This window comes from Lutjanus erythropterus, chromosome 11 (assembly GCF_056507025.1).
Source record: "Lutjanus erythropterus isolate fLutEry1 chromosome 11, fLutEry1.hap2, whole genome shotgun sequence".
Lineage (NCBI taxonomy): Eukaryota > Metazoa > Chordata > Actinopteri > Lutjaniformes > Lutjanidae > Lutjanus > Lutjanus erythropterus.
Window position 1 is genome coordinate 3,950,997 of NC_139327.1, and position 288,358 is coordinate 4,239,354.

At 40.3% G+C, this 288,358-nt stretch overlaps 2 protein-coding genes and 1 long non-coding RNA gene across 5 annotated transcripts; all 3 read left to right on the top strand.

Moving 5' to 3' along the window:
* Positions 1–60,738: 60,738 nt before the first annotated feature.
* med13a (mediator complex subunit 13a) lies at positions 60,739–159,163 on the top strand. Of its 2 annotated transcripts, none has more exons than XM_084730506.1 (30): positions 60,739–61,358; positions 69,105–69,339; positions 85,382–85,550; positions 111,149–111,294; positions 120,186–120,386; positions 120,494–120,691; positions 121,422–121,584; positions 122,353–122,463; positions 124,776–125,528; positions 127,539–127,755; positions 131,783–131,813; positions 132,620–132,741; positions 133,035–133,125; positions 134,926–135,137; positions 138,504–138,700; positions 143,138–144,060; positions 145,059–145,226; positions 145,756–145,979; positions 147,202–147,391; positions 147,673–148,090; positions 148,549–148,780; positions 150,282–150,473; positions 151,293–151,516; positions 152,425–152,567; positions 152,684–152,842; positions 154,984–155,172; positions 155,751–155,893; positions 156,591–156,755; positions 157,620–157,720; positions 158,019–159,163. In XM_084730506.1, the coding sequence occupies exons 1-30, from the start codon at positions 61,296–61,298 to the stop codon at positions 158,149–158,151; spliced, it is 6,513 nt and encodes a 2,170-aa protein (XP_084586632.1). In that variant the 5' UTR covers positions 60,739–61,295; the 3' UTR covers positions 158,152–159,163. The 2 variants fall into 2 exon arrangements, with proteins under 2 accessions (XP_084586632.1, XP_084586633.1); XM_084730507.1 differs by having other exon boundaries at positions 120,494–120,688.
* Positions 159,164–160,947: 1,784 nt separating this feature from the next.
* Positions 160,948–185,012, top strand: ints2 (integrator complex subunit 2). 2 transcript variants are annotated; one of them, XM_084730508.1, is made up of 25 exons: positions 160,948–161,264; positions 162,036–162,344; positions 162,520–162,658; positions 163,146–163,248; positions 163,993–164,106; positions 165,241–165,371; positions 166,726–166,896; positions 167,796–168,016; positions 168,231–168,356; positions 168,600–168,671; positions 170,183–170,297; positions 170,766–170,834; positions 171,848–171,982; positions 172,097–172,273; positions 173,030–173,144; positions 173,893–173,997; positions 174,533–174,697; positions 176,490–176,691; positions 179,017–179,142; positions 180,075–180,276; positions 180,489–180,770; positions 181,740–181,847; positions 181,987–182,092; positions 182,471–182,647; positions 184,284–185,012. In XM_084730508.1, exons 2-25 carry the CDS (start codon positions 162,052–162,054, stop codon positions 184,463–184,465), a joined length of 3,636 nt encoding a protein of 1,211 aa, XP_084586634.1. In that variant the 5' UTR covers positions 160,948–161,264; positions 162,036–162,051; the 3' UTR covers positions 184,466–185,012. The 2 variants fall into 2 exon arrangements, with proteins under 2 accessions (XP_084586634.1, XP_084586635.1); XM_084730509.1 differs by having other exon boundaries at positions 162,042–162,344.
* A 20,202-nt stretch (positions 185,013–205,214) lies between these two features.
* Positions 205,215–241,076, top strand: LOC146318559 (uncharacterized). The gene is made up of 3 exons (XR_014771590.1): positions 205,215–205,379; positions 222,282–222,412; positions 240,225–241,076. It is a non-coding gene; the product is annotated as an uncharacterized LOC146318559 (long non-coding RNA).
* The last annotated feature ends 47,282 nt before the right edge of the window (positions 241,077–288,358 follow it).

Below are 288,358 nucleotides of genomic sequence, written 5' to 3' on the forward strand. Positions count from 1 at the left end.
TCTTCATTTGGTACAGATTCCTGAAAAAAAAAATCACAAAGTAGGCATTTTAACATGTTTTTCAGTCAAAATAAGAATAATGATGTAAAAATGATCATTACTTCTGATATTGCAAATCATATTACAACTGCAATATCAGTCAAAATAATCAGAATTAGATATTTTTTAAAAAGTGTTCTGCCCTACTGTCTTTTGGTTTGAAATTAATTTACAGAAAATTCTAAAAACAAGAGAAGGTGGAAACAGTCAGAATAATTTCAGCATTTTTTCAGTCTATAGAGGATTCTACAGACTGACATCCTGTTATTTCCCACCAGTTTGCTTTGTTGCTGCACTGAACAGCTTCAGAAATAAGATGAGAGAAGCTAAAAGATGAATGTAATTATTATTGTTTTTCTTTTTTAAACAAGGAGATGTTCACATTTTTTGAGCTGATCTTAAAACAAAATTGACATGACCATATTAGACGGGTTGCTGGCTGCTGTATCTGTATGAGATTTCTTTTTGTGTGTCTATAGACGCTGTTTCTTGGGAGAGCTGCAGCAGATGGATTGTCACAAAGAAAGAACTTGAATCCAAAAGGAGTGTAACTTTGGTGGATGCCCACTTGATTTGTCTGGCTCAGACTGCTTAAACCTGATGTTAGCTTCTGATAAGCTTTGGAATGTATTACTACACAGAACGAGGACTGTATCCTTCATTACTTGATCTCTTTTTGAAAAGGAGACAGCAAAAAAAAAAAAAAAAAAATCTCATTCAATGAACATGCAGGCAAAAAAAAAAATAAACCCATCCTTTACTGGAAGTTCCTCAAAGTACATTCTACACATCTCATTTAAAACTGAAGTTTATGTGGAAAAAATATTTACTATTACTGTATTCACCATAGCATAGGTGACTGAGTAGCATAGTATCCTGACTGCACAGTCTAATCCATAAGATGACCCCAGCAGTTGTACGTATTCAGCACTATCTGATAGGCCTGCAGTATTACTCACATAAAGGGATTTTTATAGCATTCCATACAGACATAAAAGGCAGTGTCTCTGTGTGCAGGGACATCAAATATTACCTCAGGCCTTCCACTTATAATGTATGCATCATAAAGACAGAACCGCAGAGCATCAAAGACACTGAAGGACAGATTTTTTTTTAACTTCACACCAGTTTCTTGTTAGTCACCATTTTCCCTAATATCCAGCAGGTGGTGCTGTATGATAAGTGATGAAAGGAAGCTGAAACTAAGCACAGATTAATTATTCTTTCTTTAGTACATAGTAATAATACACAGCGACTACTGCTACTAAATGATGACTGTTAATGATTAATATACTTTTAAGATTTCTAATTTATAGTCAGCAATAGCCAGACTAATTTAGGCTCTTGCTGTGATGTATGTACACGTGGGATGCAAACACAGGTGTTTCTGCTTATAATTTGCTTGCCTTAATAAGCCATCACAAATCATCTTAATTTACTGATTACTGAACCAGTGGAGTGCATAAATCCACATGAGATGCAGATATATGTTAAGAGCAGATGAATGCAGTGCTGAGCTGTTTGCACGTCCTCACAGCACAGTGGCGGCCACCAAGGTGAAAAGAGTCGTTCCACGCTGACCTCCGCGCGCCACTGTTTATTCAGAACATGACCTACCTCTCCTGTCCTCCTCCTCTCCCGCCACCCCCTCAGGCCTAGTAGCCGCTCACGCCAGTTTGTTACAATGCCACTGACACTGCACAGTCGTCGTCCTTTTCCCTTTCATCTTAATAGATGGGCTTCTCCCCAGCCACCGCAGAAAAAACCCCAGCCTTATCGTCCACGACACGGCCTCTCAATTGTCAATCTGATCGATGTGTGCAGCCTGGATCCAGGCCACTGCATTAGTTGTGGAGGCTCCTAGCCACTCACCATGGATACACATCGCTGCTCACATCTTGTTGCTGTTGTGGTGTAATTGTTTTGTTATTGCGGCTCAGACTGGGTATAACACGGTGTCCATTTAAATGTTAACATACCACCAATCGGCTTAATGCTCATAAACTGGTACATTTGTTCAACATCATTGTAACTAGTGGAGGATTCACCTGCAAACATCTTACCTTAAGTTTGTTAAGTACAGTCAATTAACCTTTAGTATACATGATAAAGAGTAGCTACAATTGATGTTTGTTCTTTATTAGCTGATTGTGATTATCTCAAATTGGAAGTCGTGTTTTACCAACCTTTTTATTTTCTATTAGCTGAAACCAGCCACCTATCAGAGAAAAGAAAGCAGTGTGAAGAAGGCGTCAGAATGAACTCAGACACAGGTTAAAAAGCTGTTGCGGTCCTTTAAGAGGCACCATGATGTTTTGTATTGATGGCATGTAATATCTCAGCAGAGGTCCTCCTCCTCCACCGCCCTCTCCTCCTCTACTCCCTGCTAGCTGGAGGCCAAAAGCCTGGGCCGCCATGCCAGTTCTAATAAATCCTCAGCTGAGAGTGGCGGCGGCAGCAGCAGGCCTGCATTCTTCAGGAGCCAGCACTTCCCCTAATCTGCCCCGGAGATGGAGCAACAGTTGGCCTGGCTGTTGGGGAAGGGAGAGGAGGAAAGGAGAGAGGAGGGGAGGGGAGAGGAGAGGAGGGGGTGGGGGGGGGGGTGGCGGGGCTCCCTGGTGACAGGAGCATGATGTGTTTGTAAAAACACTGGGAATGTTGGAATTGGATACGCTCACTCTCCCGCTCTCCCTTAAGCGGGCCTGTGTAGAGATGCAGAGGCTGATTTTGGCAGATGTGTTCATTTTCTCCAGCGTCCTGTGCTTAACACAGAAGCAAACAGAGAGCATTACCCTACCTGCCACACATGGTCTTTTTCCATGATGTTCGACACTTTGATCCCCTCTGCGTGTGTGTTTGTGTTGGAGAAAGCAAAAGCAAGAAAAGAGAGGGAGAAACTCAGAGAGGCACTGGACGAGGAAATGCCTTACAGATGTGTGCAGCAATGTAGCCACTCGTGTCAGCCAAGAGATTTTTGTTGGTGCTGAGAAGAACATAATTCTGTGTTGTAAATGGGTTGAAGGGTTTCACACACAACATGAAATAGATGAAATTAGGGCTGCACAATTAGTCAAACTTGTAATATGGCCAAATGTGATGTCTAAATCACAGAAGCTGCATAAAATGTGTGAAAAAAGCATTTTAATGAAATATCATAGTGCCGCAGAGATGCCCTGGCCTATACTCTTGTTTTCCAGATGTAAGAAGACATAATTTTTGGTACAGACCCCAACAAATGTTGCATCATCATGATTTCAATTGTCTTGTTTTAGTGAAAATTAAAATTGTAGTTAGGGTTTCAATTTTTTGCATTTTCCTTAAAGGCTTAATATACTTTATTTTCTTCAAAAACAATGTGTAGACTCGTATAAACATGAGACTCTCTCAAACATCACCAGAAGTGTGATGTAGTGGCTGTGTCTGCAGAGATCATTCACTCACATTATTTTTTGCGCTCGTGACCAACCCAAAATGACACTTGAAAATCAGCTGTCTTTCTGCTGGGTTTATGAAGAGCTTGGACAAATCCCTCTGAATCTACCTTTAACCAACAGGTGTTTTGAATTCTCCCTCATTTTCATTTTTTTCTATTTCTTTTTCTTATTTTTTCCCATTTGAATTTTAAGTTGACTTCTTCAAGAAATGGCACCAAACTTTCGAGATTCATTAATTGTCGGTCATTTGATCTAAGCAGGAGGCTCTCTCCAGTCTCTTTGTAAAGGCACTAAAAAGATAGTTGAATGCTGAGTCTCATTCTCATGACATCAGATACAGATGTTTTTGGTTGGTAAAGCGTCCCGAGCACAGCAAAATCATGTGAAAGTAATGAGAAATACAGGCAGAGGACACGATCTCTGCAGATACAGACACCAGCACACACTAGTGGGTCATAAGTGATGATTGATGAGTAATTGTGTTTTTATGAGTCTATATATTGCATAATATATTGCATTTTATGCCCTTAATGGTGATTAATTGATTAATCATTAATCATTAACACCCCTAATTGGGATGCAAAAATGATCACAATCGCAATATCTGTCAAAATAATTGCAATATGATTTTTTTTTTTTTACTATGTTATGAAGCTCTAGCTGAACTGTATTTGCATCTCTTTATGAGGGGGTCCTATTAGCTGACTGTGAAGGTGATTAACAGACTGCTTGTCTGACAGACCCTGGTCAATAAGCATGGTTTTCTCTGGTTATATAGCTGACACAGCCTGTGCGGTCTTTATAGAGATCAGGCCCCCATGAATGAATTCCTCTCTGTTGGTCTCTAGTTTCAATTGATTGCTTTAATTTGGCCTATAATGAGTAGGATGCCTCCTGCCTGCAATTAGTGCATGTGTGTATGTGTGTGTGAGTGTGTATTCTAGCGGGCTGTGTTTAATTACTGCAGTGGATGGATGCTGTGTGTCCCAGCAGGAGCCTGCAGGAATGGGAGGATCCTCGACTGTTCTTGGCATCAGCTGACACCTCTGCCCACAGTGTATCAGGGCCAAGACTTAACTTAATGCCTTCCTGTCGAAGGGAAGTAGCCAGATTCTTTTTACCTTAATACCACGAATCCCAGCGTTTGACCTTGTGAACTGAGCTCCGATAGATAGGGTGTGAAGTTTGGGAGAGTAAATCAGGACAAAGTGTGTGTGTGTTAGTAGAAAATTCCTCATAACTTTACTGAATCAAGCAGTTTGACCTCAGTAGCCAAAGATGAAATGTGTTTATCAAAATAAAAAATGAATGAGGGATTGGACTGAAAGGAAGAGGTGCTTCCTGCAGGTTAAGCTGGCTAGGACACCAGTCATACTCTCACAACGTCATTGATTTAAATCCACCTGGGAACATTAGATACATTTACTCAAGTACTAAGTACAGGTAATAAGTACAGTTTTGAAATAGCTGGACATTAACTTGAATATTTTCTTTCTCTGTTACTTTCTGCATCTACGTCACTGCTTTTCAAAGGGAAATATTCTTTTTGCACCACATTTGTTTGACAGCTTTAGTTACTAGTTACTTTTTAGAGTAAGATTTTGCATAAAACATTAATGTAGGTATATAAAATGTGATGTATTGTTAAAAGCAAATTATGCAGGGTTTTCCCAAAAAACAGTGCTTGGACAAAATTACTTCCTCTCAGTCATCATGACCACACCAGAAGTGTGTGGCGGTGCCTGCATGTGCAAAGATCCCGCCCTCTGCCCGTACATTCTTATTAATTTGCACAATTTACTGTGTTTGGGACGCAACCCAGAATGTCAGTATTGGATGTCCTTGAATGAGACTCAAGAATCAGCTATCTTTCTGGTAGGGGTGGGAAGATTCGCTGATAAAACGATTCTCAATGCATCAAATTTTCAAGTTTTTTTTCTTCCTTTTTTTTAAGGAAACATGATGCACATGTTACATTTAGGAGTGGGAATCTTTTTGTCAGATTTAATTAATGTACTCTTGACTAAATGAATAGGGGCACCATTTCCAGTCTTTTACTTCAGTTTCAATGGAATATAATATGAAAACTAACTGGTAATTTAATCTTTTCAAAAAGTTAACTGCATTAATGAATGAAATTATCTATTTAAAGGCATCATACAGGGTCCTGGCTGTATGAGAACAACAAAATGAGAGGGAGGAGGAGTGCTATGCTGTGAGGGGTGTTACGAATGTTATGTCTCCAGCAGTAGAGACTAGCCGCTCTGCAGCACCCTGAGCTCTGAGGAAAGACATCACTGTCCATTGTGCATAACAGGTGCAGAGTTTTTGAGGTGAACAGACTGAGCAGAGAGTTATTTTCTTGACCACAGAAATGGTTGAAGTTGTTTAATGATGTGGTGTGTGTTGCACGGCTGCTCTCGTTTGTTATAGCTGATCGCTGCTCTGCTCTGTTCATGTCTAAACAGTCACAAGTTTTCATAGTACACTTCACGTTCGTCTCACAAATGCAGTTATTTAGACACTAAATCATATTTAGACACATGATTGTAACCGCTGCCTTTTGAGAAGATGAACTACATCTCCCTCTAACTGCTGCTGATGACTCTAGCATGTGTGCGCTGTAGGCTGTCAGTGTGCAGTGTTAATCATGTTAATTAACCTTTACAAAAGATTTTTGACATGAATAAATACAGAATCTTCCATCTAAGAATCCAAGAATTGAGTATTTCCCCTACCCTTACTTTCTGGTGTATTTTCAAACAGCAACTGACAAATCCTACTTATTGTATGTCTAAAAATTAAACCAGTGGTTTCCAATCTGGCTTGTGATGTCTTGCAAAGAAGTGTCTAATAGGTACTCATTGTCACATTACACATTTGTATGAGTTATTAGTAGTTAGCAACTGTCTAATATTTAATAAAAAGCAAATTAGTTCAAAAATTAAGGACACATCTGTGAAGCAGAACTTAATTCTTCTTTATTTCTTCATTCTTCACCACATAATCTGATCACCCCTCAGAGGGGTCCCAAAACCAAGCTTGGGAACCACTGGACTAAATTACCTAATGATCCTGTTTAACATAATTAAATTAACTCCACCTTGATGATCTGCAACAATAGAATGCTTATTATACACTGATGCATCAGTAATAACAATCTAAATGTAACTAAATGTAACAAATTTTCTGCAGAACGACCATGTTTACTGTGGTACTTACATACTTATTCTATCATCTTGAGTTTCAGCTCGCAACACTCACTTTACTTGTAATGGAGTAGTTTTATGTTAAGTCAAAGATCTTATCACTCTCTCCATCACTTACATGGGGACATGATCTTCTTTATCTCCGTGACAACACAAGTTTCATAATCTTCGTGGTCATAATCTTCAAAAAAGAAACATGAAATGTGTCATACAGTAATTGTTCACAGGTTAAATGCTAAAAAAAATCATTTACAGTATGTTAAGCCATTTCATCCATTGGAGATATATCCACACAATAGATACCATCACTGCCTACAAAAGTTTACATCAAGATAGTGTAACTGTGATGTGTTGTGATTATATTATGCATAATGCTCAGTGCATGTGGCAAAACAGGAAGGGATTTAATTTTATAGTCAGCAGCAACACAACACAGTTGTGAAACCTGCATAGAGATGTCCAGATGGTAGGCAACCAAAGGAGCTCATGTCCTCAGCACAACGAAAACAGAATTCACCCCCAGACACCCTCCCTCTGTCTCTCATTTGTCTCCCTATCACTCTGTTTTTGTTTAATATAATCATGCTTGCTCATCAGCAAAAGAGGCCAGGCGGGTGTCTCCTCTTTCTGGGCGAGAGCAGCAGCAGTTCCCTTGGGGCATTGTGGTGGTGGTGGTGGGCTCGGTTCGGTGTGTGTGCCGCCGCCGTCGGTCTGTAGTGAATGCAAATGAGGCTGTGCTCTCTCTGATATACTCTGTGTATATACTCAGGCAGGCTCTAACTCTATCTCTTTCTATCACGCTCTCTCCCTCACTGTCTCTCGTCCCATCTATCTCAAGGTCCTGGGGGTACACACACCATCCTCCTCCACCTTTGTTTAAATCATGATAACAAGGTGCACTTAGCACTCAGCTGTCACACACACACACACACACACACACACACAGCCGAAACGGTGCCTTTATTACACTATAGGCATGCAGATTACTTTTGAGAGATACCAGATTGAGATCATGCAGATCATGAATGGTTTTTGACATGATGCCTGACAAGGAGGTTGCAGGCTAGTCCACATAACAGGCCTCCCTAAATGTAATAATGGATTACAAAATGTTCGACTATTTCATGACTCCTTGTTTTCATCATTGAATCCCAGACAGTGGAGCACTTGGTCCCAGGTTCAAGGACTGACATGTTCACTTAAAGGAAAAATCTGTGATATATTTACTGTAATTTATCATGAAATGATCATATTATGGCATCAGAGAAGAAAACATGCCAAGTTGAAATACCTGCTTTTCTGACAACAATGCTGCAGCCTCAGTGTCCTCCTTTAATATTTCTATTTGGGGGCAGAAGAGAACTTTAGGTTGCCTGTTTCACATTAAGTAGAGTTTAGAGCTGCGATGATTAATCGATTAATCAATTATTAATCCATTATTAAGTTAATCAGCAACTATTTTGATCATTTAATCGGTTTGAGTCATTTTTTAAAAGAAATTCTTTGATTCCAGCCTCTCCAGTGTTAATATTTTTGGTTTCTTTAGTCCTCCCTGCCAGTAAACTGAATATCTTTGGGTTGTAAGTAAGACAAGATATTTGAGGATGCCATCTTAGGCTTTGGACAACACTGGTTGACATTTTTCCCCATTTCTGACATTTTAAAAACAAACAACTGTTAATCAAAAAAGTAATTGACTGTAAAATAGATAGGGATGAATGATTTTGAACAAATATTTAATCGCAATTACTTTGGCTGATATTGCAATTGTGATATGATTTGCAATATTAGAGGTAATGATCATTTTTTCATGATTATTCTTATTTTGATTGATTGATAGTATTTTTTTTTCCAGGAATCTGTACCAAATGAAGATGTTTTTTCAAGTCTGTAGAATCTGCTTTGTAGGACATCTCTGCCTCATGACGTTCATTCATTTAAACATTTTTTGACACATTTTGCCTTTAACAAATATTGCACGTCCTGTGATTTGAAAATTGCAGGAAGCCATATTGCAATTTTGATAAAATTTTTGATTGATTGTGCGGCACTTGTATGAAAATAATTGTTAGTTGCAGCCGTTAGAGTTCAAATTAATGTTGAATGTTCTCTGAATCATACAATGTCTGTTTATGACAGTGTTTATGGCTGCAGTGTTTCTGCGGCCAGCCCAAACTTCCCAGAGTCTGGAGAGGAGGGGGCGTGGGGAAATAACTCGCTTCAACCATAGATCGTATATTAAATAGGGATTTATATTTGATATACTGTCTATTGCTCCAACTCGTGATTTGGACTGCATTACTCATTTCTGATTGCACATTTGCTACATATTGCTCCTTTAAGATTCACATCTTAAAGGAGAATTGGACTGTTAGCTCCACACCATGTCTCTTGAGTCCTTGATTTGATTTCAATGCTCGTAATGGCTGAAAGCAAGTAGACCTCTCAAGCATGAACAGCCCCTCTTAGTATGTAGAAAATATATTAAACTTTGGATGATTGTTTATGCCTCATTAATAAGCGGCTGTGATTATTTGTTCACAAATCTCCTATCTCCAGTAGGCCTAACCTCCACCTCAACTTAATTATCTTGGAGCCGTTTCATGCTAATTTGAAGTGTAAAGCAGGCTTCTTAATGATGTTGTGTGTTTGATCGCTCTGAAGCTCCTCCACCAGTAGGATGGATACCATTTGTTTTTCTCAGTCATTAAGCAGATAATCTTATGTTGATTGCTACAAGCTAATTACAATAGCCACTGCTGGAGTTTTCTGTGCCGTATAGAATATAAGACGCACAGGTAGAGCTGAAGAGCTTTTATCGTTGTGGCCCCACTGTTCTGCTATCCACATATTCCCTTTACAATCCTCATAAATATGACTTATTGTTTCCAGAGGAAAAAGAACCATATAGCTTTTTTATTCACTACTGCTCATATGCACTGCAGACTTAATTGACCTTGCATCCTAATGTATTTTTATAAGCTGATCCCACAGGACCTTTATTCCCAGGTAAACTAAAATAAGAATCATACAGCAACAGTATTATCAACTATTTATGGCCTGCACAGATCGTGTATAACACAACATGACACATGGAAAGCATATCGCAGATAAAAAAAAAACCTTGTTTTTCCCCCAACTGCTGGTTATTGAAAGCATACATTATATGTTGATGTGGCTGTTTATACTTTACATTGAAGTTAAACAGATGTGTCAGAATAAAAAAAGAACTGTTGCTGAGTCTTGGTAATGTAAAGAGGAATACCTTTCTGCATCACTCTAAAGGTTTGTAGGCTTTTGATGTGGAAAACCTTGTGATTTAAGCCCTTCGTCTGAGGCAAAAGATCCTTTATGCTTCATAAGAAGTTGAGTCAGCTCTAAAATATGATCCTGTCCTCGTACAGAGTATGTTCTCACAGGCTGGCAAAATGATAGTATTAGGAGTGACCTCCAGCCATACCTGCAGCTGCTCCTCGAGGAACATCGCCGCCGCAATGAAACCGAGGGGCGGAATAAAAGGAGGGAGATGATGCAATGGCCAGCACTTGTGCATTCAACCCAGTTAAAAGGATAGTTCAGGCTTTTTCAAGTGGGGTTGCATGAGGTACTTACCCATTGTCAGTGTATTACCTACAGTAGATAGTGGTTGGCACATCCCCAATACGAAGAAGCAGGAGTACCGGTGTAGGAAGCTGAGCAATGTACTGCTGTGGACAGGGTCAGCAGCAAAATGTACTTTAGCCACAGAAAAAAGGCCCACCTAAAAGAATCATTATCAGCTTAAGTGTACGCTACATTTAGAACCACACTGTCAGACACTTTTCTGACTTTTTCTCCAAAGCTACCGGGCTCTTTTGACAAAAATAGTCATTTTAGTTCACAAAACATGGGAGTTGTTGGTTGACTCCTTCCTTGGTCTGTTTGATTGTTTGCATTAATGTGAGACACTGGTGTTTTAAAAGGATAGTTTGGATTCACGCTATAATCCAAACAAACTAACCATTGGAAAATAGTGTCTGACAGCAAGGTAAAGTGGTGGAAATAGTCTAAATATAGTGTACACCTTTCCTGATATTGAATTTTAGCTGTTTTGCTGCTGACCCTGTCTACAGCAGTACATTGCTTAGCATCTGTGCTGGTGGGAGCGTGCCAACTGCCATCTACTGTAGGTAATACATTGACTATGGAGAAGTACCTCGTCTAACCCCACTTTAAAAAACCCGAACTGTCCCTTTAAGTTGTGAAGTCAATGACTGAAAACTCAAATTACCAGTGAGTGCAGCCCATCTGTACACTTCTAAACAAAATACAAAAAATGTTCACAGACATTTACACATATCAAAGAGTTTGTTTCTAGAAGGATTCAAGAATCTGTGACATGTGACTCTGGTTCATTTTGACTAGTCTTTGGATGTTTTTAATGAATGTTTTTACAGCTTATACCAGAGGAAAAAGACCTTTCCTCTTGGTGAAATGGCCATCGAGGTCTTCATGTGTAGTTGTGGATTCAGTAATGATTTGGTCATGTTTTTGAAGAAAGTGAGTGCTAAAGATGTGCCAGAAATTCTGAACTGTTAACCCCCTCACACAGTTTCCCACTTTTTCCACTTTTAAATAGCTTTCAGTTTGGAATAATTATATTATTTCACACTTTTCCCTCCTACACCACACACAAATACATATATACTTATGTATCAGCTTATCAAAACTCTCAGGCTTCATGATGTTTACAGTGAGTAAATCTAAAATGTTTATATGGCTACATCATTCCCTCATATAGAAATTTTCTAAATGTTTAATGCATAATTTTATTGACATTTCATATATACATACTTCCACAAACTTCAGCCAGACAAACTTTGGTATTTGCACTCATGTTCTGTGAGACTGAAGTGTTTGGCTGCATAGAATTTGTAATAACTGACCCACTGAGATTTATCTGGAATGACCTTTCTGAACATGCACTTTGGTTAACAACAGCTAAAATGATGTATTTGAAATGTTAATTCAACACACCTTCAGTTGACATTGTGTGACTTAAAGGTTTAATCATTATTTTAGTGGTATTAAAGATAGATATTAAATTACTTTCTCCTCAACTTTTTTATCAAATTTGCATGTATTTGATTATTTATCACCAGATCATTTGCTTTGATATAAGATTATCTTACCAAAGAGGAATACATACTATTTGCCTAGAACTAAAGCTCATGCATGCAGATTGTGTGTTGTGAGATATGAGTACTGTGTTGTAATATCTTTACGTTCTCTCAAAAAATTCCAGACTGAGTGATGTGCAAAACTTGTACTTCTGACCAGCCCTCACTTTGATGAATAAACTTACTTACAACATAAATCTGACGTCAAAGAGGGTCTTCATGGACACAGTGAAACACCAAAAGCTTAATGGAACTTTACATTTCCTCAGCTTCATATAGTATGTCACATGTCATACAGAATCATCCTGTGTGGGCACAGTTACTGAATCTCATCTTTTTTCAATATGTGAAAACACTCAGCTGTCAGTGTGTGTTTCCTGCAGTCCTGCTTGCGTGTCTGTAGTTATTTCAGGACATCCACTGGCAGCCATTCATCTTTTGGAAAGTCTTCCTTACTGTGTGCACTAAGACAGACATTTCTAACATCTCTCTGTATTTTTTTTTTATGTCCACCTGCCGCTATGTGTGTGCATAATCAATGCACCTGGAGGATGTCCAAAGCTAATCTCACATACTATTGGACCAATCAGTCTAATTTGTTCAGTGTACATTCATGACTGTATGCTCAAGGACCTCACAGCTTTTGAAAAACTTTGAAAAACCTTTTTAATGCCTCCATGCTGGCGACAGTTGTGGCCAGAGGGATTATGGTTTTGGGTCATCTCATTATCATGAACATGATATCTCAGGACCCCTGGAGGGAGTTTATACCAGTTTGGTACAAATGTCCACATTGGATTCCAAGGATGATGGTCCCTGTTAGAGCTGCACAATTAATCAAAATTTTATCAAAATCGGAATATGTCTTTCTGCAATTTTCAAATCGTGGGAGGAGCAGTATTTGTTAAAGGCAAAATGTGTCAAAACTTTATAATGAATGAATGTGGTGATGCAGAGATGTCCTGTCCTACACATCAGATTCAACAGACTTTAAAACCATCTTCATTTAGTACAGATTCCTGCAAAAAATCACACCTTGGTCACTTTAATGTTTTTTTTAGTTGTAATGAGGTAAAAATGATCATTACCTCTAATATTCCAAATCATATTGCAATTGCAATATCGGTCAAAATAATCACAATTAGATAATTTTCTAAATCGTTCAGTCCTACTCTGTATCCCTCTGCTTTACATTCTCTCTGTGTGTCTCATTCCTCTATGTCTATACCATTTTTTTTTTTATCATAATTGTTGTTATTGCCCTTGGCCTCAGCTGTGGTGGTAGATATCTCCGAGATAACAGCTTACTCTATCTCTCCTCCTCCGTCCTCAGGGACAAACACAGACTGATGCTCCTGGCCCTGGAAAACACTGGCTAGCAGGATGGTAAACATTCCTGTTAGTGCAGCTTACCTCTGTAACAGATAAGGACTACTTAATGTATTTATATTGTAAGATGAATCACACTAACCAGAATGGATTTGGAACGCATCCCAGTAATTGAAGCGTGAGGGTAATGCTTGCATGCAGGTTAACTGGTTGTGTAAAGGAATGCAGCTTTATACAGCAGCGCTGCACCGCTGTGTATAAATAGTCAGGAGTTGTGTGTGTGTTTGCAAATGAGCCCACACAGCAAAAATTGAGCGAATTAGCTGCGTGTGTGTGTACTTAGGTGAACTTGCACTTGTGCACAAGCATTTGTATTTGCACCTGCGTGTGTGTGTGTGTGTGTGTGTGTGTGTGTGTGTGTGTGTGTGTGTGTGTGTGTGTGTGAGATTGACTTCTCTCGCCCAGCCATGTTTGTATAAGCTGAATGTTGTTGCCTCTGAGACCTGGCCCTTCCAGCGCCTCCAGCTGTGGGCTTTAACCCAAGCTGCTGTGGGCTGTGTGACCCACCACATCAAACACACACACACACACACACACACACACACACACACACACACACACACACACACACACACACACACACACCCTCACATACACATACATCTTTAAAAAACACATCTTAAGCTGTAATTTATGCAATCACTGGTCTCAATTTACATATATTACCATAGATCATACATGTTGAGGCTGCTTGCAAGGTCGCTGCTGAAGCGCTCCCTCCTCTTTAAATGGGAGGATAACATGTATGATGGCTGCAACAGCATATCCTTGATTTATTTCAGGAGTTGGTGCCTGCCTGGGATTTCTGACACTCTGTAGCACTGTATGCATGCCCGTTCCCTGCTACCTGCTCTAAGCGCTCAAGTAGACGTGAAATGCATAGACCTCATTACCACATAATTGCAGGGTGCACCAGTGAGGATGTCTCTCTTAGCATAAGAGCCCTTAATGCTAAACAATGGGCCTTGTGTTTCCCTCTGTGGAGGTATGTAACAGCATGTGAGCTGGTCTGAAAAGGGGAGTGGGCTGGAGCCAGTCATGTCTCCCTGATTCCCCTTTTCACATCCCTGCCTCCCTCCCTCTCAGCTGGTTAATATGCATTTCATTAGGCAGTTGGAGAACCATGCTCCTTTGGCTTCCACTCGCAGCGTGACTTCCACCACGATTGGACCGATAGTGATTCTCCGAGATGGCAGTGGGTCCAAGCCCACTTTCCACTTTGCATCCAGGCACAGAGAACGCTGTGGATAATTCACCTCTCCTCACTCCCCTGTCTCTAACTGAGATGGATGCAGATGAGCTTTTCTATACCTCTGATTGTGTGTGTGTGTGTGTGTGTGTGTGTGTGCGCGTGCATGAGTGTGTGTGTAGGAGGCGGTGTGCCTTAAGCAAGAAATGGATTGGTCTGTGTCTTTAGACTGGGCCCGGTGAGGCAGGCGGAGAGTATAATCTGATTTAAAGCATGTCAAGGATTGTGAATAATTTCCTCATTACCCCCACCCCTCCCGTCATTTTCAGGGCATATTTAATTTAACAAGAAGAGGGAGAGGGCTTGTGTGTGTGTGTGTGTGTGCATGTGTGTGTGTGTATTTGTGCATGTGTCTTTGTGTGTATGTCACGTCTATGCTGAAGACTGTCTCCTATCTTCCCACTCGAGGAGGAAAGAATTACTCCTTGCATACTCTCTCTCCGTCTCTCACTTTGCCTCCCTCTCTCTCCGACCCCCTGAGAGCTACAGCTGTCACAGTGTCACTTTTCCCATCCATAATTGAGGAGTGCGCACTGCACAAAGCCCATGAAACCATGTCAACCACTTCCAGTTGCTCCTGTTAAATAATCAGGCAGAACCAACAGTGCCGGGGGGGATCTGCCTGTGCAGCTGCCTGTATCGCTGGCTTGTGCAATCAGCCCTCAACTTGCCCCCTCCTCTATCTTCTACACCCGACCCCTCCTCAACCCCTGCACTCACCCACCTACCCAAACACACACAGACACACACTCCATTGGCCCAGTTGTTAAACTTGTCTGGTCAAAGTTGGGTCACATGCAATGTCATGATGGAGGTGAACCTGTTGTTGTCAGGCAACAGGAGTGGAGGTGCAAGTGGCCAGAGACTCCAGGTTGACCTGAACAGACTACCAGTATGTTCATTCTACTGGGAACAAAGCATCAGGCTACAGGTCATTTTTAATGGAAGCTGGTGACAAGAAGCCAGAGACTGATGTCTGATGCCTGTCACGGCATGTCAGGCATGAGGTGCTACAAATCAAGGTTGAGCTGGCCTCAACTGTTTAAGTGCTCCAATGACAAAGTGACATGACAATCATTTTTCAACACATTACAAAAAAATGAAACAAAAAATACATCAACCTCTTTAAAAGGATAATGCATTAAATAAGGTAAACTTGTATCTAATGAAAAAATGAGGCAAGAGAAAATATTCGCATTGCAAACAGAACCTAAATAGTAACAAAAAAGTGAGAAAATAATAAAAGAAATGGATAAAAAATAAATATATATATGTTTTTACAACAGTACACAATAAGATGGATGATAAGAGGGTTTATGTATGAGTCAAACTTCTAAGCCCTTAATGTGGGTTTTGTAATTGTTCCATTTCAACATGTAAAAGTCTACTTGATCATTTTCATAAGTCTGAATGTCAGGTTTTCCAGTGCTGCCAGATGACCAAGCTGACTGAACCAGGAGCTGACAGAGGGAGCATCGGAGGCCTTCCATTCACACATAATTAGTTTGCATCCCAACATGAGCACTTGTGCTGTATAAACTTAGGAAGAAAAACTTATTTTTTCCATCAGACAGTTTCCAGTTTGATTTAACCCTACCCTTTTTTCTTCACACCAACTTGACCATCCATGTTTGCTGACTCTACACACGACTGCTCATTGACATCAACGGTTTGCTGGCAACTCAGAGACAATTTTGCTGGCCATATTTGGCTGTTTTTTATATGGTAGTGTGAACATTTGGAAAGAGTCTACAGCCATGCCAGCAGCTCTGTGAGCTTGAACTTAAACCCACTTTGAGTTAACGTCACCATGCTAATGTACTCCAGGGGTGCAACTAACAATTATTTTCATAGTTGATTAATCAGTCAATTTTTTTTCCCCGATTAATAGTTGTTTTGTCTTTATTGTCAGAAAATAATGAAAAATGTTGATCAGTGTTTCCCAAAGCCTAAGATGACGTCCTCAAATGTCTTGTTTTGTCCACAACCCAAAGGTATTCAGTTTAGTGTCAGAGAGGAGCAAAGAAACCAAAAAATATTCCCATTTAAAGAGGCGTAAATCGGAGAATTTTGAGGGGTTTTTTTCCAAAAAATTGAAAAAAATTGGATCATCAGATTTTTATCCATAGATTTTTATTCATGCATTAATGTAAAAGCAGGATTTTATGGTAATTAGTCGAGGTGGATCTCTTTGAGAATTATTTTTTTATAGACCAGCAACGAACGATTATTTTCATGGATTAATCTGCTGATTCTTTGCTTTTCTTTAAAAAAAAATGGGGGCATTTTTGCTTTTACTACACAGAACAGCTGAAAACTTGACAGGAAATCAGGGAACAGAGTTTAGGGATGACATACAGCAATGGGATGTAGATTGGAATCAAACTGGAGCAGAGGACAGACAGCCTCAGTACATGGGCCACACGCTGTATGTCTGTGTAAAATGTCATGATAATTCATAGTTTTTCAAACATTTCATTCTGAAGCAAAAATCAATGTGACAACATTTGGTGCCAAGTTGAGAAATATAACCAAATAAGTGAAAAATTTCATCTCTGTCATCATATTTATCAGGCTTAATCCTCAAGGGAGCTTTTTGTCTGTATTTAATTTAAGGCAATCCATCCAATAAATTGAGATATTTCACTCTGAACCACAACCTACAGCCTCATAGTGGCACTAGGGGAAAAGTCCGGGTATTACTGCAGTCTTCATACTCAGGTGACGCTGAATGTCTGTACAAAATTTAATGTCAGTTTATCTAATACTTATTTAGTCTGGACCAAACTGGTAGACTGACTGACTGACAGACTGACATTATCAGGGCTTAATAAAAACATGATGCAAATGATAACTGTGCAAAACGTGAAATGTCTTCACTGGTGCAGCATTAACAGACGAGTGTAAATGAGATGAAGTTGCTTTTTACTTCAGACACACTTCCTACAGAGGTGTTTGTCATTTTTCAAATCAAGTTGTGATAATTAGATCACTATTAGCTCTCTGATTAGTAAGCCACAAGGAATGAGGAAGCACTTTTTCACCTTTTTTTTAATTGTTTCCTGTCCTCACCCCCACCCCCCCGCCCCCCCCCCCCCGACCTGCATCTCTCTTGCACTCTCTGTTTCCATTTCCTTCACCCCCTCCCCTCTTCTCTTCTGACCCCTCCTCTCGTTCTCTCTCCTGATGGCAAGTTCTCGCTGGCATCTCGCAGTGTCAGGAATCAAAGCAGGCAGAAAGCTCCCAGGAAGGCATACGGCATGCTGTGTAACTGGCACTGAGATCCCACCCTCATGCCCATCAACCCCCACCCCACCCCTTCCTGGGTCTCTGTATAATTAAGCATCACCACCTTCACCGTGGAACTGCAATGACTCACGCTGTTGGCAGACACAGCATCCATTAGAATAACGCTACCTACCCTGATGATTGTTAGACGCACACTTCACTCTCATGGCGAGGTTCCTTATTGGCGTGCATGTGAAGACAAGCAGGGAAAAAAGCTGGTTAAGATGCAAACCTTGAACCACTTCAAAACTACAGAGCAGAGCTTACATTCAGGAAATCAGAGGTGCTGCCAACAGAAGAATTGAGATGATACAATAGCCTATGTACAGAAATTGTCTTATGACTGTGTATCTGCGCTGTGTGATCAAAAGAGCTGTCTGCAAATGTACAGCCTCTACAGAAAGGTAGAGTACAGTGAAGCTTAGTAATGAAAGATCTGTAATTACTGTGTAGTGAACAGTAATGGTAACCTCCCACTCTACAGGCTTTTGACAGCCATACAGCTCTCTCTGGGGAGTTTTTCTTTATATAACATGGCTCTTTTATCCAAGTCCAATAGGAGCTAAAATATAGTATGCCAGGCCCGGTCATGAATTATCAGGGATCACAAACTGGGTAGGACATTGGAGAAATCCTGCCCAGATAGCTGCCTGAAATACAGTACATATTTGGTACTACTTTCTAATACAGAATTATTTGTGAAGTGTTCTACTTGCCTCACTACTTCCTAAACACTGGTTTTATTAATAGTTAATACATGATGTTATTAATATATTGTTTGTTTGATTAGTAATCAAAAAGAACATCATGGGTTGCCAGGTTTGGAAAAAATCCCTTGGGGTGGTGTTTATTCTCCTCAATCATTAATTTTTGTCTATTTTTTTAAATGTCCAATTCATCACACAGGAAAACACCTCAAGTGCACATTTCAAACATTTGCAAACAGAAATTATCAGTCATTTAAGTAATGTGTTGTCATGGTACTAGAATTTCTAATTTCAATACAATGTTTGATTTTCAATACGACAGGGAAAAATTGACTCGTATAGAGTGCATACAACTTTTTATTTTTAGTAAAAGACAAATATAACAAGACGAGTGTTGAGGAGAAGACGGCACAGCGAGTAAGTGAGAGGAGGCGGGACAATGTGGGCGCTGCAGCAGTTTGTGTGTCAACTTGCCGTTGGACAGAAGAGCAAGCGAGAAAGTGCAGCTGGTACTGCAGTATTTATACTGTGTAGTATTGAAAACATTTCAAATATTCAGTATCCGCATTTATTTTGACAGCAGTAATTGGTAACTAGCTGCTAACATTTTTTTTTTTACTTTTAAATTCACAGTTATTCATAAATAATTAAAGGATCCATTTACATTTTTTCCAAGTCTTTCTTGATAAAATACTCACTTGTAGCTTTACTCAGTTCTGTGCTTAAGCACACATTTCAGTGTACACATGTCCTTGTATTCTGTTTTGTGTTGTGCTTTTTTATACTTTTACTCTATTTTCCATCTTTATACTTTTAAATTTTAGATGAAAATATTGTAATTTTCACTCCCCTACATTTATTAGACCCTTACGTTACTAATTACCTTACAAATTATAATTTTGTGTCTAAAACATCTTATGAGTTTATGAAATATGATGATTTGTAAAAGATGTAGTCCACACTTAAACATATTTTTTGAGCTGTCAACTAAATAAATGAAGACCATTAATGCTGGTATATTGACATATCTTCCAAAATTTTGATTAGATGTTCTCACTCTAATCAGACATGGTCAGCCCACCTCACTTAGCCCACTTTTCCCACCCTGCACCCCTCCTCAGCTCCTCCCTGCATCCTCTCTGAGACCCTCGTCCACTTTTTTTTTTTTTTTGCATTGTTTTTTTTGTTGCATTTTTTAAGATTATGTAATGGATGGAGTTGGGCTCAGACCTGGAGGTGAAGTTACGCATCAAGGGACTAAACTACCCAACATGATTATATTAGTCAGAATTAGCGCTACAATGACCAAATACATCAGTAAACTGACACTTATGCATTGATGCATCAGTAATAATAAAGTAATAACAAACCAGAAAGCCTAATTTATTTTACTATAAAAGTTAGAGGGGTCAATTGTCTGCATTTTTACAATTGAAGTAGGCTACCTTTTGGTGATAATACTTCAACAATTTTACTTCAGTCACATTTTTAATATATAAATTATACTTGTAATAGAGATTTGTTAAAGTCTGGTATTACAACTTTTACTTAAGTAAAAAATCTGAATATTTCCTCCACCACCACTTGTCAATATGCACATTGAAAGAGTTACTAGTTGCTGTAACTGTCCTGCTTGTCCCGTACTAAAGTGATTCACATGCACAACCCAAATTCCAAAAATGTTGGGACAGCAGCAACAAAAGACTGGCAAAGCTGTGGAACATTCCACAGACAAACAGTTGAATTGGTAACAGCATCATGATTGGGTATTAAAGGGGCGTCCTCGAAAGGCTCAGTCGTTCACAAGCAAGGATGGGGTGAAGTTCACCACTTTGTGAAAAACTGCATGTACAATTGTCCAACAGTTTAAGAACATTTCTTAACACAAACTTGTAATGAATTTAGAGATTTCACCATCTGCAATCCATAATATTAAAAGATTCAGAGAGTCCAGACAAATCTCCTCAGATAGGGTTGAAAACACTGAATGCCCGTGACCTTTAAGCCCTTAGGCAGCACTGCATTTAAAAAAAAAAACAAAAAAAGCAACATAAAACATAACATTGTATAAAGGATACCACATGGGCTCTGGAAAACCACGGTCAGTAAGCAGAGTTTGTAGCTGCATCAAATGCAAGTTAAGACTGCTGCAAACTTCTCTGGATCCAAAGTTCATCTGGGATGGACTGATGCAAAGTGTTAGGTTTGCTGTGGCCTGATGAGTCCACATTTCAGAAATCATAGATGTTTTGACCAGTGCTAACTTCAAAACCCAGCATCTGTGATGGTATGGGGGTGTGTTAGTGCTCATGGTATCATGGGTTACTGTCACATCTGTGAAGGCCCCATTGATGCTGAAAGGTACATACAGATTTTGGAGCAACATATGCTGCCATCAGATGCCAAGACATATTCTGCATTTGTTACAACAGTGTGACTTCATAGCAGAAGAGTGCGGCTACTAGACTGGCCTTCCCGCAGTCCACTTGTCTCCTGCTTAAAATATGTGGCCCACTATGAAGCACAAAATATGACAAAAGAGACCCTGGATGCTGAAGACTTACAGTCGTATATCAAGCAAGAACTTTTCAAAACTGTTGTTTTTAAAAGAAAAGGTGATGTATCATAGTGGTAAACATGACTCTGTCCCAACTTTTTTGGAACATGTTGCAGACATCAAATGCAGCATGTGTAGCTAATATTTATCAGTAGGGTCTATTCTTTAAGAGAGTCTAGTTATTCACTTTATAAGCCATATTCTTCCAGCTGGTGCTCAGAATCAAACCAGGCCCACAGGCTGCTGCTGCTGCTCATCTCTGAAGCAAGGAACATGTCTTTGTTTCTATGGTTTACTCACCCAGAGACATCTCAGTGATCTTTCATATCACTTTAATAACTTCACTGCTTTTATATACTAAGGTACAACTGTTCATGTGCAATGAATTCCTCTATGATCTACTCCTGTATGTAACCTGAATGATGATGTCTGGGCCGCGGTGCCTCTCTGCCAAGCTACTGCTTTGTTGTTATTTGCAGTGACACATGCAGGGACTGGAAAAGGTCAATGGCTTCTCCCATAGAGGGAAATAAGACAACCTCTGGATCATGACATCTGCATATCTATGAGCCAGAGAAGAGGGGCTGTGACTCGCTTCCGTAGATTTATTGACTAGCATATGAGACTAAATGGGGACTCATAATTGTGTGGAGACGAAGGAATCCAAGCAGGCTATATTATGTTAATGTGGCGTCTGCTGGAAGAGAAGAAAGGACTGTGGAGTAGTATTTGTGTTTTCCTGCCACTCAGAGTCTGCATCTCATGAAAGCAGTCAGCTTCAAGGTTTTTGCTCTGTGTGTACTAACCAGAGCTATTCATAGCTTTGATTGCCCCTGAGCAGAGCTTTGTCTGTGTGAGTGACTTACCAATCTGTGCAAGATGCAATATGTCTGACGAATGGCTGCATGTTTGTGTGATTTTTTTTTTTTTTCACTCTTTGTGTGAGAGAATTTTAAATTCATTCATTTTCAGTAATTCTTTTTAGGAATCTGGAGTGATATGAAGTCAGCTCTACAGGAGAGGCTGTTGGTGGAGTGATATTTGTAGAAAGCAGGGCCCTGCTGAAGCAGCCAGCACCTCTGAGTCAGCCTCTGACTTGTGTATGCTACTCTTACCTTTCCCACGCAGACCTTGGGATTTTTTGTTCCTTTAGCAATGACTGGAAGGCAGCTGCTGTCTTCAAGCCTGCCAATCCTCATCACTGGCTGAAATGGTGTGAATTGATTGGAGAGATTTTGTTATTTTTCCCTGAGTGAAAGAGCTGACTTCCCTGGAGTTGATCTCACAGTGTAGAGTCAGTGCCTGTTCGTATATGTTTTTTTTGAGGTCTGTAGATGCACTGCAACTGGACAAAATAATAAAACCGTCTGAGAATATATTGTAAAAATAAGAGCAAACTTCAGGCACATGGTAGAACAGGAGTGTAGATTGTGTTTTTTTTTGGGGGGGGGGTTGACATGCAGAAAAGGGCTGTAGGCAGGAGTTGAACCCATGGCCACTGCAGAGGACTCAGCCTCATATATGGGGCGCACGCTCTACCAACTGAGCTACCTGTCTACCTTGTGATACAGATTTTTGATCAAAAAGCATTTGATGACATGTCTTGTTCATGAAGCATTAGCAAATAGAGAAGGTCACTCAGTAGAGTGCAGATCTCTGCTGGGCTACTCAAAAGGAGTATTATGATGTAACTCTGATTAGTGATTAGCAATTGTAATTTAACTACACATTTTTTCAGTAATTATAACAGATTATAATTACATTTAATTTGTAATTTAATTACTTGTAAGTAGTATTTGTTTATAGACCTTAATGTGAAATTTGGCATATGAATTCCTTGTTTATTACCTGAACCATTCTGAAAAAATATCAACTTGCAATTGATTTAATTGATGTTGCAATTGTGATGTGATTTGTGATATTAGAGGTAATGATCCTTTTTACATCATTATTCCTGATTGAGAAACATGTTAAGATGACTTTATTTTGCAGGAATCGGTACCAAATGAAGATGTTTTTTTTAGTCTGTAGAATCTAATTCGTAGGACAGGACATCTCCGTCTCACCACATCCATTCATTTAAATGTTTTTTGAGACATTTTGCTCTTAACAAATATCGCACCTCCTGTGATTTGAAAATTGAAGAAGGCCATATTGCAGTTTCAGTAAAATTTTGATTAATTGTGCAGCTCTAACAGGGACCATCATCTTTGGAGTCCAAGTGGACATTTGTACCAAAGTGGTAGAAACTCCCTCTGAGTGCTCCTGAGATATTGCGTTCATGATAATGAGATGACGCAAAACCATAATCCCTCTGGCCACAACTGTCACTAGCATGGAGGCATTAAACAAGGTTTTTCAAAAGCTGAGTCACAGAGGTCCTTCAGCATACAGTCATGAATGTACACTGAACAAATTAGACTGACTGATCACACACACATAGCAGCGCTCACATGATCCCCTCCAGGGTTATGCCTGGTAGAGATTTAAAAAAACAAACTCCAACTAGTTTGAGCATTGGCATGTCTTCATCTGGGTTCAAATCAAGAGGCGACACCTTGAGTCTGGCCTTCTTAAGTCTTCATTCGGTGTTGTGTCCTGGTGGGATAAATGGGACAACAGGAGATAATGGGTGTCTGCCTTGCGATAAATAGCAGAACATTTTAACGAAGCACACAACAGCAGTGATTCAGTCATTTTTATTAACTCGATGAGGAAATTGATTTCAGACCTTTTTTCTGAAACAATTATTTGAACACGGACTAACTCGTCAGTGTGTTTTTCACTTGAATCAATAGTCATTTTTACTTTTTTTCTTCTGAATGATGCTCATTATCTCTCGTGCAATGTCCCAAAATTATCTAATCACACACACACTCCTGAATGACAGCATGGAAAGGTCAGACTCAGGTATTGCCTACACTACAGATTTGAAGATTTTACTGTTTTTCCCCAATCACTCCAGCATGTTGTTGAGTGCATCCCATGGTTTACCCACTGAGCACACCGCTGTCTTTTTGGTCTTGCAGTTGGTGTTTTTTTTTTTTTTTTGTTTTTTTTTTATAGATTGCACCAGGTTATTTTGTCCACATATTGCTGAGGAGGTGGCTTAAATATAACAACACCCAGTTCTGGGGACCCCCTCCAGATGTTTATTATACATTGCTGTTGTGTAAAAACCCTGAAACTCCAATTGTAGATTTCCAAGTTAAACCTTAAAGGACACCAGTGTGTAGGATTTAACACTTGTTAAAACCTGCTAAACCAGAGTGTAGGATTTTCACACTTTGATTTGTGTGCATTGTTTCTTCATTGTGTACCTTGTATAAACTAATTATGTTTTATAATGTGACAACACTGTGGTGAAAATCTGGAAGGTTTTCAGAGAGAAAACTCTTTGTTAGGAAATATTTATGCATTGAGTTAAAATAATCACTCTTGCAAGATCTTTTCCAGGTGTGTAGGAAAACCTACAGTGGCAGCAAAACCTGCAAAAAACATGAAAGACCCTCTCAGGAGCCAGTGTTTGTCCATTCTGATCTACTGGAGAAACGTTGCAGTAGTTTAACATGGCTTCCTCCTGGAAGAGGACCCACTCTGTCTGTAGATATAAAGGGCTCATTCGCAGGAAAGCAAACACACCAATTCTCTTTTTCAGGAGATTATAAAATCCCTGTAAATCTTGCACACTGGACCTTTAAAACTTGGCCTTCAGTGTCAGAACAAAAGTGGAATTAAGTTGGCATTTTTTTTACATGCCTTTATAAATATGCTAACATACTTGGGCTGGGTTTAAAAAGATCGATTAATCGATTTTCCTTTGTATGGTCTGATGTCGATTGATGTCCCAAAATTGGCCTTTTAATACAAGTTCTTTTCTTGTTTCAGAATGTGTGGTCTCGGAATAAAAATGTCAAAAAATTAAGAATTCACAACATAAAGTAAAATATTTTGCTTTGTTCAAGGGGGAACTGCTTTGGGGTTAATATTTAATGTTATTTTTAATAAGGCACCAGGTTTGAGAGTTCCTTGTACAATTTGCAGCTTTAGTTCCCTCAGAATCTCTTTCAAGTCTCAGCAAAATTGGTGTTGTAAATGAAATATCCCTAACCAAATCAATATCTATATCGAATTGGGATCTTATGAATTGAATCAAATCGATTTTGGAAATCTGAATTGATTCTCAGCCCTACAATACTCAGGTGTGTAATCCACTTTTCCTGTGATGACTAGGTGTAGTCTTGCCTGCTTGGTAAAAGGCAGACAGGGTTGAAATAAATATCTTATTGTGCGATTAAGAGAAACAGATTGTGTGGTGTGACACATGCTGCGCATGCAGAAGACAAATATATGCACAGTGCACGAACAAGTATTCTCCCCTAGTGGTTTCACGGGAAGCCTCTTTACACGTTGCTTCACAGCCAAGCACAAGGCGAGCTACGTCTGTGTGCCGTGTGTGGGATTAGATGTGACATGGCGGTGGATGGAGGGGATGTCATGGTGATTCCTCCTGCGTTGTTTGTGTGGGTGTGTGTGTAGACGGGGCTGCTGAGCTCATATGTGAGTGTTGTTTAGAGGTCAAGCTGTATATCATGAGGAGTACCGCAGGGGCCTTGCACAACATGATGATAATCTGACTGCAGTGTATATTCAGACCATGGGGATAATATCTGAATATCACATAACGACGTCCAGTGCTTCCTTCTAACAGCTCAGCCTTTTCTCCTCTCTTCATGAATTGCCCTCAGGTTAACATTTCTCATCATAACAAGGCAGTTTCGGGAGATTATTTTGCCCCACACAGGGATGCTTTCTTGCTGTGATGTGTGTCAGAATTGTTCTTAATGACTTCCTTGTGTTTTCAATGGCCCACCAGTCAGTGTGTCCTTGACTGTGTCAGCCTGGATAACATTACGAGAATACCATCCCCTGGGTGTGTGTGTGATGTGTTTGCAAGAGACAGAGAGCTATCTACAGCATATGAAGTGTGTGTATGCATGCTTAGTGTATATGTTTGTCTCTTAACGTGTCCACGCTTTTGTTTGTGTGTCTTTACTGTGAGTGCAGGCGGTGCAGCAACCCCGTCCTCCAGCACAGCACAGGCCCAGGCTCCACTCTTCAGACATCTTGTGCGTCTCTGGTGAGTAATCAGGTAATTGATCATAGAGACAGGTAATTATTCCTGTGCCAAGCTCACTGGCAAATGAAAAGTCCGGCAAAAAGCATCCGTCTCATCCAACACAGCCTGGAGTAAGAGGACAAGGGAAGAGTAAAAATGGGGCTCTGGGAGGATAGATGGCCGAACGAAAAGGCTTTAAATCAGAAGCCAGGTTTTGTCTCAGAGTATTAGGGAGGTTTGTGTGTGTTCCAGATGTTCATAACCACAACCTCTATAAATGCAGGAGATTAAAGGGCTGAATTCAGGAGGTGACTCAAAAGGGATTCCTGTTTAGTACCTTAAAAATACATTTCTCTTTCACACAAGTCCCCACGGTCACACTTTAGAAGCTTGAACAGGGGCCTGAAATCGTGACGGCAGCTATGCAGTGATTAGAACATTTTAATGGTCATGTAGTGTGTTTTACTTGGGCCTGCACTCTGTGGGTTGTAAAAGGTGAGCTACTGTCGGCGTGACAAAGTGCTTACAGGCAGAATTTTGCCTCCCCCTGCCTACATCTGTGATCTAGATTGCTTGCTTCATTGGTGTCATTTAGGTTTGTTCTGGAGCAGTGAGTAAACCAATCTTCTTACATACACCCCTGTCTGCAGTTTGCCTTGATTTATGAACAGGGAATAACCCAGCCGAACTTGAGGCTCATTTGTCACCTGTCATTAAGATGTACTGGTAAGGTGTTTTCCTGTTACAAATAGCCCCCCTCAGCCCCGTCAGTAGTCGTGCTGCTGCTGCTGCTGCTGCTTCTGGGGCTGTGTTGTGGAGAGCGGTGGAGGAGGAAGAAGAAGAAGAGAAGAGAGGAGCCTGGCTGCCTCTCCAGCTGCGTGCAGCTCACACACAGAAGGGAAAGAGTATTACATGTTGTCCAGTTTGTCTGCCATAATTGCATTGCCGTCTACACCACAAGATCTCGTTCCCCTCACGGCGATCACTCATTGTCATTTTTCATCTTTGCAAGTGAGTGTGCAGTGCCTTTTTCCCCCTCTCCTCACCCTCCTTCCTCCTCCTCCCCCCCGTCCTCACGCACCCCTCCACCACGCACAGAAGTGGTTGCGCTCTTGTGGGCTGAAACTCCCACTGGAGACAGACACTTATTTGGCTCCAGGATAAAGCTAGATGTGTGCTGAATTGAAATGCTAAGTCTAGCATGAAACTCCGGGGCCATAGGAGACTAATCAGTTGTTGAAAGGCAAATAAATAAATAAAGGCACAGTGCAAATCTAATTTAGCCTGGACGTATGCTCCTGCATTTTGTGAGCCTGACTGCTGCTAAAGCCTCAGTTGTAAGATACAGGCAAGTGTATGAGTTTTTTCCCCTCTTTGTTTCAATGTGGGGTGATGGAGGGATGGAGAGAGAGCTAAGAAGGGACATTAGCCCCAAAGAGGTGATGGAGATAGGAGGGGTGAGGCTGGCTGAATGGGTGAGGTTGAAAGAGACACAGTTGCAGATTTGTCATTAAATATGTATTTCCCTCAGCAGAAATCCCTCTAAACACACTCCCTGAACTGACATTCAGTTGGTATCCTCCGAGCTGTATATGAGGGGGGAGCGAGGCGGGTGGAAAGAGAGAGACAGACACACAAAGAAAGAGACATACAGACAGAGAAAGAGAGAGACAGGAGAATATGTTTGACAGGAATAAGAAACAAAGGCAGGAGAAGCTGTCTGGAGGGAGAAAAGCTGAGCCGACAAACCAGTTAATGTAGCTTTAATCAAATGTGCGATTGTTAAATATTCAGAAAGTAAACAATAAGAGACGCTGAAATATGAATGGGAGCATTGTTAACCAAATGCAACTTCAGATCTTCCAGATTGTTCTTTCCAGTGAAAGCAAAACTGAAGCTACTGTTCCAGGAGTGAAATAACTGGAGCATGTGTGACAGCTAAGATTACACATAGCTACACAGCTAACACTCATTAATATCTGAGCCTAATTATAGCATTCAGAATTGAACTTGTAGGCTTAGCAGTCTATTTCCAGAGAGGCTTTCAGTGTGTGTTCATTTACCTGTTCACACAGCGCAGAGGTGCTACGATGACTCGTATCAGAGGCTTTTCCAAGAGCACAACCTCAAGTGACTTTTAAAGGCATACATACGATTGTTCAAACCATTACAATCTAACAGTTAAAGGAGAAATCTGTGAAATATTTACTGTAATAAATCATAAAATTACCACCATATGTCATCAGACATCAGGGAAATATGTTAAATTGAATGCTGCAGCTGCAGAGTCTCTGAAATTTGTATTTCAGGCCAGAATGACAGTTTTTGTTTGCCTCTTTGATGTTACTTAGACTTCAAATTGATGCTGAATGTTTGCTGAATAAGTATGTGTCTGATTTTGTGTTGTAAGAAATCATTAATAATCTTGTAGTTGGATTAGATGCTTATAACTGTTAAATTGAGCAAAAATATTAATGGAGTTTGGCAGGCAGTGAGGCCAGCAGTTACTGAACTCAAACCTCAGAGTGTGTATTTTCACAGCAGTGGGCTTCTGTTTTCAGGATAATAGGTTTATCCTAACACTGACAGACAATTGACAGGTCTGAACAGCTGATCATCTTACAGTGTAGGATTTGTTGTTGCTTGTTATTGTCAGTTTACAGTGCTGCAAGCTTCCTGTGCTTCTGCAGCATTCCTGCAGCCAGCCCAAGCTCTTCACTTCAGCCGTAGATCATATATTATGGCTCCAACCGGCTTTTTTGACAGCTGTACTCATTTTTGCACATGCAGTTACTACATATTGCTCCTTTAACAGATTTTAGGTTAATCTTCCAGATTCAAACAGCTTGCTTCCTTCCAGATTCATAATTTTGCAACAATATTCCACAATTGTGCACAGAGGAATGTCATGTAGAAATTAATTTCTCCACCAGCAGTAGCCTCAGTAGTCCAGAAGGCAGAAAAACTACAAGACATGTTGTCCTTTGAGTAACAGGCACAGCTCCCTCTTGTTTTTCTTGAACTGAAAAACCCTGCCTCTCGTTCTCACTGTTTTTTCTCTACTGTTCTCTCCACCTACATGTAAAACAACAGCTGAGAGCGACAGGTTGAAATCCATTCTTTGGTAGATGATAAAATGTAGAAAGCTTCTGACATACTTGGAAGGAAACTGGACTCACCGAAAAAGGTGAATTAAACAAGACAAGTATAAATCCAGCTTTAGTTTGCAGCCATGCCAGCAGCTCTGTAAGGCTGTGCTGTGTGTCAGAATGTTGTCAAGTTCACAGCAGTAATGTTCACATGTTGATAATGTCTGATTTATACCATGTTCACCATCATAGTTTAGCATGTTTGTTGCTAATTAGCAGTGAACAAAAAGTACAGATAGATAGATTTGCAGGTACTTATTCCCTAAGTATTGGACAAATTAATTTCTCCTCTGCCTCCATCATTAGGTCAAAATTCAAAAAAGTCCAACTAAAATTTAATTGCATTTTTTGCATACATATCTGCTTTTTAAATCATTGTCCTGTGTTCTCGCTTAAGAAAAAAATCAGAAGCCAAAAGGGAAAAATGTCAATTTAATGTTTCTTGTACTTAAGTGTTGTCATGGTTGTTGAGTTTTTTGGATTTGTTTTGGTGTTCTTGGTGTTTCGGTTTTCCTTGTTTCCCTTTTTCCCCCCTCCCCTTTCCTTCCAGGGCAGTGTGTGTGGCAGCGGCGGCGGTCATTGGCTGGCTCAGCATAATGAGACGCACCTGGCTCTCATCAGTGCACTTCCCCGGGTATATGAGCTTGGCCTAGTCTCCACTCCTGTGCCGGACTATTCAGTCGTTGTCGGTAATGTAGCGCAGCAAGCTTTCTAGTGGATCTTTGGTGTTTTTTCCTTCGTGACTCTAATCAACAGTGTTTTTGTGCAGCCTTCAGTTCCTCTTCCGACCGTGGGTGCAGCTCTCATGCTCCTGATCCTACGCCAGCACGGTTCCCCTCCTGCCGACCCCGCTGCGCCAGCCAGCCGACCGCGTCCAGCACCTGCCCTCGCCTTCCGTTGTTTTTTGCTTTTTGTGAAACAATAAACTCTTTGAGAACTGCTTTTATCTCGCTCTCTGCGTCTGGGGTCCTGGCCAAACTCTGAACCTAACAGAATAGTCCGGCCAAATCATGGACCCCGCGGAGACAGATAAATTACGGCAGGCGCTATCCTCTCAAGGAGCACGTGTTGGCCAGATGGGGGAAGCCATCCACGAGATCCAAGGCGTTCTCCAGACCCTGGTGACCAGCGTATCCCAGCTCGGCAGCCGCATGGATCAGGCCGTCAGTCAGATCCCCAGTTTGGCTCCTCCTGGGAATCTTCCTCCTTCCTCGGCTCCCTCCTTGGCGACTCCGGCTCCCCCACCCGTCCTCTCCCGGGAACCATACATCCCCACCCCGGTCAGGTATTCGGGAGATTTAGGGGCATGTAGTCAGTTCTTGCTTCAGTGTACTTTAGTGTTTGAACAGCAATCCCAGACTTACGCCACAGATAGATCGAAAATTGCCTTCATTATGAGTTTGTTAACAGATCGGGCTGCCTCCTGGGCTTTGGCTATCTCCACTAATTCGGCGGTAACTCAGTCTTATTCCTCTTTTGTTAATGAGATGCGCAAGGTTTTTGATCACCCGGTCCAAGGGAAAGAAGCCAGCAGCCGGCTCCTTTCCCTCCGCCAGGGTTCAGCGCCAGTCTCCCAGTACGCTATCGACTTCCGCATTTTGGCAGCCGAAAGCGGCTGGGATGAGCGCGCATTGCAAAGTGTTTTTCTCCTGGGATTAGCTGATAATATTAAGGACGAATTGGCAGCACGAGACGAGACCCAGTCTCTTGACGAATTAATCTCATTAGCCATTAGACTCGATAACCGGCTACGTGAGAGATGCAGGGAGAGAATAGGGAGACAGGGCGCCCCTCCTCCTGTGGTTTCCAACTACCCTCCGGTGTCCACTCCGCAACGCGGGATTCCCCGGGACCTCACCCCCGTGCCTGCCCCCGCTCCTCGTGCGGGTTTTTCCTCCGTCCCTAACGAAGAGGAGTCCATGCAGTTGGGTCGAGCCAGACTGTCTCCCGCAGAACGGGAGCGCCGATTACTGCACCGGCTATGCATCTACTGTGGTCAGCCTGGCCACTTCCTCGCCACCTGTCCTCAACTGCCAAAAGGGGAGGCTCATCAGCCACGGAGGGGGCGCTGGTGAGCCGTACTATCTCTTCCTCCTCTCCCTCCACCCGAGTTCAACTTCAAGGTATGCTCAGACTCCCACATAACACGATACCACTGCAGGCACTGGTCGATAGTGGAGCTGATGACAATTTTATTGACTCTGAACTGTGTAGTCAAGCGAACCTTCCTATTGAGCCTCTCCCTGAGCCTAGGAACGTTCTCACCCTGAGTGGACAATTACTGGCTAGTGTCACCCACCGTACTGCCCCTGTGACCCTGCTACTCTCTGGTAATCATCAGGAAGTTATTTCGCTGTTAATCATTCCCTCTCCCACTTCACCTCTGGTTCTGGGGCTCCCCTGGTTAAAGTTGCACAACCCCCATATTGACTGGTCCGCCTCGGCCATTACCAATTGGAGTACGTTCTGTCATTCCCATTGTCTTCACTCTGCCATTCCCTCCAGTGCCTCCTCGCCACCTGTGCCTACCGAACCTATTGACTTGTCCTCCATTCCCCCCATGTACCATGATCTTCAGGAGGTTTTTAGCAAGGACAAAGCGCTTTCTCTTCCCCCACACCGTCCCTATGACTGTGCCATTGAACTGCTCCCTGGAGCCCCATTTCCATCTCAAAAACTGTACAATTTGTCCAAGCCTGAAAGAGAGTCCATGGAGCAGTACATCACAGACTCGTTAGCTGCGGGGCTAATCCGCCCTTCCTCTTCCCCAGTGGGAGCGGGTTTTTTCTTTGTTGAAAAGAAAGACAAAACCCTGCGCCCTTGTATAGACTTCAGGGGGATAAATGACATTACAGTGAAAAATAAGTACCCACTCCCTCTGATTGATTCCGCTTTTGGCCCCTTGCACCAAGCAACCATTTTCTCCAAGCTAGATCGCCGTAACGCCTACCACCTCATCAGGATTAAGGAAGGAGATGAGTGGAAAACGGCGTTCAACACCCCCCTGGGACATTTCGAGTACCTGGTTATGCCCTTTGGTCTGACCAATGCACCAGCTGTTTTCCAGGCTTTGATCAATGACGTTTTAAGGGACATGCTTAATAGGTTCGTGTTTGTTTATTTAGACGACATCTTGATTTTTTCCAGAGACCTTGATGAACATGTCCAGCATGTAAAGCTGGTTTTAAGGAGACTATTAGAGAATAGACTCTTTGTGAAAGCAGAGAAATGCGAATTCCATGTCACATCTGTCAGTTTTTTGGGGTTCGTGGTGGAAAGGGGACAGCTGAAGGCGGATCCGGCCAAAGTTCAAGCGGTGGCCGAGTGGCCTGTCCCCGCCACCAGAAAACACCTCCAGAGGTTTTTGGGGTTTGCAAATTTTTACAGGAGGTTCATTCGCAATTACAGCCAAGTAGCGGCCCCACTCACTCAATTGACCTCCTCCAAGCTCCCCTTTGTGTGGTCGCAGGCAGCCGATGCTGCCTTCGACCGATTAAAGTGCCTGTTTACCTCTGCACCTGTGCTTTCCCATCCAGATCCTGCATTACCGTTCGTGGTCGAAGTCGACGCCTCTGACTCTGGGGTAGGGGCCGTCCTCTCTCAACGCTCCCCAGTTGACCACAAAATGCACCCCTGTGCCTTCTTCTCTCGTCGGCTCACCCCAGCAGAGAAAAATTACGACGTGGGCAACAGGGAGCTCCTCGCTGTGGTCTTGGCTCTCCAGGAGTGGAGGCATTGGTTGGAAGGTTCCACGCACCCTTTTACGGTATGGACTGACCACAAGAACCTCTCCTATCTACGGTCTGCACGTCGACTAAACTCCCGGCAGGCTCGGTGGGCCCTGTTCTTGGGTCGGTTCCGGTTCTCCCTCACCTACCGCCCTGGTTCCAGGAATGTTAAGCCCGACGCCTTATCCAGACAGTTTACTCCACCGGTGGAAGACACACCTGTGGAGACCATCCTCCCTTCCTCCTGCGTGGTGGGGGCGGCCAGGTGGGAGATTGAGCAAGTCGTGCAGGAGGCTCAACAAGATCAACCCATTCCCGAGAGCTGCCCTCCCAACCGGATGTTTGTTCCACCCGCCGCCAGAACTCCTGTGCTCCAGTGGGGACATGCTTCCAAAGTCGCCTGTCATCCTGGGTTTCATCGCACCCTCTCCTTGCTCCGACGCAGTTTCTGGTGGCCCTCCATAACGTCTGACACCAAGGAGTATGTTTCCGCCTGCTCCGTCTGTGCCCGCAACAAATCCTCCCACCAGACTCCTGCTGGCCTCCTACGTCCACTGCCCATCCCCCATCGCCCTTGGTCTCATGTTGCAGTGGACTTCGTCACTGGACTCCCACCGTCAGAGGGTAACACAGTAGTCCTTACCATTATTGATCGTTTTTCCAAAGCTGTGCATTTTGTTCCTCTGCCCAAACTCCCCTCAGCCCTAGAGACGGCCAACCTCCTCGTCCAACATGTGTTCAGACTTCATGGTATACCTCAGGACATAGTTTCGGACCGGGGTCCCCAGTTCTCCTCCCAGGTCTGGAGGGCCTTCTGCCAGGCTCTGGGAGCTTCAGCCAGCCTCTCGTCTGGATACCACCCCCAAACCAACGGCCAGACGGAGCGGGCCAACCAGGACCTCGAGTCAGCTCTCCGGTGCGTCACCGCTAGACATCCCGCCTCCTGGTCCACCCATCTTCCCTGGGTGGAATACGCCCATAACTCTCTGGTCAGCTCAGCCACAGGTATGTCTCCCTTTATGGCCTCTGTGGGTTTCCAACCTCCCCTCTTCCCCATCCAGGAGACCGAAGTGGCAGTTCCGTCCGTTCAGGAGCACCTCCGGCGGGCACGGCGGGTCTGGCGGGAGGCAAGGGCGGCTCTCACGCGGACTGCGGCTCGCAATCAACGATTGGCGGACAGACGTCGCGCTCCTGCCCCCCACTATCAGCCGGGTCAAAAGGTGTGGCTTTCCTCACGCGACCTCCCTCTGCAGACGGAGAGCAGGAAGCTAGCCCCCAGGTACATCGGCCCTTTTGAAATAGAAAAGGTAATCAATCCCTGTGTGATGAGACTCAAATTGCCCGCAGCCCTTAATGTTCACCCGGCCTTTCACGTTTCCCTGTTGAAGCCTGTGTCCACCAGTGCTCTGTGCCCTCCGGCCGAACCCCCTCCACCCCCCCGGCTCATTGATGACCACCCTGCCTACACTGTCCGGCGGTTGCTGGACGTCCGCAGACGGGGCCGGGGATACCAGTTTTTGGTGGACTGGGAGGGGTATGGTCCAGAAGAACGGTCATGGGTGTCCCGTTCTTTTATTCTGGATCCGGACCTTATTAATGACTTTTACAGGGACTTTCCTGGCAAGCCTGGCAGGCCGCCGGGTGGCGTCCGTTGAGGGGGGGGTAATGTCATGGTTGTTGAGTTTTTTGGATTTGTTTTGGTGTTCTTGGTGTTTCGGTTTTCCTTGTTTCCCTTTTTCCCCCCTCCCCTTTCCTTCCAGGGCAGTGTGTGTGGCAGCGGCGGCGGTCATTGGCTGGCTCAGCATAATGAGACGCACCTGGCTCTCATCAGTGCACTTCCCCGGGTATATGAGCTTGGCCTAGTCTCCACTCCTGTGCCGGACTATTCAGTCGTTGTCGGTAATGTAGCGCAGCAAGCTTTCTAGTGGATCTTTGGTGTTTTTTCCTTCGTGACTCTAATCAACAGTGTTTTTGTGCAGCCTTCAGTTCCTCTTCCGACCGTGGGTGCAGCTCTCATGCTCCTGATCCTACGCCAGCACGGTTCCCCTCCTGCCGACCCCGCTGCGCCAGCCAGCCGACCGCGTCCAGCACCTGCCCTCGCCTTCCGTTGTTTTTTGCTTTTTGTGAAACAATAAACTCTTTGAGAACTGCTTTTATCTCGCTCTCTGCGTCTGGGGTCCTGGCCAAACTCTGAACCTAACAAGTGTTCTATTATCTATTATCAACTCAAATTCTTTTTGAAAAGAAATTACAAACAACTGATATTTTGTTGAGATAATTACTTTCCTTCTTTAGATAAACTTAAAGCTTTGAATTTTAGAATATTGTATTAAAAGAATATCATTATTTTTAAAAGATACTGAGTAAATTAATTGAAGTGAATGTTTAAATTTTAACATTTTCAATTAAAAGTAGTGTTTTCGGGCGCCCCTATAGCTCAGTCGGTAGGGCGTGCGCACCATGTATTGAGGCTGTTAGTCCGAATCCTGCCTGTGGCTCATTTGCTGCGTGTCATCCCCTGTCTCTTCACCCCCCTTTCCTGTCATACCTTCAGCTGTCACTGTCAATAAAGGCAAAAAATGCCCCCCCCCCCCAAAAAAAAAAGTAGTGCTTTCTTCAGGCACTTAAAAAAGGACAGATCAGGTTTGCAGCTCACTGACAATTTTAGATTTTTTAATTTTAGTTTTAGTTTCTAAAACTCAAAGATTCAAGACGTAAATTAATAAAGCAAAGATTATAGGTCAGAAAAAATAATAAAGTTTATTTCAAAAGTTTGAGCTGCACTTGAGGTTCAGGCTTACAGGCTAGCTGTTCAGCTACAGCACATTAAACAACATGTGAACCTGCAAATGTCACTGAGGTCCAGTTGGATGTTGTTGTGGTTCTTACTCTTCATTACCAGGAACAGCATGTTGTCTGCCCGTGACATAAAGGCAACAGTGCAAGTTTGTTTGCTTTGTCTGTCATTCCTGACAGTGTAACACCTACACTCTGGCAGCCTGCCATCTGCTGTCAGTCAAGCACGGACAGGGACACCCCCGTCCATCCAGCTGAGATGAAAAGGGGCTTTTCTGATATTTCCCCAAAGACCTTTCCTTCTTCTTTTTGCTGATAAAAAACTATTAACAATACAGTTGAAAACAGATTGAAATTATTTTTGACTATCAAAGGAATGGCTGAATAGTGTGTGATTTTTGTTGGACTTTAAAGGATCATCAAAGTTTTTATAGTTCATCTTGAGAGGAACATAAATGTCTGTGACACTTTTCAAGGCCGTCTGTCCAATAGTTGTTGGGAGATTTCACGTAAAACTGCTCATCAACCTTATCATGGCACTGGAGGAAAGGTCAGGGCTTTGTCAAAGTCATTAGGGTTCATTGTCTCGGAATGATGGATATATTACAAAACTTTGGACCAATCCATTCAGTAGATGTTGAAATATGTCACTGCATAAGTGGAATCTTTGACATACTGGTTGTGCTAAAGGTAAAATCAGAGGATCACCAAGGTCATCAGGATTCATCCTCTGGGAACCGTTTCACGAACCAAAGTAGTTGACCGACCAACCAACAGACTGACATTACCATCAAATTTCAAAAATCTTAGTTTGATGGTACAACATAACAAAGTCAGCCCCTCAAACAAATGAAAGTGTGCTGTATTTGCAAACTGATCTTCACTTTTCATCGAAACATTTGGTCCTGATGAGGACAGGGGAAGGAAACGCACATATAGACACACCCTGAAAAAGCCTGAGGTGTTGATCCCTGTCACTCCATAAGGCTGCCTCTGATCTCTTTCGCTCTAATCAAACATCTATAGATTTTTAGACTGTCACTACCTGTTACTTTAGGCTAAAGCTACCAACACAACATGAGGATCAATGTATATGTAAGGAACCCGAGCCAGTAGTCATGGGTGGAAAGGCACTGCTTAGCACGTTCAGTTTTATTAACTTGTAAGTAATAACAGGTGACAATCCCAAACTGATGATTAAGGATCACCTGCATGCAGATCTGTGCACCAGACAGAGTCAGAAATGAACCTTTTAGCTCACCAACCAAATGTCTGGAAGATGAGGAATGTGACTCGCCAAACTTTTTTCTTTTCTTTCTTTTTTCTTCTTTCTTTCTTTCTTTCTTTCTTTCTTTTGTTTAAACTAATCAAGTTTCAACATTGTTTTGTTATTTAGATTATTTTGTAGTTTATTTAGAGCATTTTACACACCACACAAAATAAAATCCTTCCTCTCTCATTCAAACCATCCCTACAACCTGTCAGTCAGTCCCCGGCACATTGTTAGCATTGCTGTGCTTCATACTGTAATATTTCCCCATTGATGGGATCTGCAGGTCACAAATATTGGTTTCATGCTAAAGTTTCTGACATACTAATAAAATTCACACACTGTTACGTACTAAATATGTTAGTGAGGAGTTTCAGGTGCAGCCATTGGCTGAGTGTTGTCTCACACAAATGCAAAGTCAACCAGGACAGTTATTACAGTAAACAGCCCAGTCATCTCCAACGGCAATGAGGTAATTAATCACCTGAAGATTTTAATGAAGTTGTCGTGGCCTCGCGTAAAGTTTTGTTGTCCATTAGAGGTTACATTTAGTTGTTTAGATGCTATTGTTAGCTGTAGCTGCTGTGAGGGGGGGTTTAACTTTAAGGCTACGAAAACAATGAACTCTTTAGCCTGTAGTTACACTGAATTCTGTGTTTGTTTCATATTTTGCCCTCGCCAGCTTTGCTTTTCACATTACATATAACACAGCGAGTCTTGTCCGTGTCAGCTTTTGAAAAGTTTAACCACACGCAACTGTTTTCCGTTCGCTGACTCACTCACTTCACTCTGTGACTGAACAAGCTGCTGCTGCTGACTCCAAGAGAGAGACTCTTTTTCACTACACTCTGTGATACTCTCTCACCCAGATTAGGTATCAAAGTTTGGCACAGATTGATTTAACGCTAACTGGTACTTGGTATTACAAACAAGATTTGGCCAGTACCATTCAAACTACCGAGTTCAGTACCCAGGTGTGTTGGTTGGCTTCTGAAATTTACACAGCAAACGAAAAATCAACCCACATTTGTCGCTTGGCAGGTTTTAATTTTGTACCCTGACACCAGATGTGATTGCTACTGCTTTGTGTCCAAGAAATTGCTTTTCCTTACTGTATATAAATGGCCAAAATAATTACTAACATGAAAACTATTCAACGTCACCATTATAATTACTGCAAATACATGGGGAAATATAACCAGAAAACAGTATCAAATTGTCATTCAGTATCTATTCACATTAACTACCAGCTGCATTGTTTTGTTATCATCATTTGCAACAAGCTGTCTTGAGTTCATTTACTTCCAAACATTAGTTTCTGCTCAGGCATATGATAACACTGACTAGATTAACTTTGTTCCAGGTTCACTCCAAAAGGTGTGTTTACAGTAATTACTTCCAGTGCAAGCTGGAATTCATTTTATTCCTGCAATGTACATTGATTTGAGTGCAGCCTGACTCACTGGCAGTTATAAAAGTAATTGCATGCAAGATTTTCAGAAAATGTCCACTTGTCCTAAAAGAAAGGCTTCATAGAATTCTAAGAACATTTCCCTTAAATTATTTAGCACTGACTCGGATCCTCTGAGGTTCCTTCATCTATTTCTATAGGGAAGCAAAATCTACATTCTCCTGGCAGTATAAACCAATATTTAAGATGCACTGCACCACCACACACAGATTTAATATCCCTGTAGAGAGCAAAGTGTTGCATATCATCCATTTGAAAAAGGATATCTTCATCAGAATATCTACAAGCTTTATGATTACAGAACAGGATTTGTTATTTAAGCAATGCAGAGATTTGTTATATTAGCTGATTTTAAGTTGTTGAAGGTTGTTACTGAAGTTACTAAACTCTGTTTATAAGAATTATGACTGAGACTGAGTGAGATGTCAGTCAAGGCTGATTTGTGCCTGCCCACGCAATCCTGTGAAGAAGCAACATAACTTAAACGGATATTTTGGATTTTTTGAAGTTGAGTTGTATGAGGCACTTAGATAGTCGGTGTCACCGACTGAGCAGTGAGGCAGTGAGGAGAAGGGGAGTCTGTTGGAAAAAATAGGGTTTTTATTGGCCCAAAAAATGCAAAACAATATAAACCAAGAACTTAATAATTAGGCCTTTAAAAGAGGTCAACAGAATAGAACTGTACTCAGAATAGCAGCAACAAAACAAGATGTAAATTGAGACATGAGGGAGCATATATACTGGCTGGGCCAAACCAAATAACACTAGAGGGAAAAACAAAATGGATGTTAACTAGAACCGGCCGGTCAGCGTCATATATCCGATTCTGTGCCCGTTATTGCCACACACGTCTTCTGCACGATGGTCACGTCATGCGTGCAGCAGACAAACTAACTGTGATATCACACCCACCACAGCACTGATCACAGCTACACACACACTCAGACATGCTTGCATGAAGTTGGTGTCAGAGACAGATTCCAAGAACAGAATAAAGAGAAGACAGACAGTCTACAACGAGACAGAGCAGCTGACAATGTCGCAGAACAGCCGTAAAAACTTTGTAGCTCTTCAGGCTAATGTTAGCCAGCAGCAGACTGATGTCCACAGACTGACTCCTGTTCTGGCTGAAGAATAAACAACCTATGTTGATGTGTCTCAAACATTTTCTCATCCAAACTTATTTAACTTCTGCGTCTGTTTGTCTCATGGCAAAGTTTTACTGCAGCAAACTGTTGCACCGCATCAGTCTCTGGTTTGTTTACATCTGCTTCCACAGAAGATCATGTGAAATTGTGTCCTGTGAAATCCCTCCATGATCTTACGAGATCACGTTCACCTGATTCATAATCTTAATATAAAACTATAATAAGGCCTGGTTGTAACCTGGAGGACTTTGGAGAAAATATAAAATAGTATTTAATGAATATTTAATAGTCAGTGTTTTATTATGAACTTCCAATTTAATTTTTTACAAGAAAAGTTGCAAAAATGTTTGTGAATGCTGTCAATTCTTAGGCTAAAAATTGTAATTGGCCAAAATTGGAATCAGCAGGTCAGACTCTTAAAAGAAATTGGAATCGGCCAAGAAAATTAAAATCGGTGCATCTCTAGTGTTATTGTGTGAATCTGCACTAACCCTTTGAAACATTAATACATTACTTTATAAACAATAAAGACCAGCAGCTCCCAAGTTCTTGTTCAAGGTAAAGTTACTGTTTTTGTGAAAGGAGTCTGGTTTAGCAAGAAGAGTGATGGCTCATATGCTGTTGGAAAAAACGGTTTTAGAGTAAAGTAAGGTGGTGAAAATACTCTAAATATAGTGCACACTTAACAAATTTTTTTACATGGGCCTTTTTATAAGTGCCTAAAATGCATTTTGTTTTGACTCTGACCTCAGCAGTACATTGCTTAACATTTGTGCTCCTCTCTACTTCTCTAAAGTGGGGGCATTTCGACCACCATCTACTGTAGGTAATACACCGAGTATTGATAAGTACCTCATACAACTACACTTCAAGTAATCTGAACTATCCCTTTAAAACATCTGTGGACATAAATAATCTCTATGTTCAGTATCTACCTTCCAGCAGTCTTATGTTTTCTGCTTTGGGGTGACTGATGGTGGGGACCACAGGATTGGTCTGACTTACGAACAGCAGCACTGGGCTTTTCACTACTGATCTTGTCGAAAAGAGATGTGAGAAGACCAGTGAGCAAGAATTTTTAAAATTCAGTCTCAAGGTCTGCATTTCTGTTCTATGAAGGGTTAATCATGAGCTCAGTGCAGCCAGCCCTCTCTGACTCTCAGCTGGAGCTCCCCCTGATGAACGCAGGTAGTGGGAGTCCAGTTTGCATGACTCCCTGCTGTGACTGATGGTTGGAGAAACATGGAAATTGCATTCGCAGGCTCAGTGGGAGCTGCTCTCCTCCTCCCTGTTGGTCTGATCCCACAAGGTCTCCAGTTAAAACCCAACTGTTTGCTAAAATCGTGACTAAAATAGCTGTATTTGTTGTTTTTATCAAATCCTCATCAAATGTAGGACATAACAAACCAAAAAGCTTTTCAGTTATTTTTTGATTTGCCATATACTGTAATTGGTGATTACATTCTCGTATACACCTGCTCTACATACTTTTCCACATAGTCTATGCTTTGGATCAAACTCGTAGGCTGTAAATCAGTGATCGTGTCAAATTTGAAGGTATTTCACCTATAGCCATTGCTACATCAACATGTTCCATCTAAATGTCACACTCAGTTCTGAGTCTGACTAGCTTTTTTTTTTTTAGAATTCAACCCAGTACAAAGCCCTAATGCTCACAGACAATCTGTTCCAATCATCATTTTCTGTATCTGTTTTATGTTGTTGCATACAGACACATTTTTAAACCTTTTGAAATATTAAGGACAAAACTTTTCATAAAAACTTACAAAACTTTTTGCACATTGTAGTTGCTCATTTGATAGTTTAGTTCTGTTTATTTTGCCTTACATCTTAGATTAACCAGTGAATACTAGAGTTTCTCTGACTGCTCATTAAAACTGATTTCAACAGGGTAAACAGGGCCGGATAAAGCCTTTATGTGGCCCGATGCAGAATTGGATTTGGTGGCCCCCCACCACCTTAGTGCTGCCAATGCTATTGTCGATGCTTGATCATTCTCACACCTACTGTAAATCTAACACACCCACTGTCAGTTTTATTAGTTGTGTTGCTTACATCACAGCAGTGTGAGGCTTGTATGCTTTACTGTTTTTTTTATTATCTTAAATGGTGGCAGACTCAATTTGTCTCATATTAATGTGCTCTTTAATATTGAAAGTGATACACTGTGTACATGAACATGACAGCAGCTCTGACAAAGGCAGTGGAAAATGATTGAGTAGTAGCTATCCTGATAAGATATTGTTTTTGTATGTTTACCATGGACAACAATATAGTGTGTATTATAAAAAAAAAAAAGAAAAAATAAAGTTTTCTGGTGGCACTTTTCAAGCAAATTTAGGGGGTCTCTGGTGGCTATGGGGCCCTAAACAGATGCTTAGTTTGATTATGCCTCAGGCCGACTCTGCAGGCGACACTGTTTTATCTACATCATAAGATGAAAAAACAGCTTCTTAAACCTATGACAAGGAGTTTGTAACTGTTTATGACAAAAAAAATCTTTAATGATGCATCTATCAGTGAGAAGATTGGCTATTTCTATAAAGTAATGGCTGCCACTGAGAAACAAACCTGTGTTTACGTTTACAGTTACAGTGAGTTTTACGACTAAACTCCGCCAGGCGCAGCTGCATCGCGTCACGGCTGCACCACGTCAGACAGAGCTGATCACAGCCATTCTACATAATACTTGTGATTCCACCAGCAACGCCTCTGCGTGTCCCAGAAGCAGCTCTCCTCTCCACTCCGCTCCGCTTCAAGTAGGCGCCGATTTATTTTTGACAGATGCCGCGTCAGTTAGCACAGAGCAATGGCACAAAGTCAGACACAGAAAGGGCAGGAAGAATCAGCTTAATTTTCAAAATGAAAGATCCCATGCAAACTCATGATCATAAAGACAGACAGAAAATAAATTATTTGACCACATTGCCAGGTAGAAGCACAAAGAGGAAGGAAGATGACCTAATCAACAAAATCTGAGCAAGTAAGCTTAATCAGGCGGGCAGAACGCTCCGCTGCTGAAATGCTTCTGAAAGGCTGCTGGTGGGGCTTGCAGCCATGCAGATGACAGATCAGAACCATGGCACAGACATGCCGTGCTTGGTGGAATCAGCCGGTTATATTAGGTAGTTAAAAAGAAGCAGGAGTTGATTTTTATTCAGGTGATTTTGTTTTTGCTATAATTTGTGGTTATAACCCACTACCACTTTTCTACACAAGGGCCTCCAAAATCAACACAATATGAAAGTTCATTCAAGTAGTTTTAAATTAATGACTTCATTGATAATTCATAATAAAAATAATAATTTCCATTTCTGTATTGCATGGAGATGTTGTTATTGGTCAGGGTTCACGGAGTGACAGAGAAGTTAACCAACTCCCACCCTCATTCATCCTCCACTGAGGCCAACTCTGACTCATCAAGTCACACACAGTCATGAATCAGAGAGAAAAGGCCAGAGTGAATGGTGTGTGCGAGCTGTGTGTGTGTGTGTGTGTGTGTGCATGTGGGCAGTGGGTGGAAGTGCCAGGAGTACAATAAAAGGTTTTAATATGTCCTCAAAACCACATGAACACAGAGCCTCTGTGGCTGATAGCAGCGGGCAGATGTTTATCTCTAATCAATATGAGCACAAAGAGATTACAACAAAGTCTTATCATTTGTCATCTATTACAGCGTGGCTCCAGTAAATATACTGTTGTTGTCTGCACTACCTGTTGTGGGGAGTAAATCCTGCAGCAGTCAACTGACTGAGCGGCTTTGAGTTTCAGTGGCAGTGGTCCAGTCAGAGCTGTGGTGATGATGATGAAGCGAGCTCAGCTGACTGTGCCCTTCCCAAGCTTTGTAAGTGGTATCATGAAAGCACTCGAACATGTAAGGGCATATCTGATTTGCAAACCAAATACCCTCAGCCAAAACGCTCTCTTTCAGTTGTTCACAAGTGGAGTATATTAAAGAACCATTTGACACTAAATTATACCAGATTTTTTTGCAGCTGCCACAAGCTGCAGATATAAACTAACAGAATGTTAAGTTAAACATTTCTCAGTCGATCTGCAGTTGTCTTGAGATCAGGGTGACACAAGCTTTTAAAAAATTAATACTGCTGCTGTAAAGATGCTGTAATTTCCTTGCTCTGGTTTTTCCTACATAAATTAATGTGATCAAGGCTGACAATTTATAAACGTGCAAACTTAAAATTAACTAGATTTTTTCAGATAAATTTATTTCTGACAGGAGGAGTTAATGCAGTGGGTCTGGTGTGTGCGTGTCTGAGTGACCAATGGGACTGGAGCTTGTGTTCGTTCTGTCCACAGCTGTTTTCATGTACTACAGGACCCATCAGTCTGAGTTTTTTGGTATACATTTATGACTGTATGTTCAAGGACCTCTTGTGGTTGCGGTGATTTGCAAATTATTTAAAATCTACTCTATTGACTGCTCTGCTTTATGGTTCTTCAAGTGTGTACAATTTAGGGGGATTTACTGGCAGAATATTGCAGAACTTAAAAGCAAAAATAAAAGTTTGTTTTAATTAGTGTATGACAACCTGAAAATAAGCACCATTGTCTTTTCATTACTTGAATGAGTGATTTGTATCTACAGAGGGCACAGGTCATCTGCCATGTCAGTCCATCATGTTTCTACTAGAGCTGCAACGATGATTTGAGTATTGATAGTATTGGTTTAGTCCTATACAATATTAAACTGAGGTTGTGGATAAAATAAGACAATTGAGTATGTCCTGCACTTTGGGAAAAACTGATTTTCATAATTTCGTGACATTTTATAAATCAAACAACTGTTAACTGATTCATTGAGAAAATAATCAACCAATTAATTAACCCTAAAAATAATTGTTAGTTGCAGCTGTAGTTTCTACACCATCCCAGAATGGACAAACCAAACACTTGCTTCCACATTTTTCATGGCCACTGTAGGATCTCCTTCACTCTTGGAGGGGGAGGGTTAAGAGAGTTATTTGGACCACCAACCACACGACTAGATGCCACAAAAGCCTACATACTAGCCCTTTAACTGGCCAGTAGGGGCTGTAAATCATCAACAGCTGCTAGGCTACAAGCAAGGCTGTCGCAGGCTACATTTTGGCCTACATCTTGGCTAGGGCTGAACAATTAATCGAAACTTTATCAAAATCGCAATATGGTCTACTGCAATTTTCAAATAAATATTGTGGTGCTGCAGAGGTGTCTTGGCCTACACATCATTTTCTAGACTACAGAAAACATCTTTGTTCAGTACAGATCCCTGAAAAAAAAATACACCATCATCATTTTAATAAGTTTTTCAATGAAAATGAGAATAATGGTGTAAAAACTAATAATTTCATCTAAATAAACAAATGAGCAATACAGACTTCATGACAAAATCAACTGTAACTCACTTATTTCTGAGCCAATTTTCATGACATTTGGTTTGAACATGATAGTGTTAGACTTAAATGGAGTTAGTGGGGGTGAACTAATCAGCTGCATGACCTCCACTGGGACATGCAGGCTCTGACCTATGAATAGGCAACTTCAAGTGTAAATTATTTAGAATTTCAGCTTTTGTGACTTTCTCCAAAAATGTAGCTCTGTAATCTACTGAGTGCACTCTTCTAGCTAAAATAGTGATATGAGATAATGTGGTACACTCAGAAAGTATTCAGATCCCCCTAAGATCCTCCTCATCAATGCGCTGCACTCAGTATCACATAATGACAAAGGAAAATGGTTTTTAGAGATCTTTGCAAAATGTATCAAAATGAAAAACTGACATATCATAATGGCACTCAGACTCTTTGCTTTGACACTTAAAGTTCAGGTGCCTATCATTTCTCTTGATCGTCTTCAAGGGGATCTTCTAATTCAGTTTATTGGACATCATTTGTAAAGGCACACATCTGTCGGTGTAAGGTCTCACAGCTGGATACAAAAATCAAGCTATGAGGTCTTAGGAACTGCCTGCAGAGCTCAGAGACAGCCTTGTGTCGAGGCACAGATCTGGGGAAGGCTACGAAAACTATCTGCTGCATTAAAGACTACAGTGGCCTCCATAATTGTAAAATGGATGACATTTTAAAGAATTGAGTGTAGACTGAGGAGAGAAAAAAGGGAATTTAAAGGATGTTACAAAAGGCTACAGCATAACAATGTGAAAAAAGTGAAGGAGTCTTAATATTTTCTGAATTCACTGTACATCCAAGCTGAGACTCTCAGCTTGTATCTAGTAAATCCCATTCAGTGCAGGAAATGGTGCAAGCTGATCACACACATTACAGTATGCCGACCATATTGCCCCTCAGAACAAGACACTCTACACAGTAAATGTAAGACACAGATGCAGACATGCATAATGCATGAGTGTTGAGCAAGTGTTCACATAGCGATGTGAGTGTGCTATGTTGAGAGTATTTATGGCATATTGCACCGTGAATAATGACTCTAAACACACACACGCACACATACATTTGCATGTACATTGATGCACACATGTCTGCAGACACACACGCTGAACAATCTCGTCTCTGCTGGCAGTACAGACGAATGTCTTCTGGCAGCTTATAACCTGTATCAAGCTACCAGCTTGGCTTGCACAGAGCAAGTAATGACATGCACACAGCATTATTCCATGCATTAATAGAAATGTACGCTACAGTCCTCACTAGACTGTCGGTTCTATTCTGTGTTAATAATGAGAAGTCATTACAATGCTGTTCTTTACATCCAGAACAGATTTAGTGTGGTGCATGTATTGATCACTGAGCAGAGCAGGATACTGTATCTGTCAGTATTCTCTACTGGGAAGAGGCTGTTTACAGAGGCCTTGGATGCTGCACCTGGTAAACTTATTGACCAGTAACAAGAATGTTCAAATAAACCCTGCTCATGAATATTGACCGGCGTCCCATAAAATATTGAGTGTGAGAGCTGTGCTGGATCCTTCGTTGTGTGTAGTTGTTTGTTTCCCTGCGGATGCATGGATGGATGGAATTCATTTCAAAATGTATTACATGAATGTAAGGCTGCTATAAACAGTCTGAATGTCATTCTTTATCCAAATGAAAAGATAAAAACTGAAACAAATTTTAGTTTTGTATGATTAGAATCTTGTGAAACACTGTTTCCCTGCAATGAAACTTTCTTTTCACATTTTATTCATCATTTAATGGTTGGATGGTTTATGTTTATTCAGAATGTAATCTCATTTACAGACCTAATGAATCCTGAAGTATCAACCGAATTACTAGAGAATTTCATTCAGGCAGGATGGGTTTCACTCAGACTGTTCAAACTTGAACCATATTGTGACACTGCAAACTGCTGAAACAACTACCACAAATACAACTCTGATAAAGGTGATATTCTATCTAATCACTAAAACAAATGAAACTTTAATGTCAAATAAGAATTATGAATGTACAAAAATCAATCATAAATCATCATCATATATCAAAAACATAAGTCCCTCCAGTATTTCGCAGGCTGTTTTTGGGATTGTTGTGGCTTAAAATACCTGATGTCACAGCAGCTTTTCTAAAAAAAACTGTGACAATTCTTGCAGTGTTTTTAGGCCCTTTTTGCAATGAAACTGCAGGAGCAAGTGACAATTATAAAAGAATGTTGAGATATTTTTATATATAATTCATTACAATCAAAGGCAACTTGTTCCAGGGAGAACAAAACCATACTCTGACTGTTCTAAGTAACCTCACCAAAAAGGCCCACAACTGCACAAACTAACAAATATTTTTTTTTAGTTTTGTAGATGAAGAACTGAACAGAGCGTTGATAAATGTCAACAACAATGATAAACCTTCTGTTCTTTTCAGTACCTGTGACAAAATTTTAAAAAATGTATAAATATATCAAATAAACATTGACAGGGTTCATTGAGACAAACATGTATGATGTCAGATTTGTGGAAAAGTTGCACAAAATTGCAAGGCCGCTCAGAATTCACAGGGATCGGTTGAATTTGCGTGAACTTTTGCAATTGCAACATTGCAGCTTCATGGAAGGACTGAAAAACAAAATGGTAGAAACCAGCAGAAATTCCTCTCATATCTACTGTAAATGAACTAGTTTATAGACTTTTCTAGGTTTCATTTCATAGATATGTATGCCAGATTATTAAAACAACTGAAACGAGTGATTTTAGTCTGTTTTCAGAATGTTAGTTGTTTAGGGAAAATGATCTTTAAGGGCAATTTAATATGTTAGTTCAGATCCAAACCAAGACTCTAAAACACCAAAATCAAACACTAACACTAACTAATAGGAGTCTGGTGGCTTTGCAAGAGCGATAAAACAGCTTCAGCTTTCAGCGCTCTCAGAAAAGGTCAGGGATCTGTTCCATAATATTGTCAGACACTCAGGATAACGATCAGCCTGTCAGTGACAACACTTTTAGTGTTTAGTCTGTACTTTGACAGATGCATCAAGGGTACAGATCTCATTATAACTCATGGGAGGACAGTGGGGAAACTCAGGCCTGGACTTGAGGGGGGTAGGGGGTTTGTGACCTTTTACTCCAAGATGAAAGCAGCAAAAAAACAGGCTGGTTTTAGCCCCACTTCCTGCTTTACTTTATGCTATTTACAAGGTTCATTATTAGGAGGTACAAACCAAAACCAAACTCCATTCTGGAAGAAGGTGTTTTATGAGAAGGCTATATAATTTACTCACTAGCATGATTAACTAGGATCCAGGTTTTAAAATAGTGGAGTTACCTGTGTCACATGATACAGACTTTGATCAGACATGTATGCAGGCTTTAAATATTTTTTAACATGTAATAATAGACTTGTCTTGGCAGTCTGAATGTATACAATATATTGAGTGGATTTGACCCCACGTGTTTCACGACCTACTTGTGACTTGACTTGGGGCGTCACACTGGAGCTCAGATGTTGACATTTATGAGCTGGAAATTAAATGGAGACTCAGATCTCACGACTTAAGTGACTTAAACAAGGGTCGTCGTGTCTCACAACTGTTGTTTGTTTGAAATAGAGGTTTGCGATATCCATCAATCACAGCACAGCTTTAATTTGCACATTTCTGCAAGTGTTGCATTTTTTCCAGCGTGATCAACTAATGTAATGAGCTCAATGCAGGAAGCAAGGGGCGAGGTTGGAAGGGGGGCGGGGTTGCTGATGTGTGTTGGTGGCGGTGCCGACAGGGCGATGAAATCCCATGATGAGGACTCGGGGGCCCACTGGGTGGTTAACAGGCCTCCATATAAGTCAGCTGAGGAGGAGAGGAGAACACATGTAGCCTCCTCCACCCCACACACACAGCTCCCAATTAAACGATTAGGGACCGAGGCTGCTATAATTGGAAACATGGTTGGTCCCCGCTGCACAAGGGCCTCCGCTACGTCAACAGCTCTTCGGTCACCCTTCTTCATGCCACTCAGCATGCCCTTGAGTTGAACTCTAACATCCCCTATTGCTCTCTGTCTCACTGCCCCCTCCTGCTCCTGCTTGTCTCTCTCTGTGCTTCTGTTTCTGATCTAATTGCAGCGGTCCATATGGATGGTGGGAAAACTGCAGTGTCTGCAAACCTGCATGTATTTCCTGTGGCTGCCGTGTCCTTTGTTATGGCACAAGCTGCTATAATCCAAGAGTAAGGATTCAGGTTGGCCTGCAATAACTTAATGTACACGACACCCGGTGCATTCTCTTGCATGTGTACTTTTACATTTAATTTCACTCTTTTACAAGCTAGAAACCAGAGCCTGACCACTATGGGATTTTTGAGGGGAAAACTTCACTGATTATGACATGGTGGCTAATATAGTGAATTTTTGAGCTGGAATGAAAATTAGCACTCAACAATTTTGAAAAAAATATCCATTTGCAATTATTTTGACTGATATTGCAATTGTGATATGATTTCCAATATTAGAGGTAATGATCATTTTTACATCATTATTCTTATTTTGATTGAAAAACATGCTAAAATGACTATGGTGTTATTTTTTTATTTTTTATTTTTTTGCAGGAAACCGTACCAAATGATAATGTTTTCTTAAGTCTGTAGAATCTGATGCTGTAGGACAGGACATCTCTGCCTCAAAACATTCATTCTCATTCAGTTTTTTGACATATTTTGCCTTTGACAAATATTGCGCCCAAACATTGCAATATGAAAATTGCTGAAAGCCATATTGCAATTTCAAAAATGAAATAAAGTAGCTAAATAAAAATCAGAATTGTTCACTTTTTCCTGAATATTTTAATACTGTCAGTCAATTAGGAGTTGGCATCTCAGCATTTAAACCTGCCATGGAGCTCCTGTTGTCCTTGTAAATGTGCTAAATCTTTATCAAACCAAACATTGCTTTTGGCAATAAAAGTTTGGTAAAAAAAGAAAAAAAAAGTTTTCCAATGGATGCATATTAGGCCTGGGCAATATCGCTGAAAAACCTATCACAATTGTGAAGTTTCTTATTGGTCGATATTGATAATTATTGGTCATATGGGTCGTGACTAATGACACATGTGCTCCAATGGGTGGCAGTGGCTATGATGATGAAATGAGTCTGTTGTACTGCTGCTGGGTGATACAGACAAAATCAAATATCACAGTATTTTTGACTAAATACCTCTGTTGATATTGCAACCGTATTTTAGGTATGACTATTAGTGCTTTCACAAAATAATAACACTAGAATTGCAAATTTTGTGCATTTTCCTTAATCGATTGTTGAAAATGCTAACAATTGGTGGTCAGGTAACTCAGTAGGCACAGCGTTTGCTCCGTGTACTGAGGTTGTGAGTCCTCTGCAGCGGATGTGGGTTTGACTCCTGCCTACGTCCCTTTGCTGGAGGTCATTCCCCGACTCTCTCCCCTCCATTCCTGTCATATCTTTAGCCATCATGATTACTCAGATTAAAAAGCTACATAACACATTTTTTCTTATTTGAATTTTCTTCCAATGTCAAATTAAGTGCAGTTTTTACCAGTTCTAGACTATTAATTATCAATTAATACATTTTTTATTGGTTACATTTTTAACAGTGATTAATCAATTAATCATTAATCATTAACAACCCTAATTAACACAATATATTTTTGCTAAATAATCATCAGTCATGTGAGTATAATACCTAACTGGGTAAAGACAAATAATAGAACAGTCTGGTAAGTTCAGAGAATTACATCACTTTACTGTAATGCAGCCATACCAAGGCCATATCTAGTCTTATATCACAATATTGTGATAATATATCAATATATTGCCCAGCACAGTAAACACATGCACTGATACTGATATATCTGTGATAGGCCCATATTGGGACGGTGTATTGGCCAGGCTCTACTAGAAAACATCATAACACATACTCATACATGTTCTGGAGAAATAACTACACACAGAATGACATGACATGAATAATTACAGCACCATGAGACACGGTGTGAGTGTTGCCTCCTCGGATGTGGCCCGTCCCTCGGTGTCACTGTGAAGAAAATGACAAAGCACCGTGTCACAGAGGAATGCCGGGCATGTTGTAGCCAGTCACCCAGGTCAGCCTCCTGACAGCGGGCCAGTTTTATGGTTTTGCTGACTGCTGCTTTTGATGGTGTAATTGTGACAATGATCTCATTCTCTGCCTCCCTCTGCCTGGTCTCAAGGAGCTCTGTGCTCAGCCTTCTTTCCAGCGACTGGCAGTCAGGAGGGAGAGGTGGGGGTGCACATTTCATTAGCTTTCAATTCATATTGAATTTATTAATCCCATGCTGGTTCTGCAGGGTGGAAGGCTGCTTAAGAGGGGGGAAAATATCTTCGATATAGACACCTTTTCCTCCATCTGCTTGCAATGTGTGTGCAAAAAAAAGTGTATGAAAGAGAGGAGAGAGGGGAGGGGAAGGAGGGAGGGAGGGTAAGGAACCAAGAAGGCGGGAAGGGAGAGGGAGAATAACAACGACAGCCTAACAACAAGGGCTTGTGAAAAGACTGCAGCGGGAAAAAGTGTGTCAGATCATTTACCAGCGGGGATGCACGACTTCGTCTTTTTAAAGGCAGCAGCCCTGCAGAAAGGCTCTTGTCTAGTCAGCACTGCAACAAAGGCACAGCTATGGCTTTATTTGTGCGCCTGGAATGTTCCTGCACGCACAGGGGCAGCACCCGAACAACTAACCCTCAGCTCCATCAAGGGAGGGAACATGGCGCTAACCTCGGCCAGACCTCACCCCAGATAGAGAAGCAAAGCATTGTTGCAACAACTGAGCTGACAAGCACTTCACACTATTTAACTACAGAAGTGACTCAACAAAGAGCAGCTCTCTGCCTAACTGCCTCTGAATAACACTGTTTGACGTTGTTCTGAAGAGACTCATGTTGTTACACACTGGTCCTCTCACAAAGCAGGGTGCAGAGTAGGATTTGAGCAGGTGTCAGCTGACAAAGAACTGAAGTTCATCCATCCCTCGTGAAGACAGTTTACAGGCAGACAGCCATTATGTTTTCATGTTATAATGCCTCGCTGACCCGCAAAACTACCACAACACTCTGCTTTTTTTTTTTTTGTTTTTGGTCAGAGCGCTTGTGGTTCACAGTCTGCTTTGCCTGACCCCTCGCTCGGCGAGCCTTCGCACACTCCAGCCCCGGCTGCTCAGATGGAGGCTGAGGGCACACAGCCAGCCTCTCTGCATCCTCAGCACTCTGCAGCCCTCTCAAGCTAATGACGAGGGGGCTGCTCCCACTTTGTCATACGAAGAACTCTCAATTTGGCATTTCTCTGCTCATGTCTGTACGTGGGAGGGGCTGGGAGGTTCCCATTCAAGTTCTGGCCATGTTGACTTTTTTACAGTGGCAGCAGAATGAGGTATAATGCTGGAGTAAAGCAGAAATTGAAATATTTTAGACTCAGAACCTGCTGATTTTGGTTTTGCCTGACAAACCTTATAACTCCATAAGACCTCTTTGTCTGCACTCCTCACACCTGCCAATCAGCTGCCCCCCACACATACTTGATCTGACAGAGATCAGAACATCCCAGCAACACCTGCTGGACCTGCAAGCCTCCAGCTCACACCACCATCAATGTCAGATATTTCATTTCATTCATTAAATTATAACCAGATGTCTGGTCAGGGTTCCTTGATGGGATTCAAGGTGTAAACACCATTCAGGAGTTTATTCTGCAGAGATCCATCAAGAGGTTATCATTTCATCCTTTCTTCAATCTTAAATATGATGATTGTTAGATTATAAGACATTTATAAGCACTTGTAAAATACTTGTAAACAGTTTATAGATTACTAAAGAATGTTAATAAAAGTCTTATGATTTCTTATAACTGTTTATTAGATTAATGACTTTCCTTTGCTATTCCTACATATTTTATAATGCTTTCATTAGCAGTTAACTGAACACTTATTAGCTGATAACCATGCATTTTGTGGCTACCCAATCTTAAATCTGAACAATACTTATTATGGATTTTTTCAAATGTAATAATTTTATGGATTTTTGCTTTGGTTGGACAGTGACAGCTGAAGACAGACAAGAACGGGGAGAGGATCTCTCGGGGTGGATTTGAAGCCAGGACGCTGCGATGAGGACTCAGTGCATGGGCCACATGCTCTAACAGGTTAGATACTAGTGCCCACCATGCTCTTTAAAGACCAACTCAACTTCTTATAAGTGCTTATAAATGTCTTATAATCAAACAATTTGTTTATGCTGCTTTTGGCAACACTTATATAGTATTATTAACACATATTGATACTAATAAAACATTTATGAGGGTCTTATAGCCAATTAACTAATGTTTATTCCACGGACCTTAATATAAAGTGTTACTAAAAAGAGAAATATCCCTATTGTGGCCCTTACAAGTGCAGCCTTGCTGCCTTTCTTGTGCATATTTCTCGCATTTATAAAAGCAAAAATAATAACTGTATTTATGGTGAACATAAATATCACAATGAAATGCCAGAAGAGACTGCAGTTATAATGACACAGTGACAACTTCACAAATATTTCATATCCCTGGTGACAGGAAACTTGTTCTCTAACTCTTAAAGAATACAATTTTAAATATGTCTGAATTTGAGCCAGACAAGAGCCGATTGAACGCTGTGCACGACGTTCTCTGTTTCCTTCAGTTCAAGTGTTATTTTCATTGCCTGCCTTACCAGCCAGCAGCACCATTATGTTTTATGTTGCAGTACAACTTAGATTTACTCTACAACATGTAACTTCATCAGCAGACTCTCAAACAGCTATGCTTTTATTTTCATGCTTTACTTTTTAGTTTCCTCTTTTTAAAGTAAGTTTCTTGAATATTTCAGAGCAAAAAAGAAAAACAAAAACTGACCAGTTTCTGTATGGATTCACTTTTATTTTGATTGAAGATAACAAAAGGGCGGATTGCCATCTAGGAATATGAACCAAATACAGTGAGTACTTCAATCTCATGTGCTTTTATTTTTCAAATCAGCCTCGTAGCTCTTAAAACATTATATTATTGTAATTCAAGCATAACCTTGGCTCTCAAGATGTTTTTTATTTCACATTTTAATAACTTTGCAGTCAGGGCCAAGTGCCATTATGTGAGTAAATGAATGGAATAAGTGCTTGTTCTCATTATTTTCAAAAGCTCTCCTCAGTCCATCTTCGCAGACGAGGTTTGTGGGTGCTTGGAAGGTCAATAGGCAGTGTGTATATATGTTTGTGTGTGTGTGTGTGAGGGCAGGAGAGGGGAAAGCAAAGAGCACATATCTCTGTGTGCTTTAACATGGGGGCAGGGAGGAGGGCTACTTTATTTGAACATGGCACGCTTGTTGACCCTCTTCATAACTATTCCTCCTCTGCAGAGGCCAACAATGGGATATTACCACTTAGCCTCTGTAAACACAAGTTACGCAGTTGAACTATGGACCTCGGAGTCGCGCTCTTAACTGCTGGATGCCTGAGCTGTGTCTGCCGGTGGAAGGAAAAACCTTTCCTGCCTGCGTGGTCAATTTTATTGATTTACAGAAAGCTTTTCAAACATGTCACGTGATTCTTGTGATCTTTCAGTAGCAGCGTTGTTTGTCCTGTCTCCTGCCCCGCGTCTAAGGTCATACACAGCTACACGTGCACGCACAAACATATGAGAGGCTGAAGCCTTTCATTTCTCCATACTGTGGTCTCACCTTGAGTGTTTCATGCTCCACCATTTGAGCATGTTAAATGAATACAGAGTCTTATTCTACGTCCAATGTTTTCTGTCTTATCTGACCACCGGCGCTCATTAAATTCAGCCCATGTTCTCTTTCTGGCTAAATCTCAGATTTATTATTCACTTTTCTCATGCAGGATTTAGTCACACAACAGTGAGACAGGGCCCTCTGGCAAACCCTCCTATAGCAGAATGGCAGGGACCACAGAGCATGTCAAATCAAATGTCAAAAGAGCAGTTGGCCAACTCCAAACTATCTTACACTTTCATTTCCCCAATATTCTTGAGTGCTGCTGGGATGGAATATATATGACAGAATGTCTCTGTGGGACTTCGATAAGAGGGAGAGCCAGAGATAAGTGAGAGAAAACCATCACCAGATACGATAGCAATCTGCTACTCACATTAGTTACTCTGCTATGACAACTGTGCTCATCGGCTGCGCTATTAGATGTTTTTTTCTGTTAAACAATCTTATACAGATGGTATCATGCCACAATTGTTTTTTCGTATCAAGGAGAGCGATGATAAAGCGTGGGAAGCACTGAATGTGAGATTATCATTCATTCCTATGGGGAGATTTAAGGTTGAGAAAGCTGCTCAATCCTTTGGGATCAGATGAAAGACACAAAGCTAATGTCAAAGGGCCTCGGAGACTGCACAATACAAGCACAAAACTCTTGTTACACATTGTATTGGTAATGAGTTTAAAGTGCTTGCATGATTAGCATATCTGTGCTGGATCATATCATCCAGATCTGGAATATTTCCTGTGTTTTTTCTTTTTTTATGTGAGGGACAGATGTTTCTTTGGCTCGGGAGCAGTGTTGTAGAATGAACAAACACTGTGTGCTGGCAACAGAAGAAATAGTTGAAGAGAACGTTGCCTTCAAGTGTCCACATCGTTTTCATCCTCTGGCGAAATATCCTCCCAAGAAATGCTTGGAGCAAACCGATCTCCTCACATGTTGATGTTTGGTCCAGTGTTATCACTCTTCAGGCTGCCGCACCTTCATGACTCCATCAGTGTTTCAGGAGCAGCCAGCCAGACCCCAGGACCTGCTGCTGTCATCACCACCTTTAAGGCCCGCTTCTCCCAGCTCTCACTTCCAGTATTGCAAACAAGAAATGTTGCATATTAAGGCGGTGTATTGCTGCAACGCCAGAAAACAATCAAGTAACAACAAAACATGGATCCGTATCACATTATAATGTGAAAAGTTCATTGTTTTCTTTGCTGAGCAGTTCAAGACTCAGTTATTTTTTAAAATATTATTTTAATTGATGCATTTCAGCAGCAACATCCAAACCACAGGAAATCCATTCCAAAACCCAACCAAAACAGACACACAAAATCACCTAGCAGTACATATTCATGTTGGATTATTAACCACAACACATCAAAACTAAGAGTGTGCAGGAACAAGAAAATCAAAAAGGATAAACAGAAAACACCAAGTTCATATGGACATTCAGATACACTCACTGAGTCCAGTGACTGAATAATTGAAACAAGTTCACACAGCCAGTTTCTGAAGCACGGTGGAGATGATGTCTTTGAGAATGACTTTTTTGTGAAAAGTTCATTGTTATAGCAAGACATTTTTCATGTTATAACAAGATATTTTCATGATATATGATATAGAAACTTAGTGCATTATAATTAGGGCTTATCGTGTTATAACTAGGGTTGATTAATTGGTCAGTTACTTTCTTGATTAGTTGATTAATAGTTGTAAATTAAATTAAATTAAATTAAATTAAATGTCAGAAAATATTGAAAAAGGTCAATCACTATTTCCCAAAGCATAAGATGACGTCCTCAAAATATCTTGTTTTACTCATAACCCAAAGATAGTCAGTTCTCTGTCATAGAGGAGCAAAGAAACCAGAAAATATTATATTTTGTATTATATATTATAATAATATATAATATAGAATTTTGACTTTTTTCTTAAAGAATTACACAATAATTAATCGATTATCAAAATAGTTGGCAATTCACTGAATAATCGATTAGCAACTGATGAATCGATTAATTGTTGTATCTCTAGTTATGACATGGAACTTTTCTTGTAATCACAATATAATATTTATCTTGTTATAACATGAAACTTTTATGTTATGACACATAACTTATAAAGTTAAAAATGAAGACTTATGTTATAATGTTTCATGTTATACCAAGATAAACATTATTATATTATATTGTTCTAACAAGAAAGGCTTCTTGTTTGATCTGATAAGATGTTATGTTGTTATAACATGAGAAATGTATTGTTATAATGCGAAAAAAAATTGTTATATATATTTTAATGTAACAGTGTGATGTTGATTGTTTTTTATTTCTCTGGTGTGGCCACAACATGCTTCTGTAAATTGTGATTCTATATTATTGTATAATTCTGGGTAGGACTGCACAATTAATTGCAAAATAGTCAAAATCGCAATGTGGCCAAGTAAAACATACAAATCTTGATTATGTGATAAAGGAAAAATGTGCTTCATGAAATTAAAAATGTTCTGCAGATATAAGAAAATATGTTTGTTTGGCACAGACCCAATGAATGTCACATCATCAGGATTTCAACAGTTTTTCTTGTCAGTGAAAATGAAGATTGTGATTTGTGAGTTTTTACCATATCATACAGCCCTAATTCTGGGCACAGAAGAAAAAAAGTGTCACAAATTAATAAATTTGTGACACAAATTAATATATTTGATATTATATTATTTAATGCTTATTTACAAAAACTACAAGACAATGATGACTTCATGACAATAAGAGTTTAGAGTAACAGACATATTTAATGGGATTACATGGCAAAAGCAGGGTCATTACTAGAAGAAACAAAAAAAGCTGCAGGTTATGGGGGAGTAATTATTTCACTGGATAACAGAATATGGGCTAGCTGGCCAACCATTTGCCATTCATGTCTAAAAAGAGACCACAATGACTAAAGACAGCTTACATTGTATTATAATTAGGAGGCACTGCACAATGATGGGACAAGGATTTGCTGAAACTCATTTGAATATTCCATAAACCTCCAGTGCTCACACTTGGAAATGGAGGAAGTAATATTCTGGCTGGGAGTGTGCCTCAGGGTACAGATGGAAGGAAAGTTCTGTTGGCTGAATTTTGTTTAAATTCCTCAGTTGCCTGAAGAATTGATTGTACAAAACAGAAAACTGGGACAAAAAAAATGCAAAGAAAGACAGTGATGAAAGAATGTGTTATTAATTTTGTATGACACTGGCTGACAATGTTGTATGTACAGTATAATTCATAATAATCTTTTATCCACAGTGTACAGATTTGGTTCATTGTTGAAAGGATCTATAAATGTCAGCTCCAGTAGCACTGACTGTAACAATTATTTGCATGCACAGCTTACAGAGGAAAACTCCTATAGCCTGTGGTAACGCAAATTCAACTGGACACAGAGGCCCTCTAAATCAGTTAGCCTTAAGCAAGCTTAATGCAGACTGTGGTCCATACAAGCCAAAAGAAGTTGGAAAAGAATATTTTGTTTGGTTTATTTCTCTCACAATTTGCAGCTGTAATTGAAGCCCTTTTGGTTTGGCCCAACAGCAGCTTGGATGCTGGTTGTATGAGATCAGAAGTGAAGCTCTCAGTTGTGCAATGTTTTGCAATATTTTGGAAAAATGATATGTATAACTGAGTTCATTCCAAAGCAAAAATCACAGAGTTTAACGATATACAACTGTCTGTGTCTGAGTAAGAATGCATGTAGAAGGAAATGCTGGCTGCAGCCAAAACCTGCAAAAACTATCCTGAAGACACCGTCCTTCCTGTGTAGCTGCTGCTCCATGGCAGTGGCATGAAAGATAATCACTCCAAGAAATCAAAGAAATAATATTTTGTGTAAAACTTCCGAAGTTTGTGAATCTGATGAAATGTGATCAGTGAAGTTAGATTGATTCCTGCTGTCTGTGACAGCTATAGTAAAAATCTGAATGATTAGTGATTAAGTTAAAAATTAAAATAAAAATACTATGTTACTCATGGAAGGAATTTTGAATGGGCTTACCAGGCCTAAAGGGTCAAAGGCACCCCTGGACTAGAGCCTCTTTTTCAATATTTCTTGGTGGAAAGTCAATAGAACTACAAAGCAAAATGACCACAAAGAGACACAAAACAACAACAGAGAAACAAAATAACTATAAAGAGACACATAACAACTACAAAGAGATGCAAAAATAACACAAAGAAGAATAAAAAGAGATGAAAAACAGACACAGAGACACAAAATTACTACGAAGGGGTGTAGAGTGTCCATAAAGAGACAAAACGACAACAGAGAAACAAAATGAGTACAAGGAGCCATATAACAACTACAGAGATGCAAAACAACTATAAAGAGATGCAAAACAGATTCAAAACTACTGCAAAGACATCTACAAAGGGACACAAAATGACAACAGAGACACAAAGTGCCCATAAAAAAACACAAAGCAACAACAGAGAAACAAAATGACTATAAAGAGAAAGAGACACAAAACAAATATAAAGACACGGAAAACAGACACACAGACTCAAAACTACTGCACAGACAACTACAAAGAGACAAAAAATGATGAGAAGTTTGACTACAAAGAGGCAGACAACGTAAATGAAGAGACGCAACACCGCCAAACAGAGGCATGAAAATGATTTTGTCAGTCTCTGTCCTGTGTATGAAGAGTGGGGTCTGGTGGGGTTATACATGCTGGTGCCCAGGGGTCTACTGTCCCATAATCTTTTTATATTATCACTCTGAAATATATTGGTTTCCATTTTCCTCATCTCAAACAATATGTGAATTAAGATGCGAATAAATGTGTTTGAGCCATGCTGAAGGTTCGTCATAAAGTAATAAGTCATATGTGTCAGTCAGTAAAAAGCTGTTTGAACTCTAGTCAAGAATAAAATTGGTTTGACCCCTGGGTTTACTCATATTAAACTGTTGCCTGTGGCACTTGGAGAGACATTTTAACATTGTTCTCCCTTTGACGTTGAATTTGTATAATTCATTACAATGCCCTTTTATTTTGTTCAACTGTAGTGTTCTTGTTTAATGCACACTGACACATCCTTTTCTGTAAATGTGTGAACAATTTTTAGATATTTTTCTGTTAGTATTCTCAGTGTGTCCTCTTTATGTAATTGCTTTTTAAATTTTCCTCAGTAAGATGCATTTGTTTTTATCCCTGCATGTTTGATTTGACTGCCTTTTTTATCTGTCTTAAGCCACACTGTGTGAAGTTGAGGTCAAACGAATGTATTTGATTGAAATAAAACAAAACAAAGGGCGCATCAATGCATCTAGATTGCACATTTCAATTGCAAGTGCAACATCACATGCGCTAGGTGGTGCACTGTGTAAGTGAGCAAGTTTATAGGGTTTGATCATTGGTAACAAAATCTGTTGCTCAGTAGCGCCACTTGCGCTGGCCTAGCGGCAATACCTATCAGTCTTGTGTTATTACAGCCCTCATGACCACGACAGTGTCAAGGTAGCCAGACTCAAATACGGAAGCGCGTGTCAGGACTGTCAAAATAAAACGCGTGTCGAAAGTAAGACGTTGCACCATCTTTTTGTGACACAAAGTGTCAGAAGGAAATGAAATATATTGTTCAGGAATTAAATACAAATAAGACAGTAGTGTTTTCATAAGGATTTGTTGATATAATCAATCAAAAATATTAAATAACATAATTCTGTACTTTTACTTTTCCGGAAGTTTTGCCTACTTTCCGCCGTGTGTCTGTGTGCGCGCGGGTAGCTTGACAAAGCTTTGACCACGAATGAGCCAATAGGCTGTGGAAGGCAGAGTTGTCCCTGTGGCCGCCATTAAAGAAAGGAATCCATGAATTCAAATGGAAACCAACAGGAACCGAGGCTGAAAAAATGATCGAAATAATCGTTGAAATATAGGCCGATGGCAGATTTCGAGAGGTTTTTACAGGATGTATTTCGTTTTTAGACTAATTTTTGCAATGGAGGAGTAAGACAGGACGTTTTTATTTTTTTTAAGCAGAGACCGTTTTAGGGCTAAGGGGGAGGGGGAGAGTTGCTTCTTTGCTTTCCTTTTCTTTTTGTTTTATGAACATTTTTCGCTCCCTTGAATTTGTTTTGACTGCGTGCTTTTGAGATGTCTACATAAAGACCACACGGGCTCTTTTATCCGCTTTTAGCTCCGGCGGGGGGAACTGGAATCGGAAGGTTGTTGAATTAACTATCCTCCAGCCAAATGTTACAAAAAATATTTCTCGTTGATTAAGCCTGCACATCTTAGAAAACACAAATCCGCAAATTGTTCTTTATTTCCCGGGAAGTGAAACGATGGAGAGTTGGATCTCGCAGTGAAGAAGGATGAGTTCTTATGTACCAAACGGGGCCAGCTTGGAGGATTGCCATTCCAATCTATTCTGTCTGGTAAGAGATTTAAAACTAAAGGAAAGCAGCCATTTTTAACTAGCTGAACAGGGGCTAAGCTAACGTTAGCCACACAGGCATCAGTTGATAGGAGCTTGGCTAGGCTTACGGCCCTGTCGAGCTGACATCATTTCAGGACAACAAGCTATCACAGTTCGCTAATGTTACCATGTTGGCTTGTTTTAACACCTCGACACTTAGTTATAATGCTCTCTTAATTATTATCTAATTTCTGCAACATTTCCATTATTTCCACTCGCAAAGCAAACACTCAAGGTTAACGCCACTCGCTTGTTAAGCTTCATTTACTACATTTCTCAGGACAGACACAGCAACACATCGCCTGGTAGCACCGAAAATAAACTGTTGTGCATTTTACTGCCAGAAACACGACCGTGTGTTCCAACGAGTTAGTTGTTGTAGCACTTTCTCCTCTTCGCCTCAACACCTTGTTTATTATTAACTTCCTATCTCGGTCTCATTACATTTCCACTGTATTTTATTAAGTGTTGACCCGTAAACCAAACACTTCATGCACTTCACTTTAAGTTGTAGCTCTGACACTGCTGGGAAACCACTGCTGTGAAATAATACTGTTTTGTACAACACTGACAACTCCTGCAGGAACGAATGTCAATGACCAACTTGCACACAGCCTGTCTATAAAAGCACGCCCCTCATGCTTTGCCTGCAAAGCTCCTGTTTTTTTTGTTTTTTTTTTGCAACAAGCATGTAACAAGATTGTTTAGTGGTAACAGTATTTGTTTGCAAGTGTTAATTATTTATGTAATATGTCATCATCTTGTTTGTCAGTGGCTTAATCTCCTTGGACATTTTCTAGTATTCACACCAACTAGGGCACAGGCCCCAGGCTGATTATATAATCTCTGGCATACATTCCTGGGCATTACAAACATCTAGGTGGCTACATATCTAAGCCATGCTTTGTACTACTATAAATTGAGATGAAGTGTATTGTGTGTATCTCTGAATATCTTTTTCATCATATCATGTTGTCAGTTGTGGTGGCTCGATGACATTACCAAATAGCTGTAGTTGTGATCCAACTCACTTAAGAGTTCGCAGGTATTCTTTTTAAATCCCCTGTGAGATAAATAGTACAGGGAGCTTCCGCTGTGTAGTACACACTATTAACCCTCATACAGCACATGTAGAGGTGTTGCTGGACTGTCCAGTTCCTCCAAGAACATGGACTGAATGTGTTTGTTGTTGCAGTTAATTGGCTTGTCAGCAGGCTTAACTACAGCTTCACTCAGTAGGTTAGTGAAGAGTGTAATGCTACCTCTGTGAGCTCATCTGAACATTACACCTCTATAGCTGGAAGTTGTAGATGTGATTTGTCAAATGCATGAACAAGACTTTTTAAAAAAGTTGCTATTTGCTATAGAGTAAATGGCACAAAAGACCTACATTGATTTGTTAATATATGTATGCAAAATGTTAAAAGTTATGCTAGGAGTGAGAGTAGAAATGCATCAATTGTAATGTCAATGCAGAATGTAGTATAATAACAATATAGTGAAATACTACACTGCTTTTACCACCAATTGACACAGCTTCCAAGCTGTCCGCCTCCGAAAGGTAACATTTCATTGCAGAAAATCCCCACTCTCTCAATACTACTTAGTTGGGTCGATTGTGTGTGTGCTGAACTCGTAATTACAATGTTTACGACAGCACTTGAAGGCAGCGTTGGCTACAGTGGACAGGCGAGGTTGAGGCTGGTAGTTGTGGTGCTATGTGCCTGTCTGGCTGACATTTTCCTGCACACTGAGACTAAGCATAACACCAGTGCTGTTATGACTCACTCACTGAACAGACTCCACTTTGTGGTTTTATGGTGAAAGAATGCGAACACATTGTGGTAGTTTTTTCCCCCCCTTCGTTTTTCACTGGATAGTCTTCTCTGGAGTATGATACTACTTGTTGCTTTCTCTTTTCTTGCATTTTAAAGGGACTTATTGGATTTAACTCCCGAGTGTAAGTTCAGTTTATCTGTTCCTGCGTTATGCGCTTATGCCATGCATTTCAGCATTTAGAAAAGCACTTTGCAAAAATCTTGCTGGTGGTGATAGCATCGGATGTGGCACACAATAAATTAACAAGCGCCGTGCTTCCAGTAGCTCAAATGAAACTGCTAAATTTGAATTCTCTTTAACGAAAAATGCAAAGACACACTTGTTAGTTTCATGTTTGCTCCATGACAGGGTTAACTGAGAAGTGACAGACAGGAAAAGAGTCATGGTAGAAGAGGAGCATCTGCAACATGATTTGAGCGGCTTCACCTGTTGCTTGTCTCATATCTTTTAAGGCAGGAAGGCAGCTGTTTGAACACAGTGTTCCCTACTGAGACCCAGAACCCTGACTGGCCAGAGGGAAGGTGAGCAGCTGGCAAAATCAGGGGTCGTAACCCCCCAAGTACGCGTCACCTCAGGAAAACTTCCTGGCCGTATCCAGTGGCGTTTGGTCTTAGATTCCCCCTCCTAATGCAGCAGTGTGATTTTTGGCTTTGGCTTATGAAAGATAAAACTCATGACCCACAAGCAGTCGCTTACCTGAATGTTTATGAAGAAGAAGAAGACACAGGCAGAGGGAAGCGCTTGTAGATTCACAGCAGTGCATGCAAGTCTTTGAGGCACACTCGTCGTGAGCACAGCCTGGAAAGCATGAACGTTGGAAGGAAATCCACAGATATCTTTGGCACCCTCTGCTTTTGCACACAGGCTGCCACTAATTTATTTTGAAAGGACAGACAGAACAACTGCAGAAGGCACATTTATCCTTGATAGAGCAGTCTGCCTCTTGGATATTGTTGATGAGGAGTGGAGTACTGACGTGTCTAGTCTTTGACAGAGGGGCAATTCAGTTCTGCCTCTTCAGGCTCAGGAATATGTAAGGACAGAAGTGAATATTTTGTTTGTGCAGTCATGTGTTTTGTGCAAAATGTGATTTTTGACATGACAAAAACAGGAGAGAGGTATAAATTACATGCAGTGCAATATAATGTATCTACACGTTAACCCTCTGACTTTTTTTAATGCTTTTGAAAATGCAATTTAACGCCTGTTTAATTCCTAAGCAGCCTACGGTACATCTCTGCAACTAAAGAGATTGTTTATTTAAGAATTAGTCCTTCAAAATCATATTTAAACTTTATGTAGCATTCAACAGAAATAAAGTAATAGTGAATGTAGTTTTTTATTAGGATGAAGTTGTTCAAGTTAGTTATTCAGAATGTTTATTAAAATGTTTACAGTCAGGTTTTGTTTTTGTCTTCAACCAAGATTGTTCCAACCCAGTATCCACTTTGATTATTTTCAGAAGCAGACTTTTAGTGTTTCAACAGGGACTTTTCGTTAATTTTGTTGTTGTTGTTTTTTGTAGAATCCTGGATTACACAAACCCATTTTCAGTCTTCATCATTGGTTGTATCCACTATGAATCAGCAGTATAAATAGTTATTTCCTGTTTAAACAAAACAAATGCTTGAAGTCTTGCAGGAAGAGACCTGTTTGAAAGTGACTTGAGACGTTTTTGTCTAATTCTCCGGAATGAGCTCGGCAGGTATAGATGTGTGTCATTAAAATGAAGTCATCCTGCTCCAGAGCTGCTTCAGGTCAGTTTAGTTTAGTCGGCGTTGTCACTTAAAAACTTTCTGGAGTTTCTGTTTGGGTCCAGTTTAAGTCCGCCTTCTCAGCACATGCACACAGAATCAAGCAGAGCGTCTCGTTGGAAGTGTGAGGAGGACGAGACCTTGTGCTCTCTAGCGTCCGTGCACTGCAAAAGATCCACGCCGCAGCTGGGGCGACATTATGAATTGCACAAATTGTCATTGCACTGTAATAAGGGTGTGCAGCTCTTCTTTTCTCCAGTGAAATCAAACTAACTTTGGTCTCGGATTCGCCAAGTATTGATCAAACTGAGTGTCTCACAGTTGGTAGTTATTGTCACTAACTGCACTTAATGGTTTCCAGCACTGAATAGATTTCATAACATTTTAGATCTATTAAGATCTATTTAAATATGCTGGTGTTGTAATTTCAACACTGAAGCTCCTGTTAAGAAAAGAATACAGTTAACATGAGTCATTTAAATGTACTTTTGAAATTACAGTGTTGTGTTAGATGCTTGTGCAGAGATCATTTATTGCAAAGAGTAATGATTAAGTGGCTGTGACAGTTTGATAAGGTAGTGTCTGTTAATCATAATGCTGTTAAATATTGAGGGTGGAGATGTCAGATATAGGCTTAAAATAATCAACATTCATACATTCAGTTAGTCATTCATGACTGTGAATAATTGCTTGTTGACAATAACACATAGCATTTGGTGTCACTTTTTCCCATGTACCACAGTTGCTGTCATGCCATATATTCTTAAGGGAAAGATTCATAATGGATTCAATTGCCTGCTTGGCAGAGAAACTGCAGCATAGATGCAAACATCCTAATAGTGACAGAAACAGTCGCAAAAAAGGTGATGAATACAAGTGTAATGTAAGATGAAGAGTCGAGCCTGCTGCTCTCGCAGGCTGTTGTATTTCATTCACACATTAACAGCACAGCAGCGGCGGCAGCATTAATCAGTATTTTGGCTGCGGCTGCTACTACAGTAGCTAAATCTTAGAAATGAACCAGGTCAAAGTTTCAGTGCCCACAGGATGCGGTCGGTTGGTTCAAGTTGCCCCGTGTGAACATTTGTGCTGCAGCAACTGTAGTTAATAACAAGACGCACGTGAGTGTTTTTCTCCGCGTGCCATTATAAAAGTCGCCTGATCCCAGGCTGACTGTTAATTAAACTGTTAACCTTCTCATGACCACATGTGTGTGGACTTGATTGTTTGCTTGAATTGTAAGATTGCTTGTAACTGAATGATCTCTGCAAAAGCGCACTACTGAGAAAGTCTGTCACTAGCATTTTTTAAATCATTGCTTCTTAAATAACAAACAGTTAATTGATATTACAAGTTGTTATCAGTTAATTTTCATTTGACCGATTAATCAATTAATGGACTAATAGTGTCGGAGCAGATTGTAGCTGCTTAATTGCTGTACTCAAATTTTATTTGCTTGGTGGCTGGATAGAGAGCACTTTGCATTGCCCTGTTTTCTTCTTGTAAATGTAACATTTATGCAGAAGAAGCTGCAGTAGAAAATGTTTAGGTTGAGAGGCCTTTCAACCCCTTATGATGCAAATACAAGACAATGCACTCTACCTCGACAATAACAAAATGTCAAGGAGTTATGTTGTAACCGTATCCACTTTTTCTTTTACTACTGTATTAGATCTGGCCTGTAAGAGCAATAGTAATGTACATCCCCATGGTATTAAGTGGTTGTTGATTACAGTCAGTCATCTTATAAGGCTTGAGAGCTACCTTTTAAAACGTGAAGTGGTTTTGTGAGATATTTTAGACAAAGCAAGCAAATATGGTTACTCTTACGGAAAAAAACATTCATGCAAATTCTAACTAGAATAGATAAAATCATTTTAGGCATGACTAAGTATGGAGTGGCTGCATAAGAGTTACTGAAACACTTATTTGAATAAGTCATTCAGCTGGATGCCTGGCTGTTTGTGTGCAGCACATAATCACATCTAAAAGTGTCAAACCGATATATGAGGAGGAGTGGCCCATAATAAAATCTGTAGGGCACTTATGAACAAAACCTTTTATGTGATGAAACACGCAAAAACTATTGGGGACTGGCCATGGTCAGTGAGATGCTAATTGTCTGTACTGCTTATGATCTGGTTTCACAGTTAACTGTTGTCCCCGCCCGCTCTTTGCATTGTGTGCACAGATGTTTCCTAGCGAGATGCAGGTGTAGCGTGGTGCTTCTTGCGCTCCAGCAGGAAGGAGCAGCCTAACTGCTGCTGCAGCTCATGTCGTTACACACACACAGACCCAGCTCCGCCGCGTGCACCTTGGAGCTTGTCCTCGGCATGTGAGGCAGCTTTTAAATTCCTGAGGAGCCAGATTGTTCATCAGAGATCATGATGTTTAGACCATACATCGTGACAACTGCCATGTTAAGTTGTGGCACTACAGTTTCACCTTGGGCTTTTGTGTGCTTGCCAGCCACATTTTCCCTTGAATTAGTAGTAGAGAACAAGTGAAACACATGCTCTCTGTTTATTGATTATGCATACAGAGTGTTCTTAAGAGCTGCAATGAGCAATCAATCATGTGTCAACTATTACTCACCAACTGTTTTGGCAATTGATTAATCAGTTTGAATAATTTAAGAAAAAATGTCAAAATTCTCTGATTTCTGCTTCTCACATGTGAATATTTTCTAGTTTCTTTAGTTTTTTGTGACAGTAAGCTGAATGTGCACAAAACAAGATATTTGAAGACATCATCACAGGCTTTTGGAAACACTGATCAACATCTTTCCACCATTTTCCAACATTTTATGGCCCAAACAACTCATTGATTTATCGGCAAATTAATCAAACAGTGAAAAAAAAAATTATGTGGAATAACACTGCAGCCTGTTTTCTGTATGGTGAATTACTTAGACTTGTACATTTTTATACTATTTTGAACTTGAGGGTTATCAATGATTTCTCCACCTGTGTATGTGCTTACTACGTCTTCTGGCTTACTGACTCATTGTGATCCAGCTCTGCTTCAGCTGATGACACACAATGCTCTGTTTTGACAGTCCCCAACCTACCCTCAGCCCCCCCCCCCTCCACCACCACCACCACCACCACAACTAACACCACAAATCTCCCAGCTTATCCCTAGCCAGGCGAAAGACCACCGCTTCGCCACAACCACGGGTAATCACTTGTTCAGGCTCAGCGCCTCTGCACTTGAGTTAAGATATCCCCTGAATTGTAATGGATTAATTGGTTGAATATACAGAGGGACAGCTTGCCAACTCAGCCTGAACGGAATAGGACTAAACGGCATGAAAATGAACAGTACGTGTTCGCACAGATTACTTGAAATGTCTACAAGGATAGATGGAGGACCAAGATTGCCGGTGGAAATGGGGATGTACGCCTAAGGCATCATGTGTGTTTTGTGGTGGTTAATGCGTGTATGCGTGCATGTGTTTAGGTAGACATGGGTAGTCTGTCGGCGCTTGGGTGATAAGCAGCAGTGCTAGCTAGCAGTGGAGCGTAATGTTCCTGCTTTAACACTTAATAACCCCGCCAGTGATTTACTGCCTATGAGGCTTTTTCCTGTGTGTTTTGTTCTCTCTATAAAAGCCAGACAGCGTTTATAGAAAGGCAAAGCACCCCCCCCCCCCAGCACTCACCAATAATGAGGATTAAGGTGGTGAGACCACATTTACCAGCATTAGTTTTTTCCTATTTGTGTTTCGAACATGTTGTTCACGGTGATATTGAAAGCACCTGAAGCGCAAGTACACAGTTCTTTGCAGAAACAAACAAATGTCCCAATTTTTAGGGCAATTTGCCTTCGGATCAACACACAATGGTGCTGTTTACTTGTCATCTTCTGTGTATCTTTCACTCTTCTCTCTGTTTTTTGTTCTTTCCTCAATTTTGACAGCCTGGGCGTCTTGTTGTCAGAAGTAGTTGGTGGGTGAACTGCCCCATAAAAGAGGATTAATACCCACTCTTTACACTCTGCTCAGCACGTTTACTCCAAGGTGCTGAGTGGATCCTGAAGCAGCGACTCTGCACACTAACAATCTCTTCTTCTCCCTCCCTTCCTCCCCCCCTACCTCCCTTGTCTTGCAGGCTGACTTGACAGGGATCAAATGGAAGAGGTTTGTGTGGCAGGGTCCCACCTCTGCACCCATCCTCTTCCCAGTGACAGAAGAGGACCCCATCCTATGCAGCTTCAGCCGCTGCCTCAAGGCAGACGTGCTGAGCGTATGGAGGCGCAGCCAGCGGCAGGGCCGGAGGGAGCTTTGGCTCTTCTGGTGGGGAGACGACCCCAACTTCGCCGATCTCATCCACCACGAGCTTGCAGGTGGGGGGCCCCTTGGAATGTTTGTTTTATTAAGCTGTGCAGGTACATCCTCTTTGTGCTGCCTTCTCAACACATGGAGGTCAGAGGTTGGGGTCAGCTACTGATAAACACCCAGGACGCTTGTAGGGTTTCAATGATTGATTTCAATGGAACAGAGAAACGTGCTCTTTGACACAGAGGTTTTTGTTATACTTGAAGATCAGTTAATTTATCTGGCTGCTGCATGATATTGAGGCAGATAGCCAGCCAAGTTAGACTCGCTAGCTGTTTTGGCAAATTAGATGATTACAGCCAGAGCAGACTGCTTTTCAATGTCCCTGTGTCTGTGCTCTTGTAAGAAAAATAGTCTATGAATATGAAATTCACCTCCCCTACCAATGTACCTTTTGTTGGATTCACTCAAGGTTATATAGCTCAAAGAGTGATGGCTGTAAAAGATAGCAGGAAGTGTAGAGGGCTCGCAGCTTTTGTAAAAGAAGCACTTGAGCATCGATCACCCTGTCAAGATACGTTATTGGTTGTACAATGAAAAATGATACAGATTTCACTGCTTGATTGTCAGGTAGGCACAGGGGAGATACCCTGTAAGTGAGAGCCTCAGGGAAGTGTTAAAATCTGTGTGATCTGATACCTCCCTAATGCCCCCTCTTACCCTCAGCTGACTGATAGGCTCGCCAGCCAGGCTGGTAGTGCCAACACCTGCAGGGCAACTCCCTCTCCTCAGAGACACTGGGCATCATGCTGTCTCATTATTCCATGCGCGTTTGAGAGAGGGGCGTCATGTCTAAGTGGCCGCTGCCCTACACCAGATGAAACAGCACCTTGCATTTTGTTTTAATTTTTTAGTAGAACAAGTAATCTAAAGTCATGTGTCTCCATTCCACAGAGGATGAACAAGAAAGGAGAAGGGTATAGGAAACCTCAGTCCGATTATAACTTGAGTGAGAAACACAGCATGCAGCAGCAGCCATGCAGAAACGAGGCAAATGCATCCACCCCCCACTTTCTTCTTTTCCCTCTTCAGTAACATTAGAGGTGGAAGATGGAAAAGGCCATCTTTATTCATGCTCTCTGCCATGTAGATTGAACTTTGGAGTCTGAGCCAAGCACAGCCCGTCTGTGACCCTCCTTCATTATGGGACATTGTGCCTGAAGTGGACTCAAAATGGGAGCTCAAGGCTACGATGGGCAGCTCATTCAGGCCTAACGGGTCCTGGTAATTACCTGAAGCGTCTGGCTCAGGCCCTCTAATGGAGTGTGCTACTTTTCAACCAGGAGGGATGGTATGGAGAATCTATATTTGGAAATTGTTGGAGTCAGTGTTATGTTCTTACACTGGTTTTGGGGCGGTTAAAACGTGATATCATTTGCATTCCAGGAGATAGAAATTACATAATTGAATATTGACCAGAAAATCAGCGGCACATCTTCCTTCCAGGTATTTTTAAACAAAGTGATGAATCATGTTTTGGCAGCACTCTTGGCAAGACTTGTTTCAGATGTGTTCATTGAATTTTTGATGAAACACCACATCTACAGGGCATCTTTTCTTCTTGAGAATGATCTTAATGCGGACAGTCACAGAGACCTGCACCTGATGAGATTTTTCAGATTCCCCATTCCCCGTGTTCCTCAAGCGTCTTGCACCCTGACTCAACTGTGTCTCAGTGTGAATGGTTCCCAGATGGGCGGTGTAATCCATGTTTCCTGTTTTGGAAGCAAGCTGCTGCTCCTTTCTCTCTAGTGTAAGATGTCTTCCTCCTCCTTCTTGAGCCTTTTCCCCTCCTGTGGCTGCTGTGGGACTCTGCCAGTGAAATGAAGCAGAGCAGCCCCTCTAGATGGATCTTAAGTCAGCCCGAGGGCTTCTTTCTCTCCTCCTCCTCCTTCCCCCAACCCCTGAGCTGCAGCTGCTGATCAGTGTGTTCAGGATGGTGTGTCCTGAGACCTGATAACACAGCTGAGACAGGGATGGAGGCGTGTCGGGACCTCTGTCGAGAAAGCTTTACCCATTTCTCTGAACCTGTGAGGAGGGACTGCTGCTGTCCTCGCCCAGAGTCCTTCAAGGTGTAAAGCTGCCAGTGTCACTTTTCATGTGAACAACAGAGTGCAACACTATAAATGTCCTCCAGGAAAGATCGTCTTAAAATGTGTGTTGTATCCCCATATCCCATCTCACATAATACTGCATCTCTCCTGTCTCTATGACGACCAGCTTTTCACCCTGCCTTTGAGTTGTGTGATTCTGAACTCGAACTATTCAAGTGTCCACCCGACCCAAGACATGGACGTCCAGGTCCCATTCTATTACTGCGGGTCCTGGGTCTGTTTAAAATGATACCTAATGACTGAGTGGATCTCAGAAGACCCGGCTGCGATCAGAATTCCATCAGATCCTGATGGAAGTGCTGTGTGTGTGTGTGTGTGCGCATGGCAACATTCAGCAGCTGCAACCAAACTGCAGAATGCATCTGTGGCCACAAGGTAGTACCAAATGCCCTGCGTGAGTGAGTGCCCCTGCTCAGGAGGTGAAGGGTCAGACTTGTCTAAGAGATCACAGATGATAGATATGTTGGAAGCAGCAAAACTGTATGCCATCAACTGTAGCAGCCAGGTACAATGGTTACATTAGATAAGATCAGGGCTGCATGATTTGGTAAAGTCATGGTCATATTGCGATTGTTTTGAGGGAAATTGCGACGTGATACGATTAGTGAAAATGATCCGTCTTACATAATTTTCATGTTTGATGACAAAAAATATTAAAATGGTGATGATGTGATATTTATTGAGGTCTGAACCAAACAAATATGTTTTCTTTCATCTAGAGAAGAAGATTTTTAGGTCAGGTCATCTGTGCAGCACTACAGTACCTCATTATAATGCTGTTTTCTCTTACATTTTTCAAGAAAATGCAATTTGCACTTGGCCATAATACAAATTTACTGCAATTGTGATTAATTGTGCAGTTCTAGTTAAGACACAATATTTTATTTTGACAGTTTCTTAATTACAGAAACATGTTAATAGGAATTGGCTTGGAAATCACTGCCAGTTGGTGTCTCCCGGCCAAGTATTCATGTCTTGGTTCTGCATGGGTCTGTGTCCTGACTTTCAAACAATGGACTGGTCTGGTTTGCTTCCAGGTAGTACATTTTTGGATCTTTTTGAGATTTGCCCAGATTTTGGCCTTGTGAAGACTTGCCCTTTAATTTCTGACATGGACAGACAACAGGTTATAGAATGATTTCTTTTCTAGTGTACTTTGGCCTTAATGCAGTGGACTTGACAGTTCTACTCTAAAGGTTCCAGATTCTTGCTGTTTTTCTCTCTGACCATCTGATTGGGAATAAGGGGATGTCATGTGAATATTGATAGAATAAAAAAAACCTGAAGGTTGTCTTGTTTCCCGAGCACCAGGATTGAAGATCACTGCTTTGGCAGAGTGTTTGCCTGTGTGTGGATGATGATTGACAGTCTGTTGCGTTCGTGGACTCTCCTGGGTGCTCTGCCTGTGGAGGCGCGAATCGACAAATACCAGCTAGCGTAGGCAGGGCAGACGACCAGCCCAGCCTGTGCACTCAACTGGAATGTCACAACTGTTGTCGCCTTTTAACCGCCACACTCACTTTTCTCCCCCTCCACCGGTTCGATGGATTTTTTTTTTTTTTTTGCCTTTTGGTCCGAGCCCGTCTTGGGAATTTTAAAAAGCTTTATTTTCTTTTTGTGTTTTCAGCCTCTTTTTGGTCTTTAGTGCAATGTTGGCGGTAAACATGAAAATCCGCTCTTTTCCTTTCATTTCAGCAAGCTGAAATGGCACTTGCTCATTCCCCCACCCCCCACCCCCCTCCACCCTCATTAGATTAGCGGCCTGTGAAAGTCTTTTAATTTTGAGCAAGTGCCATTTCTGTATACCAGTGTGCCAGTAATCCCTTCTCTCCAGGGAGATGAGGGGAGAAGGAGTGAGCTGGAGAGATGAGAGTAGCGAAGGGCGGAAAACTTGAGGGATCTTTTAACGTCTGACACTTAATCACTATTGAAGGAATGTAAGGGTAACCACCAAGCCCCTTCTCCACACTGTTGGACAACCCGCCTTGCTCTGCTAACACAACGAGAAAACCAATTCTAATCTTCCCCTGGCCATGCACAGAAATTATTCCCAACAAGTGAATGCCATTGCTGAATTAAACACCCCTCCCCTCCTCCCAGTGGTCGAGTATAAGCATGTATTCTTATGCAAATGCTTTGCTCTCTTCATCGTCCTCCTCCCTCAAAAGCTGGTGGAATCTCCAGACCAGGAGCATCTAAAGTGAAAGATAAATGGCTGCCCTTCCTCCCCTCAAAGACCCACTGATCTTTTTTTTGCATAGAAATTAGGACTAGATGTCTGTCTGAGGGTAATTGCTCCGTGGTACATTTCTTCTAAGTTCTTACTAGTCTGTCCTGGTCTCTTTGCCACCCTCCATAGAGTACTTCCCCTGTACGACAAAGTCCCACTGGGGCTTCCACTGCTGGCAGTCTGGCACCATGTTTCCCTCTTGGGTCTTTGCTAGTTCACTGTTCCCTCAGCTGTGTGTGACTTGACAGTGGTGGGCTTCATGTTACAGTTATTCTTTTCCAATCTGAACACAAATGTAGATTTTTGCAAACATCTGATTTGATGAATACATTTAATTTTTAGTGTTGCTGTCTTGGAGGTACTTGGAACACCTCATCCCTGCATATTCCTCTCTGGCCGAGATTATTAGTCGTTGAGGGGAAGGTTAAAAGGGAGAGACGGTCATCTGCTATCCAGAGCAGGTTATCAGCAAAGCATCTCCGCCGCTGTCCCTGGAGCTCACACATCTATTCATTACTGGGTGTCGGGTCAGATCTCTAGAGAATGAGAGGGAGAAATGGTGGGGGAGGGAAGAAGAGGATTGCATTCAAAATGTCCATCTCCTCCACCAGTTGATGACAAAGATCCATCCAGCAATCAAGGAAAGAAAAACTAAATCTAGCAGTGTTTGTGAGCTTGTTTTCCACAATGATCTTTTGACAGTTGTTTTGGTTTTTGCTGGTATGCAGTAGTTCTTGGAATTTTTCAGGCTTTGCCAAGTTCATAGGATTTTTTTTGTTCTCGTTTGACCACTCTCTTCTGTGCCTATTTGAATCAAGGGTGAAATAAAAACAACCCTGCTTTGCACCTCAGGGCAGAATACCCAGTTCCAAAGGGCATATTTCAGTAGCCTGCAAGGGCTGTGTTGACTGAAAGTTTCACTGTTTTACTGGTCGGACTATTTTTTTCCCCATTTCTTCTGTGAAGCTCTCACTACTTCGTAATTATTGAACTGACTTCAAATCTGTCAGAGATGCAGTCTGAAGGACTACCTGCAGAATACAGATGTTTGTTGAAAGTCATTCTCTGCTGCGTACAAATACCAAATAATCAGTTCCAATTATGTCTGCTCTTTTTGTTGAGTGCTTTGGATTTTAGTTATGACTGCATAATGAGCCAAATGACCTCGGTGAAAGATTTGATCTGCTGTTGATTTTGTGTAAAACTAACTTAACCCCTAAAAGACATTGCTGATGATCAGTTATTTTTAACCAGTGGAAAAAACAATCTGCAAAACAGAGTTATTGGCATGTTGGTATCCTTAAAGCCGGGCTATGCTAGAAAAAAATATTTTTGTCCAACCGTGTCTGAAACAAAAGTGTGGCCACACTCAAAGGTGGACTGAAGCTTGCATTTATCATCTGTGAGCCTGTAGTGAAAAGATACAGATCTGTTTCCTGCTCATCATAAGACTATTCCTGTCTTCTCTAGGGTTTTCCCTGGATTTTTTTTTTTTTTTTTTTTTTTTTTTTAGAGAAAAAGTTGGCAAGTGTTGGAGAAAACAGTGTAAACAGTTTGTGTGTGTACCTTTTAGAGTGCTGTGTGCTTAAGTGGAAAAAAACCCCAACATGATTTGATAGACTAAGTGTCCACAGGGATTTCAGTTTTAGATGGAACAAAAACATGAAAAAATGTGACAAACAAGTGTTTATTTTGGCACAGGAATGAACATAAAATATCTCAGTTGCAGATTGTGTAGTCAGTCTGTGCATATTTCGCTTGCCTGCCTCTATTTTTTTTTTCTTTTTTTTTTTCTTTTCTTTTTTTGATTAAACAAACGACCACAGAGCCTGATGGAACAAGTGAAGATAAGAATGATGACAGAGAAAAGTTTTCCAATGTGACCAGTGAACAGACAGGTGACTTTGAGACTGTTGCAAATAATATTGATATAAAATAGAAGAAGCACTAAAATCCATTAAAAGCATGTGTCCTGTTTGTTCAGAGTATTAATGTGTAATTGTAATTTGGTATTGATTTGGAGTTAGTGGGTCACTTGACATGGAAGCTGTTGACAAAAATATTTTCTACTTAAATGTTTATGTACAATAAATTAAAATCACATTATCGATCAAAATAGGTGTACTGTATGAGAGCAGTTTAATATAATTTTTATTAGAATTGTCGCTAAAATGAGCAAGTCAGCACAAAGATATTAAGAATAACATTGGTTTTGTGTCATTTATTGATGGTGAAGTGAAACCTGTGTGGTTAAGTGTGAGGACTCGGTGAACTAACTGTCCTCTTACTGGCAGCACTGGGTGAAAGTGAGCAAAACCATGCTGCTGGATCCACAGTGTCTGTTGAATATCCAACTCATAACCAACTGCACTGCAGTGATTTTCTGCTGTTCTAAAATGATCTATCAGGCTGCAGCGCTCAAAAAGAGGCTACTGAGGTTTGATCTCCAGTCCTATTTACTTCACTGTGTTAAACTAATCCACCTTTTTTTTTTCTTTTTAAACCACACATTTGTTTGCCTCTCTACCAACAATTCATCCATTACTTTGATCTCGGAAAATTATGAGTTTGTCATTTCACATTGTTTGCTGCGCGTAACATGTACACGCTTGGTGTGAGCGCAGCAAAGCAGTTGCTCTGGGGCACAATAGTTTTGGTGTGGAAAAAAAAAGCCTTTGTGTTTTTGTCAGAATTTTTAACAAAGGCGGCCAGCCTTTAAGTCAGATAGGCATGGAAAACTTTGTTCTCATATCCAATATAGGAAACAGTTTCTGATCTAAAATACAGTTCGTACAGATTAAACTGCTGCCAAGTGTCTTTGACCCCAAACATCAAAATGCATTTGGAAATGTGAACAAATCTTCCTGACATGTGATTGGTTAAACTACTGTGTGGTCATTTACGAGTACACTTTTGAGATGAGCCAGCAGGTTGATTTATTGGTTTTGTGTAGTGCAGACGTGTTGCACATGGTCGATTTCAAATTCTTTTTTTCTTTGTTTTGGTAATCTGAGTTATACAGCTGTGATTTTACAACACCGATTGTATTAAATTGAATAAATCATGTTTATTTGATTAGTGCTGCCTCCATGCAGCCACTCTTTCTTTGTTTCCGTCAGCCTGAAGCCCATCAGTGCAAGTATCTGCCTTTCCCCCGCTTGTGTGCACTGAGAAACTTGCCTGTGGATTTTAAGCGATAATCTTTACAACTTGACAAATTTTGACAATATGAAAACGTGGGATCACATTTGTCTATTACTGAGCCACATTCTTGCAGCAAAATGTCAAGCCATCAGTTATGTGGCTGTCTGACTCTGCACTCACAATCCTATTTTAAAGATTGTTGTGGCACATTTGCTCTCTTGAATAGTGACAGAAGCGATGACACACAAAAACGAATGTGATACAGATTCAGTCCCACAATGATGTCAGGCCCATTGTATGCACTGCAGCCCAGTGGGCGCCCCAGGCAAGGATTCAGAAAGGAGAAATGCCACTCACTCTTTAGAATTTCCAAATGTTATTGACTTGGACAGCCTGTGAAAGTCAAACTGAATTTTTGAAATCTCCACACTTCAGCTGTAAACACAGACAAAGGGTGTCCAGAAGCTTTCAAGTGGACAGTGAAGAGTCTGGGCTGTGAAGTCTAAAACTAATTAAGAAACTGACTTAGAATACGTCATTGGGACAGGAAACATTGCTTTCTAGAATGACATTCAAACACCCTGTTAACACTGCGAAAGCTGTATGTTCTCTTAACTTTGGCTCAGCAAATGGCATATTCTCATTTTTAATGTTTGGATGGCTACCAAACACCACTGGAAATCCTCTCAGACTAAGGTTGGTTGGGGCTACACACTGTGCTGGTGTGGCGGTGGTCATATAGAGGCTGTGGGTGTGTATCAAAGATAATTGGTCAGTGATACACGTGGTTAACCCTGGCTCAGGATTTGTGGAGCTTTCTCTTTTTTCGCCTTCAAAGACGGTTCTAAAGTTCAGTGTGCAACGCCGAGAATGATGTATAGATAAACCCAGACCAGCTCTTAGGAGGAAAAAGTAGAGGAGGCCGATGGCTTTTGTGCTTGGGGATCAATTTTCCAGGGCTAATCTCCTGCCTGTGAACCACCCTCCGCTTTCCTCTTTCCCTCCTGCTCCATCTCCCTCTCCCGCTCTCTCTGATGGATCTCCATTGACCGGCTGCAGCGCAGGGACTCGGCCATGCATGCAGCTCTGGCCCATGGGTGCCGTCTCCCTCTCTTCTCCCTCTATCCGTCTCTCTTTTCCCTCTCTGCTCAAGAAATATTCATTAATTAGTAATGGAGACTTTACAGAGCACCGTTGGTTCTCCCTCACTTTCCTTGCAGATAAGGAGGAAGAGGAGGAGGAAGTGGAGGAGAAGAGAAAACCTTCTGGCCAGGCTTGGTAGAATCCCCCTGAGCGCAGTCGATCACAAGGCATTAATCTTGCTGTTTAATGACCGACTGCTGCTCTAATTGCTTACAGACAAGCAACTGGAGGGGGGGTCAAAAAATATTTCCTCAGCTTTTACTAAAATTCCATAACTTTATTCCTATTTTATACAGACCCGGAAACAGTCATGTTTCATTTTGTGATTGTGTAGGCGTGTTTTTGAGATATTGCATCTCGATGTTATAGGAAGGGTGTTTGCGTGTTTGTTTTCTAAAGGTGTTTTTGCTTGCTGGAGGTAGATGCGAGGATTCTTAATAGAGCTGCTGTGCACCCGCTTAAGAGCTCTTATAAAGGTCAGCTCATCTGGGCCTGCTACACGGGAGGCGGAGACATGAAAGTGTCCCGGCCATCAGCTGAGCTCATAAATCTTTGTTTAAATGAGGCCACTCATCTTTCGCCCTGTGCACTGACCACCGCACGCTGTCCCGCCCTCCCATCACATGTGCACTCGACAAATCTGTCACCGAGCTGAAATTTTGGGTCACAGACATAAAGAGAAAATTTACAACAAGCATTGGTACCTAAAGTGTTGTTTATAATAGTCTGCTACAATTTGAGACTGCATGTGCACACACAAAAACAGTTAAGTACAGACTGTGAAAATGGAAGCAGGGAAACAGCCCTGCAAAATACACATTTACTACAGATAGTATGGGTAACATTAATGCAAATGTTTGTAGATTGACTGAATTAATCTGCAACTGTTTCACTCATTAATTCTTTCAGAGAAAAATGCAAAGCATTCAGTATTTCCACTTGTGAGGATTTGATGCTTCTCTCTGTTGTATATGATAATAAACAGAATAGCTTATTTTGTAGGGCTGTACCAAATGCACTGTTGGGCAGTAATGTGTTACTCAGTAATTTATTACTTTATCCAGTAATCTGTAGCAGAAGGGATTACAATTTACCACAACAGTAATTACATTACAGTTACTAATCAAAGTAATTTTTTAACCTAGCTAGGCTATCTTATGATTCAGTATGTATGTGAGGTCACATCAGCTGCTAGTCAAAAAGCTACACCACACTCAGAGTGTTTTTCCACCACAGCCGACATCTGGATGCCAGTTTCCAGGATCAGGAGTTCAACTGAAGGGCACAACAAGGCCGCTGACAAGATACAAAAGTAATACAGCAATTAATACCAAGTAACTAAGATAACAACTAATAAGTAAAGTAAAATTATTAATTTTTTGAAGGAGTATTAACAAAAAAGTAACTTGTTACACTTACTGAGTAACTTCCTGAAATGAACATATAAAACATTTTGTGAGATAAAAAATATTTTATGAGTTTCAGAAATAACGTTTTTTCAATGAATTTTGACTCTTGGACTTTAATTGGAAATTTTTGGACCTGGGGTTAGAAACAATCCCATCCAGCAACCATGAGAATCTAATTCTACAAATGGTAAAATGCTAATATTAGTGTAGCCTTAACTTTATGAATAAAGCTTTTTAACTATTTGGTTCAGTCATTATTTACTCCCCCCTCATGCTGATTGAGGGTCAGGTTTAGTTTTTTTAGTCCAAAAAACACTGCTGGAGTTTCACAGGAAAACTGCAAACAATGGAAGTGAATGGTGACCAGTTTTCAAACGTTAAAAAAAAAAGCAGGAAATAAAACATAAAATTCTTTCATATTGCTCGTCTGGTGTAATCCAAGTCTCCTAAAGCTCCAGCATTCCAAGCTGACTTGGCCAAGACATCATTTGCACCATGTTTTTAGCCTGAATCTTCACTGTAGATTCTTAGCTTGGAGCCACATTTAGTTTTGTTGTTTGTTTTTTTTTTCCATTTGAAAATGTAAACTAACTTCATTAATCAAGAAAATAATTTGCATTCATTAATAATGAATAATAAAAAAGTTCTATGCAGTCATAAAATTCATGTCCAAATAGCAATAAGATGGTTAAAATCAGTTTTGTTAAAAAGCTGTGCTACATTTAGCTGTTTTGCAGTTTGCAGTCTTTGTGCACAAATCAAGTGTCATGCAACACCCTGTTATAAATTATAACCCACTGCTTTTCAATAGAATGTATCTGCTGATTATTGTTTATCTGGTACTGAAAAGTGGTTTTTCATTCATGGGAACGTTATTGCTGCCAGTTTTAGATTTTTTCTTGATGTGGCGTGATGTGGAGAGCCGAGGATTTGGTTGTTGCTTTTGTCCCAGAAAAGGCTAATGAGGTTCACTCAAGGACCTGGGAAAACAAGTACCACAAGGAAAACAAACATTTTCAGGGATGTGATAGCATCTTTTAGGTGCTTTTTCTAAAAAAAAAAAAAAAAAAAAAAAAAAAAATCTTCACCCCAAAACCCGATCCATTCTGGAGTTGTTCTCCTGTTGTTGTGGCCATTTGACTGTCTCACCTATCATGGGGATTCCTCTTTATTAAAAAACGTCAAAGCCAAGTCCCCTTCCCTGGATGCTCGCTTCGGTTTAGATTTTTTTTTGAAAAGTTGCATTGCCACTTCTAGCGAGTGAGTGTGACATTGTTTACATCGGAGCGAACACTTGATTTCCACTGCAACATTTTTTTGTCCCTGTGAAGCGGGGAGTGTTGCAGCAGGCATTGCATGATGAACATGAGGTCGTTAGGAACACTTGATGTAAACCAGACGCCTGTTTTAGAGCTGCTCGGCGCTCGAGGGAGAGACCGAGGAGGAACAGGCGACAGAGAGGAGGAGGAGGAGGAGGTACGGGGCAGATGTGGTCTTGGCAGAGTGAAGCAGATGGGATTGCCATGGCGGTTGATGTGAAAGTAGGTGTACGGAGTTTTTTGTTTTTTTTTTTGCCAATTTTACAGAAAAGCCATCATCTTCATCACAGAGGACTGCAGGTTGAACTGTAAAATGCAAGCTGGGCTGATGTGTCTCTCACTATAGTTTTGAGCCCTGCTGCTCTCCTCATTTCCACCCCCATATTTGAAATGTTATCAGTCACACTGATCTGTCTCCTCAGCATTGGACTTTGGCCTAAATCCTATTTTGTTTTCTTTTTTTTTCCTGTCCTTTCTCTTAATCTGCTGTCAGTGCCTCAGTGGGCTGGCTTTCTTTTCTCGTTGACTTTTTGCCCTCTTGCCTGCCATGTCTCTCAGGATGGCCAGACCAGCTGGTAAATCACTCAAAGCAGACTTGGTGAAATGCGCTCTTGATCCCATGCATACTCTATCGCATCCACATTTTCTAGAAAGTGAAATGGCTTCAGACTGTTGTTGATTTATTTTTATTCCGCCGTTGCTGTTAAATTTTAATAGGAAATTGCTGTTTTCCTGCCTTTTTCCTGCCTTTGCCCTGCTTTTCTGTGCTCCTGATCTTATCCCTCAAGATGTGTGTGCACCTGATGAATTAGTTTGTTGCTCTGAAAATCATCGAGCACGTAGCTGCTTTTACTTGGCAGCTAGCCTGAGGTTGTTTTCCTTTGGTTGGGTGTAATGTTTCCAGTGTTAGCTGAACTTTGTGTGTCTAGTGGAGATGTGACATTTGAAAGTGAATTTGGGGCTAGGATTAGAGCTGCAATGATTAATCGATTAGTTGTCAGTTACTAAATCAATCAGCATTTATTTTGATAATTAATTAATCGTTTTGAGCCAAGACAAAATGTCCAAATTCAATGATTTCAGCTTCTCAAATGTGAACATTTTGTATTCTGTGGTCCTCTTCTTTACTCCTCTGTGACAGTAAACTGAAAATTCTTGAGTTGAGAACAAAACAGGACATTCGAGGATGTAATCTTAGGCTTTGGGAAACTGTGATCAACATTTTACACATTTTAGGGACCAAACAACTAATCCATTAATCAAGTGATTGATTGACAATCAATGGATAATTAGGTAGGATACTTTTTTTTCCTTTTGAATTTAGAATTGACAGTTCTTTTACATTTTCCCAGCAGATGTTTATAATTGCATGCATGCAACACATCCTGCTGTTTGCTTAAACTCGCGAGGAGCATAAAAGCTCTCAGCATCTCCATAAACCAGCTTTTCCGGCCTGCCATGCTGGCACGGGTCCCACGGCGTCTCTTTTATTAAAGGAAGGAAATCAGTGTCATTTCCCATTTTGATAGCTTTGGAATCATCTCAGTTTAAAATATCTTTACCTACCTCGGCATTACAACAGCAAGCCAAAGGTTCACTTAATAATTCAATAAATTTTGATTAACTTGCTTCTGGGCCGGCCTGTTCCTCCCTGGCGCACGCCAAACTGACACCGAGGGTGGGTCACACCCGGTATTTATTTCGTCTGCGCTCAGGCAGAGACAGCACACTTGGGGAGATGTTTGCTGGAGACTTGACTGAAAGGAGCTTAAGTGCTGTAAGATGTGAGCAGTGGCTGTTAATGAGATTAGACCAGCATTCAGGCCAGCGCAGAATGTGATTCAGAAAGCAACTCTGATATGGGTGTAACGGTACATTTATCCATCCTGAACAGCTTGTTACAGGACACTCAGTAGTCCGCTATGTGACTTGTTTCGGTTCGGTGCACCACATGCGAACCAAATAATTATGAGTCCTGTGAGCCTAACACTGCTTGATCACAGTCTAACTCTTTGCAGGTGTTGAACAGAAACTCAGAAGTGCGACCTGAGAGTGCTGGCAGTTGCTTTCTGTTAGCTAAACCACACTAGTTTGATTATTCCATTCCATATAACGCAAAAGAGCTACATCAAACATGGTTTCTCATTTGTGTCAGCATCACCCGATTATACTGTATGTACTGGACGGAGGCTGAAACAGGCTGAGAGTGCTAAGTCCTTTTTCTCCTGTGGTGTTCAAGCGGTGACTCGCTCAAACAGAAACAATGACAGTGGGAGAGACGTTACTCATAGGCGTGTTTATCACAGCAGATATGTTACCACAATCAGTTTTGCAGAAGACACTGTATTCATGCATTGTATAGTCACAAAATGTGTGAGCCACAATGTAATGTTCCCACATGTGCACAAGGGCTGAACGATTTCATTCTTAGTTTGATTAAAGAACACATTAAAATGGAATCAGGAATCTGTCTTTGGAGTCTCATGTGTAGGACAGCACATCTGTGCCCCACCACATGCATTGATTCACTTAAAAGTTTTTGGACACTCATTTTGCCTTAGACAAATGTTGCACCTCCTGCGATTTGAAAATTGCAGAAAGCCATATTGCGATTTTGATAAAATCTCAATTAATTGTGCAGTCCTAATGTGCACAGATTTAAAGCACAAAGCATTACTCATCGATCATTTCATTGTAGAAATTAATGCACTCAAACATTTACAAATTAAGTCTTGTTTTTTCCTGCTGTACTGAAAACAAAGCCAGGGTTGGAACTGGAGTTGTGACTACCGTTAAACCCCTAAACCCTTGCAGTAACACTCAATGTACTGAGGAGCAGAAAGCACCTGAAACCTCCAGGTTTCTACTTAACCTCTGTCTCTACTGTTTGCATTTTCATTGCCTGTGTGTTGTCCTTCTGTGATATGATTTTTCAGATGTCACATCAGATATGGATTACTGTTTTGCATTCCAGGAAATATGCAATTTCTGTATCAAGGTGTCCAGTGTTAGAAAGGCTCGTCACACTTAACAGTAACCATGTCACACTTTCCCATTGGTGATTATTCCTGCAGGTGAATGCACAAGATCCTATTCTCACGTAGCTGTATGTTTGATTAGGCACACAACTGCTCACAGCTACATCTATGTTTATTAGAAAATTTGTCAGACTGGAATTGCAGGGTGTTTCATAATGTGATCCACAGGAGTGAATTCATTGAGCATGTTTAGTCAGTGAGATTGTTGCTGTGAAACTGCTCAGACTTGATGCTATCTACACAAACAGTGTATACATATTCATGCTGAAGCCTCAGTTCCTCTTGAAATACCTGTGTGGAGTGTTATAGGATGCTGGAGTGCCTTCTTCAAAATGGAAACAATCATAGTTTGTGATGTTTGCTGTTTGAAGCGCCTCAAAATACATACACACTTTTACTAGCAAAACCTTTTATGAGTCTGTAAAGGAGGGTGATAAATAGGGATCCACAATATTTTTTCAGCAGATACAGTAACGATAAGATAACTGGTAATTTCACATTTTTGTATTTTAAAAAAGAAGTTCCTTTTGCACACCTTTTGTTCATGCACACAAAAATAAAAGATTTAATATTCCACAGCTCTGACAGAACCAAATCTAACTGACATCGCTATTACAACAAAAACAGTTCTGACTCTTCAAATGATCAAGTTTATCTAAACATTTTGCAGTAAGTGTTTTGATGTAATCTGTCATATCAGATATTATTAGCTCAGACTGGCTTGGGACCCACAGGTGGGTCACAGAATATTTTATTTGGGTCACTAAATAAATAAAAGCCTATGGAGGAATGTCTGCAAATATAGAATTTATATCTGCAGTACACCTTTTATTAAGCATTTAAAGATGTGTGCATTATTTTACTGATGACAGGAAGAAATGAGAGCCTCTCAATTCTGCTTAAATGCACTTATTTTGTCTCATAGTCTAAAGTCTAAAATGTCCTGTGTTGTTTTCCTAAAAGAGGAAATAAACACAATGGGATGACCTGTTAGCTGACCCTAAAAGAATTCATTTCTTATTTCTGAAGTTTTAAAAATGAGTCTTTATTTTCAGTTAAGCATCAATAAAATAAAGGGTGATGTTGAAATGGCAATAAAATTGTTAGGAAAGCTCTTTTATGCACAAATGAATTCTTCCAAGAATTTATTAATAAGGCTTATTGTGAATTTGGTTATGATGCTTTGTCATTTTTAAAAAAAAGTGGGTGTCCAGGAAAAAAAAATTGGAAACCCTTTTGGCTTTACTTTAATGATGGGGTAGAAAATAATCATATACATTTTGCACCATCAGCACCAATATTTATCATGCATCTCAGGTTATAGCAGAAAACATTTCAAGCTTCAAAGCCTGATAGAGTGGAGTGTGACACAATGTTTGGTATGACAGTTGGAGCTCCCATACTTACTGTAGTAAACACTGATGAATATGTCTGTGAGTGGCGGTGCCGTTTGAGCAAGTGCAAGGCTGCTGCATGCCACGCTCCTACCAGCTCCATGCACTGTCCTCACTGTAATTGTAAATTGAGTTTTTGTGCTGTGCTGTCAAGATTGACGTTTTTAAAGGTTCATGAAAATGGCACACAAACTCTTAAAGCTTTCCACTCCACTCACCGTTTTGTGTCTCTCTCTCCTCTTTTTTTTTTATATTCCAGCCGAGGATGATGGGCTATGGGAGAACGGCCTCTCCTACGAATGTCGCACGCTGCTGTTCAAAGCCATCCACAATTTGCTGGAGCGCTGCCTCATGAACCGCAGCTTCGTTCGCCTCGGCAAGTGGTTTGTCAAACCCTACGAGAAGGATGAGAAGCCCATCAACAAGAGGTACGTTGGCGCTACTTTTTCTGCTGACTTCTTGTCCATGTTGTCTCTTGTTTATGGCACTGCTCTGCACATGCACCTGCACTCTGGAAATGGGTATTTTCATGGCTTTTTTTTTTTTTTTCTTGGCGTTGCCCTTTTAGCCGTGTTATGTCTCTTGTTGTTAGGCTGTGATATGGTGCAGCTCAGGCTGAGCACTGCTCACACAGGCACAGAGTTCACAGTTTTTCTGTGTAGTGGAGTGTGTAGGCTATTGAACCCACACTTCCAGGGTGAGGGCTTCTGTTCCCACTGGGCTGCCCCTCATACAAATATATGTATTCATATGGCTGCTTTGGGTAGAGGCACATATTACATAGCATATGCTGTACCAGGGATTTCCTGTTCATGCTTTATTCACTGCTGATCTTGATTTATCTTGTTGTTTTCAAACTAGGGTTCATGAACCAACGGTAGTCATTGAGTGGGTTTAAAGGGTGCCCAGCAAAAAGAGGAATGGAATATTTGGACTTTTATCACTTTCTTTAAAAGCTGAAACAACAAGGGAGGATAGAGGGTTGGCCTTTTTGGTTGACTGTAACTTATAGTGATTCTAGTTTGATCATTGATTCATTATGAAGGCTTTAATAGCTTCAAACCTGAAAACAAACAAGCACAACAAAAATCCTCTCATATTGGGGGTCCATCATCTAATATGCATATTTTGGGGCTCCTTGAAATGCAAAAAAAGAAGGGAAGTGCAGTCTTATGAGGCTGAGTCAGTAGATTTTTTTTTCTAGGGGTGAACATGGAGTGAACTGAGCTACCAGGCCACCATCACAATCTTGCATGCTTAGCATACTTAAGCTAGAGCAGAGCTGCTCAGAGTTGCCCCTGCAGGCCAAAGTTGGGCCATCATAAAGTTTAATTTGGCCTGAATAGAAATTGAATAGAAATGAATAGAAATTGATGAGTGATATTATTGAAAAATAGAAATCACTGTTTATCCCATTTCATTTCTATATATATATATAGAAATGAAATGTATGTGTATATATGTGTGTGTATGTATATATGTATGTATATATACATATATATGTATGTATATATACATATATATGTATATGTGTATATATACACATATATGTATATGTGTATATATATATATATATATATATATATATATATATATATATATACATACATATTAATTGTTTTTTATCATCTGAGCACTGCAGACAGAGTGACACTTAGCACAAAAAGTCAGTCAATTAAGGGACTAGCATCATTTTGCATCTCAACAGTACAATACAACAGGTGTTTTGGCCTGAGGCCCACCATTGAGTTTCTGTTTGGGTCCTCCAGTGGAAGAAGTTTGGGCACCACTTGCTTAAAGTTTAAAGATGTAGAAATTTGTTTTAAAAAATTACTGACAGTCAAAATGGCCAGCACAGTTTGGAGCTGCTGTTTCATTAAATGTGGTGCGCTACAGGGATTCTTTATCTCCAGCATCAACAAAATATTGAAGTTCAAAAGCAGTTTGCAGCCGACAGCAGGTGTAATAGATGTGAAGCTCACCTGCAAAATGATACTAAATTATATGCAAAATGAATTTGTGTTTGAACCCTAAGCTGCTCAGCTTGCTTTCACATCACCATATTATTAGTTCACTTGAAACTGCTGGCTGCCGTTTGGTTATTTTGTGAGTCCCACTGTTAACGTGCAGTTTGTTCTGCAGTTAGTTTGTTTTAATGTGGAGGAATTGTGCAATTTTGACAGCCACTGGCCTCACGGCAAATAAACAAGACACTGTAAATGGATCATGCTTTATTATGTAACATTATTGATGTATCAGAAAAATGTCTGTGTTGGCTCCAGTCCCGATCCTGCTGGATCAGCTCCGGACATCCCTGCATTGTGTACTACATTACAGTTGTGATATGAGAGTTTTAAAAAAGACTGAAAGAGGTGCTGTTGTCCCAGAGTGCCAGCACTCTCTGTCTCCTATCTCTCCTCTCCTCCCGCTCTGAGTGTGTTTGTGTACAACTGAGACATCCTCCACCTCCTCTTTGCTATCTGCTGAGCTGGATTTCTTGCCCTTGGTGTCTGGGTTTATTGATAAGAGATGGAGACGCGGGTAGTGAGGAGAAAATGACCGTAGCAGTTTTTGCCTTTCACCCCCTCCACCAACTCCCTGACTCTTCCTACCTCACCCTGTCTGCACACACAGCTATTGTTTGAGAGCTCTGGTGGAGTTTTTCTTTTTATATTTTGGTTTTGACAATTCTAATTGTAGTGTGAGGTGTGACAGATTTTATGCCTGCGTGTGTAACGGCATTGTTGGATGAAACAGCAGCCTCTAGATTGTGAAAAAAGCTTGAGAACCAAAGAGGATGTTTTTTTTTTTTTCAATGCGTCCGATAGCAAACAAACTCCCAGCTGTATTTTGTGTGTGCATGTGTCAGTGTGTTATTGTTTCTGGAGTTGTTTTGATGTTGTTGCCAGATTTCCTGGTCAGGTGACCATGGGGCCACGCAGTGACATAATCTTGTGTGTCCACAGACGTTTGTGTGAGTGTGTGTGTTTGTTTGTTTGCAGGCCAGTCGCTCTGCCCTGGATAGAAATGGCCAGAACTCTGCTACCTGCTGTCAGCTTGTCTTTATCATCACCACAATGTTGGTTGGCAGATCAGAGCTGCCAGCTTTAATGTAGACAATTTCAGTACCTTGCATGTATTGCAGGGACCCAGCTGATACTGTTTTTTGGGGGCTAATATCGATTCGATTAGGGATATTTCAGATACACTGCCAATTTTGCTTGGATATGAAAGAGATTTTCAGAGAATGAATGCTATAAGTTGTGCAGGGACTAACCTCTAACCTGGGGCATTATTAAAAATTTTGTTGTTTACATTAAATTAACACCAAAGCAGTTTCATTAATCGTGTACTTTTTATTAAACATGACCAACAAACTAAAATTAGCAAGATCTCACGCCAAAGGCTGACCCTGCAAGACTAACATGGTTAGAACTGAAGGCTGTGCTGCACATCCATGGGAGAAAAGACATGTATTAAAAGATAAATTTTGGGATTTTATGGATCAATATCGGACTATGCAAAGGAAAATCGATTTGAACTGATTCATCAATTATTTTTTTTTTTTAACCCAGCCCAATACCTGATAGCCTGATACAAGTCAAGGCTCAGTAGTCGAACAATGGCACAGCCATCAGTGTTACAATATATGTTTAAATCAAAAGTTGAAATGAATCATGACCCTAAAATCCAAAGTCAAATCATGGATTTGGACACCCCTATTGACAATAAAGTATTGTCCATCGGAGCAGAAGGTAAACTTTTATTTTTAATAACTCTAGATACAAAAACACAAAAAATACACAATATAAATATAATATAAAACTATATAATGTAGATTTTATAAAAATATAAAAAAAAGTGGACAAAAGTGTTTATTACACCATAACCACACAATATAATGGCAAAAATAAAATGAACAAAATTTAAGTCTTCTCCTGCTTTATTTAAATTGGTGAAAACGAAACGAAAGAACTCTGAAACTCTGACTGGTAAAATGTACAAACAGGCTGATCTGATTTCATGGAGAGTCTGACTTGGTGGCAGGCAGTCTTCTCCTGCTACTTTTGTAGGTCATACAGAGGCATCAGTCATAAATTGAGACTCTTTCATAACCAGTTGCAAGCTCCTTGTAGTAGCTTTAAGAAAATATACATAAGAAGCAGCCTGTAATGCTAAAAAAAATAGAAAAAAACAATCTGTATTATTTTCTGGAAAAAAAAAGTTTTCATATCGTTGCATATCAGACAATATATATGCTGATACCAGTATACCTGTGATTGACCAATATCGGGCCAATAATTTTGGTCATCAGATATATCTGTCTGCTCTAATCTGTAGACAGTGGCTCTCATCTCTCAGAACAAGAATGATTTGTCTTTGACTGAACTGGCAGAATAGTAGACAAAATAATACTTAACAAGCCACTTCTCTTTAAAGCTATATTCATGGCTTGTTTTTAGCTCTATTGCCTCATTACCCAGTGTGCTGATCACAGAGGGCCCCAGTCAAGGGAAAAAAAACAATGGTCTTTTCCTCTGCTCTGGAATTCACAGGCCACCCTCTGTCTGTGTGTCTGCTTCTCTCCCTCTCTCTCTCTCTCTCTGCTCCCTCTCCCCTTCCCTCCATCCCCCTCTGCTGTCACGGAGCAGACTGGGCAGGTTATAAATAGTGGTGCAACCACCCTGAATCTTAGTTGTCGTCAAGGATGTTTGTCCTCTCCCTTTGGTGTGTTCCGCTGTGCTCCAGCCACGCTGGGATTTCGACAAACAAAGCACCACAGAACTGTGACGGAAATTTGCTCGAGCCTCTTTTGTGTGTTTTCTGATGTTGCTACTGCAGCCAGACCAGCTGGTCCGACAGTGAAACATTTCCTGAGCTGTTGTTAATGTCAGCCAGTGGTGTTTGTAATTATTAAATGGCTCAAGTAATGTTTGTGTTTGTTCCTGTGGGATAAAGTAATGCGAAGTACACAATGAGAGGTCCCCCTCTCTTATGCTTGCATGTTATCCACATCCGATGCACCTTGTCTCCATGGAGATGCTCAAGTTTGTCCTGCTAGTACTGCCATAGAGTACGTGGTGTTCATCCCCCAGAGAGACTTCATACTCATGGGTGGCATGACTGCACCTTTTATGTCAAAGCTAAGATCTTAACATCATTCTCAGTGATTTGCTGATTCCATAGGGAATGGGATTGAAAAGTTCCAGGGAATTCCCACTCTCATTGTCCAGTGGAAAAGTCTGCCTAATTGCGCATTGTGCACGCCAATTATTCCTGGATGTGCCTCCTTCCTCCCTAAATACAGAACCAAACACTAAACTGATTAGTGAAGTGTTTGCTAACACCTCTGCTCATCTGTCTCCTCTAAGCACCTTGTTCACCTTACATTGACATGTAGGTCAGGCTCCAGCTAGAAATGCCCCTGGATTTGCAGCAAAGAAAATCAAAAATGTCTTAAACACATATTTCTTTTTTCATAAATATACACACACACACACATATATATATGATGAAACTGATTTCTTTAGAGCACAATCCAGAGGGTCTGAGAAACACAGACTTGATTTGAATTGAGGTGAACCACAAAATTTACCAAGAAGTACATGCTATTCTTGTTCCTGGGATGAGTGATATTCATCATTAGATCTGATAGTCAGAGATGTTGTATTTACCAAAGTTTTGAAATTTGCTCCAGGTGATTGTATTATGCAAGCTGATGGACATTTTGTTTCCCTGTGTCATCATACAGGAATGTTAACCTGCAACTAAAAATTATTTTCATTATCAAACTGTTTGCAGATTATTTCCTTGATTATGTCATATTTTATTTTGTCTATGAAATGCCAGAAAATAGTGAGAAAATACCCAGTGTGATTTTCCACATCTTCAGCTTTTTATTTTTTATATATCAATATCTTGTTTTACTATGTAACATGTTCAGCTTCCTATCATATGATTCTTTAAAATGAACCAAATGCTTTCATTTGAGAAGCTGGAACCAGCAGATGTTTGGCAATTTTGGTTGAAAAAATGAATAACTGGGTTAATTGATTATAGAGCTTTATTAAATTAGATTAATCGACTGAAAAATAATCTGACATTTTTACAATTAATTATGAACATAGTCGCACACTATTGGTAAAACTTCTCAAATGTGAAAATTTGCTGGTTTTCTGTGTAGGTAATATTGTGATTTGGAACTGTTTTGTGATGTTTTATTGTCCGTTTATCAGTTAATTGAAAAATTGGGTAGATTTGATTGATCATGTGTGGGTAGAAGAAGTTAGTTAATTATTTTATTGTAACATCAGAATAATATAATTTTTTTGCGTTGTTGCTACAAGTGTGTGATTATCTTCTTCCACAACTGTACTTTTTTGTGGTCAGCGCCTCTTCATCGATTATGAAAATAATAGCTGGAGTCCCAATTGTTTATGATAGTAGGTGCTGAGTTCTTTTCAGTTGATTGACTAAACGATTAATCTGTACATGAATGCACCATTGTGGCAGACTTATTGGTATTAGTCGTCAGTCTGACCCTTCAGGCTTAAAAGCTAATAATATCTAATAATAAATCTAATGTGTTGTGTTGGCTGGTCCAATCAGATCTGCATGCGGGAATCACTGGCTGTCCGTCTTATCATCAGACAACTGATCTGCAGCATCCAAAGTCTCCAGTTGGTGGAGGCTGTGGCCAGCTGACAGTGTTCATAACCTCAACCCCAGACCTCAGCCTGTGTTGAAATGCTTACATCATCTCTCCCTCCTTCCCTCCCTCTCCCCCTCCTTCTTTCACATTGTGGCCTGATGTGTGTGTTAAGCAGTGATCAGCAAACTGAATTTTCACAGTCATTGATAATGCTAACCTCTGTTGTCTTCAGTTGCTCCTCATGTCTTCTTCCTCAAGACGTTGTGGGGAATTAGCCATATTTTTAAGGATTCATATTTTTGTAAGTCTGCAAGAGAATTAGATATGTCAAGATTAATGTTACAATAAACAGTAAAACTGTTGAATATTTTTTCTTAAATAAGTGCACAGTGATTGGTTGAAGGCTTTGTTTTCAACGTGAACTGCAAATGCAGCAGTATGTGTTGATACAGCTGACAGTAATTCTCTTTGTCTGGAGTACAGGCGGCTCCAAGTTGTGCAGCCTGGTTGTTTCTGTGAACCTTATGCTGCTAGGTAGACTGTCTTCAGGAAGGAGAGAGAGCGGGAGAGAGAACACAAGGGAGGGAGGGAGGGAGGGAACGAGCAAGGGAGAGCTCCTCTTCGTTGTCATGGCAGCAGGGAAATGCACCATGGGATCGTGTGTTTCCAAGGTGAAGCGGGATGCTCGTGCTCTATTGGTCAGCTTAAGGCAGACTAACTCGTTGACTTGCTCCTAATTGGCTGCATTACTGAAATTCAGAGCAACATTAAATCCTGCCTGCTTTGATGTTTCAATTTGATCAGGACAAAGAGGATATCATTTCTTTTTATCTGCTTGGTATGCGCTGTGTAATAAAAAGCAGCATTTACAAGATCTACAATGTACTCCAACTGCGCTGCAATCAGGAGAGTGTTAGATTACTACTCCTCTGTATTTAAATATGTGTTGTCTGGTGTGCATTTAGTAGCTGTTGTCTGACTGAAAAGCATCATTAACAAATCAAGCTGTTATGAAATGAGGCCATTGTGCATCAGCTCGTATTACAAGAGCGAATCATAATGAATGAATGCAAAACATAGTTATACAATAACAAATACGCCTGCATAAACACATGCCACTGTCTGTACTTATGCTATGTGTCTGAGCACATTCTTCCTCTGTTGTTTTGGCCCGTTGTTGGGAGGTGAATGTGTGAGTCCTGGTGCGCTGTGGCAGGCGGAAGCAGAGAGCAGCACTCTGTTAAGTAGGACAGTGCAGGATAAAGGGCCACTGCCTCCAGTCTGGGGCTAAAGCGCTAAATTTATCCCCTCCCTGCTCCCAGCACAACACAAACACACAGGGAGACAGGCACACAAACATGCTCATCAACAATCGGCATGCAAGTCGGTCCACACCGAGGGCAGCGGAGGAGCTGGCACACGAGTGTTTCATTAGAATCATCAGTGTAAGGCACAAGAAACGCAGCCAGACAAAACTGCACATGGAGCATGTAGAGCGCATACGGACTAATACTGCTGATGTAGATATACAAGACAACTCAGCACCTCTCCTAAGCACCCCGCCCCCAACACTCGACCCCGCTACCCCCTGGGCTTCCCTATACTTCATCAGTCTCTCTAGCAACAGGAACTCCAGGGAGACTGGGCTGTGGGACCATGTGACCCGGCGCTCTGGATATATCATGTTGCTGGAGAGATCCTGTCCAGAAGATAAATATGGCTCTTAAAGGAAAATACCAGTGTTTTTCATTGGTATGGACCATTTCCTTAATTGCTGCACAATTATACATTATTAATAGTCCATTTCCCCTTGCATCACTTTAGTGTTACAATTTAAAGCACAGTCTTTTGCATCACTGACCTTACACAGACCATACTATTTGTAGCTATCTGCTAACATATCCATTTGAACTGTCAGCCTCGAGGAAAACCATATTATTTATGTTGACTATACTGGTTGAAACAATATTTATCCATGAAAATATTGGCTGGTGGAAATAAGTAAACCTTTCTTTTTAAGAAATTGGTATCACTCAGTTGACATTAGGGCTGCAAATAACAATTGTGTTCATTATTGTTTACTCTGCAGATTATTTTCAGGATTAATTGTTTGGTCTCTGGAAGATTTATTTATGACAATTCCTTGACATTTTATTGACTAAACTGTTGTCTTCATGTTGCTTCTTTTGTCCAACCAACAGTCATCACTAGGGGTGCAACGGATCGCAGTTGATCCGTGTCCCGTACGGATCGCCCTCTACAGTTTGGCACACATGTGATCCGCAGACCACTTGTGAGCATCGTAGTTTTACTGTCACTGTTACTTTTGTATAAGTTATAATACCCGAAATCTCAATGCAGAGTTGCAGTGAACAGACAGGACAGATGCTGCTGTGTGCAGCGCATCTCTGTGAAGAGCGACTGATTTAAAAGCCGTCACATCACCTTGAGTGAAATCCAGACCATATTTTTTTTCACTGATGTAACTATACTATCACCAAAGAAACAGATCATAAAACTGTGATGTTCATTGAAACTTTGGTGATATCAGCTGTCTTAACTTCTACACAGCTCCTCTCTGCTCACCGGTGCAGCTCTGTCTCGCCCCGTCTGTGACACAGTGTGTTTGCTGATGGATTGATCATGACTTCTAACCAATCAGTGCTGTGCTGTAGGCGGGACATTGAGCCAGACTACAGAGTGTAGTTGTGTATTATACTGTGCAGTGTATAATGATCTAATATATGTATAGTATATACATAGTACAGCACTGTATAAGTTACATAACATTACATAACTATGGTGATAATTACAGTGCATTTTTAAAATAATTTAACCCTGATCCCACCACTTGTTTCTTTTTTGCTGATATGAAAAATGATCCGTGACTCAAAATGAGTTTTTTTGATCCGTTGCACCCCTAGTCATCACTCAAAATTAAGGCTGTTCCGTTGTTCCAGGGACAAAAGAAATAGAACCTGGCGTACAAAGATAATGTTTCTGGTACGTTTATGCATCCTGAAATATGTGAGGTGGACTGGCACGAGCTGCGTCACACGCACTTTCTCGGGGTTGGTGGTACACCGATGATGTCGCCAGTGCCCACGACACAGATTTTGCTATGCAGTCATTACTATGATGTGATTTACTGTGGCATGCAGGTAGAGGGCTATGAACTAGGGATTCAGTTTTCTCACAAAAATTAGACCTTTTCAAACCCTGATCAGTAGCACATGTTAGGGTAAAACCTCAGCTGCTGCAAAAACACACCATGATAGAAATTTTAGGGTGTATTAGCCAAACTTAGTGTTTACACACTGTCAGGTGTTTAAAATAAAATGATTTATTATGAGACATGTTCAGAGTGATGCATGAAAATGATCATCGCCAGTTAGATTTTGCATATTTTGCATTTTGCACTGCAGTGACTCATCCAGTGACTAAAAGAATATTGAAAACTGATTGTGGCCAAACACCTGGGTTATATACACAACAAGCAGAACTTCCATGGTGGACCACAAGAGTCAATGAAGTGATGTGAGTTACTGAAACAAAGTTATTAAACAATTTATGATATAGAATAAAAAAAATCAATCTGGAACAATGGTTATTAATTCTGGGGGAGTTGAAAGTAGAAGTTGGGACAGTTGCAGGAAACTGAGTGGGGAAAAAAAGTAAATTTCGAGCCCTGGCAACAACTTAAAACCCTGTTTATTTACCATCTAAATTGCAAAGAAAAGCTGCAAATCCTTGCATTTAAGAAGCTGGAATCAGCAAAAGCTTTGCATCTTTTGCCTGGAAAATGACTTATAATAGTTGGCAAGACAGGGGGGTCAGCAACCTTTACTATCAAAAGAGCCATTTTTGGCCAAAAAACAACCAAACAAAAAAGAAATCAGTCTGGAGCTGCAATTATTAAATACAATATTTTCCTCAGGGATATTTCTGGTTTTGGATTTTGCATCCATCGCTAGCCTAGGAAGACTTAAAATTAGCCACTGGCCAAATTGAGAAGGTATGTAGAAGTAGACTGATGCAGATTTTAGCTGACAAAGTGTTCCAACTTTTTTTCATTTAGTGTATAGACCTACTCATTTTTACAACTGGAGAATGTAAGATTCACTTTAGGCCTACCACAATAAGTGAAAATAAAAATGTTAATAAAAGCCATTACTTATTTCTATTTAAATTATTGTCAGAGCCACTGGAGAGGAGCAAAGAGGCGCAGGTTGCAGACCCCTGCCATAGACTAAACTTAGCTAATCATTCAAGCTCTTGTTGACATAAATAGATGGTGGCTTTCTATCATAGTGAACAAGGTATGGCCTTTCCAAGTGAATGAGAGCTCTGACTTACAGTAGCCAATATGACTTTGATTAACATATCTCATGACACCGTGTGTGTACTGAACAAAATGCTTAGAGTGTTTCGAGCAGTAGGAAGAAACGAGAGCATCAGAAAACTCACAGCGCCATATTGTGAGATTTTTCCACCAATTTCCACTCTTGAATGCCTTCCTCATTTCTTCTAATGCCAGCTAGAAGCCCTGAGAGAACAAAGAATCTATCTCTCATTACCAAAGTTAACAGGCATCGTCGTATTTTTATGTATTGTGGCAGCAAGAAAACCCGTATTTGTGTCAGCAGTGGATTTCGAGGGTAGCAGCAGCAGGGACAAATGTCACTTTTCATGGAGGGAATCCTGTGTCCTTAAATTTCCTCTGCTCCCTCTCAGCTCCTCTGTTCCTCACACCCTCCTGCCTCCTCTGCCGCTGTACACTGCATTCCTCCCATACCTCCCATTTTCCCATGTGACCACAGGCTATGGCAGAGTGTGGGGCCAAACGAAGGTCTGAAGAAGTCGTCATAGTTAATCCGTTAGGCGTCACTCCCCCCCGGCCCACCCCCTCCCTTCCCCTCTGTCCTTTTCCAAGTAACTGTGATTCCTATGGTACTGTCTTTAATCCAGAGGTTCAGACAGATGGCCACATTTAAAGCTAATCCCTTATACGGTGTTAGTCCTTTCACCTCATCACTGTAGAATAAAAGGTGGCTGCATTGTAGCCTGAACTTGCCAAGAAATGTTAGGATTTACAGGAACCTCACCATGGGGCACGGCAAACTCCAGTGAACCCTTGAAAACAAGTTATTCCAAAGAGAAATGTGTTAGCCAACAGCTGGTTTTAATATAAATCCATTGCATAGACTGAGAATGCAACTAAAGAATCCTTCATTCTGTTCTTACACCAAAATTAGCACATTATTATTAAGGATAGTAATAACGATTATAATTACATAAAAAACATTCATATATAATAAAAATTGCACTATAATGAAACTACTATACAGTATACTTCAAATACCATACTACTATACTGTGTACTATGTATATATTATAGTACATATAATAGATAATTATACACTGTACATTATAATACACTTCTACACTCTGTAGACTGGCTCAATCTTTCGCCAAAGTTTTCCATTTGGGACACAGGACAATCCGTGCATTCTGTTGTGCCCCTACAGACAAGCCTTAATTGCCGCCGCTGAAAATGGTCCAAAATTCAAATGTCCATCTAGGTGTGGTGCTTACATCACTGCCCATAGGAACTGGAGCTGATAAATACCTGCCACTACTGCAGAGCGCTTTGTACCGGGAATGAATGCCGACTGTAAAAGCCAGATGTTAGTGGGTGTTAGAGGGGTTTTTTGTCCTGTGTAAAAGGGGCTTAAGACACATGTGAGGGTTGCAGAATATCAAATCCTCACACAGAGCCCAGGATCTGTGTCTTCATGTTTCCTCTCACTGGCAACGCTGTGCAGCCATCAGCTAAAACTACTTGTGGTTCATCCTCTTTCTTCAAAGCTCAGTTGTTTTAACACATGATTCATTTTTATTGTTAATTAAAGTGAATTGAGATTGCTTCCATCATTAGGAATACTTTTTTTTATTTAATTCAAAGTAATATCTACAAAGGGAATTTCCTGCAGTTTAAGCAGAGGGAGGCAAATTGCAGTTAAACATCCAGCCTGTTTCAAACTGCTCAGCTGGTTTGAGGTCTGTAGTCCATTGCACACATTTTCCAGTGTAGTTATCAGAACCGCACAATTCAATACAAAAATACTGCCAGTAGTCCCTGAATGTTCTGTTTTGATTGTAAATCTGTTACCCTGCGGCTACACACTTGTTTCAATAGTGTGTCATAACCACTATTATAAGAGTGTGATTAATAGTGTGACAGGTGTTTTTAAAACCACAAAGAACAGCTTATTTCACTAGAAAGAGAAGTTGACCCTTAAACTTTGTTAGAATTTTTTTCTCCTTTTTTATGCCTTTAGTGATAGGGCAGCTGAAGATATGACAGTAAAGTGGGGAGAATGACATGCAGCAAAGAGCTGTAGGTGGGAGTTGAACCCACGGTCGCTGCCGAGGACTCACAGCCTCAGTACATGGGGTAAACACTCTACCAACTGAACTACCAGGCCACCAAGCTCGCATAGTCTTCCATTATCCAGTATCCACTGGAACTAATGTTGCCAGCTGATACTGTTTGAAAGTCTTTAGGAATATACTGCGTCTGAGAAAAAAACTAATTTGACTGTTTAAATTGAGATTTAAATTTGGAAAGTTAAAACAAAGCACATCTATTTCTTGGTGATTTTTGAGAGTTTTAATAAGCAGTTTAGTAAACCTGATACTGAAGTCTAATCTCTCTACACAGAGTCAGATAAACCCACAAACCTGGCTTTGGCATTTAGGAATATTTCCATGTAGAATGTGTTGCAACTGGTTGTCAAAGATTTAAACCACAGTAACTACAGTATAACACGATTTTCAAAAAGCGTTTCAGCTAATAGGAAAGGAAAAAAGCCAAAGTAGGCCTTGCCTTTTGTGGGTTAACTGCAGAAGCCCAGCTTTAATCCAGGATGAGGCTGACTAATTGGCCATGGCTCTGGGTGATGAACCTTTATTATTACAACTGCACAACTCGTATTACTAAGGGCATGATGACCTAATGACTCAATGTGAGCATGGCTTAAAACAGGCTTAAATTTCCATCCTTTTTACATACAGGAGTACCATAACTGTAGTTTTTACTGCCGGCTCTAGAGATTGTTGTCTGCTGCACAGATAGTAGCAGGATTGTTTGCAAGAATATTATGTTCTTTGTATAGATCTGACAATTAAATGCATATCACACTGCAGTGATGTACTAAGTGCCTCTTTCACAAGAAGGAACAGATGTCGCATCACGATGCAGTCGCAAAGTGATTATGTGAACATGGTAATGAGCATAATTGCTGAAAATATTTTTTCAGGAGAGCAAAGGTATCTGGCTCAGATTGAGACAGTTTGCGTTTTAGCTGACAGCAGGTGTATTAGAGGAACCCTGGGGTGTGCGTGCGTGCGCGTGTGTGTGTGTGTCTGCATTTTTGTGTGATATAGCCTAAACGGAGAGGGAGCTGCAACCTGACTTGCTGTCAGGGTTATGTCACTATTATCTTTAGTCGGCTGCGGATGGATCTGTGTGTGTGGCTATGATAGACTTGCAGAGGATCGGATTTCTCCTCTTTTTGTGGACTTGTCGTTCTATCTCTTTCCATTTCTGTCTCTCTTCCAAGTTTAATCTGACATATATAAAGAGGCTCACCCCCCTCTCCATTTGTGGCAGAGGGAAATCAATTCAAAGTAATAGAGCTCTGAGTGTGTGTAAGTGAATGTGCCGGCCTTAAGAGTTTCGGTTTAGTGTTTTCTCTAGCACCTTCTCTCCTGTGTGAACTGTGTGCTAAAGCCGGCGCTGCTGCGTCTCTCAGGGCTCTGTGTGTTTGTGTGCTTGTGTTACTTTGGCAGCAGACAGTGCTGTTGTTTCCCAGTGGTCAGGTGGCTAGACAGTAGGGAGGATTATATCAGCCTGGAAATGTGTCCTCTAATTCGACGCTGTTTACCACCTTCATTCTTTTTATCTGTCTTCCCTCCTTTATTTGTCTTATCTTTTGCTGTTGAACAAAATGCCACCTCACTATTTCATGAAAATATGTACTATTCTTATGGATTGGCATGCATCTTGTTTAGAGCCACAACAATGAACTGATTATTAATCAACTATTAAATAAATCACCAACCATTTTGATAATCAGTTATTGTTTTGAGTCATATTTTAATAAAAAAAGAAACAACTTCTCTAATTTCAGCTTCTCAACTGTGAATATTTTCTGGTCTCTATAACAGTAAACTAAATATCTTTGGGTTGTGGACATAACTTTAAGAAACATTTGTCATAATTTTCTCACATTTTATGCACCAAACAACCAAAGTATTAAGAGAAAATAATCAACAGATTAATGGATAATGAAAATGTTAGTTAGTTGCAGTGGTAGTCTTGTCCCATGTCAATTCCCTAATGTAGCTTTGAAATGAAAATCAAATTAGTGCTACCTTGAAATATTCTACTGGTGGCTAATCATGGCTATTATGTAAACAGTTATGCAAACTCTAGAGCAAGGGTCTTCAACAGGGGGTCTGGAAACCCTAGGGGATCCTCAGAATTACTGCAGGGCCCCCCACAAATTATTGTTTGATACATTTTTTTAAAGTTCTTTTTTTGAGTTAAAATATGTCTGAAAGTCCACGTTAATATGGGTCCAACATAGCAAGGACAAACAGCAAACTAATTAGCTACACATTATGGAAACATATCTGCCAGTTAGTTGAATTATTATCCCAAGTGTACGGACACTCTTGTGAGCCACAATTGATCGTTTTCTAACTTCTCGAGGAGGAGACTCTGACCCTGCATCTCAGAAACTGCCAGTGGAAGTGCAGAGTGAGGCTAACACAGCTAACATTAGCCATGCCACTGACTTACAAGCTACAGTTATGCTTAAATGAGCAGAGACCTGAATACATGTTGTAGTAAGGGGTCCCTGCTCCGTCTCTCTTATCAGTGAAGGGGGCCCTGGTCTGTAAAAAGTTAAGTACCGTTGTTATTCAGAAAAAATGGCCCCCTTGCTCCTTTGGAGAAAAGTCTAATCAAAGTTTCTCTCACGTCAAAACAATTCATCCTTGTTCATATGGTGCCTGATTGTTGTTGTAAGCTTTAATTCCAGAAACATTGTTTAACAATGTTGTGCCAGAAACTGCTTCCATGCCAGCGTGCCATGTCACTGCAGCAGCACATGACCAGTCAAAACATGTTTACATGCCCCAGATCGTAACAACAAGCTGCTGCAAATGGCACATGTCCATGTACAAGACAGAGCAGAGGTGGCTGCTGTATCCAGTAATGCAAAATGTCCAAAGCAGGAGGGGGTGACCCTTCCCAGCAGCAGTAGGGACACTTGCTGTTGCTGTTGTTGTTGTGCTGAGGAAGTGTACATCAGCTAAACGGAAGCTTGGTTCTTAGAGCATGGCTGGCCAAGCCCAACAAACATCTGTGGAATGTCACAGCTCTGCAGACTCCTTCTTTTTACTCTCCTCTCTTTATCTTCATCTCTTCCCTAAACTGTCCTTTTAAACTTCAGGCTCTGTAGCTTCCATTTGAATTTTCATTCACCTTAAATTAAGTTTCATATTGCCTCTGTGAGAGTGTGTGTGTGTGTGTGTGTGTGTGTGTGTGTGTGTGTGTGTGTGTATATATATGAGTTCATCTGATGCCTGAAAAGAAAAGCATGGAACTCCTTAGCTGGAATGTGTTCACTAGTTCATGGTCAGTGACAGTATTATGTCATCTTTTACAGTTGTGATACAATAACTTTTAAATGATCTTTTACAGCATGATAAAATGTAGATTGATAAAAATTGCAGCGATAGACTCCAACACTGCATATAATTTATAATGTCAGTAAAATGCAGATTAGCTAAAGCTCCCCAAGAGTCTTGAAAAAAACAATTCACCTTGAAGCAAACAAAAGAGGACAACCAAAAAATCACGTCAAGCTGCTGCGCATGTGTTGGGTATCAGTATCTAAAGAACAGAGCCAATATATTTTAGAATGGTGCAACAAACTTTGACAGGACAAGAGACATAAAATTCAATGAAAATACCACTAATGCATTAAAATTTGGCAGGAACATCATAATCCTGTGATAGTAAAATGACAGTGCACATGAATTTATCGCAGCTCAGACAGGAAATGAATGAAGTGGGATGATGCTCCGTCCCTGTAGGTTTACATGGGCAGCTGCTTTTGCTGCCATTTGCTGTAACAACAAGCCACAAATTAATCTGCTGGCAGGCCTCGGTACAGATAACTCACAGAAGATAATGAGATGGTGTTGCTCACAGTCATTGTTTTGTTCAGAAAGAACAATCTGCTTTCTTTCCATCATTACAGTTGTCCACCATTTTTGTTAGATAGTCGGACAAAAGGTTTTCAGTAGATAAGAAATGATTCTTAGGGAGAAAAAGTTTGAATAATACAACTTTATTCTTTAAAGCAGATCAGCCAGTTTCAAAATTTGAGTTGGCATATTTGAATGACTGAATTAATCTACATCAATTAATCAGCAACTATTTTGGTAATTGATAACTCTTTTCAGCAATTTTTCAAACTAAAACACCATTTCTGCCTATATTGTGACGATTTCCTGCTTTTCTATTTTACATCACTGTAAGCTGTATACTATTTGGTTTTGAACTGTTGGTTAGAAATAACTAGCTATTTTATGACGTTGTCTTGTGCTCTGTGCAATTGCGATGGGTATTTTTAATTTCTGACATTTTGTACAGCCCTGATTCCAAAAAAGTTAGATCAGTGTGTAAAATATAAATAAAAACGGAATGCAGTCATTTGCAAATGAACTGTGTTTAGTTCTGACAGGCTTGTACACTGACTGATTAATTGGTTAATCGAGAATATAATAATCAGATTAATCATTTGTGAAAATCAGGCTCTAGCTAACAATTATTTTCATAGTCGATTAATTGGTCAATTATTTTCTCTAGTTGTTTGTTTTGAAATGTTTCCCAAAGCCCAAGATGACGTCCTCAAATGTCTTGTTTTATTTACAACCCAAAGATATTCAGTTTAATGTCTACGAACGGTAAAGATACCAAAAATATTCACGTTTGAGAAGCTGAAATCAAAGAGACAGAAAAATTGCTCAAACTGATTTATGGATTTTGTGATTAATTTAACAATTATTTGTTGCAGCTCTAAATGAAAATTATCCTTACCTTTAACCCTGGGGAATTTGACATTTGTGGGAGAAAGTGAAAGCAATGTTGAATATAGTGCCCAGTGCAATTTAGAAATGTTAGAGGAAAGTGAGCAGCAGTCTGAACGTTGTTCTTCTTCAGTGTGTCACCTGGTGCAGGTACAGTGAATGAGCTCTTGGATAAAGTGAAATGTCAACAGGCCTGTTCTGTATACTAAAGAAATGAGCTATAATGCACATACCTTTTTCAAAATAAATACCATGTCAGAAGTTTGGGATGTTGAAATGGCTGATCACCTGTTTGTGTGTTACACAGCAGACCATCCATGTGACACTGATGGAGGCTGTCAGTCCCGCTCGGCTCCCTCCCTCGCTCCCCGCCGCCACACAGGCCGCCGCTGGCCTTTGGCACCTCATTTCCATGGCATGCCAGCTGAAGGCAAATGTGCCCACCTGCCCTCCTTTGTACGTGGCCCTGCTTCAAATCCTCACCGGACTATCTTATTGTCTCCTTACCGAGCCAAAGGCCACCAGCCATTTGCATCTGGGAGGTGGAGCAGGGAGTGCCTCTGTGGACAATCACAGCGGCGTGTGAGCGAGCGTGCGCTGTGTGTGGCTGCGAGCAGAGGGAAAGGAGAGCAGATCACAGAGCAGCCCAGTCTATTTGCCAGTTAATAGATGAAGAGCAGAGGAGAGGGGAGTGGGAGGAAAGGTGGAGACAGGGAGAGAAAAGATGATTAAAAGATCTTGTGGCTTTTTGTCAGGCTACAGCGGCAACCCCTCCCTCCTTCATACTCTCTCAACACCACTGAGAGAGAGAGATGGAGATAAAAGTGAAACCCCACACATCTAGTTAATGAACATGATATTCTGACAGGTATCTAGTTGTTTTGAGGGCTGCTAAACTCAGTGTTTTGGCTACACCGCAGCCTGCTGTGTCTCATATTTTCTCTCCATTGTTAAAACGATGCATTTAATTCCTCTAATAACAGAGCAAACAAATGAGATGAGAACTATTTAGTCGTTTAAAGAAGGATTTCTGCGTCCATTAGCTCATGCACAGCGCGCTGCTGACAGGTGGTGTTTTAATCACACACGCACAGTTTTCTGTGGCACTCAGTCAACACTGGCCTTGGGTTCTGGCCTTTTTTTGAAGTGCAGCAGCAGTATCTCACTGAAGGGGAGATGACATTCTGAAATCCCTGAGAACCTGAGACTTGAGGCAGATTTGACATACTTTAGCAGACACAGTGTGTCATGGAGCCGGGGGCCCCCTAGGGGTCCCTCCGGGGCTTCTTGGGGACCCTTAGGCAAAGTAAGAAATTGTTTTCAAATGAAATTAGAATTTCATTATGATTTAATTTGGACTTGAGGCACACAGGGGATGTTATAGGGGTGTCCGTGCTCATTTAAAAGAATAGTTCAGGAAGTCAGGGCACCTGGCTAAGACATAACACAGCAATCCTGCTGTAAAACCACGGCTTGTCATTTTTAGACATTGTTTTGTGAATTGATTAAGCAAGATATAACATGTGAAGTAGTGAGCTTTAGAGGTGCTGACTGGTGGATTTCCTTATTAAGCAGACATGCTGTATCCTTCTGTTTTAATGCTAAGCTAGGCTAACTGGCTGCTCCCTTTAGCTTCATATTTACTATACAGACATCTGGCATCTATTTTCATATCTAGTTTTCAGCAAGGAAGTGAATATCTTTATTCATTTCTCAAAATGTTTATCTCTTTCTTTAAAGATCCCTTCCAAACATATATGAAGACATACTATAGTACAAATAGTCTCCTTGGAAAATAATGTGTCTGACAGGTTTTTCTGCAAAAATAATCAGGATTTCCATAGTAAAATCCTTAAAAAAATGATCTTTTCTTCTTTTTCTACTTATTTAAAATTCCAAAATCCACAAATATGCTAATTCTGTTCATTTCTTATGTTTCCCTGTTGGACACAGAAAGTCCACTGCTTCACTGTAAAGTCCACTCTCAGTTTGTGTGCGCTGGCAGCTTTAAGTTTATACATCACACATGTAGAGCTGCAGCGATTAATCAGTTAATCAATTATTAAATTAATCACCAGCTACTTTGATAATTGATTAATCGGTTTGAGTACTATTCAAAGAAAAAATGTCCACTTAAAAACTGCTTTTCAATGAGCACAGAGAAACTTTCCACTTTTTTCGATTAATATGAAAGCAACCTTCTTTGTATCAAACTCTGCACGCACATCATTCTGTACAGTGAAGCTCAAACATCCAACTGTAGCATCAAGAAGAAAAACATATGCTTGAGTGTAGGTGGACTTAAAGAGTTCACCTTATCTACATTACAAGTGAGTGCACTACTAAATGATTAATAATCAAAGGTGTACCTTTTTTATCTTGGATTCATCTATTTTAAAAACTGGTCTGTTACAATAGAAAACTACTTGTTAAATCAGTGTTTTGGCCTCCCCATGCCTACCCTTGCTCACCTGATCTCAACTACCACATACACACTTACCCACCATGCTTAGCAGCTGTTGTGTGTGTGTGTGTGTGTGTGTGTGTTTGTGTGTGTGTGTGTGTGTGTGTGTGTGTGTGTGTGTGTGTTTTGCCCACATGCTGGTATGTGTGAGCGTTGTGTTTGCCTCACCAGCAGGCCGTGGATGTTTGCAGAAGAATTGAATTTGGCACGATGCTGCGGCTGTGTTAGTGTATGCCACGCGTGTGTGTGCGTGTGTGTGCGTGCGTGTGTGTGTGTGTGTGTGTGTGTGTGTGTGGACAGGAGGGTGAATGCTCCTGTGCTGTTGTTGTTTTTGTTGATGTTTCTGTGCTTACTTGGCCAAGTGCTAACTGAGCACCTGTTGAAATCTGAGCCATCCCTCTGTTGGCAGTTGTTCTGCAACTTTGTGGTCTGAATGCTCAGTTGGGTCAATAGTGTATAGGAATAACAACATTTAATGAGGCTGACGTTCAGGATTATTTCCAGGTTTCATCTGTGAAAAAGTAAAAATGTCCAAGTGCATATTTTGTTGTTTATACAAGTACAAATATGTAAAGAAATATATTCATATAGAACAAGTTGTCTTCTAATCACTGCTGGGTAGTAATGTGATCATTTAGCATGCGACAGTTTTAATGCCAACAGCTGGCATGTCTCATAATCTTCTTAACCTATCAGCTGACACCGGCAGAGCAATCTGTACAATCACATTTATAAAGAATTGATTTGAATCTGGTAGGATGCTGTGTGTGAGCATTGGGTTGTACTTCTGTCTGTTGAGCCACAGATGGCAGCCCTCTACCTCGAGCTCATGAGTGCCCTGCACACACAGATGTGTGTGAATGTGTAGCGTCAGGGTGCCTTTGCGTGTGAAAGGAGAATGGTAGTGTGCAGTCCTGCACATGTCTGCAGAATGCAATGACACATTTTGTCTCTCTGTTGTAGTCTGTCTCTCACTTTTGACTTTCCTTTCCTTGTACGTCACCCTCTAGTCTGGGAGGTGTGCAACCTGTAGCTCTGAAGCCACATGCAGCTCTCTAGCCACTCTCCAGTGAATCCTTGTGGCTTTGGAAAAATATTTTATGGAAATTAATGTTTTAACATTAACATATTAAATTTGAAGTCAAGGTACTGCAATAGATTATTGAGTTTGAAAAAGTTTTACCAACTACTAATCTTTTGTTTTCTTCTTTAGATAAACTTAAATCTTTGAGCTTTAGAAACTAAAAAATGCAGACAACCTAAAGATTAGATATTGAGTAAGTGAATTGAAGTGAAAGTAAATGATGTTTCAATTAAAAACATCCCTTTTTCAGGCACCAAAATAATGATGAATAACCAAAATAATCGGTTGGCCTATTTTGAAACGCACTTTTTTGAATTTCCAAAACTCAGAGATTGAAGTTTATCTGAAGAAGAAAAGTAAATCATCTCAACTAAAGATTATAAGTTGACAAAACTTTATAAACTTAATTTCAAAAGTCAAGAAGTTTGAGTTTGGCTCAAAACTCAAAAATTGCTGTATGTTGCCTTTAAATTTTTGAGTATATAACTGTATAAATATGTAGCCTATACACCAAAAAAAAAGTTTCAGTATTTTGTCAACTAAATGTGTTTCATGGCTTGGTGCCTTTTCCTCTAAATTTTGGCTGGTTTTGAGTCTCCATAAGCTAGCTATTGATGTCAAATCAAAACAAAAAGGAAAAAAGAAAAGTCCTCAGATTTTTTTTAAAATTTTATTTTATTTTTTATTTTTTTGCAGGGGCCAGACCCCTGCTCTAGGCCATTCCTCCTGCATGTACATACACAACACACACCACAGTACATTCTTTTAGCGGTGACAATAATGTTTTCATTGCTTGACAGGCTAACCAGCTAATTCATCTCCCCCGAAAAATGTGGTTTAGTCCTTTTAAGAGAGCCTTAAATAACCTTAACACCCCTTGCTAGCCTGTCTGAATCTTCTTGCTGTTTCTCACACACACACACCCTCCAGGTGGTTGGGTGACATGCCATGCCTCAGGACCAGAGGGTGTTTTACACAACACACATACACCGCAGTCAAAGGAGCCAAGTGTAACTTATTACTTCAGCAGAGCAGCGGTCGTGTCACACTCCCCAAACAAAGGCGGCTTTGCTCTCAGTGTTACCTGTTAGTGCATAAAGTGGAAAACACAGACTCCAAACAAATGCACACCCTAGTTTCTTAAAGGGTCAGATTTTTTTTAAGTGAGTAACGAGATTAAGGTGATACTTACTGTGTTCATTTTTTATATCAAAGTTGTTTTTTATTTTTCTAATATGCATTAGGAAATATTAAGACTGAATATAACCAAGCAGTTTGTAAGCTAATTTATTAACTGAAATAAATATTTGTTAGACAGGGAAACTTGAACTAATAGTAATTAATAGTTAGTCTGTATTGGTCCATTAAAACAGAATGTTGATGTTTGTCATGAAGACACCTTACTTGATATAATATTTGTGACACAAATATAATGCTTTTGTATGATATTGTTCTGTAAATTGGCTTATCCTTTTTAGATTTGTTTGCAGGATTATTTTTAAGTTATTGTTTGTTACATTCATTCCTACTGTCCATGTCCATACTGGCTGATGAAGTCCTCCTTTCCTGACTTAACTCCAGTATTTTCATAAGTTCACCTGAGGCTAGTATGAGCCTTCAGTCTGAGTTAGCGGGCGTTTGGACTAAAAACAGCCCTGCATTTAAAAAATAAATAAATAAATAATTGCAAGGGGTCGAGTTGGTCCCTCAGTGTGAGGGCTTATCAGATGCCGGAACACTGAACAGGATTTTGCAACTCTGGACAGTGATCATGTTTCTTCCATTGAGTTGCCAGTGAGGTTATGAGTAGAAATATGCCATTCATGTCACAAAGTAATATACCAGGAATGTACGCTTAGTCATATTTGAGTGTCCAATGTAGCGCCTTGCTGAATGATGTTGCATTGTGGTTTGGCAAAAGGTGTCCTGTATCATGTTGTTTTTAACACGTGATAGGATTAAAGTGTCAACACTTCTGACAGCCTATTTCCAAAGTTAGTCTTTTTATTATGAATGAAACACTGTGGAAACAAAGAAGGAATTTTGTACTGAAAAGACCTGCTTGATTTTTCTTAATTTTGCAACAAAAAAAAGGTACTGTGATTATTCTGACTGAAATTACAATATGTGATACAATTAGTGGAAATGATCAGTTTTGCATAACAATTTTCATGTTCGTTGAAGAAAAAAAATCTGTTAAAATGGTGATGATGTGATATTTATTGAGGTCTGTACCAAACAATGTTTTCATTCATCTGGAGAACAGGATTTTTAGGCCAAGACATCTACGCAGCACTACAGTACCTCATTGTAATGCTGTTTTCTCAAACATTTTTCCCTTTAAAAAAAATACTGCGATCTTCATATAAGCCTTAGATTAACTTAAGCATTGATTATATTTTACAGGGTGAAGGTGACTGTTGATTTTGTCTATCACTGTGGTCATGTTAAGAGGGGATTGCTCCCCAGCCTGTGTAAACAGGAGGAATAATTACAGCATCCAGTAGTGCTTTCAATATACAAGCTGGCTTGTTAGTATTGTGTTGTGAAAGACTCCATCCTTAAATTTCATGGTGGTAGCAGTCCAATACATGCATGTTTTGGAGCACTGAATATCCAGTTCTCTCTTGCTCTGACTCACCTTCATTAGCCTACTTGCTTCCTGCTGTAGAATATGAATATCATACATCCATAGCCATTCACTAACTAGCACCATCTCATTTTTACAGAAAAAAGTGTTAAGATGAATGTCAAGCTCTGGGGGGCTTAGGGCATCTCTTCACTACGTAGGTGGTATTATCTTCTTGAAGTGCTCTCACTCTCTCTCTCCATCTCTGTATCTGCCTGGCTCTCCCTCTCTGCTCCTTCTCTTTAATCCTCTGCAGAGTAGGTGTGCCAGAGAGAGACGGGGAGAGAAGACTGATATTTGCTTAACCAAATCCTTGGAGGAGGCAACCCTCTTTGATCCACTTCCAAATTCACAGCGTCCTCTTTCATTTGGTCATCCGTCACTTGCGCTGTCTCTCTTGCGCTCTCTGCATTTGTGTGACTTGTGTGTGTTTCTGCGGGTGTGTGTTTTGGATGAGAGTGGGCTGAAAGAGAGAGGAAAGCCCGCAGACAATGGCCTGCATTTTGCTCTGCCCCTCTCTCCTTCCGTCTGCCGTGTCCTTGCTTTCCGTTTCTTCTTCAACTTGTCACTTTTGTTGTGTGCTGTTGAGGTCAGACTGGCACAGGCAGGCGTTGTTGTAAGCAGAAGAGCTTGTGTGTGTGTGTGTGTGTGTGTGTGTGTGTGTGTGTGTGTGTGTGTGTGTGTGTGTGTGTGTGTGTGTGTGTGTGTGTGTGTGTGTGTGAGAGAGAGAGAGAGAAGGTACTGTTAGAGCTGAGCGTATTGGCTAGAAAGCCAGGGTGAGTCAGGGCTTGCCCCTTTGTTTTACACACAGCGCTATCCACACTAGATGGACAGAAGCAGGGTTGCACCCATATACCACCTGTGATTACCGCTGTGTTGACTTACTTGCATCCTGACCTCTGTTCAGGCTGTTTAAGTCTCTAAACCCAAAGTCTCCCACCCTATTTGGCATTTATTGTAGGGATTACTGTGCTGGAAGCTGGAAGCATGCAAATGCTTCGTTATTGTCTGTGGCAGTGTCGGAATATCGACTTGTCCATCTCTCAGAATAAGACTGGCCAATGTAGCTGATTAAAATTATCATGAAAAAATGTTTCATATCAGTCCATTGATAATTTTTAATAAAGACCAGGAGAAGAAAGGCTCAATTAACCACTTTATTTCAAATTTAACAGCCCTACTATGAATTTAATCACTTTACTTTGAATTTAATCATTTTATTTTGATTTTAACTGCCTTACTTTGAATCCTCTCCTCTCTCCTCTCCTCTCCTCTCCTCTCCTCTCCTCTCCTCTCCTCTCCTCTCCTCTCCTCTCCTCTCCTCTCCTCTCCTCTGAATGATTTCACCTTGATGCACATTAAATGCTGGTGAGCCAACCTGTCTGTTTTTACTAACAATTTTGTCTCCCTCTGCACTCATTTTTTCACTCCATGCTGTTTTCTTGTTGCTGTGTCACATGTCCATGATGCAGCTGATAAATGATTGGTTGTCGCTTTATTATCAAGGGATATGGCAGGTTGCATTTAAGTGAAACTTTTGAACATCTTATCAAACAGTTATCTTATTGCTATTGATGAAGTGTTTGTTGCCAGCAAATATCACTGTTGTTTTATTGCCCAGCCCTTTTTGATACAGGCTTTTAGGGCAGCTTTGTGTTACCAGAGCGTGCACAGATTAGTAGCATCTTCTTTGACTCCCTTGTGTCTGTCTCTTTCAACAGTCTCTGTCATGTTAAAGCAGAATATGAGTGAGAGCATAGACTCCATTGTAGACCTTGACAAAAAAAAGAAACAGGCTTTTATAATCATATTTTCTCTTTCTACTTTTCCTCTTCCTGCCAACTCTTCTGTTTCTCTCTCTGTGAACAGGAACATCTGATCTGCTTCCTTCTCCCCACAGCAGTCACTTCTCCACCTTACACTCTATTGGAGTTATTCATTACATGTGGTACTTCTTTTCAAAGGTGCATATTAAAGTAGCGTGATCCCAACCCGCTCATCTCTCTTTCTTTCTCTCTCTCCTTGCAGTGAGCACCTATCCTGCGCCTTCACTTTCTTCTTGCATGGTGAGAGCAACGTATGTACCAGTGTGGAGATCAACCAGCACCAGCCTGTCTACCACCTGACGGAGGAGCACCTCACCCTGGCTCAGCAGGCATCCAGCCCCTTCCAAGGTGGGTCTCCACTCTATTACACATTACTTTTGCGAGCAGCTGAGAATACACTGGGAAAATGTCAAAAGGCGCTGTTCAGAAACAATTAAAACAAACATCATCCTGGGCCAGTTAGAAACAAACACTGAATGTAACTTAATATGTAATTGCTGTGCCTTGGGACGTCATTTCAGAATGTTTGGCTCTGACACATACCCACATGTTTTCTAGAAAGCAAAGCTGTAGCTCAGAAGCTGTACAAACAAATGAACAGTGTTGTATGATAATGTCTCACTTTGATTCGACCTCAAGTGGAGTTCCACAAAGTGAGACACATCATTACCCTCAAGTTTTGTCAAAATCTGATCAGCGGTGTCTGAATTATTGAATGTGACAGATGAACAAACAGAGAGCCTGATTTCTGTGGGAAATAAACATGACTCCTATGTGTTGGTTTTTATTTTCTTTGCCTCGAGACAGAATGGTATTCCTCTTTCCAACACAAACAGCTGTAATCAGCTGACAGAATCCAGGAGAAGCCCTCTGACATTTGGATGTCTGTACACTGTGCAGTCAGACAGCCCAGCTAGAAGGACCGGCCGCCTATTGTTACTGCTGTTTTTTTTTTTTTCCTGCTTTGTAACTTTATTCAAAATGTAGGGTCAGCTGAGGAGAATCTTTCATCTACAGCAAATGAGCAGAACAGCCTTCTAATCAATGAAAATACACCAAGCTGTGCGGAATGGTCCAGTCTGACCCCAGACTGTGAATCGGAAACAATTTTCCTCTTGGCACTATAGCTGCTGTCTGATTTTTAAAACTTTAAAGGGATAGTTCAGGGTTTTAAAAGGGTTAGTGTGGTTTCAGCGGAGTCACACAATAACACTAACTAACTAATTGATCAAGGAAACGGTAGACAAGCAAGGCAGAATTACTGTTTTTGTCAAAGGAGTCAGGTGGCTGTGGGATATTTTCATACACACACACACATACTATATTTGGCTTATATAACACCAGTTTCCAATCAGAAAAGGCTGTGTTTAGGTGGCTACAATACCTTTAGCTGCTAACCCTGTCTGCTGCAGCACACTGATCAGCTTCTTACATCAGTAGTACTGCAGCTTCTCCAAACTGGGGACATGCTAACTAACATCTCCTGTAGATAATACACGGACTATTGATAAGTGCCTCATACAGCCCTGCTTCAAGTAGTCAGAACTATCCCTTTAAAACCTAATCATTGATCTCTGACTTGGCCTATCAAAGTTTTTATTTTTGTAAATAAGAGTTATGCTGTTTTTCTGACATAAAGTAGCAAAACTTATAAAAAGTTCCCTTGAATAAGTTGAAATCCATCTTTGAATCATAAGTGGTGCTGTCAAGGGTAAACAAAAAAACTATCAATCAACATCAACACAACATGTGTGAAGACGTCAGTGTAAGGACTTGAGGCCTCCTTTGCTCCCGTTTAATGAAGAAGAGCCAAAGACATAAGTTGCACAATACTAATCAGATACTGAAAGGTCATTTTCTTACATCTCATGGATGTGCTGCAGCTGCTTTTACTTTCAGGAAGCCACTTTAACCACAAAAAAGCCTAAAATGTTATTGTACGCACACTACTACCTGTGATTCTACAAAATAGCATCTCCTAAAATATGCTAATCTTGAGGTTTCAAGGATCCCATTTAGCTCAAAATAACTTTAGGCTGTTGAGCAAAGCACCCAGCATGTTGCCCCAAGGAGTTAAGGTGGAGTATACAAGAGTAAATAAGGGAAATATGCTTTCAAAAGCATTTAAAAAATGTTTTCTTGTAAATGTTAAATGCTCAGTGGAGGTGTAGGAGTGTCATTTTTTGAATAAAATATATTAGAGTGCTGTGTTAGGCGCCTTTGCCAAGATAAAGCATATACAATCTTCAGTCAGACTGTCTTTCATTACAGATTGGCTTGCAGCCAGTTAAAGAAAGGCCTCTGTAGTCACTTTAAATTTAGTGTAGTGTAGTTATAGAAATGTGTGGCTCTAATGATATTCCATCATTGGCTCTAAATTCATTACCCCACCCTAAGCCAAACGCTATGTAATCCCAAAATCATTGTTTGCTTTCATTTCCACTCACACATAGAAATGTTAATGTAATGACTGTGATATACGGTTTGGCTTATTTTGCATTGAGAAGGAAATAGAAAATCTGCGCAGCACTATCAGAATAAAATGATTTCACACAACTATTTCACACTAACCCTGTTGTTATTTGAATCAGAAGTAATGTACAAATATCTGTATCTGGCATTATTCAGCCGTACCTTCCCTGATCCTTCCCTCTTCTGCATATTTCACATAAATGGATTTCAGTGTTGACTTAACATCAACATGCCACCTGAACCAGACTCAAGATAAATACAATTTAGTTTACGAACTGAAAACAAAGGAGTTGAGGTGTGAAGATTTCTAATGCATCGTGATGCAGACATAGATGGCTATGCATCGATGACAGAGCATAATCAGGAATTTGTTGTCTGCACAGAATTATAGATTGATTATTGTTGATTTTCTGGCCTCAGCTAGACTGTACAGTTATGAATGTACGTTGTTATTATCATTATTATTATTATTATTATTATTTTATTTATTTATTTATTTTTTCAGCCAGAACCATTAACCAATAATTGCCTGCTTCTTGGGGCAGATACTGATAAGATAAAAGATAATTTTACATTTTTGTATTTTAAAAAGAAGTTCATATAACCTTTAGTTTGTACACACCTGTGGGTAAGAGAGGTTAATATGGAGTGAGCAAAGATGGATGATTCAATATTCCATAGCTCTGACTAAACCAAGTATAAGAAACATCGCTATTATGACAGAAACAAAGGATGTGTACAAATGTTAATCCAAAAAAATTAAAATTCAGTCATTATCTACTCACCCTCATGTTGATTGAAGGTTTGGTTTATTTATTTTTTTTTTGTAGTCCACAAAACACTGCTGGATTTTCACAGAAAAACAGTGTTGCAGAATCTCCCAAACAATGGAAGTGAATGGTGACCAGTTTTCAAATGCAAGAAAAAAATAAATAAATAAAAAAAATAGGTGCTTTCATACACACCATCACGCCACACACAGTTCAGACGGCGTGCACACACATGTGAAAGTGGCTCCAAGCTAAAGATCTACAGTGAAGATTCAGGCTAAAAACATGGTGTAAATAACATTTTTCTTCAATTGTTCAGTTGTCTTTTTACATTTGAAAATCCTCATTCACTTAAATTGTTTGGGAGATTCTGCAACATTGTTTTCCTGTGAAACTCCAGCAGTGTCTTGTGGACTAAAAAACTAAACCTGACCTTCAGTCTGCATGAGGGTGAACAGATACCAACTAAATTTAAATTTGTAGGTGAACTATTCCAAATATGCTCTAGCTTTTATAGAGCATTTTGCCTAAGAATTCAGATTAGTTGTGATATCAACCCTGATATTTATTGAACATACATAGGACTGGTTTTGAAAAGATGCAACTACGTTATAAACTGTTGTAGTCTGATTTTGCGAGTTCTTTGTGAATAAAGAGGGAGTCCAGATTTATCTGACTGCTGGTACTAATTGATGAAAAGTAGATATGTACAGTAATATAGAAAGTCACTGATGCGATACATTGAGATACTTTGAGAATTGTTGTGTATTCAAGTCAATTACAGGTGTAATCTATCTAAAGTAATCTAATCAAAAGTGCTCACTTGCTCACTTTGTGGGGGTGTGAATCTGCACTGGCCTCACAATTCCACGTGGGCTTCATTACTCTTTCTACAAAAAAATGTAAGCTTAGTGACACATAAGCCCCTTGGAGAAGTTTCCCTCTTCTACCTTCTCGTCTATAGTTGGATAGATGTGATTCAGCCCTCCCCTCTCCATACACCCCCTCCAGAGTAATAACAGTGATCACTTCCTCCATTCACCACAGTAATTCCTGTACAGCCAACCCCTTTACTGCCTCTAGGGTTCTCCTGAAGGGAGGGAGGCGATAATGTCCCGTCTAGTTAAAGACTGGTGCCTTGGATAAAAATAAAATGATTATTGGAACTTGCTGTATGTATTCCTATAGGGATTTTGATGGTTTTGTTAGTCATTTAGGATGATTGTATTGCTCCCTGGCCACCAACTAGTAGATAGTTGCTTATGACTCATTTTATTGGCCAATGAATACCTGCCTTTTCCCAATTATCATTTTTTTCTGTTTTCCCACTCTTGTAGTCTCCTTAAAATTGTCAGCAGACACGCACACACACACCTGCTCCTTGTGCATTGTGAGATAACACTGGTTCCAAACGAAGCCGACATGTGTCTCTATAATGTATTTTACGATCAGCACAGGCTGTGTGTTCAGTCCTTGAGTACGCTGTGTGTCTACGCGCAGGTGTGTGTTTTCACCGCCGCAGTGCATCTCCTCCTGGCTAACCAAGCATAGCGTCGAGGAAGGGCTGACTTCCATCCCCTTCATCCATCCATCTCCCCCCCTCCCCCCCTTCTCTCCCCCTCACCTCTGCCAAGCTTGGTTTACTGTGCGGCAGAGCGCTCCGGCAGGCAGACCTCTCCAGGATGTGACCTCATAAAAGGGCGCAGAGTGAATGTAATGAACTCTCAGCCCATTACACTGATCTGAGCACATTTGACATGTCTTCAGGGAGCCAGAGATAGACTCACAGTCAGAGAAAGGGGAAGGCAGAAGGGATGGAGGGGAGGGGAGGGTGCGGTGCGGTGGTGATGGTGATGGGGTGTGGGGGGGACGGTAAACCATTTCCGTAATTGTGCTGAATTTGATCTCTCTTCCACAACTGGCCTCAGGTTAGGGTGTGTGTGTGCGCAGCGAGAAATGCAGAAATGAAAGGGAAAAAGAGTGGGGTTGAATTTAATTAAGGTTAATATGATCGACCATAGCTGGATGTGGTGGGGTACCGCAACATAAATAACCTTTTCTTCTTCCCTCTGTGGGGGTCGTTTTTTGCTGAGGTAGTTTGTTCTGCAGGCTGAGGTGAAACGTTATTCTGAGGTGAAACGTTACTCTCAGGTGCATCCAGGATACATTGTGTCTGCATAACATGTTTCATGTTTTATCTTTGAAAAATGAACATTCATATGACAGGGTGAAGAGTATTCTCTCTTTAAGTACTAGGCCTGGGTAATAAAACATATATTAGTGTTAACAGGGCTCCAACTAACAATTATTTTTATTTTTGATTAATCTGCTAATTATTTTCACAATTAATCATCAGTCATTTAGTCTTTAATATGTCAAAAAATTCTGAAACTCTCATCACAGTTTCCCACAGCCTAAAGTGAAGTCTTCAAACTTTGTCTTTTGTCCAGCCACCATGTCAAAACCCAAACACTCTTCATTTGCTGCCATAAATTACAAAGAAAAGAGGCAAATTCTTTAATTTAAGGAGCTGGAACCTGTTTTGTTTTTTTACATTTTTGCTTGAACAATGACTGAAACAGTCAGTCAGTAATTAACAAATTTTCTGTTTATTGACAAATCGATAAATCCAGTAATCGTTGCAGACACATGTATCAAGTAGTAATAGACACTTCATTTCTAACAGGAGAAATTGTTCAGTAGTTTAACTTAAATACAAACCACCATTAAAGCACATAGAGAATACACCCTGGCTCATAAACAGCCTATTATATCCTTTCATTATGGATAAAATGGAGCGTGCCATGAGTGACATTCAACAAGTGTGTTTTTCAGTTGCATCAACAACAGGTGACACAACAACAGAGACATTGTGGAGTGAGAAAATGAGTGCAGATGGTGAGGAAACTGTTGTGTGGCAAGTCTGTTGAGTCTTTCACCTGTATGCTTTCATAAATTAAGTGGTTAAATTTAACCTTTTTTTCTGGTCTTAAAGATTGTCAATAATTATACATATTGACTGAAATAAAACTCTGTCTCATGATATTTTTTATCAGATATATCACCATTTCACCAAAACCTGCCAGTCATTCCCTTAAAATCTCAGCAAGTGTTAGATCTGTAAGTTCCAAGTTCCAAACCTTCCCATTTAAAAGTTGTAATCCTTGAGCTTTTCAGTCCGACAGTACATAAAAACAAACAGAGAATGTGCAGGGAAGGTAAGAACCTGAAGGGGCTTATAGTAAAACTTCCCTAATACTGTGAATATTTCTTTCCATAACATAATGAGATAAAAAATTAAGAAGAAAAAAATATAAGTAATGATAATAACAAATGTAAACACACAACACATAATCACACATACTCAGTGCATTAACTATAAAGCTCCCTGAGCAGCTACTTTAATAGAAATACAACAGATGAGCAGCTGGTGTATCTGCTCATCGTCTCAACCAAACAAACTCACCTTGTTCTAATAAACATGTCTGTCAATAATAATTGCAACTGTGATCTGATTCCATGCTGCATATGGTGCGAGTAGTTTTCCACACAAAACAGCAGGACACAGTTAAGTTAGTTACTTTGTAGAGGAGTTGGAGGTGTGCAGCCTGTCGCCTGCAGCTTTTCATCTCACAGCTGCTTCTTGGTCCATTACTGCCTTTCAAAATTAAAACTGATTTCAGTGACATAAAACTCTGCTGGATTGTTGTGCTGTGAATCCCTGGTGCTCAGGTAGGCAGTCTGAATCCTGTGTGGGGCTAGTGGACTCTGCCATTATCAATAAAAACTGCTAAATAGGAATGTAATTATTAAATCTAGATGTATTTACTGGCTATAGCTGATAAAATGCTGACCATAAATGGTCACAAAAATGGGTTGATGACCAGGATTGGACAAGTGGCTCCCAAACCTTTCTGGCATGCCCCCGTTTCGGAAGCCGGCAAAAGTTCGAGCCCCCTCCCCCTCCAAAATTTTTAATCAATCAATTGGGGCTGGAACTGATTTAAAAAAAGAAAGAAAGAAAGAAATTAAGGTCAGCAGGATAGAAACAACAAACTCTTGTTTGTTTTCAGCTGTGTTTAACTCTTTATTCCTCCCCCCCTTAGTTTGGGAACCACTAGCACAGGTGGTATCTATGTTTTCATACCTTCCTGACATTTCATCAGGATATATGGTGTATGATGGCATTTGTGTGAAAAAAAAACAGTAATTGTTACGTATATGACGTTGTTTAGCTTACAGTGCTTTGTTTCTTACATGCAATTAAGCTTCTTAGAGAAATCCTGCAGGATTTAAGTACTTATGGCCCTTAGATTAATAAATACAAAGGAAATAAGCGCCCTCATTCCATAGGTTCTTGCTAAAGGACCCAAAGACACTTGCTGCCATGGACACCAACACATCATAGATCTGAATGGAGATGATTTATAGATTTATCATGTGGCTAATGAAATGCTCTTATAGTCGGAAGAAGTCAGAATCAAGTTATGTGGCAATATTTTCATGATTCCATATCCAGTCATATTTAATTAATGAACAAGGAGACTCAGGCTACAGAGCAGAAATGACCGGACAGTTATTTATTTTCTACTTTCAAATATTTCTTCCTTTGTCATAAGTTCCTTTTGAATAAATTAAGCATTTGTAATAAATTATTTTTTTTAATTTTCAGTTGCAACTTCAGTGTTTCAGATAACTTAATTCACAGTGACAGCACTGGAAATCGTACCTTTAGGATTACTAAATACCTTGGTACGGTATGTTGTAATACCTTGCTACTGCCCAAGCCTTTTTATGACTCTCTTAAGGATTTTGTTGGAATACTTGGGAGGTGCGTTTCATCTTCCTTCCCATACTGTTTCTTACTTTTGTTTTTCGTCATTTTCCCATCCTGGAAGCTGTTCTTGGGTCCAGCTGCAAGATCGATACGAGGGGACAGAGGCCATCCAGTGTAGTAATGACACTAGAAAAGTGGTGCAGAGGGGGACATTAACTAATGCTCGCTCACCCACCCAGCCAGTCTGTTCATAGAACCATTTCTACCCCCTCGTCACATTCAAATGTATGATGTACGCAGAGAAGGTGATTGGATGCATAACAAGCTGACTGGTTGTGTGTGCATACATATGCTTGTCAAGTTGATATGCATAGGGTTTCTGTGCTCATGTGTATGCATTATGCATGTTAGTTTATAGTACTATCTGCATTCTCTGATGGATGTAGGTCTGTCCTATAAGCAGACTGATGGCTCCCCGTTTGACTCCCATATGTCTGTGCAGTCAAGTGTGTTTGCCGAGGAGTGGCCCTTTTTATAAGCCTCTGTTTATGGGCTCTGAGAGGCCACTGCTTGCCAATAATTGGCGTCTGGATTGCTCCGTAAGTATTTGGCGAGTCAGCCGGGACCGGCTGGGTCCAGCAGCGCTCAGGAAAGGTCAGAGCACTTCTTCTGATTCGGCCGGAGATGGCAAAATGACAGGGAAAAGGAAGTATGTGGGAGAATAAAGACAGGAAAGATGGTTTAGATAAGAAGGATTAGATTGTTGCAAGAGTGAAAAAATGAAGCGAAAATATATAAAAGCGAGTCAGTGAGGGAAGGTAGAAGGATGATGATAAAGATAAGAGGTGAAGGATAAGGGGAAGGATAAGGATAGGATGGCAGAGCGAAGAAAAGGAAAGAAAGAGGTGAGACCAAAAGGGTAGAATTAAGTTCGTTGAAGATGGGAGGAGAAAGAATACAGACCATTGAATGAAATGTAGAAAATTGATTAACTGGAAGGGAAAGCAATGAAATGAGGAAAGATGAAATGAATACAGAAAAAAATGGGAAAAGGGAAGTGTGGGAGGAAAAAGACAAAGTTAGAGGATAAAAGATGGATGGATGATTTGTGTTGTGAGAACAATGCAGGGTTGAAGGTGTTTTCATGCTGACTAACATTGTCTGTCCCTCTCTCCTCCCTCTTCTCCTCCTCCTCCTCCTCAACTTTTCCTTCTGTCCAGTGATCCTGAGTCCTTTCGGCCTGAATGGAACACTGACCGGCCAGTCGTTCAAGATGTCAGACCCTCCTACCCAGAAGCTGATTGAGGAGTGGAACCAGTTCTACCCCATCAGCCCCAGCGCCAAGGAGGGTGTGTCGGAGGACAAGGTGGAGGACATGGACTGGGAGGATGACTCTCTGGCCTCTGTGGAGGTCCTCGTAGGTCAGTGTTTAAAATTTCTACTGTATCATCAAGCTTAATCCTTTTGTGATTTTCAAAAGTAGCGTTTACTGCTTTGGTTCCTGAACATCCTGCCTCTATGTGTACAGGTGGTGTGCGGATGGTGTACCCAGCCTGCCTAGTGCTGGTACCCCAGTCAGACATCCCCGTTGTGGCCCCTGTGGGGTCCTCCCACTGCACTGCCGTCTACTCGGGTGGCCACCAAGTGCCTGCTTCCCAGCGAGAACCCGCCATGTCTTTGGTGACCCTCACCCCTCCCACATCGCCTGAGGAGGCACAGACAGGTAGTGGTATAAACACAGTGTAAATGTAAAAGACAGGGCAATAAAGACTTTAGTTAAAGGGGTAGTTCAGATTATTTGATGTGGGATTGTATGAGGTACTTATTGATAGAAGACTGAGGTTGGCCCACTTCGGAGAAGCAGAGTGAAAGCTAGGCAAAAACTGTGGACAGAGTCAGCAGCAAAATATTTTTCAGGCTCTTGAAAAAGCTCCACCCAAAAAAAGTCTATCAATTTTAATTGTACGCTATACTATCACTTTTAAGCTATATTTTCACTTTTTCACCTTGCCATCAAACAGTCCTTTGTGACAGGAAATGGACATTACGTAAGTCAAATATCACTCTACCCAAAGCAAAAACAGTAATTTTACCTCACAGACAATGGGAGTTGTTGGTTTGCCGCTGCCTCAGTTGGTTAGTTTTTTGTCTTAGTGTGACTTCTGTGTTTTAAACGTTGTTCAGATTCAGATACACAAATAGGCTGTCCAATAGAGGTAGCAGTAGTCCACCAGCACCTATGGTCTGAGAGGTAATATTACTGTTTTTCCTTAAGGAGTTTGGTTACTTGGCTTACGTAACAGTGGTTTCCTATCCAAAACCTCAAAACCTCACTTCATATAATCCAAACTATTCCTTTAAGTCTGACGAAAAAATCTTGCTTTTTAATTGATCAATTTTTTTGGATTGCTAATTTTTTGTCATATGTCTGTTAACCTTGGCCTTTCCCTTTCCAGTGGACTCTCACTCGGCCCAGAAGTGGGTTAAGATGCCTTCATCCTCTGATGCGTTCAGCGTGGACAGAACAAGTCACCATGGAGGCAAGATTCCACGCCGACTAGCCAGTCAGGTGGTGGAGCGCGTCTGGCAAGAGTGCAATATCAACCGAGCCCAGAACAAGTAAGTCTGGTATTGTCTCTAGAAAGTAGCACAGTTTGATCGGCCGTGCCGCAGTGTTCAAGTACTCTCGGGAAGTTGGAAATCTCATTTTCAGTTTAAAACAATCCAATTAACCCAACTCCTTCAACTGGTTCAAAGTATTCTACACAGGCCCAGATGCCACGCCTGGTTATTATTATTTTTAAATAAACTTTGAATGGCTGAATTTTAATCTGCTCAACCCTTTTTTCCTTCCCTGCACCTTCTCACTGCACATCATATACACTGCACTGATGTCAAGTCGGTTTTCATACTGCTTAATTTTTTATATACAAAAATACCAGAAAAACGTAGGTGGAAATAATGATGACTGGTAATTAAAGTAAGGGTTAGCTTGCAGTTTTGTCCCATGGTCTTTTGTATTATTCACCATCAGTGAATCTGACACATTGGGAGCAACCCGGGATCTGTAGCCCCCTTGACCAAGCACAGAATGTCGGCTGGAGTTAGCTGTTGGCTTGTCAGCCAAAATATTATTGCTCCAAGCAGGGCGATGAAATCAGCCTGAGCACAAAGCTTTTACCATTCGCCACTGTATACCGAAGGAACATGAGAAAGGCCTGTGCACTTTTTTAGGATTTGTGTCAGAATTTTAGGATTTGTGATTATATGGAACCCACATGAATAATGCTTTGTGAAAAACAGCTGAGGAAGTGGCTAGACTCAGTCAAAATTAGCCCTCAGTAGAATTCTGTCTGGAAGTTTATTATTTTTTTTTCTCCTCCCCAGGCGGAAGTTCTCAGCCGCAACCAACGGTACCTGCGACGAGGAGCTGACTGAGAAAGTGGGAGCCTGGGATTTTGTGGAGCCTTCACAGAGGTCATACTGCAGCTGTTCCAGGTCAGTCAGTTCCCATGTGGGTGTACAGTATGTGCAGGTATTGCTCATATATGTGCGCTCAAAGACATTTCAAAGAGGTTACACAGAGTCTACGGAGCTTTGAACACTGGCGCAGAGGGTCGTAGTCAGCAAAATATCTGCAAGTTATATCCATGTCTAGACTTTGACAAGCATATTATTCTTCATATTTTCCAATTTATCACTATTTTGTCTAAATGACAGCCGTGCCCGGGCTGAAACCTCTGCAGGGCTGTGTGTTTCTGTAAGTCAGACATTTTTATTCCTGCACTGATGGGAATAATTTGAAGGAGAAAGAATAGTTTGACCTCTGATGGAACATTTAAGGGGTGCCACTGTAGTAAAAGGTGCGTGTGTGTTGAATGCTCCTAATGTTGACAAAAAAGCCGAATAAGTTCAGACGTATCTGTTAAGTGTCACTGTTTTTATCAGCGAAGGACAGAGAGGAAGAGTTACAGTTGATACATGTTGTCAGGACATAGGCAGGGAAAGGCTCCAGTGAGAATATGATTTGTTGTCTCACACCTTAATTTTAATGATATTCTGTTTGCTGTGCATACTTATACCTGCACACCTGTATTTCTTCCTGTTTATAACTGTTTATAAATTCTGCCTCAGGAAAAGCTTGATTTCACTATTTTGTGTTTATTTCCTTGTTCATCACTTTAACATTTAATTACCGTCTTTGGGGCCTCATTCTTGAATTAAACAGCAAATCAGCTGTCTTTTACATCATTTAGTCTTCAGCTTGTCATCTGTCTCAGCCAACCACAGTTGCAACCAGCTGCCTTACTCTCAAGGGTACATGTAAACACAAGCAGCTATCCGCTGCAGACTGCAGGATGGATGTCTGGATGCTTGACTGGTCTTCACATGGCATGCCTGAACCAATCTCATAGATTAGATGAAGATTCTTAATCATGGTTAATTAGCAAGTACTATTGAAACTGGACTTTGATTGGTGGATACCTTACAAGTTTGGGCAGACTTCCATTGGGGATTCCTTTGCACTCGGCTTTTTTTTTCCCACCTAAGGAGAGGAGAGCCGGCTTGGACCGCAGACGAGAGCAGAGTGGATTGGACCAGTCAGCTGGAGCATGTTAATTTGTTGGACGCCACCCAGCACTTTGGCGACACTGAAATGGGAAGCTCTGCGCGTTGCCAATTTTAATGGCCATTAGCTTTGTTTTGTAGATGGAAGACTTCCGCGTGTCCGCTTATCTTGACATCTAATTGTCAGGGCATGCAAGTCGCCTGGCCGTCAAAGAGACAAAACTTCCTCATCAACACCCAAATGTAAGGCCACAGCAGTAGGCTGAAGTGTGACCCAGCAAAGGAAAGGCTGAGGAGACACTGATACTGACCCAAAAGGTGGACAGTGATAGGGATAGGACACGGTCACACATGCAAAAGGAACATTGGTGAATATTTGCCACCTGTTCACTTCCCTTCTGGGTGAACAAAAGGGTGAATAATACCTTTGCTTCTCGTGACAAAACAGATTTGCATCTCTGCTTTGTGAATTCAAGATTTGTGAACTTTGACCTGCAAAGTTGCCTCATTAATAGCAAATAAGCATTTCGTCTCAGCGGGTGACAGAGCTTTCTCATGTGTGTCCGTACCTGATGAGAGAAGGTGAGCGAAGTGGCTTGGCTGGCTGTGGGCAGGTCGGGTGGTCTTAGAGCAGGTAGTCCACAGAACAACCAGTGGAACCTGATGATCATTGTGAAGCCTTTTTATGATGCATACCAGTGTAATACAGCGACTGATTAGCCTCAGTTGAACGAGCTGAATAGGCAGTAGAGCAGAGAGAGAGATATTGTTGCTTTTCTAGTGACAGCACTTCATTTATTTGCGTCATTAATGATCTTTTTGGACTTTTTGTTAGAAGGTAATGTGGAGGCTTTTAGAGGATGCATTTTGTTCGTGTCATGAGTTTTAGGGTGAATAATAAAGAAAATAATGAATGAGCAATAACATTTGTGGATTAGGCATTGCAGTCTTACACTCCTGCAACTTAATTGTTGTCTGTCTGCTAACTGATTTGAGATTAATTAGTGGGGCTGCCATGTTGCAGGTGAGAATAATTGAGTTAATTGATGTTTTCTGGAAGAAGCAGATGTGAGGGTTTATAGGGAGGTTTTACACAAACTGTAAAAGATCTCTGTGTATCATGATAATGAAAAATTTTCATTGCGCATCTGTAATGTTGGATAGATTTGCTGTGATTCTGCTGCCATTTTGCTAAGTGTCATTGTCTCAGCATATTTGCATGTTTGTCTTCTCCCCTGCAGATACAAATCAGTGAAGCAGCGAACAGGCAGCACCCCAGGCCAAGCTCAGTCAGCGGGACAGCCCTCCCAGCCTCCTACCAAGCACAAAGCCGGGGGAGAGAAAGCTGAGAAAGGTGACAAGCAGCAGAAAAGACCCCAGACGCCCTTCCATCATCGCAGTCTGACCAGCGACGATGCTTCAATAGAAACAGAGGCCACAGCTGGCCAGAGGTTGGCCATGAGGGGTCAGGATGGAGGAAGATTCACGAGTATACGCTCTGCGGATGTGTCCGCCATCCAAAAAGCACCCCAGCTTCACAGCGGCGTGGTCAGTGCTGGGCCATCGGAACAGGCCAACTCCCCACAACCTCCACCACTTAGTCCCCACCCCTGTGAGCGTAACGAGGAGTCAGGGGAGGGTATGAAGAACCCTTCAACCCCCAACAGCCAACACTTTTACCAGCCACCCCCAGAGCCCTGTCTGGTTGGGGTAAAGGGTGGCGGTGAGGAGCCGGGAGGGCCAGAGGGGCTGAATCAGCACTTCCACTCCCATCACCACCACACGCACCCGGGAGGCTCCACCTACTCCGAGCCTCCTGAGCCCACTGTGTACGTGGGCGCAGCGGTCAATTTGGAGGAGGACAACTCCCACGCACCGTGGAGGTTATTCAACCTCCCCCGCAGGAAAGAAGCCGAGCTGCTCACGCCACTGCTGCCCGGGGACAAGCTGAGGGACGAAGCCTCGGCGTCACAGGACCTGATGTCGGTCACAGAGTGAGTGACACCTGCCAATTAACCCCTATCTCTCACACACAATCATACACACACACATACCATTCATAGACTGACTAAGCAGTCAGGCATCCAAGCCCTCCCACCTTTTCCTCTGTTACAGAGTGGCCCCGGGCCGCTTTGGAGCGCTTTCAATAGTCCAGAAAAAATTGTTTTGAAAGAGTAATGATGCAAAACCCACCATCTCCCCCTTCCTCTTTCTCACTCTCTGATCCCCCCACCTCACCCTCTTCCCTCATCCCTCAGTTTCAGAATGTTGGCTATAGCGCTTAACTGCACACAGCATGTTAATCTCTTGCTATGTGCCCTTTTGACATCATACATCACCAATGTGCAGGGCCAGCACTTCTCATCGATTCCTACACCCCAAACATGCACGCACACACACACTGGAGCCAGGAGAGCGGAAGAGTAATGGTGAGGTTAGGATAAAGATAAAAACCTCTGCTATTGTAACATAGTTGAAGCTGAAAGAAATACTGTCTGCTGGTTATCAGTTTGGCAGGCAGACTTGCACCAAGAAGAAGCTGCTAGCAAGGAGGAGGATCACAGATGGACAGAGTAAGGGGGGCTTGTCCAGTGTGAAGACAGGCAGAGTGACCAGCAGGCCGTAGGGTGGCCGTAGTGGGAATTATCGGCGGGGTTATGCAATCCCAAGGGGCCAGCCGCTTGGATGGGCTATTCTAGTGAGCTGTAATCCTCCCAGCCACAGCTCTGAATGGCGGCTAATCTCTGGCCCAGGCCACTGCACACCATCACCTCACATCAGAGTCAGACAGGCATGACGAGAGGACAGAAGTACAGAGAAATATAGGAGGCAGTGAAGGGGAGGGATAACACATAAGTTGGGTCAGTCCCTCCTCTCCCGCCAAGCAGCCAGTAGTCTTCTTCCCTTTCCTCCTCCCTCCCTGATCCGTTACATATAAGGAACAAGTAGGCCACAGTCATAGCCACATAAGAGATTTTGATGAGCCATGTCAGAGTAACAAGTGATGAATGTGTCTGTCTGTAAGTGCACGAGCAGTGAGTGCGGCAGTCGCCACGTTTCCATAAATCTGCTTGAAATGTAATTGTCTGACAACAAACATGATGCATCCAGTTCTGCTGCATGACAGCTGTCAGAAGTGTTTGCAATCGCTGCCATTTCTGTTTCTGCAGATAAACATGGTTGCAACTGTGACATATGATATCAGGCAGCATCAGAGCAAAACAGAGCAGTTGAGGAAATGTTCCTGTTGCCAAAATTTAAAACAGAATCATTGAACTTCTCATATAACTCTTTCTATTTTTTGTTAAATGATCAGGCTTCTCATACAGCTCTGGAAATGTGCTAAGGCTGTTACTAACAATCATTTTCATTGTCAGTTTATCTGTTCATTATTATTATTATTATTATTATTATTTTTATTATTATTATTATTTTGGTCTATTAAAGCATAAGATGTCTCTAAATGTCTTGTTTTGTCCACAGCCCAAAGATATTCAGTTAACTGTCACAAAAGAGTAGGGCTGCAACTAATGATTATTTTCATAATCGATTAATCTGTCTCAATTAGTCAATTAATAGCTGTTTGTTTTAAAATGGCAGAAAGTGGGGGAAAATGTCAATCAGTGTTTCCCAAAACCTAAGATGACATCCTCAAATTCCTTGTTTTATTCACAACCCAAACATATTCAGATTGCTGTCATAGAGGAGTAAAGAAACCAGAAAATATTCACATTTAAGAAGCTGGAAACTGACTTCTTCTGTTTAAAAATACTAAAACTGATTAATGGATTATCAAAATAGTTCATAATTAATGTAGTAATCTGGAATCGGAGAACTTTGATTTTTTTTTTTTTTTTTTAATTCACAAACTGATTAATCAATTATCATTGCAGCTCTAAAATATACATTTGGAATGTTGGTGGTGTCTGTTGTCTGAGAAAAGTAAATCTCTTTGATGGTCATCTAACTCATCTACTTCTCACACCTCTTCTTCATTTTCCCAGAATGATGTCCACATCTAAATGGCCTCTGAAGGTGTCTGAAGAACGCGTCCAGATGTATCGAGCCAGGAGGAACCAGTACCTATCTGCTGCCATAACCGACGGAGATCACGAGCCGGAGGTGGACCCCTACGCCTTCGAGGAAGGAGATGTCAAGTTCACATTCTCCAACAAGAAGGATAAGGCAGGCGGGGAGCGGGAGCCAGGCAAGAAACATAAGGTAAGCAAAGCCAAGTGGAGGAGTGAGGAATGTTTCTGAACTGGAGTATCACTTGTCTAAGCCTCGCAGGATTTAATAGATGTATCGTGCCTTCCTGTTAAAATGGTCCCTTGTGCTCTGAACAAGAGCATCAGATAGAGGCCTGATGAACTGCAGGGCCATGGTGCAACTATTATATTTTGTCCTACATGTGCATTATAAACTACACAGTGTAGAGATGAATTTGAAACAGGTTTTGCAACTTGTTTCCATAACAACAAACTGCACAACCTTTCTCTATTGGCACACATTACCTTTGTACAACTCTCACATCTAACTGCATCTCCCACAACATATGCTCTACTTAACTCTGCTGTATGCATCTTATTTGAACATACTCAGACTGTTTTTGCTCTCAGGTTTTAATACACCCATACATGTTTATGTCTTGATGCTATTCTCTGAAAATGTTTAATTACTTTCATTTTAACTGTATAACAGTTGAAATGACAGCTTAATGTAAATTTGAACCTCAATCACAGTGATCAACATGATATATAGTGTCAGAGTGTCTCAGGGACTGCAACTCAAGAATAATTTGTCTTCATATTTAAGGCCACAAGGGTAGATTATCTCTCAAGATATTTAAGCATCATGATTCAGCTTAGATTAATCACCTAGTAGCATAGCTAGTGTTATGGTGGAATATTTATACAGCTCAGCCTCTACTTGTAATGCTGGTGGTTCATGTCATAAATTTCAGCTTGACAGCCTGCCATTTCTTTATTGTGACTAGTTGACCTGAAAAACAGTCCACGTTGAACTCCACTCTGCCTAGAAATAAGCCACTCGCGGCGCCTTTTCCAAGTTGGCTGCTTTCATTCCAGTGTGCAGCCACACCCCATTGGATTTAATGCAAAAAAGGCAGTGACAGTTTGAAAAATGTTTAGCGGTGTGAAGCCTTGCTAAAGGCAGCATGGAGAACAACCACTTCATCCACGCCTTCCTCACCAAGTTGCCTGAGGTAAAAAGGGGACAAGAGGGCTGATTTCAAGATCAGGGAGCAGGCGAGGTAGAAAATAGGCCATCAGCATCCTCAGCAATACTGCTCTAAAAATAACGGTGCGACCGCTTTCCGCATACATCCGCTTTCACTGCCCAAGTCTAACTGAACAGGAAGCTATCCCTGAATCCCCATTGTTAGTAGAGCCCAGAGGAACACCAAATAGTTACCCTGTCCAATTTCCTTTAAGTTGTTATGTTTTTCCTATTTGATCTGCCCTCTCCCTCCTTCCCTTTCCCAGCATAGTCCTCTGCCTCTGCCTCTGGGGTTGTTGGCTCCGGCTCCAGACAAGGGCCACCTGTTAGCTGCGGATCGCCCCCAGCATTGAAAGGGAGATTCGATGTGTGTGTGTGTGTGTTCATTCCTTGGCTGCGTGTTTGCATCAGGCTTCACTGAGCCAGGAGTCTAACCACGGCAACAAACCTGGCGCACTGAACCATTAAGCTTAAAAAGCGCACTCAAATATTTTCTTTCTCTCCCGTCCCTCCAGTCTGTGCTGGAATGTAAGGGTGAAGGCAGCTCTCAGTGGAGTGGAGAGTCCCTGAAGAGCAGTCTGTGCAATGGAGCTCTTCCACACTGTCTGCTTCATGTGGTGTGTGTATATTCACCACATGTTTGTGGGTGTCCCACCCTGATTTTTACTTTAAAGAGATGGTTTGGGTTATTTGAAGTGAGTATTACCTAAGTATTACCTACAGTAAATGCCGGTTGACATTTAGACTCATTTTAGAGAAGCAGAGAGGAGTACCAGCACAGGAGCTTAGCAGTGTACTGCTGTGGGCAGCAAAACTTATTTTATTCACCTAAGAAGGGGCCCACCTTGAAAAACTGTGTATGTTTAGAATATTTTCACTGCTTTACCTTGCTGTTTGACAGCCTTTTCCGATGGGACTGTTTTTATATAAGCCAAATATGGCTATCTGCAAACCAACCAGTCTCCATAGGTAAAATCAGTAATTTTACCTTGCAAGAAATAAATTGCTGGTCTACCATTGCCTTAATCTGACAGCTTGTTTGTGTTAATGTGTGACTTCAGTGAATCCAAACTAATCCTGAAGGCACAAAGAAAACAAACAAACTCACCGATCGAGACAGTGGTAGTCCAGTTATGTTGTGTGTTATGTGAGCTAAAATTACTGATTTTGCTTATGGAGTTTAGTTGTCTTGGAGAGAGCAGTATTTGGCTTATATAACAATGGAAAAGGCTGTCTGGTGGTATAATAAAGCAGTGAAAAAATTCTAAATTGATACTGTGGGTTTTTTGAGGGGGGCCCTTTTTAAGTAGCTAAAATACCCTTTCTTGCTGACCCTGTTCACAGCAGTACATTGCTTTCTTCTATACTGGTGCCCCTCTTTACTTCTGAAAACCAGGAAAGTGCCAAGCGGCATCTACTGTGGCTAATTCATGAGTATCAGTAAGTACCCCAGTTCAAATAATCCAAACTGTTTCTTTAAATCGATAATACCATAATGTTAGGGACTTTATCCTTGAGCATCTTTTTCATTCTTTGTAGCTGCAGGATACTTAGCCTCCTACCTGGTAGATGTGGAATATAATCATGGAGCACCATGAGAATTTCCTCCTATTAGATGGGTTCATTATATTAAGATAGAAGTTTTGGATACCAGTAATTATTCCTGACCAATTTACCCCTTTTTGTTAGTCTGGTTGGAGCTCAACAAGCTGTTACAACATCTTCTTTATTCATTATTCAGACTATTAAACAACTCGCTGGTGGCTCACTGAATGCAGAGACCTAATGTGAACTGTACTTGAGCATCTCCAGCGATCAGTGCATGAAATCTTCAAACTGGAGAGTTATTGACCTCGCTGCAGGCCATGTGACACGTGCTATGAAGGACTATCATCTGATCACCATACCATTGCACAGAAGTGCTATGCCTATGTCAGAGGCTCCTGAATTAAGTGAGATGGAGGCGAAAGGTGATGGGATGCTTTCATGCGGGCCCCCTCGGAGCCGAGCAAGCTTTTGCAATATGTAAAGACTCGACACGTACACACTTTTCCCACCCAAGGCCTGGTTATTGATAAGGGGTCAAGGCATCATTAGCACCTATAGATTGTGGCCTTGGTGCGGATGTTGGGCTCCGCTGTGAATTGGTCCTTTAAGGGAGACAGATTAAAGCCTGCGTTACTCGGAGAAAAGCCCTGGAGCATAATGAAATCAATGGCCGGGACATAACATTCCTGTTCCCCAGCTAGAACTGCTCAGCACATAGTGTACACACAACCAGTCATAAGAGCACACACGCACACGCACACACACACATGCACACACGCACACACACACACACACACACACACACACACACACACACACACACACACACACACACACACACACACACACACACACATACAGACAGAAGGCCAGCCCTCCCACATATTGATGTCTGGGTGGGAGCCTAAGAGGCCATTCCTTGGATCATGATTTCACTCTGATCCACACTGGAAATCTCATTTGCCACAGCAGAGGCAAGCAGTCCCTTTTCTCCCTTCTTCTGTTTCTGTCCAATTTTCGCTTTTATTATTATTATTATTACTATTATTATTGTTGTTGTTCTTATTATTTTTGCCTTGATTGGAGAAAGGACCCCCCTTTGTAAGCCAATCTGGCTGCTTGATGGCACATGCTATTTTTTTGTGTATTTCCATATTCTGCTTTCCTCTGGTCCAGTCAGATTTATTTGTATCGTTCTTAATCACAGTTATGGACTCAAAGGATTTCAAACACTCACATGTTAACACAGTAATGAAACAGACTCTGCTCAGCTACAGGCCCTCATTAAGTACAAGAAAATGCTTCATCGACATGAGATTGGTGTCGCGTTATTCTAAACAGTTGATCTGCCTCGACTGTACATTCTGAGCTTTGCTTAATCAAATATTCACTGTTTGATCTGTCTGGTTGTGTGCTTTCTCGCCTCTTCTTCTAACCTTCCCATCTTTTTTTTCCCTCGCAGGGTGAAGATGGAGGAGCAGGTCCGTCAGATGGTAAGGAACCTGTTTATTTTCTTACAACGCCCTTGCCACTTATCTTTCTATATCTGCTGTCACACAAACCCACACTGTATAGTCATACTGCCACTCTCAGAGGACCTGTGGTGTTCATTCTAGGGCCGCAAGTAATGATTATCTTCATCATCGATTAATCTGCTAGTTATTTTCTTGATTAATCTGTTACTTACTTGGTCTGTAAAAAAAAAATATCGATCAGTGTTTCCCAAAGCCAGAGATGACGTCCTCAAATGTCTTTGTTTGTCCACAATCCAAAGACATTCGCTTAACTATCATAGAGGACTAAATAAACCAGAAAATATTCACAGTGAAGACGCTGAAATCAGAGATTTCGGACATTTATTTCTTTAAAAAAGCACTCAGATCAATTAATTGATGATCACAATGGTTGATGATTGATTTAATAATAGATTACTTGATTTATTTCTGTAGCTTTAGTTCACTGAGCTCTGAGGAGAAGAATTCTGAATGAAGCTGGCCTCCTTATACTTTCAGTTCAGTCTTTGCAACATATTAATAGAAACTACATGCATTCACGAAAATAAGGAAGAGTCATTCTCACTTATTTTTCATTTAACTTTCTTATAACAGATCTGTCATGCCATGAGCTTGAATAATTGAATTTACTTTCTGGTTTGACTGAATAAATTGATGCCAGTCGGGGTAGTTAACTTAAACAATCATAGCTCGAATCAAGTTTGTTTTTGCCTTTCATTCAGTTCTCAAGCACCTAAACTTTGCTTGTGGATATAATAGCATTGACAGTGAGTGTGTCTGTGTAGATGCTCAGCGGGCGGCCGCTCACAACCGCATGGCTTCCACCAGCCTGATCCACGAGACGGACCTGGTGGTGTCTATCAACGACCTGGACAACCTCTTCAACTCAGACGAGGATGATCTGGCGGTGAGTACAGTCCTTGGCTCACGGTGCAATGAATATCTCGTTACACACAGCCTGGCTTGGCACAGTATTAGTGTGTGTATGAGTGTGTGTTTCCACTGGCATTCTCGTGCCAGAGCAGTGTCTTCTCTCTGCCCATCATCAGCTGATAGTTCTCACCACCCACTGCAGTTACTCTAAGAAAATGTCATGTATGATACTGACCCTACAGGTGTGAGAAATATAACAGCACTGGATTTACAAGATATTATTATCTGACATTTTGAGTTACCAAAATGATTGTTTTGTGTCCACAGCCGGGTTCCAGGCGACCGGTGAACGGAACAGACGAGAAATTTGGCGGAAAGGAACCAAAGCCATCCACTTTGGACCCTGTATCCTGCATTAGTATGTATCTCTACATCTGTCTCTTCTTTCTCTCCCCTGAACACTGATGTGCCATGTCTCCTTAAACTACACGGCTGGATTTACCTCAAGTGTTAATCTAGAATCACATTCGTCATCCCTGCAAGCCCCCTGAACATTAAGAATGGTACACTGAGATTTCGCCAGAAGTCACTTCAGTTTTAAACGTAGTATTCCCCCTGCTCACAGTTTCAGCTAAGTGAAACGGCAGCATATCCTTTAAATCCACTAATTAAAATTAAAGCTTTTACTACTTAAGCATCATTGATGCTCAGCCTTGGCTCGGCCACCTAGTGGTGGAGAATATGGCTGTAATTAACTTCACGGTGCATCAGTGTCAGAGTCATCCTGCAGCTGCTATCTTGTTGGCTCCTTTGTTACTATACTTCTAATATCAGAGTGTTGCCTCAAGGTTACACACGTTTTTGTACTTAAACACAGTCTTTTCTGTGATGCTTTTTTCCAGTTAGTTATTTATTCTTAGGTGTGAGCTCAGGGACACTAATGTAGAGCTAAAGAGAATTTAATTCAGTATATTACTATAAAGCAAATTGGTCTCAGATCAACCATTTTGCTTTAGTTATATGAAAAGATACTGCATGGTGCCAGACTCTGCTCATTCATCATGAATTGTGTTTGTTACCAACCCGTGGAAGCATCTTGCTATTACAAAAAGTGTTTGAACCAGGGTTCATACAAAATCTTGAAACTTTGGAAATTGTTCAGTTTTGGTTGTTATGTTTTCAAGGATAGAAATGTGCTTTAATTTGAACTCACTCCTTGAAAAAATGTTTTGTTTTGTTTTTTAACATAATCTGTGTTTTTATCTTCACAGTCATCCTGTCGTCATATTTGTCAGTCATAGCTAAAAAAAAGTCCTTTGTAGATCTTTTACTCAGTGAGTAACGAGGAAATTAGCAAGTTTTAATCAGGATCAAAACACAGAGTTTTAATGATCAGCTGGTAAAATAAACAAATGCATACAGTGATTGTTGTGCTTAAAAAATAGTTTGTAGTTATGTTTATAGTAAGATAGATGTGATGAGAAAGGCTTTGAGAGTTTAGATTTTTTTCAGTTTAAAGGGCTCAAAGCTGTTTGATACCTGTTGAATATTCCCCACATACTTTCTGTCTATCTTTGCATAGAGATATGAATATGTAATATCTTTACCAAGAAACCTGTCATTCTAGTAGAGAGCAGAATTATCATATGAAAATGAAAGCAGTATAAAAAGAAGCTGCTCCTGCTTTTATCCACCTTTCAACTTTGCATTAACATCTCCCCCTGATTCTGTAAATATTCTCGCTAATATATAAAGAAAAAAAAAGCGAACGAACATGCCAAGGTAACTGTGACAAACTCTGTAAACATTTCATCAGCCGTGGGCGAGATGCCTGGTAGAGTTAAAGCATATCTAATAAGTATTCATCTGTTTTGTATTTACATGGTAGCTGCCTATAAAGACAGCTGCTTGTCATATTTGGATGCAGAACAAGAAAACATACATCAGCGAGCATCTTGACAGAAGCTGTAGTAACAGACAGCGGAGTCCTAACAGCTTAAAATTAGATATCATATTTTGTTAAGTTGTTCACAAAGGGCTGTGTGTAGGGAAATTAAGATATTGGAAGTTTCTCATTATTAGCACGTGTAGCTGTGTAAGCTGTATAATCAGGCCAGTAGAGTTGGGATATACTATTAACACACCTTCTGCACATGTTCCACATTATAATCCAAGTCGTTCATATTCTGATGGCCTCTTTATTTCTTTCTCACGCCAGGTTCAGCAGACCTGCACCAGATGTTTCCCACGCCTCCGTCCTTAGAGCAGCACATCATGGGCTACTCACCCATGAACATGTGCAGCAAGGACTATGGCAGCATGGACGTCCCCCCAGGAATGACCACACTGGACGGCACCTCGTCTTTAGGAGGCCACTTCAAGATTGAGGTGGAGGAGAGCTTCTGCAGCCCCAAGCCATCTGAGATCAAGGTGGGTCTAGACTCAGCAAATCTGTCGGGTATTACTGCAGCGTCAGTTACAACCGACTGAGCCAATAAGCTGAATTTACCGCCAGGACGAGTTGATGGCATAAGTCAAAATGAAAAATCATGTTCTTCACCGTGCTCATTTTGAGACTGCTGGGTGCTCACATGGTCAGAAACTGCCCTTCAGATCAGGAATACAGGGTTCATTCTCCATGTTATCAAGCATCTGCTCAGCGCAAGTGCCCATGAGCAAACAAGCTAAATCCCAACCAGGGCCCCGTTTCCCAGAGCCTTCGTAGCGCTATGTGCGTCGTAAGTTGTATTTTAAGGTCTCCCTTAAGGTTGTCCCAACTCTGGGAAACAGCCCGTAACCTTAAGGGAGACCTTAAAATACAACTTACTTGGAAGCTACGAAGGCTCTGGGAAACCAAACTGCCAAATCACAAAAACTTTATGGGTTGCTGACATGTCCTGTTAATTTTGCTCAACTTGCCTGGTTTTTGTTGGTTATTGATCCTGTTTATCTTCCTTATTCGACCATATCAGGAGCTTGGTCATATAATTAATTAATTAATAAGCTTATTAACTCAAGGATCTTTTCCACAAGGTTACTTTACCTGCCACGTTTAAAAAAAAAAAAAAAAAAGAGGAAAACAGCTACTGTAAACATCCTGTAGTAGACATGAGACAGGCTTTGTAGGTCTGGGACAGTGAAGAAATGGCACCGATTACATTAGAAAGTAACTTGGACCGCGCTGACTACATCAATAAATTAGTTCTCAGAAAAGGTGAGAAATTACAAGATTAGCTATACTCTGTATAGGACCACATTACGCCAGAAATTCAGAGAGAAAGAGTGAGAGAGGAGCTCAAGCAATCTCTTGACATGTTTACAGGCTGTAGGAAAAACTCCATCTCCTACAGTGTCCTCCTGGGTCATATCTAGAAGGAAACCCTTGAGTTGTAAAACTCTCAGATCATGGTTCAGGTTAGAATATTCACTCTCGCAAGGTTTTTCTGGGGCTCCCTTCTAGACATGACCGTCCTCCTGCCTGCCAGTGGCCCAAGGGAGGGAGAAGAAAAGAAAGACCCCTACACTGTTTGCAGAACGAGTCGCTAAACTTGTCGCTACTCGTTTTTAAGAAATGAAGTCACTGAAATGGTCTGAACAGTCGCTAATTCTGTTGGCAACATTGGTTGTGCTACGCGGACAAGCCTGTTTTTTGCCCCCTAGTTGTATGCGTATCTCTGTGATGACATTCTGCAATAATAGACCTGAGGAGAATATGAGGCAGTTTTCACTTCAACTGTAATACACTTAGTTTTAGCTTCAGTGAGATGTACACTTTCTCAGGATATAATTCTAAAAAAAATCAAATCAGTCCTTATAACTCCACAACTTTCCAGAGAATGGAAAGAGAAAATGGAAATTTTCAGTTTACACTCTGTGTCAACTACAAGTAATATACTTGGAGTTATTGAGCTGAAGCTGCCACAGATGTTGTGTTTGGGGTAATATAAGGTGGCAAAGTCTCAGCCAGGAATATCTTGATTTATCTTTTGCATATTTTATTCTTTTTATTGGGTTATATCAGAGTCCGTACTAGGGCTGAACGATTTTAGGAAAAGATCTAATTGCGATTTTTCTGGCAGATATTGCGATTTCAATTCGATTCACGATTTTTTCTGACTTTTCAAACTAGGTATTTGTGAGGGCTTCAAAGAAAAATAACATTAAGAGAAAAACTACTGACTATACTGAAAACAATTCGCACACATCATCACATTAAATCCGTATAAATAAATAAATTAATAAACACACACACACACACACACACACAGGTCTGGTCCATTCATTAAGTTCCATATGACGTTTGCTGCATTGTCGGTTGTGATGCACGTCAGAGGAGTGTAACTACGAAGCGAGATTAATGTGTTAGCGAGCTATGTTGAGTCTAAATCCAGGGTTTTCAGTGTCACGAAGGTGGCTGTCTTTTAACCTGCTAGATCACCGTGGTAATTTATGCTAAACTCATGACCTGGTCGGCAGCAGGTTTTGTTAAGAGTTTCAGATTAAATCGTCTGTAAAACGCGCCGTTCTGTAACTTATAATTGTCCTAACAAGGTTGTTTATGAGCGATATAGCTTTTAAACTGAGGGAAGACATTAAAAATGAAAAGTTGTTGAGCTGTATGTTCGTTATATCACCGAACGAATCCATATAATGTAAAAATGTAACAGCGGCACAAACTGTCTGCAGCGCGCTGTCATGATGGTAACCTCCGTTTGGTGATGCAGAGTCATTTTTCCCGTTTGCTCCAGATCGTATTAACACTTTAAATTGACATCGTATATAATCCACACAGTAAAATAATGATGAAGCAACTACAGACACTTTGAATACTTTTTACTGTTATGTCTTTTGTCTTGGTGATACTGCAGTTCAGATCACTGGTTAGAAAATTCATCATCATTTATCACAGACAGTCTTAAATCAGTAACACTCATTTTACGTTGGTTTAACCAGAAACTTCAGTGATCTCCACGTCTCTGTCATCATAGGACAGTGTCAGACAGACTTAATCATGTTTAAATCTGCTGTATGGAGTTTTATTGTTTAATGTGCAGTTTTCATGTTAGAATAAACGGCAGCATTAAGACCACATTTAGTCCATCAGTCATTTTCTGACATCATTCTTCTTCTCCTGCTTTATTTGCAGCAACAATGTTGTTTTTTGCCGTAATGTATTTAGTATACTTTCCACAGCTCATAATTATAACAACTTGATCATTTTGACTTAAGTAAGTGGCTCGCAATCGCTTCACTTCATGCGGAAGAAGAGTGAAATGACGCAACAAACGCCCCTTTTATGTGAGCGCGCACAGAGTCTGAAGACGAAAGCCTGGATTAAGAAAGTGAGTTGATAACCACCGTCGTGATATCCGTTATCTCTGATTGAGGTTTTAGGCTTTGTCGATCCAGATCATACAAAGAAAGCCTGGCTGTGTTGAGCTTGCTTCGTAGTACAGCCCTCAGGAGCACTGCAAAAAACCGCAGCTTTGGCGATCACGTGATCGCGTTGTCTGAAATCGCAATTTCGATCCGAAAACGATAAATCGTTCAGGCCTAGTCCGTACAAACAATGTAAATGTTCCCTGAGTCTTTTGTAAAACTCAGTTGTGACAGAAGGAAGTAAGATTGAATTAAAATATATAATGTGAAGAAAGTAAGGCCCCATAAATGTGTCTTCATGATACTAAACTCACTATACTGCACTGTAATGATTCTGAGCTTGCTGTTTGGTTTGTTTTCCTGTGCCCTGACCATTTTGTCTCTGTTTCTATGCTTCATCTTCTGTCCATCCTGCAGGACTATTCATTTGTGTACAAGCCAGAGCTGTGCCAGGCATTCGTTGGCTGCTCCATGTTCGCTCCTCTGAAGACATTGCCCAGCCAGTGTCTCCCACCCATCAAAATACCAGAGGACTGCATCTACCGGCCGAGCTGGACCATGGGCAGAGAGATGCTCAACCCCGTGCCTGTAATGACCTTCCTCAACAAGGACAGGTATGCGGCTGTAGTGCTTTTCACAGAGGTCTTTATTGAGTGGGTGTCCTCAGGTGTTGCTGTTATCACACAGCTGAGATCTTTATGATACAACTGTGTGTTGGAAGTACCATGCAATTAGTACAATGATCTGTTTAAATTACAGCTGAACAGAATGCCATTGACTGATTCCAGTGGTGACAATGTAGAGCTGTGCTGACACTCTTCTACAAGCTTTATTTCTGTATAATTCATATCTTGCTCAATTCAAAGATTGCTTTGAAATCATTGTGATGATCTGGGCAGAAGGCTACTGAGGCATTCTAATCTAGACTCGCTAAAGAAACGCCACGGCTGTGCTGGCTGGTTTGTGTTTTGTGTGCAGGGAAGCATACACTCCTCTGCTCCCTTCCTGTCCACACACCCCCTTGGTCTCTCCCCGGACACCCCCATAGCAGGCTGCTCAATTTCCCATGCATGGCTGCCTCAGGCGGAGCAGGGAAATGAGTGTAAAATGCCTTCTTGGTTGAAGATGAGGATTATCGTTGGAGTGGTGAGATGGGCCCCCACAGCGGCTCCATGCCACCTCACTGCTCATAGCAGCTCAGAGTCTCTATATCTGTCACTGTTCCTCTTTACTGCACACAGCTACACCTCTGCTGCTCTCCACACACACGGGATCTCTTATCAGAAAACTCCCAAAACAAACCTTGTTTGGTTCTATTGATTTTGTGCTTTCCTGTAATCAGACCAGTCAACCTTTATTACATTTATATGGACTTAAATTTGTTATACCTGTGTGTTGCATTGACCCAGGAACATGAAATCTGGCAAAATCACCAAACTTAAGGAGTTCACAGATCTATATCAAATCTTTCTACTCAGAGCAGACATTTTCATCATTCTCTTCTTATTTCAGCTTTTAACAATGTCGACATTATTTTGGCTGTTTGGCTTTTTTTCAGAAGAAACATAATACAAACCAGGACTGTACAGTTAATTGAAATATTCTTGAAACTGAAATATTGCCAATAAAGCTTTGACAGTTAATCAAATAATGGATTACTAAATTAATCACCAACTTTTTTGTTAATCTTTGAATAGGGTTAAGTAAGTTCCCTGATTCCAGCTTCTTAATATGAATATATTTAGTTTTTTTTTTTTTTTTTTAAACTCCTGTAAAACAAGACATTTAGGACGTCATCTTGGGCTTTGGGAAACACTGTGGTGCCACAAAGATGCCTTGGCCTATAAATCTTCTTCTCCAGATGTAAGAAAAGAAGTTTGTTTGGTACAAACTGCAATAAATGTCACATTATCATGATTTTAATTGCATTTTCAGTGAAAATGTGTGCAAATGATAACCATGAATCATATCGCAATTGTAGTATCTGTCAAAATGATCACAATATGAATTGTTTCCCATGTCGTGCAGCCCTAATACAAACACAAAACATGTAGTCAAGAGGAGTCACAGCACATTATTACACATATTACTAAAAGAGTTGGACACTCGTGGAAATGATTCCTTATGAGCTGAACAGAGGTGTCAGTTTTTGACAGTTTTTTCCCTCAAACCGTTGAAAACAAACCCTGTAAACTAATAAATGTCCTGGAGCAAATGCCAAAACACTTCCTCAAGTGTGACTGTGATTGGAAAATGTTTGGGCTTGTAGGAAACAGGAGTGTAAGAAAATATCAATACACATGAATATTGCAATATTGTTATGATACTGTATTGATTTTCAAAACCACTGTATTGTGATATCCATGATACGTACAAAGTTTGTGTTATGTTATAGTAGATAGTAGACAGCAGTGTTATCTGTCATCACTGCTCTGATTGCACGAAAAGTCAACTTTTTAAACTGTGTTCTCTCAAAGTACTGAATCGTAGCCCCTGTAGCGTGATCTGTATCAACCGATTTCCAATCCACAGTCCTAATAAGAAGGAGAGATGAGTCGCTTATGACTGTAAAGTGAACTGTCAGCACACAGTTTATCCAGCAGGTTCAGGCTGAGCTGGAAATGTTGACTGACTTTCACATATGAAGGGATTAATTCTTTTTGCAGCAGAGCTAATTGCAACTGTGGGGCTATACTTCTGCCTGATGATTATTAAGATTTTTTTTAAGAGTACACTGGAGCATGACAGGAAATGTAGAGCAGAACAAGCAACAAAGGTGGTCACATTTTAAATACTTTAATATGAGCCGGGCTCATTATTTTCTTCTTTTTATTGAGTGTGTAATTGGACTGCTAAGCCTGGTTAAGGTGGACTGTGCGGGGAAGGAGCGGTGTCTGCTCTCGGCTAAACCTTGGCCGGCGTCCAAAGAATCATGGGTAGAGATCTTATAATGTTGTGTTTGCGCTGCCGTCGTCGCGTCTGCATCCCATCTTGAACGTGCCCTGGCTGCAGCAGGAGAGAGGGAGAGTTGTGCTGGGACTTCCTTCTAATGGGTCCGTGCCAGGAGTTGTTCCCCACATACAGCTCGGGACATGATGTGCTCACCCCCCCCCCTCGCTCTGTCTCCCTCATACTCTCTCTCCCTCTCCCTCTGCTTTCCTCACTGTTGCTTGCCAGCCCAAAAATAAACCTTACCTCAGAGGGACGCTCATTGAAATGTTTATTGAATGTCTTTCTCTCTCCCACTGCTTCTTTTTGCTACCCGTTTCTCATTCTCTCTCGCTCTCCCGCATTCTTGTTCTCTCATGTGTAAACATGTGTGCAGTTTAAACCCACTCTGCATTCCCTTTGTTGTGAACGTGGTCGTGCCCTACTGCCTTATTACTCGAACTGTCTTCACAAATGCAGGGAGACAGTTGGATAACAGTATATTGTTATTTCAAGCAATGTACCGAACATCACTGCTGCTTTGGTTTTAAAAAAACTTGGGAAAACGAGTATGTTCTGTGCACTAGTGCAGGGCGTCTTCCTTATTTTCATGCCTCAATTACATGTACTGTACAGTAAATCAAGACGTCAGCCAGGGTTGTTACGGGTGCTGGACGTCCTTAAAAATATTTGAGTTTTAATGTTTTTTTTCAAGCTTTGGAAAAATGCTTGGTTACGGGATAAAGTGCTTGAAATTGTAATCGCAATACTTTCATAGTAAGTCACTATCTGACTGAATAGTTTGCTTTTTAGATGAAGTAATAAAATAGGGCTGCAACTAAAGAGTATTTTCACAGTTGATTAATCTTGATCAAAGTTCAAGATGATGTCCTCAAATGTCTTGTCTTGTCCACAGACAATCAGTCAGAGAGGAATTCAAATTCTCCGATTTCAGGTTCTTAAATGTCAGTATTTTCTGCTTTTTTTTCTTGAAGAATGACTCAAAACAATTAATCAATTAAATTAATTGTCACAATCTAACCTGCCACTCCTTATCCCCCACACACACACACACAATCACAATCTAACCTGTAGGTTAAAGTTGAAAGTTGAAGTTGAAATACTGTCAGGAAATGGTGAAAAATGTCGATCCAAGTCTAGATGACATCCTCAAGTTTCTTTTTTGGTCCACAACTCAAAGACATTCAGTTTACTGTCAGAGAGGAGTGAAGAAACCAGAAAATGTTCACATTTAAGAAGCTGAAATCAGATAATTTGGTCCTTTTTTTCCAAACCGATTTATCAATTATCAAAATATTTGGCAATTAATTTAATAATCGATTAATAATTGATTATTTGAGTAATCGTTGCTGCTCTAAAATAAAATCACAGTCAGAGAGCCTGAAAGCGTTTGCCTTTTTCACAGAATGAAGATGACTCACCTAAATCCTTGTTTGTCACTTTGCATGTGTGGCTACACTTCGTGTCAGTTTGTGTTGAAATTAAAGCTATTTGTCTAATAATTGTTTAAGTGATTGTTTTATATTGACTCAGACATGCCATAAACTAAGGATGCCAAGTCAACTTGCAGACAGTTTACACATTTTGACACAAGAAATGTTGTTTCTTTCACCCTCCTGTAGAATTTGAAACATAATTTTGGTTGTTTATTGCACAGTAACTTTTTATTTAATGTCATGAAGCAATGACATAGGGGATGATCGTATAGAGCATATATATAAAGTGTGTATAAATGTGTAATATGTCATTTACCACAGCTGTAAGGTGCTGGAAAAGTTTGGAAATGCACTTTGAAGATGGATGAAAAGTGCCTAAATTTGACTTTGGATAGGGTGTAGGAAGGTAGCACAGTGAAGATCCTCTTCTTTTACTGTGAAGAACAAATTAAGCACATTGATGCTGAAAGCTGTGATTAGAATAGTTAGTCTTATTCATAGTCTAATAATGATTTCTTATTGTCCTCATGGCTTTGTTGGGGATCACAGGAATCCTCTTAATGACCCCTGGACTCCCCCTGGTTTCCTCTTTCAGACACACTCTGCTGCCCTCTTTTATTTCTAATGGCTTTTCTAATTCTCTTCCCTTTGTCTTTCTGCCCTCAGTAACATCCCCAGCGTGGGCAGCACCATGGACCAGGACTACAGCCAGACCTACACCCCTCAGACCCACACGCCCTTCATGTCGAACAGTGCTCCACCAAGCAACAGTGGCACTGGCATCCTGCCTTCACCTGCCACCCCGCGTTTCTCTGCACCCACCCCACGTACGCCACGCACCCCGCGCACACCTCGAGGCCCCTCCAGCGTCCAGGGCTCGCTCAAGTATGAGAACTCCGACCTATACTCGCCAGCGTCCACCCCCTCCACCTGCCGACCGCTCAACTCAGTAGAGCCAGCCACCGTCCCCTCCATCCCTGAGGCCCACAGCCTCTACGTCACCCTCATCCTCTCCGAGTCAGTCATGAACCTCTTCAAGGACTGCAACTTCGACAGCTGCTGCATTTGCGTCTGTAACATGAACATCAAAGGAGCCGACGTGGGCGTGTACCAGAGCGACCCTGTCGGCGAGGCCCAGGAACCCTGCAGCTGCGGCTTCAGCGCCGTGGTCAACCGGCGTTACGGCAACGGCTCGGGGCTCTTCCTGGAGGACGAGCTGGACATCATCGGCCGCGGCTCGGACATCAGCCGAGAGGCAGAAAAGCGCTTTGAGGAGCTGCGGCTCTCCTCGCTGGAGAGAACTGGAGTCGGAAGGGGCGACCGTGTCCCAGACGAGCTGATTCTGCTCATGCAGGACCAGTGCACCAACCCTTTTTCACCCATTTCAACCCTGGAGCAAGACATAGTGACACGGGGGCCATGTGGGGTTCCTGTACCGCCCTGTGTGAGGGTGGAGGAGAGGGACTACCACAGTGACTGCTACATGGCCCTGGAGCACGGCAGGCAGTTCATGGACAACATGTCAGGTGGCAAGGTGGACGAGGCGCTGGTCAAGAGCACCTGTCTGCACCACTGGGCCAAACAAAACGGTGAGAAATGCGGCAATCTACATTTTCAAGCAATCACACTAAATTGTGTTTTTAAAGCCAGTGTAGTTAGATTTGCCTGTTTCTTTTGAACCATTAAGACGTTGAAAGAGTTTGCAAATAATCATTCATCTGAATCTGAAATTTATTCACCATGAAAGCAAAGCCAAACTAGAATTAAAAAAAAATGTTTAAAAATGTATTTATCAGGCTTCATGTGACAAAATGTTTCACTAACTGTATTTTGAGGAGTTTATTGTCAATTTTGAGAATATTTTTTCAAGCACATGAAATGAAACTGCACTTGTAACCAGAATTTTCTTAATGCACAATTGTACTTTAAATGTTAAACTAACAAAACTTTTTTTTTTTGTTTTTGTTTTTGATGCTTTAGTTTTTTAAACATTAAAGTAGTATATAGTAGTTTTCTCTTTCTTTTAATCAGAAACATGCTTATTATAGGGTTCATACAAAGTCTTCCAAGTTTTTAAAAAACTTCTGACTTCTAGCAGCGATATTTAGGTTAGTAGTATGCTTGGATTTGCCTAATACTCAACAAACTGATCTTTCATCTACACATCACACAGAAAATCTTTTGCTATCTGAAGTGAAACAATTTTGTCATCATTTTTGTCATTCATACCCATACCCATAATTTATTAGTATGACCAGTTGGTAAAATAGATTTATGTGAGTATAAAGTAATTTGCAAGTGTATTTATAGTAAATATTTGGATATAAAAGGCTTAAAGAGTCTGGAAATGTATTTGTTTGTATATGAAAAATGCTTGCATTTTCCTCTTTAAAAGCTCCATGAATCATATTGTAAGTCATGTAGTCAGAAAGCGATAAATTGCAAATAACTATAACTACATTTAGGACTGAAGGATTTGTTGAGAAGCTCAGTGACATGTCTTTCTTTTTTTGGTGGCAAAAAGCATTGTTGAGTTTCTTATGTTATGATTAATCTTTAGCCTCCCCTTTACTCATCTGTTCTCCAGCAGTGGACGTGAGTGCGCTGTGCTCTCAGGACGTGCTGCGGGTGCTGATGTCCCTCCAGCCCGTGCTCCAGGACGCCATCCAGAAGAAGAGGACGGTGAGGTCGTGGGGTGTTCAGGGTCCCCTCACCTGGCAGCAGTTCCACAAGATGGCCGGACGGGGCTCTTACGGTAAAGCTGGGGAAGTTTATACACTTGATACACAGTTGTGACTGATGTTTTACTGCCATCCAGTTTAGTTGTATTAAAATCAGATATCAGTGATTCAGTGTTTTTCACCTTGTAGACAATGGAGCTTTCAGACTGTTTGGCCAAGAATATGATTTCCCTGAAAGTAAAACCTTTTAAAATGGTAACTGGTCAATTCCACGACTGTGAGGGTGATAACAACATTTGGTGTTGGTGTGTGTGACATTTGGGATGTGTGTGTCTCGGGGTAGAAAAACTCTAGCTGTTGTCAGATCAATAAGCAGTGTGGTCCCTCTGCTGTGGTCCAGATGTCAGCTCTGTTGGGAGGAGCTGTCAGACCGTTTGGTGACCTCACATTCTGATGCACAGTGGAGGGCGGCAGGAGGAGGGAAGGGTAGCTGACACCTCACCTGCTAACAACACCCGCTCACTGGTCTTTCTTTCTGTCTGCTTCCTTCCACGCTGTGTTTTCCTCCCTCTTTCTCCACCTCCTTCCACTTGACTCCCACAGGCACAGATGAGTCCCCGGAGCCCCTGCCCATCCCCACCTTCCTGGTGGGTTATGAGTACGACTCTGTGGTGCTGTCTCCGTTTGGCCTGCCCTACTGGGAGAAACTGTTGTTGGATCCCTTCGGCTCCCAGCGGGACATTGGGTACCTGGTGGTTTGTCCTGACAACGAGGCCCTGCTCAGCGGTGCCAAGAGCTTCTTCCGAGACCTCACTGCTGTCTACGAGGTAGAAACTCTGAAAGAGAGTGCAGACACTTCACTGACTACATTTATATGCACAAATTATTCCACTTTTTGCCCTTATTCTGAAAAACACAGTGAACACAACCACACTCTTTCATTCCCTCAACCACCTTCTTGAAAAGGCCAACGTAGCGATAATTTGTCTTACATAATATATTCTACAAATAGGTTAGTTTTCTCCTTCAGAGCAGAAATATGGGCTTTTCTTTCGTGCATGTATTGTTACCCCCGTCTTACATACTGTGGTAAAAAACTCCAGTCGAGAGGCATTCTAAATCATTGTCACCTGAACCTTTTTTTCTGGCAGCCTACTTTTCAAAAATGACTCAAGTATCGTGGTTAAGTTCATTTGTACTTAAATGAATGTTCCTGACCATTTTTACTGCCATATCCACATCACTTTATCTAATCTGGACATGTGCATATACACATGTTAAATACTTTAAAAAGTTCTGCTCACCTGGTTGAGATCATTTTTATAACATTTCTTCTGTAGATAAACTTGAATCTTTGAAGTTTAAAAACAAAAAGTTCTGCTCACCTGGTTGAGATCATTTTTATAACATTTCTTCTGTAGATAAACTTGAATCTTTGAAGTTTAAAAACAAAAGAAAAACAGTTTTTCATTGGAAATATTCAAATATTAACAATTGTTCATGGTCACTTTAACAAGTTTACTCAGTAACTTCTGAAATACATTTTCAAAAAGTCAAATTTATCAAAGAACAAAAGTAGCAAAACATTAGTTGGTAAAACTTTTTTTTTAAACTAAAGAGCTTGAGTTGGGCTCAAAACTCAGAAATCTTTTGAAGTAAGTTGCCTTGCAATTTTGATTTTTCTGAACTTTTTAGTTTTTACAGTGTAGGACAATTTAGCCCACATCATAAGTGAGACAAAATAATTGCAGAGAGAAGAGAGAAGTAGAGAGAAGTCTTACATTTAGCAGAATTTCTTCAATAGTCTTTTATTTATTTGGTGACTCAAATCTCAATAATAGTGTAAAATTAGTGTGCATGTAAACATGGTCAGTGTTGGTGCAGAATTATTCCTGATGGAAAAAATCACTTTTTATTGGAAACGTAAAAAGAAAAAAAGCACTACAGTTACACTAAAATCTGCATCTGTTGACTATTGTAAAATGACATTTATGTACCAGCTCACTCACTAATTGTTTCTCCACTTTCTCTCTATCTGTTTTTCTACAGTCATGTCGACTTGGCCAGCACCGGCCCATTTCTAAAGGCTACCCTGATGGCATAGTCCTCGTTGGTGGCAGTGGCACCAAGAACCTCGTGGATCAGCCAGTCAGTGACTGGTTCCTCAAGGCTGCCAGCGGCAACAGCGACGCCTTCACTAAGCTCAAACTCTATGCACAAGTGTGCCGCCACAACCTTGGTACGTGCCATTTACAGCCTGTTTTTGATTCTTCATGGTCTCTGGTTCTTGTGTTGCTCGATGCTTGGCACAGTCAGCTCTTTGTTGCTGAGCTTCCACCCTCGACACCACTTGGTTTAGTTCTAAAAAAGGCTAGCTAGAGAGCCTTGACTGCCTGAAAGAGAGCTTAAAATCAGTGTAGGAGGAGGTGAAGTTGAAATGAAGTAAATGGAGTGTTTTTTCATTTTCACAATGTTCAATGTTATTAATAAAAGTCCAATGTTGTGCTTTTCTTCTTTAAGCTCCATACCTCGCATCACAGCCATTGGACGGTTCCCTCCTCACACAGCCCAGTCCCCCGCCCTCGTCCAGCCAGTCGTCATCCACACAACTGTCTAACTCCGCCTCCAGCTCAGTCGGCCAGCAGGGATCAGCGAACGCTGCAGGCTCCTCCGTTGCCAACAACAGCAGCAGCAACAGTGGGTCTGCGAATGGCTCTGCGTCATCCAACAGCCTGGTGACATCCTCAGGCCAGCCTGGCAGCGGGATGCCGTCTGCCAAGCCCACCTCTTTCCCGCCCTTTGGGAGCATGGGCAGCCAGGGCCAGGGAGGTGCGCCCCAGAGTGGACAGCTGGGACAGCAGGCTGGTACCCAGAACACTGGCACCTCAGGGGACAGCTCCAGCAGCCAGGCCCAGGGGCCCACAGAGCCTCCAGAAAGGTACTGCAGGACACACAAGCCTGTACATCAGCAACTCGAAAAAGCATTTGATCAGTTTTAACAGACAGCAAGTTACAACAAGCTTTCATCTGCTGTGTTTTAAGCATTTTAATGTTGTGAAATCACTATTAAGAACTCTACTGAATAGGTATTTCCTTCCGTGAACATGAGACACAATGATATCAGAATTCCACATTAAAGTAACTTTGTATATTCTGCAAAGCAAAATGTGTATCATAGTCCTTGAATTTTAGCTAAGAGGTTGCTCAGTGACACTTAAAAACCTCTTAGACATTTAAATAGATTTTTTGTATAGAGATAAATAAAGATATTTTTCAGTAGTCTTGAATGTGACAGATCCATTCAGAAGCTGAGGACAAAAAGTGAGAACTGAGTCAAGTACAAAGTCAGCTGTTTAATCGCAGTGTCTGTGTGTGATCCTGTCTCGCTTTCCCCAGCACTTTGGAACGAGAGAAGGTCGGCGTGCCCACGGACGGGGAGTCCCACGCCATCACGTATCCACCTGCCATTGTTGTTTACATCGTGGACCCCTTCAGCTACGAGGAAGCCGACGGCGGCCCAGGGCCGGTACCAGCCCACTCCAGCGTTTGGACGCTGGGTTTGCTACGCTGCTACCTTGAGCTACTTCAGTTCCTACCCCCACACATCCGCAACTCTATATCTGTACAGGTAAGTGAGGTCCCCAGGAGAGCCACATTTTTATTGCTGACCATATTGAATTTTTATTATCATGAAGGTAATTGTGTATTCAATGTCAGCGTGTCAATTACTCCTTAATGGATGACAGATTATACTCTGTGGCATCATTGCTGACATATCCATCATCATCAGAAGCAGTAAATTGTTCATGATTACTGAGTGACCAGACAAACAGAAACTCACAACATAATGCAGTACCACAGCAATAAATACTACCTTACTTTAGTTTAATTTTTACAGAGTCCTGTATGTTTTACAGGCTATGCTCTGTTGGGTTTCAGGGTGTTGTTTTTGACTGAATTATATTGCAAGGTGTTGCTCATAATACACCAGCCTTTGAAAATGATCATGAGGAGAATTAACACCTCTCTTACTCAGTGTCAACAGCAATTAAAAATTCCCTGATTCATTTCAGACATGACTCGGTTTGTAAAAGTTCACAGCCTGTCATCCAGTGTTACTTAATGTGTGTACAATGATCCAGCTAAAACAAAGAGCAGTAATGTGGCTGACGAGATGAGATTTGACTCATGAGCCTCTCGACTGATGGTTTGAATCATCAGCATTTATAGAATAGACTAAATCAGCCATTTCCAAACTCAAGAACGGCTCAGTTTGAATTCTGGAAATCTTCTGCAGCCCACCCAAACCTTTAATCACAATTCTAGTCAACACATGAGATTAATCATAGCAATGATGAGTCATAAGATTTGTTCTGGTGTTAATGTGACAGGTCACCAAATACAGCACAACACCTGTTAATGATGTCAGCGACATGAAGAATAACACATAATTTATATTTATTTACCTTTAATGAATCATAATCAGTAATTTATGGTAATTTAAAACATATAAAATTTGAAACTTAAAAATGTTCGATTAACTTATTTTTCATGACCTCTCAAGGCCCACACTTTTGGACTCACTGGAATAAATCTTTATTGTTCACCAGGGTGGAAATTTGTCTTTGGCTGACATTAGAAGTCACATTACATTATTAAGCATGAAGCAGTTCATGTCATGTCTGTGGCTTAAATCTCATCAGTCACTTTGCAGAGTTAAGAGTTGGATTGCACAGAGCTTTTTAAACAACCTAATGTCACCCATTGTACATCTATGCAAATTTCTTAATGGGAACTCCACTGATTTTACACATAAAATTCAGTTTACTTGTCACAGGGAGTTCTACTCTTTTGTCCTCTGTGGCTTTAAAGGGAGCTTTCTAACACCTGAGAATTAAGATATCTGATGTCATCTATCTAGTTATCACAATTTCCCTGTCTTAATGGAAGTAACATTAAATTGCTGGAGTGTCACACAACTTAAAATGAACCATAAAAAAAAAAGAAAAAATGTTTTCCCTACTTTTCAGCGCTCACTCGCCTCTTTTCTCTAAATCGTAGAAATGAGTGTAGAGAGTGTTATATTTATGCTGCCAGTGTCTAACATCTTGTGTCTTTTTTTACCTCAGATTGTCCCCTGCCAGTACCTGCTTCAGCCAGTTCGAGGTGAAGACCGTCATATCTACGCCCAGCACCTCAAGTCTCTAGCCTTCACTGTCTTCGCTCAGTGCAGACGGCCGCTGCCCACCTCCACCAACGTGAAATCGTTGACAGGCTTCGGCCCGGGCCTGGCCATCGACACCGCACTGAAGAGCCCCGAGGTAAATGCAACACACAGCCAAGTTGTATCAGTTGTACTCTTGACTTTTTTTTGACATAATCCACCTGTAAAGCAGAGAAATGTCTTGGCTCTAGTGTGCAGTTCAGCTCTCTAGCTGATCAGCAGCAGTGCCCTGTCGGCCGTGTGAGTTAGCATCAACATGCTAGTGTTGTCTTCTGATCGATAGGCAAGCAGACAGAGGCTGACACCGTGGCCCTAGCAGCAGCATTTCAGTTGCTTTCAGGTCTCCCGCCAGACATGAACCTGACCTGATATGACCCAGCCTCTTGCCCTGGCTGTGTTCAGTCTGCCGCTGAGAAAAAAGAAGGCAATGAGATATAGAGTTCTTAGTGCTAACCATCCTTGTAGTTTTTTCTGCTGGAACAAGACCAAGGGAACTTGTAACCCTCTGCTACTCCAGAGTTTTCTTTCCATTATCTGCTTGGCTAGCTCCCTGAGACCTCCATAATGGGATCCCGACTCTAGGTTTAGACAAAGGGGTGCTTTAGATCAGGACCTAATTCAGTTGACTTCCTTGGAGCTGGTGCTACCTTTTCCCTTCAACAAACTGATAAACCTTGAGCAGCCTTGTTGGGATATGGATGGGACATTGAGAGTGACACAAGAGACAACTTTTCTTGAAAGATACGTGAACTGAGCAGAAATTGGGATTGAAATAGTTCAGCAACCAATCACAACATGTATGCACAGCATTTAAATATATCTGGAGAATGTCTAATTTATCCATATACTGTATGTAGAGGGACTGAACAATCATACTAAATCCTTTATCCTTACATCTTCACCTCCCAATCTGCAGAGGCCGGAGTGTTTGCGTCTGTACACACCTCCATTCATCCTAGCACCGGTGAAGGACAAGCAGACGGAGCTCGGGGAGACATTTGGGGAGGCATCGCAGAAATACAACGTGCTGTTTGTGGGATATTGTCTGTCCCACGACCAACGCTGGCTCCTTGCTACGTGCACTGACCTGTATGGGGAACTCCTGGAGACCTGCATCATCAACATAGATGTACCCAACAGGTAGGATAAACACGAGAGATGTTCTCAAACCATTTTTTCCTTCCCAATCCTGAGTCTGGTACTTGAACTTTGCATGCTGGCCGAGTACTTTTTTTAAAATTTTTTGGCAGGAATCTGAATGAAGGAATGAAGATGTGTTTTTAAGTCTGTAGAATTTGATTTGCAGGACAGGACATCTCTTCCTCACCACATTCATTTGTTTTAGTTTTTTGACACACATTTTGCCTTTAACAAATATTGCACCTTCTGTGATTTGAAAATTGCAGAAAGCCATATTGTGATTTTGATAAAAATTTCAGTTAACAGTTGTCATTATCATCACTTGGAGTCATTTAACCCCCACAGCTGTGGATGTATGTATGGATGAATGTATCCGCTGTCACACAATGTTTATGTTTACAATTTACAATGTTTACGTATTGTGCAAGTAATTTTAACAGTCTGGTCCATCACATTTGTCTGAACACCACAGCCCTCACATAGCAACCTGCAATCATCCTCCACATTCTCAACTGGTTAATTTTTCTCTGTTAATATCCCACATTCAGTCACAGCTGAACAGCAAATGTCTGTAACCTTATCAAGGATGTATGAAAGTGGTCACCAACACTTAAAATGTGTCTGCTTGAAATCCAAACTGTGATTTTTTTTTTTTTTATTTTGCATCAGTTTTATCTTGCTAGCTGTCGAATGACAGTCTGAAGTATAAATTGGGCTTGAGTGGGAAGACACACAGCTGTCAGTCAAGCGTGATCTGCTCATGCCCACACATTCATTCCTGAGAAGAGGTTCCTCTTTACCTGCCTGATGAGCTTGGGCTCACTAACTTTTCAACTGATTCAACTACCTTTTAATGTTGTGAGTACTTTGAAAAGTATTTTTGACGTGTGTGTGTCATTGTTCTGCAGGGCGCGGAGGAAAAAGGGCTCCGTTCGGCGGCTCGGCCTGCAGAAGCTGTGGGATTGGTGTTTGGGACTGGTGCAGATGACATCGGTCCCCTGGAGGGTGGTGATTGGCCGACTGGGCAGGATAGGACACGGAGAGCTAAAAGGTAAGGAAGACCGTCATGCTAAAATGTTCTTTCACGACCAAAAAAAAGAGAGCATTCAAGCCGCTTCAGTGTGTTTCACAGCAGTGTGTCACTTGTTCATTCATCCCATGTTCCAGACTGGAGTATTCTGCTGAGCAGGAGGAACCTCCAGTCCCTGAGTCGCCGTCTGAAGGAAATGTGTCGAATGTGTGGCATCTCCGCCTCGGATACTCCCAGCATCCTCAGCGTGTGCTTGGTTGCCATGGAGCCCCAGGGATCCTTTATCATCATGCCAGGTACAGCATGTGCACATGACAGAGATTATAAATACACCTTCTGTCTGTTTTAACGTACACCTCTCATTGGAGTCGCTCCGAGAAAGGCAGCGCCGAGGTTTGTTCGTGTGTCTGTTTGTGTGAGTGTGTGTGTGTGCGAGGGAGTGATGGATGGCAGCAGCATATCACAATGCGTGTCCCCTCCTTGTCCAGATCAGATTGATGGCAGGGTAGATCATGTACCTTTCGCTCATAAAGCACTAGCTCTCAGATGCCCATTGATCTCAAAGCGGTGTGATGGAGAGCCAGATCAATGGGTTTATTTTGGGAAACGAGTGGGGGATTGTCAGTGCATCATACGAGGATTGTGTTGAGCGATGCTGGGCCGAGGACATCTCCTTCCTCAAACGGTTTTCAAGCTGAAAGAGATTAGCAAGGCTGTGTTAGCCTCTGATGACTATGACCGGGGGGGGGGGGGGGGGGGGTTTACATCACTGTAACATGGAATTTAAACTTAGGAGAGGTGCTGTGACATTTTAAATCTAGTTTCCTTCATGATTATGAAGCACAAGTGAGGATAACTACCACTGTGAGTTTAGCTTATGTAATCAATGCTGTTAAATTAAGACGTATTAATATTTGAACAGAAGTTTCATTTATTTTGAAAGCTAGAGTTGAAACGGAATCTATTTAAATCACAACTGTAAAGCTGTTACTTGGTTCTCAGTTCAAGATGTTACTTGTATATTATTAAGACTCTCATTAGTATGTTGCAGCGAAATTAAATCATTTAAAATCAGTGAAAGGACTTTTTTTTTTCACTGACTGAAAAGAGCTGTGAGGATTGTAAACACAGCTGATTATCATAAACCAACCAGAATATCATTTCTAAACTCACAGGCGTTTGATGGACTTCAAAACCGCACAAGTTATGCATGAAGTAAAAAAATAAGATGTTTCCAGACTCTATGCAGAGGTTGTTTCAAATTAGAGTGAGTCAGAAAGGACTCTGAGAAATTTGCATGTTTACAAGAACAAAGATTAGAACAAATGCCAAACAAGGATGTGTAACAGTTAGAGGAGTTAATTTGCAGAATAGTTTTGGAAAAAGGAATGAAAATGTGTAATGCTCTGAACAGATTTTAAATAAGATGAGTAAAAGATAGAAAATGGATGTATGAACACTAGAGTCAAATCCACAATTAGACTTGACTTTTGATTTTAATGTCAAGATTCAATTACTTTTTTATTTAAACTTGAATTTTTGTGCACTGACGCCTGTGCCATTGTTAGATTATCGTGTCTTGACTTGCAAAGCCCCTACAACTGTCAAATACATTTTAAAATTCTTTAAAAACAGTCTATATGGTGTCAAGTGATATAATATTGATGGCGGTAAGCTACGGTGTGTGTTATATTTTTTCTTCAGATGCACACCTGATGCCACAAGTAGGCACAGGTGGAAAGAAAAAAAAAATACTCAAAGAATTGCTGATTCTGTCTTTGATTTAGAAAGCTCATTCATCAATTTTCAGTTTAATATTGAAACTGTGACATCCTTTGTATATATAATATACACATATATTGTCAATGTATAAATCTAAAGGGATTTGCACATAATGGTTGATGTAAAAAGGGTAGCTTTAATAATCTAGGGCTTCAACCTGCACATTTTCAGTCAGTATAACTTGTTTTGATTTGATGTGCATTTGAGTCACAAGTTGCAAAATAAAGTCAAATCAAACTAACGTTTCATTCGGTCCTTGTGGTAGTATTAAAGAGTTAGCTCAGAATGTCCTTCTGACATGGTGCAGTAGATGTCAGGATATCACTAGCTGTGCAGAGGGAAACTTAACAAATCACAAGGGCTATAGAACCTTGTGCTAATGGTTGCTATTACAGTCGATCCTGTCTAAACTGACGGAGGGTTACATTTCAGTCATTTGTTTGGCAGTATTCATCAGTCTCAGTTTCCTGTTTGATGCTTGAATGCTACAGAGTTTGAGTATATTAAATTCCTTTCTGAGTTATATGATGTCCTTGGCTCAAAGTGGAGAATTTGCTCAGTCAGAGATCAGTTAAAAGATTGTACTCATACTAGATAGATTGATTTTGTTTCACTGTTTTTAGCCTCACTGTCACTCTCTCCTTCCTCCCATCAGACTCCGTGTCGACAGGCTCAGTGTTCGGCCGCAGCACCACCTTGAACATGCAGACGTCCCAGCTGAGCACCCCGCAGGACACCTCCTGCACCCACATCCTGGTCTTCCCCACCTCCGCCTTCGTTCAGGTGGCCAGCTCCAATTACACCAACATCGACCCCAACATCGACATTCTCAACGCCACCACTGGTCAGTCGTGCTCCTTCATCTGTCTTGCAGTCGTTCCCTGGGATGCTCTTGCCTTTTTAATTCGGTGTGGCTAATCTTATTTGCTGGACCTTTTAAATGGAGTCACAGATGTTAAAGGGAAACGCAGCAATTACCACGTTTTCCCCTTTAATCTGGACTGTTTGTTTCCAAATCCTTCCTGTTTACTTTTTCAGTCTATTAAGACTCTGTTGTGCAGTAGTGTGTGTCTACATACTTAGTGCATCTAGAGCACCCTCTTCTGCTTATTTCCTTTGTACAAATACATTTGTTGCCAGAAATATGAAGCAAGGACACTGATATCCAGTACTCAGGAAATAGCTACATTAATCATATAATGGCTTGATAGTGATAGTTTCAAATGATATTTTCTTGAATGTGTACAGTGCAAGTTATTGACACAAAAACCCTGCATATTTTTGGCTCATAACCTACAGATCAGAAAGAGAAAAATGTTTGCGGGAAGCGTTTCAGAGACACAGGGAGCTAATCAGCTCCAAAGAGTCTTTCCATCACCTGTCACCTGCAGACCCGATCACTTATTGTCCTGTTCTCCTCAGATGGGTCTGATGCTATCGGGATCTTTGACCTGCTGGACCAGGAGAACGAGCTGGTGGACCCAGACATCATCAACATCTCGCCCACCACTTCACCAGTACACTCCCCTGGCTCTCATTACCACCACGGAGGGGATGGCAGTAAGGTGAGACCTCATGTACATGCACACAGGTCACTGGGTGTAACCTTAGATTGATTTCACACCTCGTGTCTCCCATTCCTCTGTATGCAACATAGCAACATCACATATCATGTCTGATTGTATAGTCTGGCAAAAAATGTGATCTAACGGCTTTATGTATTATATTGATACGGTAGATTGTAGTGTTTTTGTTTCTATCTTATTATTTGTGTTTTATTTATCCTTTTACTCTGGTTTTTATCCTGTTATTTGTGTTTTTTTATCCTTTTACTTTGTTTTTTTTATCCTATTCATGTTTTTTTTAAATCCTTTTACTTTGGTTTTCATCCTTTTATTTGTGTGTTTTATTCCTTTACTCTGGTATTCATCCTATTATTCATGTTTTATTTTAGCCTGTTATTTGTATTTTTTATCCTTTTACTCTGTTTTATCTTAATTTTTGTTTTTTTATTGTTTTACTTTTATTTCTATCTTATTCTTGTTTGTATACAATTATTTGCGTTTTTTTTTTAATATCGTTTACTCTTTATTTTTATCCTATTATTCATGTTTATTATCCTTTATCTTGTTTTGATTGCTGCTGGTCTCTTGAGAGTTACCAAACATAATTTTGTTTTATAAATACAATGATAAATAAAGGGTCTAATGTCCTGTGACACATGGAAACAAAGTTAACTTTGAGTTATTACCTTTTCTGCAGGGTCAGAGTACGGACCGCATGGAGTCTCATGAAGAGGTTCCTAACCTCCTGCAGCAGCCTCTGGCCCTCGGCTACTTTGTCTCCACGGCTAAAGCCGGCCCGCTACCCGACTGGTTCTGGTCAGCCTGTCCGCAGGCTCAGAACCAGTGTCCACTCTTCCTCAAGGTACCTTCCTCATGTTTATTTAATGAGCTTCTTTTAGTGCTGCCTTTTTTACACAAGTGTACAGATAAAAATAAATGTCTTTTTCATGGTTGAACAAGACAACTAGGAGGAACAATTAAGGGACATTAGGATACAACAAAGACAAACTGTACAGATGTTAATTACTTTTTCTTAAATGGAATAGTTCAACATGTTGGCTAAATGCTCTCTCACTGAGAGTTAGATTGGAAGATAGATACCACTTTCATGTCTGTGCAGTAAATATGAAGCTCCAGCCAGCATTTCATTAGCATAGCATAAAGACTGGAAACAGGAGGAAACAGCTGGCATGGCTTTGTTTGAAGATAACTAATGAACATGTTCTATCTTGTTGGTTCAATATGCACAAAAACAGAAGTGTAAAAATGACACGTGGTTTTATTGGGAGTTATATGGTGGACTGTTTCTGGGCTGGATGCAGTAACTTCCTGGAGTCTCTTCTGATTGCCTAGAAACCTGCTCACCACTTCTCCTGCCAAGAAAAAGTCCAGCACGCAATTCCCCATAAAACCACAACTGTCCTGTAGAAGTGCAGTTAACATGTAAGCCATTAATGACCTGAAAATCTGTTCTGTAGCAGGAGTTTTGCTTATGTGACTCTACTTTTGCAAGTGTTTTTGCTGTAACTGAACCCTGATATTTAACCTAAAATGCTATATACAAAAGAACCTTACATAGGTTTGATGGAATTGGCCACAGACTCACTGCTGCTGTCAGTGCTCTCTGAAAAGAGCTATAATCATTTGAATGAGATGTAATAAAAGGTTAATAACTTCATTATAATGCCATTGACACCACCTCTTCCCCCTGTGCTCCCTCTCTCAGGCCTCTTTGCACCTCCATGTGTCTTCAGTGCAATCAGATGAACTACTGCACAGCAAACACTCCCACCCCCTCGACTCCAATCAGACCTCAGATGTACTCAGGTAAACAACACCACAACACATCTGCCACAAAATACTGTTACTGCCTTGCTGACTGTGTTTTCAGGGGGATTTTTGTATTTTCAGATTTTAATCAGATTAAAATTTTAATACAAATGATGACAATATACCAGAGATGATCATATATTTTTGTAACATGCCGCATGTGCACTTAAATTATAGTCCAGCATTAGATAATATTAGAAAATAAAATCATTTTTTCTTATATTTTTTTACCCAGTGTGTCACCCTATAAACATCTCCAAATGTAAGAGCAACTGTATGTGTTTTGTTTCACCAGATTTGTGCTGGAGCAGTACAACGCCCTCTCCTGGCTGACGTGTGACCCGGCTACACAGGACCGACGATCATGTCTACCCATTCACTTTGTGGTGCTCAACCAGATGTACAACTTCATCATGAACATGTTGTAACCAAGATTTACAGGGGGGGTGGGTGTGGGGGGAAACATTTCAGAGAAGAGGAAAAGTGACAACTCCAAAGGGGGTTTCATCAAGACTGAAGAAAACCTGCAAGAACCAGACCAGAGTACGAAGCTGGATCCTGCACCGAGATGGGATTTTAGGCGGCTGTTCTAAGCTGAGGCGGTCCTGTCCCCCCGTGGCTGTCACTTGTTGAGACAGTCCTGTCCCTGTGATTCAGAGACATGCACATAGAGACAAGGGAATAAAGAAGCGGGGGAAACCAGAAGTTAATGAACGTGAAAGAATGACAGATTGGTTGTCATGGTATGTAGCATGGCAGCGCAGTCACTGGCCAGTCTGTATCGAAGAGACGAGTCTATCTGTAAAGTTATTGGAAGAAAAGGGACATATTTGATCAAGGAAAAAAACTCAAGAATGGATCTATGGTTTTAAGACCTGAAATTCCTTTTTATTCCTTTGGATGAAATAGTATCCAAATGAAATGCCTGCATCTATCTTATTTATTGTAAGTTTTTAAATGTATAATTTGTCTTATTTCTTAACCTCTTTTATATATAAAAAATGGAGAAGGTTTATATCACCTTCCTGCTTTAAAGCAATTGGTCTAAGATATATGTAATCGTCTTAATTAAAAAAACAACCAGGAAAAAAATCCCATAAAAATTAAATAAAGTCCCAGTAGGTTGCTTTTAGAGTATTATTTTTTGTAATGGAGACAGAATATTTGTATTGTCACAATGTACAGAAGAATTAGAGTGGAGAATTATGTTCCATGCCTTTGAGCATGAAGGACTTACAGCAAAGCTGTAGCTACAGAGGACTTGTACAGCAATGAACTTCACTGTGTTCAAATAAAGAGGTACATTGTTGTATATAGTATTTTATACCACACATTTAGACACAAAAACCAAACGGCAATATATATAAATAATTATATATGAATGCCATGCCAGCAGTTGGTGGTGTGGCTTCTGTTTTAGGAATAAAGTGCGTCAACTTATTTTCCTGTGCTTGTGTTTATTGCTTTGGGGAGGGGGACTGATGTGCAATTGGACAAGGACACCAATAGTGGAGTGGAAGGAGAACTATTGGCATCTCTTGGAGGTAGCTGACCTCAGGTTTGAACCTTTTTTTTTATAGGGGAGAAATACAAACGAGAGCTAGAATGTGAGAACAGTTGTCTTAATGGCAAACATGCAGTGTCCTTTTCAGCACATCCCTTTAGTTTACTATACCTCTCCTCACTCTTGATTGGCTGAGGTCTGGCTCTTTTGGCACCACTTCTGATTGGTTATGGATACATTTAGACCAATCCCATTTTACTTCAGTGTGAAAGTAAATGTGTGGTGTAAATGAACTTTAACCAGCTACGGATGGCTGCCTATTGGATATGCAGTGTTTGTGCACAAAGGAAGATCTACTGTCTGGATTTCTACTGTTCAGAGGGAAACTGTACTTTGACTATTGAAAATCCATTGGTATTGCTCTTTACCTTGCATATTTGCCAATATTTGTTGGCTTGAAAAATTTGACCATCAAAATGTATTTGGTCTTCTTTTGAGTGTAGATAAATACATTCAATATTTAATAAAACCCTAAAAATTAATTTTCAGTCCAGTGCCATGTTTTCTTTCTGGGGAATCATGGTTGTTTGCAGTAACCATCTGCTTCTACTGCACAGTAGGTCTGCAAGCTTGTTACCACGTTCCAGTCACAAGTGGCAAAGGCATTGGAATAACCCTGCATAATAATTTGAGTCAGATATCTTACTTGTAAATTGCTGAATTGCCTGGGGTCATCGTAGTAGCAGCTGGCAGTTCTTTCTTTTGAGAATTTTCTGCATTTTAGCATTTCAGCAGCCTTTGAATACACAGAGGTCCGGCTCCGTTTGCCTTCGTCCCTCAGCAAGTGCTGTCAATGTGCCCTTGAAAATGTAGTGGAATTCACACTGATGTCAGTGACGGAAGGTTAAATGTCTGCATCATTTAAGAGAGAAGTCTAAATAGCTACAAATTGACATACACTTGGAAGTAAGGCTGGGTGGTATGGATAAAATCAAACACTACAATATTTTTGAACAAATACCTCTATTGATATTGATTCATCAATATTGTGAAAATGTTAATAAAAATATTAACACAATGAGATTTTTAATAAATAATGTGAATAAAAGCAAATTATAGAACAGTCCGGTGAGTTCAGAAATTTACTTTATTTGTGCTGCAAAAAAAGAATATGTAGTCTCATATTACAATATTGATAAAATATCTATATTGGCAAGAACTATCTGGGATGTTTGTTTGATCATGGCCTCTTCCATAACTGTAAAACTAAGTAAGCCATGCGACATTAAATCTTAATGTGGGTTCATTTCCATAAGCTACTTTTAGACTGCATCACATTCATAATGACATTTGTTTAGCGTGTTATACAAATATATTCATTTCTGCAGCTTAGAAATACGATAAATAAAGATCTTGAAGAAAATATCGGTGGGTATCCACACTTTCTATTTTCCATTCATGATCAGCGATTGAGAAAGTGTTAAGAAACGGGAGGTCATTTCATCCGTGCACTGCTCAGGTAAATCTACTCCTTTTCACTATTAGTCTACTGGAGCCGACCAGCTGAAGAAGAAAAGCTGAAGCCACAGGTTTGATTTGCAAAAGAAATGAGATTTCCATCATCTTCATATTAATGTGTCAGTATGAGCCCAGCCCATGTTTGTCACAGCACAGCCTGCAGTCAGGGCAGGTCTGGAGGATCGTACTGCCTCCAGTCACTGTCAGTGCTTCAGTCAGTCAGCGCTGCTACACGCTGCTGACTACACCTCCTCCCTCACTGTTACACTGACATAGTGATAAATGTAGATAAGGCTAATATACAAGTGGATATGCGGAAAGCATAATAGGGCGTTAAAAAAATACAAAGATATTTCCATAAACCTACCAGCAGCAGCTAGGACAAGCTTCTGTCTGCCTTGGGTTTACGACTCCCCTATAACGTTAGAGGGCTGACGGTGCACAACCGAGTCCGAGGTCTGAGGGCCTCCATGCTGAAATTTCTCTCTTAAAAGACTAACTATCATCCTAATAAGTGAGGTAAGATGATTCTTCATGAATTATTGTATTTGCACTGAATGTTTACATGGCAGAGACGGACCAGGCGGCACATGCTGCGAGTATTATTGTCTGACTAAGTTAACTTAGCCTAGCCGGCTAGTAGCATGCTAAGAGCCGCTCCAAAGGCAACAGGGATAGTGTACGGTACAGTTAGCTTGTAGCTTGCGTTAGACGTCTAGGTTAGCTGTATCTTCTGATATTTGTCGTGCTTTGAAATACACACATCAGTCATTTCAGAGTTTTACTCTTACATGGAGATGATGTTTTCACTTGGGGCAACGTTAAGAAAATCCTATGTTAATTAAAGTTAACTATATGTAATCTCTGCCGGTATTAGCTAGCTAGCATTAGCAAGACTAACATTAGCATCACCGCTAGTTATCTGTTATAGTTTACTTTGTTTTGTTTGTAACGTTATCATTATAATAATAACCTTAACATCATATTGAATTAACCAGATATTTAACTAGGCAAATTAACAACAAATACATTACTCATAAACATAGATTTAGCAACGTTAGCCTTAGCAAATGAAGAAATTAATGTAGCTATTGCCACTTTGTGACTACCATTAACTATCAGCGGTACTCAGCTTGACTTTCTGCAGTTTTTGTTGAGTTTATGTTTGTTTTTATCCTTCAGTCAGCGCATGTGCTCATGCCCTACAATATGCCCATACTAGAAGGCTGTCTACTTTGTTTGCTTACGATTCAGTCATTTAAATTGTCTGTTTTTGCCTGTCCCTTCGAGGGTTAGTTGTGGAGACATGGCAGACAGCGCAGGGCTACAGTTTGTCAGCCCCTATGCTTTTGAAGCCATGCAGAAGGTGGATGTGGTGCGCCTGGCTGCCCTAAGTGACCCTGAGCTGAGGCTGCTGCTGCCCTGCCTGGTGAGGATGGCTTTATGTGCTCCAGCTGATCAAAGCCAGTCCTGGGCACAGGACAAAAAGCTCATTCTCCGCCTGCTCTCTGGAGTGGAAGCTGTCAACTCCATTGTCGCACTTTTGTCTGTGGACTTTCATGCCTTGGAGCAGGATGCACGAAAGGAGCAGCAGCTCAGGTATAGATGACTTACACGTTATTATTTTCACAGTGTGGTAATGATTAGAATGAACTGCGTCTGTTCTTAATGGTTAGACGCTCAATAAAAGCTCAATACAACTGATCAGTATTCTCCAAAATCCCATGTGGAGTTAATTTTATCAGTATACACAATGTGTGGTCTCCTCTGTCAGGCACAAGGCAGGTGGCTCTAATGGAGAAAGCATCCTGGTGTCACAGCTACAGCATGGCCTCACCCTAGAGTTTGAACACAGTGATCCCCTCCGGAGACTCCGACTGACCCTCAGTGAACTGTTGGCCATCATGAATAAGGTACAGTCACAGGTCCCCACAGAAGTCACTAAACCAAAGGACATTGACAGCATGAATGAACTTAGCATAAATGGCACTTGCAAATATTATTCTTATGAAATGAATAACAACAAGATGCCCCACAACACACACTGCTGCCTTTTGTATAATACAGAGATGTGGCTCATGCTTGAATATAGAGAGACAGTGTTGTCTAGATATGAAGAAATTAAAGCATGAATAACTTAGTACAAAGTACTGAATGATTTAAAATATCTTATTTGTGGAAATGGGTTTTGGATGTAAGAAACAAGATTGCACAGCTTCCTTTACTTGTTCATCAAAGTTTAAGTTGGCATCAGAAATTATTCCCAAATGTCTTGCAGCTGCTCTCACATTAACAGACAAATTCATATTTTTTTCTGTACTTCAGTTGTCCTTAAGGACTTTCGTCCTTACCTAATAGGATGATCGATCCACACAGTCTGTTTCTCTTGTTGTTTCTCAGGTGGCAGACTCAAATGGAGAGTTTTTCCTAAAGTCTTCTGAACTCTTTGAAAGCCCTGTTTACTTGGAAGAGGTTGCTGATGTCCTTTGCATTTTACAAGCAGGTACCCAACTCTTCATCAACTTAATAGTTTTTTGTTTTACCAAGAGGTGCTGTGGAAGTGGGGGGATGTCAAATACAATGGCCTTTGCACATAAATGTGCTCATTGCAAGAATGGGAATTGTAGTATCCAGAATACCCTTCATAGTATAGGTGACATGCATGATTCGCTTATACATGGAAGTTTGTCACATAATGCTAAATTCATCTGGTCCAAAATGAGGCAACCTTGTGTCACATCTCATGTTATTGTGGGAATTTATGGTTTTGCACCTCTAGAGATTTTTAAGACTGATCTGAATGAGTTGAGAACATTTTTGAAAATATTTATGGGCTGTTACAAATAATGCTCGTGAAAAGTAAAACATTCAGTCATGTGATATGCTGAATTTTTTTAAGGTAAGAGCATGTTTTGCATGTTGTATGCTGTCAATTTTTGTGCTGCAGGATCTGTCACTCAAGATCACTGTGTCATATCCAAAAATGTTAGTGGACTACTACCTTTGTGCAGTTGTAAAAAACACAAAAAACGAAACTTCTTCGGATAAAGAATATTTGTAATAAATTGCAACAAATTCAACAGCTTGATAGTGAGGAGAAAATCTATATGAGCACACATTAGCTCTATATTAGGAATAACATCTTAATATTTCTGTAAAGCAAGCTAGAAAATAACCCACTTCAATGTTATTGTTGTCTGCACAAATTGTTGTCTAGAATGTCTATGTGTGTGTTTTTTCTTCTTAGAGCTGCCCTCCTTGCTGCCCATTGTGGATGTTGCGGAGGCTTTGCTTCATGTCCGCAACGGAGACTGGTTTTTGTGTCTACTGGTTGCCAATGTCCCTGACAGCTTCAATGAAGGTAATTCATCTGTCTCATAACACTGCACATGCTGTCAGCTGATAATGTGAGATAGAGTGGCTGGTTAATTGCCAGTACTGGCTTCATATAGTTAGCAAGTGTACCTGCTGTGGCAGAAACAGGGATTTGATTTAAATTACCACAGAAGCTTTCTGTGATAGCTTCATTATAAGTATAAGTAGTTTGCTATTTATTTGCTATCATGTTTTCTTTCTGAGTTTAGTGGTTTCCCCTTTAATTCTAGCTATGCCGCTGGCCCAAGGGTGTATGTATTTGTCTTTGATTGATGATGAACATTATTGTCTCGCTCTGGCTCACAGACTGTGCTGTGTGTGTTTTGAGAGAGGAATTATAAGAAAGTACCTGCTGTCACCAGTGTCTCCTTATCACCCAGAGGGTCAGGGCTAAGTCACTAAGTTTTGTGTGTGTTATACAAAAGTCAGCATCAAGGAATCCTTTTGGCTCTGTAATAGGAAGAGACCTTGTTTCATTGAATTGAAAGTGATATGAATTGATCTTAGGGTGAAGAGTGGAAAATGGCTCTGTCTAGAAGCATCAAGGTCTGTCATATTGAACATGAGCTGGTAACCAGACCTGAATCCACTTGCTCTTTTATAGTGTTGCGTGAAAAAACCCACAAGTGCCACAAAAGAAAAGTGCATGTCATAATCTTAGCCAACCATAAACAGTTTGCCTTTTAAAGTGTCAGCTGTGGAACAGTACAAGGGAAATGAGATAAGGCTGTGGAAATGCTGTCTTCTGATGGCTGTTAAATCTTATTTACAGGCAAATAAATGAATCATGATTCTACAGTTTATGGAGGAATATGACTTAGCCATGACATTGGAGAAATGGTACAGTGTTACTGTCTGTTAGTGATGTATAGAAAACAAGGAGACCTTTAGACAAGGATGACATTATTAAACAAACATGACATACATCATTAAAATCTATTGATTGTATAGTGTTTCCCTTTGTGGGAAAATCAGATTCACTGAGTATGTTGTTAGTAGGCAACACATCACCATTCAAAGCATAAAAATGTCAAAGTTCTGGAAATTCAATTGTCCACATGTTTTTTTAAGGGTGCTCTATGCTGTGTGTTGACTTGAATCTGCATGTGTGTCTTTGCAGTTTGTCGAGGTTTGATCAAGAATGGAGAGCGTCAGGACGAGGAGAGCGTGGGTGGTCGACGTAGGACTGAAGCCCTGAGGCAGCTCTGTCAGATGAACCCCTCACAGGCCCTCAACATCAGAGCTATGGTGGTCAGTTACACTATTAATACAATCACAGCAGCACTCCAAACTAACAGCAGAATCACTTAATCCATAACCTCCAAAAGTTGATCTGTTTCAAATGAGACAATCCATCACTGCTGCTGTATTCAGCTGGAAATGCATTTGTGCTGAACCTGCTCTGCTATCCTGACTTTTTTTTTTTTACGTTTATCTTAAATGGCCAAGGCCATAAATTTTCAAATGCTAGACATAATGCCGTTAAAGTGGCCATAATAGATATTTTTATAATAACAATGTATCAGATATCAATATGAAGATGTGAAAGGGGTCACTTGTACTGATGATCCCACAGAGAATTATCTCCTGAATCTGAGCCAGATATTTCACTGAGGAGACCAAAAACAGAGTGAAAAGAGACTTAAATCCAAATAAATCAAATTCACTGGATGGCCAGAAATATGACTCCAAATAAACGATAATGTGAATCTACTGGATGTGTAAATAAGCAACTGTTTGCTAACAATTTCCCTGCATTCACTTAAAAGCTGATAATATGTCAGTTTTGTGTTCAGTTTTTTTCCGCTGACCTCAATTAGTAAAAAAAAAATCAAAACAAACAAACAGTTATTGCAAGCTCAACATAAGCGGTGTCATAAACCCAATCTTGATAATGTTAATTAAGAAGATCTGAAACAAATAGTCAATTAATCAATGGACAGAAATTGATTGACAGCGATGCTGATAATTGAAGAATTGTTTTTTAAGCAAAAATGCCACTCTTGTCTGGTTCTGGTGCTTCTTAATTGTGAGGATTTGCTATTTTTCTGTTATAGTCCACTTGACTTCATAAAGGTTAGAAACACAGGGGATCTTTGTCTTTACTGATTTATGTTGTGATACACTTGGTGATACTATCCCTGAAGGGAGAAATTTGTCTTCTCGCTTTCCTCCCTGCTCCCAAGAAGGTTACAGCACAAGGTCAGGTATTGAACGAGCCCCCAGGACGTAGTAGAAATTCATAGCCTTGCTGAAGGATGCATCAGCAGGACTCTTACTCATACCAAAAAAATGTCCTGAGATCCATCAAAACAGCAGATAACGTGTGGAGACAAGTGACAAAGGATGCTAAATTAGATATATAGTATATCAGCAGCTATTTTGATAATCAGTTAGTCATTTGATTCATTTTTCAAGAGCATTTTTTTTAGTTGTCAACTGTTGGTCAGACAAAAGAAGACACTGACATCACCATGGGTTGTAGAACAACATGTAGACCAGTTTTCAGGAGGAGTGTCTTTTTTCTTTTCAACAAAAATGTATGCCACTAAAATAATTTACTAATATAACTATATTTTACTGTCTTTATTCTGCATATTCCCAGGTGGAGGAGTGTCACCTGCCTGGTCTGGGTGTGGCTCTGACTCTGGACTATAAACCAGACACAGCAGATGAAGCAGTCAGTCCCCTGGTCTCTTATGTGAGCGGTCTACTGCTGGGCACCAACAGCAAAGTGCGTACCTGGTTCAGCATGTTCATTCGCAACGGACAACAGGTGAGGGGCCTTATTCTGTAATCCATTAAATGCATGGAGAACATTGTAATGCAGTAAAATCCCTTTATTTTGTCTCATTATGTTGAGCAGAGGACGCTGAGGCAAAAGCACTCTGTGTGAGGTGACAAGACAAAATGTTGTGGTGTACTCATGGAGCACTTTACAAGAGTGTCACTATGTTAAAGCAAACACTAGATATTCAAAATAAGATGGGAATACTATACAAATACTACAACATACTGAAGAGTAAAGGCTAGAGTCATTGTTTCCCAACCTCCAAAGCCTAACAGGGATCTTTTTAATATCTTGTTTTAACATTTGTTTTGTTTTATATTTAGAGGAGTTTAATGTTATTTTACTTGTGCCATGACTTACACTACTGCCTCTCTGTTAACCTAAAGCTAGCGCAATTCAAATGTCTTAGGCTTCAAACTGTCCTTTGAAATAGTGAGGACCAGCAAAAATGTCCTCACTTTCATTGCTGACAGTTTTGTTAATCATTGCAATTGTTTGTAATTCACCATGCAAAAATCCCAACACATTCACTGGTTGGAGCCCTGATCTAAGCACTTGGATAAAGGCGCAGCAGGTGACTCATCAAATTCAAAAGGGCTTTATTGGCACGAGAAGCAGGTGTTTATATTGCTACAAGTTTGTAATAAAAAATGAAAAATGTACATAAACAAGAACTGTGCAACTTTGCTAGCAATATATAGGTCTAAATATACAGATAAATAACTTGGAATAAAAGAGAAAAAGTAAAACAAAAAAACGTGGACTGAGGTTGATAAAAAATCTCATCATATATACACACATAAAAATAAACACACACACACTCCTATATACCTCACCTACACACCTCATCATGCCTTTCCTTTACTCTTACTTTGTGCTGCCAGCGAAAGAGAGAAAGCAGCTCAGTTCTGTGGCAGATGCGCAGACAGCTGCTGCTGGAGCTGGTCGCCATCCTGCCGCGCTCACGCAGCACTCATGTGCCCAATGACGGTGACATGGAAGAGGAGGGCAGCTCAGGGTACTCTGGCCTCAGAGAGGAGCATGTGGTGAAAGCCAGCGCTCTGCTCCGACTGTACTGTGCCCTCATGGGCATCGCAGGCCTCAGGTTGGTCAAAGAGGAATATTTAATACTTTTGTGATCATGATTTTGATGTGGACTTGGTTGTTAATAGAGTTTGATTTTGAGAAGTATTTTGCATCTTGTTTTTAATTTGAAATTCCTTGTTTGTCCAGTACAAATACAGTAGAGTGAATGAGTTTAAATGATTGGTTTAATTTTTAAAAAGTTTAAAGATATATCTAATGTGATCCCTCTACAGACCTACAGATGAAGAGGCAGAGCAGCTCTTGCAGTTGATGACTAGCCGGCCTCCAGCCACTCCTGCTGGTGTTCGCTTTGTCTCTCTGTCTTTCTGCAAGCTGCTGGCCTTCCCTACTCTGGTCAGGTACATAAAGCTAGAATTATTAACTCATACTTTCGCAGGTCTTTGTTTTAGCCAGCAAACACAGAGTTTGGGATCACAAACCCGATTCAACAAACAGTGGTCCTGAGTTTTGATTTTCTGCCAATTTGTGCTGCCTGCCAGAAGTCCTCTATACATCATTTGGCATTTAATATTGTCCTTTGTTATATGGAGTGTGAGCATTATCCTCTGTGTATGTGTATGTGTGTGTGTGTCTGTGTCCAGCACTCCAGAGCAAGAACAGCTGATGGTGATGTGGCTCAGCTGGATGATCAAAGAGGAGGAATACTTTGAGAGGTAAGGTGGATCTCTGTATTTATAATAATGAGCCATTATTGAACACACATTATTGTATCAATAAACTGTGGTTCTTAAGAACCACACTTTATTGATACAATAATGTGTTTATGTGAATAAAAGTTTAAAATCTGTCAGAATTGAGTTTTTATGACTGTTGAACAGTTTTTGACACATACTTAAATTTTTACTATTAATATTGTAAAATATGAACATTTAAATAATGCTGTGATAATTATCACAGTATAACATTTTACATGTTCCCCACTTTTAATTTTAACAGTCATCAGTCAAAAACAAAAACACAAAAAGTGTTTGTACTGCTCTTATTACTGTAAACCTCCAAACTGGTCATGTAAAAACATTAATGCTCACATCTCATTAGAGCTGCAAAGATTAACTGGTTAATCGATTATTAAATTAATCACCACCTATTTTGATAATCAATTAATCAGTTTGAGTAATCTTTTTTTAAGAAGAAATGTCAAATTGCACTAGCTTCCTAAATGTGAATATTTTCTGCTTTCTTTCCTCCTGTGTGACAGTAAAATGATTATCTCTGTATTTTGAGTAAAATAAGACATTTTTGGATGTCATCTTAAGTTTTGGGCAACAATTAATCAAGAAAACAATCAACCGATTAATTGATAAATTGACTATGAAAATAATTGTTACTTGCAGCCGTACATCTCATGACATCATTGATTATTTTATAATGCAACATCAGCAATAAGAGAAAGCAATAACATTTTATTTGCTTATTTTGATAAAGCTCATTATTTTATTATTTTCTTAATTTAATTAATCAGATTTCTAAAGTAATATTCCAAATAATTTTATCTTGAGTTGTTGTTCCAGCAAATGTCTGATTATTGTAGATAAACTATAACTGGTATGGTCTTGATCACTGATATTCTGCTACAGTAGAACATGCTGGCTACAAAATTCATTGAAAGTTTATTACAAGTAGGAGGAATGGTAGAATCAATAAGGCTCACAGAATAAACAAGGAGCAATGAAAGTTAAATGACGAGTGAAATGTGGTAAATCCATGTCTGATTTTATACTTGAACATGTGTTTGCTTTGTGTATGCCATTTATTTGGAGGCATTTGATGTTCCCTCTGTAATTGTTGGTTCTTTGTTGGAATAGGCAGTAATAAGCTCAGCAGTGCTTTTGTACGTTTGTAAAATTAAGTTAATATGGCCTGTCTGCACAACAAATTATAACTGCAGCAGTGCGTATGAGTGTGTGTGTGTTTGTGACTGTAGTCTGTAATGCATAAATAAATCATCATCACAGTCTTAAGTGACTTCAGGGGTGACTAAAGGGACACAGGCTGATGATGAAGGTGTGGTTTGTGTGAGCATACGTGTGTGTGTGTGTGTGTTGATGCAACTCGCATAATCAGTTTATTAAAATGTCTGTCATGTAAGATGTAGGATTAACGACAAGTCCAAGTGTCTTTTCTCACTTGCCTCGCATGCATATGTGTGTCCTCCTCCTTACAGTGCTGCAGGCGTATCTGCTTCTTTTGGAGAGATGCTATTACTGGTTGCCATGTATTTCCATAGCAACCAGCTCAGCTCCATTATTGAGTTGGTGTGCTCTACTTTGGGGATGAAGGTAAGGTGGTAGGTGGGAGGGAGACAGTGATCAATACATCAGTCTGGCTGACCAGCTACTGGCCCTGCTTCTCCACTGCAGCAGTATAAAGAGTATATCACTGATGAAACACTTGCAGCATACACATATCTACTAAGACACTCTATACCCTGTGGCCAATTTGCTGTTTTATTACTTATTAAGTGCACTATTGTTTCCTGCCTCTGTGCTAAGTAGTTTTCCTGTCTCAGTGTATTTTCCACTAAGATGTGTAATGTAATTGGATTTAGAGCCTGTTTGTTTCCACCCCTAGGGCAATCCTCTCAATTCAGTGTTGTGCCTGCCATGTAGAATTTTTTCTTATGAAATATGAAAGGAGGGAATTACAAAATACCAGCACTGTTGCCTGCAGGTTGTTTTCACTCACAGTAAACCTTCCATTGTTGACGTTCTTTATCTTTTTTTCGTGCCATGTTCAACTTTCTACAGATTGCCATCAAGCCCAGTTCTCTCAGCAAGATGAAGACTATCTTCACACAGGAGATCTTCACAGAACAGGTACATACATTCTAAATCTGCCCTTAAGCACATTTTCTACCTGCAAATTCCACAGTTCAATCATTTATTTGGTTGTTTAAGCTTTTTATTCTCATTTATTTTCTCAATTGAGACCTGCTGTCAATTCAGGAATGTAGCTTTTAATTTAACAGTTTGTCAAAATGCAATACCATGTACTTGTAAAAGTTTGCATATTATTTCAAACTACCCCACAGTTTTGGGTAGTGTAAAGTTTTGTTAACATTATTGTATTATCTGTAATCATGACTACAGGGTTTATCATGATTGCTGTCAGGCCTTTAAACAAAAATATCTTTCCAAGTGAAAACTGAAAACTGTTTTCTGTCATATCTTGTTTGATACGTGTGTAGTAGTACCAGATAAATGCAGTTGTTAGAAGTATGCATTGCTTCCCTGTAGGGGTGATTCTGTCACTGTATATGTAATCTTTTAGCTATATATTATCATACATTATATGGAAACCAGAATCAGAACTGTTGATATAGATGTTAAAAAATATGATAGGATGTCTGTTTTGGGGTAATCCAGTTAATTGAATCAAAATCTGAAGCATCAAAGAGCTTCGTCATATTGAAAGAAATCGTGTGAAAGTGGTCCGGCTCAATGAGAATTCTCTGCAATGGCCAAAAACAGTCCAATATATTAAAGTTACAGATACTGCAATACAGAAAGTCTCAGACAACTTTTTATCATCAGACTGTATATTTATTATTATATGGCCCAAACTGACTTCTGCATATTTATGATGCTGTATGTCATGTTTCCTCACACATATGTTGCTAATGGAAACTGGCAATCAAGAAGTCTCAGGTTACCTTACTGTAATGAGAAGAACATAAGGTGCTTATTGAAGGAGCAGAAAAAAGAAATCACATCCAGACAAAATCCTCACCGTAATCTGAATTTGAAATATACAGAATTTGTAGGTGTTTTTTTTTCTTTTTGTCCATAGTTGCTGTTTAGATAACTTACTTATTATCACTGGTGTGCAGGTGGTTACAGCCCATGCTGTGAGGGTTGCAGTGACCAACAACTTAAGTGCCAACATCACAGGATTCCTCCCCATTCACTGTATCTACCAGCTGCTTCGGAGCCGAGCCTTCACCAAGCACAAAGTGTCCATCAAGGTAGGAAATCTGCACTGAAATGCTCACAATGATGACAGAAGTTGCTAAGTGATAAGTCAGTTTAAAAAAATATGTATTTTGCCCTGTGGTGCTCTCCTTGTGTGCATCTTCCAGGATTGGATCTATCGCCAGCTCTGTGAGACAACCACCCCCATTCACACCCAACTGATTCCCCTAATTGACGCCTACATCAACTCCATCCTCACTCCAGCATCCAAAGCGAACCCAGAGGCTACCAACCAGCCCATCACTGAGCAGGAGATCCTCAATGTCTTCCAGAGTTCTGCTGGGGTGAGTCAGCCCTCAGGCTTCACAGGAACTGCAAAAACCTTAAAGTGCCCTTGAACAGTTAATGGCATTTTGTGGGGTGTTCCTGATTTTACATGGCATCCTATTCTAATTACATATAAAAGTATGTGTGAGTATCTGAAGGCAACATTGCCTCTTATGTTTGAAGAATTTATGTAGTTTGTTTGCTCTTTTATGATTGCAAATATAATGTCAAACTTCTCTTTCAGTCTCTCTACCAGTCATTGTTACAGCAGTAATTATTGTTTGAATTCAGTAACACTCTATTGTACTGAACATTGTGTTTTTCTTCATTCATGTCTCTACAATTGCCTCTGATATGTAGATTAAATACCTCTTTGTTGCCATCAGGTTTCAGGAGTTATGATTTATATGTAACTGTTTACAAAAAGACATTACAAGTAATGACTTGTTGCTCTATAAATGACAAAATCAAATTATAGGTGTAGAACTGTAGATCCATTTTGTCCTTAAAACCTTTTTGTATTTAAAGAGATGTCATGAGCCAAATTGCTCCTCCAAAAACAATTTCTTTGACATAAATTTCTTAATCATGGCTGAAAGTAGTTTTAAAGTTGAAGTCAGTGTAAATTGGGTCGTTGAAATGGAAACAATCAGCAGTTTATTTATCATCATCATTATTTAGTCTGTACATTGACTGATGATGCAGAGTCCTATTTCCCTGCCTGTCCCTGACCTGTAGCTTTTGTTTTGCTTCTCTCTTTCATTATTGGTTAGCAAGGGGAGGGCAGTCGAGGAGGACGACAGCGCTACTCCATCACCACCCAACTCCTCATCCTCTACTACATCCTGTCTTATGAGGAGAACCTGTTGGCGAGCACCAAACAACTGGGTACGAACAAGACAATAACTGTGTCCCATATAACTCTGCAGCGTGCCTGGCTTCCCACTGTGCTATTGGCTCACTTCCTCTCTATTTCTTATTTTCGCTTCTTCTGCCTGTCTAAAGTGCATCCATTGTCATCTCCTCCACTGAAGGAGGCATTGTATTTGAGATGGAGGGAATTTGTCAGGCAGTGAGAGGAGAAAGGCAGCTTTTGTCCTCTGTGAAGTTGTTGGAGATGCTCTCACTCTGGATGTGCAGTCATTCATCCTTTGCTCTCTCGGCACTGAATGTTGGCGGCTTCATAGAGAATAAATGGAGGGCTGACAAAGAGCCAAGTACAATGGCTGCGGGAGCTGAGCTAACTAGGACAGCTGTAGGTTAGATTGAGCATTAGCAGTTAGCCTAGTCAGTGTTTATTCTCTCCCATGACGAGCTCTGCTCTTGCCCTTCATTAGGCCAGATTTATGTGAGAGTTTATGCCCATCTCTTTAATTGCTGTGTTTACCCAAGTGCTCCTGCAGCCTTCAAGGAAGGAGTAATGAAGCCCATCAGAAGTGGTAATGAACCCACGTCAATGAAAAATCACCTCCGCTCCTCTAACGCATCGGCACAGCGGCTCTGGCGTCCTTACACTGCCAAATAAAACACTTATGCTCTGTCTTGTCCTTTTCCTGCTTTATGTTCTCACCCTCTCCATTTCCTGCCTGTAGTTTCTTTGCTTCACTCATTCTTTTTCTCTCTTTTTTTTTTTTAGCCCTGATGCAGAGGAAGCCAAAATCCTACTCAGCAGCCCTGATGGACCAGATCCCCATTAAGTACTTGGTTACACAGGCCCAGGGACTGCAGCAGGAGCTTGGAGGTGAGACATCTCATAGACAAGATTTTAGCTGTAACCCTGCATTACATACAATTTTCTTCCACCATATTATTTCTTGCTGGTTAGTATAAAACAGAAAAACAGGTAATAAGGCAGAATAAGTATAGACTGTAATAGACTGAAGTTAAAAGAAAAACAAAGCATGCTGACAATGACACTCAATAAAACTGATATGAAAGCAAAGATAGTAATAATAAAATAGAGTTAGATAAAACCTAGATACAGAGAAAAAAATACAAGCAAAATCAATAAAAGGGATCAAAAACAAAATGATAGTAATAACAATAAAAACAGATGAAGTTAAAATAAAATGAAGTAAAAGAGAGCATTACAGTAGTCCAGCCTGCTCGATTAAAAGAGTGCATGAGTTTCTCTGTGTCACTCAGAGAGAGAAATGCGATGAGGAATATGAGCAGTTATCCTGTGTTGGAAGTCTTTTATGTTTGAAGGATAAGGAAACATAAAAGTCATAAAATCTTCCTGTGGATGATAAACATTTGTCTTTCCCTGCACCCAGGTCTGCACTCTGCCCTGCTGAGGCTGCTGGCCACCAACTACCCCCACCTGTGTCTAGTGGAGGACTGGGTGTGTGAAGAGGAGGTGACTGGTACCCTCCCCCTGCTGAGGAAGATGATGCTCCCAAGCAACACCTGCAGATACACTCAGAGCCAGCTCCACCAGGGTGAGGAGAACGAGAATAAGGGTTGAACAGAATAGAGGTTGGGCAGGTTAAGGTAAAGGTTGGTAGTTGTGAATGTAGAGCTCCCATGCCTTCCTATTAAAATGACCAGATTTTTAGAAATGTGAGAAATATTACCAAAATCCAAACAAAATAAAAACAAAATAGAAACAAAATTAAAGGGTAAACATTGTTTTGAAAAGAGTAAAAGTAAAACCTCAGATTAAAGCAAGCCAAAGTGAATTCAGAAACATCTCATTTGGAAATAAACCATTACCTTTGTTATTACTCTAGGAGCCAGGTTTGTGAAAGGAAGAGGGAAGAGATCCTAATATTGTATAATACAGGTGAAAGCTGTTATCCAGCTAAAATCTTATATCAATGGCTAATCCGTCAGGGTTTAGGGGATTATACTGTAATTAGCTTTTCTTTCATACAGATCATTTGATAGAGATCCAAAATGCAAAAGTGTAACAGATAATCAGCTTCATACACCATAATGCAGGTTGATGTACAGCGTATGTATACACTTACATTAATTGATTTTAAAAAAAAAATGTATCTCTGCAAGTAGGCACAACTGCTGTTAAAAGGCATCCAGGGTGTGTTTTTAGACTCCCTCTGCAATGCAGTCATCTTCAGGATAATGATGACAAGATAATGAATGGATTAATTCTGAATAGGAAAGTATGCTAAGAAGAGGAAAATAGCTCCTATGCTTGCCAGGGTTGGTGGTAAGAGATTTCAACTAGTGCTGAACAATTAATCAAAATGTTATCAAATTCGCAATATGGCCTACTGTAATTTTTAAATGGCAGGAGACGCAATATTTAAGGTGTATATGTAAGATGATCTGTGTCAAAACACAGTTTTAAACTAAATACTGTCGTCCTGCAGAGATGTCCTTCTACAAAGAATTTTGAACTGCTTGACAAGACCGTCTACAAGAAGACTGGCTATTTTTGTATATAATTGCTCTAAATGCCTGCCACCAGATTGGATCTTTCTTGAAATCAGTTGAAATGAGCCTGTCTTTACATTTTGCCAAGCAGAAGGAGATTTTTATTCAAGTAATTTTATTTTTGATGTGATATTTTGTGGTAATAACAGTGGAAACCCTACTGCTTTTGTCCACAGGGGCCTCCAAATCAAAAGGAATATGAAAGTTCTTTGTAGTAGCTTTAAGAGAACATCTTTGTTTGGTACAGATTCCTGCAAAAGCCCCACCACAATCAAATGAAAATTAAAATAATCGAAAAATGATCATTCCCTCTAATATTGCAAATCATATCACAATCGCAGTATCAGTCAAAATAATAGTTAGATATTTTTTCAAAATTGCACTAATTTTTTCATTTGAGTTAGAGCAAGTTTTCATCCAGGTCATGGTATTCAAAAGGAGCTGTCATGGAGCAAAGTCCAGCTGCCTGTGACAGCTCCTAGTAAATACCGTGACCTGGATGACTGAGAATCTTCACAGACAAACCTTTGAAGGAACTGACCTACTCAATATATTTTTTCTTTCTGCAGTTTTGACACTTAACAACATTGATTCGCACTTTTTTTCCTGGACTAAGATTAAAGGATTACATCACAATAGTTTTGTTTTCTTCTCACCACCATTAAGTCTAAACAAATGTGTTTACCAGATGTTGCTACTGTCTTGCACTGGATTTATCAAATGCTCTACAAGTTTTTGGTTTCTATTAATTTTAGTGTGTGCATTTGGTTCAAATCAGTTAGGCAAACACAGCAAGACCTTTGAATATTAAGTCAGCTTTTTGCCTCCATCCAGCCTTCCAGAAGTTACCATCGAGCAGTCCCAGGCTGATGCGGATCCTGGAGCATTTAACACTGCTTTCACCCGGAGACCTGATCCCTTATGCGGAGGCCCTCACAGCCAGCATGGCTCTGCTGCTGGAGCCTGCTGTGCCTCGCAGAATACTGCAGACCCTGAACAAGCTCTGGATGGGCCTCAACACTGTGATGCCCCGCAGGTACCCGCTCTGCACACAATTAAATGTTATGAGATAAAAACTGCTACTGTGGAAGCCTCTACTGAGAATACTACTGCATGTCACATGGGAATACTACATCGTAGTAATTGGAATATTCAATTTGTTTACTTTGTGAGTTAATATTATATATAAGAACTAGATAATTGATATGCCTAGTGGATATAGTATACGGCATATTTTCTGCCTTAGAGCGTATTAGTATGCCTTGAATTAATTTCATCACTTGGGTATTAGGCCTCAAAATCAATCAAAGAGTCCAAATAAGCATCTTGTCTTAACTAATTAGAATTTGGCGACTTTTGCTCAATATAACAGGAAAGAAGTACATTTAAGAAAGAGAACAAATTCAAGGCCCAAAGAAAAATATAAATGGGAATCCACAAATTAAGTAACGTCCCCCTTTTGGCTGCTGGTTATATTTATAGCTGTGTGTCTTTCCAGTAAAAGGTTAACAGTAGTACTTGACTCGGTGTCGTCTCTCCCAAGGCTGTGTAAAGTTGCAGTGAGACTCAGTAAACGGATTAAAGGAAGACCTGTGGAACAAGAGTTGTTGCCCTTAACCCCAGGCTGCTTGCTCAATGATTATTGTGTGAATAGATCAGAGGTATTGAGCCAGGCAACTGTGTCAGCTTGCGTGAACTCTCTGGACAGAAGAGGGTGACCCTCACTCTGCCCCAGGGCCCACAGGAGCACGGTTACTAAAGCTCTGAGCAGACATCCTATCGATCCAGAAGGGGTCTGTAACAAGAGGAGCTCAGGGCAGGAAAACTGAGGGAGACTCCATGAGGGAGATGTAAAGGATTGTTGCACCCTCCCTCTCCTCTTCCTCACTCCCTCTCAGAGTATTGAATGTTGCAGAGGGCTAGACGTGAGGCTCTGGTGAGTCTAGGAGGAGGGCAGCGGTGCCAAATTTCACACAGATCCTCTGATTGATGCTGGTGCACAAGCTGCAGGAAGGCTAGGAGCTCCAAGAGTATCCTGCTGTTTATAGTTTAGCATTGGTCTGATAAGAGAGATTGAGGGTGAACTACTGCCACAGGCTAATTTGTGAATAACTGAATTATTGGAATTCATTAAACCCCCACTGAAGTGTGCCCAGTATCATCTTTTAGTGGCTTTTATGTATTTTACAATAAAATCATTTTGGAATAAAGGGGGACGATTCATGATTAGTTCATTGGGCCTGATTCACAAACCATGCAAACACACAAATTTGTGCTTAAACTGTGTGTATGAACATTTTATGCACAAATCTGTGATTCATTAATATTTTTTTACTTGATTTTGTTTGTACTCTACAAACAAATTTTAGAACTGCTTCAGACCATGTGTATGCACACATGATGACAGCCTGGCTGTCTTACAAAATGTTAAAACACACCATTTAACTAAATGCAGAGAATATTAAAATTGCATTCATTAAAAAAGCTTTGTTTTTATGGTTGATTTATCTTAGTTTATTTTCCTTGTTTTGAAAATTTTATCATAAATGTTTATCTGTTTTTATGTTAAGCACTTTGTGTTGCCTTTTATGAATGTGTTGTGGTAGATAATAATAATACTAATACTAATAATAATCACCAACATTATTATTACTATTACTGTCATTATTATTATTATTATTATTATTATTATTATTATTATTGTTGTTGTTGGGTGAAAATCCTTGCTGGATGTTCCACCTGTTTCCTTATTTTTCAAGTCTGGTCTGTTTTTTCCCCCACATCTACTTAAATGTCAAACAATTTCTTTTTCATCTGAGACACAATCCATTTCTCCATGGACACAACATGCGTGTCTCGGTCACTGCAGCTTGAAGACTTATTATAAGTTGCAAAAGTGCCTTTTCTGGCTTCTGGCTTCACACAGGCAAGCGCAGCTGTGTGTCCGTGGTGATTCACAAACATACACACAGTGGTAAGAACAAACTTGGCCTGTATGCATGTTTCATGAATCAGATGGCGATTTTGTATGGGAATTGATTTTGTGCAAACAGGAAGAACATTTCTGCGCATGTTAGTGAATGAGGCCTTTGTGAGTAGTTCATCTGGATAAATATATTAACACGCAAATATAATTTGACAAAAAAAGTGCCATGACCCTTCATGTGCTATCATTTTATTTAAAATGTTAAACTCAACAAATGTTAGACATCTTCCTTTGTGATGATTTTCTTTGAGTTATGAATCTCCAAAAGCTGGTCAAAAAGAATTTCACCTTCCCAATCAGGTGGTGTATTTCCTCTACTTCATAATAGTCAGTGTGATATGAATGAAAGTTAAAAATGGTGTGTTTGTGTTGCAGGTTGTGGGTGATGACAGTAAACGCCCTCCAACCTTCAGCTAAGCTGCTCAGGCAGCAGAGGTACACTCAGAACGACCTGATGGTCGACCCTCTCATTGTGCTGCGCTGTGACCAAAGGGTGTACAGGTAACTACAGCACGTATGCCTCACTGGGTGTCTGTGTGAACATGTTTGTTGGTTCAGACCATATGGACCCACACAGTTGGATGCATGTATTTTCACAATATGTAAAGATAGTGTAAGATGTGTGGGATCCCTGTAAAGAAATTGTAAAACTTTAAAACACTTATTTAAATGTTAAGATCACCAAATAATTTAAGATGTATGTCAGTATATTTTGAGATTAATAATCGTAATAGTAAATAATTGGGCTGAATGATATGCACAGAAAAATCATGTTATGATTATTTTGACAGATATTGCGATAGTGGTATGAGTCATGATTTTAGTAGGAACGGTAACATTCACATTTCATTTTCACCGGAAAAAAATATTTAAAAAAGCCTAATGTTATTTTTGCTGGGGTGTGTACCAAACAAGTATGTTTCCTTATGTCTGGGAATAATGATTTGTAGGCAGAGCTTCTTTGTAGCACCACGGTGATTCATTTATAATGGTTAGATGCGACACATTTTACCTTCAGTGAAAAACTGCAGCTTTTGAATAGAAATATTGAACTCGCCCATATTGCAATTCCAGTAGCATTTCAATTATGTAATATTGTATATTCAATTACATTTTTAAATTTAATTAAAGATGTGTTCATATCAGGTATATTTATTGGCTCTCTGGAGCCTTTAATTTGGTTTGCTTTGGCACATTTCCTAAAAAAAAAAGGTTTCTGGTCAGAATGTGGTTTCCACTATCAGTGATTCAATTAATTCCATGTAGCTTCTTTCCATTGTATTCCTGTTGATCTTTGTATGCTGGACCTCAGTTCTGAGGACGTGAACCCGACTATCCTTGTTAAATTGCAGCAGATGACCCCAGACCTGTGGTTAATATCAAAGCAAACAAAATTACAGGTCTTGTTTTGTTTTTGTCTTTTTTTTTGCCAGGTGTCCGCCTTTGATGGACATTGTCCTTCACATGCTGAATGGATACCTGCTGGCCTCAAAAGCCTACCTACACTGCCACCTGAAGGAGACGGCTGACTTTGATCGACAGAGCCAGACGGTCTCAAACCTGGGTGTGCCCGGTCAGCCAGATACACCCGAGGTCACGAGGGAGGAGCTGAAGAACGCCCTTTTAGCTGCGCAGGTATTTTAAACCACTAACCTACACATTCATACACACGTTGTCTTTCTTGCATGTAGACCTTACCTTTTTTTTTAACAGAGGGCCTTTTTATTTTCATGTCATTTCATTTTACTGTCATGGGTGATAATGCAGAAATAATGCCATGAAATTACTCAGAAAATATGTAAGAGATGACCTTTTACACTTAACCACCTGTTTCTGTGTAACCCCAGGACAGTGCAGCAGTCCAGATTCTCCTGGAGGTGTGTCTGCCAACCACAGAAGAGCAGCAGCTGGGGGCCAACACAGAAAGCCTGCTGAGGAGCATCAGGGGTCCCTTGCCAGGCAAAACAAAACAGGGAAGCCTGGGGCCAAGAGCCAGGGGGAACGTGGAGGATGCCGAGCCAGAGGGTGGCCTGCTCAGTGACTTGAGGGAGGTGCAATGTCTCATCTGTTGTCTGCTGCATCAGATGTTCATTGCCGATCCCAACATTGCTAAGTTGGTCCACTTTCAGGTAACACAATGAGAAAAAGATGAAGTGTACTGCAAATTTTTGTTTTTAGCTTAGCTTTTATTTCAGTTTCAGCAACTTATAGAGTCATTTTCACATTTTTTCCTGCTGTTATGTTTTTAATTAAATAAAACAAGCACATCCCATCTTAAGTATTAATGTTGGAATAAAACAAAAGTGTAAATTAAGAAAAGGGGATAAACAAAATTAATGAGTGTATGTATATGCATCAAGAGGTGAGTCAGGTTGGGGAAGACAAAGATAGATGTATAATTCAGAATGTGTAGGAGGATTTAGGTCACTTTGCTGTATTAGTAGCAGACTGCACATTTGATATTTGTTGTTTCACTGTGAAAACAGGAAGGCTGGCAGGTTTATAGAGTCTAAAACATAAAAATTAGTTGGCAGAATCCAAGACCAACAGGAGCATGTGTTGTTCTTTACCCTTTTGTGTTAATCAGATTCTTTTAGCCATACCTGCTTCTGTATTATTCCTGCATGATGAGATTTTCTTGTTTCCTTTCCAATTTTGCCATTGGAAAGTAATGTTATCATGCAAATACCCCTTTGTGTGAGTGGTTGAGTGGATAGTGCCATATTGCTGAAAATACCTTTGAGTCAGTTTTTCAACAAGAGCCAAGTCATGTTGACCCCATTAGTCATCACATTGTGCTATCATGGCTTTAGTGGTAAGTGACTGCAGCACTCCCAGAAGTAGCAGACGGCCATATGGTGGACTTCATCAAACCAATCTTTCCTCTGTCACACTAATCCACTCTTGTCTGTGCTGCCAAACAGAAGCTGCTGCGTGCGTTTGTGTCCATACACATTTAAATTAAAGTACTCATGTGCTTAAATGGCTACTCGACTAAATTGACTGTGTATTCCTTATTCACTCCTTATCATTTTTGGCTTTTATCATGAGATTTTTATTTCTTCTTCTCTCTCTCTTTGTGCCTCTTTCTCTGTCAGGGTTACCCTCAAGCTCTGCTGCCTCTAACTGTGGCAGGCATCCCCTCCATCCATATCTGTCTGGACTTCATCCCAGAGCTGCTGGCTCAGCCCCAGTTGGAAAAGCAGGTGAGGCCTCCCAACCTCCCCTACCCTCTCTTCTCTTTTTCCTGGCTCTAAATCCTAGACTTGCCCTGGGCTTGTGCCAGAGCCTCTCTTACTGTGTCTTGTTTTCTTTAAGCAGTTGTGAATGCGTCTGTCCCCACAGATCTTTGGAATCCAGTTGTTGTCATACTTGTGTACCCAGTACGCCCTACCAAAGTCCCTCAGTGTGGCCAGGTTGGCCATCAGTGTCATGGGAACCCTCCTTACAGGTCAGTGAAGACAAGAGAACACCTCTTGTCTTTACAGCTCATACATTGATGCTTTGATTGTAACCTCCTTTACTTACTCTTCTTTATTCCATCTACTTTCAAGTGTCCATCATTGAATTTTCTCCCAGCAGACTCACTGTATATTGAAATTCACAATGCAGCTTGTATACAGTATTCAGCCATTGTTGCCAAGTATGTCCTGTTATGTGTACCTCTGTATTTGGCTGCCACCATCTGGCCTTTGTCTGTTAGTGCAGCGTCCTCTCTCATTTTATAAGTTTACAGTGTGTACCAGTCTATTAGCCACTGTATTTATTTTTTATGCAGCTCCAGTGTGTACTGTCCTGTAAGTGTGTGTGCATGTGTTCTGCTTTTTAGTGCTGACTCGTGCCAAGCGTTTCTCCTTCTTCATGCCCATCCTGCCGTGCCTGGTGTCCTTCTGCCAGGCATTCCCCCCACTCTATGATGATGTAGCAGCCTTGCTAGTACAAGTGGGTCAGGTTTGTGCCTCTGACGTTGCCACCAAAGCCAGGGACATTGACCCTCTCATTGCCCGTAAGTATAGTTAGCCACCTGGATAGCATTATAACACTTTGTTAAATGTTATTTTTAAGATTTTATTATCTATTAGGTTACATTTTTCATCAGTACAGGATTTGTAACAATTCTTTGTCTTGTTTGTGTGGCCGCCACTGTAAGAATACTACATGTATGCAATATACATAATGTGGTTATCAAGTGACAACCTTCATTTTCTGAAAATATTGACAGAAACTCAGGTGACCCAGAACTGCCTCTCTCTCTATATATATATATATATCTGATGTCACTGCTGATCAGGAAACTATTTTGACTTTCATTGGCAGTCGCTGTCCTTAAGGCATTATTTATAGATCAATACAGTAGTTCCTAAAAATTTACATGTCATGGACCTCTACAATAGAGGCACATTAGACCACAGACCCCCAATGTCAGAGGATTTTTTTTACAATATATTTTTCTGGGCTGTATTTGCCTTCATTTTTTAGATAGGACAGCTGAAGATATGACAGGAAAGGGGGAGAGAGTGTGAGAGAATGACATGAAGCAAAAGACCATAGGCGGCAGTCAAAACCATGTCTGCTGCAGAGGACTTACAGCCCCAGTACATGGGGCAAATACTCTAACAACTGAGCTACCAGATCACCAATTACAGAGCATTTTGTCTTTAACAACAGTTTTTAGGTTTAAAGATAATAAAGTCTTCATGGTTGATCAATGATCAAACTAGTGTCACTATCAATTCCAATCAAACAGAATGGCCAACTTTATTTCTTCCCTTGCTGTTCCAACTTCCTTAGCCACTGACACAAAAATATCTGCTTTTTTGCTGTCAGGTTGGATACTGTCACTAAGTAATATTGGCTGACACATTTTGGAATTAGCTGGACCCTGTACCTACACATGGTGTTAGATCTGGTTCACAAAATTAAAGAGACAGGGATGTCTGCAGATATTATTAAAAAAGCCCTCAGTAATAGACTAACTAATACATCATTAAGTCTTTTTTCCAGTATTTAAATGTTACTACATCATGTGGCTAGGCCTGCATTAGATTTAATAAAGCTAATTCAACTTTGAGCATTAAGAATGTGCATCCTTCAAAGATTTCCTTTAGTGATTAAGGAAAAGAAAATGATCTTTCACTGGATTCCCGCTCTACTAATACTGCTAGTATTTCTCCACCTCACTGGAAGCACCACAGGCAGTGATTGAACCTGTGCCCCTGCAATATTGGACATTTTGTATTTTTGGCCTGCCCCATCTATGTAGCCTGATTAATATCATCCAGCCACGCCATCCTGAGTCTGCCAGATCTCATCTAATTAAAAAAAGCCTGGATCAGCCTTAAATACTGAACTCACAGATTGACTTGGAGCAACTACTGATAATGAATTCATAGTGTGTAGATTTCAAAAAGTGATGTCCGTTTATTCAGAATCTTTACATGTCAACACCACATGGAAAGAAAAAGCAAAAAGTTACATGGTGCACTTGCCTTTTTTATGCATGGACATGGTTTATGATAAAGAATATTTTTAGTAGTAGTTAGAAGCAGAACAATGTAATGAAGCCAGATGAACTGTATAGTTAGAGAGATCTATCAGTGTTCAATAATATAAATAAGAAGTTTATTGCTTTCCTGCACCAGGCCTGCAGTATCTGAAGGAGAAGCCTCAGGGGGCTCTGGCTCCTGGAGGAGGCTCCTCCAAGCTGACTTTACCCCAGAGGACAGCAGAGGAACTGGGTGGATCTGACCCAGATGTCCAGCTCTGCTACTGTGTAGAGGCCACCTTCATGGACATCATCAGCTCCACCCTTCATGGACTATAGACCACCCACATATATTGTAGAAGAAGAGTAGGAGGAAGGGGAGCCTTGACTTAAACCAACAACTGTAAGCACTGCCTGAGAAAGACATCCACACTCCTGAGAGGGCTACTGTCAACACACATTCACTCATCTCTAACAAATGGACTGAGACTGATTTCACCTTCTTCAAGGGCTTTCAGACAATGTAAGGTTGTGGGTCTCACACATTCTGTGCACATGATGGGACATGTTTTACTGTGGACCCATTCTAGTCGGGACTAAAGTCAAGTACTGAAAAATCCATTCTCTACCATCAGGCTCCTTTTTGACACCTGATTTGCAGTTTGTTTAGAAAATGTATGTTTATGTGCTCTGTCAGAGTTTGTAGAAAGTAAAGTACTGAAAACGCTAAATGGGTCCATTTTCTTGACCTCAGTAGGCGTATTTTTCTAAGCTGTAAGTGTTGTGACCTTTTTCTCAGCAACTGAAAGAGGAAAATGTTGCGTTGAAATAATATGTAGAGCTTTTGTACTGTATTTGTTTGTAATAAAACAAAGAAACCATTTCATTGATGAGGTGTATTTGGGACACATGGGAAGTACTTATGGTTTTTGATTTGGTGCAGAGACGTGTTTGTCATGATCTACACGGAGTGAGTAAAGAAAAGTTTTTTTCTTACTCCATGTACGTTATAAACCTTTAAACAAATCATTGAAACTGGTTGAAAAATAAACATAGTGCTTTTTATCCAGAAAAGCTGCAGCTCCATTTACATGCATTTGTTTACAGGCCAGTCTTGCCCTGTCCAATATGGTGGCGACTGGTCAGTGTGGCGTCCATGTAGAAGAAGAAGAGGGCATACTCTGTTAATTCATGGGAGAAGTTACATGCTTTTACACACACAACAGAAATACACATGCACAAACAGGACCTATATAGACATGCATTACTGGAGACCTTGAAGAGAAAGGGGGCTGCACACATACATATACATACAGTCAGCTCCATGTATAAAATGTCTATGGTATCTAGAGACAGTGCTTGTTTGTCCATTCTGGGCTACAGTAGAAACATGGTGGCCTCCATGGAAAAGGACCCATACCTACGATAGCTGTTGAGGGCTAGTTCTACAGTAACAAAATCACTGTGTTCTTCTAGTTTTTTCTAGTTAGACTTGTATTATCATTTTTGGCGTACTGTCAATAAAGTAAAGGGAGTAAAGGCATGGGTAAAAAGCTCTTGTAAATGTAGCCTGACCTGCCGAGGACTACAAATCTTTTAAGAAGTAGCGACAAGGAGGGACAGAATTGCCAACAAGTGTCAGGTAAGAGGACAGTATGACTGTATTTGTCAAACTGCTAAAAGTGAAGTTTTGGACTAAAGAAAAGAGCCCCACTTTTAGTCCTGACTGATTTAAGACTAGAAGCTATTTGTCAAATTTCATTTTACTTAATACTTTTTGTGTGACCTTGTATGTCACACATGCATACATCTATATGGCTTCAGTGCAGAAACCAGAGCTCAACCTTATGGGTTATGTTTTGGAATAACTACGACATGTCACAGACCATGACAAAACAAAACAAAAAACTCCATCATATTTTCTTAATCAGTACATATGATTTAGGGTGAAGTAGTTTTAGTTGTCAGAGCTACTGTAACTAGTAGCTGTGATGTTCTTAAGCCTTACTCACTGTAAGGCTACCGTACTGGCGCTCTTAGTGGAACACTGATTCCAAAAAACTTTAAAAAAAAAATTGCAGAGGACATGGCCTCAGTGTCCTCAACACGTCCCTGATTGAGACTGTTCGTGTAAGTGAGAGGGGTGGTGTGATCAATCTGTGGAGATTTCTCTAGTATTCTGAAGTGTGATGCAGTGTTATTTTATAGTTCTATGTCCTTGAGCTGATAGTCTGTAAAATTTGTCCTAATGTGTCTGATTTGGTCAGTTTTTCTTATGGTACTAGTAGTTCATTTCAGAGGGGGAGTACCATGTGGTTTAGGGAAACTGGGCCAAACTGGTGTACCAATCTACTGTATGAGAGGAGTGCAACCAGTCTGACTAAGTGAAGTTAGTCATTTATTGCTTTCTGTGGTGGTTTTGTCTGCAGATGGCAGACATTGCTGTGTGCTCACTTGAATTTGGAAGATTAGTAGAATTTGTTTGGAAGTAGAGCTACATTAGCAAATATCAATTGCGCAGTCTGTTTCCTATCTAATTTTGAACTACTCGACTGAGAATTTTCTTATGCTGCACATTTAAATTCAGTGTATTGTCCATAGTCATTCTTTAGGTTCTATCACACTGAGCTCTTAAATAGCAACAATATTGAACTGACACAGTTAAAATCCTGGTCCAGGCTTGGTCTTGGGAGAGTACTCAGCTTTGGCGCGACTGTGGTTTTTCTTGGACTTGAGTTGGACTGGTATTGCCAAGAGTCCTGCTTGTAACAGACATTAACTGGTTTGGTTCATGCCATTTTTAAGATGGATAGGTAGTGCAGTATATTTGCCGCACAAAAACATACAGAACAGACTAAGGCTGTGCAAAATATCTGTTGATATCACAGCATGAGACTAGATATTGTCTTAGGCTTTGTCTTTTCCTGGCTTTAAAGGCTGCATTTGTGTAAAATTAGGAAATTTCCTAAACTTACCAGATTGTTCTGGCTGTTCTGTTATTGGTTTTGTGCTTATTTGGGCTTTATTATAGTCCTGAATGGATGAGCACAAACAGAAGCTGTGGACACTATGGACGCCTGTTAGTTCTGTTTATACAACTTTATGGAACCTGAGACCCTTAATTACATAGTTAGAAGGCTATTGTGGTTTTGGATTTCCAATGTCTTTAATATTAATATATATTAATTATATCAAATTCTGTTGGCGATGTCCACAGAATAGCGTTGATGGCCACAGAGGTAACCAGACCTGTAACCAGATCTGTATTTTTTGTTCACTGTGGTGCACAGGGTCTGTGGACTTGGAGCTGCATGTCTTCTACTGGTCTTATGTTTGTGGCTTAGCCTACATGCTAAACACATCTTATTGCACACACCAGTATGCTGCAGTTGCTTTCTCACATGTAACATTATCCTTGACTATGACTCATAAATGTGGCTTCTTGTGAAATAACTTAATTCTGTATTTTGTTAGATTAAAGGACCTGTAATAGCAAATCCCTTTATGCAACTCTTCACTGGCATATTTTGCTGCATAAAAGAATTGTAGTCTGTTTAAAGACATTTTTGAACAATTGTGTGGACTTCATAGTATGGGGCTCTCAAAAACCACTTGACTTCTGAGGTCTGTTCAGTGCCATTGTCTGTTTGACTTTATCCTTCAGAGCTACTATAACTAAAATTGACTATTAACAGTTAGAGAGCCTAGTTGAAGGAACTGCCCTGTCTTCTTTTATAACACTCTTTATTGCCCTTAATATTTCACATGAATCTATATTATTGCAGCTGTACCATCACATCCTAATAGACATATCTGTTTAATTCACCAGAGGGCAGTCTTGCCACACTAAAAACAACAGCCATCCTGTCAAACTAAACCCATTAATTAAATAAAGCCTCAAGAGCAGCAGTGAAGAACCAGAGGATAGTTCTCAAGGATGGCACACATTATGCTGAAATATAAAACTATCACTGTTGTAGAAGTGTAAAATCACCAATGGTTTACTGTGTTTATGAACAGTAAAATGTTGCAAGCGAAAATATTTTCTTAGATTCACATTTTAGCCATTATCTCGCCTCTACCACTAACCACTAATATAGAAGCAAACAGAACGATCATGTACATAAAAAAGAATTGCCAGGAAATTGAATGAAGAATGGCAGAGGAAAATGTAGCAACATTTTATCTAATTCTAAAACTTGAATAGTACCCATATAAAATGCAAATTAGGAGATAATTGGCAGCATGTTTTGTAATTTTTGATGTGAAGGGGTTCAAGTGACTTGCATCCACATAGTCAAGTTCCTCCTCTCTCTGTGCTGCGGAGGCATTTGTGAAGCACTCTGCAGCAGTTTGTTGTGCTGCTGCAGTTTCCCAATGCTGTGAGAGATGCCTGAAGCAAGTGAGGGTGAAATCACAGAGCAGTTTTGTTTTCACTGGCATTGCCACAGTGCTTCTAACACCTCGCACCCAAAATACTAGGAAACTGAAAAAACTTGCAAACTGCAGAAAAAGGGCACTGAGCAGAAAACAGAAGGAAGTGAGAGAGACGTATTTACTCTCTGTTCAGTGTGACGACAGGACAAAACATAACTTGAAGTGACATTGATGAGCTCTTATGTTTGCAGACTTGAAAATACCTGATGATGACATTCACTTTTTAATTAGACACAAGCTGCAAAGTCCATTAACAATTTGATGTTATTCCAGTTTGTCAAACAGACTGAGCTGATTAAGCTGTGAATGTTAGACAGAACATGACTGCTCTGTTCATCCATACAGTGTAAGCAGCAGCTTCATGTATAGATATTTCATGACCAGATGGATCTGTTTAGAGAATCCTGAGAATTTGACAGACACATGACACAGTAATCAGTTAGTCTCAGTAATCATTTTTTAACAAGGAGTTAAAAGGATCACAGCTTACAATGAGGCTTTGCAGCTCCTGGTTGTCATATTAACATAAGATAATGTGTCAGTGCACTGGCAGCAACTCTTTTGTAGCTGTTTACAGCATCACACAGTCTGATTATAGTCACTATCTCAGATTAATCTCTTTGGAGGAGGTGTAAAAGACAAAGACATTGTACTGACTGAATCTGACTGAATCTGACAATATCCTACAGGCATGAAATATGTCTATTGTGATCAAAAGGTGACTGAAAGTTTCTGGAAATTTGCCTTGAAATAGTAAAAAAGCATAAATGCATAAGCGTGTATGAAAGTTAAGTGTCTCATTAAGCATCCACATCCATATGTCTGAGTGCAAATAAATTATTATAATTTTCAGAAAACATAGTTCAAAAGCAGTTCATATTGGTGATGAGACTCTTCCTCAAGACTGTGTAGGTGTGGCAGATCACATTTTCATTCACATTTCCCAGCAGCAGCAAAATGTATTTTAGCCACCTAAAAAATCAATATCTGTTTAAGTGTATGTTATATTTAAAATATTTTGACCACTTTACCTTGCCATCAGATAGCCCTTTCAAAGAGGAAATAACCATCTCTGCTCTCTTTAAAGCCAACGGACTCCTTTGACAAAAACAGTAATTTTTTCCTACAAGATTTACCACACTGCAGCTCCCTCGATTTTATAGTTTATAGTATTGTGTGAGATTTGTGTTTTAACATGTTTGATCTGAACTTATGTTACTTGCTGCGTATTGAGGCAGTGGTAGACCACCAACTCCCATGTTCTGCAAGATAAAATTACAGTTTTTGCCAAATCATAAATATGATTTATTGTCAAATTTTTCTAATAAATCTCTAATGTAAGTATAACATGCTTAGTTCAAACCCAATATCAGGAAAGAATACAGAAACTTCAATAACAATATTTCAAATATGGATTGAAACTCATTTTTAATACTTAATAAATGCTCACTATTATGTACATGAGACCCTAAATGACATAGTTAGAAGGCTGTTGTGGTTTTGGGTTACCAGTGGTGTTAATATTAATATTTATCAATTATATCAAATTCTGTTGGCGATGTCCACAGAGATAACCAGTCCTGTAACAAGATCTGTACTTTTTGTTCAATGTGGTGCACAGGGTCTGTGGACTTGGAGCTGAATCTGTTATTTGCGGTGTATTTTTTTTTCTCCCAGGCCTTGCACGTTAGCCAAGGATGTGTAAACACCAACCTTATTGAAAACAGTTTCACAACAATGCCTCTGCCTCTTAAGAAATCTTCCCAAGAACGCCAGAGGGAAGCACTTTAATGGTGTTCTTAATGCACTTAGCTAGGTATACACTACCTCTAGCTTTTTCAATTCACATCACAGGTCTATTTGCCTCTGTTTACTTGCTAGCAATAAAAGACGAGCCCTTAAGAGGCAGCAGAAAATCCCACTTCAGCTTGTTACAAGAGTCATTGAGGTTAGCAGAGCATTCTTTCCCTGTTGGCCTCAGTGGCTCTTTGAGAGAAAGGCACTTCAGGTATAATGCAGTAAAACACCCACATACTGCTGTGACTACTGCTAAGCTGTCCACAAGGACAATGTTTGTCTCTCTAGTGCTATTTGGATATTTGACTTCTCAAACCTGCTGTTTGAGTTTCAAAGTAAGGTCCCTCATACAGTATTCAACACACATTTTAAAAGATCAACAACTGTAGAGTTTTACAAAGAATGTGATGATGTACAGTCTTGGGATGCTGTATTGAATTGAATAACTAAAATAATCTTTTAAATTGACAAACCTCAAGTGAAATTCATGGCACAATTTAAAGGGGATCAAAAATTATTAATCTCTCACCATTGGCTATCATATTTTGACGCATATTTTCTGTCTCACTGGGGACATAGGAAGGGGAGGGTCTTCACCTCTTTATAATAGTTTAGTGTTTTAACCAACAGATGCTGCTGGGGAGTTTTCCAACCATTATATGTTTCCAACTAAGCCACTCCACTGTAACTGTACTTAAAAATACACTCCTACAAGAAATAAATTCCCAGATTCTTAGGCTAGGTCAGAGGTCAGTGGACCACCAGACACACAGTACACTGGAGGAAACCCTGCTTTAGTGCTAAATAGCAAATGTTGGCATGCAAACATGCTAAACTAAGATGATGAGATCTATTCTCAGCGCAGTGTCTAAAACACATTTTCCAACTTACATTGCACTGGCTCATTTGAATGAACCACAAACCTGTTTGCTTCTCTCCTCCCATCTGTGCATCATGCACCCTGTGTTGGCCACTAAAACACCACACAGATGGACAAAGCAAATTTCAAGGTCAGGAAAACACCAAACTGTCACAGTCCTAATTTCACTGGTCATTGTGCTGCCATAAAAATATGGCCTTTAATCTTGTTCCCACTTCTTACTCTGACTCCTCCATTGAATTTTGTGTCTGCTTGTGTTGATGTAAAATAACTGTGCAGACATTTTGGCTAGGACTTTCTTGAAGAAGAGATTTACATCTCAAAGAGACAATCCAGGTCAAACACATCAAAAATCTAGGTGACTTTATTGATGTGTTGCTTAAACACATGCTGAGACAGTAGGAGATGTTTCTGCTGAGTTTACAGCACAGTGTGTGTCTGTGTGAAGATGTATGCTGTGTATAGAAATATAGTTAAAGGTAAAACTACCTCATCCTCATTATCAGTGCTTTAGGGCTTTAAACACATTAACATGTGGTAGTTCATTTAGTTAGAATGGTTGCTAGCCTTCAGTGATCACAGACTGGAGGTCAATGGTTACTGAACTTTTAATTAACAACTACATAACCCAGTGAGCAATTATTTGTCCTGCGCAGATACGGTGCTTTTCTCTTTATCTACATTTCCTCCATGTGAAAAGAAGCTTGCTTTGCCTGATCAAAGAACACGGAGAGACGAGTGAGATGGTGGTTTCTCTCAGATCTTCCCTCCACCCCGTCTTCTTCGGCTGGTGGAAGCTGAGGGAATTGATTACACGGAGCAGGAGCACTTTGTCAGGCCTGAATGCATTTTTCACAATGTGTTGCTAGGAACAAAAGGACACTGTTAAAGCTTTCGTAACACCCTCTAAAACTTTTGATTTCCCCCTCGGTTGAGCAGAAAGCGTTGGGAAGACGGCGGTTTAAAATTAATTGGCAGCGTGTCAGCGGCGTATTTACATTTTGTTCTTTTAAAGATGCAATTAATTACAAGAGATGAAGAAATCTGCAGAGAGATGAGATGTGTTGCATTGGTTGCCCTCCTCCCTGCAGACTGTCTTTTGCTCTGAGGGAGTGTAGGCAAGCTTGCCAATTAACCACAGACTAAAAAAGACCCAAAGCACCCATGTTTCAGCAGGTAAAAAAGGCTCAAATTTAAAGTGCCTGGCAGGAGATGTAACAGACAGGCAGTGGCATGTGGTTTGCATACTCTTGTGCTTCAAGCTACGCTTGGAAGATGTAACAAAAATGTTCCCTTTCAAGAGTTTGGTAACTCCAGGAAACTGTTGCAAATTGGGTGCAGGGAAGGCATAAAACTGTAAGTGCTGTATGCAATAAGTTAAGGGCCCCGATTGCCTTTTGCTTTTATCACCAAATGAGCTTTTCTTCAATGTATAACGAACAGGAATGAACCAGGAAAACGTGTCTGTAGTCACCCTCACATAAAGTCTGTCTGGCATTCATCATCGTCATCAAGGGAGCAGTTACATCGACATCATACAGTCTTCTCTGTCTAGACTCTTGGACTATTTATATCTTGGAATTAAGGAAACACAGTACACATTCAGTAAAAGAAATGAGGCATTGAGGCATCGGCGTGTGGCAAAATCCGCTTGTTATTTTGATTTCTTTGAGAGCATGCTTTTTTTTTCATATTTTGATTAAACTTTTGCGTCCTAATTGCAAATGTTTTTCTCCCTGCAGCATTTCCACTTGTGAAGCCTTTGTATAAATGTGTCTCCAGTTTTCTCTTTCTCTTGGGATGCCCCTAACAAATCATGCCCGTTCCTCCAGCCGCTGGCCTCCCCAGACTTTCACAGGGAGTCTCATGTCGCAACAAAGCAAGGGTTAGGCTTGCTCCTTCCTTTAATGCTAAAACACAAAGTGAAGCTGTCAGAAATACCCCAAGGCTAAATAGGGAGTATTTTTGTTCCTGCCTACCCCCCCACCCCACGAGGACCACAAACACGGCAAACACGGCAAACACGGCGACGGCACCCAGGAGTTGCAGCACAGCTTCTTTAAAAGCAACATATGCTTTTGTACTGGAAATACATTAGTCATAAGAGGAAGGAAAGGGAAGGAGGGGGGCAATTGAAGTCTGGCAATAACATCTCAAATGCCCCACATTTCCACTCTAGCAGTAAGTACGGAAAAGTTTGAGAAGAAAGAGAAAGTTTGATGTAAAAACATAAAAAGGAATAATGCTAGATACCTCGGGAGCTTGCTCGCTTCGTGCATTCCTGTGAAGACCAAAGAGGGCCTTTTAAAAAGCTTGTATAATTGATTCCACCCAGAGGTAACCCAAGGCAATCACCTACCTCACCAAAAGCGAACACTAAAGCCCTGTGTAAAGAGAGCCTGTTTTTGTGCTGTGCTATTGCTCTGCAGTCCTTGCCATCTTTTTTATTGGAGCTTTCATCTGCGAGTGTGAATAACTGCGAAGTGAGGCAAAGCTGAATAAACATTGTCTGAATGGGTGATTGATGGATCAATTTGGGTCTCTCGTTTCCTTGTGCTGGTGGTGGCATTCACATTGATTATGTTGCCTGTGGTCGCTGGCCAAAATACAGTCCTTGAAATGAGTATGTCTGTTGGAAAACGTCCAGAGCTGCCTCAGCCAAACAGATGGCTCCCAATGCTGCAGTCATATCCATATTAATGGCGTGATTACAATGCATTACAATCGAGAGATCTTGTCATTAACGTTGTGATTTAAAAAGCAATTATGGGTTTTGATTATCCTCTGCCACAGCTAAAAAGTGTGTGCGTGCGTGCGTGCGTGCATGTGTGTGTGCGTGTTACTTTGCCGGTGGGCCCATAGAGATGACAGATTGATTCCTCAGCTGAGGACTGTGTTTAGCGTCCTGACTGACTGACACCTAATGAGCTGAAATGGCTTCTGCATAACGATGGAAGGCAGCAGGGTCGAAGGGTGAGAGTGAAGAATATGAAGATGGCCATAAATGCATTATTGTTTGTGAGAATGGATGTTCTGCATGTGTGTGTCTTTGTTGTGTGTGTGCATGTGGTGGACACACTAAAGTGTCAGTTTAGCAGGTTGTTTCCCATCCTTGTCTTTGTGGAAATACTAAACCAAAGAAATGGTACCTGACTGTTCCCCATATAGGGCTGGGCAGTATAATGATATTATATTGTATTGTGATATGACACTAGATATTGTAATAGATTTTGGATATCGTTATATCGTGATATGTCAGAAGTGTTGTCTTTTCCTGGTTTTAAAGGCTGCATCATAGTTAAGTGATGTCATTTTGAGAATTTACCAGACTGTTCCAGCTGATCTATTATTTGCCTTTACTCACTTAGGCATTATATCCACATTATTGATGATTATTTATAAAATAATCTCACAGTCATCCCTGTAATATTGTTACAATATAACACAACAAACTTATTTTATCCCCTCAGCCACTTCCACCCTTGAGAATGCACAACATATCAGTCACAACTTACACGATCAATAATTATTGATATTGACCAATATGAAACTATCATGATAGGTTTTTCAGCTATATTGCCCAGGCCTATCCCCATACATATATTAGAGACCTCCTTGCTTGGCCACAGCACTGGAATGGTTTTAAAGGACAATTCAAATACTGTCACAGCTGTACCTGTTGATGGATTGATGTGAACTTACTTAGCGTTTGTTTTGGGAATTGTATTTTTCGCTTTCATATTCCCAGATATGAGATTGCAAGAGGAAAACACAGATGGCATCGCTTTCACAGTGAGATGTGTCCAGAAGTTCTCATCTGGTTTAGATCCCTTCAGATCAAACAGAAAGGGCCTCCCACCAGATTGGTCATTCTCAGCCACACTAGTGACATGATTCTGGTAATGTCAGTCAATTCAAAACTTCACTCCTGACTAAAATATCTCAACTGTTGTAGGCATTGCAATAAAAATGTGTATAGATATCAATGGCATCCAGAGGGCAAATGCTAACAATTTGTGTGATACTTCTTATCTGGCTTTTATAAGCTTTCACTTCACTGTCAACTCCAGTGAAATACCTCGACACACATGCAATGAATTGGCACAGATATTCATGGCTCCCAGACAGGAAATCCTAATGACTTTGGTAATCCCCTGACTTTCAGTCTAACACCATCATGACTCTGACATTAGTGGTTTTGAGTAAAATATCTCTTGGATCAATTGCTATGAATTTTGGTTCAGATGTTAGTATTCCCCTCAGGATGGAGTGTAATACTTTAGTCATCCCTTAACTTTAAATCTGCCACAATCATTGAGTCAAAATTGTAATTTGTCCATTACTTTGATTTGTGATCAAAAACCTACAAAACTAGTGGCATTCCCATCAGCCACAGCTGTATGTTTCAGGCATTTCTGACTCATACATGGCTGAGCAGTTGAACAGAAAGTACAAAATACTGCTGGATGACATGTGTAAAGTTAACAGCAGCAGTACAAACATCACTTTTAATAAATTTTAATAAACAGCTGAGATGTTGCATCTGTCTAAAATACTCTAGATGATTGGGGTGAGGCTCGCTGTCTGCAGTTTGTTCTATGGGGAAATCCATGCCCTGACTGGGAGCAGCAGTTCATAGCAACGTGTCGATTCATGTTATGCAAATTGATGTATTTTACGTAATCAATAATGTTGACGAATTGCCCCAGCCCTAGTTTTATGTATCACTCCCACTTTGTTCTCGACTAGAAAACTCACTCTGTGATCACTCAGAGAATAATTTCACTATGGATCAGTTCATCTATGTGACAAAGAGTAGATGAAGGTCAGGCTGGTTAACTGGAATTTCAATTTTATGTACGTAAAGAATCTAAATATTTAATCATCACATGATGATATTTTATATTTGAAGAGTTTGTAGAAGAATTTCTGTGATTACAAAAAGGCCTGAAATCCAAACACATATCTTTAATTCAATTCAGTCATTAGAGATCAACAAAAATATACTTGAAAATCGTGTCCTTGCATCAAGTAATCTCATCAGATGATGAAGAGCTATAAGGAGAAAAATGAGCACAAGTGGAGTTAAGTGAATGTAAGACACTGTGTTGCTCTTTTAAAGCATGTGCTAGTTTAAGACCTTGTAAAGGGCAACACCATCTTCTCTGATGAAGAGAAACAGACAGATAGCAGTGTAAAAATTTGATCCCATCTTCTACCTCCGCTCTGTTATTACCTGAGGTGTGAAATCCTTCCCTGCTCACACCGGAGAACCAAGCGGGCGTGCTCAGCTGTGAAATTGTATCTTTTCTGCTCCCTCCACCCCCCTCCCACTGACTCCTTTCCCCATCTTCCGACAGGATGGCAAAATGCTTTTTTCCTTGGCTTCAAAAAAATGCAGCGCTTCCTGTTGTGAGGTGAAGCCGTTCTGCTCCACAGCTGAATTATCATGTGCCTTCTTCTGCGTGGCTCCCTCACACCTAATAATGAAGGGATCAGAAACCTCAGAAACACCTTGACACAGCAGCAGCAGTACAACGGCTGTACGCTGCTGTCACGAGCCGAGACGGCTGACTTCTCACATTACTGTGCGACTGTGCTAATGTCGTCTTGTAAGAGCACTCAGAGGAAATGAATCGCACACAGAGCTGAAAAGCTCCATCTGGGGACATTTCAATTGAGATGTAATGAAAGCACGGCAAAAAGGTGCCATCTGTTAACATTACAAGGTAGTTTGAGCACATTTTTAAGGGCACTCTGCGATGTTGAGCTGGTGCAGCCGTGCGGCTTGGGGCCTGCTTGCCTAATCCTACGCAGGTCCTCTGTGGCTTCTCTCATGTCTTGACAGCGATGCCCTATTTTCTCTGTGGCTTCCCTTGTGAGAACAGATTGCTCTTCCACACCTCTCAACACTGCCAGGGGGGCAAGAGAGCAGCAGCTTTTTGCCTGGAGCTTTATGGCTCGTACATTGCTGGCCTGAACCATGACATGTCACAGTGCTGGAATACATAACACACCTTCATTGACTTCAAAGACTTCATTTGATTTTACTCATTCAGTATATAATGGCTTTAAATCACATTTGAGGTAACTGCATCAAGGATAGGAGGGGAAGTTTTCAGGTTCAGGTTAAAGTTATAATCCCTGAAGATTTCATTTCTGGTTGATCTGATGTCCCTGGTGTGACCAGTAAGTATGGTTTAATACTCCAGGATTCTTGGGGAACCAACAGTTGCTCTTCTGTTGAATCTGTTTTCAGTGCAGCCAAACAAACTCTCATTATTTAATAAAGAATCACATGGCATTAACATAGCAAGGCACAGTAGAAAGTAGGCTTGGGTGGTATAATGGTATTACAGTATACCTAGGTATTAAGAAATCCCAATGGTGTGACTGTCAGCACAGTCATAAATACAGACATTCATTTTTCTATTAAACTGACAGGGAGATGCTGCATTTTGGTGTTCAGCTCATGCCACCAGGGGTCAGTCTCTGCCTGGCAGCGCAGCTGAACAGACAAACAGCTTTCATAAGAAGAAGAAAGATGGTGTCTTGCATTTAAAGTTACAGGACAAACTAAATTGAAAAGACCTAATTTTTGATTGTTTTTGATTCAGTCCCAGTGATAAAGTTAAATTTGCAAACACTGCAAACTACCGACTGGTCAGAGTAGCGCTTCGCTGTGAGTGTGTACCTTTAGCGAGTGTCACAGATGGTGAGTGGCAGACTAATTAATGTCCATGGTGACAGAGTGATGGTGAATGTGTGCTGAGCAGAGATAACACTGTAAATATAGCATTTGTAGTGAATAAAGGCTGCATCTTTGCAGCTTCCCAAGATTGAAGTGGCGCTCCTGCGTGTCCGTGCGTTGTTTCCCAGCTGTGGGAGTAGCTATGATGATCAGCTCCGCCCATCTTGTGGGAGTATCAAGTATAGTGGATTATAAATTAGTTTAGCCATTTCACACACATTTTCACATAAATGACGCCTAAAACCGTATACCCTAGTAAAATGTCAGGGGGGTATGAAGGTATGAAAAAATGTATACTGCTCAAACCTAGTAGAAAGATCTGGATACCTTACTAAGAAATGGGAGTTGTGTGGCCTGTCACCTGTAGCTCTTCATATAACATCTATCTATGGCTGCCCTTTACTGTTTCACCACTCTTCATCAACGGTGTTGAATATTTTTTTTTTTTTTTGAGACTGCTTCTTAATAAAAAACATCTATTTTGCCAGTTTATTGTCATTAGTGTGAACTATTAGGAGTAAAAAATGTTTGGTTTGTGTTAGTAGTGTCTTACCATAGCTCTGATATGGCTGTAAGAGAGAGTAAACTGTAACACTACATTACATGCTGCATCATATTCTGTGAATCACCTGTGTGTGTAAAGGAGAGAGAATATGAATCCTAAGTGGGATTGGTGGACCCACCACAATCAATACAACTACATAGAGAGGCAATTACAAAGTGCAGACATTGAGTGGCTATTGGTGGGAAAATACTGGCCATAAATAGTGTCAAAACTGTGTTTGGTCTCATAAAAAATTTAAGGATTGATACTTTAAAAGAAGACATGGGTCAACCAAAACACACAAACATTGAATACAGTGGTGAGTTCATTTTTTCCTGTGGCGATGGTTCACTAGCACTGAAACAGAGGTTAAACATCAAGCTTGGATCATTTTTTTTTCTTGTCTGATTTACTGCCTGGAATGATTTTCACAGTGTGAGCCTAGCCCACTGGTTTGTCTTTCTCATGTGTTGATTTACTTCCTCTGCAGTACAAAATGTTGGTGAGACACCCTGCGTGCAATAAATCCTGTCCCTGTAAAAATATTTCTGAGGATCTGTCCTGCGAGTGAAACATAATATTGTAGCTTTTAAAAAATACGGCAATAACACCAGCGGGGAGCATTTTTATGTGATTATAGCAGAAACAGTAAATCATTATGTACAGGTTTAGCACTGCAGGCTGAACCAAAATGCTCATAATCCCAGTAAAAAGAAGAGGTTTACATCAATTAGTGACGATGTTAATGGAAAGATAAAATATAGCGCAGTACTTAACTGGAAAATATGAGCACATTTGAAATGCATCTCTGACCAAGCGCATAGCATGGCTGAAACCACTCATGGCATAAATTCACATATTTTGATATACTGGCGTACCCTTACCAATAACTATATCTTTGGAAGCCTTTCAACAGGCAACATGATCTCCAAACTCTTCATAACAGAATAGTGTTTCCCCTCTTGCAGCCCTCAGTGGAGTGAGGCTGACAGTGGGAACGCCTGCAGAATAATTTAACAGGACTGTGGGGAGAGCCAGAGAAAAGACAAAGCCCTCCAATATGATCTCTGAGGACCCCGCAGCAATCCACTGTTCCCCTCCCGCCATCGCCATTACTGACACTATTGATTATGGCCCTGGGAGTGATGATAGCATTCGGCTCTCCCCCTCCAGCGGAAGCCACAATCATGCCGCCGTGTTTCCCAAATGATAGACTGTCTCGGAAATGAAAGAGGAGGTGAGGGCTGGAGAGAGAGAGATAAGGGTGATTGAGAGAGATAGGAGAGGGAGGCGGTGAGAATGGAGGCTGGTGAGGGGGGTATTAATATGGCTCGGTTAGTTTTTCATAGCAGCTGAGGAATGTAATGTTCCTGTCGGCCGTATTAAAACACGGGGGCATGGTGTCAGAGTTGTGTCGGAGGCAGTGGGGCCTCGGTGGAAACATGAAAATGGCGTAATTGCCTCTTTGCCTGTTTGAATTGCTAACAAGGGAGCCTGACATTTTCAAATGGTCCTGATTGCGGAGCGCTCAGGACACCCAGGCAGCCGAGGCTCTTATGTTATCGGTTGCTTTTAAATGAGACAAGGGACAGCCTGCTTGTGCATATGGAGGGAATAAAAAAATCAACTGGAATATCATCTGGAATGTCTACATAAACATGAGCGGAAAGTTTTCATCTCTGTTAGGACACACACACTGCACGTCACACGCCAGGTGGCTCCTTGATTTAATTAGCACAGTGGAGCTCCAATTAGCTGCAATAGTGAATCAGATAGTGCTTTTCATCATGGCACCGAGCTGATAGGCCCAGTAGGACTGTATTCTCAGTCTCCTCCTGGGAAGACAGTGGATCACAGTGAGTGGAGGATTATAGAGGGATTATAAATCGACTTTACTGCTTCAAACCACTTCTGTATCTGAGTCTTTGTCTTTGACCTGCAGCAAAGAGACTCAGTCTCTGTCAGGAACAGCGAATAGGAGTGTTACTAAATCACCTTTGGTTGGTTGCTCTAAGCTAGGTTTGCAGCTGTGACCTGGATGCTACACACTGTATATTCCCTGCCCTGATTGTCGAGATAACAAGAGTAAAGTAGAAAGGATTTCTGAGCATGCAGGCTCTTGTTCAGTTCTACCCAATTTCCTATTCACACTGTGGCGCATTCACACTTTGGAGTCACTGAGTTCTACCACTGCTTTACACTACCTTTAGTATTATACCTGTGTATGCTTCTTATCTGTGTTATCTATCTGTGTGCTCTGCTGCTGCTGTCTAGACATCCTCAGAAGAATCATTTAATAAAATCTTAAATAAATCTTATCTCTTATCTTGTTTTATCTTTAGATATCTCAAACTGTCTAGAGAAATGATTTTTTGTAAACCCTTAACTACTTTCTTGTGTCAGAGAACACACATTTCTAATGATGATGTATTATTACCTGCTGTCAGGTGTTTTGGCTGTATATGTACACGTGCAGGTTTATGAAATCTCTGTCCAGGCGAACATCCTCTCTTATTCTGTCTTCGATCTCCATGATGAAAACTTTCCCTTGACCTCCTCCTCCTGATGCACTTATCGCTCGCCCCCTACTGTGGCTGTGGCAAGTCTTTTTTTTTTCTTCTCTGAAGTCATTTTCATATTGAGACATTTCCTCTTTTTTCAGTGACATGCCGACCCTCCAGTAACACAGCACTGACAGCATTCACTTTTATTATGATTTATTCAAAATCATAAAGTTCTTATTTTTCTCTTTCATTCCATTTTCCCATTTCCATTTTGACATATGGTGCTGGATGCACAGCCTTATATGGTATTATTGGGGCATGAATTATGCTGATTTACAAGTCTCATGCACGTGCACTCAGATATGCACAGGTGGATCATTTACAGACATACAGACATATAAACATTATTTGAATGTTTTAGCAGTAAAACTTTTAAGTTAAGTTAAATTCATTTTTAACTTAACCTTTGTTAATGATTGTTCTTAACATTTTAGCCTATTTCTTTATGTGGCAGTATTGAACAGTCCTGTTGCGTGATTGCAGACATCACACCAGTTTTTTTTCCTGCTGAGCACCATGGCCTTGGACTTAGAGGTGCTGACCCTCATCAAAACCACTTACCACTCAGCTGTAAAACTCCCCACTATGCACTGGAGGTCACTGCCCGATGAAGCCAGCAGGTATATTTCATCGGCAAAGATAAGATAAATTCTGCCACTGAGAATCACTAGCAGACATATCAAGACTTTCCATATCATTACCATATTTAACATTACTATATCATTCATGGGTTATTCCTTCAAGCAAGGCCTGCAGGATTATGTTAAGCATTCATAAAGAATTTCTATGAGAGAGCCCTAATGCACACAGCTAAACCTTCATGGACTTACAGGAGCCACATTTGAAGTGGATTTGTTTATGGAGACTCTGGGATTAGACCTGAAGTGCCTTGCTCAAGGGCACTTTTCAGATGTTTGTTGCAGTTTTTTTCCTGCCTGTCTGAATTTAACCGCAACCCAGTTGACTGAAAAGACAGGATAGTCAGAGACAGATCTGAGACTGGTATCTCCACAGCATGAGACTTGACTGTCAGTCCAGATGAGCTTTGAGTGACAGCTTAGTGTGTTGCGGAGTAGCTTTAGAGACATACTGACAGTGTGCCACACACACACAAAGGGTAACTGTGTCTTCCAGTTAAATCAGTGATAGCAGGTTTCCACACCTGATTGAGCTGCTAGCATCCTGAGAGAGAGAGAGAGAGAGAGAGAGGGAGAGAGAGAGAGAGAGAGAGAGAGAGAGAGAGAGAGAGAGAGTGTAATTGAATTCAGAGACCTTGGCGCAATGAGACAGTGTTCATGGTCTCTGTAACCCCACTCTGCGTTTATCGTTATGAATCAGGCCAGCGTGTAATTGCTATTTTGACACAGATGTCGTGGCACCTACTCTCTCTGATTCCCTTCATCCACACTTATTTTTTCATATTTTTATACCTCAAGGCTTGTAGTTCTGATGAAGAATAACAATATGGGTGGGAGAAAACACTGTAACATGACAAATGTGACCTTAGCAAACATCTATTTGCATACTTGTCCCTGTTAAAATGCTGTGACGGTGGAGCTGGGAGCAGATTATATTATTATAGGGATGTGTAGCAATGATGTATTACTCAGGCTAGAGGTTCTTGTGACGTGTAAATGTGCTTTTGGAACTTGTGCTTGAGAGGTATTGTATGTTCATTTATTAATTACATAAATACACATAGAGTTCATTGAAATCAATAGGATACATCCTCTGGAAGAAGGAACCTTCAACATCCTCAGCAAATTTCTCGGAAATATGGCTATTAGCAGTGATGGAAAGAGTACTAATGAGTAAATAAGTATTCTTCTCAAAAGCTACTCAGAGTATTAGCTACTTTTTAACCTTAAAGGAGAAGTGTGTGATTTCCAGTGGCATCTAACGTTCAAACCTTAGATTGCAACTAAAAGGATTTACCCCGACACCGCCCCTCGCTCACCAAGAGTACGGTGGCCGTCAGCGGACAAAATGGCGAGCGAAAGCTATCTCACAACAAACTACAATTATGTGTGTAGGATGAATTACCTGTCCAGCAGAAAACAGGCAACCTCGACGTCACTGTGAAAACGTTTGTCCTCTATCAGCGATTTCCATCGTGTAAATGCTATGCCGATGTTGATTCGTGTTTTTGCCGTTTCCTGTCATGCTTGCGTTTACTTTCTTCACGTCTCCACTTCTTGGATGACGGGGATTCACTGTCCGCTGCTTTGTGTTCTGGTACAGTGTATGTATGATGCTCCATTTGTCAAAACTGTGCCAGTCAAGGTTCACAACGCTAAATGATCTGCCAGCAATCACCCGCGTCTATCCTCCCCGTCTACTTCTGTGTTTACGCTGCGGCGTCTACGTAAGGTCGCCATGGGCTTCCCAAGACTCATTGTTAGTGCAGTTTGTCTGCTCTGCGCTGCCGTAGACGGCACAGGATGATGACCTCCGTAAGTCGACCCAACAGTATGTAACTATAAATGGCTATTTCTAAAGTAACAGGAACATATAGATTATGAGTTTATCACTCCCAACTTCTGCACTGTTGTTCTTGGTGGTTAGTCACTGAGCCAAACCTATGTCTACTGCAGTGCTTTTTTTTGTTTTTTTGCTGCTCATTGACTCATTTAGCTGTATTGCCTAAAAAAAAATACAGATGAAAGGTTTGAATATTAATTCAAATTGTAGGCATACTTAAATTGTAATGCATACTTAAGTATGAGTAAAATTACAGATTTGAAAAAATACTCAAAAACAAAAAACTTTGTATAGTTGTTATTCATTATTTCCACCCCTCATTTTCAACAGCCCTTTCAATAGACCTTTTTCATTGCAGCCATATTGGTATGGCTAACAGCAGATTAAACGTGTTACCAATGATACTCACTTTTCCAGTGAGTCAACATTTACAATACCAGCACTCTGACTCTGACCTTAATCAGAGTTAATCTTGACCATGTTGACTGTCGGGGACCAAGCAGTGAGGCAATGAGGAAAACAGAAATTTGCTGAAAAGAGGGTTTTTATTTACCCAAAAAAAATAATGCCAAACAATAATAATCAAGAACTTAATAATTAGGTCTATAAAAGAGGTCAACAAAATACAACTATACTCAAAAATGACAGCAACAAAACTGTGTTAACTGAACAAACTGACCTAACAAAATGAAATGTGAGGGAACATATATACCGGCTTGGCCAAACCAACTAACACAAAAAGGGGAAAACAAAATGGTATCTACTAAAACTAATACAGAGAAAAAACAAACTAAACCCAAAACCCCCCTCTGACACGGCTGCAGATGGTACGGCCTGATGAGCTGGCCACAGGATTTAACAGGTTCCACTCCTGTCCCACACCTTTTGCCCGTCCAGGAGGAAACCACCCCCACCAGCATGGTAACTCAAAAAAAGACAATGAAAAATGATTAATGCAACAGAAAATTACTAAATCTAACCTTACAGTGTGAAAATGTGTGCACTCCATTTAAACAGTGTAAAGCTAAAGGAAAATAAAGAAATTAAAACTCAAATAAACTGTGTGGACCTGAATTGTTTGGGGTGTGGTTGACTGCAAATTAAACTAACCTGTGCATTGAACAAAGAAGTGAGGTGAGTGTGCATGGTTTTACCCTCAACTGTCCATTTGTGTGGCCTTGGTCATCACATTGACCATGCTATGTCATGACAAAATGGCTGTTGTGAAAAAGGTATACAATGCATTATCATGATCATGGTATTGGAAGCAGAGACGTTTTGAACTGAAATGTAAGGTTGGAGGGTCTCCAGAATCCTTTTGCATCATATTTTGTTTTTTGTGGCAGCATGGCCAGTAGTCATTGAAATATTCTGGATATAACTTGACTATGTTTCCGATGTAAATCAACTACTTCCAAGAGCATTCTTGCATATTATCAAGAAAACAAGTGGACTGAACTGCCATATGTTACTAGAGAATTACTGGGCCAAGTATAATTGAAAGAGGTGGAATCATGTATTTGATTTCCTTTTAACACAAGACCAAATATGAGGCTTAATGACAATTCATTTTTTGCATTTTGAAGTGTGTGCTTTAACAAATGTGTGCTGTTCACCTTCTCATCCACAGCTGCAGAGCCAGCGAGGCCCATCAAAGGACCAGATGAAAGGCTGAGCCAGAGAGCTCAACACAGCTCTCCAATCCAAACACTGACATATGCTGCTGCTGCGGCTCCTGGCTGCAGCTGCGGTGAAGGCCAAGCAGATGGACGGCCTGGAGAGGTAGCATCAGCAGTGAGGTGAGTGTATGTATGTGTGTGTGATGGTGGGTGGGAGGTACAGTCAGGGCTTGATCCTTAAATGTGACTTAAACCTCTCTGTGCATTTTATATATGCATTTTCATACACACCTGCCACACCGAGCCAACTGAGCTGCTGTGGGTGTCCAGATGTTCTGCTTTCCATGTGTGCAATGCTCTAATGAGGGCCACCACTGTTCCTCTACGTGTCAGTGACAGTGTAAAGAAATGAAGTGTTTTCAATGCCCTGCTACCAGTCACACATACGAAAAAAAAAATCTGATCAAAAAGAGAACTTATATAATTAAATGTGACAGGGTTAAATTCCAGGAATTTCTTTATCAGAAGAGTATGAAAATAAAAAAAAGCATGTTTGAATTTACAGCTGCAATGACTAATCATTTATTAATCAACCATTACATTAACTGCCAACTATTTTGATTATCAATTAATCATTTTTCATCATTTTATAAGAAAAAATGTCCACATTCTCTGATTTCAGCTCCTCAAATGTGAATTATTTTGTGGTGCATTTAGTCCTCTATGACAGTAAACTGAATAGCTTTGAGTTGTGGACAAAACAAGACATTTGAGGACGTCACCCTGGGCTTTGAGAAACAGACATCAACTTTTTCCTCTATTTTCAGACATTTTATGGACCAAACAACTAATCAATAAATCAAGAAAATAATCAACAGGTTAATTGGTAATGAAACAATCATCAATCACAGCCCTTGCAGGCTTTAGTAGAGTTTGACAGATTTCTAAAATCTACCTTGATATCGCCCAAAACTCATGAATGTATGAACATTTTCTGATCTGCCGCCTCTATGATTAACTACTTGTTAAGGTCAGCAATTTACTGTAGTCATGCTTAAAAGAAGTCAACATCTGACTGTTGGTAAGAGAGAGAATGCAAGCTACGGTCTCTGATTTAGCAGTGTAATTTTATGCTACTTCCAAATTTCCAAATTTAAATATACAGAGGCCATGTCATAAAATGACCAAATCGCTTTTCTGGTGAGAACAGTCTTGGTTACTTGGTTGGCTTGGTTATTCCACATTGTTGTAACTTCCACCAAGGCCTCACTGTGTTCTAAGTTAAGAGAAGTTGGTGAACTTTTTATGGAACATTTCCAAAAACTGCGTGAATCTAAAATTTTAATGACCAAATGAGAGTCAGAGTCAGGTTGTAAAAAGTGATGTGATTTCTCGGATAATACACATTAATATGAGTAATGGTTGGTCAGTGCCATTAAATGTCCATCTGACAGGAGAGGGTGGGAGGAAATGGAAGATGTGAGGAGATTAGATGGAGTGAAAAATGGGCCGTTATAAGCAATACTGTTACCATGTTAAGTAGTAGATTGACAGAGACGGATTTCCCATAGTTCCCTGCTGTCCAATATATCACCAGGGGCTGGCTTTGCCCTTCGCTGTAAACCCTGATAATATAGTCTGCCTCAAAGAGTTGCTAGAAAGCAGTTTAAGAACGTCACACAACTCACATTATATGACATTTTCCTTGATTATTCCAATTTCAATTGAATCTCACACAAAGTCTGTTTTCCCTTTGCTTCCCAAAAAAAACATATTTAGTTGTTGTTTTGTTCCCTTAAAAGCAATGTATTTATTTACGTATCATAAACTAATTATATTTTCATTAGACATTGTTTTCTTTTTTGCAGGCTCAAATGAGCTGACACAGGACATCATTTGTGTGGCATCTACCTTTTTTCTTGTGATGGGAACCACAGTGTGTTTTTGTTTATTGGCTACCGGTTGACTTTCTAAACTTCTTGAAATCCACTTTTGCGAGTTAAACATAATATCCTGTGTTTAGTTTTCTTCTATTTTGTGTTTTTTTGCAAGTCATTATGTTTGTGTTAAGTTTTTCCTCCTCAAATCCCAGTTTGTGTCAAAAATGCATTTCATGTTATTATTTATTATCGTTGTATCTTAAAAAGGGACTGGAACTGTTGAGTGGCAGCCACCCTGTGAGTTTTTCTCGTATCTTAACACACGTAGTTACATCTTAACTAATGTAATCTCATTAAAACCAGACGCAGCGGCTTCTGGCTTCCACCCAGCTCAGTCTGACTGTGCTCCAGGCATATAAAGATGAAGGACGGGAGATTACAACAGCTGAACACACTGAGGCAAAAAACTTTCAGATGAACAGACAAGGCTGGGATAATCACATCTGTGGCTACTTCTATTTACATAGCCATCCATCTTTGATAGCAGAACCGCAGCTTTGTTTTGACCAGAAGGAGTGGAAAAGCTTCTCTATCAAACACAACAGTTGCTCTCTAAACACAACCAATTAGGATGACGGATGACTTGCGTCTCGGCAAGCATCCCACGAGAGACATGAACATACAACTCGAATAACAACACAAACAAAGAAAAACAAAGAACGACATCGGAGAGCAAAGTGGAATATTTTTCATCCTGGGAATTTTGGCGCTTTGATTCCCTCCCCTTGGTCGATTGTTCTTTATCATACCTGACACTCTGTTCTATTTGAGGAGATTTGTAGCACGGGTTTTGATGCATAATGGATGGGGGCTGACTTGGAGCAGTGCCTTGTGGGAAGATGGAGGAGAGCTGGAGAGGGTGTGTCGCTGTTGCTGATTGCTTCTTATTGAGCCCAGGCACCCTTGGGATCATCGTTATGAAGTGCTCAGCATGCAGAAGCAAAGTACTGTGTCTTGCCTCATGCTATGACCTACATGAGTTGCATGCACTATATCAACACTTTGTCCACAAAAGAGTTCCTTATTTACGATTCTTTAATGCACTATTATTGCCTTTAACTTCACTATCTTCCTGGGACAGCGAAAGTCTCCTTGAAGAAATAAACAGAGTCATAAACAATGTCGAGATGAGCTCCAGGAAACTAAATCTGGTTTTGCTAAGAGCATTCTGCAAATCTGTTAAGAAAACTCATTACTGAGAACTACTTAGAATTACTGGTGAGAAATCTGTTTAATGAGCACTCTTTACCCCGAGGACAGACTAGCAGAGCAATGGAGGAATCCTCATTGTTTCACTGATTCTATATTTATAGATTAGTATTCCAGGGGTCAAATGTTGCTTAGAGATTGTTCAGAATGTATAACCTCAAAGGCATTGCAATTCATTATCATCATCATTCATCATAATGTATGATGTGTCAAATTTTATGCATCCTGAATGTACACAAGGATTTGGTTTAAACTACCAGAGTTGCTTTTCTTTCCCCCCCAGCTGTTTCCTTTCTCATTTCTTTATCTTGCTCCTGTCCGCTTCCATTTTCGTACACAGTGGTATCTTTGTCGGAGCTGTCGGGGCCAACACAAATACGTTTGAGCCCTTGCTCTGCTAAAAAAAGGAGTTATGTTCAGTGATGGCAAGAATTGATTTCCAATTTCCTCCACAATGACTGCATCATTTCCAGCGACTCAGGCAATTTGGCCTACATTACTGAGGCTGCCGGGGGCTGTAGATCAGGGTGACAGCTGTCTTCACCTGAGGCCCCGCTCACTGAGATCAGAGAGAGAGCGAAAGAGAAATGTACTCTCAGTCTTTTCACTGATGCCGTCTCCATCAGAAACTGGTCCGGTCCTTTAGAGAATTCAAGATTTGAACCCTTTTTGTGGGCACAAACAAATGTGCTATTGTGTTTGTATTACAGTCTATAGGTACAAACGTGTTCGTGTGTCTGGGTGATGATGTTTTAGCTTTTATATAATGTGTTCATTTGGTCCTCTCGTTGAGATTTCTATGGTTTAATTTTTCATTTGGCATTTATTGCATCTCTGACAACGGCTGCCAGCAGTAGTCACTTAAAGTGCTTATTGAGGGTAAAGAAGTTGGAAAACAAGCCTGCTGATGGAAGAAACACCTCCAGACAAGTAAAAGCCTTCAGTGCAGCACAGCTGTAAACATTTTAGGGACATCTTACTGAGAAAATGATCTGGTATTGTTTTGTATGATGTTTCAACTGGTCTCAGACTCCATTTGACTTTTATGGACCATACAGATGATTGTAGACGCCATTAAAGTATATACTGTGTAAAGAGCCTGCATCCTGCAGATATCCTAACTGCAGAAGGTATGCATGAAACGTATGCATTGTTTAATTCCTTCACTGTATTATTAATGGGCCATCTTAATCTCTTAATCTATTGTATGGTTTTTACACTTTTTTTTTTGCTATTCTTGGAAAATGAATAGAATAGAATATTACATGCTACCAAAGAAACCAAAGTCTTAATCTGCTGGTCGTCTTATCAGTGTGTCTTACAAACTAGATACCTGAAGTTAAAAGCTGCTCGAATGTGTGTGTGTTTGGAACTTCCTCTCCACCTGTACTGATTGCAGTAAGCCCATATCTAAAGCTTAGCTCACTCACCTTTGCTTCACTGGGCCCCTGTGTTTTTGATAAAAGTTTTAGTGCTGAGGCTCTTATGCTGTATTGATTTGCTTTTTTTTCAAACCTGTCCATCACCCACAGGCAGAAAAATTGCTTCAGTCAAATCTACAGTCACCATCACCTCTTCACTTCTTCACAGAATTAGATCAACTAAAGCCCAGTCGGGTTTTAAGCACATTGATCCCAGATTGGCAATTGACTTTCTGTTGTTGCCGAGCGCCAAAGGTGTTGCATCAGTGCTGCTTTTCACTGCTCTTCTCTCTGATTTATTCAGTTTAAATACAAAAAGGTTGAAATACTGAACCAGGATGTGTTTTTTGTTGGCCACGCTGTGTGTTACAGGTCCTTCAGCAGAGAATAGAGGTTTTGTTGTTTTTAGAGGTTGTGATTGGTAATGTGTTTCTGAGAGTGCTTCATGGGGAGCAGTGACAGAGTGATGGGAAGGGTGTATGTGTGTGTGTCAGCATGTGTGTGTATTTGGAGATTATGGAGATGCAGGGGTTGTAGCGATCAGCCAGTCATCAGCAATCAGCCTCCAGCTGTCAGCTCTCCACCAGCCTCCTCCACTTTTGCTGGCAAATCTGCAAATGTCAAACAGTTAGGACAAGAGGGTCTGTCAATAGACAGAAAACACAAAAATATTAAAAATATCCATGCATGGTTTTCTTTTTGTATTTTTGTATCAGTGACACATGGAAAAAAAATCCATCTTTGTCTGCAGATACCCAAAGGTGAGAGTTTGATTCAACAAACCACTTCCTAAAAGCAACTAATCCTACACTAAAACAACAAACAGACACAGCGAGCATCACAGTGGCCGGGGTGACTGTGCGCCCATTAGAAAGCCATCATCATTCAATTTACAGCACATGTTACGTGTTAAATTGGATCTCTATAAGGTGACAGTGGCTCCTATTAGGTGTGGTGTGAGGATGGAGCTTTATCATAGTGCTGGTGCAGTGGGATAAGTGGGAGGCCATTTGTCAGCTGTAATGCATTGCTCACAGCAGTTTTAATCAAAGAGCACTTTGTCCTTTTGACGAATGGTCTTGTGGAGGGGTGTTCAGCACTAAAACGCTTTGTGGCCATGTTAGATAGCCCGATTGAATTAGGCCTCAGTTACAGTATATGCCTGTGCGAGTTTTTGTTTTAAATTGTTCTTAATTCGATGAGGACATAAGAAAGTGCTCCAGTGTGTCAGAGGTCCTGTTGCCTGATGAAGAAATGATAACTTTTTGGAATTTGGTAAGAAAAACAGCCAGGCAGGAAGATTGTACAAATCTGCACCCTCTGTAATTAGGGATGTGGGCAGTTAGTCATCTAATCGATTAAACGTCACCACCCTCACCATTCAGCACCAGAAATACTAGTTGGTTAAATTATTAACACTGGCTTATTGAGGGGAAAGGAGCTGAAACTATCCTGCTGATGGACTAAACACCTCAAGACAAGCATTCAATGCAACAAGGGGTATAATGATTCACTCACACATGTGATGCATCAGTCTTCAATGTACAAAATGTGAGTACATCGATTCGGATGGTGTATATCGCTAAAAAGTTTAAAGTTTAACATTTTGGGCATCAATGAACTGTCGCTGTATCTTTCCTCCGTTTGTCTCTCTCTCCCTGCCTCTGCCTGCACCGCTCTCGCTGGACGTCTGCTGCCTCGCTCACTTGAAACAAGCGCTCCCCTCTCCCTCTCCTGTCTCTCTTCATTTCCGCAAAACAGACAGCGAAAAAACTGAAGCTGCACAGCGCCACACCACCAAACTTTCATGTCAAATAAGTTTTGACTACTACAAATCATTTCTGCAAAACATGACGGACAGCAGTGTAAAGAGCCACAAGTCTCCCAGCCCACAGAGACGTTATGTTACTGGGAGAACAGGTTACATGGAGCATCACAGTTCCTCCACACAACAACGTTCAATCAAAACCACAGCACTCTTTATATGAAACAGAGTAGCATATAATTTTACTGCAAAGTTTTGTTCACAGATTAGGCTACAGTATCTCATTCACACATGAAACTCATAATAACATGTCTGTCCAGTGTCTGTCCTGTTACTGGATTTAGTGAAACTGTCAGGGTTTCATCTTGCAACTAATAGTACCCTACACAAATTGTAAAGATTTACACAGTGCATTGTATCATATTGTATCATATCTTATTGCATTGTGACAGGGCTAAATTGTAACGTACCGAATTGTTAGCTATTTAAAATTTTCTAAGATGCACCGTATTGTTGAACATGTATTGAGATGTTCATCAGATTGGTCTCAGTCAGTGAGATGCACACCTCTAAGTGCAACACAGCTGTTTAAAAAAAGAACAAAAAAAAAAGAAAAACAGGGACATCCTACTGGGAAAAATTATTTGGTATAGTTTGATGTGATGCTTCAACGGGCCTGATTCTCCATTTGACTTTTATGGACCATGCAAATAGTTATAAATGCCATGAAAGTATATACCGTATAAAGAGTTGGACCTCAGTGTCCTGCAGATGTGATATCCACAGAACAGAAGTTAATTTCACATTTGAAGTTATGCATTGTTGAATTCTTTCATAACTGACTGATTGCCCCAAATTTGTTTACCTGCAGACGCTGTGTTCCTGCTCAGTCTAAAAAGTTGATGCTTTTAGTGACTTGTTGTCATATTGTGAAAGATAATTAGAAATGTCTTTAATGCACGGTGCAAAGTGCCACATAGTTCAGCGGGGAAAATTAGATTAACAGCTTTAACAGATTAAACAGCTGTGTTTTCTTACTTTTAGACTAGTCGACTAGTCTAAATGAAAATTTCTGTTTAATCAACTTAATTGAAATGAACTGCCAGGAACAGCCCAGCTATATATCTATATATGTTACAGCAACACCACAATTATTATTTTCAGCTGATTATACTATATTATGTAACATTTCTGCCATATTCTGCTATTTGGTCATCGTATTGGCTGAGATCATGAAACAGGCTATTATTACTATTAATATAGTGAAACATTAAAATGCTCATTCCAAATAAATATACAAACATCACAACTGTTGTTTTTAGCTACACTATCTTTAAGCACTTTTCAGTATTTTGATGAGCATGACAGTGAAATTGCTCTCCATGTCTCCTCAGATCTTTTGTTCTCCTAAAGGAATCATCACAGCAGATCAGTGCTTTTAGTTTTGGGACATTTAAAGGCTTCACATGGTATTATAATGAGATGAGAGAGAGTTGTGATTTACCCAGATGGACCACAAAGAGAATGTGTTATAATTAAACCAATCCCAAGATGGCTGTAGCTGTTTATAGGAAAATTCATTACATCTTATTCGACTGGCAGCAGGTTTACAAGTTGTTTCAGCGAAAAGAGATGCTTTAAAAGCTTAATAATTTGTGGCTTTGAGGAAGGTGTACTTCCTCTCCTACAGTAGCATTAGCACCAACAGCATTACACATGACATGGGCCTCCACACACAGATCAAAGATCAGAACCTCAATTATGTGCAAGATTGCTATGGCATGAAATATGTGAAGACTGAAGTGCTTCAAGAAGCATAGTATGAGCTAAAGAAAAGAGACGGAGGCACATTTTACTCTGACTTACCAAACCATATCTTTCAATCTCCTGTTCCCTCAGATACAATGGGATCCCCATTAAATCCCCAACCATCCATGTAATATTCCAAATAGCTGTAAATCTCTAATACTGTTGACTAATGAGTTGGCTAATCCAAAGCATGCGGTGAATCAATGTACAGACTAGTGTCTGAATGAATGAGAAGTGCTGCACAATGTGTCTGGGTGCTTTCTGGTGGCCCAGCCTGTGATTAAACTGAGGGAGGCGAGGAAGAAAAAATCAATAGTTGAATTCATCTCCCAGATCACAGGAATGTATTAGCGTTGTTAAACACATTCCACTTAAGGCAGCAGATGAGCGCTTTTCAGACACATAAAATGAGTCATCGTTTAAACCATCTTTTAGTAGTGTGTCTCCACTAGCCATTAAACGTTGCCAGACCATCATTAAGCTACGTCTCATTTCTTGTCAAATGGTCGTGTCGATGGCACTGATTCATAGCTGCAGACGTCTCGAAGGCTCTCAGCTGATGGGAAAGCACCAAAGGGTCTCATCAATTTAAAGTTAGGCCTGAGTTGACCTTAACTTCCTCTGCCCCCTTCACACACACAGACGACAGCCCACACACACTAAAACAGTAGTCCACAGCACATTAGAATTGATATTATAAATACACAGAAAGCTTCAGGAGCTGCTTGCACTAAGTCTTATAGAGCAATATAGAGAATGATCACATATTCTACCTAATGTGATCTTACACAGCAATATTATTAGTCACTGTTAATATAGAGACGCAATGCAAGGGAACCACTCTATGCAGGATCATGCACCTTCTTTTTAGCTGAGTGAAACTGTCCTTGGCCACAGGGTGGTGATGTTTGCCTGTGAATAATATCTGTGATTACACATGATCACAGTCTGCTCAGGTGTATCATTACCTTCATACTTTCTAACTTAACAAGAAAAAGATACTTTCATCATGGCTATTAATGTCTTTTAGGGGCCTGCAAGGCAAGTTTGTTGTTGGGCCCCCAGTGACCTCTACAGACTCGTACCCACTGCCTTCTATGCATTGCAATTCTCATTGTGTAATATTATTTACTGAGGCACCCGCAATTCAATCAGCACCCCAATGCTGGTATTATACTACTTGGCCCCAGGTTTTTGGTTAATCAATTAATGGTGATTTGATTAAACACAACATTTAGGAATATTCACCCAGTGAGCACCAGGTGCTTTTGCTCAAAATTTGGATGCTGCCCATCATCCATGAATTTGGGGATACCATTTTTTTTTTTTGCAAAAAAATATTTTCTGCAGCTCGAATGAGGCTGTGCTTCACAGTAGCCTTGACCAGTAAAGGGGAAACTATTTTCACAGTGTTATGCAAACCTTTTCTGGCTACAAACTCCAGCAGTTATCAAGAGTTCTGTGTGATCCTTAAAGATCCACACAGTCTGTATGTGGTGAAGGAAAACACTGTCATGCACATCATGAAATCTGTTGTGGCTTCCTAATGATGTATTTTTCACTTTTCTGCCTCAATTGCTGCTCACACCTAATGTGACTTTATAACACAACAGGTAGCACAATATTAAAAACAGTTGCAGGAAGACAATGAGTAGCAGTTTTTCTACCAAAATATTGGTGTTGTTTTGCAGTCTTGAACAGAAGCATATCTTTCTTCATAGCTATCTTTTTGTGACCTTAGAGGTTGTTGGACAAATTTGCAGTATTACTTATGCTTGCAAAGTTATAGATGTGCTTTTGACTGTCATCATCATTTCTGAATATGGGTTAGGGTTAACCCAAAAAACACTGTACCATAAAAACTGCCATATGGCAGTTTTTATGGTACAGTGTTTTTTGTCAGAACTGGTGGTAATACATTTTTGCCTGGTATTTGTGTCTCTGACACATTTTTGTGATTTCTAAAAACCACATTTTACTCCTGTGTCTCTCACACACTCTTCCTGTGGACACTTTGTCATATGGAGTCATGCGTCACACGTCATTTGTTGATGCAGCTTAGGGATACATCAGGAGGATTTGTTGTGATGCGGTGGATCCCCTCGCTAATGCAACAATGGCAGGTCTTACAGCCAGTTAGCACAACATATTGTCAAATAAGAAAAGCTATGAAATTCACACACAGGCCTCTCTTCAAGACAGGGTCTCATGATTACCCATTCTCATGGCACTTAAGTGGTATATATTCTCTAAGAAATCTGCAATTTACTCAAATTATTTAAGACAACTGATACTCAGTGAACCTGGGTTCTAGGTCCTCTTGGCAGTTGCTTGGTTGGTTGTCCAACCATGCTTGTCATGAGTTGTCAACATGGATTTTTTTCTATTTTGCTCTGTTAGATTCACAGTTGATTTTCAGTTTAGCTGTGCTTTTATCCCTTGAATGCTTAATCTATTCTAAAACTGCTATTACTGTTTTTGTCTGTTTCTACTTTTATTTAGGTTGTATATTTTTAGATTTTTTAAAATACATTTATGTTTTTTCTGATGCACAGAAAGAAGCCATTCATAATTTCATTGTACCTGAGTATAATGACAATAAAGATCTTAATGATTTTGATTCTGCTTGTTGTTTCCTAAACTGTGGACAAGTTAATTTGTTCTTCTATCTGATTGACCAGTCAGACTGTGCACTTATTTTATATATCGGATCAATCAAAAGGTGCTTGGCCACCCAGACACTGAGGGACAATGCGTAGTTGTAGAAACATTTCTTGGTTCAATGACAATTCACTGACAGTGGCCAATATTCAAGCACTCCCATTTCTCTCCCGTCCCTCCACTCAGTCACTCTCCCAGTGTTGCCACCACAACTCGTGCCAAACCGTGCTCTAAAAGCCTCAACCAAGCATGACAGCCCTGCGTCCTGCAGTTTCCAGCCCCACTACTCTCGAGGATACGCCTTAATTGGCTCTTTTCTTGTGTGGCGACAGGTCCCCCTCTGCTCATAAGTCTTAAGTACAGCGAAGCATTAGCATTTACTCATGCAAAGAGGGTTTCCTAAAGCTTTCCCCAAAGAAGTGTCACTGATCTTTCCCAGGGCTCAGTTCAAAGGGAATGACAGTGCCGAACAGATGGGTGCAAGAGAAGATCGGGCCTGCCAAAAGAGTTCTCTCAACCATCTGCGCACGCTCACAAGCACACGTGCAGAGAAAAAAGAAAGAGGGAGAAGAAAGAAAGTTATGACCCTCTGTAAGCTTGTTGAAATTAGAGCAGGAGGAACCTCAAATCAAACTGACTTCATTTCAAGGCAGACAAGATGGATCTATCTGCCAGGTCATGTCTTTACAAACTCTGCTCTGATTCTGAGGTACCTTTACAGCCAGACAGATCGATACACACAGTGCTACCGGGCTTTTGGCACAAGTCACAAATTCAACAAAACGCAATATCCTGTTACCCACCACTAAATTGGATCAATATTTCCTGTTCTTCTCTTTTAGCTTAGTGTGTTCTGATATGATATTAAAGGCAACTTACCTGAACATGAGTAGAGATTTGTTATAACAGAGTCAGAACAAGTGCTCCATTATTACAGGAGGTGGTACTTGGAGTCCATGTTGTTTAGAAACAACACATGCTTAGTTAGCAATAATGTCAGGTTGACTACATGTGTATCATCAATCAGATGGAGTAGGATACACATCCCTATATGGGCCTACTCACACAGTACAGAATTTACAGTCATTGCCATTGTCTCTGCATTTATCTCACAAAAAAAAAAAGGACCGATACGCACTGGCCTTAGCCCTCCTTTTTTGGGGGGTAGAGTCTGATCATATCAAGGTTTAACAGTGAGCTTTTTTTTTGGGTCTTTCCAATTTAACATCCTATTTCCTGGTGCTTTCTGCCACAGACAGACAGTGTTCTTTGTTGTCTAACGCCCCCTCCTTGGCATTTATCTTTTTGTTTTGAATTGCAAGAAGGAGTGGATTCAATAGCAGCCCTTTATGAAAGCATTCTGATGGGGTAAGCTCAGTGTGCATTTATTTATTTATTTATTGTCCACTCGCCAAATGGCTAGTCAGTGTTCAAACTGTAACAGGAACACAATAGATTACCATTATTTTGGCTGTGTGAAGCAAATGTACCAGCCACTTGCATATTTTACCAGCATTTGGCTGGTGGCTGGGGCTGATTTTGTTCCCTGGATATGTTAATGTTGGAGGTGTTTCTTGGCTATGTATAATCTCCTGATGGACCCTGTATGTGGCTGTAGTCCAGTGGCAGCCTGTGACTACTAGGACTGCTAGGAGATGGTCACAGGAGAACAGTGAGGCTCTGCAGGGCTGCCTTGAAGCGAGAGACTGCATGTGCTTTGTAATTCACATGCAGAGGACATTGATGAACTCACAGATTGTATAACAGGGTACATCCACTTCTGTTTGGATAATGTTGTTCCAACAGAGACTGTACGCTGTTTTCCCACGAACAAACCCTGGGCAACCAGCGACATCAAGGTCCTCTTCAATGACACAAAGAGGGTCTTCAGAGCTAAGGACAAAGAGGGTGTGAAACAGGGAGTGAATTTACAACAACTCGGTAAAGAACACTGAGGCTGTGTATAAGGAGGGCCAGAGTCGACTTTCTGCTGAGGATCTGGTCATTTAATGTCAGCAGTACCATCATTAGGATATTTTCCCAGTCTGTTGTAGGGAGATCTGTTTTCTTTGCTGTCATGTGCTTGGGCAGCGGGGTGAGGACAGAATCAACAAGCTCATCAGGGAGGCTGGCTCTGTCCAGAGGGTGGAGCTTGATTATTTTGTGGTGTCAGAGAGAAAGATGCTGAGCAAACTGTGGAGCATCGTGGACAATGGCTCTCACTCTCTCCACAATTTGCCGGTCACTCACAGGAGCACCTTCAGCAGTAGAACGTTACCACCACAGTGCACCACAGAATGCCACAGGAAATCCTTTCTTTGTCAATATGCTCCCCCATTAGTTTTACAGACCAGTCTAGGGAAGTAACATTGCTTTCCGATGAAGTCATGTGACCCCAGGCTGCCAGTCTTATGGTCAGTCTTTTAGTTTATTTACAGAAACTCCTGTGTTGCCTGAAAATGACTGGGTAATGACTTATTGATGTTCTAAAATGTTACACACAGTGTGGCAACCCGGCAGGCAGCAAGACAAAGGAGAAGCAAGGCAGGAATGGAGGGATACAAGCTACAGAAGTTTCAACATCCTAATTAGATTCTTCTGTCGGGCCTCTGCTCATTAACACAGCTTTCCTACCTTTGAGGGAAAACACTGCTTCCTCTTTCTCCTAGCCCCTTTAATCTCATCCTCTCTGTCTCTACCGTGCTGCGTCGGAAAGGTGTTGCGTAGGAAGATGTAGCAGCCGAGCGAGACATATAGTGAGGGGCAAGGATGTTGACACAGTCAGCTATCAAAGGAAGTCGTGTTGATTAGGCAGGAAACATGCCTCACCTTGTGAGGGATTACATTATTTATTTGTACAGCTGAAGCCTCTTTCTCTCAGAGTAAGCAGAACAACAGTATGTCACTTCAGTTTGTGTCCTAACTGAATAGTTTGATAAGCAGTGTGGATGGGTGGGTTGCTGCAGGCTTCGTTCCCAGATGGATGTTTTTTCCACACTCTTGATGGTGGAAGTATTACATTTTTGGAGAGATGTGACATCGGTAACTACAGGCAAGAGATGGAGCCAGAAGAAATATAAATTCAGCAGCTGTTGTCACCTTTAAAGTATTTGTATAGCAAAGCCTATGTTAATGTAATGTATTTCATTATTATAACATAATTACATGATTAAATTTAGAGCTGCAACAATTCATCGATTATTGATTTAATCTACAGCTATTTTGGTAATCAGCTAATCATTTTGAGTAATTTTTGAAGAAAAAAGTCAAAATTCTCTGATGTCAGCATCTTAAATGTGAATATTTTCTGGTAGATTTGCACCGATTAATCAGCAATGCTTGGAATCAGGCCGGTTTTCATGTGACAGGCCCTGACCAGTGACTGGCCGGTCAGCGTCACAAATCCAATTCTGTGCCAGTCATTGTCACACATGTGTTCTGCACGATGGTCACGTCATGTGTGCAGCAGACAAACTGACCGTGATATCAACACAGCGCTGATAACAGCTACACACTCAGACACGTTTGCTTGAAGTTGATGTTAGTGACAGATTCCAAGAGCAGGATAAAGAGAAGACTGACAGTCTACAACGAGACAGAGCAGCTGACAATGTCACAGAACAGCTGTAAACTTTGGAGCTCTTCAGGCTAATGTTAGCCAGCAGCAGACTGCTGTTCACAGACTGACAAATCTCACCTCCTGTTCTGGCTGAAGAACAAACAACCTGTGTTGATGTGTCTCAAACATTTTCTCATCCAGAGTTGTTTAACTTCTGCGTTTTTTTTTTTTCATGGCAAAGTTTTACTGCAGCAAACTGTTGCACCACGTCAGTCTCTGATTTGTTTACATCTTACCACAGGAGATCACATGAAATCCCGTCCCATGAAATCACGTTCACCTGATTCATAATCTTAATATAAAACTATAATAAGGCCTGGTTGTAACCTGGAGTACTTTGCAGAAAATTTAAATAGTATTTAATTAATATTTAATAGTCAGTGTCTTATTATGCACATCCAATTAAATTTTTTGCAAGAAAATTTGCAAAAATGTTTGTGAATGCTGTCAATTTCAGTTCTTAGAAAGACTGAAAATTGGAATTGGCCAAAATCGGAATCGGTAGGTCAGACCCTTCAAAAAATTGGAAATCTGAATCGACTAAGAAAGTTGAAATCGGTGCATCTCTATTTTCTGGTTTCTGTACTTCGGTGACAGTAAACTGAATATACAGGGTGTCCATAAAGTCTCTTTACAATTTAACAAATTTATTACAAAAGCAAATGAATAGACAAATCTGTGGAAATTATTACAAGATGAAAAGTAGATAATGAATTTTTTTTTTGCCTCATTTAATACACCTCTATATGGGCACCATTAGTTGCATGAAGCACATCAAGATGGTACTCGATTTCTTGCCATGTTTGCCATGAGTTGCACTTTGTAAGCATACAATCGCAAGTTCAACATGGTAGAACATGGTAGCTGTAACTGTCTGGCAGCAGTACGGATGGACATTGTAGGAGAACGATCACTGGGTTGTCTTACGCGATCAATGTTTTTCTCAGATGTTCTTGGTCGTCCACTCCTCCCTTTATTGAACACTGTCCCTTTCTCCATAAATTTCTTGTGCCATGCACGAATTGACGGACATGATGGTGGATGCCTTCCATACTTAATCCTGTAGTTTCGCTGAGTCTGTGTATCCGCTTTTGTTTCAATAAACCATGATACACATTGTGCCTTTTCTTGAGGAGTAGCCATTTTTTAGGGGTTTATTTAACAGAACAGAAGAATTTTACATTTCATCAACAGGGTACCTGAAATACACAAATGCAATGGTGATTAAAAACTTTGAGAACCACTGAGTACATAGAACAAATCTGATTAACATATCTCATCAATTGCTTTTGTAATAAATGTTTTAAATTGTAAAGAGACTTTGTGGACACCCTGTATTTTGAGGAAGTCATCTTGGGCTTTGGGTATACATTGATTGACATTTTTCACCATTTTCTAATGTTTTAAAACAAACAACTATTAATCAATTAATCAAGAAAATAATCAACTGATTAATCGACTATGACAATAATTGTTAGCTGCAGCCAGAATTAGATCATAAACTCTCAGTATATTAGATTATACAGGTCATACATTTTGCCAATGATGAACTTTGATGACATCATCTCTGTTTTACTCATACATTACGACAAGATTTCTCAACAACAAGATTCCATCGTATTAACTGACACATTTTTGATACCTTTCTTTTTAGTGTTGGGCAGTAACTTGTTATTACTTTTTCTCTAACCAGTGGTGTACAGTTGGTGTACAATTTTAAATTGAGTATACATTAGTTACTAATCCCAGTAGTGCTCCACATGAAGTGTTTGCTTGTCTCAGTGTGGGGAGATGGATTGGCTTGACCAAAAGAGGAGTAATGTGATTCCATGTAACAGGAAATGTGACACCTGGCAATGAAAATTGCCTTACTTACTTACCTTACTTACTTGCTTCTGGTAAATCTACATTCTTACCCTGAACTCACAGCCTCTCCGCAAGGACTTCTGCAGCCCTGTGTCTGTCTCATTTATAAATCTAAATGTGTTAACCAGGGCCAGGTATTGGCACATCTTTATCAACCAATCGTTATCAACCAAAATAACCCAGTACCAAGTAGTACTGAAACTTCTCCAGGCCAGCGGTACATGCATACTATCATTTTTGTACCCAGATCTAGAAAACAAAGACTATTTGTATGGTTTTGCTCACAGCCAATCACTATAAGCGTTCTAATGCTTTGTGTGATTGGTCAACCAGAGGCTATTTGATGGAGTTGGCAGTTTAGTGTGCCAAAATGCCACCAAAACATTTGAAAGTATTTTTTAAACTTCATGCCTTTGGAGTCTGAAAAAAAGGTATAAAATACAGAAGCATTATTTCAGGAATACTTCTATCCACATGATGGGTATTGAATGAAGTAGGCAAAAAAAATTTATCAAATGTATCATGTTTAGGGTACTGGTACTAGTACTGGTATTTTTAACCAGCTCTAGTGTTATGTAAAGAGTATGTAATGTATAAGATAAAAGGGTTTGGAGTCTTTCAAGGGCACCTTTGATGGAGCTGGTAAATAAACAGATGACACTCTACCAACACAATGTGTTATATAATATACCTGTGTGTGTTTTGATGTGTTGAGTGTCAAAGAAGCAGACAGACACGACCAATGGACAGATAAATGAACTCACAGGGGTGTTCATATTCTCGCCTTTTCAGACTTCTGAGTAGTGATTTGTGGGGACGTGGAGGAGACATGGGCTGATGTACTCAGATATCATGATCGTGTACTGCTGATTGATGAGGACTCCAACCAACAAGTGCTTCCTGCCGGCCTGTTTCCTGTTCAGGTCAGTACCAGACAGCAGATAAGGTGATTGATGTCAGGCCTTCTGACTGGCTGATCGACTAAAGCCAGACAGACTTCAACGGGTTTCCCAAAAGCAACTTGGGAGTAGAGATATATTTGTCTCACTTACATGTTCTGAAGGAGGATGGAGTTACAGGATGTGTGATATTAGATTTTTAGTGGCTTGTTCAAAGTAGTCTAAACATTGAGTGTAACTTGATTTTGTGGCTTATTTATAATGCATAATAAGGCACGTAGAAATCTCAGCAACATTCACCCCTAATACCAGATAAATGTAAATGGAAGCTTTTTGACTTCTGTCATTTCTTTGAGAGAATGAATCTATATGATCAGTGTGAATGCTTTACAGAAAGTTTCCCTGTCTGCAACCCTTACTTAATATCCATCCATTATCCAGAACCGTTTATCCTTAATGTGTCGCAGGGGGGTTGGAGCCTATCCCAGCTTACATTGGGCGAGAGGTGGGCTACACTCTGGACAAGTGGCCAGTTCATCACAGATGACACACAGAGACAAACAACCACGCATGCTCACATTTACACCTACAGGCAATTTAGAGTTATCAGTTAACTTATTATGCTGCATGTCTTTGGACTGTGGGAGGAAGCTGGAGTACCCGGAGAGAACCCACATGAACACGAGGGGAACATGTAAACTCCCCCAGCCACAAACCCCTCAGCCCCTCAGACAGCTGGGGGGTTCGAACTCAGAACCTTCTTGCTGTGAGGCATTTAATAGTGTTAGTTAGTTAAAGTTAGTTAAACCATTGTAATTCAATTCTTGGTGCCTTTATAAGGATAACAGTATTAATTTATTATTATTGCCTTTGAAAAAACAGTGGTTACACAATTAATTGCAAATTATACAGTATTAGTTTATTAGCCATACTAGTGATGTGGTTCTAGGGATGCCAATGCTGTTTGGTCGGTCAGTCCACCACTTTGGTCCAGAGTAGGGATGTCAGTGGTAATTGGTTAACCACCGAGACTATTTTTGACTGGTTATACATGTCAGCTATAGTGTGCATACACATGCAAGCTGCTCAAAGGGCTTTGCTAGCTAGCAATCTGGGGTAAAAAATGAAGGGGACTAAACAAAGCTTGGTGTAGGAACATTTCCTCCAGAAAGGTAACAAAGTCAAGTGTAATTGTAATTGTGTGATGCTACTCTTCACTTAAGTAGCAGTACTAGCCTTAAACTCTACCAGCAACAAGAAACACCTGGCTGATATGTCTGAGGGTGGCTGGCACCCAAAGATCACACTCTCATCACTGCTAGCTGCAGGGACAAAGTGTGATGCCTGCTGGTTCGAGGCCATCATCCAGTTGGAATGTGGAACGATAAGGACCAATATGTTGTGTAACAGCGTTGCAGAGAGCAAGGGATACAAAGAGCTAGCTTGGTACCTTGTGCCTGAGTAGGTTATGACATCAAGAGCTACTGTGACTAAATGCATTGAAAAACATTTTGAGGAGAAGAACAGAGGAAGACATTGTAACTTCTGAACATCAGCATCTTACTATTGTCATTATTAGTGTCATGTTAATATGCAGACATTCGCATTTAACTCCAAATGCATGCTGCAGACTCCTAGTCTTCTTATGTCTCCATCAGCTGTACTATGAATCCATTTTGCCACATCTGATGTAGTTTCCCAAAATATAATTCACTTGATTCAAGGTCTAATATAATTTCTGAACATGTAACTTCTGTTTTGTAACCTTGTAACATCACACATTAGACATTATTGTAACTGCCTGTCTACATGAGGACAGCAGATAGGGACGTGTCTTAGACAGAATGAAGGGAGAGTGATTAGGAGCTGCCGATCTGTCGACTGTCATTCACTCACTGTTCAGCTCAGTGCCTGTCATCATCTTCAGCCTAATCATTTTCCCCTGGTAGTTGATTGCTTTTTATTACATGCACCACACTAATAATCCAGGAGAAAGCCTCCACACACACACACACACACACACACACACACACACACACACACACACACACACACACACACACACACACACACACACACACACACAGAGCATATCAAAGAAAGATGTCTGTTGACGTCTGACAGCTGTGTTCGACTCAGGATCACTCCACCATGTTGAGTTTCTGCCAGAGGAAACAGAGAGAAAGCGTTTGATTTCTCATGCAGCGTGGGGAGGAAGGGAGGGTGGAGAGGGACAGCAGTGAAATTCATTAATTCCAGCGATTTGCCAGTCAAAGCTTCTTCTTTTTTTCAAGCAGACCGAACATAAACAAACACAATCATGTGCAAATGAGTCCAAATGAGATGTGACAGTTCTATTGGGCTTAATTTATTAGCAGTGATTATGCAGGCCCGCTTTCCACTGGCAGCCAGCAGAGACGACTGAGCGTAAATAAAAGAAATCAGCAGCTTTATGAAAAGTGGATATTATTAATAGTGATGGCTAAAGCTGCTGGCATGATGAGGTTCATTTAAGCACTGATATGCTCAGCCGTTATGAAAGGAATTGCATGTTTTCACTTCTTGAGCGCTCAATCTAAACTAGAAATGAGCTTTTCGTTCCCCGCTCCAAGCACTATTGTCACAGCAGGGGTTAAACGGACACTATGAATTTTTAATGCAGTATCTTGAGTTTATACATAATAGCACACAGTTTGACGTACGCTTGATGGCAAGTTGGCAAAAAGATTGTAATGTAAAGATTGTTTGTGCTTGACATGAATGACCCAAAGCTGATTATCTGAAAACTTTCCAACTCTGCTCTCACAGCTTGTTTTCTTAAAGTAAGCTCCTAAATACTTGCAATTTTCACACAACTGAAGTGGTGTTCAAGTCATAATCCTGTTAAACGGAACCACAGCATTTGTAGGGGAGACTAAAGAAGTCCAGATAACTATATTAAAAACCTTGAAACAGCATGCAGTATATTGTAGCCACACAGTAGCAGTGAGGACAAAGAAGAAAAGATACACATGGGTTTGTCTGGTGAGTCACATGATATGGGGTGTCATACTGAATGCACAGGGAATATTTGTGTTCAGTAGGGATGTAACAATATATCAAATATCCCGATATCGCATTAAAAAATGTCTCTTCTCGTTGACATTTATCAATGCTCTGTGCACTTTTATTTTTATAATTTTTTGCTTGCTGTTTTGACTAAGTTTGGGCTCCAAAAAGATTTGGTCTCTTTTTGGACTACCTCCTCAGGAACACCCCCAGAATAGAGAGCAGTTTTGCTCTCCCTGGAACATGTTGGCGTTGAATTTTTTCAATTATACAAAAATAATCACTCTCTTTTGCAGTTTTCACTTGCTCCTGCAATTTCAATGTAAAAAAAAGCCTAGAAACATACATCTCTAGTTTTCAGTGTGTCACTCTATATTCATCCTTCTCTCTCCTCCTTTGACAGCTGTTGAGTGGGCAGTGCAGTGAGGGAGAGTTTATATTCATCTGAAATCAAGAGACTTGCCTAGCAAGACTTGCATATATAAAGTACCTGTTATGTTATATAAAACAATTTAATCTATAAACCTCTCACGCAGACACTTTGTCTACTGATGATGATGATTCTACAAATTTGTCCTGATCTTTGACTTTAGGCTTTGAACGCCTCTATAATCTAATGTTATGCACTTAAGTTTACTGTAAGTTTGAAGTAGCGACGGATATGCAAAAAGAAATGAGGGTGAGATGCGAGGCATTGATTTCACACTGATTACACTGTGCTGACAGCTTGCCGTTAATCATCTCGGGTGGCGTGGAGGAGCTGATATCATACAGCATTAGCATGAAGGGCTCTTGTCTGTCACCTAGAAAACCAAATGCACTGACATCCTTCTGATCAATAATCCAGGTGACTATGATGGCCACTGGGGACTTGTTTAATCAACCTGCTAGGTGAAGTGATCTGGGCTGCTCTGGAGAGAATAAGGCTGGTTTCTTCATTCCTGTTTTGCATAGGGGTCAAGGGTTATAGGGCATGAGGTGGTCTGCAGTGTTATTTGAACACAGAATGGTGGCTTACTCTAACAGATCAGGCTGTTGAACTTGTTCGGGGAATAATTCTTCTGCTTCCCTCTTGGAGAGCATCTTCATTTTATTTGCAGCACTGTTCTTAGATCAATAATCATATTACTTTTGATCAGCACATGTACACTTGACTAATGGATGGTAATAAAGCACAAACCATGAACTGCAGAGATGAAAATGTCTCTTCACATCATCATCATTCCACAGTCATATAGTCATCTAAAATAATTGTCTTTTATCTGTGCAGGTTTGTTTGACAAGGTGTTTAATTTGCCAGATTAGCATAATTTGCATGTTAGAGATGAAAACAAAAACAACAGACAGAACAACGGTTGAAGAGCCTTAATTAGGCGTGTGAAGATGCTCCATAATTGCTGGAGCTTTGGTGTTACTGTAAACAGAGTGTGTTTGTGCTCCTGTTTGTTCGTGTGTACACATCTGTTCCGACTGCACACACTCAGCTAGATTTTAGGATAATTGTAGAGGTTTCACAGTCTTGGATTAGGATCAAATCTGATCATTAGCTAATTATCATTAGCCAAAACCCAAACCTCAATGGGCATGTATTCTAATTCAATAAGAAAGTTAAATTGAATTGTTAATATTGAAGGTGGATATGAGGTTGGTCATTTTAATTGAAATGTAAATTGCTGTAGACCTCTACAGGTGACTTCATGCAGAGTTTAGACTATGTAGTTAAAATATTTCTCTAAGTGGTCATCTGATACAGATAGACTTTTATTTAAAGGGATAGTTCACATTATCTGAAATGGGAGATACATATCTATAGTCAGTGTATTGGCTGCAATAGATGCCAGTTGGCACACCCCAAATTTAGAGAAGCAGAGAGGAGTACCAGCAGGAAGCTAAGCAATTTGCTGCTGTGGACTGGGTCAGTGACAAAATATATTTTAGCCATTTAAAAAAAGGTCCACCTAAAAAAATCAATATCAGTTTAAGTGTATGCTATATTTAGAATATTTTCACCACTTTTGGGTCTGACTGCCTTTTCTGATGGGAAACTACCATTATACAAGCCAAATAGCGCTCTCTTCAAACTAACTGAATTCAGAAGGCTAAATAGGTCACTTTTTTGCAGACCACAGGAATTGCTGGTCTACCTGCCTCAATTTGTTAGTTTATCTGTGACTTCTGTGTTTTATAAGGATAGCTCAGATTTACTTCATTATCCTACTGGGAATACTGCACAAAACAGTTTTATAATGTCTGCTGTGACTCTGGAGGGAGTTGTCCAAATAATCACATGATGTCATCAGACCCTGATGAAATGATGTTATTGCATTGCAGTTGCATTATTGGAAGTGTAGGAATCATTGTTTGAGTTTGACCCACACTAGAGACTGTTATACTACAGTCCACTATACTCGAAACGATGGGGGGGAAAGACCCTTTAACACAGGATAGTGCAACAGAACGGGCATTTAAGTTGGAATTCAAAATCGAAAACTAGATCAACAAGATCAGACTAGCGGAAGTTTGCTTACATAAACACACCTGACAGCAATATGGCGGCACAAACAGTGAACAGGCTGCAGAATAAGGCTGCCTTTGCATCAATTTCTTTTTCTATATTTAGTGTTTATCTTGTGAAATCACAAGGGCTCCAAATAACTTTCATAGTCAGTTAATCAGTCAGTTGTTTTCTCAATTAATTGATCAATAGTTGTTTGCCAATAAAATGTCAGAAACTGGTGAAAAATGTTGAGTCTTTCCAAAAGTACAAGATGACGCCATCAAATATCTTGTTTTGTCCACAATCTAAGGATATTCACTTACCTGTTAGAGAGGAGTAAAGAAATCAGAAAATATTCACATTTAAGAAGATTTTTCTTTTTCTTAAAAAAATACTCAAACCAAAATGATTACTCAGTTAATCATTGCAGATCTAATTTCCATTCGGTTGATTTGTGCTTGATTCTACTAGCTCACCCCTTGTATCTATTTTAAATTGTGCTAATGTGTTAAATGAGCTGCTGTACTTGCTCATGAAGGTCAGAGACATGCCATATATCAGTTTGGTGTGGGCGTCCATGTTTTCCCAACCAGATCCACTGGGCTGCAGGAAGTCAAGAATACTGACTTACAACTATCGACTTGCAATTGATTGCAGCATTAGACCCTAATGAAAGATGAGTGGCATTATGGGAACAATTAGATACATTAACAAGATGCACAAGTGTATTTCACGTTTAATGTGACACACATTTCCAGTTACAGGAGAGAACAACACATGTATTTATCATGTGATATGAAAATATACAAATAAAATTCATTGTAAGGGAAAGTTTTCAGTGGATTTTAGGTGATGAAAATGTTCTTGTAGATGTTTCTGAAACAGCTGTCATTGTCCAACGCTCCAGTGACTACAGTCCCCGAGAGCAAAGTAGACAATTCTGTCCAAACCTCCCAGTGTGTGTGATGGCTACAGTAGATAAAACCAGCTCAGGTTCTTATTCAAATAGGGAGAGACCAAAGGAATATTCCTCTTTCAATTAGCTAATAATGACATTTTTGGAGCCATTCACAGTCGTTGAGTGATGAGCCTGTAGCCAAGGTCTTAAAACCCATTACATGTTCTGATTGTGTCAATCTAATGTGCTAATTGAATGCTATCCCTCAGCCACTTTTCATCAGTGAAGAGCCCATGCTGGTGAACTGATTTGGATATAATTTGCACAGCGAGAGCTTCAATCGCAAGAGACAAACATTTTCCCTCTCATTAAAGAGCACATTAAAGATTATCTTCTCTAGTTGCCACAGTGACTCTATCTAATATGATTTGCTGGAAGTGTGCAGAGAACAATTTCCCTGTGTGATCCAGCGAGACTTGTATTTTCTCTTCTCTCTTCTATCGCCTCCTCTCTCTTCTGCAGTAAGTGAGTCTAAAGAGACCTCTTTGATCTTGTCTCATTGCTCTCAATACTCCAGACTGAATTTAAATCACAAGCCAGACTATTTTAAGAACAAAGCTGCCGTCGTGCTGAACAAGGGAAAAAGAGAGGCTCACTTTTATTTCTCCCACTATCCTGTCAGGATGAAATTTGCTAGATAGTACGTGAAGCTGCGCTTATTAGTGTGTGTCATTTGAATCCATGAGCCTCGCGGACAACTATCATCTGACAATGATAGTTATATGCAGTGAAATAAGCTACTGTAATGAATTTGTAGTGTTGTTCTAATTGCAAAAATATAGCATGGAGTGCTTTGTTTTTCAACCAGTGAATTGTTTCTGATTGACCCCTCACAACTACACCATGTAGACGATTCATTTTTTAAAATTATGTTCTCGATATCATAGTCATAAATATACATTATTGTTCTAAAACTGCCCATGTGGTCAGAGGTTATTTGAGTGCTAATTTACAAGACAACAGTGGAAAAAATTACATGTTTAAATTATTAAATATTATTTTTTTGAGCAAAGGTTCAGTTATTCCATTTCCCCTAATGGGATTGTTTACAGGAATGCTTAAATTACTGTACTCATTTAATTAATCACAGAGCATTTAATTGCAGAGTGCACATATGCATGAACTGCTCTGACTTAAAGCTTCACTACTGTAACCTGTAATGAATGCAGATGTGTTTTTCATATGCATGACCCAGGTCATATTTAAACTGCTAGCCCTCGGGCAATGTTAAGCATGATTCTCTACCAACTGAACTCTACAGTGTATATTCCTATCAGGGGATTTTATCCTTGGATTTAAAAACCCTTTCATAAACCCTACACTTGCAGAATTTTCTTTGTCTATTGAGGAGCATATATTCTTTTAAGTGAAGTTTCAAGACAGACACTTTTTTATATAGTAACATCAATAATACACATTTTTTCTGTAATTGCCTTTGTGAATTCTTTCGTAGAAGCCTATTTTTTTTTAGCAGTGGCTCATGGAAACAGAAGATTAAAATCTTGGACTGGTATGGAGGGATCTTTGCTGTCCTCAAAGGGGAATTATGTTGGATCATGTCTGATACTGCTTCTTGACCAGTTAATACCTGGAGTCTTCCTGCTGAGTCTACCCCCTCTGCTGCCTTAGATGGCCATAGTCCTTTAGGTGTTAAACAGACAAAATGTTTCTGCCCTCCTAAAAATATGGGCTTGCTCAATCTGGGTCACAGTCTGTTTCCACAACCTTGCCATCATTAATCTGTCTAATGTCACCTGAACAGACCTGATTGATTTTTTTGGATTGTCCAACTGTTAAAATATTTGAGAACTAAAGTTTGTCATTAATACAAATATTGATATTTATAGCATTTTATGTAAATTTCCTTTATACTGATCACCAAAGTATTATGTCACTTTGAGATTTTGTTTGCCTGTCTCCGTATTGACTTTCTTCCCATGTTGTGTCACTGAGCAGTCAGTATCCATGTTGTAATCAGCTCTACATGTATTACAAACACTGTCAGCATTTCAAAGCCTTTCCCCTCTCTCCGTTCTGCCTGTATGGAAAGGCTTGCTCCTATTTTTCATGGTTGCCCTTTTCAAAAAAGCCAGCAAACATGCCACAAGAAAGGTCAGCAGAATCTGAATAACATTAAGGATCCTCACAGTCTTTTCTGCTCGTTTCTACCATCCAAAAAAAGACATCCATCTACTCTTCTCCACAGGTAACTCTTAAGGTAGAAAAACTGTCAGCAGACCAGTTCTACAGTAAACCATGATGGTTTTCTGTCCTCCTTGACTCTCGACCTGACAGACTCTTGGCACCTCTATTGCTTTTATTTCGCTGACTGATGTGAAATCCACTGGCAGAGGGTTCCTCACCGTAAACAAGAAGGGAATATGTCAAAGGTTGGAGCGATGGGGACTTAAGCCTGACAAGGTGATCTAGGCTGAAAGCCACATAAAGCCTTACTCATAAAAGGGCACTGCTCCCTGTAGCAGGTGTCGAACAAGGAAGATGCATGTAATGGCTCTTCGCTGATGGACAGACACAGGGCTGCCAGGAGAGAATAAGAGAGGCAGAGCTACAATATCCACTGCAACTATCTGGAAACTCTCACATGGGGGCAGTGTTGCACCACCTGTCACGCTTCCTTCCTCCATTACCCTCATCTCCCCCCACCTCACCCCTCTCCTCTTGCTGATGTGTTCTTCATCTACGTATACTGCAGATGCACACAACAGACATCCTCCACTTTGGGGCTCTGCGTTTCCTCCTCTCATGCGGCCTCTGATAAAAGACGACCCACAAAACAGACAACCAAAACCCACAGCCATCATCACATTGAGTGTCAAAAGGAAAGTAGCACTGGGCTCCATTCTTCATGCATAGAGTTATTCAGCTTAGACGTCAGATTTGATGTGGATCATTGTAGGGTGAACTCCATACATGATTTAACTCTGATACAAATGTCTCAGTTTTTTAGATTTATAATGAAAGAATATAACATGCAGATTACTGAGAAATATCTCTATTACATTTTCATAATAAAGAGTTACCTACTTATATATAATAAACAACAACATTGAAGTCTGCACACTAAAAAGAACCAATCCAAATGTACTGCAAGACACTGCGAGCAAAAAGTCACAAACTCATATTAAAGAGTCTGACTGTTAAAAGACCAGCGGAGCTGGAACATATGGCATCTAATTTAACATTAAAATGTGAGTTTATGCAAAAACATCCTACACGATTAACTGCAGAAGTCAATTTGCTGAAAAGTGTTTATGCAAGTAACTGCTGTTTTGCTAAGATGAAATTCTGGTAAGTTTTAAATTTCATGGCTTATGATCATTGAAAAGTCTCTTGCATCTCCATTCAGGAGAACCAAAGCAATCATGCACCAATATTTATTCATAGTCTGACCACAGTCAGTGGTAATAAATAGTTGTTTAACAGTGATGATGTGTGGAAACAGTGGAAACATTTTGGAGCAGTATGTAGAACATGATACTAGAAACAATGCAGGAACACACAATTTAAATTTTGATGCATGAATCTGTTGCCTCTATTCATTTTGCCTTTTCTTTTAAATGACTGTTATTTAAAGCACCAATTTGCATGATTTAGTGGCATCTAGTGGTGAGGTTGTATATTGCAACCAACTAAATACCGTTCGCCCACACTGTCCTCTTCTAAGTGTGTAAAAGAAACTACAGTTTTCCATGAGTGTTGTGGACTACAGTAGAAACATGGCAGTTCAACATGGGGATCTCCATGGAAGAGGCCCCGTGCCTTCTGCACATAAAAACAGCTCATTCTTAGGTAGGAGAAACATGAATGAAAGCATAATAATGAATATTATATTCTATTCTTTCCATATTCTGCCCATAAATCCCCCTAAATCTTCCAAACTCTACATTTTGAGATTAGTTCATTCAGGATTAACAAATGAATCCTCAAACTACATTCAAAGTACTAAATTAGCTGGATTAAAATTATCAGGATTATTTTAGCCTGATAACAGCATATTAGCCTGAATTAGTTAAGCCATATTTGAATAATCGGGTCCACTGATGTGAAAGATAACAGTATTTATTGAGTGAAGCAGCTGATGGCTTATATTTTTGATATCATTAAAGGACCATTGCATCGCTAAATGAATATGATGAGTGAAAAAGAATCATAACAAAAATCTATGTTACCCCCGGAGTTTTATTTTTATCTTGGCAATAGAAGACTACAATTCCCAAGATAACATGGTGTCCTTCAGTATTGATTTCTTCTTAAATATAGGCAAGCTAAGTTTATCATAAATACATTGTAAATACTGACTAGCCAATATGTATATTTTGAATGTACATTTTGGCTGGATACAACCAAACAGAAAACAGTAGGAGAAGTAAACCACCTCTGACCTTTCTCCTCTTACCATCTCCCCTGCCTTCTTTCCCCTCTTTCATGATGTTAGTTATGGCTGTAATTGAAGCCAGATTGCCTGAAATCTTCCCCAGCTAAAGCAAAAACGCCCCACGTAGTCTCCCCTTACATGAGTCTGTTCCACAGGTGAGAGAGAGCGACTGCAGTTTGGTTCAGTGTATCACAGCGGGCCTCCTTTCTCCCTGGTTCACAATATCCATTGATTTGTGAGCTGATGCTGTGCTGTTCCCTAGGCAGTCTGAGGCATCTCTCTCCTCTCGTTCTCTGCTTACTCACCCCCAGCCTGGCAGAAGTCATCTGAGGACAACTGCAGTGCGAGAACACGGCAGCACATCGCCGGTAGGCGGGGTGTTGTTTGTTTCATTAAACATGACCCCAGTGCAATGTGGAAGAGGCATTTCACACTGACAGCACGTACATTTATTTTGCCAGAGCTGGAAGGAAAGAGACACAAACAAATTGATTTTGAAAAAGCTCTAACAGCTGTGCATCTGGATCCTAATGAGAAATGGGATGTTTGCTAAATAAGCTCAGCAGGAAATATTTCTTACTAAATATCTCTTGGAAGTCCTATGTAGCCTGTGATGAATTTCTTCTATATCACATGGTCATCATTTACATTCAACTTATGAAATATTTCTGGAAAGGAAGTCTGAGATCTTGGATTTTCTGAGATTTATAACTATGTGATACTCAAAAGAGACAGCACTGAGTTGTTGTATATAAATTCAGACTGTGACGAGCTCTGCAGTTAAGTTTTGTCTGGACTAGAATGCAATGTGACTTCTCAAACTCTCTCAAAGTCATTCCTGGGAAAGAAAAGAATCGGTACAGAGCAGAGATATTGGAACCAGTGTTGTAGTCAAGACTATCTAAACCAAGACCAGAGTGTACCAAGGACAAGATAAGACCCAAGAGTTTGAGGGTGGGGGGTTGAGATCAAGTCCAGACCAAGATCAAGGCAGGGTGAGATCAAGTCAGGACCAAGTGCTTTCTTTTCTTTTGCTCTCTAAACAAAGTGAACTTCAGTGTAACTCTAGATTAGCTACATAGTTTTATTTGGCCTGTCTCATCACTTTTAAAGACAAGCAGCTAGCTAGCTTGGCTAGTGTCACTCACACTTAGCTTAATTTTCTTCATGCTTGTTTTTAAGTGCTGATAAAAGTCAGCCATCTTAATAATCTTTGCTTAGTATATACCCTTGTATATGCCCACATATCCATATTTTTTTCTCCATAGATGTACAAGTGGAAGGTGTATATATTGTAAATAGTCTTATGCATACAGTCTTGTCAAATTTAGCACTTTATATTTTATATTTTTTCAAATTTTGGTATATACATATATATATTTTTCTATTTTTTTTAACTTTATCTTTATTTTTTATAAGCATCCTATTCAGTCTCTCCTTTCTATCTGTACTGCTTGAGCTGCTGTGACATGTGAATTTCCCCGGTGAGAGATCACTAAAGTTTGTCTTATCTTATCTTATTGCAGAATGTGCATACTGCTGTGTGTTTTCTTTTGGGTTCCATTTTGCACATGAATTCTTTGTGGTTTAGGTAGACAAAAAGTTTTTACACACGATTGGGTTGACATCCTCTCACAGCCACAGCTCCTTATCCTGTCTCCAGCATTCACTGTCTTGGAGTGTGTGTGTAAAGAGAGGTGTGGAGGGATGACAGCTGGTAACTGAACTAAAAGTTTCAAGTAGGAAATGAGTTATTGCTTGGATTTGAAGCAGTTTGAAAGTTTTACATCCAGTCACAGTAATGATGTTAACAAATATTTATTTGACAATGCACATGCAAGTTAGGGTCCTTAGTCCCTGTAGGACTGCAACTAACAATTATTTTCATTGTTAATTAATCTGTTGATTATTTTATTGATTAATTGTTTGGTCTATAAAATGACAGAAAATTGTGAAAAATGTTGATCGGTTTGATCATTGTTTCCCAAAGCCTAAGATGATGTCCTCAAATGTCTTGTTTTGTCCACAACCCAAAGATAATCAGTTTGCTGCCAGACAGGAGTAAAGAAACCAGAAAATGCTGACATTTAAGAAGCTGAAACCAGAGAATTTGGATTTTCTTTTCAAAAAATTACTCAAACCAATTAATCAAATTAATTAATTAATTAATTTAATAATCAATTAATTGTTGCAGCTCTATATCTCTGCATTTGTGATCTTGACCAGTCTTGAAATGAGTGTCCTGTTTGTCTGAGACTGAGATAAGACTAAATAAAAATGTGGTCGAGACTGAGACAGGTCCCATGATCAATACCAGTCTCAAGTACCTCAAAACTAATTGGATGCTACACTCTAACTACCAAGGGGCTCAGATGAAACTGACCAGGGTTCAGTGTTAATGTTTTTGTTTCCACTTCAGTGAGAAACACACCTGCCAGAGACACTTTTTACTTGCCCCAGTATAAATCCTTTTGTTTATTAACTGTCATCAAATAACAACAAAGTAACTAGTGGAACTGTATTTTTTAACACATGATACGCTGTGGTAATCAGATTTGCAATTTCCTGACTGATTTCCTCAGCATTCATGTTTGGTACAAGCACCGGCCGGGCCCTGGAGGACACGGTGTTGGCAGCCCTTTTAGCTGCCATACAAGCGTGATGCTGTCAGCTCTTTTTATGACGCTCCAGTGACGTTTTTGGTAACATTACACGCCTTCAAAAAACAACCCCGTGCAATTCACCCATATCCTCTAATGCCACTGAGTTCTTGTTTCCAAAATAAATTAAATGCTTGTTTGTGTTTCAGCTCATAAACTTTTTTATAAGTTAAATTTTCTTAACTCTTGATAAAGATGAGAAGGAAGATGTCTCACTCCTCAGCTAGTTATACATTTAGATACATTTTCCACCTGCTAATCAGAAGAATCTTCCCCTCCTTTTGTTCATTTTTTCCCTGCGTCCTTTCCCTCCATCTGTAACAGCCTCGGTCGAGCTGCTGGATCTCCAGGAATACATGGAGGGATTTAAAGATAGACTGACTCAAAGAAAGCCAAGATCAGGGAACCGGGGCTAAAATGAGGGCTTGGTTTAAAGGCTGTATATCCCCGCTGACAGGAAAGAAGCGAGAAACGGATAACCATAGCCTCTTGCTCTTTTCCCCCTCTCTCTCATCTCTGTCTTCTTGCCACCAGTTCTTAATTCTTCACTTCGGGAACCCCAACATTCCTGTGGTGGAAAGTCACTGCTGGATCTTATTTCCTCCCAGTCTCTGCTGAGAGCACATAGAGACACATGGAGATTGTTACTTATTCAAAAGGCCATGTAATCCAACCAGTTTCCTTTCAGGACTTGACTTTTTTTTTCCTCTCTGACCATAAAACATGGTTTATTTCAATCAAGATTTGTTCTAACCACTGCAGTGATCTCTGTAAACTAGAATTAGCTTATGTGTATATAGAACCAGAAGAGTCATCACAGCCTTTGTTGATCTGACAACCTGCTGACATTATGGGTTCAGTGTGAAGCCTTCAGTCGTTGAAGGCTCATGAATGAAAGCCTGAGAGTTTTTTTCATGGTATGTAAGAGACGATAATGATGGATAGCTGGATGCTCAAGTTCTCCTCGAGTTCCCAGCTGCTCAACTGTTTTCCTCTCAGAAGAGTTCATCAATATGTAAGAGCCATAAAAGTTTTTATAGCTGTTCCAAATGGCCACACTTGGAGATGGGGTGAAAAACCAGCCATCAGAAAGTGTCAAGATACAAAAATCATTGAAAATGTGTCCTGTTATCCCTGTATTTCAAACTGTTTCTCCTGAAAGGCTGTCCTAGTAGGGTTGCAATGTTTCGTAGTTGAAAACATTAACAATCAATAATGGCTTAATTATCAGTAATCAACAAGCTACAAAATATATGTCTATTTACCATTACCATTACCAAGTTTTATTTAAACACTTTGAGGTGCACATTAATTATGTGAAACTTTAATTCATGGAGCACAAACAATTTAAACTAACAGAATAGTATAACAATAAACCTCTCGCTCAAAATGCCTGCAATTGTTCACCTGTCCTTAGTCAACAAATGGCTCCATCAAAAACAAAACACTGTGAGATGGGGTGTAATTACTGCCATTTCTAGACTAAAAAGGTAAACTAAACCAAACAATGAGAAAATCCTGTGATCCCTAGAGAAATTGGAGAAATGGTACATAAAACATACATTACCACATTATCAATTAATACAGTTTTAATGGGTTAAATTCTTAGCAGTGATTAATCAATCAATGAGTAATCATTAACACTCTAATTTCTAGTATTGCACCTGGTTGCTCACATGAAAAGTGACAGCAGTATTTCTGTAAAGAATAAAAAGAGGAGGGCAAGAGAACAGAAGTTCAACCTTGTTCACTGTTTCACCACCATACAGCTGGCCAATCAGTGCACGAGGTCTGTGTACTTTTCAAATTTTCAGTTTTATAAAGCTGCAGAAATTGTTGGATACGAGTTTAGGGAGCCTGGTGCATCATGCAGGATGGACTCCTTTATGCAAATATTGATACTGTGAATGGTCTGTTAGCTCACTGCAGTATATCCATGATGCACCACATGAGATCTCCTGCTCTCCATAGAAAATGGACCGAATCCGTTGACTTGACAATATCAAGTCAAGACTGCATCCAGTCTGTATGTTCCTTAACATGTTCATTCCTAAATTGTAGTGCAAGTGATCACATGATTTCAAATGTAGTCTCCATGTGCAACTTATGTTGTACCATTTTTTCAAACAGGTTTACATATTTTTACACCTGTGCCACCTGTACCTAGTAAGACATGGACCAGGCAGGAATTATTGAGGAACAATAACCTACCCATACAGGGAGAAAGTGTGAAATTATATTGTGTGTGGTAGTTTGGTCAGAGGAAGAGGTGCACACAGACAGAGTGACAGAGGGAGGACAGAGACAACATGCTGTCTATGAGGACAGCACTGCAAGGACATGTAGGAGAGGGTATAGCAACTAGTGAAATGATATTTGTGAATAGATATAAAACAACTCGAATGATGTGGCCAAACCTGAGAATTTCTGCTGTGGATCCTACTTGACATTGATTTGTTGTATGAAGCATTAGTCTCTTCTGTACAGTGTTATGACAGCTTTAGTTTTTTTTGTATTATCAGGGGAGGACGTCAGCACCAGCCACCAGACAAATGCTGCTAAAATATGAGAGTGTCTGGTAGATTTCAGACACAAAATAATGATTTGCTATTGAGTGTGTGGTGAATGTGAACTTTGTCTGTCAGTGGCTGGTAGATGTTCACATTTTTAAGATTAAAATTCCCACTCTGTGTATTATACACACCCGTTCCAACACCTGTTGTGAATGTGGACTTTGTTAAAAATAGCATTTCTGTGTCAGTTTATACTCAGTTGTCTGTCAAGGATATTTGACTTTACAGTTGGGTTACTGTATGTAAGTCTTAAGAAATAAAATACAGAATGACAGTTTCTGTGGACTCAGTGGTCATTTTGACACAGTTCCTTAGAGTGAGTGATGGCTGTTTGCAGGACAAATGAAGTGTTGTAATTCCTCCTACAGTGAATAATGTATAATATAGATCTGCAGTAGTGTTTCAGAGGATGTGTTTTGAAAAATTATCTGGATCGTCAAACCGAGCTTGTACAGAAATGCATTAAGATGCACTTCTTGTGATGCACTTTGATCCTCTTGAAACATAAAGTCTAGTTTTCCCAAAGTGAGGGTCTTCAGTGTGTTTCACTTCACCGCATGTATTCTACTGGGAGTTTTCAAATTATTTAATTTAATTGAGAAGATTGTGTTGTAGAGGAATATAATATGTTTAGTCATTTAGAATATATCATATGCACATATGCATGTAAATGTGACTTCACAATATTATCTGAAACTCCAGTGAAAATCCTGCACATTTAGTGCCTCTGTCTGACGTGTGTGACTATTATTACCCTGTTCAGTGTTTGATCACCTGCTCGGGTCACTTACTGCCCACTTAATCCTCCCTAATTAAAGTATTAGAGGGTGGAATGAAAACTAACAGACCTCTCACTCCTTCAGGACAAGAGAGGTCCATCTGTTCCATAAAACTCACCCCATATAAAAACACAAAAAGTCCTTATCGCCTCTGCAGTGCTGCAGCTCACAGCCCATTATTATCCTTCCCCTCTACCCCTGTAATATAAAACAGCTGTTGTACTGAAATCTCATTTTTGGTGTGATGTTCTGTAATTAGACAAATAATATTGTCATATTACACTCGACCCACACAGTCAGTTGGCTGCTCTTGTACAGTATGTGTGAAATGTTGACTGAGAGTGTGTCTGCATGTGAAGACTGGATTATGTAGCCGGAGGTTGGAGCAGACTCCTTAAAAGCAACTGATTGCCCTTCATATTTCTCCAATATCATTATGCATAACACCCCTCTCTTTTTCAGTAGCAAAACATCACAAGGCGGGCATCACAAGATGTTTACACTGCATAAAATATTCATCCTAACCAGTCGTTTAGCCTCATAGTGGTCCTCTTAAATTCATTTTGTTTAAATGAGTGAGTCGATGGAGTGTGATAATGGAACTGTAGTTTAAGTTGCTTCAAGGATTTTGAAGATCTTGAATTAAGGTTATTTTCAGATTAATATCACTTGACCCAAGAACATTCTTGAAAATGAGTTGATTTGCTTTGGAATAAAGTGGAGTTATCTCACCCTGCTGGCAGTGTCCTACTCATTTCATGAAAAATAAGATTTTAATACCCAACACCAGAGCAAATAAGTTGTTAAGATGGACACTTTCTGCAGTGTAAACATACAGAAGTGACTGTTTATTTGTCTCTATTTCTCTGCCTCCCTCTCAGGATGTTTCCCTCGTGCTTAATGCCTCCTATCTCTCTCTGCACAGTGTTTTGTCCAGAAAGCCAATTTTCTCCAGGATATAGTGGCTTCAGGAGACCAAAGGAAACCTTTCCCAAACCTAATATCTCACACCTCCAGGGACCCCAAGTTTACATGTTGAAGCACCTCGATCTGACAAAACTCCCTGCAGGCTCTCGTTGGATCTTTCTAAGCCAGCACAACACACTCATGCACCCACACATCCTCACCTGCAATCCACCGTCTATGCATTTCAAAGTGTTACGGATTGAGTGATGATAACTTTCTCAGTGATGTGAGGAGAAGAGATAGAGATGTTTCTCTGAAAAATAAATAGTTTGTAATTGAACCATTATATCACTTCTGTACAAAGTCAAAAAGTCAACGAGTGATGACATCATAGTGGACTAGTGTCCAGTGTTTGTGGATTTAATGTGAGTTCATCTGTGTTTTACTCTTTGCTTTCTCCGTCAGTGAACTACACCTTTGTGAATAAACTCTTGTAAATGTTGTTGGAGATACCAATCAGTGTCTCAAAGCACACTTTGTCCTTTCTAACTGTTCCCATGGCCCTCTGACTGCAGGACGCTGACACCTCCTTGCCTCAATGTAGGCTACCGAAAGGACACAGGATCCCAAGACACCAACAGGGTTTTGGTGTCCCTTTACACGCTAGCAGGAAAATTCCCACAGAACTGTGTGGATTTTGCCTGAAACTACTGTTTTATTACTGGAAATCTACAGTAGTTTGTCTTGTCAAATTGTCCAGTGTGTGAAGATTAAAAAACACAATCAAGACTCTGTTTAGTTAATAAACTGAAACCATATGGAGAATCTTTCACAGATTCCAGGGTTTTTGTCAAAGTAAATAAAAGCCTTGAAGCAGAAATTGATTGTTTTTATTTAACATCTCATTTTCACTGTACAATCACCACTTTAGACAAATTTAGTGGTGCAAGTTACTTAGCAAATCCAATCTGGCAGCACTTCAGTTATAGATTTAAAGCTGGCAGGAGTTCAACTTCTCTACTCTAACATCTCGGAGGAATATCCCACCTTCTTAGAAATTGTTTTCAATATGAATGTGCAGCAAAACTAGGAAATATTTATTATAGCCATCTGCAAAATTGACTCTCATAGCCTATATACACGCTGACATATTTTCACTTGAATTAATGGTGGTCTTGCTATTGTTCTGGCAGGATGGACACATTAGGTCTGTGACACAAAGAAGAATGTCAGGGTTTGCCTCAGTAAAACACTTAATTTTTTTTTTTTTTTACACCATCCTGACATATAATGCACAAATTGTGCATGAAGATGTTCTATATCTTATATGAAGATATAGTAAAGGTCGTGTACATGTATGTGTATGTTATTTTGTAGTTAATATTTATGAGTACAATAAATCTTCCTGTAAGATCATTACTTATTTGCTTGGAGAGAAACTTCCATTCCAGTTCTTAATAAGCTGTATGTACTGTAGCATTTGCTCTTTCTATAAAATACACTACCAGGTGAACTTACTGACTTCACCCTAAACCCTCCAGTCAGTCAGAGTTGAAGGTGAAGAGAGTTTAAAGACGTGCAAGAATTGTTGCACTGCACTGTTGGAGAAGTGCTTTTAATGCAGCAGTCCTCCAGACACAACATGCATTTTCTTTACAAGTATAGTAGGCAGCTAGTGTAACACAATTGCCCTTCCATTTGAACAGTAGGTAATAAATCATCAGGAGAATTTTCCATGGCAACCATGCTGGTTAATGGTTGTGCTTCGGCTTAATGATATGCCTGGTGAGAGAGAAAGAGAGGGAGAGAGATGATAATAGGAGAGTCTTATGAATAATCATTAGATTAATGTCATCCACATCAACTGCATGTCAATAAGTGTGAAATTAAACTTGACGTTTCTTTTAGCAGCCATTAACAGTCGATCCAATTAGCCAATTGGACAGGGAAATGTCTCATTCTTTAATTTGTTCGATTCCAAATCAATCTAATTATAAATCGGAGGATGAAAAATGCGTGTGTCTGGCAGTACCTGCTGTTGTGTCATGGCTGCAGCAGTGTTAATGTGGTGTTACCAGAATATATGGTGATGTGTGTGCAGTGGGGACTGTCTGTGTGCGCTGTATTTACACACAGCGTCTCCAGGTGTTGACTGTAGACATATGAGGTTCTGCACTCTTATGCGGAGCTCTACTCCATGTCACAAACCTGTTGCTGTCAAAATAATTATCACCCAATCATCATCACTTTTTTTCTCATTCCACTTTCTCTCATAGCTGCACGTTTACCTCTGCTTCACTGACGTGCAGTAGAGCAGCCAGTGCTCAATAAGCCAGTTTGACGGACGTCGTCTCTAATTAGAGTCACTCTGCTCGAATAAATGTCCTAAATTAAACCTCTTTACTTTTAATACATGGTGATTTGTGAATTTATTACGTCGTCATGTCACAGATTTAATTTTTCAATGTTTATGCTGTGATTTACTCTCAGTATAATAGAGTAAGAGAAAATTTGCACACTGGAGTGAGAAACACATTTAAAGTCATTTGTGAACACGGCTAGACTGTTGTTGTAATCCACTGATAATGCCCGGTTCATCAGTTCTATCTGTGAGAGGTCTCTGTGGTGACTGAATGCATATTGATGTGAACAGACCTTGCCGACACTGATGTCTGAGTTAAAGCTTTAGCACAGCAGAATGATCCCTGCAGCCTAGTGTGTACTGTTCTCCGCAATGTGAGAATCATTGACTTCAATATGTTGAAGTGCAGTATCCAAATCACAGAACCAAATGAACGAACACAGAATGAAATGGCAGTTCTTTGAAAAACACTGTAGTCAGCCCCTCCAGGAAGTTGCGATGTTCTGATCGCAACAGTTCATGCAAATTCATTTGGTGAATTCTGAATGAGCTTGCAATTTTGTCCAAACACTGTGAGGTTTCTGCAAATCGGACCAATCATCCTTACTTCCCACAAGCTCCACCAATCATAGTTAGTCCCCCATGCAAACATCACACATGTACGTCTCAATGAACCAACTCAGTGTTTTGTTATATTATTCACTGTTTTTGCATTTATATTTTATTTTCTCCACAGGTACTGAAAAAGTACACAAGATTTGTCATTTGACATTTATCAATGCTCTGTCCACTTTTATTTTATCATTTTGTACTTTTTAATGTTTTAATGGAGTTTGAGCTCCAAAAAGATTTAGCCTTTTTGTGGAATATACCCCAGGTACACCTCTTCATCTGCAAATAAAGCATATTTTGTTTGACTTTTCAATTCGTGAGCCTTTTTGGTGAGATTACTTAGAACTTTTGATAAATTATTTTTAAAAATCGCAGCTTTCTTTTTCGCAATTTGTATTTGCTTCCACAATTTAATTACAAAAAAAAAAAAGAAGCCTAACAACATTGCAATAACCATTGTGAATTTTTAGAAAAGCTAAAATGATCATTCCAACTCACTGTATCATATTTCTCTCTTATTTAGAATACATAATTCAGTTACAAGTTCATGTTAACAAGAAAGCCTGTCTAGCACAGAAAAGCTGGACAAGCCATGACAATATTCTTCCCTCAAGGTTACAAAAACATCACATTTAAACAAAAGTGAATATAGCTCTTTCTGATTTTGCTAAATCACTTCTCTGGCTTCAGTCCAGCGCATCCTTTGCTGTGACAACACAGTCTGTATGCTTGTCTTCCTTTTCAGTAAATCAAGCACCGTGATCAGCTTTAATGAGCCCATAGGTACATGTTTCCTTCATGTTTTATGTGCATGTACACTTATTAAAAGCAGAAGATATTGTGTTTAAGTGTACATGTTGAGTTTATCAGCCTGTGTCACTTTCTCCATAAACGGTCACTCCCATCCACTTACTTCTAAGTGTTTCTAGAAGAGAGGACTCCACTGGGAGTCAGCGCCCTTCATTTGCACTCCCTCTCTCACTTGCTGAATGGGGTCAGAGGTCAAACAACTTATATGCTAAGTCAACAAGTGCTGCCATCTGCCTGTTCATTAGCGCTGACCTTTCACTAGTTAAGTGGGGTCATCGAGGAGCAGAACAAGAGCAGTGTCCGTTAGCACTACATAGACACATTCTCAGTTGTGTGGGCTGGATGAGCTTGTAATGAACAACAAATACTGCAGCAGCATACTACTGTTTTTCCAGATGAGTCAAAACATTTAATGCATGTAGGAATTTTATGTGATAACAGCTTTTAAATATTTTTCATGGCACTAGTTTTTGTTTGTAGAAAATTAACAATCCCAGTCAAAGAGTTAATGCAAACATCAGTAGACAATGAATCCTAATTCTCCCCAGAGATTTTTTTTTGCAGTTGTCTCACCATTTTTAATTAATGTGCAATATATATTTATTGAAAATATTTTGATAAAATTATGATATCCTTATGTCATTGACATTGCTGTGAAATATGTTTTCTAAATTGGCGTCACATGAAATAATGCAAAGTTTGACACAACAGACAGAGTTTAAAGGGATGGTTCACCCAAAAATGTAGTCATTATCTTTTTCAAACGTAAAAACAACTGAAACAAAACAAAATGTCTTCATACTGCTCATCTGGTGTAATTCAAGTCTCCTAAAGCCCTGACATGCAAAGTTGACTTGAAAGATGGTATTCATGCCATGTTTTTGGCCTGAATCTTCACTGTAGATCCTTAGCTCGGAGCCATGTTCACATGTGCATGCACACCATCTGAACTTGGTGTATGTGGTGTGACAGTGTGTGTGCATGTAAATGGCATGTTCACTTGACTTGGAATACTCAGACAAGCAGCATGGAGGCATTTTCTTTTTTTTGGTTGTCTCTGTTTGAAAAACTGGTCAGCATTCACTCATTGTTTGGAAGATTCTGCAGAGCTGCTTTAATGTGAAACTCCAGCAGTGTTTTGTGGACTGAAAAACTAAACCTGACCTTCAACCGGCATGAGGGTGAGTAGATAATGACTGAACTTTCATTTCTGAGCAAACTATCCCTTTAAGAGATCTTTTGCACAGTATGTCATACATTTGCATTACCTCCTGTGAGGACTACATAACAAGCCTAGGGCCTGCTTAGGTGTAGGCACAGTTTCTGGCCTTAATGTGTGTGGGAGGCCAGTTAGAATATCACAGTCTACTAACAGCATACATGTGTAGTTGTGCATATTCACACACATGCACACAAAGACACCAGACCTCTCTTGCAATGATAGTACGTGTACATAGTTGTTCCTACCTTGTATCAAGTCAGACCACATACACACTTAGCAACAGCACAGAGGGTAGCTGTAACGCTGGAAGAGTTGAGGATTTGGCTGACAACAATTTTCTGCTGCTGATACAGAGAAAGAAGGGAGGGAGGGTAGTTTGAGGAGTTGGCCCAGCGTAATGGCCTTCACCCGACCACCTGGCCAGATTTTACAGAGTCATGCCGAGGTGAGAGAAACGGAGAGAGAGAGAAGGAGAGAGCTACTGATATTTCCTGGCCTGGCGAGACATGAGTGATAGGAGATGAAGATAGTGCCGATGGAGGGTAATGATTGTGATCTCTCTTTCTCTCTGTCTCGCTGAGCCTGTGTCTGGGGTTAATGGGAGTCAGGTCAGGGGGGTCCAGGGCCTCAATGCGATGGTCATCTGGTTATCTGGGCTGACTCATTGTGGAACGAATGGATGGTGATAGTGTGGCCCCCTACATCACTCAGGTGCAGATGTCTGGCTAGGTGGATGGTGGATTTGCAGCAAAGTCACAGAACAGGGGCAAGGGGAGAGGAGGTGTAGCAGTTGCATTAAAATCTGTACAATTTACAGCCATCATTCAGGTCCAACGGATCACTGGCTGTGCACTAATGATGCATCTCACAAGAAACAGAGATAACTAAAATAGCCATGCCATTGGTCCAACAGCACATTATAGTGAAAAGTAGTACAGTGAAACACCCATTGCTCTGAAAATGCACATTCCCTTTGCAGTTGATAACCCTAACCTATCTAACAAATCAGGTAATGGTAGGATACACTAACTGAGGTAAAACTTTCTGATTATATTGCAACACAAATTAGTCTGCAACAGTAAAATTGCTTGGAATTTTGTTTGGTCTATGGCCAGAAAGAAACTCGCCACCAATTCAGCACTGTGGACAGGGTCGCTGACTTAACAACTACAGGGAGAGAGAGTATTTTTGGAGCAGTGGGCCTTTGGTGCAGTGCATAACGAGCTGTCAAACAAATGGGCTTTGGGTTCGGTGGTACATTTTTCTGATTATTTGGGTTTGGGAATAATGGGCTAATCTCCCCTAAAATAGCCGTGTTAGCAGTTCTGAGGCTTGCACAATGGAGTGCTTGTAGCTAAAGACTCACATGCTTGCTAACACACTCACAATGGTATTGTTAACATGTTGATGATTAGTAGGTAGTGTTTAGTATGATCACCATCTTAGATAAGTGCATTAACATGCAACATTTCATAATTACCGAGCATTAACACAAAGCACAGATGAGGCTGATGGGAATGCCATTAGTTTTATGCATATTTAGAAAAAACAAACTGGAATTTTGTCCTCATGAAGCTTGAGTAGAAAAGGTTAAGGGATTACAAAAGTAATTACAATGCATCCTGATGGGGACATTAATGTTTGAAACTAATTTTGTTACAACCCATCCTATACTTGCGGTATCAGGGTTCAACAGTAACTATGGCCTGTGCCCACAAAAAGTTACTCAGTGGCCATGAAATATTCCCTGTAGATGGTCTCCTGTGACCAAACAAGTTTTATCTTCATGCTGAGTCTCCAACACAACATTACAATTTCACAAACCCTTATGATTCAACTAGTGGACCCAAATGCAGATGACGCAAGACAGAGGAGAGCAGTTCAAAAAAAGGTTTAATTAAATAAAACAGAAACAAAGAAACAAAGGCTTACACCGAATACAGGGAGGTAAAATCCAAAGTCCAAGAAAACAGGACCCACAAAAGGCAAACTCAAAAAACCATCCAGGGAAAAAACACAGAAGGGAGACAAACGGGAAGCAGGCTGACAGACATGAAAAAAAAGCACAAACTGACAAAGACACTGAGGAACACAGGGACTAAATAGAGGGAACTAACAAGACACAGGTGGTTAACAGGTGAAAGACATGACAATCAAAAAGAGCGGGAAAAAGAACAAAGACAGAAAGTAAAGACTAGACACATGAGGGAGAACCAAGACTTCCAAAATAAAACAGGAAATCAACAAAACCCAAAGCCATGACACAAACATCTCTATTACTTTGTTACTTGTCGTTAAACATACTACAAAAACAGCGAAGAGTCCTTGTCACCGCGCAGCCACCAATATGTAGAGGCTATTAGAGAATGGGTTTGCTAAGCCGGCTAAAATTGCTAATATGATCCTTACAGGAGAGCCAGACACAGAAAAGGCAGACAATGAAAAAACAAAACAGCAACAAGAATTTAGGAGTTAATTGCTACAGTATGACACATCTTGATGTGATGTGCTGCAGTGTGTGCTGCCAGTTTCCTCAACTAGCTGAGAAGTCTAGCTCGATTTTCATCTGATGCAGTGCTTCTGGAAACACCAGAAAGCACTGTATGGGAAACATACTGCAGGCAGCACAAGTGTGACAGTAAAGGAAGGCTGTGATAAGATATGTAAAATTGCCTTTTCTGTATTGTTTTTACATAGGATACCATTTGAGCCACCAAAAGGACCCTATTAGCATTTATTCCAGACCAAAAGGGTGGACAAACAAACCATCCAGCTACAGAACCATATTGCCAGTGCAGCTAAAAATAAAGTATTTTGTGGAGAATTTTAAGATATAATAAGTAAAAATAAAAGTGAATATTGTAAAAAGGTATTCAGAATTTCACATTAGGAGACAAAGACTGTAGGATGTGACTGTGGGATTTTTAACACTTGTCATGTCATGGTGTATCAGATGATATGCAAGCTGATTTAAATCATAAGTTTGAGACAAACAAAGTCTTGCTTTATCCTATAAAAATATTATTAGCCAGTGTGCTGGAGCTCAGCTAAAGTGTGAATGATGATGGCCATGAAGTAAATGACTTTGCCTTGGTACCATGTGACCATGGAACTCTATAGGGAGCATATATTGAACAAATATGGTAAGAAGAATGAATCAAATTACCTACATCCTTTATATCTGGAGATTCAGTTAGCGAACATGTAATGTAATATTATGTAATAGAAGTTACACATCCACTGCAGTCAATTCATATATATTTGTCTGTAATAGTATTGTCAGGAAAGAAAATGTCTTCATAGGCTGAGGCAGCACAGGTGTAAATGCAGTTAGCTCCTGGTTGCACTGGTACCCAACCAGAAAATCAGCCCTCATTGTCACCGTATGACACCTAAGCTCAGAGGCCGTGCTACTTCTACATTTGCTCCTCGCCAGGATGTTGAGCATTCCTCTACTGTCTTCTGTCATTAAGAAAACAATTACTCTGCTCCCCATACCTCATTCTGGGCCCACAGGCAGCAGTCACAGCCACCATATGGCGTCATCGAATGCTGCATATCACCGACGCAGTGATGTTAGTCTGTCGGCATTATTGTCCACATTCTCCCACTCGTGTACTCTCATCTTAGAACAAGACTCTCAACTCTGTATGTGTTATAACTGGCTGCAGAGACAGTGCTTTGTAAGCTTCTTGTTTCATCTTAAAAGCATTGCCACACAGCATGCTAGTTGCCCGCTGAGGAAAAACAACTAATCAAGTAGAGAAAACTGTCCTCAATGGTCTGCTGAAGCCTTTTCCACTGACAGTGTTCCAGCCACTTAATTTCCCTTGTTTCAAGCCACTAAGCCCACAGACAGTGGATGGGAGCTATGAGCACTGCAGTGTTGTCAAGACACAAAATTTTACTCCTAATACTGTAACGTAAAGCTGCCCTTGGCCTGTTTAGTTGCCCTAATGGCTTTGTATGACGTTTCTTAGCCTATATGAGTTAATTATTCCTAATGAAACTCATGCCAAGCAGAAGATGCTTTGTTGTAAATACTGCTAGCATCTGTTCAGTGGTTATTTTAGTCCATGATATTATTACAGATAAAAAATGGCCCAGGACCAAGAATTTGATTCATGTTGTGTTGCCATTCTCATGCTGGGAAAACTGAACTGGATCTCATCCATCAGTTCACAGTGTGTCCTTTCATGGCAGGAGTTTCCAAATGACACACAGCTAAAAAGAGTGCTTTTTATCGAGTGAATTCACAGTATCATTTGCCAATAATGATGCATTTAGTCTGCAGAGAATCAATGCATTCCTGTAGTAGTTGCTTTGTAAAAGTGCCAGATAAGGAACAAACGGTGTGCCCTTACAGTTCAGTCCAATTTTCAGGTCATGTGTAACATTTAGCCTTCACCATTTCAGCCCTTGTCCTTCAGGTATGCCAGAACCTGACTCACAAAAGTGTGTAGTGCCAAATTGAATCAGACCACCCACAGCCGAGATGGAGAGCTCTGCCTACTGCTAGTGGGATCCCCAGAACTGTGTGAGTGTGCAGGTGTCAAAAAGCATCTTGCTCACATAACTAGCATGAAGTCTCACTAAAAGACTTCATCTGTGGCGGAGTGCGCCCTGAATCAGCGCTTAGCGAAACTCTGAATGAAGATGCAGTCCACTGAAGTTCACTCTCTGGTGATCTGGAAAGTAATGCCACTGCTCTTGCAGAGCACTCATGTGTTTAGCACTTTTTCCCCTGTTTCTTCTTGTTGTGGACCAAACAGTCAAGGCACAGGGAAACACAAGTTTAAAGTTCAACAAGATTTTCCTAAAAAAAAAAAAATTCAACAAAGCAAATAACCGAACAGAGTTATAGGGCCCTCAGAAGAGGTTAACAAAACATAGCTCTACTGAACAATAAGGCTAACAAAACAAAATGTTAACTCAACTGAGGTTTTGTTCAGACTGCAGGCAAATAGATTTTTTTCTCAAAGTAGATTGTCCGCACTGTTATTTGCAATTGATCAGATCAAATTTGTGTCCAGACATCACCAGTTTGTCTGCATGGGTTGCTGTGCCAGTGACAGGCATCGGTAGTTGTGTCAGTGCAAAACAGCCTGCACAGAACCTTCCCCCCCAAAAGTGCCAACAGACAATTTATTTCAACATCTGACCACAGACTGTTGTTCACTGTGAAGCAGCAGGGATGTTGAACTTCCATTGCCACGGATGTCATGGTTTTGAGTGATGCAAAAGACACTTTAAAATCCAATTTGAAGCCCTTCTCCAATGAAAATCATGTTTTTAACCTTGCTAACATGTCCATGAGGTGTTTTTCATGTGTTACAAGACGTATCAGGAATGAAATAAGCAGTAAACACCATATCTGAGTATTTCTTGCTTTAAAACTGCAGCGGGCTACAGCAGTCTCAAAAAAGTATATTCAAACGAAGGTAACTGAGCGTGTGGTAATGATGTGGGTCAGTCTGTGAGGGCATGGCCATCACAAACATGATGGAAAGTTCTTTTTTTTCTAACAGCTGGAAGAGAAAAATGTCAGGATCTAGCTTCCATTTATATAAGCAAAGGTGCAAATTCAGTGTTGTGGCATGCTTTCCCTGGATTGGTACCTTAAGTTTTATTGAGAAATGTCTTGAACATATCCAGAACACTACATCCTGGAAGAGGCTGACGAGGTCACTGTCCCCCACAGTTAAGACCATCCTCCTGGACACCTCATGATCTCACAGTAAAATGTAGATCATGAGGTCATGAGGATCAGTCACCTGCGCCGTGCTTGGAAAAGTCTTAAATAAAATCCACCACCTTCACAACCAAACACGCTCCTGTTTGACTGTCAGCACTTATGTATGTAGGATAAGATTTATGATTTTGACTCGTGTCACCACATGAACTAAGGCCCTGTCATGCCTTTTAGACCATTAAAAAAAGCCTTGAGTTTGTCAAATTGGTATTTCCTTTGTTTTTGTCATTCTGTCAGGTTTTAGAGTCCCAGCCATTAATCTTTTTTTTTGGTGTGTTGCCATGTAAACATTTGTCCAACAGTGTCCTGCAGAACTGCATCTATTTTGCTTGCTGCCTCGCCGCCAAGCCTCTTTGAGACTTGATCAGCTGCTCTTTATTGAAGTGAGGTTTCTTTGCCTTGGCAATGCTGCAGGCTCATTCAATGGAATGCCTTCAGGCAGCTCTAATTCCTGTTGAACACAAGGGGAGTAGGACAGATACAGTTTCAGCACAATGGAGTCCAGAGACAATCAGAATCACTGTAGCCTTTTCATAAAATACACACAGCAGCTCACAGTCATTTTTCATTTCAGTAACATTTCACCAACAGACTTTTTTCACAGCAGCCATTTTGACCTGAAATAGTAGTGTAAACACAGGTTTTGTTCCATTTACAGCTGCACAAATAATCAAAATTTTATCCAAATAACAATATGGCTTTCTGCAATTTTCAAATCTCAGGGGGTGCAATATTTGTGAAAGACAAAATGTGTCAAAGAAAAAAAGTAAATTAATGATGCCGATTCCTGCAAGAAAGTCACACCATCGTCATTTTAACATGTTTTTCAATCAAAATAAGAATGATGTAAAAATGTTCATTACCTACCATTGCAAATCATGTTGTAATTGCAATATCAGTCAAAATAATTGCAATTAGATACTTTTTCAAAATCATTCCATTCAGGTCGAACAATCAGGCTGCTGCTATGTTGACTCACTGGAAAGCCAGCTAAATGGAATGCAACCTTAATTAGTATCGTTATTGTCAATGTTTACTGGACTGTTTTATATTAGTATGGCTGCTGTTTTTTTTTTTTCTCTCTCATAATTATAAATGATCAAAAGGCTGGATTGTGATCATTAAAGGGTCAGATTAGGCCCATGGGCTGCCACTTGAATAGACCTGACTTACAGGCTTAATGAAATAATTAATTAGTCATATTTTTAGTGTTGCTTGGTGTCCCTTCACAGTCATAGTGCACCCACACAGGTGTTTTCACTTGTTTTTCTGATCCTGATTAGACATCTTCTCAGGAATGTATAGGCCTTTTTCACACAGTAGGAAAAGCGCAGGTGTTACTAATAACACTAGCGATGGCTCTGTTGTATCATGTTCTGTATGTGAGTGTCCCAGTAAGCCCTGTCAGTGAGCCAGCATGTGCAATATCAGGACCCTGAAACCAAAGCAGCTAAATGGAATTCACCCATCATTAAACTGACTAGTTACACCTGTTCTTCTCCCACTGAGTCATGCCAGAATATCTAATGTGAAAAAGGTGTGTGGGCATGTAGACCATTCTTTTTTTCGTTCCTTTTTGTTTGAACCATTTTTGTGAGTATAAAGACTTCAGTGACCTCACTGAATCCCAACATAGCTCAACTTCATCCTGAGCACAAGTCTAATCACCCCGAAGTGGAAACACCTGTGCAGTTAGTGGCCAGGAAGATTTGAATGTGCTGTTACAATCACATGCCTTTCTTCTCTCTGTGCAGCTTGTATCCAACACAGAGTTTGCAACTGGAAGGTTTATTTTCACTGCTCTGCTCAGTATTTTGAGCATAGTCTTTTTTTAATGGTAGTTTTATTTTTAATGTTTTGTTCACATTTTCGTCTTTGGAGGACATTTGTTATTAAAAAGGCAGGCAAGGGGATGCTCCCATAGCTCAGTTGGTAGAGCATTCCCCCCATGTGTTGGTCCTCTGCAGCGGTCACTGGTTCAGTTCCCACCTGTGACCCATTTGCTGCATGCCATTCCCCTCTCTCTGCCCCCTGTCCTGTCATATCTTCAGCTGTCCCTATCAAAATAAAGGCAAAAGCCCAAAAAATAGTCTTAAGAAAAAAAAAAAAAAAAAAAAAAAAAGGCAAGGAAAGAAAGAAGTAAGTAGGTATGACATGCAGTGAAATTCCCCAGCTGGAATCAGACTGTGGACATAGCATTTCAGCTTCTTAAATGTGAGTGTTTTCTGGTTTCTTCACTCCTCTCTGACAGTAAACTGAATATCTTTGGGTTGAGGATGTCATCTTGGGCTTTGGGAAACACTGACTGACATTTTTCACTGTTTTCTGACATTTTAAAACAAACAGCTATAGATCGATTAATTGAGAAAATAACTGACCGATTAATCGACTATGAAAATAATGGTTAGTTGCAGCCCTTATATAATATGCACCCTAACAGTTTGGCCAGTGAGTCACCTGTGAGCCTGTGTTTTCTCTGTGAGGGTGGAAGCTGCTGCAGGAACTGCTCATGTAGTGTTTCAGAAGCAAAGTCACTCACTAACAGTGTAATCATGTTGCTTGTCTGCAGGGTGCTGCTGTGGATCATAAACTCCACTTCAACGCTGAAGCAGAACTTTCCTGTCTGTACTTTTGGTGGCTTGGGACTGCAGCCTGTACTCTCACTGAAATGCCAAGAAATACTACCACACTTCACCAAGGTAGGAAAACTATTTGCATCTTGGGCAGTTTTGTTTATATAATAGATGAAATGTCATGAAAATTTCATAGTGAGCAACATTGTCACATTTATTAGTATTTATCATGTTATTGTTACAATATGCTGAAAATTGTGGAAAAAATACTGATACACACACTGGAATAATTTCACCAAGTCTTACACTGAAAACAGACTCCAATGGCATCATGTCCTTTGCACTGTCTCTGTTTTCACTGACGCATGTTGCTACTGGGCCTGTGTCTGGGAGACAGTTGCTAACTTCGGTTCATGTCGGACAGTATTTACTGTGAGTTTTTCAAATCACTAATCAAACACGGTTATTACGATCATTCAAATTTGAGATGGTAACGCTAAATGGCGGGAATTTTATTATGGTTTATCGTGACTAACGTCTCACATCGTTAGTTTGCATGTTTGGTGATATTAGTGGGCTGTACAGAATGTCTGCATATCTGCTTGCAGGTCATGTTGAGCAACTAATATTTGCTCCTATGTTGTTGCTGTCAACCCATTGAATTAAGCTCTTGCTTTGGTTGTTCCTTGGCACATGCATCATAATGCTTTCATGTTGTTATACAGTACAAACTAGTGAAATATGAATTCTCATGTTTGAGTATTTTGAGTGTTACAGAATGAACTGGAGATTGTTGCACTTTGTTTCCTGTTGTTGTTGATTCTCTATTGATTTCATGGTCTGTTGGTTTAAGGATCTCATAGAAGGTATGATAGCTGTTGGGATGGAAACATGACTGTCTTGCACATGGCCCATCCACATATTTATTGCCTGCTAATATTTGCTTCATAGAAAACACAACATGGCATGTAAGCCACACAGAACAAGCAGAAACATTCACTTTTCACATATTCCATATTCATCCAAACACAACAGAAATATTTCAACTCAAGCAATGGATTTATGTGGCAGATTGCTACACTATTGTTCATATCAAATACATCTTAATCATTCTCCTGTTTTGAGATTTACACTCCTGCTATATCTATATATCATTTGCTGAGTATCAGAGCTACATTATAGTGAGACATGAGACATGATTATTCTGTCTATCATGTGCAAGTTGATAATTATCTGGTGCATGTCTTACTTGTCATAGCCTGCTGCGCCGTATCGGGTAGATTGCTGGGTTTAGATTTACCCATCACAATGTACCAGACAGTGTATTCTCTGCAGGGGTCGGAGGTGTTTTGTTTGGGAATGCGATTGTCTGCATGCACAGATCTGCAGTCAGGAGCCTGGACGGAGTATTCTTTTGTGGAACGACATGTTCAGACACCAAATATCAGCCCTGTTCATGCTCTGTATTCATGTCGAAAATCTGTTCCAGATTGTTGGCAGACTGAAATAAGGCTTCTCAGATCACAGCAAGAACAGCTATTTAGGTCACTAGGATCTTCCACCCCCTGTGTTTTCATGAAGAGGGACTGTAGAGGCTGTTGAATGACCTCCATGTCCTTGAGATCGTCCCAGAGAGAACAGCCAAATTTAAGATAAAAAGGTCAAGGTTTTAACAGTCAGATGGGGAGATTTTTTCCCCAGGTCAAGGACAATGACGATGAAAAACATTGGTTTTGAATGATAGAACACAAACCATGTACAGTAACTTGGACTGCTAGAGATTTTGAACATCATTTGACCTCAAATCACTACATTGTTCTGAGCCTTGTTATTGTGGTAATCAGACCTAATCTGTTTTATTGAATCTTTAAATACCATTAAGAGCTCACAGAGGTGCCGTATTCCTTTTATTTTTATTTTTGCATAATTAGTGAGCCTGATTTAAGAAAATACGAATTTAAAATGAAGTAGACTCAGCATGAAGAGGATATATTAATCACCAAATTAGAGTAATTTAATTAATATACTGTTCTGTTTGTTAGCTCAATAAGGGTGGCATATATCAGGCTTCCCACCTTGAAAAGCATTTAAGTGTGAAAAAAATAAAAATAAATTTGACCTTTACTCTAAACTCTGAAAATCACGACTTTCAAAATAAACAGGTTTTTAATTGAAATTCTACTCTAAAAGTCATCATGCTGCAGATTTGTACTGGATGTACGTCTCTGTGTGAGGATCAGCAGTTCCTATCCTTAGAGAACCTGAGTATTAGATAAGCAGTTTTTAAATAAACTATTTTACAAGGATTACTTGACATGGTTCTAGTTATCAAATGAGGCCTGACCAGTGCCTCATTTTGGCAAATCATCTTTTACCCCCAAACACGCCAATGCTGTGTACAATAAACAAAATCTCATTGAAAAACTAAAAATGCATGCATGTGAGTTTAACTGAATATGATTTTACTATTTCTGTAAATGTATCAAACAGTTGTGCTTTTAGTTATTTGCCATCTAACTATACATCATAGCTTGATAACTTCCAAGTTTTCCATAAATACTCTCACGCAGCGTTTTCTATCACCTGTGCAGGATTCAGTTGAGATATTTGAGGTATTCAGTGTTTCCCCTAGTGCTTAACAGGATAATTACTGATGAGAGTCTTTACAGACATTACAGCCGTACAATAAACACACTTAACATTGACAAGACAGAGCAACATCACGAACAACAGAGAGTCAAGTTATTGTGCTACATCAACCTGACAGCACATTATTTGTGACTAGTGTATGCAGGACAGCAAAAAACATAGGAGAGAATGAGGAAAATGACAGGAAGTGGGAGTGCGTACTTTCAAAGAAAATTTTCAGAATGAAAGTCTCTGAACAACAACGCCTCAACATGAAGAATTCACAGCATAAAATAAAATTTTACATAACATTGGTCTGTTGATCAACTTGGTTGGAACACCACTTTGGTCTAGACTGAAATCTCTCTGCTGCTAGGATAAAATGGATGAATGAAAAACCCCAGAGAAGGAATCCTAACAACTTTGGTAATCCCTTAGCTTTTCATCTAGCTCCATCATCAGGTAACATTTTAATGTTGCCAATACCAAGTGAGCATCACTGAGTAATTGCCACATATAGTGTTTATCTTCCTTGTACTAGTGGAAAAATAAAGCATTACTGTACCATGCAACATTGCGAGACTGGGAGACGGCACCATTTAATTTTTCCTCTTTGACAAGAACCCCCAAGGACCATTGGTAGGGATCCATCCATTGAGAGCCAAGGGATCAGAGAGCTCCAGCTGGGCTAAGCAGCCCACCAGCTCCCCTGTGACAGGCGGCGTAATAGCGAAGCCAGTTAGCTCTCTTTTCTGGCTGGATCCTCGGGTCCCACTGGGTTTGTTCCAATGGGAGAGGATAGGAGGGAGAGTGAGTGTGAGCAAGGGAGTGAAGAATATGGAGTAGAGTTTTCAGAGTCACTGTAGACCAGACCTCCTCTCATCTTGGGGTCTGGAGAAATGTTTCTGATTAGCAGGGAATAGAGATTAGTCTCTCTGGGTCGCAGTGTGTGCTCGGTATGCAGGGGAGCCTGTCGGCCCATTGAACTTGAGCTTACAGATGGCTGGCCCTGAGCTCACTGCTGGGTCCTGGAGCTCCCTTTAACTGTGGTAGTTAATGAGCGGTCCTGTTGCCTCTGGTAATGCTCTGACCCAAGAACAAAGTTGATGGTAATTGGCTGACTCTGGAGTGCTTGTGTGCAAAATAGATTTGATTCATAAATTGGTCTTTTGAAATCGACTAAACTTAAGTTTGTTTACAGAATTGCACAAATTAAGCCTAATGAATGTTTTCTTGGTTTTGAAACTAAATATATTTGCGAAATAGGTCCAGATGAAGGCTAGGCATAAAGCAAGTATCATTAGCTGTAATAAAAATATCCCAATTCCACTTAGCTTTTGCTGAGCTCTCAAGAATCCAATTCCCACAGCACAAATGAAATATTCAGTAATGCTTTCAACTCAATTATGGGCAGTGTGCAACTGTATCCCATAAGGTTTTCGTGGCGTGATTCCTTGCAGACTTTAAGTCCTGCCATCAGCTCCCCTGAAGAAAGCCATCCCACCTTGTCCTGGCCTCATTTTGACAGTAATGCCTGTCAGTGCCAGCGTCTACTCGGCTGTCTGTCATACTGGGTCGACTCTGACCACCGAGCTGAGAGGATCTCTCCCTCTGCCAGGCATCGTGGAGAGAGCCTCACTCTTATCCTCCAAAGGCTCATCAGATAAGAAGCGGGTAAAGACACCAGAGAGTCTCTCCCCAGAGGGAAGGGATTTCAGTTTCTTTGTGCACTTTCTTCTCTGCTGTCTCTCTTTCCTTTTCTCATTTATGCTCTCTTTTTTCTCTGTCTCTCTCTCTCTCTCCAGCTGGCTGAGGGAGAATCCTATCCTCCCAGGGGCATAAGATGGAAGGAAATCTCAGTAGTTCAGAGTATAAACAGTCGCTGTTAACATTTGGGACTGTGGGGGAGCTTCAAGGCGTTCATTGTGTACTGTATGTAAAGGAAAGGGTTTCTAGCTAAATACTGTTCTCAGCCTCCACTGACCATGATCAGAAATAGATGGGAAGCATTTGACAAAAACAGAAGTTTGTATGTGTGCAGGTAAAAGCACAAAACTGTGAGCTACTTTTTGTTGGTAATGAGCAAGGACTTGCACAAGCCCAGGCTAAAACTGCCCAATCAAGAGTGCATTTGTTCTGTCAAGCTGGAGGAAAGAAAACATGTTTGTGTGTAAGTGTGTGCATGTCATCTTTTGAAGTTGTAGAACTGATTGATGGCGATAACATAACCAATGGGTTGCCTTGTGAATGAAATTATCCACATTCGCTGCAGAACAATGTGCTGCTTGTTATGTTTGCATCACATTGTGCAATATTGCCTGACATTATGCTATCAGATGAACAAATATTAGCTGGCTAGTTAGCTGGCTAACATAGGCAGCAGGGTTAGAGTTACATGTTTTTTTCAGGTCAAACCAACAGCCTCTCAAAAATGTCTGTGTACGTCCCTGTTACTGAACACCTGGGGGATTTACTGAACATTTGTTGGAGTGTTTGTGGGTGTGTTTTACAGCATAAAAATGACAGAATTACACTGATACATCCTCTGCAAGCTTTTTACAAAGCTCCAGCATTTGGAGCTTTGACAGTCCTGCTGATCACACAGAAATGCTATACAAGGATACCATGTTCCATATTTTCAGTGTTTTTATGTGTCTCCACCATATGCAATAGCTTGAGAGTTGCATCAGATCCCAGAGCTACTGGTCCATGTATCATCCAAATTAGTCTGAAGTTGTTTTCCTTTTTTGGGGGGAAAATGGTAGTCGACAACTAGGGAGAGACCATCTGACAGCTTGGAAAGACGGCTAACAGGAAGAAATTGACCCCACTGGGACGTCACAGGGAGGAAGAATAGCTCTAGAGTCTGCAGCAGCAGATGACTCACAGTGAGAACATGTTGAATCAGACAGCAACATGGTCATGGTAACAAATGACTGACTAAGAAACTAACAGACAGTGTGGGCAAGAATCTTCAGGTCGTCTCCTGGGGACCTGGGAAAGTATCAGCTTTATAGGGGCTAAAAATACATCAGACAAAGAGATGCGTGACAGTCCAGGGACCATGCAGGGACCTTGCATTGATTGACCTCTTGATCCAGGTCATGTCAGGTCTATTGAATCTATTGTTTATGTTCCTTTTAACAGATTTTTTTGCAGAAAACAGATGGAAGACTAGACAAAAGTTGAAAGAGGTTCAAGTAGGAGAATGACTGAAAGTCTGGATGTTTATAGTGAGACAATGCTTGATTCAGGTAGGGCTGTATTCAATCGAGGAATATGTTCTATTTACAGTTCAACCAATCGATTGGTTGATAAGCCTGGTCAATGTGGCTTTAAAATAATATCTCAATATTTTGAAGCTATTCCTTAATATACAGTGTATATCTTGATGTACACATTTTTTTCTTAAATAACATACTGTAAATTCTCAAACAATGCAAACATATGATAATCTTATAGAATATGATGCACTGCTGTAGATTAAACTGCCTGACAGTATATGAAGCAGCTAAAATGAGCCCAACCATAAAATTCTACAGCGGTAAAATGCAACATAAACATTAATGCTGCGGTAATGTTCATCCAAAAACAACATATATGATAGTAAAACTCGGACCATGTTACTGCAATATGACTGTGCTACATTTGTGATACTGTAGGTAAATGTTGCTGCTGTGACATACTTTTACCTTAGTAAAGTTTGGAATGCAGAAGTTTTACTTGTGGTGGAGTATTTTCAATGTGGGGAATTAGTACTTTTGCTTTAGTAATGGACTTGTATGACACACCCACTGCACCTGTGTTACTGGCTGACTCTTCCCCTTCAAGGAAGGTGGCCTTGTGGGTAACCTGTGTGATGGTGGTTAGAGCTATTGTGAAAGTGAGCTGGCTACTTAGCCACTAAGAGTCAGGATAAAGACAACTGAAAATAGACTAAAACTGGAGGTCTTCCAGGTACTTCTCGGAGCTGGGAGCTGCAGGTAGAGTCTCAGTCACAGGATTGAGAGCATTTTCTCGTGTGATTTTTTTTTTCCTCTCCACAGTGGGGACTAATTACTAATAGGTGCTAATTAGCTAAGTTAGCTTTTCATGGACCAGCTCTGCTGTTTAGACTACTGGCAGATACTGTATTAACATTACATGAACAAGGACTTTTTTCTCTCCTTTCTGTGGCAGCAAACACAACACACAGCCTTTCAGTAACTATTATACTGCTATGTGAGCTGATCTACACACTTCATGGCTGATTAAAGTAAAGTAACTGTTCCTCAGCATTGACCAGTGGAAATACTGGAAACTTGAATATGATGATATTGATGAATAGAATGAATATAATTGATATTTTGCCCAGCCCTATTGATCAATAGAAGAAAAAAAATATATTATCTCTCAATCAAAGTTACGCAACATTCCCAAGCACATAAATTCCTGCAGTTTTTTTTTCACATGTAGCTATCAAGTAAATTCACATAGTGTACAGCAGCAACACGAATACAAGTGGCAAACAGGATCACAGAGCAGAACCAGTTGGTTTCTGTTCAACACTACAGCTAAAGCAGCATTAAAAAAAACGTTCCAGCATCCAACCTACTGCTCTTGTCATTTAGTTGGCTTCAAATGAGGCTTAACTTTCTCATAGTTTGGCAAACAGGCACTCATGAGAATTTGCCCAGACAAGAGCATAACGACCAACCAGTCAACCAACTGATCACAAGGTGTCTGCCCTAGGTTCAGAACAGGGGTGTAGTTTGAATAAATGGAGTGATCCCACCCAAGACTGGTGCTCAGACTGAAACTGGAATTATATCACCAAGTTCAAGGAGGTACTTTCAGCATGTGTCAGCTGGGGGTAAAGTTAGTAAAATATACTTTGGACATATCGTGTGTATTTAGAAATATACAGGAGTAAAAGCAAACAAAGCAATAAGATCAAGTGCAGGAGCAGACACAAAGAAGAGTGAAATTTTTACACAGCAACAAAGAAGGAACGAATTTATGATAGTCTGGTATTTTGAACATGACAAAGAGCAGGGAGGATTTAAATTCTACAACAGAAACACTGTTTGCCTGCTGTCTGTCTCCTGGAAGTTAGAAGAAAAGATTTCATTCTGTGGTAGCAGACAGGGCAACAAACAACTCAAAAGAAGAGGATAGTGTAGCTGTCATGTCTTTGCTGAAGGCAGGTATACTGGATTTCTGCAGCTGCTTAGAATACATAAGTGTGGTGTCAAACCAAATCCATTTTGTCACACGTCAGAAAAGACATTTTTATTTTTGGAGCATCAAAATGGGTTTTGGACATTGTTAAAGTATTTAGTTTAGCTTTTTTTCCCCTATTTCTCTAGACAGTGAGACATTGTCAAAAACATGGCTTTCTTCCAGAATATTCAGCCACTGTTTAAAAACCCACAGTTTTTGGCAGGGTGTAGAGTCTCCCTTTTAACATTAGCTCTGCTTTCACTGTGAGAGTAATCATTAAGAGATTAAAAAGTGTTGTGGGTCGGGAAATGCTGCAGGGTGGGCTTTGCTTTTCATCAATTAGGTTTTACATGGATGAAATAAGTCCTGACTGAAAATTGCAAATGCATTCAAAGACAAGATTATATGTGCCAAAAGCAAATGAATAGGGCAAGACACATCTGTGATTGTACAGTAATTGTAAAAATAGTACAGTGCAGTAAGTGAAGAAAACTCACTGTAATGACAGGTCACAAGAGTCCTGACAGCAGTCATGTCACCCTAGTCCACACAGACCCAACATGTACATAATGTTTCATTTTGTAGGCCTGAGCTGGAGAGAGTCTAAACAGATGAGTGGCCAGCTAAAGCAGGCTGGGAGACTTGGTGTCAGAGCAACCGGGGAGTCTCTCCTCCATCTGTTCAGATCAGTCTCATTAAGTCAAACAAGTGGCCCACTGCTCCACCACTCCTCCGCTCGCTCTATCTCTCATACCCTACTGCTGTCCCGGGGCAATGATTACATGAAGCCTAACCTTGTAGAAAATGACATTAGAGAATGCAAAACTATGGTAATAGCTCGGCCACACGGTCCACTGACTGTCAGTTAACCCTGGCCCTTATGACAGCAAATGCTAACGTGTGCATTTAATGGTAGTGGCTTAAGGGTTTTCACAACTTGTACTTCTTCATTGGCTAATTATGCATGAATTATTAGACTATTTGTGTGTATTTTTGCATGCTCAAAAGTAACAGACAAACATATGACCTTGTACAGTTTGTATATTGTACTTTTTTTTTTTTTTGCCAAGTAAGTTTTTATGGTAACAAACAATTTACTTGCTCTGTTATATTCAGTGGTGATGAATTTTTCTGCTACGGTGCATTCTTGTACTGCACAGAAATTGGACAGATGTGGTCAGGGCTGACAGAGCACTGGAGTATTGGACCTTGACACTGGAGTGTCGGGTTGGCATCCTAATTACTGCATGAGGTTAGATTTAGGCAGGAAATCATCTTGGTAAAGGTTCTGGAGAGATGGTTTAAGCAAGTGACATGTCTTGTGCTTTAAGTCACATTCGAATTTTTGTGTCTCCGTGCTGGCAACAGCTGTGGCCAGAGGAATTATGGTTTCGGGTTGTCTGTCAGTCCATCTCTCCGTCTCTTTATCCCATTCTTGTGAACATGACTGAATTTGTTCACACACGTCCCCTTCGACTCAAGGATGAACTCATGAGATTTTGGTAGTCAAAAGTCAAAGTTCAGTGTCATTGTGACCTCACATCTCTCCTATTCTTGTAAATACGATATCTCAGGAATGTCTGGAGGGGATTTCTTCAGTTTTATAAAAGTTGACTTGGGCTCAAGAGCAAACTGATCAGATTTTCATGGTCAAAGGTCAAAGTTCAAGGTCACTGTGACCTAAAGTCCATCCTTCCCATTCCCATGATTGGGATATCTCAAAGACACTTTGACCAAATCTTTTCTCACTGAAAAGTATTCACTTGAATCAATATAGTGATAAAAAATACACTTTATACTATTTTTACATTTATTAAATAAGTCCTCACTACATACAGTATATTATACAGACATGAATGTAAACTACAGCTTGACTGGTTGGTAGAGGCATACAACCATGAGGTGGTATTTCTAGTTCAATATGAAATCAAGAACACAATGTTTCTCTCAGTTTTAACAAAGTGCCTGGAGTGCCTAAACATAACAATAAAAATGTTATGCCTGTGTTACTGCAAATGGATTTTATATTGTGAGAGCTAATATTGTATGAAACTCAGCTGCATTATGGTGTCAGTGAACATTTTTCAGTTTCATTCTGAATGAACATTTTTGCACATCTTCATTAAAAACCATGTTGATACAAATATTATTCTGGTGGCATTACATTTCTCGCAAAACATATTTGCTGTTGCACATTGGTAGTGAATAAATGTGGTTTCTAGCAGAGAAGGTAGGATGTGGTTATGGAGCAAAAACAAGCTGTGTGAAAGCATGAAGGCAGGACAACTGAGTGTAGGAACAGATGTTTGATGAAAGACAGAGTCAGGCATCAGATCAGGCTGTCTGTGTATGATGAAGAGAGTGTTTGAAGAGGTCAGCTGCTGGCAGTGATGTGGATGACGTGACTCCTCTGGGAATCCTCAGCGAACTCTGAATAACAGCAGAGGAGATGTGAAGAGTGAGTGAATGAATGTGATTGAACATGCGATTACGCCACGAGTTTGGTTTTCACATTGTGGTTTTTGCAAACCCTCCTCCTCAAGGACACACTGGATGTGTCTCCACCCTGCTGCACTTTTCTTGGAGAGCAGGCTGTTTGGAGATCATTGAAACTGAATGAGGCATGTTGCAGGAATGGCAATGAGATAAGCTCCCTTTCTTCACAGCTTCAGAGGACAGATTCAGAGGAACTATTCTGAGCTCAGCTGTTTTCTATATTCTACATCTCAGCAGGGGCGAGAGAGAAGAGTGGACTCTTTCAGAATACTCAAACATAAAGAATAGTCAAAGGTTGGTCACTCACACATCAGAGTACAACTTCTAAAGTTTGAAATAAGCCATAATATAACACTTTATTTAGTCTGTGAGTACATTTTTTTCTAGTTTTGATAGACGTAGAGCAGGGCTGTTGTATTTATCTGTTTAGAGTGCATTTAGACCTGAGTTATATAGCTGATAAAAAATCACAATAGTGAGGTTTCTTATTGGTTTATCTGTAATTATGTAGGTTGTGACTGACTATGTATCATATACTTTGGCTCAGGTGATGAATGGGTAAAAATCACAATATTTTGACCTCAATATTACAACAGTATTGTAGGGATGCTATAGTGCTTTCACAACATAATAACCTAATGTGATTTTTGTGATAATTACTGACTATTATGACTAACTACGTAAAGGCAAATAACAGATCAGCTAGAACAGTCTGGTAAGTTCAGAAAATAAAATCACATTGCAGCCTTTAAAAACAGGAAAAGTCTACACTTATGCCATATCCAAAATCTATCATTATATCTTGTCTCATATCATGATGCAATATAATATTGATATATTGCCCAGCCATAATTAGATTGTTGGGTTATAGTTTCATAGTGAGTCATTTCACTACAGATACTCACTAAAGACAAGCACCTGTTTTTACCTTTAAAAGGGAATACTCTGCTCAATAAGTACAATATTACTTCCACCATTTAGTGAGAGCATGAGTGCTTAATATGGCTTTGACAGCTGCAGAAAGTGTTGTCACGCAGAGTTCTAACTTTTAAAACAGCTGGAAAGGTGTGTTGGGTTTTGATGCCTGTAGACTGTAGCTGTGCAGGAAACACCAATAGCAAGGTTCAGGCTCTTGGAGACTTCCCAAAAAAGGTTTTTTACACACAAAAGGCTTTCACTGCACAGTATGTAGTCTGAGCCTTCACAGCTCTTAAAAGGGAGCACTGCTCCAGATGTGCATCATGCCTGGAGGAAATATTGCACTTGGACTTGAAACAAAGTTCTTAAGTCTAGAGACGTGTGAATATACAGTAAACAGGTGTGTGCTTCAGTCCATTAAGTGTCCAGATGTCTCTGTTCCCTCAGTGTAAATGTGATCCCCAAAGCTGTGAATAGATTATGTGCTCTCTTAAATGTTTATGTTTTTTCTAATACTGCTCAAAAGATTTATTTTGTGGAGGTTTTACTCAAATTACAAAATTTATCTCACCCTTGGGGGTGTCTCTTGTCTGCTACATGTGGTAAACACACACACACACACACACACACACACACACACACACACACACACACACACACACAGCTTGCTGCTGTAAATGACCCAGTATCAGATGTGTGTCTTTGTGAGAGCACTCACAGCTGTAAACAGGCTAAGCTGACACTGATGCCTGAGTTAACGTTTTAAAACAGTAGAAATCATCACTATAGCCAAGTGTATACTGATTACAAACTAGAGCTACAACAACAGAATTTAATTGATTTGTCAGTTTGCATGCAGGTAAGAATATGAATCTGGTACCTTCAAGTCAGCTGCAAAACCATGTAATCATTTTCTTATAATACAAAAAAATGCTTTAGAAGTTTGTGAACTGTTCAACTTCTGCAGGTTTAAACTCCAAGTGCCTCTAATTTGCCGTACGTGGTGTTTAGGGTTGCAGCTGTATAACATGAAACAACATATAGGGGTATAAAAATGGGCTGTTATCATACATCTACATTTACTTATCTACAATGTTGATTCCTTACATATTTGTGTTGTTAAAAAAATAATATTTTATTAAAAATATTAAAATATAGGACATAATATTTTGTGAAATTATAACAAAGCAGGCTGACAGAATAGTGTTTGCTGTTTTCATGGCCAATGTATATTATGGGAAGACCACCTGCATATTTTCAGGCTACTGCAGCCACCCTTCTGTCCCCTGCCTCACACTTTCTTCTCTGTCATGTCTGCGGTAGAGCAATTTTCTAATCAAGGTTTAATTAGAAAGGGGAAGCTCTGCATCTCCCCTCTTAATGATCAACAAAGCAGCTAAATTATCAGGCCTGTGGAGTCTCTAATGGGAAAAGCTGGGGGGCCCTGGGTGGCAATGCAACCATTGAACCGACAGCACTGAACGGAAGATCATGAATCTTCACTCTGAAGCAATTACAAAAGCTGCCGAAAGGACGTTCTCCAACCATTCGTTATTTCATTTGACTTTGTAGTAGACTGTTTTCATAGGCGCCCAAACCTCCTTGAAATGTGAAGTGGAAAATTCAGAGAAGATAGGTTACAGATAGAAGGAAAAGACTCAACGATCATTTACTTTTTGCTCGAGGAGCCACATGAAACATTGTGACAGATGTGGCTGGAGTGGGGCTAATATCCGCTGAATGCCATTGCACTTTGTGTAATGCAAAGTAGCTTGACATTTAAGGAGCAGAGGCTGCGTGTAATTGGAGCTGTGGCCTTTCGGTGGCTACTCTCCTCCCACTCTGTCAGGACAAAGCCAACAGGGCCCCTCTCTGTGAAAAATACTGAACCCACTAAATGAACAACTGAGAGCCAAGTCAGGGCAAATTGGTCACATCCACTACCTGTTTTTTAATGAAAGGAGAAGCGTGAGCCTCTGCTGCTCAACGGTGGAGAGCAATTTACATTGGCAGCTCTATTTGAAGTAAGCCACACGACTTAAACATCTCCTTCTTCTGTGAAGTGCATAGAGGTTTAAAGAATTATAGCCTGGGCAGCCATGGAGCAACAACCCATGCCTGATGGTTAACAACACTAAAGACCTTGGTCTTAAGACTTGACTTGGCTCTGTCCTCTTTAATTTGTCACTCCAAAAAGTCTGAAAAAATGTAATTCCAATGGCATCATAAAAGGGCAATAAACTGACATTAAATGGTATATTCATATGTGATCCTGCTCGTAAAATGATATAGATTAATTGCCCCTCTCTTTGAGATGAAAGGGCAAGGGGCAAGAGAGGATTTACTGCCTTAATGACCAAAATGACATACTGCTGACTGTCTGCAGGCTACCACTGCCCACATGTCATGTCTGAGAAGATATACATAGTGAACAAATCAAGGATGAGGATTATGATGATAGCTAAAGTAGTAATTTTACAGATAACATTACACACGCTAACACAGACTGTAAGCCAGCAGAGGTGTCTGAGCCGTTATCCCATCTTGCTGTTTCTTACAGTTGACATATCTATTCACTCTGTTAGGTGTTGTAATTGTAAAATGTACACGGAGTGAAACATACTTTGAAGCCATATTTGTAGTGCCAACAATTTTTCAAATTTCATGTAGGACTGGGCAGTATATCAATATTATATCAATATCATGACACAAAACTGGAGATTGTGACAGATTTTAGACATATGGCATTGACGTTATCTTTTCCTGGTTTTCAGGCTGCATGACAACAAAGTGATGTCATTTTCTGAACTTGCTAGCTGTTCTATTATTTGTCTTTAACCACTTATTATATTTACACTGCTAATGATTATGAATCAAAAGTCTCACTGTATTAACATTTTGTGTAAGCATCAATAGTCGTCCCTATAGTATTGTTGAAATATCGATAAATATTGAGGTATTTGATAAAAAATATTATATATATGTATATATATATTTTAAAAACAAAAATAAACAAGATTATTAGCAATATGTAAGTAAATGTGAAAATCAAATATCATTCATATTCAAAAGGAATAGGAAGAAGTTGAAAACTTTTTTAGTCCTACCCCTACTAATAACAGAAAATAATATTTCATTTTACAGCCATCAGTGTTTGTGATATCTTAATTCAGTCAGCAAAAACAAATCAACCCATGTGGACAAAACAAGAACAAAATAATCAGAGCAGATACACCAAAACATTCTATCAGCCCATATTTGATTTTGTCCAAATCAAATATCTCCTCAGTATCAGAAAAATCTGATATTGTAATTTGAAGTTGGACCTAGCACGAGAAAAAAATAGCTTTTTTTCTTATGTTAGGGAAAAATTGTTTTGAGAAAGTAAAACAAAATATGTTAAATACATTCATGTGACTTCTTGGAAATGAACCCTCAGATAAAGAGCTATATTGTATGTTTATCTTTTCTGCAGAATGTTGTTTTCATAGCTCAACATCTATAGAGACACGGTGGAGACCTTGTACCGTATAAAATATTTAAAGTGTAAAATCTATTGCTTGCGCCGCTCTTGATCAGAAAGCTTCAGTTCCCGTGAATGCACAGGAGCAGCTCTGCTCACTGATGCTGTATGAAACCGCTGTGTAAAATACACAGTCATTTCCTCCGACTGTCTGGGTTGAGGGTTGTTAAAGTCCATGACCCTGTAATTCCCCCTCTCGCTCTTGGAGTGGCCCACCCAATTACACTTTTACAGACTGCTCCAGACTCCTGTTGCGTGGCTCAATTCTTCTCAATTTCCCCTGTCTGTCAATATGAATTGAGATCTTGCGCAGATGGCCCCATTGTGGCAGTCAAAATGATATATTATATTCAACGAGTGTCATATCAAATTACCTGCAAGGAAACAGCTCATATAGCATGCCAATGAAACGTTGACTGTGCCCAAAGGCTGTCACTGCGATGAGTGTAAAGGGAAGGAGGACAGAAGAAGTCTGACGATAATGATGAGATGTTCTTTGTATCGACTTCAGTGATCACTGTTGTGTAACCCTTACATTGCTACACCTCCTTACTATCAAATCAAATTGCTACTGGCTAATAAATTAAAACAACAGGGGGTGTACCCCCCCCACCGCCTATGACCAGATCAATAGTGTCCCCACTTGGCTGACAGCTTAATCACCTGTACTGCCTGACCCAACAAAATAAAAGCCTATTGTGCTGGCCCAGCACTTTTTCTCCCCTCTCTCCCACTCTGACCTTGCTAAAGCCAATAAACTCCTCTCCTCCTCCTCCTCACTCTCCCCCAGTTGTGTCTGATGCAGAGGACAGAGACCAGATAACACATGTAATAAGTGCGCCCATCCTCTCTATCGATGAGAGTGTCGATCCAACATAGGTATTAATAAAGAATGGGTGCTTGACTGAGGCAAGGCAATGATTTTGCTTGATACAGATATCGATAAGAAATTCAATAGAGGCTTTTGTCAGGAAGAATCAGGCCCAGTATTGGTCCATTGTCTGCCTAAGATCCTCTGGCATGCTTTGGCTGATAGCAAGACAGAAGTGACCCCCGCACAAAATCGATGCAAGCGCTGCATTCTGAGAGCAAAGCTGTTTTTTCACTTGACTGCCTTTTTGGAAAACACAATCCAATCTGGCTTTATTGGTTTCACAGTAAGTGTTAAGGTGATTGCTGCTGATAGGTTTGTTGGTTAATGGAGCACAAAGCTTAAAGTTAAAGTTGAAATCTATAATTCTCTCCATGTTCAAACTACACTAAAGATGACAAAGTACACATACACAATACATACAGTATGAACATCGGACTATATGGTATGTTATTGCGTTTTTTGTTGCTCCTCCTTGTTAAAAATTTACTTGACTGGTCAGGTAACATAAACACAGCATACATTTGGAGCAGTCCGTGCACCACCACCACCCACTGTACAAGGAACATCTAACTTGAATATCACTTAAGATGAAAACAGCAGATCTGTGTGGGCTGAGGAAGAGATTGTAACCTTCTTCAAAGAAACTGAAATACCATATATGCATGATATTTTCCACATGGTTTACTATAATTTGAGCTTTGACTGCCACTCTTTTAATTATGGCATCCTGTTGCTCCTTCTTCTTCTGCTATGTTTTAGTGACACCTAACAACCCACTAATGGTAATGGATGGAAAGGGGCATTATTTGTCCCCTCTTCTTTTTGCAGATTTTGTGGAAATTTGGTTACTTTGGTTGGAAAACTTGGCTAGTGTCGTTTTCGAAATTCCACAGAATTTAGATCCTAGTAGTCAAGTCAAAATAAAAGTACAACCATGTCCACTAAATATTCTGTACAGGTTACATTACAGTTCCATAGCATCCCAATTCCTTGGCTTGTTTTAGTTCAGAACTCTACAAAAACAGTGAACATTACTATCCACCAGCTAGCTACTGATATATCAGTGCTACTGAAGTATGGATTTACTAAGCCTTCCCAAACTACTAATACAATCCTAATAGAAGAACCAGTAACCCTAACGGCAGACTAAGAAAAAACAAAACAGCAGCAAAAAATTTGGAGTGAATGGAAGCAGGAGTTTAAGTTTGAACAAAACTGGACCTAATGTGCTGCAGTGTTGGCCTCTAGTTTCCTCAACTAGCCAAGAAGTTTTTCATCTGAAACAGTGTCTTCAGGAAACTCCACATCACAATACATGGGAAACATGGACCCCAGTTTAGGAATGCTGTGCTAAGTTGCATTAAATTGTCTTTTCTGTATTGTTTTCATATTTGGATCACTAAAAATGTACCTTGGCCTACAGAGTCCAGGGCTTGGTGGCTCCTGGGGCGACTGCTTAAAAATATTAGTGTCTATTCCTGTTCTTAGTATATGTATAGTATAGCATATACGGTACAGTATTTATGTGGCACTTGAAGCAGTTTAGCATATTTGATTAAACTGATATACTTGCATGATTCTTGCTATTTTTACAATTTGCAATTTTTTTTATTGTGCGTCACTTTGGATTGGTCAGTATATAATGTCATTTGGTGATACTGTAAGAACTCTTCTCCTTCCGTTATAGTTTTGGACTGCTATGCATTGGTAACCACATCATTAGCACAATATAACCAGAGGTGTTAACACATGCATATTAAGCCATCATACTAGCTGTATCCCATTTCAGAGGCCATCTTCTTTGAAGAATAGAGTTGAAGTTATATAAGTAATGAAGTGACTGCTCAGGGACCGTCTACAAAGGGTTCATTGTTCCTTTTTTCTGGCCTCACAGAGACAAGTGAGTGGCAAAGAAAAGATTTGGGTAAACTAAAGCTAACAAAGGATACACCTGTCTGTGCAGTTTTGGCAAGAATAGGCTGCATTATTTGGCCACATTTGGAGGAGCTTTTGGATTAATCCAGCCTTTTCAATCCATTGTAATGCATTCAATATTGAAATGCAAACATAGAAGGAGGCATCCCCAAGACACTGCTAGTAGTTCCCATTTTGCTGTTTGTTAAATGTCCCATGAGGGACTTTGAAGTGTGATGGATCAACATGGCTTATGAATGCAGTTGGCTCTCCTGAGTCCACAGATAAAAGTGCAGTCTGATGCAGTCTGAAAGATGTTTACTCTCCCACGTCTGTCTGCCCGCCTCACATTCTTTCGGCTTGTTCTGCTCCAATTAATACCCCACTAATTCTATAAATATAACAACAGCTTTAATTAGGCCTGCCTGTAATCTCAGCACCGTGAAACAGATTGCCACAGGTAAGGAAACACTCCGTAGAAATGACACTACACTCTTCTGGGGGGAGGGGATGAAAGTAGGAAATGAAATGGAGCGATAAAATTGAAATGTGATCCCAGCGGAAATTAGCATGCTAAAATGGGCCTGAAAATATTTATGATCCCATCACAGCTGTTTGTTCATCTTTTTTAGTTTTTTAATTACTGTCTCTGCCTACAATACCTCATTCAGACGTGCATCACACATGTTTACTTTGGTGCACACACACTAACTCAAATTAGCAAATACACAGCATGATGCATAGTGTCTTATGCTGTGCTGGGAGACTCTTCTGCTGGGTGAAAACCTTTGTGTAACCACTCATAAAATTCTTGCTGCCAATGCTTTTGCAAGTGGCCTAGAATTGATAATTAACTTTGTTAGCTTTGTTGTTCATGTTGTAGTGTATGTATATTGCTTTTAATAGCTTATGATTTTGTAGAGTAGTTCTATAAATTCATATTAAATATTATACATTCAAGTTTAATTTTTAGAATTTTTAAAACCCAGCATACAGACTTCAAGTGTTGGTTCTAATAGAAGAAAGAAAAGCAAAGGTGTTTTCCAGTATGATCATTATATTACATTATATTTAGGCGTCCCAACAAGCCATGATAGTGTGACAGTGTGCCAGCGTGCACGATATCACCTTGTTTGCAAGGTTTCCCAAAACAGACAAGTCAAACACTGGCTCTACATCCAACCTTTTGCAAGTTTGTTGGCCACCACTGGCTGTCTGATACATTTAGAAGGGCAGATTGAGACATCCACTAGATGCCCTCATCTGACACACTGGTCTTTAAAGAATCATTTCAATTAACGCACAAAAAAACTGTCTGCATAGCTGCGTGCATAATGTAACCATTGTGCAGAGCATGTATGTGAATATGACCAGAACAGAATTGGATCTGTGATGCTGACTGGTCAGTCAGGACAGGTCATGCTGAAAACCTGGTTCCAGTCTCTGGCCGGTCAGTGCAGCCTGACTGACTGCTCATGTTTCTTGCCCTGTATGACTCTAAGACCACTTGAGTAATCAAGGTGAGTATGGTATTTATTATTAACAATAGACATACAAAATGAGTTATGTTTATCAAGTGCTGTTTGTATTCCACACATTAGCAGCATTTGCAAGTTATAAGAATGCAAAACAATGTGCTCTGATGCCTTTTGTACTGAAAAATGGGTACTAATTTATAATTAAGGCTCATTGTTTTTGCTTTAAAAAATAATAGATCTCACTCTCATTGAATCATGTGTATTACAGTCACAAAAGACACAAATGAATACATTTAGACTGTAAAATGTGCCTTTAGAAAGGATGAATATAATTAACATACATCAGGGGAAGCAATTGCCAGTTCCCCTCATTTACATGCAAAGAAAAACCTGCTAATGTCTACATCATTTATATATGGCTTATGTCTAATTTCTTATAGCAGTGTTAATGTGCATGAATAGTGACTTGTGTGTTTGGCTTTTGGCCAAAGTGACTTGTGAAGTATGTTGCATTGGTACAGATCAAACTATTTAATATCGTCTAATCTGACTACACTTGGCACCAGCTGAACTAGCTCCAACATTGAACTGCTGCTTTTATGTTCATCCACACTGAAGTGGCTCATTCTACATAATTACTGCTTTTACTTTTGATTCTCACATGTACAGTTACCTGTTGAACATGTGTTTTTTTCCAAGTCAGTATTTAGTGTAAGTACAGTTCTATTTTTCACAGATTTCGCTGCCAGACTGAGACACCTTGCCTAGCTGACTGCTAGATACCACTATATTCTAGACACTGGTCCTTCAAATGAATTAACATGAACAAATTCAGTAACTCCCTATAGTCTGTCTGAAGCCTCTTCTAAAAAGTTTGAAAACAGAATGTCATGGCAGTTGTCTTGTTGACCACTTAAAAATGCACATTCACAATGATATGTGTTGTTCAAACCAAGACTTTAGAGACTTTGGTTCCAACTTTTGAATGGTTGCATATTAGGAAAGCTTTATGATAAAAGGACCTGCGGGTGCTGAGACTGGAAGCTCAGCGCAGACTAGATGTCATCCCTTGTATTTACTGTAGTTATCTCACATGGTCCAAGCTAATGGCCTTTAATGTACTGAAGTGACATTGTGTGAGTGAAATTAAATGACAAAGCATTGAAATTTTCTTTTATTAATATTTTTGTTCAGATATTTATAATGAAATAACACATTTTAACTACATGGATGACATGTTTTCTTTCAGGTTCTATCCAGTCTTACAAAAGAAAAATGTACAGATCATCAACAAAATTAAATCTAGCAAAACAATAAACAGAAAACACAAAAACACTTTATCTAAATCTACATAGCACATATTATGTACCTGGTGCAAATACAAATTATGCTCAGGTAGATTGCATCAAAGCGTTATGTCCAGAAACTGGGCGAAGAATGGGCCCCATACTTTGTTTAATAGGTCTTCCCTCTGAGCCACCCTAAAAACATTACAATCCTCAAGTAGTTTGATATGTATGATTGCAAGTTGTATTAAACAAAATACAAATTATAAGAGATGATCAAAACTTTTATGTTTGTGTAGATGCACTTTGAAAACCCTTCAGCAGAACATTTACCCACAGTGCTCTAAAGTAGGTTGTGTGGTCAGTGATTTGGAACATGCTGGATGAAGTAAACAAAGTGAGCGGTTAGCCCAGGAGCAATGTGGTTAAAGAATTTTCTGCAATTTATATTAAATTGCAAGACCTAAAATTCCCCCATGACTCTTGCTGCTTGCCTTTCAGAGTCAACTTAATTGACTCCTGTTTCAGAACAATTCCTCTGTCAGACATACAGAATGCATGCCTTGTAGTCTCTCACACATTCTCTCAAGTGTTGCCCCCCAAAGATCTTACCATAAACTGCACATTGCATATTCATCAGTTGGAATTTGCCTTCATCTCTCAGGAATACCTCCTGAATAAAATGTTCTCTCTGCCTCTCTCTCTTTCCCGGCCAGTATGCTCGATCTTGAATTGGCTGAAAACACAAGAAGGATTTTCATGTGCACAACACAGTGCCCCCTGCTCGCTGCATGTTAATTCGCCAAGGTTACAGAAAGTCCGTAGCATGTGCTATTTTGATCCCACAGTCCTCCAACAAGAATGGCCAGCCTTATTAGGGAAAGCACGGCTCTGGTGATCATGTGGTGATTAATATTCATAAGCAGGGAGGCAAGGAAGAGCCTCTGACTGCCTACTAGCTATTTTACCTGATCCTACATGGGTTTTATGTAAATGCCTCTGCAGCTCTGTATACATTATTGAGATCAACTGGGGAAGTTCGAGGACATATGCTCACCCACAGATGTTGTTAAGTCTTAATGGGGATGGTGCTTAAGGTCTTTGCTGTCACATTAGTTTTGCCTGCGTGTAACAAGCTCTTCATATCCTTTAGATTCCGGCTCAATAATCTTTAAGTGATATTTCACTTAAGGAGAAGATGTGTCTGTAACGTGGGCCGTGATTAAGTATTTGGTCCCCAACATCGCTTTGGTTTCTGTGACTCACTGCGTCTCTGTTGGAGCATGTACTGAATGCTGCATAACTCAGTCCAAAATAGTTTTAGTTCTTAATAAATGCTGGAAAAAGAGAGCCTGAATATTAATGACAGACACAGATTTCCTGGGGAGCTGCTGTCAGAGGTGAAACTGTTCACAAAATTGAGAATTGCATGTGACAACATTAAAAAAACTTATATCATCCCAAGGTTATTGGAGGCTTACTGTGCACTGCAAATCATTAGGAGAGTGTGTATGGGCACAGGTCTATTCAAATATTAACACACCATCTCAGTAGCTATCTTAATTGCATGAATGTCTCATGCTGGCTCTTAATAAGACATTCATATCTAAAATGGATGGTAATGGCCTCGGGGCGTGGTGCAAAGAACCTGAACTTGCCGGCTGTTCATCTGAACGTCTACATTCTCTTCCATGATTCACATTCCTTTTCATTTCTGTAGCTTTTTGAAAACTTATGTGTGGTTTACATTTATTGCTTTTTTACTTCAGTTATGTTTAAGGTGTGTACATCCATATGTGTTTGAACCATATTACCAGGGCGCTAAACTCTGAAATCATCGACTCTCTGTTCAGTATCTTGTCTGTAAACATTCCTCAGATGGCAGAGTGCGCAATGATATGATCAGAGCCTGAAGCAACTGTGCTGTATTTCCTGCCTCTCTCTCTACACACTGACAAGAAGCTCATTAAGATAAGTATTGGTGTCCTGGCAGCCCAACATCCATGCAGCATCCCTGGTTCGAAGTCAGTGGGGAACATTTGTTGCCCATCATCCCTCTTTAAAACCAGATTTTGTATCACTCAGTGTTAACTGGCAAAATCTTTAAACTCTAAGGGGGATGATTTATGCACTAAACAGTCAAATTGTTGCTTTTCATAATTTAGCAAAGGAGCAGAGAGAGATTTTGCAGCAATAAAATGGAAGAAAAGCTGCACCATTAATTGCATATTTAGTCTCACGCAGTTTATATTTTAAGGCATTGCTGTTGAGAGAAGCAAAATATGGGAAGATGGAAATAAAATCCACACAGATAACCTCTTCACCAGATTTATCACTGCAAAATGACCACTGTGGCAGAAGAAACTCCTTTTGAAACTTCTTGGAAAAGCAGGTATAAAATCTTTGGAACTGTTTTATCTGACCCACATGGAGAGTGAGAAACCAGTCAAGTCAAAAACCTGAATCATAAGAAGCATTGCAATGTTACTTTGCTCTCCACAACAATGCTACAACCTGTTTTTTTAGACAGTGTTACCTTTCTGTTTCCTGCAGATGCCTCCTGCTTATTTTCTGACTTTAGGACCCTTAGGGGTTAGGGTTAGGGTTAGGGCTATGACCCTTGGCTCATAGCAGTGGTGTAATATTAGTGAAACAGCCAGGAGTTTGTATTAAGATGGTCGTTATATATTTTTATCTGGTTCAAAGTTTCACCAGATGTCTTCCACAGTGTTTTATTTTTCCTAACACATATTGCCACTTATGTTTTTGTTGAATTTACAACATCAGGCTATATATATTTCCTCATATAGCCTGCAGGACAAATATATGCTTTAACTTTCAATTGTGTCTTCTCTTTAACTAGTATTCCATGTTCAGCAGAACAAAAACATTCACTATTTAAACTGTAATTTAACTTTTCTGTCTGTAATTGCAGATTGTCAAACATGAATTTAATCATTTCACTTTAATATTAGCCATTGATGTCCATTCAATAGATATATATTCCATTACATTCTACATTCCTGGATAAACTTTCAAGTATTTTTGGAAATAAAAAACAATAACACTAATTATAACCTCCTTTCTTCATCATCCAAAATATTTTTGGGACCCAGTTGGAACAATATATGAAATGAAAATCAACACATATGCATAACACATGTCAAAACATTCCAGGATCTTCTTTACTGACACAATTTGCAAATCAGATGAACTGAGTGGACTCATTTATAACTGTAGTCTTAGTAAATACTCTGGCAATTTTGCACCCACAAAGGTTATTTGTTGCAGATTTAATAAGTATCCTCCCATTTATCACACAACAGAAAAGGTACGTCTGTCAAAACATTTCTGTACTGTCATGTTTTTCTTTGTCAGCTTCATTTATTTAACTCATCCTGTTTCCTGTTTTCACTCAATACATCAGGAAAGTTCATTTCCTTTTACTCATAAATACATTTTACACATGTGATTTCACCAGTCTGCATTTACTCTTAACACAATAATACTTACCTTCATACAGCCCAAGCCTACAGTATACAAGTATTACAGTATTTAGGGTATTTACAAATTCTGAAAGTATGTGAATGATGTGTGTGATGAATTTACCCAACAGAATAATTATTTGCAGGTAGAAAAGAAATAACTGGATGATCATTTCTGCTTTATAGGATTCCTAGCTAATCATTTAATGACTGTGGAATCATGGAAATATTACCACATATAACTTTATCTTGAGATGACTTTTTAGCTACATGATTTTATTCAATTGCTAGTTGGCCACTACCAGCTGCACATGATCTCCATTTAGCCCACTGATGAGTCACTATATGCCACAGCAAGGTTTCATCATTTTCTATTTATTCATTAATCTATGGGCCATAAGGAAAACCCAGCCAGACTTTTCTAAGTAGGCTCATTTTTTATTCAGACACAAATTGCTAGACAATGCCATGCTACAATGTATTCTGTCACCACCAGCTCAGTCTTCCATACATCCTGATCTGTCCTGATCAGCAAGGACGCTTGATATCCTCAGGTGTAAAGGGGGTCACAGACATGGTGCCATGCTATCTGCAGAGGTTTAAAGGTTTGACCAGCCGCTGTATACAGCACATATTTATGCATCTCTGTCTAGATAAGAGTAAACCTGGCCCCTTCAACACCTCGGCTCCTCTCATTCCCACCTACATGTCCCCCTGAGCCGCCTTATTAAAATGCTGAAAGGGCCACAGGAACATGGCTCTGCTCAGAATATGCTCTCTGTCAGACTGAGCCTTTGAATTCCATATGCACCAGTGGGTCATCTCTTTTGTCCCGTTCCTTTGGGTAATAAGAAATAAAATACAAAGAGATAGCGTTTGGCCTCCTCTCTTCGTAACAACCTTCACTTTTCATAGCGAAGCCTTTTATTTTCTCTGGGGTTTGATCCATTGTTAGTGTATTGTTGTCTGCAGCACACTGGGAATGCCTTTATACTGATTTGCAATTGCAGAGTCATTTTCATGCTGGATTCTGTTTGTGTGAGTGTTGATGCTCTGGGCAAGAGCTTATTGGTTTTTGAGTTTCCACCAAAAACTCTCTTGTAAGTACAGGGAATCATTTTTTTACGTTTTACGTTGTATCATGTACAGTAGCCTCCACAGTAGTGGTTGACTGATATGGGTTTTTTAATGGCTGATGCTGATTTAGAGAGCAGGGCGGCGGATGGCAGATATATAATATCAACATCAAAACAAAGAAAAGTTATGTATAATTCCATTATTCCAACATGTTCTCATCCAAACTCCGAACCGAATCATTGGCCATTTAAAAAATTTTAGGATATACTGTATCGTTGAACATGTATTGAGATACATATTGAATCTGTCTCAGTCAGTGAGATACACACCCCTAATGATAAGGTATAAATATTGTCTTTTCCTGATTTTAACAGCTGCATTACAGTGAAGTCATTTTCTGAACTGACTGTTCTAGCTGTTCTGTTATTTGCCTTTACTGATTTAGTCATTATATCCACATTAGTGATGATTATTTATCAAAAAGTTTTTTTTATATTTTGTGAAAGCACAAATCATCATCCCGACAATATTTTTTGAATATTGTATTGTGATGTTTTATTTTGTCTTTATCAGCCAGCAATAATACAAATAAGTTATTGTGTCACCTTGTTGTCAGTCACAACCTATATATCGATACAGACCAATATTAAACTTCAGTATTGTTATAGGTTTTTCAGCTATATGGCTCAGGCCTAGTTTACATCATCACTTGAAAATCCTGGTGACTGGCGTTCAGCCATAAATGGGTAAAGTCAGACCAGGCTGATTGTTCCATGCACATTATAATCTAATATACATGTTAATCTTTGGCCAGTAACATGTTGTTTTAGATATAAATAGGTAAAATACACTGGGTTATGCTGTAGATTTCAGAACATAACAGTAATACAGAATGTCAGAAGCAACATCATATTGAGTTTTACACTACCTTCCCAAAACTCACAAAGGGGAGTGTTACTATCATTCCTCAGCAGCCACACTGACACGGCTGCCTGCAGATGTGTTTGCAGACATTTTTTTTTTGCCAGTTATCTCAAAATGTCAGATTATCAGCCTAATTAATCAGCCAACTGATTAGTAGGTCTATCACTATTCCACAGTACACAGACATGTCAACTGTAGTTTAAATGGTGGGTAGATCTCTTGTCAGTATTTTCACGTCTTACTGTATTTATCTGACTTTGTCTCATAATTTTTCAACCATTTTTATTAGCTTATACAATGTGGTATAATGACATAGACTACAAACGATGTCAATTGAATTCTGATGTTCGCTGTGATTTCTGTTTCTGCTTATGTGTCACAGAGTGAGAGTAATTCTTTGTTTGACATTCATGACTGCTTCTCTGACAGATTATTTTTTTACTCAGTGGGGATACCTGGCTGAAAAAGAGATTATACGAATTACAGAGAAATCCATATTGACTGGATTTATCCGTCTCTCTCTTTTCTCTCCATCCCTCCATCTTGCGCATTAACAGCTCTCCTCAACCGTAATAAGAAATCTTTAAAGTCAAATGGCCGGGTGACACTCAGATCCAGTGGCAGCAGTCAGAGGCAGCCACAGATGAGCAGTCAGGCTGTCATGTTTGGTCCATATCAGGAATCCTCTGGCAAGGCCCTTCAGTGGTGCCAAAGTCATAGCTCATTAGTTTGGATTATGGGGCTCTGCCGGGGAACAAGTCCCTTTCTCTGATGTTATATGACTGCAAATACAATACTGAGAGGACAGCTAGGGCGTATTATGGAGACTCCCCAGTTAAGATGTCTTTTTCATCATTCAGTTATCCATAGCATGAAGTAGTGAATGTGTTTATCCAAGAGAAATCCTCAAGTGGCTTAAGGCTTTCAGGACTTAAAATGATTATTAACACATGTTTACTGACTGAAAATGTGCACAGCTGTAACAGTAAAAAAAGTAGAAAGGCCAAAGACAGAAAAAAACAAAGCATATTTGTTACTAATGTTAGCACTGCAATCAGGGAAGTGCTTTGTGAGTTTTATAAGCAGGATTAGCCAGAACAGATGGCTCGCAGAAAAATATCTGTCGTATAATGTAAGTTTTTAATTTCAAAGTTGAGTGAACAGTTGTGGAGTACAAAGTAAATCCATATGGCAAGAAAATCACCCTGTGTACTGATGGTTAAGAGTCTTCGTTGTGTTGGTTTAATCTTTGAGAAAAACTGTCCAGTGATTGGATAAGCATACCGCGGGGCTTTTGGGCTGAGTTTTTTAATATTGTGGTTAGACACATTACATTTGTTAGACTGTTTTGTCTTGTAATTCTGAAGTTGCACACAGATCTGTACACCAGGGCTGGCTAGCATAAATAATGGGAGTGCATTAAAAATAAATTGGAAAACAAGTTGCACAATCTTTCTCCTTTATATTTATTATGTTTATGAGGAATAACAAAACATATTAGATACAAATTGTACCGTTTTTTTATTTGTTTACACGTCCTGGTGATAAAATTCTGAGAACAATTATATAGAGATACATACATATAGATTACAAGCAGCCGTAGTCTCCTTATAATCTCTGACAAAAGACACTTTTGGGTTGGCTGCTTAATTTTCCACTGCACTTCTACAACTAAGGTCTCATGAAAGTGTTCTCATTTTTGGCTGAGCTGTTACCAACAACACTTTCACACATTTTTTTCCTGCTTCCTTTTAATACTGAGCCCTGGGTTAAAAATAATAATCAGTCTACTCTCACTCTGCTCTTTATTTTCTAACAAAGAAACTTCACACAGCCCTCTAGGAAGTACAGTGCATCGCTTCATTAAACTTTTGAATATTATGCTGTTTAAAGTCTTCTAATGTAGCTTACTCCTATAGGGCATGCTTTGTGCAACAACCAAACATGCAGTAAGAACAGCACATAAGCTCTCACCAATAGTCATGATGGCAGCTATTGTGATGGAGGAGCTTTCAAGCAAACTTAATGTCTTTTCATGACCCAACCCTTGACATCCCATGAGTCAACGGGCGATAGGTAGAGTCATGCTGCTGTAAGATGCAGATTGGCGAGGCAGCTGGTGAGGCCTCTTGGGTGCTGCAGCTCCACCTGGAATCTCTTTGGGGCTTCACCTGCTGTTCCTGTGCAGAAAACAGAGCATTTCCCTCTCAAGTCAGCTTAGTGCAAAAGATCAAATTGCAGCGACAATCTCACAGGGACCGACACTTAATCAGGCTCTTTAGTTGAGAGACACCTGAGACTGATTGATGTGGGAGGTTTATGATTTTTCTGTTTGAATTAGGGCTGCACAATTAATCTAAATATTATCAAATCACAGTGTGGCCAAATGCAATATCCAAATAGCAGTAGCTGCAATTTTTTGATAAAGGTAAAATGTGTGACCGTCAGCATTATAATGAAGTACTGCAGTGCTGCGGAGATACCCTGGCCTTCAAATCTTGTTCTGCAGATGTATGAAAACGTGTTTGTTTGGTGCAGACTCCAACAAATGTCATGTGAAAATGAAAATTGTGATGTAAAAATCATCCCCACTCAATATATAAATCACATCAAAAATAATCTTAAAATTATTTTTCTACTTCCTTGAGTTGGAATGGAGGAAAACTAAAGCAACTCAGCAGGACAGCAAACTTGTTCAAGAGAGTCTGGCTGCAGACCTCCGCCGCTTCTGCTGGAGGTTCCTCTCTCAGGCCGCCTCCAGTGTCAGGACGCCCAGGACAGGAAGTGTATGCAAGAAACTTCAAAATAAGATGGTGCCGACACTTTTGGAGGAAGCGGCTTTGTTGTTTATTTATATTTCATTAATCAACACTGTAACACAAAAAACATTTGTTTGTTAAATGTAGAATATATGTTGATTTTGCCTATTCTTTATACGTAGCATAACATTAACACGGGTATACGTCTGCCAGCAACATTATTGCATTACATGAACTGTCAAAATGGGGTATAAACTCCAAGTACACACAAGAAATTTCAAAACAAAATCGTGTAGACACCTTTGGAGGAAGTGGCTTTGTCGCTGAATTATAATTTATTAAACAACACTGTAATGCGAAACCATTCGTTTCTTAAATGTATGTGCATGTGTATGTAATTTCTTAGATGTATGCATTGATTTTTGCCTATTCTTTATTACGTGGCATTTAACATGGGTGTTGTCATGGTTTAGGTTTTTGTAGTCACTTCCTGTTTTATTCTGGTGTGTCTTCCCTTGTGTGTTTTTGTTGTTTTTACTTCCTGTCCTTGTCTGTTTTCCCGCTCTTTTTTCATCACTGATTATTTTCACCTGTCCTTCACTGTCCTCACCTGTGTCTTGTTATCCTCCCTCTCCCCAGTGTATTTAACCGTGTGTCTTTTTCTCCTCAGTTGCTCGTTCATACTCACTCATTGTTTTAGCTTTGTCCTAGTGTGCTCCTGGTTTTGTCTGCTCGTGCTTTTTGGTTCTGCCCATATGGATTTTTTGTTTTTTTCTCCGGGATTGAGGACTTTCATTTGTTATTCATGCAGGCTTTTGCTGATCTTTTTATTTCATTAAATTTCTTTTGAATTGCTCCTTCTGTCTCTTGGTCTGCATTTGGGTCCAATCCTGACTATTCCCGGATTGTAAGAGGTGTAAGTCTGCCAGCAACATTACCAATTACGTCAGCTGTCAAAATGCGGTATAAACTCTGTCCATACACCTGTAGCTACGTTCATAGAAAAACATAATGCTTACCTATTGGACAGTTGGAGCCTCTGTTCTAGTCAAAAAACAAACACACCTCTCATATATAATTTAATGCAGCAAAGGGACAAACATTTCATGGAGGAGGTGAGCGTCTGTCTGTTTCAGACAGATATTTTAGTCAGGGAACTGTTCAGTACCATTAGGATTTATCATCAAAAAAGTTTTATATGAGTCGGCACTTCACACACGATCCCCCTCCCTCCCTCCTCTCTGCTGTCTCTCTCTCTAGTTCTTCGTAGTTATGATTAATCGTCAGGGAGTAAATAAGCATTTAAAAGTACACAAATGGGACTTGGAGCAAAAAGAAAATCTGTAACTTCTGTAAACACAGGAATGCAAACATCTGATGCTGTGGATGTGTGCACATCGAATGTCAGCAAAAAAAGTGTGAGCTCAGACCATCAGCCTGACTCCCGCTGTGTGGAAAAAACTGAAAGTCACTACAGCCTGAGGTAACAGATCAAAATGCAGGAAACAAAAATTCTTAACAAGCTAGCTAACATTGTTAACTACTGGCTTATTTACCAAGAACAGTGGCTGTAACCTGGACACCGTATCTCTCTGCCATGATTAATACACCTTATGTGAACAGTGTGTAATGCTTGTACTGTATTATCTAGCTCTCAAGAAAAGCAGAAGAAAATGGGACCAAACTGAGTTTTAAGGAGTTTTTTGCTGCTAGTTTTTACAATAACTTGCCTCTCCTTCATTCAACATGTTGGATATGACAGTATGGTATGATACAGTTTGCTATCATCCTTAAAACTCAATTGAACTCAGTTTTGTTCTGTTTTCTTCTGCTTTTGGATCAGAGTTAACTCATGTATGCATTACAGAATGTAAACATTTATTATTTATTAATACCTGGCTCAGTCTTGTAATCCTGTTAGCTTGTGACCAGCACCAGGGTAAGATAAGCATTTAGTAGTTTATTTAAAATAAAGAAAAATCTCCAGGGGTGCTTACCCACGCACCCCTCTAGCTCATCTGTGTTTTATTTTTTATCTGCTCATGCATCCTCCTCACCTCTTTCACCCCTGACCAGCCTGCATGCCTGGAATCAGAAATGAAAAAGGTGGTAATGGTTTAACAGACAGTCTTTACTTCACACAAAGCACTGGACCATGCCAAGTGATGCCTCTGACAGATGGCAGAAGACTGAATCACTTAAACTGTGCAGCAGTACAATATTGAGGAGCAGTTGTAGTGGCTTCAAAGGGCCAAGTTTATTATTAATGTGATGAATCAAAATGGTGGTACACAATATAAACCTACTCTTGGGCAATTTGTTTTGTGCTGGCGCTCAGAGAATGGGCTTCAGAGATGCTTTAGCCAGTTTGCTCATGTTCATTTATTGCCTAAACAGCCGCGGCAGTGAATTTCAATATTGTTACCGAGTGGTTCATTCCCTTGCTTGTGCAGGCTACATGCACTAGATACCTGTAGACAGGCCCAGCAAAACCCGAGACGGGGCAACAAAATTGGTCCAATTCAGATTTTATAGAGCGGCTTTTGTTTTGTATTGTATTCCATTATCGTGGGGGCTTGCTTTAGTGGCTCAGTGACCACTGATTTTCTGCCAGAGCCCATCACTTTCAATAGGCTGCGGCTCCCCCCTCCTCCCAGATAACAACAGAGAGCATTTCTCTGGGCTTTTAAACACTTCTTGGAGACTTATCTATAGCCCTGATGGCCTGTCCACACTAATCCATTTCAGCTGTGCACCTCCCTTATACCTTCTTATTGATAAAGAGGCACTATTTTATTAGACTTGAAGCTGGCAGAACAGCTCTTAAGGGAAATATCTTGTTTTTTTATTTGGAATGGGTTTAGACAGCACGGAAAAGCCATTTGAATTATATGAGCTTTTCTTTCATAAACTCAACATCCTCCTCTCCAGTTTTCAAATACCAGTCAAGACATATAGCATTTTAATAGTCTCTAATAAAACTCTTGTTTAAGTTAATGTATCATTAAATTGAAATAGAATGGTTTATACAGTGTCATTTTCTCTGTTGTGCTGAAGGAGCCGGAGCCACTATCAGATCCAGTTTGTGTGCTGGGTGGGTTTATTGACACTTAGCCAGAGAAGAGTAATTGGAGCTGTGAAGAAATGAGAGCAAGGAAGACAGAGAGATAGAGAGTGAAGGCAGGAAAGAGAGATGAGATAGAGAGCCTAATCTACGGGGTGTCAGCCCAATGCCAGATGAAATCCACCACTGCTTTGATGAGGAAAGGCCTTGAGGTGCAGACCTAATAGGAGGGATTGGGAGAGGGATGGCTCCAATCTACAGGTCAATCCTGTTCAGGGTTCCCCACCACTGAAAGGACAGAAGGATTATTAGAGCTGGAGGCTCAGGAGAACCTTCTCGGCTGAATTTGAACCATCATGAACACTACTAGCCAGAAAAAATGTATCCACACCCACTGTACGTAGGTCGCGATGAGGATGACTTTGGAAAATTGTAATGTTCAGGCAACATTTCATTAAAAACTCATCATCTCTTTGTCACCTGTGTGAGGTCACAGCAAGGGGAGAGATGGAGGATGGATTAGGATGGAGAGCAAGTCCAGGGCCGGCAGTTGGCCACGTCTTTAAGGAGCTAATGCTGTTATCTCAGGGAGTGTACCTGTCACTAATCTGATTGTGGTCCTTTCATTCGGCCCATGGCAGATTGATGTTGAATAATCAAAGGTGGTGGTGCCCAGACAAAGCACAAGGCCACAGGGATTAGTTCCTGTCTAGGAGACATTGATTTGGTTTTAATACCCACAAATATTGATGGACTGCAGAGTGGAGGGGCCCAAATACAAGGCTGGGTTTCTCTCAGAGCCAAGGCTCTCTATTTCCCCCTCTGGAGTCTGTGGTGTTGTTCAACACCAGTAGAGGAAAAACACCAGAGCTGTGAATCAAAAGAGTGTGTTATTACAGTTCCACTCAGATATACATCTGCTGTGTTTCTTGTTATTTCTAATGCCTGCTGATTGTGGGTGGCCCTGCCTGGCTCCAGAGGAGTTGGTGTGCTGCCATGTTTGCACACTAACTGGCAGCAAAGTAGGCACAGAGGGGCCAAAGATCTTTGATGATCAGTGGAGCAAAAAAGAGAGAAAGCCCTCTGGAGGAACGGCTTTCATCCTTTCTCTCTGTATCTCTCTATCTCTATCAATCTCTCTCGTTATGATGATGCGTAGCAACCAGCAACACAGAATACACTGACTCATAGAGGAGAGCTCTGAACTCAATTGCATGCCGCACAAAAGAGGTTTTGTATTCATTGCGTATAAGCAAGCTGCACATCAAAAGTACTCATTCAGATCATTCATTCACACAATCTACCCGCAGGTCATGCCTCGTTGTGCTTGTTTATGTGCTACCTGTGTGTGTGTGTGTGTGAGAGAGAGAGAGAGAGAGAGCATACATTTCAGCTCCTGTGTAGGAGTAACTGCCAGTCTGCCTGGGGAAACTGGTGAGACATCAAATATGGGAGCAATGCAGGTCACTCCCTGGGAAAATCTGAGGCTTCATGGAGCTGCCGTGTCCTTGAATCCCCACATTCCTCTCTCGTCCTTTCACTCTTCCCTAGAGTCACTTCATCCCAGTTAACACACAGTACAGCCAGGCAAAGTCTGGGAATGACATGCTGCAGAGCAAATGGCTCTAAACCTGTGAGGAAATTGTTCATTAGCATGGGCTTTCCTTCCTTTCTCTCCATGCAGGTATAATGTTATTACAGTGCAGGTCTGAGCCACACTGTCTGCCCTGTCTACTGTGAACTGCCAGTCTATCTCCTATGGCGTCATCGCTCAGCTCCAATGATGAGCTGATTGAGTTGCAGCTGTAATGGCAGACGCCTGTCAGTCTCACTGAGTCTGACGGATGGGGATCAGCTCCTCAGTCGACATGTGAGGAATTGTAAGAGTCCACGATTTTATCCACCCACCAAACAAAGGGGTCAGTGTAACTGAATGTGACCGCTAAGAACTAAGGCTCTAACTTGCACAGAAGATTGGTTCTCAGTGTAACAGAAATGAGATTCGCCCAATTGCAATTTTATATCTTCCAGCACCTGGCAAAGAGTGTTTTTCCATTTCATAAACTGTGGATGTCTGTTTCTCAGGCTCCCCCAGTTGTAAATTTAGGAGGTGATGAGACGTGGTGCACCAATATTTCTTTCACTGTCATTGTCAATACTACTGTTATATTTTAATTTATCTCAGTTTGTTTACTTAACTAAATTTCTCTTAGTCTTATTGTTATTCATTTTGGCACCAGTGTTAGCATTTGCTCCTCATACACTTTATCACTCTGTTGTTTTTATTCGTAGGTTTGCAATTTTTTCAGCAGTCTGTGGCATAATAATTTCCTTTGAGATTAAAAAAGTTCTATCTCAGATTATTTTCACTTAGTTTTCACTGCAATTTTATAAAAAGTAAAATATGTAGTCAAAAACATTTGATAAATTGGCCCTGAAGTTGAGGGAGGCAGCAATCTCATTTTTGGAAACTGATACCTTATTCTGTATAACAGATTCCTGATATAATAAAACTAATTATACTCATGCTCTGGCTTTGTTGAAAGTGTGTTGAATGTTGTTGAAAGTCTACAGCCACACAGCTGCACAGCAGCTCTGTGAAACTGTACCTCAACTAAATAGTCAACAGCAGCATGCTAACAAACTCACAATGATAATGCTAGCATGTTGACGATCAGCAGATATGTTTACAATGTCCACCATGTTGGTTTAGTGTTTTAACTTGTTAACATTTGCTAATTGGCACTAAACAAAGTTCAACTGAGGCTGATGGGGAATGTCACTACTATTTGGTCATAAGCCAAAATAGTAGGACAAACGTGATGATGGTACAAGGGAAGTATACTAGTTTTTATAATTCATCCTCTGGGAACCATAAATGTGTGCACCAAATTTCACAGAAATCCAGTTGATATTTCAATAAAGAAACATCAGTTCAATCCTGTATTGACACTAGAGGAAAAATACCAACAATTCATCAAATAGTTGTCGAGATATTTCAGTCTTGACCAAAGCAGTGGAGCAACAGAGTGACGCTGACTCTGAGATCTCCAGAGTAATGAAACTAGCATGGCTGCTAGTGTTCGCTCCTCTGACATTGAGTGGGTGCACCAGTTTTGGTGTGGACACAGATATCTTGAAGCCTGGCAAGATGGATTCCAGCGTGATCTCATGAATCCAACCACCTTGCAAGG

Excerpts from the sequence above, each read along its gene's own strand:
- med13a (XM_084730506.1), top strand. The coding sequence starts at position 61,296 with ATGAGTTCTTATGTACCAAACGGGGCCAGCTTGGAGGATTGCCATTCC. Across the intron at positions 120,387-120,493 it reads CTCTGTGGAGGTCCTCGTAG|GTGGTGTGCGGATGGTGTAC; the intron begins GTCAGTGTTTAA and ends CTATGTGTACAG. Across the intron at positions 156,756-157,619 it reads AGTGTCCACTCTTCCTCAAG|GCCTCTTTGCACCTCCATGT; the intron begins GTACCTTCCTCA and ends TCCCTCTCTCAG.
- ints2 (XM_084730508.1), top strand. The coding sequence starts at position 162,052 with ATGGCAGACAGCGCAGGGCTACAGTTTGTCAGCCCCTATGCTTTTGAA. Across the intron at positions 165,372-166,725 it reads TCAACATCAGAGCTATGGTG|GTGGAGGAGTGTCACCTGCC; the intron begins GTCAGTTACACT and ends GCATATTCCCAG. Across the intron at positions 181,848-181,986 it reads AGCCCCAGTTGGAAAAGCAG|ATCTTTGGAATCCAGTTGTT; the intron begins GTGAGGCCTCCC and ends CTGTCCCCACAG.